We start from the raw sequence: 288,358 nt of genomic DNA on the forward strand, positions 1-288,358 counted from the left end.
ACCTCTCAAGCTGTTTCAGAATCAGTGTTTATAATAATGATGCTGGTGACTGACAGGAGACAGGCATGTGTTGTTTTTAATCCAGTGTTTTATTGCATTTACAATTATTAATGTAAAATGCTTTTCTATAGTCTTGATGACGACTCAACTTATATGGACATCCTGAGTGTGTGTCTTTATAGGTCACATATTCAGGCTTTTAAAGCAGACCTAGACCGGAAGTTCTAACTAACGCTGTTTTATTGGTGTGTATCTATACACCATTACCTCGTTTATGAAGCCCTGAAGGTTCGAAAACAAACAGTTCAGCCACTGCTGAGAACACTGTGTTGTACTGAAAAAACCCGGTCTGGTTACGTAAACAGCATTTCTCCTGAACAGTGGATCCTCCTAGTCCGGGCATACCCGATTGCGTACATTCTACCGCAGAAGAAGAAGAACTTCTGTTGTGGAGGTGTTTCACTTGCGACAGTGTTTTCTGACTCGGGGTCAAAGTCATAAAATGGACTGCGGCGGGGAGTCGTGACGAAGCTATTTTTAAACACTGTTAAAACAATGTTTAGATAATGAGTAGCAGAGCATCCACCGTTCCAGAGGGGGGAGCTGCGCTTCTGAGAGCTGGTGAGCTGATTACGTCACTTCCAGGTATTGGCCAATCACAACACAGTCTGTCTCCTGGGTGTGAGATTTCAGTCTGAAACACGCTGACTGACGAGAGCTTCAGTGAGGAGAGATTTCTATCGGATCATTTACAGCAACTAGGAGGTTTTTGACCATAAAAACAAGTTAATGTATGTAAGTAGACCTCCATAACTCCCATGTGCGATAGTACAAGCTTTAAACTGTGTTCTTGAGTAAAAGTTATGATCCATTTTAAATCACATTTTTAGTAGTGTTAAGTGGCTATATAAGTGCAATGGTCACAAAATAGACAGGTTTTTTTCTTTTATTTTTGTTCATAAAAACAGGCCAGTTGAACTTTGACATATTTCCACATTACAAATTGATTTAAAAAAATGTTGAGCACTTTTTGCTCAGGTGTGTTTATATATTCAAAAACATCAGATTCCCTAGGTTGTGCTGAAGAAAGGATAAATAACAGTATATGAGTGCGTTTACATGCACACTAATAAACAGATTATTATCTGGTTTTTGTAGTTGTCTGGTTATTCAAGTGCTCATGTAAACAGAATAAACTGATTTCATTATCAGTTTATTGCCGTTATCGTTTTTTTAAAAAACCTGTTTAACACACCTAGGATTCTGTCAATAACCTGATTTCTTAGACACACGTATATACACCTTAAATGGTTTATTCCAGTTACCTGATTATTGCCAGTAATCGGTTTATTAGTGTGCATGTAAACACACTCAGTGTTGCACATTCTTATGCTGTATGTTCATATCAGTTGAATAAAGCAGGCACAAAGCTCTGTTTTAAGCGTTAAGTAGGACACATCATGCAGACTGGCGTAGAAGCTGGGAATCAAACCCACAACCTTTCAGTTGAAAGATTATTTGCTATACCACTGAGCTACCATTGCTCCACTGCGCACAGTCTCAGAAGTTTTCCACAGTTGCACGGTAAATAAACAACAAAGCGGCCAATCGTTTTTTTTCTTTTTTTTTCTTTCGAATATTCATCTCTCACGATAATGTTAGGAGCACGGCCTGACCCCTAAGGATTAATTAGATTAATGGTAGAGGCGTAGAAGCACATAATGACCAATCTCTCTGCACCACTGGGTGGCAGAGAGATGGAGAGCCATGGAAAAGTGCATCAACACTCGGTTCCTCCTCCTCACCCTCTTCCCTTCTCCTCTGCTCCCAGACAAGTCAATGATCCTTAAGAACGCTCTGAGATACATTACACCAAGCCACGGCTGAATCCAGCCTGTCTGCATCGCTGCAGCAGCATTTCACCGGTCGGTCCTCTGTGTGAGGAGATGAATGGAACCGCAGAATATGGGCTGAGGGGATGAAGCGACAGTGGTGAAATTGGATTCTTAATGACGAGCGAGTCAAGCGAGTGGCTCAGTGAGATAAGCGATAAACGCAAAACAGGAAAATATGCAATAGATAATGAAAAATTACAATGGAGAGCTATTTATCAGGCGAAATAGCCACAACTGCATTTTCTTCCTTCTCGTATCACGTATGAAATTTGTGTCATTAACGGTGCTCAATTGACAATGATACTGTACTGTGAATCACTGCAAACATTGTGGAAAACAACCAGTAAGACTAAATGAATGAATGAAAAAAAAATATATATAATACCAAGGTACATACATTCATTCAACTTCCTACATAGTGTGTCTTTAAAAAAAACACCTTAGTACGTCAAATAATCATCAAAAAAAGGAAACACCATCAAAATAGTTTTGCTATGATATAATGTATTGCAACAAAAAATGAATTGCCAAAGTCGTTAACATGCAAGAAAATACCATGAATTAACGATGCCATGATATAATACACTGTACAAATGGCCACAAAAAATGCAAAAAATTTAATAAAAAAAAGTTTTGTAAAATAGAAACAAAAGCTAGTGTTAATACTAGTGTTGTACATAAATATGTGCTCCCTTAAATGGCCACTAACGTCTAAAGAAAACTACAACTAAACTTAAGAATGTGACCAATAAGTAAACAAATAAATAAATCTGCTGTAAATTGTATTTTTATAAGATGGTGAGATTGAAGGTTTTTGGTCAATAAATAAAAACTGACACAATAATAATGAGTATGTGCGCACATACACTTTCTTTTCAACTTATCACATGATGTCTATATGTATATACATAGGTATGTATATGTGCATATATATGCATATGCATATATACATATCCAATCTCCAAAAACCTTCAATCTCACCATCTTATTAAAATATGTACACACACACACACACACACACACACACACACAAACGGTATACATACAGTATGTAGTCTATGTACTTCCCATATCCACTCACATGTTGTCAGTGTATGCTGTTCTCCAGGGCCCCTGATTGAGTGGTCACCCATAAGCCTATTGGGATGGTGATGTTCTTAGATGTCACTGATGATGGTGGGGGCTTTTCTGTGTGCGAGAGTATTAGTGGGGCTAAAAGCAGTAATACCATCAGGACTAAAGTGGGTCTTGTTTTCAAAGCGTGGTAGAAGAAGGTGGTAGACGGGCAGAAAGAGGAGGGGATCTTAAAGGTCCTGAGGAATCAGTGCATTCACCTCGTCTTGGGAGCCACTTGCAGATGCTCTTTCAGGTTTCTAGACATGTTTGGTAAAGTAAAGGGCCTCCTCAGTGGGCCACAGGGGCCAGGGGCTCCTGGGTCCACCAAGGTGGCCCCTGATCCAGCTCCTGCTCCTGGTCCAGCTCCTGCTACAGCCAAGGTAAGAACGGTTTAAAAGGAGAGAAAAGTTATTTGTATTTAGAGTAAATAAAAATGATCTTATTTTCATTCATACTGTCTGGGGCATCTACGAGCACCCATTCTCACAATCATCACATCAGCATGTTGTCAGTAGCAGTGTTAGGAATTGAACCCTCTCCCTTGTGTTTGAAAGACACCACTCACCACCACTGAGCCCCTGTGGATGTGTATTGCCGAACAAACACGTGACTTTGTTCTAAATATTGTTTTGTCTTACAGGAGGAGAAAACAGCCAGTAAAGAGAATGAGGCCAAACCACAGGGTAAGTCATCATGTATTTTAAAACATGTTAAGCTTATTTTTAATGCTTTCATCTGTGGTAAATTAATATGGATATATACATACGCACAAAGATAATTTCACAATTATCACATCAAAAACAACCAAAACCGTTTTTTACAATTGTGATTGTCGCGCAAACAAGCAGATGGCCGACAACAGAACAGATAATAATTTGTAACATTAATTGACCTTCAGTGGATTCTTGTGCTATCAGTTCAACACCTGTCCTGTTTGCGCCAAACAGTTTAAACTGAGTCAATCTAACTGTACAATGTGCTTGGTCTCTTCAGGACTCGCGCTGATCATTTCTAACCTGCTTGTCCACAAGATGTATCTTTCTCCTCTATAATTATATGTCCCAGTTGTGTGCTTAAGAAGCACAGCATGAAACTACACTAATAATAAGAAGTTGTTTCCTGAAATGAGCATATGATCATCTGCAGACTTATGTATATGAAAAACAAGATAGACATTTACTGTGTGGGCTACTGTTTATCAAGGAACAATAAAAAAGCAAACATATCATGATTTTGATGAAGAGGTCAATGCTGGCTTTCAAAGTCCTTCACAGCAAAACAGGTAGAAGAAGAAAAAGTCAGTAACATTAAAAACTGTATAACAAATCATGTATCTTCTCCCAGAACATGTGGAAAATCAGGTTGAAGCAGCCTTGTTAAAGTCTGTGATTTGTTGAAAATGACCAAGAAGATTAAAATATGACTAAAATGTTACATTTTTCAGCAGCTGCTCCTGCTCCTGCTCCTGCTCCTGCTCCTGCTCCTGCTCCTGCTCCTGCTCCTGCTCCTGCTCCTGCTCCTGCTCCTGCTCCTGCTCCTGCCTCAGGTCCTCCAGCAGCTCCAGCAACCCTTGGACCTAAGGGGTAAGTCCTGCAAACTTTTTCTAATTTCTTGTTGCTTTAGAAACACATCACCATCAAATCAGAAGTGATTGTTGAGTGGATGCATTAATATATTAGACACAAGTGTAAAATAAATTAAAGGGAGTGTATATACAGAGTACTATCCCTGGAGCACCCTCCAAACCTTCAAATTCCACTTGGCACAAACATGCATCATGAACCAGTATCACATTAAACAGCTCCTCTGTCACGATGGCAAAGAGAGAGACAGAGACAGAAACCCTGAGAGATGAAGCAGCATGCCAGATCTTTATCCCCTGGTGCTACATGCATGTTGACAGAGGGCTGACCTGAAAGTGGATTAAAAGCTTTTCAGCTTTTTTAGCTTGAAGAAGCTCAGCAAAGCCGCTGCCTCTGTCCCAGCAATAAAAACCACGGAGGGTGACGACAGCTTCAACCCTCGCAGCTGTAAACAAACATTTGAACACTTTTCTTGTTGTTATAGTTCCATCAGGGGATAGCGAGCGAGGGTTGTTAAGCGTTGGTGCACTGCACTTAAAGATGTCAGCCATCAGCTTGAGCGAGGAGTGGAATAAATATCATGAGAGTGCCAGGGGTCTGAAGGTGATGTGTTGTACTCCACCGCGGGGCGAGCCTGATGCCAGCTTGTTATTGGCGTGTCGTAAAAGAGGCTTGTTTATCTCCAGCACCGCAGTGTCTGATGATTATGATGTTAAAATATAAATGCTCAGACTTGAAGGCCAAGCTCCTCAGAACCTCTATGAATCAACATTGATGATCCTAATCATGTTTCAATCACCTTAATTGCCATTCTGGGGGAAACGAGGCATATTCTCAATCATAAAGCACTATATTGTATGATATTGTTCATTATTTTTTTTTACCATATTTGAGTTTCTCCAGGACGGTAAAGTAAATGGTGTTTAAAGCCAAGTCATATCTACATCGACTGGATTTCAGGGGAATTATGGGATTTCTTTTTCACCTACAATATATTTATGAATACAGAGTGTTTGGGAGTGAATAGTACTGACAAATATTTTTAGAATTGGTCCGATTGCTGCTTCGTCTTCCTGCAAAAACTCTCAAGTGAACTCTAAGAATTCAGAATGACATTAATGTTTGAGTAAACATGTCAGAGTCTTACAAGAAAAAAACATTATGAGGCATTCATCTGTGACAACGAGCACTTTTGGTGGACATAAAGAAGAATAGTGCAGTTGTCCAATTGTTTTATTATTGTTGCACAAACCACATTTTTAAGTGTAGAACCCAGGCTGAAATATCCTGGAATACACCTTTAATGAAAAATTCAAATCAAGATCAAATATATAGTAAAAGGAATTATCATCTTTTGTTGTGTGTTTTTAATGTATTTTAATTGCATAATCTGTATTTATGTGATGTTTAAAAGAAACTCACACTCTTATTCTTTCTCTGTTGACTTCATTGACGTTAACAAAAGGTTGCAATCATCAAAAGTTAATGTCGTTTTTTTATTTTCATTACCATGTTGTTCATACATTAACAATAATATCAAGCAACTTCAGAAGTTGTGATGATTTACAGTTGCCGTGTATCTCGGCCGGTGTAATACTGAGAGTTGTCCACCAGGAGTCGACACATGAACACATTATATCTGAGCTTGAAGTGTGTGTCAGCTTAGCGTTTCCATTTAAAATGTCATCTCACAGTCTGAATGTCTTTATTTAAATTCACATACATATATTATAACGGAAAAACAGCTGAAATATCTGAGTGACTCGGTTGTGGCTCATTAATAGGAAACATTTCCCAGAGGGATAAAGTAGGATTAGTGAGAATGAGGGTGAGGAGGGTGGAGGGCTCAGTATGACAAAGCAGAAAAATGACAAAGCAGTTCCAGAGAAAAGTGTAGATACAGGTCTGTGTACGAGGGAGTTGTTCAGAGAAATACTAACCCTAGTGAAATATGAGGTAATTCCACTCCCCTTATTCCACCATGAAGAAGCAGAGAGGACAACGTTTTCTTTTACAACTTTATTTTAGTAGTTATTTGGTCACACTTTATTATAGAAATAAATGAATAGTCTTCTCCATTCTGTACCAGAGTGACTCCATCCAAATAAATAGCCCTGTAATCCTCTTCTGTAGTGATTATCCACATGCAGGAAAACAGCTACTAAGTGCTGAACAGTGAATTGTTTTCAAGTTCGAAATTGCAATTTAAACAGCAGTTTGCAAACTGCAAAGGTTGCAATTTAGCCTGAATATTTGACTGAGGGTTTACACCTAACTTTAAAAATGGTGAGTCATGTCTTTAAGTTGTCATTCTTGTATTGATGTGGATGCTTCATCACATTTTGAATCTATTGAATGATGAAATGAAGCAAATGTCTAATCATGTCAATGTCTCTTAGAAAAGTACAACGCCTTCTTTCGGCAGTGGATCATCAAGTAAATTAAATTTCATTTATATTTATATAGCTCAGCGCCAGCTTCATCTTCAGCATCCTTTGTCCAGTATAATCACTCAACCTTGTCTCTCTTACTTTATCTCCAAACCGTTCAACCTGAGCTGTCTCCCTGAATATGCTAATTTCTAATCCCGTTCACTCCCAATGAAAATCTCAGCATCTTAGGCTACTCCTCCTGCCTTTTAGACAGTGCCGCCAAGCCACACATCATAGCGTAGGTCTATGTTTGTCATTTTTTTCTTTGTATAATTGAAATGAGAGATTTCCCATAAACTGTTCAGCACTTGTTCATACACCAAACATCATACATTGGTGCATCTTCAGTACATCAGAAACTGGGTTACCGTCCTTTACTACTATTACACACAATCATTTAAGTGTTAAAGGGGAATCACGTGAACTTCCTGAGCTCATGAACAGATGTCTTATTTTCTGATGGCATTCTCCATCCTCAGAGAGGATGCGGCCCCTCCTCTTCCTCCTCCACCATCACCACCACCCATCATCATCAACAAGTACTCAGATGAGCATCTCAGAGCCATCGGCAAACGCATGAGAGAGAGAAGGGAGCTCTACAGGGAGAAAGTGGTGGACCCATACGCGTCTTCCCCCGAGATCAGCCCTCCTGTCAGTGAGTACAAACGCAGCATTGATCATACGTGATGTGTGTGTTCCTTGCGCTCGACTGAGCTCTTGACACTGTCCTTTCAGCTCCACTGCTGCGCAAAGACAACTACGCAAAAGTCGTAGAGGAGAGGAAGAGGCAGGCGGAGGAGGAGCGGATGAAGAAGGAGGAGGCTGAGACAAGGAAGAAAGAGGAGCAGGAGAAGAAGAAGAAGGAGAATGAGCAGAAGAAGAAGGAGGACGAGGAGAAGAAGAAGGAGGAGGAGGAGAAAAAGAAAGCAGAAGAGAAAGTCAGTCAAGACATGAAGACGAGGATCACTAAAGCTGCCTGGTTTTCTGTGGACTTGGTGCTGAAGCCACTCGAGGACAGTGTGGACTTTATGCTGGGGCAGACCATCGACCCCTTCACTGACCGACGCTACGTCGCCTGGCTGAGCCTGGTCACTCTGGCGTTCAACTACAACACCTGGTTCATGACGGCCCGTCTGTGCTTCCCGTACCACACCGCCAGCGCCATCCCATACTGGTTCATAGTGGACCTGCTCGCTGACCTCATCTACCTCATAGACTCTGTCATCTTCCAGGCCCGCAAACAGTTTGTCAAAGGAGGAGATATCATAGTGAGTCTGACGTGCTGCTGCTGAGTAGTGCAGAGTGGGTAAACATGGTGGAGTAGCGGTTACACCGTTGTTGCCTTGCAAGCAAAATGACCCAGTGGTCTGAACAAGGGCCTTTTTGCATGGAGTTTGCATGCTCTCCCTGTTTGTGCGTTGGTTTTCTCTGTCCCAAAACATACAGAGCTTAATTGGACACTCTAAATATCCCATAGTGTTTGTCTCTCTGTGTTTGTCCTGCGATGGACTGGCAACCTGTCAAGCCTTTTGTCCAATGTCAGCTGGGATTGGCACCAGCAACCCCGTGACAATCATGTGGAGGATAAATCGGTAGAAGATGGGCGGATGATTTGACCACTTTTAATGTAAAAAAATAATGCATGTTAGGACAACGTTGTCCCTTGTCTTTTCTGTCACTAAAAGCCACTTATTTCTAACAGGAGAGTGACAGTGACAGACACCAACACATTCATCCTGTCCTAGACAAACCTTTGGATCAATCATTTCCCTGGCCAGTGCTTCTATAAGCAGTTTTAACACTCCTGTGTCAGGAGACCCACACAAATACATCACAACAGATTTTTTTTTTTTGGACTCGGCAGCTGTCCCAAACAAATAATTCCAATGTAGACATGATTCACCTCTCAGCTCCTCACTTCGAGCAAGGCTTCACAGAAGTTCCCTATATTTTCTTGCTTCTCCATAAATAACTAAATACCTTCAAATGTAATGAATATACAAACCACTAATTCTACTATTCATTCGTTCTAATTCCAACTCACAGCAATGTAGTATGTGACCTGTACGTTACATACTACATCTAGGTAGATACTGTGCAGAGACATTTAATTGCAAAAAAGAGAGAGATAATATTGAAATAAATCAATAAATAAAAAAGGTTGATTCAGCAAATTTTTACAAAATAGCACAAAATAAAAGTGTAAAAAGAGCTAGGATGATTTGAAGGACATTTAAATATATATATATAAAAAAACAATATATAGATTGCAGTCTCATAGTTTCATGGTTCTATTATCCTCTGACATTAATAATGAGCCCGGTGATTGTGTTTTGTTGTTGATAAAGATCAGGTGACATTCATACAAACCTTTGACTCTTTTCAGAAAGACAGAGTGATGACAAAGGCCAACTACAGGGATTCCCAGAGATTTAAGGTATTGTTACATGAATTTGTCGAATGCTGGACTTGAGTTGAGCTTATGTATGTGACATCATCCCCTCTGTCTCTTCATGTCCACAGATTGACATGCTGTCTCTCATTCCTTTTGACCTGCTCTACTTGCAATTTGGATTCAAATCCATTTTCAGATTCAATCGTCTGCTGAAGGTGAATTCAACGTGTTTTGACAGAATGTGAATCCTACCTCATAACCAACCGATGCCACTTTTGTCCTTCGTGTTTCCTTTCCTGATTTTCTCCTTTCAAGGCCGATACATTTTTTGAGTTCAGTGATCGTCTGGAGAGCATCATGGCCAAAGCTTACATCTGGAGGTAAGACATGTTTATTATTATTATAAAGCCAATGTTGGTTGTGATTGGTTACAGTGAAAGGATGGGAATATTTCTGCAGTAGAAAGAAGTTCCAGTAAGAAATGTAGTAAAAAAACAAACTCCCTAATATGCATCAGCATCATCACTGGTGGCAATGATGGAGCCACTAGAAGCAAAGAGGAAGAGAGCAGAACTGCACGGTAACATCTTTCCTCCTCTGTCAGAGTGATTCGGACCATCGGTTATCTCCTCTTCATGCTCCACCTCAACGCCTGCTTCTACTACGTGGCTTCAGAGTATCAGGGCATCGGCACAACCAAGTGGGTGTACTCTGGCCGTGGCAGCGCGTGAGTACAGTGTCTCCATCTTTTCTGCACATTTCACATTTGCAGTTATTTGTTCTAAACATCATTTACCACACTGTCAATGATAAAGCAAAGAATAATTTGTGTGTTTTTCTTTAAACATGTAATGAACTGCAGACTATATCAGTAAACTGCCTATGCGGTTTTAAAGTTTTGAAATTGAAACTGAAATGATTGAGCCTTTTATATTAACATCTTTTTAGTTTTGATGCTAACTGTAGGCTCTCCTATGTAACAGCAATGGTGCTTTTCCATCATACAGTACCTGCACGGCACAGCTCGACTCTACACGGTTTGGTTCGTTTTCCATTACTTCATAGTACCTCCTCAATGTGGGCGGAGTCATTGTAGCACGGCTGCATGGAACTGCTAAATGACATGTAATGTCACTTTATATGCGTCAAACACAAACGAGTGGCTTGTAAAGCACTTCTTTTCGATGTACCGAATCAGTTAATTTATTTTGCTTTTGAATTTTCTCAGTACTTCCTGCATTACCAGACAGGTTTGATTCCTGTATCGGACGTTGCGCTCACGACTCTTCCAGTCACGACACTCTGTCAATCAGTGACCGGCAGTCTGTCAACGTCCCGTTTAGTATTGGCTCAGATTGCTTGGAATCTCTTCAGAGCAGGTACTTTAAAAAAAAGTACCAGGTACTATGAAAAGCAAAAAAAAAAAGAAAAAGTGTGTCGAGTCGTGCTGTGCTGGAACTGGGTAGTGGAAAAGCGCTGTAACACACTTGGAAAGGAAGGGTGAGGTGAGGGCTAAATTTTACACACTCAATCCTCTATTATGTCTCACAGATTATTAATGTAAATTGACATGTTGGTGGGACACAGTGTGTGAATAATAATTTACTCTTGATGCCTATTTTGTTGGTTATTAATGAATGAATCCCAAACTAAAACAGTTTCCTTTGCATTTAGTAAGAGTCATTTTTTATAGTTGTCTGTTTTATTATTTTTCATTTGGTCAACAAATATAAAGTGGTGGCTTATGTTTGTCATTCACATGCAACACAAGATGAGCCAAAGCTGCAATTTTGTTTATTGTATATATATTTATAATATACATATTATGTTCCGTGTTTGCTGCTGCCGCAGTTACCTCAGCTGCTTCTTCTATGCGGAGAAATCCCTGCTGATGATCGCTGAGCTGCCGTTTCCTGAAACCATGTTCGGGCAGATCTTTCAGATGACTAACTACCTTTTTGGGGCATTCTTTATGTCCGTCATTCTCGGCCAGGTAGTTGTCTTTGTGATATATTTAATTCCCGTTCATTTTTAACAATGATTGGATTTTTTTTTGTCGTATCAAGCGTCTTAAGCAACTGACGTGTTTAGTGGGTTTCCAACAGGTTGCTATGCGACATGTTCAGTGACAAGATCGACAAGATGGCTACAGTGTCAGAGAAGCCCGTACTACTTACTATCATTACCAAGGAGAAGATTATTAATTTTAACCTAAACTAAATAAGCATATACATATAAGTAATATTTAAATCACAGGGAACATCAAAAAATACTGTTTATTCATGAATCAACAATACAACTAGTTATAATTTGATTCATATAAGACACTTTTTATTACATGGTTGGTTCATTATTTCACTTCCTTGCAGCGAAGACCTCCAGAGAATTAAACTGAAAACTGGGAGAGTGAAGCAACAAAAAGCTGAGATTTTGAGTACTGCAGTTCTTCAAAACACACACACACACACACTTTCTCTCTCTCTCTTGTTTCTCCATCAGTCCAGAGCTCATCCTCTCAGCCCCTCTAACTTCGCCCCCCGCCCTCTCCACAGGTACCTGCGCTGTTACTACCACGCTGTTCGCAGTCTGATCAACATCGGGGGTCTTAGCGAACCCAACACCGTCTTTGAGATTTCCTTTCAGATGTCTAACTTTTTCACGGGCGTCTTTGTGTTCTCCAGTCTGATCGGACAGGTAACGCAGAGACAGGTTGTGTCCGTAGCATGAGTCCGTCCTAGAAACCAGCAACTCTGAGTCACAGTCATCGTCTCCTCTTCTACTTTTGTCAGTTCTATGGTGATGTAGACGTGATAGATGAAAGAAACCAGTCGTGTTAGAAACCACACTGACAATCATTAGTCGTAGCACTACCACTACCATCATCTGTTGTTGTCATTCATTCATTCTTTCTCTGTTCATGTGTCTGTTCTTTCCACCTTCTGGTCTCAGATGAGAGACGTCATCGGTGCAGCCACAGCAGGGCAGACGTACTTCAGAGCCTCTATGGACAACACGGTGTCCTACATGGTGACCAACCACATCCCCTCTCTGGTGCAGAACAGAATCCGCACCTGGTACACGTACACCTGGGACGCTCAGGGCATGTTGGGTGAGTAGACTTTTTGCTAAAATCCTTGGATCAGTTCTTCTAGAACAGTTAAGTGTCTGAGTAAACTCTTTCTGATTCGCCTCAATGCCTTTAGATGAGTCGGACCTGCTGGACAAGTTGCCTCTGGTGATGAAAACCGCCATCGCTGTGGACATCAATCTGGTGACCTTTCAGAAGATTGATCTCTTCAAGGTGCAGGCCTGTGACAAGAGACACCAGAGACACTATACGACAGGCAAACCCAGATGCATTATGTGTGTTTTTTTCCTCAGGGTTGTGACCAGCAGATGTTGGTGGACATGCTTTTGAGGCTCAAGTCAATCATATATCTACCTGGAGACTTTGTCGTCAAAAAAGTGAGCTTGTTAGTCATGACTGAGTTTAAAAGTGTATGTAAAGGTAACTGTTCAAGAACCTGGTTTGGGATCCACAGGGAAGATCCAGAACCTTTGCGTGTCAAATGTCTATAATTTATAATTATGAGGTGTCCAGTTGCCTTCAGCTAAGTCCAGAAGAAGACTATGACTGAGAACCTTCCCAAACAACATAAACAAATGTTTGTTAGATTCAAACCATTGTCAAGTGAGCTCACAAAAAATGTATCATATCTAGTATTTAGATATGTTAGATAAAACTTCCGTTGCAACATTAACTTCTGCCTGTGCAGGGCGACATCGGTAAAGAGATGTACATCATCAAGGGTGGAGCAGTGCAGGTGGTGGGAGGACCTGACAACAGCATCGTGTTTGTCACGCTGAAGGCTGGATGTGTGTTTGGAGAAATCAGGTAAGATGAGGCTTCGTCACCGTCAAAAAAATCCAAATGATTAAATGTAGTGCTTTAATTTAAACGACACTCTCTGACATGTAAAGCAGAGGTGTCAAACTCAAATGACCTGGGCAGCCAATGAGGGTCTAGTCTGGTCAAGAGAGAGTTGGTCTAAGGGGAAAAAAAGTGTGAAAAGAACAATTTGAGCTTAAAATGATAACACACAATACTCCATCATGATATTGCAATAAAGGTATTCAAGATGATGTTTTCCAGAATTTCAAAGTAAAAGTGCTTGCGTTGATATGAAACGATGTATAATTCACAGTAATAACATATTGAATTATTTATAGCAATATTAAGTGGTGGGTTTGACACATCTGACCCAAAGGAATATTCAGTGATTATATGTCTTTTTGTCTCTCAGCCTGTTGCAGTCGTCCAAAGACGGAGGAAACAGACGCACAGCTAATGTCAAAGCCTACGGATTTGCCAACCTCTTTGTCCTGGAGAAGAAGGATCTGTTTGACATCCTCATCCACTACCCCGAGTCTCAGAAAGTGCTGGCCAGAAAGGGAAAGTGCGTCAGAATCTTTAGGTTTTATTCAATAATCAGCCTTTCCATTTATTGAGTTTTTACTAAACTTGCTGTTCAATGGATGAGGGGGTGGAGTTGAACTTGTGACTATGCGGTCTTTGTACACAAGGTACTGGTCTTTACCACTGAGCTACTCACCCCGCGTGTTGTGTTTCAAAATAATTTATAATAATAATAGTTTGTGGTGGGTCTGTTCGTTGACGTTGCATAGTGTGGCTTTAATAATTCTTACTTCAGGCAGTTGCCTGTTAAGTCCATAATCTCAGGATTTCTTTGTTATTTCTTCACTACATTTCCTTACAGAAGCATAGGGCATTCCCTCTATTCCTTAACAATGTTTTATTATGTGTGTGTTTCTCTGTGTGTGTGTCTGTAGGAAACTTATGAAGGCCAAGGGTCCGGCAGCAGCGAAGGCAGAGGAGGACAAGAAGAAAGGTCTGGCTCTGTTTGGACCCAAACCAGCTACGCCCAAACTGTTACGAGCTTTTGGAGGAACGCTGAACAAAAATGTCATTGAAAGATTAAAGGTAGAGGGGACTTTTTTTTTCAATTCAAAATATCTACGTATATCATTCGTCGAGGGAATTTATCTCACTTTTTTATTTCTCTATGTAACATAACAATTAACGTTTAACCTTGTGTGTGTTTCAGAGTGCTGCTGGTGGCCACTGATTTTTATTTTTATTTTATTTTATTATTTACTCCTTTTTGGGAGTGTACAGCTTAATCTTCATCATAACAGCTCTTTTGTACCAGGTCTTTTTTTCCTGATAGCATATCATATTGTTTGAGAGGATTGCTCCTGTCATTGCTTATTATCCATAATTAATAATTTACATTCCTAAGTGTATATAAATAGCTGATTGTAGCAAATGCCTGACTGAATTGCAGGTAGGGTAGCACAGTGGTTAAGACTGGTACTGTGTGTGCAGGGACATCATGGTCACAAGTTCAAATCCACTCCTGGCAGGTTGTACTCAAGTCCCTTTAGTAAGTTGCTTTGGATGAGAAGCATCTGCTAAATGACATGTACATTAAACATATATTTTGAATTAGTTGTGATACGTCCTCTTGTTAATACTGTTGCTTACTGTATATCCTGAATGAATAAATTATCCTTTTTTTGTTTGTCTGCTTTTATTGGCTTAACATTCAGTTTTCCAATTATACTGAAGCCCCATCATTCTAAAAGCTGTTGTGAATCACACTTGTTTAATGAAACTGTATCTGCTTAAATAAATGATCCTCTGATTTCACAAAAGTGTACTTCCTGTTTCATCGCTTCTCCCTGTGTGTGTTTGTCTGCACCGCTCAGACAGAGTGACACAGAGAGAGAGAGCCATGCTGAGGTGTAATCCTGTTAGCTGGTCAAAGACATGGTGACGACTATTAACTAAGTGTTCTCTGTGTTTGTGAAGTCTGCAGCACAGAAGGCACTAAACTAACCTCAGCTCAGTCTACTTTTACACCTTTGAGCCACATTCAGTGTTTCTAACTTTAAAAAGGGTAGAACCTTAAATGTGGAAGGAGACATGTTTCTTTTTCCTTTTTCAAAAAGTCAGAATTTGTAATCTAGGTAATTTAATCCCCTATAACCACTTTTAATTTGCTAAAAACATGTTGTGAATGTTCCCTCATGGGCTGGACTTGAATCAGCTGTGGTGATTGGCAGCTGATCTGGTGTTGATTGAAGGATTTCCTGCAGGTGCTCAGGGGGAATCAGTCTGGTGTTGGGATGTACAGTAAGATCACTGCACAACAAGGATTTTAGGATTCAAGTCTACAGAAGGATAAGTGGATGCAGCAGTCAGACTTTTTGCTGTAACTCACACAGAAGCCAACCATGTTCAGCAGGTTGAGAAATATTGTGGGAACTCCAGAGCCTCCGGCTGCTGCTGCTCCTCCTCCTCCTGCCTCAGATCCACCAGCGAAGGTAAAGTCCGCTCTCTTTCTAATACAGTATATGACATATACACTGATCGGCTGCAAAGTTATAGATGGTAATTGGTTTGAATGTGATGACAGATCTCAATGCAGAACCATCAGTCAGAAGTTTATTGAAGCAGGTACAAATACATTGAACGTTGTTTCATATAAAATATAAAATAGATGCCATGCATACAGGTTTCTCGTCAAGACAAATTTGCGAACCCTGTCCCAGGCCTTTACTTACATTTACACAAGCAAACAAGGACATCAAGTAATGTGTGTGTATGTGCTCTGTGTTTGAGAGTCGATGTTCACAGGTGTTTTTCAGTTTCAACCATTGTTTTACTTCTTTAAAAACCTTGAGTTCTGTCAATGTCTTGATGTCTGGTGGTAATGTATTCCACAGTTTAGTGCCTATGACTGTCCAAGTTGCTTATTATACAATTTCCACTTGTTGCACGCCTGGTTCTAATTCTACTTTTTTGTTTGTTTACCAAGTATTTCTGGAGCACGGATGTGATTTCTGTTTCTTGAGAATTGGGCAATGGTGCCATCTAACAGGTTTCTGATCCATTATTTTAAGTGCCTGTTTGAATAATGATTGTATTTGTTTCATTGTTGTTTGTTTGGCTTCGCCCCAAATGGTTCTTCAATATGACAAATGGGAGAATATCATGGCATGCATAAATTGTTGTGCTGCCTTGAGGGGTATATATTGTCTTATTAGGTGAAAGCAATTTAAGTTGGTCTTGAGAGTTCTGCACAGCTTCTTAACATGTCTATGAAGTTTAAGCTGAGAATCTAAAATAACACCTCAAAATGTGAACGCAGACACAAATATCACTGCGTCGAACGATTAAGTGATTCAAGTATAATCAGAAACGTTATGAACTCAGACACATTTTAGCCAATAAACTGTTTTAATCAGCTGTGTTTGCAGGTTTTGTTGTTTTCCTTTTGAAATACAGATACTTTGATTTGTGTTTGTTTTATTTATATTTACCCAAACTACACACAGTAAGTTATTTATGAAAGCACAAGGGAACAATATATAGAGTTTAATGTAGAGTTTATAATGATGCATGATTTGGGAAATTGAATTGTCTCAATTTTATATTGTTCATATGTTAATTCTAATGTCATTGATAATCATTAGTCACCCAATAAATTAGATGTCGGGTGTAAGTGTGGTTAATGTAGCACTGTAGTCAATTTATTTAGCCCAACATCACACACACAGTTCACCGCAATTGTGAAAATGTCAGATTGTGGTCTCATCTGAAGAATTCTGGCAACCCAAGCAAAACTAAAACCACCGGCCACTGTGGAGGTCTGGAAGAGGACAGACCACAGAGAAGTGAATCCAATAGAATTTAGAAGATTGTAGAACAATAATGAAATCATCGCAATAGTTGATCAAAGATGGGAGGGGCCTCTGGGTTGTCCCCCACAGCCTGAGGGACACACACAAAGTGTAATGCAATATATGACTGGTGATGTGTAAAAATGCAATCGTGAAGGTTTATTTGGATACAACATATCGTTTTTGTGTTAAAAGCTATTTGAAATAAAATTAAAACGGACACTTTTGCTAGAAATCAATACCTGTAGATATTTCAGCTCTTTCACACACACTTATATGGGCTCACATGGGTTTTATAAGGTAAACTAAGGTGACTGAGATCAGTAAAAGCCTCTGAAGCAGCTTGGCACTGATTTGAAGTTGAAGCTTTAGCGTAGAGGGTGGAGCTGTATGAGTGGATTTAGTGTTGCCTCTATCAGAGGCTGATCTTCACAATGTTACCCAATAATTAATTTGGCTGAAAGAGTCTGAGCCTTTATTATATTTGCGCATCTCTTTGGATTTATATTACACAGCATTCACAAGGTTGGACTTTGTCCAACATGTTGCTTTTCTACTTTTATGACTGTTCTGTTTTCACAGGAAGAAAAGCCTCCAGAAAAGAAAGATGAGAGAGAACAACCAAAGACAGAGGACAAAAAAGATGAAGCAAAGATGGAGGACAAAAAAGAAGAAGCAAAGAAAGAGGAAGAGCAAAAGCCAGGTGATTTCAATACCAACAACTCTGTAATCTGCAGATGCAGCCACATCACTTAGTTCCGTGCACATTTTTAATGCTATTGTGTTTGAATCAACTGTTGGCAGACTGTTAAATGGACCTGTGGAGATACATCATCTGTCATAGATCTTAGTGAATGATGGTGGACACTAATAAACAGTTTGTATTTTCTTTACGGAGCAAAAAGAAAATGTTACCCACAGATTTCATATACACCAGTGATGCTTCATGAATGTAGCCTTGACCTGGAGAAGAAACAGCAGATGGTGTCCAACCTTCACGGAGTCACCACAACACTCCCCACTCCTGCCTCTGGAGTTTCCAGCTCATATCCTCTCTCTTATGCCACAGCCAACAAGAGGCTCTTTCCGCCGCTTCTCCAAGCATTTTGGCAGCTGCTCACTCCTGCTTTTGTCAGCAGATTCCATGTGGATTTGCCTGGGAATCCACGTTGGCCCACTCCCACTGTGACAAGCCACATTGTCCACCCCTTCTCCCGGCCGTCCTGGGCCAGTTGAGTGTGTATGGTCTTCTCTCTCTCTGCTGCTTATTCCAAGCCATCCTCCCATGGGACTGTTAATAAAATGATTGTCTTTCCTCCTGAAGACCAAATCACATTTGGTTTCAGGGTTGTGGACAATTACTGCTTCTGGAAACTGCAGTCTTCTGCAAGGTGATGAAGGTGATGGTTCTGTTTTGGCTCTTGATGGTCAGGAGTTGTACACTGGTCTTGGCAAGAAGGAAATTGGAAAAGGTTTGTGCCTCCACAGAGCAGCCCATGTGATATCTCTCTCTTTGTCCAGGAGCCTTGAGCTCCTTGCTCTATGGGTTTTGCTCTCCTTCCTTTGTCCCATTTCTCCCTAGAGTTGGACTTTGCTCTTGCTTCTCTGTGCAAGGATTTGCAATAATGTTTCTGGTTTTAAGAGAAAACTTCTACCTGTCTGAGTGCAGTGCTGATGGTCTGTCCAGATCTGGTTGTTATTCCTGCTTCTCTAATGAGTGGATCCTGAGAGTCTGCATTTGGTGACTTTGTAATACCAAACCACCTGTGAAAGGAAAAAAAAAGAAAATGAATCACATTGATATAATTATTCAGACAATTTGCTATGACACTCAAAATGAAGCTCAACAGCTCTCCATTTATCTCGACCGTCTTATGAAATATTTCCACACACCTTGACCTAAGTGCACCTTTTGTAAATTCCATTGATTGAAAAGGCAGCTGAAAAATTAACTGTTTTCATTTACTTACAGCTCCAGCTCCTGCTGCCGCTGCACCCTCTCTTCCTGCAGCTCCCATTGATCCAGCGAATCCAGAAGGTGATGATGGGTAAGATTCATTTTGAAATGTTGTATTCTTATTAGAGATAGACCGAAATGTTTTTTTTCAGGGCCGATACTGATTTATTTTAGTAGTCAAGGAGGCCGATAACGGACATTTGGATCAGAAGTGAAAATATTGGCATAATACCAACACTTAACTTTAACATTTAAATGTCTTCAAGCATATGTTTATTAAACAGCTTTTCACATTTGCAACATGTTAAAGGTTTTTGTTTTTTTTTCAAAAAGTGCAGGAAGCTCCCACGCTCAGCGGCATGTCTTATAAAGTTAAAATAAAACTTAAACAAATAAATAGCTCCCTAAAGTTAGAAGCTGTGTAGAAATGTTGAGCCACTTGTTCAAAATGTATTTTGTTTTGAATTTCTTCTTCATTTTTAGTGAAAAAGCTCCTCCTCCTCCTCCTCCTGTCGTCTACTCCCGCTTCGCAGATGACGCACTTAGGAATGTGATCAAAACTTTGAGAGATCGGACAGCGCTGGTCAGAGAGAAAGTCACAGATCCTTACGCCACTTCTCCAGAAATCACCCCACCTGTTAGTGAGTACAGACACTGTCCAAACTGCACAGAGCACGGATGAAGCACACACTGTTATTCAAAATCACTTTCCCCTTCATCTCTAGCACCTATTCTAAAGAAGGATGACTACTTCAGACTGAAGGAGGAGGAGCGCATAGCAAAGGAAGAAGTGGATAAAAAGAAGGCAGAAGAGGCCGCTCGAAAGGCAGAGGAGAAGAAGAAGAAGGACGAGGAGAAAAGGCTGGAGGCTGAGAAGAAAGCAGAGGAGGAGAGGGTGGCGGAGGAGGCCAGGAAGAAGGCAAAGAAATTCAACTGCGCCTGCTTCGACGTCCTCCTCCATCCAGTTGAGACCATGATGGATTCAATTCTGGGAACCACCATAGATCCTTTCACAGGTGTGACGTGCGTTCAAATAAAGCACATGAAAACATAACAATGCTGAATTGTGTAATGCCCTCTGTCTCTGCAGATCGTCGCTACGTCGCCTGGTTGACTGTCGTAGCAGTGGCGTACAACTACAACATTTGGTTTTGCACTGCCCGGTTGGCGTTCCCTTACCATAATGAAACTATGAACCGCTACTGGGTGTTTTTTGATATTCTGAGTGACATGGTGAATGTTATTGACATCATCATTTGGCAGCCTCGCCTTCAGTTTGTGAAAGCCGGGGACATTGTCGTAAGTCGGAGCCTTCTGCTGCAGCATATTTCTGTTATTGACCTCTGTCTAATCTGTGACTGTTGTCGTAGTTGTTGGCTTTTAGTAGCAGCACAGTCTTTGTTTCTTTGTCAGGAATCCCCCACTAATCCCCTAGTTTAGGCACAGCTAGTGTCCACCTAAAAAACATACAGTACATTGGACATTGAGCTCAGGGAAACCATAAACTACCGAAAATGAATAAAAACAGAAGTTGCTATATTTGAAATCATACAGTCAAAATACACCCCCCCCCTCTTCTTCCGGCTTCTCCCTTTGGGTGTCGCTACAGCAAATCATCTGCCTCCATCTTGACCTATCCCTGGTGTCCTCTTCTGTTACACCAACTGTCCACAGCATCCATGATGAACCTTCTCTGTGGTCTTTCCCTCCTGCCCAGCAGCTCCATCTTGAACATCATTTGTCCAATATCATCACTGTAACTCCTCCTCTGCACATGACCAAACCTTCAATATGCTCATTTCTAATCCTGTCCAATCCTGGTCATTCCCAATGAGAATCTCAGCATCTTCAGCTCTGCCACCCCCAGCTCTGCTTCCTGTCTTGTATCACTCCAGCCTTGTAGACCTACACTTTTGCTGCTATCCTTCTGTCACCACCCTGCCTGTACTCCGTTCACTCTCTTCACCTCTCTTGTGCACTGTCCATTGCTTTGGATGGCTGACCTCCTTGCATCTTCACTGTGTCTCATGGTCATTCACACACAGGTATTCTGGCTTGCTCCTACTCACCTTCATTCCTCCTCTCTCCAGTGACCACCTGTCAAAGCTCACCTGAGATGGTCATGACTGTCTCTGATCTGATTGATATTATCCAGTGACCTATTCCAGGCAAAATAACCTGAATTTAACCAATTGTTACCAATAAATTTCAATTTTTTGTCCATGGTAAGCCAGGACAGTCGTTTATGAATATCTACTACATCAGTGGGGGATTGAGCAACGTAGAACTAATCTAGCTGCCCTGTCCTGTAGAATTTGTGTTGCGTGTATTATGTTTTTCAGCAACACTTGACCACATAGCAGCAGTACTTTGGTATAATTGACAAAATGATTCTATTACCTGCAGAAAGACAGAGGAATGACAAAGGTACACTATCGGAAGTCTCAGCGATTTAAGGTGAGAAAGTGATGACATAAAAACGAGTGGTTAAAACCTAACTTTTTGCATAGTGTGCTCACAAGTTGGTACTTCACCAACTTGTGAGTTGAGTATTTCCTTCATATGCTTGCTTATACTTGTACTGCACTACATTTCAGAGGGAAATTTTCAAATTTCAACTCTGACTTGAATGTTTTCAATTAGGAATCATAATGACAACATTAAAAAAATAAAATGTATAATCGTAGATTAGAGGCTCAAATATATTATTACTCTTAATGAAATGAATATTACTATTAATTTTGCCACCCACTCTATGACATTCTTATCATTTGTAGATCGATTTAATCAGCATCATCCCATTTGACCTGCTCTGCCTGCACTTTAAATTCTCTGCCATCTACAGACTCAACCGCTTCATAAGGGTAGGCATCAGGTTTACTTATAATCCAAATCAAAAATATGTTTTTTTTTAAATAAATATCCTTGACAAGTCTTGTCTGTGTTTTAGATTGATTCATTTTTCGAGTTCAGTGACCGGCTTGAGAGTATCATGGCCAAGGCTTACATCTGGAGGTAAGAAAATGAATTATTTGTTGTTATAAGGTTTACATTGTCCATTTTTGGATAACATACTATAGTATGATGTTTTTGACCATTTTTGGAAGACATTCTATAGTATGATGTTTTTGACCATTTTTGGACGACATACTATACTATGATGTTTTTGACCAATTATGACCACTTTTGAACAACATACTATAGTATGGCTTTTTTGACCATTTTACACGACAAACCATAGTATGACGTGTTTGACCATTTTTGGATGACATACTATAGTATAGCTTTTTTGACCATTTTGGACGACATACTATACGATGACATTTTTGACCATTTTTGGAAAACATGCTATAGTATGACTTTTTTGACAATTTTTGACCATTTTTGGACGACATACTATACTATGACATTTTTGACCATTTTTGGATAGCATGCTATAGTATGACTTTTTTGACAATTTTTGACCATTTTGGACGACATACTATACTATGACGTTTTTGACCATTTTAGGACGACATACTATACTATGAAGTTTAAGACAACAAACTATACGATGTAGTTTTTGACCATTTTTGAACGACATACTATACTATGACGTTTTTGACAGTTTTTGACCATTTTTGGACGACATACTATACTATGACGTTTTTGACCATTTTTGGACGACATACTATACTATGACGTTTTTGACCATTTTTGGACGACATACTATACTATGACGTTTTTGACCATTTTTGGACGACATACTATACTATGACGTTTTTGACCATTTTTGGACGACATACTATACTATGACGTTTTTGACCATTTTTGGACGACATACTATACTATGACGTTTTTGACCATTTTTGGACGACATACTATACTATGACGGTTTTGACCATTTTTGGACGACATACTATACTATGACGTTTTTGACCATTTTTTGACCATTTTTGGACGACATACTATATTATGACATTTTTGGCCATATTTGGACAACATACTATACTATGACGTTTTTGACCGTTTTTGGACGCCATACTATATTATGACGTTTTTTACCATTTTTGGACGACATACTATACTATGACGTTTTTGACCATTTTTGGACAACATACTATATTATGACTTTTTTGACCATTTTTGGACGACATACTATACTGTGACGTTTTTGACAGTTTTTGGACGACATACTATACTATGACGTTTTTGATCATTTTTGGACGACATACTATACCATGATGTTTTTGACCATTTTTGGATGACATACTATAGAATGACGTTTTTTACCACTTTTGGATGACATACTTAAGTATGACTTTTTTGAAAATGTTGACCATTTTTGGACGACATACTATACTATGACGTTTTTGACCATTTTTGGACGACATACTATACTATGACATTTTTGACCATTTTAGGACGACATACTATACTATGAAGTTTTAGACCATTTTGGACGACATACTATACAATGTAGTTTTTGACCATTTTTGGATGACATACCATACTATGACGTTTTTGACCATTTTTGGACGACATACTTTACTATGACGTTTTTGACCATTTTTGGACAACAAACTATACTATGACGTTTTTGACCATTTTAGGACCATTTTTGGACAACAAACTATACTATGACGTTTTTGACCATTTTTGGACAACATACTATACTATGACGTTTTTGACGACATACTATACTATGACGTTTTTGACCATTTTAGGACGACATACTATACTATGAAGTTTTAGACCATTTTGGACGACATACTATACAATGTAGTTTTTGACCATTTTTGAACGACATACTATACTATGACGTTTTTGACAGCTTTTGACCATTTTTGGACGACATACTATACTATGACGTTTTTGACCATTTTTGGACAACATACTATATTATGAAGTTTTTGACCATTTTTGGACGACATACTATACTATGACATTTTTGACCATTTTTGGACGACATACTATACTATGACGTTTTTGACCATTTTTGGACAACAAACTATACTATGACGTTTTTGACCATTTTGGGACGACATACTATACCATGATGTTTTTGACCATTTTTGGACAACATACTATACTATGACGTTTTTGACCATTTTTGGACGACATACTATACTATGACGTTTTTGACCATTTTTGGACGACATACTATACTATGACGTTTTTGACCATTTTTGGACAACAAACTATACTATGTTGTTTTTGACCATTTTTGGACGACATACTGTACTATGACGTTTTTGACCATTTTTGGACGACATACTATACCATGACATTTTTGACCATTTTGGATGACATGCTATACTATGAAGTTTTTGACCATTTTAGGACGACATACTATACTATGAAGTTTTTGACCATTTTGGACGACATACTATACTATGACGTTTTTGACCATTTTTGCACAACATACTATACTATGACGTTTTTGACCATTTTTGGACGACATACTATACTATGACGTTTTTGACCATTTTAGGACGACATACTATACTATGAAGTTTTTGACCATTTTGGACGACATACTATACAATGAAGTTTTTGACAATTTTTGAACGACATACTATACTATGACGTTTTTGACAGTTTTTGACCATTTTTGGACGACATACTATACTATGACATTTTTGACCATTTTTGGATGACATACTATACTATGAAGTTTTTGACCATTTTAGGACGACATACTATACTATGACGTTTTTGACCATTTTAGGACCATTTTTGGACGACATACTATACTATGACGTTTTTGACCATTTTTGGACGACATACTATACTATGACGTTTTTGAACATTTTTGGACGACATACTATACTATGATGTTTTTGACCATTTTAGGACGACATACTATACTATGAAGTTTTAGACCATTTTGGACGACATACTATACAATGTAGTTTTTGACCATTTTTGGATGACATACCATACTATGACGTTTTTGACCATTTTTGGACGACATACTTTACTATGACGTTTTTGACCATTTTTGGACGACATACTATACTATGACGTTTTTGACCATTTTAGGACGACATACTATACTATGAAGTTTTTGACCATTTTTGGACGACATACTATACTATGACGTTTTTGACCATTTGAGGACGACATACTATACTATGAAGTTTTAGACCATTTTGGACGACATACTATACAATGTAGTTTTTGACCATTTTTGAACGACATACTATACTATGACATTTTTGACCATTTTTGGACGACATACTATACTATGACGTTTTTGACCATTTGAGGACGACATACTATACTATGATGTTTTTGACCGTTTTTGGATGACATACTATAGAATGACGTTTTTTACCACTTTTGGATGACATACTTAAGTATGACTTTTTTTAAAATTTTGACCATTTTTGGACGACATACTATATCATGACATTTTTGACCATTTTGGACGACATGCTATACTATGAAGTTTTTGACCATTTTAGGACGACATACTATACTATGAAGTTTTTGACCATTTTGGACGACATACTATACTATGACGTTTTTGACCATTTTTGGACAACATACTATACTATGACGTTTTTGACGACATACTATACTATGACCTTTTTGACCTTTTTAGGACCACATACTATACTATGAAGTTTTAGACCATTTTGGACGACATACTATACAATGTAGTTTTTGACCATTTTTGGATGACATACCATACTATGACGTTTTTGACCATTTTTGGACGACATACTTTACTATGACGTTTTTGACCATTTTTGGACAACAAACTATACTATGACGTTTTTGACCATTTTAGGACCATTTTTGGACAACAAACTATACTATGACGTTTTTGACCATTTTTGGACAACATACTATACTATGACGTTTTTGACGACATACTATACTATGACGTTTTTGACCATTTTAGGACGACATACTATACTATGAAGTTTTAGACCATTTTGGACGACATACTATACAATGTAGTTTTTGACCATTTTTGAACGACATACTATACTATGACGTTTTTGACAGCTTTTGACCATTTTTGGACGACATACTATACTATGACGTTTTTGACCATTTTTGGACAACATACTATATTATGAAGTTTTTGACCATTTTTGGACGACATACTATACTATGACATTTTTGACCATTTTTGGACGACATACTATACTATGACGTTTTTGACCATTTTTGGACAACAAACTATACTATGACGTTTTTGACCATTTTGGGACGACATACTATACTATGACGTTTTTGACCATTTTTGGACGACATACTATACTATGACGTTTTTGATCATTTTTGGACGACATACTATACCATGATGTTTTTGACCATTTTTGGACAACATACTATACTATGACGTTTTTGACCATTTTTGGACGACATACTATACTATGACGTTTTTGACCATTTTTGGACGACATACTATACTATGACGTTTTTGACCATTTTTGGACAACAAACTATACTATGTTGTTTTTGACCATTTTTGGACGACATACTGTACTATGACGTTTTTGACCATTTTTGGACGACATACTATACCATGACATGTTTGACCATTTTGGATGACATGCTATACTATGAAGTTTTTGACCATTTTAGGACGACATACTATACTATGAAGTTTTTGACCATTTTGGACGACATACTATACTATGACGTTTTTGACCATTTTTGGACAACATACTATACTATGACGTTTTTGACCATTTTTGGACGACATACTATACTATGACGTTTTTGACCATTTTAGGACGACATACTATACTATGAAGTTTTTGACCATTTTGGACGACATACTATACAATGAAGTTTTTGACAATTTTTGAACGACATACTATACTATGACGTTTTTGACAGTTTTTGACCATTTTTGGACGACATACTATACTATGACATTTTTGACCATTTTTGGACGACATACTATACTATGAAGTTTTTGACCATTTTAGGACGACATACTATACTATGACGTTTTTGACCATTTTAGGACCATTTTTGGACGACATACTATACTATGACGTTTTTGACCATTTTTGGACGACATACTATACTATGACGTTTTTGAACATTTTTGGACGACATACTATACTATGATGTTTTTGACCATTTTAGGACGACATACTATACTATGAAGTTTTAGACCATTTTGGACGACATACTATACAATGTAGTTTTTGACCATTTTTGGATGACATACCATACTATGACGTTTTTGACCATTTTTGGACGACATACTATACTATGACGTTTTTGACCATTTTTGGACGACATACTAGACTATGACGTTTTTGACCATTTTTTGGACAACATACTATACTATGACGTTTTTGACCATTTTTGGACAACATACTATACTATGACGTTTTTGACCATTTTTGGACAACATACTATACCATGATGTTTTTGACCGTTTTTGGATGACATACTATAGAATGACGTTTTTTACCACTTTTGGATGATATACTTAAGTATGACTTTTTTTTAAATTTTGACCATTTTTGGACGACATACTATACCATGACATTTTTGACCATTTTGGACGACATGCTATACTATGACGTTTTTGACCATTTTAGGACGACATACTATACTATGAAGTTTTTGACCATTTTGGACGACATACTATACTATGACGTTTTTGACCATTTTTGGACAACATACTATACTATGACGTTTTTGACGACATACTATACTATGACGTTTTTGACCATTTTAGGACGACATACTATACTATGAAGTTTTAGACCATTTTGGACGACATACTATACAATGTAGTTATTGACCATTTTTGAACGACATACTATACTATGACGTTTTTGACAGTTTTTGACCATTTTTGGACGACATACTATACTATGACTTTTTTGACCATTTTTGGACGACATACTATACTATGACGTTTCTGACCATTTTTGGACGACATACTATACTAAGACGTTTTTGACCATTTTTGAACGACATACTATACTATGACGTTTTTGACCATTTTGGACGACATACTATACAATGAAGTTTTTGACCGTTTTTGGACGACATACTATACTATGAAGTTTTTGACCATTTTGGACGACATACTATACAATGAAGTTTTTGACCATTTTTGAACGACATACTATTCTATGACGTTTTTGACAGTTTTTGACCGTTTTTGGACGACATACTTTACTAAGACGTTTTTGACCATTTTTGAACGACATACTATACTATGACGTTTTTGACCATTTTTTGACCATTTTTGGACGACATACTATACTATGACGTTTTTGACCATTTTTGGACGACATACTATACTATGACGTTTTTGACCATTTTAGGACGACATACTATACTATGAAGTTTTTGACCATTTTTGGACGACATACTATACTATGACGTTTTTGACCATTTGAGGACGACATACTATACTATGAAGTTTTAGACCATTTTGGACGACATACTATACAATGTAGTTTTTGACCATTTTTGAACGACATACTATACTATGACATTTTTGACCATTTTTGGACGACATACTATACTATGACGTTTTTGACCATTTGAGGACGACATACTATACTATGATGTTTTTGACCGTTTTTGGATGACATACTATAGAATGACGTTTTTTACCACTTTTGGATGACATACTTAAGTATGACTTTTTTTAAAATTTTGACCATTTTTGGACGACATACTATATCATGACATTTTTGACCATTTTGGACGACATGCTATACTATGAAGTTTTTGACCATTTTAGGACGACATACTATACTATGAAGTTTTTGACCATTTTGGACGACATACTATACTATGACGTTTTTGACCATTTTTGGACAACATACTATACTATGACGTTTTTGACGACATACTATACTATGACCTTTTTGACCTTTTTAGGACCACATACTATACTATGAAGTTTTAGACCATTTTGGACGACATACTATACAATGTAGTTTTTGACCATTTTTGAACGACATACTATACTATGACGTTTTTGTCAGTTTTTGACCATTTTTGGACGACATACTATACTATGACTTTTTTGACCATTTTTGGACGACATACTATACTATGACGTTTCTGACCATTTTTGGACGACATACTGTACTAAGACGTTTTTGACCATTTTTGAACGACATACTATACTATGACGTTTTTGACCATTTTGGACGACATACTATACAATGAAGTTTTTGACCATTTTTGGACGACATACTATACTATGACGTTTCTGACCGTTTTTGGACGACATACTTTACTATGATGTTTTTGACCATTTTAGGACGACATACTATACTATGAAGTTTTAGACCATTTTTGGACGACATACTATACTATGACGTTTTTGACCATTTTTGGACAACATACTATACTATGACGTTTCTGACCGTTTTTGGACGACATACTTTACTATGATGTTTTTGACCATTTTTGGACGACATACTATACTATGACGTTTTTGACCATTTTTGGACGACATACTATACTATGACGTTTTTGACCATTTTAGGACGACATACTATACTATGAAGTTTTTGACCATTTTTGGACGACATACTATACTATGACGTTTTTGACCATTTGAGGACGACATACTATACTATGAAGTTTTAGACCATTTTGGACGACATACTATACAATGTAGTTTTTGACCATTTTTGAACGACATACTATACTATGAAGTTTTTGACCATTTTTGGACGACATACTATACTATGACGTTTTTGACCATTTTTGGACGACATACTTTACTATGACGTTTTTGACCATTTTTGGACAACATACTATACTATGACGTTTTTGACCATTTTTGGACAACATACTATACTATGACGTTTTTGACCATTTTTGGACGACATACTATACCATGATGTTTTTGACCGTTTTTGGATGACATACTATAGAATGACGTTTTTTACCACTTTTGGATGACATACTTAAGTATGACTTTTTTTTTAATTTTGACCATTTTTGGACGACATACTATATCATGACATTTTTGACCATTTTGGACGACATGCTATACTATGAAGTTTTTGACCATTTTAGGACGACATACTATACTATGAAGTTTTTGACCATTTTGGACGATATACTATGACGTTTTTGACCATTTTTGGACAACATACTATACTATGACGTTTTTGACCATTTTTGGATGACATACTATACTATGACGTTTTTGACCATTTTTGGACGACATACTATACTATGACGTTTGACCATTTTTGGACGACATACTATACTATGATGTTTTTTACCATTTTTGGACAACATACTATACTATGACGTTTTTGACAGTTTTTGACCATTTTTGGACGACATACTATACTATGACGTTTTTGACCATTTTTGGACAACATACTATACTATGACGTTTTTGACCATTTTTGAACGACATACTATACTATGACGTTTTTGACCATTTTTTGACCATTTTTGGACGACATACTATATTATGACGTTTTTGACCATTTTTGGACGACATACTATACTATGACATTTTTGACCATTTTAGGACGACATACTATACTATGAAGTTTTAGACCATTTTGGACGGCATACTATACAATGTAGTTTTTGACCATTTTTGAACGACATACTATACTATGACGTTTTTGACAGTTTTTGACCATTTTTGGACGACATACTATACTATGACGTTTTTGACCATTTTTGGACGACATACTATATAAAGACGTTTTTGACCATTTTTGAACGACATACTATACTATGACGTTTTTGACCATTTTTGGACGACATACTATACTATGACGTTTCTGACCATTTTTTGATGTCATACTATACTAAGACGTTTTTGACCATTTTTGGACGACATACTATACTATGACTTTTTTGACCATTTTTGGACGACATACTATACTATGACGTTTCTGACCATTTTTGGACGACATACTATACTAAGACGTTTTTGACCATTTTTGAACGACATACTATACTATGACGTTTTTGACCATTTTTTGACCATATTTGGATGACATACTATATTATGACGTTTTTGACCATTTTTGGACGACATACTTTACTATGACGTTTTTGACCATTTTTGGACAACATACTATACTATGACGTTTTTGACCATTTTTGGATGACATACTATACTATACTATGAAGTTTTAGACAACAAACTATGCGATGTAGTTTTTGACCATTTTTGAACGACATTCTATACTATGACGTTTTTGACAGTTTTTGACCATTTTTGGACGACATACTATACTATGACGTTTTTGACCATTTTTGAACAACATACTATACTATGACGTTTCTGACCATTTTTGGACGACATACTATATAAAGACGTTTTTGACCATTTTTGAACGACATACTATACTATGACGTTTTTGACCATTTTTGGACGACATACTATACTATGACGTTTTTGACCATTTTTGGACGACATACTATACTATGACGTTTTTGACCATTTTAGGACGACATACTATACTATGAAGTTTTAGACCATTTTGGACGACATACTATACAATGTAGTTTTTGACCATTTTTGAACGACATACTATACTATGACGTTTTTGACCATTTTTGGACGACATACTATACTATGATGTTTTTTACCATTTTTGGACAACATACTATACTATGACGTTTTTGACCATTTTTGGATGACATGCTATACTATGAAGTTTTTGACCATTTTAGGACGACATACTATACTATGAAGTTTTTGACCATTTTGGACGACATACTATACTATGACGTTTTTGACCATTTTTGGACAACATACTATACTATGACGTTTTTGACCATTTTTGGACGACATACTATACTATGACGTTTTTGACCATTTTAGGACGACATACTATACTATGAAGTTTTAGACCATTTTTGAACGACATACTATACTATGACGTTTCTGACCATTTTTGGACGACATACTATACTAAGACGTTTTTGACCATTTTTGAAAGACATACTTTACTATGAAGTTTTAGACCATTTTGGACGACATACTATACAATGTAGTTTTTGACCATTTTTGGACAACATACTATACTATGACGTTTTTGACCATTTTTGGACAACATACTATACTATGACGTTTTTGACGACATACTATACTATGACGTTTTTGACCATTTTAGGACGACATACTATAATATGAAGTTTTAGACCATTTTGGACGACATACTATACAATGTAGTTTTTGACCATTTTTGAACGAGATACTATACTATGACGTTTTTGACAGTTTTTGACCATTTTTGGACGACATACTATACTATGACGTTTTTGACCATTTTTGGATGACATGCTATACTATGAAGTTTTTGACCATTTTAGGACGACATGCTATACTATGAAGTTTTAGACCATTTTTGAACGACATACTATACTATGACGTTTTTGACCATTTTTGGACGACATACTATACTAAGACGTTTTTGACCATTTTTGAACGACATACTATACTATGAAGTTTTAGACCATTTTAGGACGACATACTATACTATGAAGTTTTAGACCATTTTTGAACGATATACTATACTATGACGTTTTTGACCATTTTTGGACGACATACTATACTAAGACGTTTTTGACCATTTTTGAACGACATACTATACTATGAAGTTTTAGACCATTTTGGACGACATACTATACAATGTTGTTTTTGACCATTTTTGGACGACATACTATACTATGACGTTTTTGACCATTTTTGGACAACATACTATACTATGACGTTTTTGACGACATACTATACTATGACGTTTTTGACCATTTTAGGACGACATACTATACTATGAAGTTTTAGACCATTTTGGACGACATACTATACAATGTAGTTTTTGACCATTTTTGAACGACATACTATACTATGACGTTTTTGACAGTTTTTGACCATTTTTGGACGACATACTATACTATGACGTTTTTGACCATTTTTGGACGACATACTATACTATGACGTTTTTGACCATTTTGGACGACATACTATACTATGACGTTTTTGACCATTTTTGGACAACATACTATACTATGACGTTTTTGACCATTTTTGGACGACATACTATACTATGACGTTTTTGACCATTTTTGGACGACATACTATACTATGATGTTTTTTACCATTTACGGACGACATACTATACTATGATGTTTTTTACCATTTTTGACCATTTTTGGACGACATACTATACAATGATGTTTTTGACCATGTTTGACCATTTTTGGACGACCTACTATACTAAGACGTTTTTAACCATTTTTGGACGACATACTATACTATGACGTTTTTGGCCATTTTTGGACGACATACTATACTATGACGTTTTTGACCATTTTTGGACGACATACTATACTATGATGTTTTTGATCATTTTTGGACGACATACTATACCATGATGTTTTTGACCATTTTTGGATGACATACTATAGAATGACGTTTTTTACCACTTTTGGATGACATACTTAAGTATGACTTTTTTGAAAATTTTGACCATTTTTGGACGACATACTATACCATGACATTTTTGACCATTTTGGATGACACGCTATACTATGAAGTTTTTGACCATTTTGGACGACATACTATGACGTTTTTGACCATTTTTGGACAACATACTATACTATGACGTTTTTGACCATTTTTGGACGACATACTATACTATGACGTTTTTGACCATTTTAGGACAACATACTATACTATGACGTTTGACCATTTTTGGACGACATACTATACTATGATGTTTTTTACCATTTTTGGACAACATACTATACTATGACGTTTTTGACAGTTTTTAACCATTTTTGGACGACATACTATACTATGACGTTTTTGACCATTTTTGGACAACATACTATACTATGACGTTTTTGACCATTTTTGAACGACATACTATACTATGACGTTTTTGACCATTTTTTGACCATTTTTGGACGACTTACTATATTATGACGTTTTTGACCATTTTTGGACGACATACTATACTATGACGTTTTTGACCATTTTAGGACGACATACTATACTATGAAGTTTTAGACCATTTTGGACGACATACTATACAATGTAGTTTTTGACCATTTTTGGACATACTATACTATGACGTTTTTGACAGTTTTTGACCATTTTTGGACGACATACTATACTATGACGTTTTTGACCATTTTTGGACGACATACTTTACTACGACGTTTTTGACCATTTTTGGACAACATATTATACTATGACGTTTTTGACCGTTTTTCGACGACATACTATACTATGACGTTTTTGACCATTTTTGGACGACATACTATACTATGACATTTCTGACCATTTTTTGATGTCATACTATACTAAGACGTTTTTGACCATTTTTGGACGACATACTATACTATGACTTTTTTGACCATTTTTGGACAACATACTATACTATGACGTTTCTGACCATTTTTGGACGACATACTATACTAAGACGTTTTTGACCATTTTTGAACGACATACTATACTATGACGTTTTTGACCATTTTTTGACCATATTTGGATGACATACTATATTATGACGTTTTTGACCATTTTTGGACGACATACTTTACTATGACGTTTTTGACCATTTTTGGACAACATACTATACTATGACGTTTTTGACCATTTTTGGACGACATACTATATAAAGACGTTTTTGACAGTTTTTGACCATTTTTGGACGACATACTATACTATGACGTTTTTGACCATTTTTGAACAACATACTATACTATGACGTTTCTGACCATTTTTGGACGACATACTATATAAAGACGTTTTTGACCATTTTTGAACGACATACTATACTATGACGTTTTTGACCATTTTTGGACGACATACTATACTATGACGTTTTTGACCATTTTTGGACGACATACTATACTATGACGTTTTTGACCATTTTAGGACGACATACTATACTATGAAGTTTTAGACCATTTTGGATGACATACTATACAATGTAGTTTTTGACCATTTTTGAACGACATACTATACTATGACGTTTTTGACCATTTTTGGACGACATACTATACTATGATGTTTTTTACCATTTTTGGACAACATACTATACTATGACGTTTTTGACAGTTTTTGACAGTTTTTGACCATTTTTGGACGACATACTATACTATGACGTTTTTGACCATTTTTGGACAACATACTATACTATGACGTTTCTGACCATTTTTGGACGACATACTATACTAAGACGTTTTTGACCATTTTTGAACGACATACTATACTATGAGGTTTTTGACCATTTTTTGACCATTTTTGGACGACATACTATACTATGACGTTTTTGACCATTTTTGGACGACATATTATACTATGACGTTTTTGACCATTTTAGGACGACATACTATACTATGAAGTTTTAGACCATTTTGGACGACATACTATACAATGTAGTTTTTGACCATTTTTGGACGACATACTATACTATGACGTTTCTGACCATTTTTGGACGACATACTATACTAAGACGTTTTTGACCATTTTTGAACGACATACTATACTATGACGTTTTTGACCATTTTTTTAACATATTTGGATGACATACTATATTATGACGTTTTTGACCATTTTTGGACGACATACTTTACTATGACGTTTCTGACCATTTTTGAACGACATTCTATACTATGACGTTTTTGACAGTTTTTGACCATTTTTGGACGACATACTTTACTATGACGTTTCTGACCATTTTTGAACGACATTCTATACTATGACGTTTTTGACAGTTTTTGACCATTTTTGGACGACATACTATACTATGACGTTTTTGACCATTTTTGGACGACATACTATACTATGACGTTTTTGACCATTTTTGGACAACATACTATACTATGACGTTTTTGACCATTTTTGGACGACATACTATACTATGACGTTTTTGACCATTTTTGGATGACATACTATATTATGACGTTTTTGACCATTTTTGGACAACATACTATACTATGACGTTTTTGACCATTTTTGGACGACATACTATACTATGACGTTTTTGACCATTTTTGGATGACATGCTATACTATGAAGTTTTTGACCATTTTAGGACGACATACTATACTATGAAGTTTTTGACCATTTTGGACGACATACTATACTATGACGTTTTTGACCATTTTTGGACAACATACTATACTATGACGTTTTTACCATTTTTGGAAGACATACTATACTATGACGTTTTTGACCATTTTAGGACGACATACTATACTATGAAGTTTTAGACCATTTTTGAACGACATACTATACTATGACGTTTCTGACCATTTTTGGACGACATACTATACTAAGACGTTTTTGACCATTTTTGAAAGACATACTTTACTATGAAGTTTTAGACCATTTTGGATGACATACTATACAATGACGTTTTTGACCATTTTTGGACAACATACTATACTATGACGTTTTTGACCATTTTTGGACAACATACTATACTATGACGTTTTTGACGACATACTATACTATGACGTTTTTGACCATTTTAGGACGACATACTATACTATGAAGTTTTAGACCATTTTGGACGACATACTATACAATGTAGTTTTTGACCATTTTTGAACGAGATACTATACTATGACGTTTTTGACAGTTTTTGACCATTTTTGGACGACATACTATACTATGACGTTTTTGACCATTTTTGGATGACATGCTATACTATGAAGTTTTTGACCATTTTAGGACGACATACTATACTATGAAGTTTTTGACCATTTTGGACGACATACTATACTATGACGTTTTTGACCATTTTTGGACAACATACTATACTATGACGTTTTTGACCATTTTTGGACGACATACTATACTATGACGTTTTTGACCATTTTTGGACAACATACTATACTATGACGTTTTTGACCATTTTTGAACGACATACTATACTATGACGTTTTTGACCATTTTTGGACGACATACTATACTATGATGTTTTTTACCATTTACGGACGACATACTATACTATGATGTTTTTTACCATTTTTGACCATTTTTGGACGACATACTATACAATGATGTTTTTGACCACGTTTGACCATTTTTGGACGACCTACTATACTAAGACGTTTTTAACCATTTTTGGACGACATACTATACTATGACGTTTTTGGCCATTTTTGGACGACATACTATACTATGACGTTTTTGACCATTTTTGGACGACATACTATACTATGATGTTTTTGATCATTTTTGGACGACATACTATACCATGATGTTTTTGACCATTTTTGGATGACATACTATAGAATGACGTTTTTTACCACTTTTGGATGACATACTTAAGTATGACTTTTTTGAAAATTTTGACCATTTTTGGACGACATACTATACCATGACATTTTTGACCATTTTGGATGACACGCTATACTATGAAGTTTTTGACCATTTTGGACGACATACTATGACGTTTTTGACCATTTTTGGACAACATACTATACTATGACGTTTTTGACCATTTTTGGATGACATACTATACTATGACGTTTTTGACCATTTTAGGACAACATACTATACTATGACGTTTGACCATTTTTGGACGACATACTATACTATGATGTTTTTTACCATTTTTGGACAACATACTATACTATGACGTTTTTGACAGTTTTTAACCATTTTTGGACGACATACTATACTATGACGTTTTTGACCATTTTTGGACAACATACTATACTATGACGTTTTTGACCATTTTTGAACGACATACTATACTATGACGTTTTTGACCATTTTTTGACCATTTTTGGACGACTTACTATATTATGACGTTTTTGACCATTTTTGGACGACATACTATACTATGACGTTTTTGACCATTTTAGGACGACATACTATACTATGAAGTTTTAGACCATTTTGGACGACATACTATACAATGTAGTTTTTGACCATTTTTGAACGACATACTATACTATGACGTTTTTGACAGTTTTTGACCATTTTTGGACGACATACTATACTATGACGTTTTTGACCATTTTTGGACGACATACTTTACTATGACGTTTTTGACCATTTTTGGACAACATATTATACTATGACGTTTTTGACCGTTTTTCGACGACATACTATACTATGACGTTTTTGACCATTTTTGGACGACATACTATACTATGACGTTTCTGACCATTTTTTGATGTCATACTATACTAAGACGTTTTTGACCATTTTTGGACGACATACTATACTATGACTTTTTTGACCATTTTTGGACGACATACTATACTATGACGTTTCTGACCATTTTTGGACGACATACTATACTAAGACGTTTTTGACCATTTTTGAACGACATACTATACTATGACGTTTTTGACAATTTTTTGACCATATTTGGATGACATACTATATTATGACGTTTTTGACCATTTTTGGACGACATACTATACTATGATGTTTTTGATCATTTTTGGACGACATACTATTGTATGAGATAATGACATAATATTAATATATTAAGGGGAACAATGGCCTTGTTGTTGATGTTAAAATTGGATTCTATAGTTATTTAATACAGTGAAGCATACATATATAGTATAGCGAGAAATATTTGACGTTGACAAAATTTAAATGTTCTGAAAAATGTTTTTTACTGTCGTGTTTTGTCACTAAAACTAGATATTTGTTTACATCTAATCTTGTGTTTTTTGTCGCTGTTCCCTGATGCAGAGTGGCTCGCACCACAGGCTACTTGCTCTTCGTTCTCCATCTTAACGCCTGTGTCTTCTTCATAGCCTCGGTTCACCAGGGTCTTGCAACGACTACATGGGTGTACAACGGAAAGGGCTCTGCGTAAGTTCTCCGCTGTTTGCTGTCATTAAGTGTAATATTGATGTCATCTGTGCATTTGAATTTGCATTTGCAACTATCAACTAAACAATAAGCTATAGTGTGTGTGTATATGTTTTATGTGCAAGTGTGGTTTTCTTTCTTTATTCACCCCACAGGTATTTGCGTTGTTACTACTTTGCTGTCCGGAGTCTGATCAACATTGGGGGTCTACCAGAGCCCGTAACCACATTCGAGATTACGTTTCAAATGACAAATTTCTTCGTTGGCGTCTTCGTCTTCTCCAGTTTGATTGGACAGGTAGGATCATTTTATTCATAATACTCTCATGTAGCAACTGTCTGAGGATCTAAGTCCTGGAGATAAGTTTGCAGTTAATACGCAGTACGACGAAGACAAAAAACAGCCAACAAAGAACTTAAAATTTATTGAATATAAATAACAGAATGACAAACATTATTGCATCTGCCTTAAACAAGCCTTATGTGGAGGATAAAGCTGTAGAAGATGGATAGATGGTACACAGGACACACACTAACAACTTTGCCTTCGTAATATCTCTAACCTAATAATACCAGCACATCTGACATCAACAGTACCACATTCAAAGTCACTCAAACTTTCCTCTCCATTCTGATGCTCGATTTACCTTCAATAGGTTCATCTTGTTGAGCAGGTGTAGCCAACAAAGTATCTAATATTCAATATTTGAACTTGATTTCTCCAAATCCCTTTCACATATTTCATTCTTTCAGATGAGAGATGTCATTGGTGCAGCAACAGCGGGCGAGACATATTTCCGGGCGTCAATGGACGGCTGTGTCGTCTACATGAACAGGTACACGATCCCTAAATCGGTCCAGAACAGAGTCCGAACCTGGTACAACTACACATGGGCTGCACAGGGCATGCTGGGTAAGTCTACACGTTCTCTTTAACTGTATTTGATATAAAAACTTCAATCACATCCAAAGTGCATGATAAATGAAAACCCTTGAGAAACTCCCAGAAGACACATTCATTTCTGTCCTCTCCAGATGAGTCGGAGTTGTTGGACAAGATGCCTCTGGTGATGAGAACTGCCATCGCTGTGGACATCAACCTGACCACTTTTCAGAAGATCGCACTGTTTCAGGTGACTCAGAATTCATGTGGTCACCTGCGATGGTCTTATGTTATAGAGCACATACAGTAACAAGGCCTGTGTCAAGACAAAAGAAAGACAAAGAAGCAAAAATTGACCTTAAACAATGTAGAAGATAACACATATTGACATTGGCCCTTTAGAGTTCCAAGGACCTGGCTGTGTTGAATGAATAGCTCCAAATTTCCAGAGGATATTAATTTTTGGTAAACTTTAGAACTGTCATCTCAGTTTCTTAAAGTAGCCTAAATGGCTAAGCTATGCAAGAACTATCTAATTTGTTCCTTGCGGCAGAAAACGCCACCTTCTGAGAAACGGCTGTAAAAACATAACATGTATGGAGTCAGTCTTTTAAAGCCACTTCAGCCTGAAATATCCATATCAAATATTGATAATATTTTTGAATTTTTAATTCTTCAAAGGCCAGTTAGTTTTCACAACTCCAATGTTTTTCTATCTAAAAAACATACAATACAATGAATAATACAATCATTTTCTTAAAATAATATTTCAAGGAGTATTTGGTTATTATCATTATCAGGCATAAGATTGGTCAATGATTTTTCTGCAGTGCCAGATTTAAAACAAACTAACCTAATTTGTTCCTAGGGACAAAAAAGTGTCCAATTGAAAATACTATTGTTGATCCCACATTTATCTTAACATAAAATAAAGCATTTCTTTAAGATTTCATGTTGGACTACTTGCATTAAATTTAAAATGTTTATATTTGTCCACCAGGTGGTGCTACTTTTCCCATTCAAAGCATGCAGCAAAGTTGAACTGTTTTCTGCATGCATTTCTACTGAAATGATAAGTGTGTGCTACTGTTGATGTTGGATAATGGTGTATTTGTGTATTTTATGTCCAACTTCATCAGACTTTTTTCTTAGACCACACTCAGCATTATAAACTCTTGTTTAGAGTCCTGCTTAAGTAGTGCATGGTTATAGGTATGAGCAGCAGTGCAGGAGTAGTCATTTTGGAGATGGAAACACTTAACACTACCCAGGAGCCTCTGGAAATGATCATGAACTCTGAGGACTCGGAGGCCAACACGGATGATGCCTCAGAAGTTGACCAGCTGTAGTCCAACTCATCTGAAGATGAGTGAAGTGGAGGTGGTCACACACTGGTGGTCTCTTCCATCCCCTGAGGACGCAAGAATGTGCTACTCCAGAAATAAGCGTTGAAAGGAAGAGAAAACCCATTGTAATCAAATATTACAACAGATGCAAACGAGATGTCGATAACCTTGATCAGGTACGTGCCATTACGCATCAGTTACGCTCACATGTATTTATGGTTACTGTAATGTTCTGGTCTAAAATATATGTTGGGTTTATTTTGTTGCAAATTTGCATTTTTGGTATAAAATAAATAATGTGTAGAATGAAAAAGAATGTGTACACTGTTGTTTTAAATGTTGTTGGGGTGTTTTTGTTAGGTTGTCAGCACCAACCCCTGCAGAAGGAGAATAAATCGGTGGCCACTGGCCCTTTCCACAACCTGGTTTCACTGTACAACACCTTTATCCTGTTGTGGGAGAGATGCTGGTGACCCCCACCCATCGAGAGAAGAGGGCGGCTTCCCTGCTCCTCAGCTGCTGCAGGAATGGTTGCATATCTGCAGGAGGCTGCTGCTGCTGCTGCTGCAAGCCCTTTTGTCATGAGTAAAAGTGGAGTTTACATGCAAAGACCACAGCCTGTCCATTTGGAGTCTCTGCTCCACCTGAGCTGGACTCTCACACACAGACATATGCTGCTCTCACGCATTCACTCACTCACTCTGACCCATCTCTATATTTTACCCTCTCCCAAACAACACATCTAACTGTCCCATGCTTCATATTCAATGTTCAGATTCCAGTGTTCTTCATTCATATGCATCTTTGTAAAATAAATGTTTTTTTTCTGGTTCAAATGATTCTTGTATTTATTATTATTATTATTAATTTTTTTTTAATTATTATTATTATTATTATGTGAAGAAAATAAAATACTTGTAACAGGCCTAGTGAAAATCATCATATATCATAAGATAAGATTATTAAATTGGATCTGCCACTAAATAAAAGCTAACAATGCATCAAAATCAATGTTTCTGCCCAATTCTCCTTGAAATGTATTGTATGGATGTCTTTATTTTTGTTTGTTTATTTTTCTTGTTAAGAAAAGTAAACATAATGGCCTTTAAAGGGTTAAAACATGTAAATTATTCTTACAATTTGATATTTATATTTCAGGCTGAAGTAGCTTTAAAAGAGTGACTAATTTAAAGTGGGAAAAAATATGAATAAATAATATTACAGCAGTTATTGGGAAGTTGATATGTGCTGCTGCTAGGATCAAATTAGGCAGTTTTTGTGTTTGTTGCTGTTTTTATTATCAAATTGTCCTTGAAATATATTTTATGGAAATGGTTGTAGTTTTTTTATTTCCAATATATTATTAATATGTGATATGAATATTTCAGGCTGAAGTAGATATAATATTAAATATTATAATGAAGATATAAGATTTTTCAGCAGTTTCTGGGAAGTTGGTGTTTTCTGCCGATAGGATCAAAGTAGTACATTTTTTAAAGGAACTCTTAAGGGTTAGTGGTGCTGCAGTGTGAAACATTTAGGAGGGTTTAAAACTGAACTCCTGATAAGTATATACAAGCGTAAAAAGAAATCACATTTATTTGTGTAGCCTTAAAATATGCCTTTTGTATGTATGTCAGAGATGGCCTTGCTTTATAAAGTCGGCCATCTTTCAAAACCATGAACTTACAGTGGCCTGAAAGGACAAACCAGCCAAAGCACACAGTTAGGTACGGATATACAGTATTTGGAGAAAGACGCACATTTTGTCATTTTGTCTCGGGACACAAACTCAAATCAAGATGTGATTTGGGTGAAGTCTCAGCTTTAAATTGAGGGATTAAGTAAATATTGCATTAACTGGTGAGGTGGTCAGCAGTTTGATAACTGGGATCAATGCTTCTTGGTCCCACCCACCCCTGCATTGCATGTGTAACTAGCGCCGCCTCAGTCAGGTCTGGTAGTATTGCAATATTGAAATAATGTTACATTGTTTTTGTTTATGAAGATCAAAAGGGGGGAGATGTATTACATAAACAACAAAAATTAGTAAAGTCGATGTGTCTGTGGTCACATCAACCAAGTGCAGTAATGAAAGCTAACGCGTGGACTTCATTCTGCTTCTTTTTAGGGCTGTGACCAGCAGATGCTGGTAGACATGTTGCTCAGGCTCAAGTCAATCGTCTATTTGCCTGGAGACTTTGTGGTGAAGAAAGTGAGTTTATGTTTTTGTGCATCAATAAATGATCAACTCTGATGTTGTGCGAGAACACTGCTGACCTCTGTGTGCACCCTCTGTCCTGTGCTCCCGTGCAGGGCGACATCGGTAAAGAGATGTACATCATCAAGAGTGGAGCAGTGCAGGTGGTGGGAGGACCTGACAACAGCATCGTGTTTGTCACGCTGAAGGCTGGATGTGTGTTTGGAGAAATCAGGTCAGTGACTGTTAGAACAAAACAGTAAAGGGATGAAACTGTGTGGCACGACATAACAAAATGGATAGGAACATTACACATTTATATCAAGAATTCAAAGTCCATATATATACATATATGTATCTACCAGAGGTGGAAAGTAACAAAATACATTTACTGAAGTTACTGTAGTGAAAAGTAGTTTTTGTGTATTTAGTATTTTTTAAGTACAATTTCAAATCAGGTTTTTTTTTTTTTTTTTTGAAATTATTTTATTTCCTATCCGTTAATGAGTAAAAATAAAAATTCTGCGCAGTGAAGATCTACAGGGGGAAAAAATACACCAGAACCAGACCAATGATGATGTGATTAGCACGAGCACTGGCGCCTGAACATAGAGGGCGAGCGCCAAAAGTGACATAGTATCCTGTGAGCTCCAAAATAGTGTAGGATTTCTGACCCCTTGTCATATTTGCACTGCCCTCACACCCTGAAATACCTGAATGTAGCTGTTGAGCTCCTTGTTAGAGAACAGCAAGTTGTGCAAAAAGTACTGAAACATTGAAAAGTTGGACATGGGCATTCAAAAGTTTAGAGACGGTCACATGAATTTCACCTGTAAAGGCTGTCGTATAGGTTTAAGGCATTGGTTCTGAAAGTGCGTCCCGGGGGCCAATGGCGGCCCGCAGAAACATTTCTGGCGGCCCGCAATGAATTACAGTTGATAGTTTTAATCCAGGAGCTACTCAGCTTGTTAAATGTTTATTGGACATTACTGGATACAGACCAATAAGTGTAAACAAAAATACTGGGTATTTACCTGGTTTCTATATGGTGAATTTTAGTGTATTATTGGGTTATAAGCTGGTAATAAGCAGGTAGCCACAGCCCCCAATTACTAGCTATTTACCCAGTAAATATATGGTAACAGAAATGTGTTACTTGGTATTAACCTGTAATTAGAAGGTAAGAACAATGGCCAAAATACTGGGTAATTACCAAATAAATAATAAAGCGTTATTATATTAATGCTTAAATTACATTATATTAACGCTAAACTGTAGAACTGCAATCTGGTCATTAAAAAGATGACAAATGGGATTTTGTTTTCCTTTGGCGGCCCTCAGTCCAATGTTGGGTTCATAAATTGGCCCTCAGGTCTCAAAACTTTGAGAACCCCTGGTTTAAGTTCATCCTGATATTGCACATGACGACTTGTCTCCTTCAAGGGAAAAAATGTCAGGTGTGAACTGAATTGTCCAAGGTTGCTTGTATTCTGTGTAGTCTGTTTGTAGAATGTAATGTCGCAGATGTTTCCCCAAGAAAGGAACCCATTGATATGGTTTAGGTTTTTTTTGTTAGAGCAGTTGGTATCTGTAGTGTTGCATTACTGCAGTCTTCTTGGTGTCTTTGTTGACATGGACATATTGATATTTCTAATGTTCTTCCTCTTCACAGTTTATTACAGTCAGCTAAAGATGGAGGGAACCGGCGCACTGCAAATGTCAAAGCACATGGCTTTGCAAACCTCTTTGTGCTGGAGAAGAAGGACCTGTTTGACATCCTGGTCCACTACCCCGAGTCTCAGAAAGTGCTGGCCAGGAAGGGAAGGTGAGTGGGAACAGTAAAGAGACTCAGAGCCTTATGGTTACATACCCTTACAGAATGATTTTGTATGTGACTGAAGGCAACTAGTCAAAGCCAAAGGACCTGCAGCGGCCAAAACCAACGAGGAAAAGCCTAAAGGTGCCACTCTGTTTGGAGCCAAACCACCGACACCCAAGATGCTCAGAGCCTTTGGAGACTTGCGAAAAGGAGGATTCCTGGAAAAACTCAGGGTAAGCATTTGTGGTTGTTGAACATCTTTATGAGAAACTGTGATGCCTTCAGGATCAGTGTTGTCATCACATACCTGGTGAAAGGGTTGTGATGTAATGTGTGTTTTTCTTTTGTCCTCTGTCCACAGAAAGGTGCAAGGGAGATGCATTGAGTCTGGGATTTGTGACACTTCTGTGAGTTTGATTCTTTTACAATTCAGTGTTTTACATGTTTCACGAACTCAGTAAAAGACAGATTTTCAAGTCAATGTGTGTAGTTGTTGTTTATTTCCAGTTTCAGATGTTTGAAAAAGTGAACTAGGATATTTGTAGTTACAATGTCCTCTGATAGAGAAATATTTGCTAAGCTCTTTCATGCCATGGCTTTTTATTGAGGCTTTTTTTGTGTTGGATTGAAAGAAGTGCAGTAGCAGCTTCCACACGTGAGTCAAACATAGAGCACCATCTACTGGTTGAGTTTGAACTTCCTGAAAACAGCAGTTTTCAGCAGTGAGCAGTAAATGGGTCGTAAAATGGAAAGATAATGTGGAAATGCTCAAAGCCCCTTAGTGAAACATCCATTGTAAAAAAACAACTACAACTGACATCCAGTCTTCTGTACATTTATTTTATTTTGCTTATGACACTTGTTGAATGGTTTCCAGATTTCTTTATGTGACTAACAATTGACTTGGTGAAATAGTTAACACTGCTTTTGTGTATATGTTGGTGTCTGAACATTGAGGAAACAATCAGTGTGTTTAGGAATGTCTGAGGTGTCTGAAACAGGGAAATGAAGAAAAAGCAGGAAGCAGGAAATTTTAGAGGTAAACTTAACTTAACACCCGATTAGCTCGAAGCTCTGACAGTGGGGGGCCACACACAAACACAATAAAATATGATAGAAACACTGTTGCTATAGTTAAAAAAAAAAAAAAAAAAAAAAAAAAGCAAAAAAGGGAAAAAAATGACCCAAAAGTAAATAGGCAGGAAATAAGGCATATACACTTTTACGTGTCATGCAATTGGACTTTTCCTCTCAATATGCAGACAGAAGTGGTGACTAATGTTTGTTTTTGGATGAAGAGAAGTAGAGAGGTTTCCCTTCCACTTTGCATTGTCAGTGTGTTATTCAGCCACACTTTCATGAGTCTGTTCGAAGTCATGTAATCTGCAGGATACTTGGCCCGTATGTTCCGCTTTGTGTCCATGTAGATCAGTGCAGTGTTTCCCAACCCCGGTCCTGAGGTAACGCCGCCCTGCAGGTTTTGGATGTTACCCTACTCCCACCAAGCTGATTCAGATGAACAGCTCATCATCAAGCTCTGCAAAAGCCTGACAATGAGCTGTTCATCTGAATCAGCTTGGTGGGAGTAGGGTAACATCCAAAACCTGCAGGGCGGCGTTACCTCAGGACCGGGGTTGGGAAACACTGGAGTAGTGCAAAGAAACCAAACACACTGGTCTTTAACTATGGATCTTCCAGAAGATGAGCTGTCTGTCCTCTCCCCCTGTGACCACCGTGCTGCACAAATCGTTCATCCACATTGCTGTGACGGCACCTGAACAGAGAAACAAGTTTAGTGAGACAGTGCACACATGTAGTCACAGCTTTTTGTAGTGTGGTTGTATGAGATACTACAGGAACATTGCAGCCAGCAGGGAAGCTAGGAGTAACTGCTTTAAGTAACAGGCGCAGCGAATAAAATCTACGTAAAGTAGTGACTACGTGTGGCCGAAGAGACTTCCAAGAGAGGACAAGGCTATGTACAGGAAGCAAGCCTTGCCTGCGACGGCCATGTTTGTTTGAGAGCATGGCCAACAGGATAAGGTGATTAGCTGTGTGAAAAGAGTATGTGAGGGCTTACCTTTGTGATGTGGCCTCAGTGGAGGTTTGTGAGCAACGGTGTAACCTGAGAGCATTTAAATGCAGCAGGAAACGTACCTGACGGACCAGAGCTCAGCGCGGCATAGCCCCCTGGCCCCAGAGTGGCAGAGGGGCGCGCCGTGCGCGGCCAGTGCTCGGTGGACATGCACAGGTAGACATGCTTGTCTTTACCCAATTCAGTCTTCACACAAGGAAGGATGCACACACCGGCTGCACACTCCGACTGACGCTTCCGCTGACGCTACAGGGTGAATACTGCTCTTGTACTGCACCGGCACTCAGCCACGCCGCTGTTCTCGCAATTAGCAATTGACTGCACCTGGCTGACCCCGCCCACCCAATCATGGGTTTCAGGTGTTTCCAGCAAGGCACGTTCACCTCGCTTCCTGATTGGCTAGCCAATTTCGACAAAACCACACACTACCGCTAAAGAAATGGCTGGCAGGAAACAGCAATACATCCACATTTCCTGGATACATACTGTTACACAATCGCTGGTTTCCTCAATGGAATTTGGCACATAGAATAATTACTTTACTAAACACTCACTCACTTCCTAGCTACGCATCAGCACCTCCTACAACCACACTTCGAAAACAAACAAAACCTTCATTTCATTCCAGGAATACATCTACATACAATGTGTACAACGCTGCACTGCTTTCCATTCACTTACACTGTTATCTACAAAACCATTCATCAACATGGATGAATGGTTTTTAAGACAAGCAGCAACATACTCAATACACTCTGTGAACATTCACATCCCACTGTTCAGCTTTTTCATTAACTGGGTCAACCTGTCACTTTGTGCTAAACTACATTCACTACTTTCTACTTTTGACTGATCACCTGTTGTGACTACAACACATACCTGTATGTGCAGCTGAAATCCTTTTGGTCACTGTGTTGCTAAGCAGGTCCCACAGCACGAGGTCACCTGACCTTCCTCCACACAACACCGAGTTCCCATCCCAGCAAAAACACCTGGAGACAACCACATAAACACACATACACACACACACCGCTGAGTCTTTCCGCAAGGGCACAGAGTTCTTAAAATGGCACAGACTTCTACTGAGTGACACTGAATACCACTGTAATTAGAGTTGATGTTTTCTCACCTTTGCTCCTCCTCAGATTTCACACTGGAGATCACCATTCCTGTCTGGACATCTATAACCTTCATGCAGGAGTCAGCACCAACGCTTAGAACATGTCGACTGTCTGAGGATGCAAAAATGTAAAGACGGTCATAGTTTGGTCTCACGTGCAAGTCCACAGATCAATGTCTACATTACGTACATTCAGAGGTCAAAAACCAGGGAAGACGATCCTCAACAAATGACACACACACACACACACACACAGACACACACACACACAGACACACACACACACAGACACACAGACACACACACACACACACACACACACACACACACACACACACACACACACACACACACACACACACACACACACACACACACACACACACACACACACACACACACACACACACACACACACACACACACACACACACACACACACACACACACACATTTCATTCATTTCAATAAACATCTCTGAACAACACGTACACTCTGTTTCTCTGCTCTACATTTTGGGTTTACACTACAGTGCACTTGGATACATTACTTTTATCCCCATCTTCAACCACTTTGTGAAAAATGCTACACTACATACAATCTCTTATTTTTATTACAACAATGAATGCGACTATAAATCTTTTATATTACACGTGGATTCAGATACTTTTAGATCATATCTCATGACCAACATGTCCATTAAACTATGGCAAATGTCATCTCATACTTCTCTACCTTCACTATAAAATACTAACGATAATGATGTTGTGCATAAAGTGACCTTTTTCAGCTGTTTCCATTTCCCAGCACAGTGTATATGTGAAGAACTGATAACAAAAGGCTGACACAGTACAACTCAACTTGCCACCAACACTATAACACTGTGTTGTACTTCCTTGATGGGACAAAAGAATTTAGAGCTTCAACAACAACGCACATTCCATTACTGTGATGTTGCTCTGTTCACCTCGGACAACAACATTCATTTTCCTCTGGCTGAAACTAATTCTGCCCTCTGATAAAATCAGGGAATGTAGTGAACTTCTAACCTTTACAGTGAACCATTACGAGTGGACAGACACTGCAGATTAAACACTCTATCATGTTGGACACTACAGTACAAAAAATAAGATTAACAATAAACGACATACCAGGGCTGAAAGCAGTGCTGTGGATGGTTCCAGTGTGGCAGTGGATTTGCTGCAGTGCTTCAAAGCTGCTCGTATCCCAGATGGTGACGGTTCCATCTTTACAGCCAGACACCAACAGAGTCCCAGTCAGATTTAGACTAATGGTGTTTACCTGAAGATGGAGGCCAATAAAGACATACGACAGGGATATCAATTTGTTGTGTGGTTCTCATTTCTCTCCAAAGAACACTGGACTACTGACAACGCAACACTTCTGGAGAGCGCAAACCTCCACACAAGGCCATATAGTGTCAATGTTCCCACAAGGTTGCCAAGTGTGTTTTTGTTTGATATTTCTTGAAATCCTGAGTGTGAATCCATACTTGGACTAATACTACTACATCTAATCATTTCTTCATTAGGCCACAACCTACACAGCCCCTCACGGGATGTCAGTTTATCTATCTCACGATATTTAGTTTCTGATGCTCAAAAAGCCTTTGTTCTCGTAATCGGAGGACACCTCTCAGTGCAGCCTGCTACATTTCTGCGTCAACGTGGCATAACAGGAGCTTGGTCCCATTTCACTTCAGCCTTGGACTTCATTACGGACATTACTGTTCTGCTTGCAAGTCCACAAGGGATGAACCACTTTTGACTGGATATATACTTTCACTTTTAACAGGTACACACATCTGGCAGACTTCATGGATCATCACAGAGAATGATTACATGCTAGGAAAGTAAATGTATTTCATCCTAATGAACTACATACAAGAGGTGATGGATAAATGTCATCGGACGCAAAACTTCAACAACTTGTGTATCCATCTCAACAAATCACTTCACATGTTCACCAGGCATTTTCAGCTATCTTGCCTTAATCAGGGTTGTGTCTTTGGTGGTTCATATCATTGTTACCATCAATTATTTTACTTTGCCTTAAATTACTAATGACCACGCGACTAATGACACAGCCACAACAAAGAAAACCAGTTATGGGAGATATGAATGAAGAATGAATTGAATCATATTCTTCTCCAGCTAGTTACTTTTTCCTTCCTTAGGGGCTCTGCATACATCCCCAGAACATGTAGTCAAAGTTTGTCCTTAGAAGTCATTACATAAGCTATATCATTTATACTGCTTCATCTGCCTACATGAAAACACAAACACTTAAATCCTCACTCACCCCAGTATCATGTTCCAGCTCGGCCTGCAGCTGGAACTGGGATCTCCTGTGACCGGAGGAACTGTCACATGTACACTGCCAAACCTGTGACGACCAAAACAATTCACTGACGTTACATAGACGACAATATAAACCTGCAAATAACTGCACATATCACTTAGACACTTTTAGATTACTTTTTTTTTTTCCAGCACCTCAACTCCTCCATACTTCCTTTCTACAAGATCTAACATAACTTCTCTGTTCTCGTTATCCCTGCAACATGCACTTTCTTTTTATAAAACCCCTACTTTCAACTTTATTTACATTTTTCTTTTATGCAGTGACTGTATGTGTCTATAAGTGTGTTGGAGTATTTGCATAAATATTGTCCAAATGTATGTAATCACTGGAGTGCATAAAAAAAAAAAAAAAAAAAACATACAACAGGAAGGAGGAAAGAAAGGAAACAGTCAGCCTTATTCATGTTATGCTGTGTATATGTATGTATAAATGTATTTATGCTATTTCTTTGATCCTCAATCTTTCCAAGTAACAACATTATGAATACATTCATTGCTTTGTTATTAATGTTAACTTGCTTACTTTGACAGTAGAATCCCACGATGCCGTGTACAACAGGTCATCAAACCAACACAGTTGAGTGACTGCATCGTCATGACCCATCAGCGTGTCCTGCCGCCTGCCGTACGGGATGGAGTAGAAATAACTAGGGGACAGGAATGTTGAGTGAGCACAAGAATTTATCTCAGAAAATAAATACAATAGTGTACTATACATACACATTGTTGTCCCACGAAGAACATGCCACCGTTTTACCGTCGGCCAGCATCAAACATGACGACAAGGCCTGAAAAAGGTGTCCAGAGAGTGAGAACAGATCGCAATTGTGATAAGAAAAGACTCAAGCACACTAAGACAGAGCTGTGTACCATGTTAGAAAAGGACATGCTTCTCTGGAACTCCTTCAGCTCTTTGGTGAACATCTTAAGTGTCGAGTCTGGAATGCAGAGGAGAACAGTTCAGTACTGACAACAAAAAAGCGACTCTAGAAATATTTCATTCTTGTCCCTGAAGAGGTTTTAGATGTTTTCAGACCTTGTGAGGTGGAGAAAATAGCTGTTCCATCTCTGGTCACGGCGATGCCTGTCACAGCTCTGCACGTTCACCAGAACATGTGGAGGGAGGAGTCTTTTTAGGTTAATGTAGTCGTTCTATTACAATTAACAAAACTTTACAAAGAAGCAACTTCGCAAACTTGCATATTACAGTTACAGTACTTTTTTTATAGCTTTGCAGATATGTTCCGATGTGGAAACCTTTATTTTACAGAAGCTACATTATGCTCATTTTAGTTGCTACATTACACCTATTTACTCACACATTCATACCCACCCATTTACATGTTGCTGGCATAAATCTCCATTAAGTGACTTGCCCGGGGACACGTTGGGATAACAGACTAGTGGAGGCTGGGATCAAACCTACAACCTTCCATACAAGCTCTACCAAAAAGCCATGGCTGTAAGATATAAAGCTTAAATTATAGTTCTTTGCAACAAGGGTGTGACATTAACATATTAGAATGTGTGCAGTATTACAATATAGACATGAAACAGACTGGACAATGACAACTATAACTACAAAATCAATGTAAAAAATGATTTTTCAGTTTTGTGTCCCGTGTTTCTGTTATTTCTCTGCTTTTCCTGCTGTGCAAAAACACATTTTCACATGTGACTATTTTAGACAACATTGACAAGTCTGAGGCCACTGCAGGTGTGTGCAACCTTCTTTTTGCTTTGCATGCACTTCCTCATATTTGTACCAGAGCTTTCATTTCAGTTTACACCATCCTGTGCAGACAAGAACAGCAACTGCATTTGCACCTTGTGAATACTGCAGCCGAGCGTCTCACTTACTCTTTATGGATCTTGTGGCTGGAGACCCGGGTCAGGTTGCCCATGTTTGCCCAGGCCAACTTCCTGCTCTCCTCAGTCAGGTCCTCGAAGGACGAGTCCTCGCTCTGAAAGGCTGGAAAAACAGCACTGGTGTAACTGCTGCGGTGATATGTGGAGATATGCTTTGGAAATGGCATTCATGAACACATATTTGCCTTCCAGTGAAACCTTTTGGAAGGACCAAGGAACCCACTACTTTGCAGAATTATAGTGGCACTGTTGCCTTTCAGCAAAAACACTCAGGTTTGCAAACTGATCTGACCGAGGGCACTTTCGGAATAAATGCATCTTCTGATACTCCAGTTTCCTCCCACAGTCCAGAAATATGCCACAATGGACACTCTAAACTGACTGTAAGTGTGAAAGCAAGAGTGAAAGATTTCAGCTTATGTCAGCTCAGGTTACACAGGATATGGGGTCTACACAAGTGTATGACCAAGTTGTCACCCATACAAATCTGCACTGCCATTTTGAAGCCTCTACATTTCAAAAATTACTGCTGAGGTTTTGCAACCAAAAATTCACAGATGTCTCCTGTAACCACGCTCCTATTGGATGGTACCAGCTGTCAATCGCACTCAAGTTTACTCATATGTGCCATGATTTAACAGGAGACCTGAAAAGTGTAATTGAGACCATTAACTCCCAATGAAAATGTTTACTTCTCACTTTTCCACATCCTCCTGGTGGCTATTCCACATATTCTTACTTCCTGATTAGCTTCATCCAGCAAACCAGAAGAGAACTCACATTTGCATAGATACAGTGTATGAGTGGAGAACACGCTGCACCCCATTAACACTGACGTAATGTTTTTGGAACTCACTTGGGGACAGCTCACTGATGGGCGAGGTGATGCTGGAGCTGCGAGTGATGTTGTGAAACCGCGGCGTGATCCTCTGAGGGTGAGGGCTGCTGAAGAGCTGCGTGGGCGTCTGGCCAAACTCCAGGATCTGCGTCAACATGGCGATTCTCTCGTCAGGGTCCTCGATGCTTTACAGAGAAACGTCGAGGGTGGGAGTTTGGTAAAACACGTTAAATACAAATATTGGGTAGAGTCATTTGAACGATTTTCAGCTGATACCTGTCACAGTCGATGCCACCTTCATAGGTCAGAGGGTGAAATACTGAAAAGACAATGAGACGCATATGAGTTTTTTGTCCAGTTTTGGCGAGTCACTGATGTTCACACTCAATGTTGGTTATTTTACCGTTATGAGCTGCCACAGCTTCACTGCCTCTCTGTTTGTAACCAAACACCAGATCAATCCACTCATGAAGGTGCTCTGACACAAACTGACTCTCCAGTGCAGTCTTGTGCTTCTGAAGAAAATCACTGGCATCTGAATTGATAACAAAGAGGACACAGTGAATTATCATTTCCTTATTAAACATTGAGCTTAGATTAGTTGAACAGGAAGTTACCTGAAGCCCACGGTGGGAGAACAACATCACTGACTGAGCTTCCGTTTTGTCTTCTGCCCAAATCCAGACTCATATTGTTTTCCAAGAAGCTGCAGTCGGTCCCATAAAACTCTGGAATGAGCTGTGTTGAGGAAAAAGTATTAAACATCATTCTCTTCCGTTCAAAGACAAGACATCTCTCATCCCTGCTTGAATATATACAGTATATATAACATTTCATAAAAGATAAACCGTTAACTTTGTATTTAATGTACCACAGTCATGTGTTGGGGTTGAGTTATTGCATATTTTATTCAAAAGACACAACTCCGAATCCAAAGCAAGATTCCCAAAGGACAGAAGATGGATATCTACTGTCCTGTTACTGAATCCAATGTTACCCCAATTCTTTTTGTTGCTAAAAACGCTTCCTGTCATATGTTTGGTCATGCAAATGTTTCATCAGGAGAGGCATTTTTGCTGAATCTGCCCAAACAAACATGTTACCTCTTTAAAGTCGGTGGCTCCTTCTAAACAGTTTTTCCATGTTTCACCGATGCTTTAAAGACAAGAGACAGTTCAGTCAATACCAACATTAACAGCAATAAAAACACATTGTCAGTATTTCAAAGCTGAATGTGTGACATCTAATAAGCCATTGAAACACTGTTATACTGTAGAATTGCAGATTAAACTTTATTTTCCAAAAAATATCCAAAGATATTTAAATACGTTATGAAATTCTAGTCTAATAAGAGGAGTTTCGGAATTACAGTCAAAGCATGTTTAGGAAGGGGCTCACATCGAGCCTTTTGTACCTGTTAAACATGCGATCTGCGTGGTCGTAGCGTCCGTTCTGGAGACACAACATGTGCTCGGGAGCTGGCAACAGAACATGACATTCTCAGATTAATCAAGGACATTAAAACAAACTTAAAGGGGACATATTATATCCTATTTCTCCAAGCACCTCCAAGCACCACAGCAGTTCAATCACCCTGCCAAAACAGCCCTGTTCAGAACGCTCACTAAGTAGTATCTCTTTAGGGCCACCTTAAAGTTCCACCTTAACAAAAAGCTAAGGGACAGGAAATGAAATCAGCCACAGAGGCTACTGGGAGCTAACAGCAGTTAGCATTTGGATAGATGATCATTTGCAGGCTCTAGCAGGTACACTGTCGTCATATATAACATGTATCCACTGGACAGATAAATATTCTGAGCCTGGAAGTTTGTGTAGGACTCTTCATAGAACTTTTCGCGGACTTCCGGTTTTTCGGATACCACTAGCACTCTCACACTAGTGTTTTACGGACAACGCGGAGCTCCGCGAAACAACAATTCCAGAAATTTAGCGCATTGTGACGTCCCAAAGAGTGTGGATGGAAACATTGCATGTTTGATCTCCTGAACTTAGACTGAGGAGGACCACAAAATCATGAGTGAGTCGTCTTTTTTCACACTTTGGCAACTGATAGGGCCCAAATATAAGGATTTAAATGATTAAAAAAGTTGATATTGCATAATATGTCCCCTTTAAATGTAATAAAATACATGTAATAGCTTTTGTCATGTTAGAAGCTATTACACATTTGAAATGCTCCTTGTATAATTACGTTTTTTTTTTTTACCAACTGCTGTGAAATAATAATCAGCAAGGAACCAACACAAGGCTATTTCATTGATTAATTAACTTACATTTACAATCTATAATCTTTCATTAGCCCAACACCTGCACAACAGTTTTAGAAAGTTTCTCATATACTGTATAATTAGTTGCAAATGAGAACCAGAAGGTACAAATAAAAAAAGAATTTGCAAAGATGGTTTTACATCTTAGACCTGGCTTTGTGCCACATAAACCTCAGTGTCGAGTAGTAAATGCTAACAGCAGTATTACAGTTTCAACACCCAGGCAAAAAAATGAGAAACGTGTACAAACAAAGGGAACACAGGCAGTGTGTGATGTGGATTTGTGAGTAAGTAAGTAAGCTTGTGACGTACCAACTCTGACCAGGTAAAAGAGCACGTAGCCTGGAGACGAGTAGTGACTGCCGTACATGAAGCGAGGCTCCGGCATGCCTCTGTAGCGAGCCTGTGAAAGAGAGAAGGGCATCAGTGCTGTGTGAGGAGCTCCTGACAGGAAACACAGTGACAGTCCAGAAACAAGGTCACGTCACAGGGAAGAGACTCACCAGCAGTCTGTCCAGCCGCTCTTTGTTCAGGGCCCCAACAGGTTTGCCGAGGTCTCTGAACGTGGCAGCGTTTGTCATATCTGTGACACGGAGACGTCGGTGGTTAAAGTTACATATGCTTCATACAAATATACATGACGCACAGCCGAGGCCTGTTGACCAACCTAACTGTGCGCTGCTGTAATCATCGATGACCCAGGGGAAGATGGGATACTGGGAGAGGTCGTTGCAGCTACGGTCCGCCAGGTTGTTGAGGTGGAGGAGATATTCGTAGTTACTCAGATGACCTCGCTGCCACTGGAGCATGTAGCTCTCTGCTGTGTGCTCCGTCATGTGGTTTTCTGAGAAGAACAAAACCAGGGTTTAAGTGTTTCGAGTTGGTAAGTATTTGAGGAAAGTACTGTATGTTACAGCTATTTTACTGACATTTTTCAGTTCAGTATTCGTGTATTAATAGATTTAAATATAATGTGACATTTACACATGACATACACTCAAAATAGGAACTACTCTCTATTCCACTGTAAGGGTGTGAACATAAACATGATTATACATTGCTTAAACCATCAATGGAAAGGTATAAACCTTACATATCCTTAATAGTAGCCATTGCAATTTGGTAACTGCATTGCATGGTTTCCAAAATCAAATGATTACAATCCAGAGTTTAAATTTACATTTATTTGGTGGTCATTTTATAAGTCTAAATTCTGATGTTGATGTGAAAAAAAGTACAAAAAGGCCTTTGAAAAACTATGAACTCTCAACATTTTTCTACATATTCTGATATTTTACGGAACAAACAAGTCCTCGATTAATTGAGAAAATAATCGGCAGATTAATTGATTATGAAACATATATCTTTGCAAAAAAAAAATGCTTCAAAGGATTCAAACTATTTTTTAAGTATATTTTCTTGGCGTTTTATTGCCTTTCATCAATAGTACAGTGGAGAGTGAGACAGGAAATGGGGAATGACATTCCGGAAAGTGCTGCCCAATGCGGGATTCGAACCAGGGACACCTGCAGTAAGGACTGCAGCCTCAACATGAGAGAGCAGCTCTACAAAGAGAGCTAAAGACCTAGCTTCAAACTAGACAACTTACTTAATAAGGGCAGCAGTGTGACACATAACTCACTAAAAGAGCCTTTCACTCCCCATATAAAAAGAGGCACATATTAAACTATTTCAGACATAAATACAAAAGTTCACTTCCTTTTTTGTACCACTAAAAATATACACGTTTATGATAAAAAAATTAAAAAAAGGAAATTCAGCACAAAAGGAAACCTGATACTTCCAACATTTGACATTCATTCAGTGTCAAATACATTTTGTATTTTCTCACCAAGGAAAGTGGCGATGTAGTAGTAGATTTCATCTCTGTCTGCTGTGCAGTAAAACTTCAGGTAGATGTCAGAGCAGAGCTCATTCTCAGAGCAGAACACCTCCAGACCCTGGGCAGTGTATGAACACACACATGATCATACACACTGTACACATGCATTAAATGCAGCGAAAGGCTATATCATTACATGTGCGCACACCTACCCTCATCACTCACCAGTGGTCTGAGACAATGTCGCCTTTTGTAGATTCTCCTGATTCTGTGGAGTTTGATTTGAATCACGTGTTTCTGTCATGAGATTAAATTTCAAAATTAGATCATTCAAGACTTTCTGTTTTAGCCCTTCTCACTGAGAGTCAGCTCACCGGATATCCGTTCAGCGGCTGGAAGTAAAGGTTTTCATCGGTTACACAGACGTGGCCCGGGTTGGACACCAGAGGTGTGACCATCTCCACTTCACACTCCATGTGGGGCTTCTCCGTCACGTTTTCAAAGCTTTACGGCAAAGAAACATCAGCATAGAAAGAAACAGAAAGAAAAGTACTACGGACACATTTAAACGTCTAAAACACATCTCTCCTGCAGCAACATACCAGTTTTTATCAAACGACGACCTCGCCAGTCGAGACTGTAGATTAGCTGCAATCTAGAAATACACACGTACAAAATTGTGTTTTCTTATAGAACAGAAATCATGATTTATGCTTCCAACTGACTCACCATTGCAGTCTGGTCTCCGAGCTTTTCCAGACAGGACGATCTGTGAAGCTGGAAAAAACAACATAAACAGAAGGGGCAGAATTACAACAACCTGTACAGATGGAGGCTGCTAAAAGGAAGACGGACAGATGAAGGGAAATATGACAGCCTGACTCACACACACACACACACACACACACACACACACACACACACACACACACACACATAGTCCACATACCTGATGTAACGTTTGGACGACGTCTTCTGTTTTACTCCAAACTTCCAGCTGAAAGCTTATCTTCTTTGTTCCCTGTCAAAGCAATGTGAATACAATTATGTTTACCCTCAAATCAAAAGCACGTTGACAGCTTTTAACCAAACTTGATAGAAAATATTACTTCCTATCTGCAGATTGTTGAATTTTGGAGATGAGGGGCCACATTTCAAAGTGGATTAATTAACATTTGGTCCAAAAACACAGTTTCCAAGGTATCTGCACAAATAACAGATCTATAAATAAAATCTAAAGCTAAAATTGATAAGAAAATGACTTCATATCATATGATGTTAGTACATTTTAAGAGCATTGAGCAAAGGGCCTATTTTCAGTGATCCAGGTTTAATTCCACCTTGCGTGTCTTCTCTCTCTCTAGTTCACCTTCCACACTTCACTGTCTTGTCCATTAAAGGCAAATAATTCCCCAAAAATTACAATTTATGAGATATACTTCAGACTCTAAACATGATCTAAAGCATGGGTGTCAAACTCTGGCCCGCGGGCCAAATTTGGCCCGCCGTGTAATTTCATTTGGCCCTAGAGGCAATATCAAATTAACATTAGAGCTGGCCCGCCGGTATTATACAGCGGCACCGCTGCTGTAACACCGCATTCACCGCTAATACTACAAATCCCATAATGCTCTGCTGTTGTTTTGTATTCATTGTTATTTTATTTTCAAATTTATTAGCTTGTGGAAAAAGCTAATGTTGATATTTACCTCAGAAGGCTGCAAATAGAAAAGAGGCATTAAATTTTTTATTTAAATTTTATTTAATATGCCATTGATCTTTTTTCGTTAGTTTTTTGAAAGTTGATTTTGCACTAATATCATGCACTTTCTCTTGCTACTTCAAGGCTTGAATGTTTGATTTATTCATTATTGTTATTTTATTTTCAAATGTATTATTAGCCTGTGGAAAAAGTTTATTTTGATATTTACCTCAGAAGGCTGCAAATAGAAAAGAGGCATTCAATTTTTATCCATCGATTATCTACCGCTTATCCTGTATTTAAGGTGCATTCAATTTTTATTTAAATTTTATTTGATATGCCATTGATATTTTTTAATTATTATTATTATTATTTGAAACTCGATTTTGCATGTCACTATAAAGTTATATAAGCCTTGCTTGTTCAATATTCAATGCAAAACTTGTTTGGGTCCCCTAGGTTAATTTGTTCAACCTTGGCCCGCGGCTTTGTTCAGTTTTAAATTTTGGCCCACTCTGTATTTGAGTTTGACACCCCTGATCTAAAGCATATAAATATTGAAAAATGCCTTATGGTCATATAGGAGGAATGCCATTATCTTAACTTCACTGTTAGGTCAGAAAAAAAAAATATATATATATATACACACTTGTAACTCACTGTTTTGATTGACTCACCCTCTCATTTCTGTACGGTGCGATCACGTTGCTTTCTTTGATGTAAATAACCTGAATCCAAAAGGAAAAGTGGGAAATTGTTATAAGACGACTGAACTGCGCGCCCCAATTACACAACAAGAACACTAATGACACTCATTAATCACATGCACTTTCACACCTCCATAGTGACAATAACTCACCTGCCCGCATAAAATGGAGATGGCTGATGGCCGAGGGCTGTGAGGAAAATACAAAAAACTTTAAATGCCCACAAATTACACTTAGTAAAAGAAGAGAAACTGAAATAAGGACTAAAATTTAAGATTTTGCTGAAAAATACAGAACAACCTACAACAAAAGAATATCAACACAGTAAGAATGGATTACATAAGGTGTGTCCTATAATCTGTAGATGAATTTAAGTATTTAAGACGTATTTAAAGTAACACAATGTAGGATTTGTGCTCAGGTTCCCCCCACAGTTGGTAAACAGTATTGTAAACAGTATTGTTTACCAACTTGTTTAAAGTGTCGTAAAAAATAGATGTCGAGGTAAAAAACAATCTTGTCGTTCAGACCAGGTACAGGAGCCGATGTTATAGCATTTAACACAAGTATTATTGCATGACTACATTATTTTCATAAAAAATAATCGTGGAGACATTACTTAGGTTGAAAATCCTACATTGTGTCGCTTAAACTGTTTTATTAGCACACAAATCGCACCATAATTAGCTTGAGGCTTGTTTGTGTCTGTTGTCTGGGACTAAAACAACCAGAGAACAGCCAAAGACACACCAAAGTGCACAATGTCGGTTTCCAGGTATATTTAACATCTGCGTGTTATTTTGTGAGCGATCCAACCAGTTTGACAAAGTCAATGAAAGTCACATCAGCATGCAAAGTGAATGCGTGTGCTCACTCATTGAATGGGTTGTTCTCTTTCTCCACAAACTCTATCTTCTTGCAGTCTCGAAGAGGAATCTGCACAACCACAAAAACCCAGAATGACGACTTGATTAGACACAGTTTGCGACACAACATCCACTCACTGGTTTAATATGACGCTAATGACATGATATTTGTTTTAATTTTGCTCAAACTGCACATATACAGTTACCCAGATTAACACTTACACAATTACATTTCCAACTGATCAAAACTTCAATTGAAAAGCATTTTACAAACAAACCTTTATAATCGGTTCTGAGAGATCCTCTGGATCAAATATGATTGATCTGGAACAGACTTTAAATGACCCTCTGACTTTTCTGCAAGGAAAAAAGGTAACAATACATCAAGACTGAAAAATGATAAGGTCAAATGTGATATTGAAAAGATAACATGCACAACAAGGAAGTGGACATAAGGACATTGTGTTATTTGTGTTATAAGGACATAGCTACATTTACAAGCTTTTCTGTCTCTGGGTTAAACTATTTTTTTTCTGCAAAACGCCCAGAAACAACTCTAAACACTGTAGTGTCTATGCCACCAGAAATGCACCAAAAAGGGGAGAAGAACACATGGAACATGTGCTTCAGGGTCTGTCAACACAAGAACAAGTTTAGCAGAATCCACAAAATTTTATTATTTCAGCTTTTTATTATTTTATTAGGGAGCCCTAAAACACTTCCTTTTGGAAAGACGGGAGTGAAAATATCTTAAATCACCAACCACGATTTTAACTTCTACAACCAATAGGACACTCTTTACAATGCCGTCCCATATCCCAACACGTCCTGCAGACATAAGGAAATAACGGAGGCTATTAGTGTGTTTTGCATGTTGTAAATTTTTGCAGGTTGTGCAGCAGTGCAAGTAGATTGGTTAATATTTATTTTTATTGCTATCATTATTTTAATTTATTATAAAAAAATGTTTTGCTTGTTACTAATATATTTCTGCCTGTCCTTTTACATTATATTTAAAGTTGAGTTTTGGTGGTTCAATAAATACTCAAGTTTTAAAATCAATGAATATCGTGTCTATTAATCATGATTTCAATATCAGTCAAAAATAATTGTGATTCATATTTTTGCCATAATCATCCAGCCCTAGTTTAAACGTGTTACAGTGTGATATAAAAACATGTTTTTTTGTATTGTATTCTGTATTTTTAATGTTTTAATAATTGCTTTCCAAATCGCGCTAATGGTGCTATTTCCCCTGACAGGGAAAATAGCCAATACTGCAGGGTAGCACCTGGGGTGGTGAAACAGTATCGTGCAACATACTGATTATTAATGGGTATTTCGCACACTGAGATATACATATGTATATATATATATATATATATATATATATATAAAATACCAAAAAAGGTTTGTGCACAAGCTATGCACATGCAGGCCTGGAACATGTACTACAGCGTTTACAGTAAAACTATTTTTTTTTTTGGGGGGGGGGGGGGGTGTATATAAAGATATTTCCTGAAACAATGGCGTGCAAACTTTTGAAAAACAAGAAAGAAAAATATTTCATATGGAATGTACTGTTTCAGTGTGGATAAGGCCTATAGCTTGCACACTGGGTTACAAATGTGGGGTTATGACATAATTTTCCAAAAGTTCTGTATTGGTTGTATACATGAAAACTCTTGTTTTTGTCTGCGTTTTATGGACAAAAGCGCTGGTGTGATACAAAGACTTTTGCAGATTCTCCTAAACCCATTCTCATTTGTACAGGCCCTACCTAATTCTGTCTCAGTATTCGGCTAAAAAACACATCATAAACTAGAACGAGCTCAAACAACACACAAAATATTGATTCGCTTAGTGAAATACACCTGCCACAAGTATTGCGTGGGGCTGGCTTCGGCCGTAAAAGTGTCTGAATAATCTCGTCAAAACAGCCTTTGCGGTTTTTCAGTTTGCTTAAGTCTCCATAAAAGGATAAGATGATGTTTAAACAGCTGTTTCATAGATACTGTGATAACTGTCATGAGACGCACTGGCTTTAAACAAACACTATTATCTGGAATATATCAGTAAATCACAGGTTATGAAACATTTTTACTCCCACTGATCCAGGGAGGCTTTGATGGCTGTTTTAGATAATTGTGTAACACTTTTTAGAAAACATAACTCCTCTATTTAAAATCCATTTAATACGGTAATTTATAGTGCACTGATTGATTTCACTCGTAGAAGATGACGTGCTGATGAATTACCTTTCCTTTTTTGAACCGACTGGGACGTGGTAGGCCGTGTGCTGTTCAAAATAATACTCCTCCAAATCCAGCAACAAGAGAGAAAACCTGAAAAAGAACAATCGCACACACAGTGTGTTAAAAAGTGGTCACTGTACTAAATATCAGGATTGCTCCTGAATTTACCGACACAGCAAACTTGACACAGCAACTGCATTAATAACGGGAAAAGCAAGCCGAGTTAAATCCCAGGAGGCACCGAGCTGCCTCTGTGAAGTTTTGAATGATGTCACTAAGAGCTCAACTTGCTTTATGGATAATGTAGAAAGGAGAATAATGCATGTGATAAAGAAAGATGATATCTGTGGTTGCACTGCATTGACTTTGCTGCTTTGAGCCACCCATTATCAGTCTGATGAGGTCAGGGCTCTTTTTTAAATCTGATGCAGTGTCAGATTTTTGCTGGCACAGGCACCTTCTCGACACCACATGTAGAAACTCTTCAATTACACATGCAAATGTCTGACTTTATAAAAACCTGAAAAAGAACAATCGCACACACAGTGTGTTAAAAAGTGGTCACTGTACTAAATATCAGGATTGCTCCTGAATTTACCGACACAGCAAACTTGACACAGCAACTGCATTAATAACGGGAAAAGCAAGCCGAGTTAAATCCCAGGAGGCACCGAGCTGCCTCTGTGAAGTTTTGAATGATGTCACTAAGAGCTCAACTTGCTTTATGGATAATGTAGAAAGGAGAATAATGCATGTGATAAAGAAAGATGATATCTGTGGTTGCACTGCATTGACTTTGCTGCTTTGAGCCACCCATTATCAGTCTGATGAGGTCAGGGCTCTTTTTTAAATCTGATGCAGTGTCAGATTTTTGCTGGCACAGGCACCTTCTCGACACCACATGTAGAAACTCTTCAATTACACATGCAAATGTCTGACTTTATACCTGTGAAGTGACTACGAGTGTCATCTGATCTGCAGGTTTGCTCACCACCTGCGAATGAGCAAATGCCTTATTTTTGAACACAGTGACAATATAATTGCTGTAATCAGGCTCAACCTTTGCAAATCATTGTGACACGAGCTCAGTGTTAGTGGAAATGATCAGTGTCAGTCAAATACAGCGTATGAACAAGAGGCTGTGAAGCAGCCACCGCTTCATTTTGGTGTCAGGCAGTTTCCAAGACCTGCAGACCAAAAGAGGCCAAACACATTTTAGTGTCTCTACTGGAAACTCTGATGACTTGGATTTCAGTCTCATTTTTGGGTTCAGCTATTCTGGGAAGGTGCAAGTGTGCGTGGTGGAATTTTTAATGGGTGAACAACTTTCTGCTCATTTCTCTGCCCTTCTCTCATGACATCAGTGCAGACACGACAATGGGACGATTTTTTGCCATGGTTCTCAAACTGTGGCGCGTGTACCAGTGGTACGTGAGCTTCCTTTGGCTGGACTTACTGGCAATACTGTTCTACTGTATATGCCAGGGTATATGATCACAGTGGAGCTGCATAGAAAATGAAACAAATAACAAAACTAATTTAAATAATCTTAATTAGTCACCTTATCTCTCACTACATTTGAATTGAATTTCGCTATATCTATACTCGACCTATTTACACCACTGTATTCCAATGTTCCAATTCCAATCCAATTTCATTGATAAAGCACATTTAAAAAACCACAGCATTCTTAAATGCAGAGGAGAACAAGTGAGTCTTTAAAAGGGTTTTAAAAAATTGACAATGAATGAGCCTGTCTAATGAGTAATGGCAGCTTGGCAACTGCAAAAGCATGATTGTTAAAAGGTCACACACATTATCACCAAACCTTGGTGATAATGGTGTTACATCAAGAGCTCAATATTTTCTCAGGTGGTACTTAGTGTAAAATAAACGCTTGAGAATCACTGATTTAGAGAGCTGTTACAGGGTCTGTTATACAGAGTTGCAGTGCAGTTTCCTCCACTGTGAAATATTTCAGCTCAGACTGAAGACCAGCTCAGACCTCCTGAGGGTGTCACAATTCACTTCTTTCAAAACCGAAGGTGTCTCACCCTGTGATCAATTAAATTAACCGATTCACAACATACATTATCTCAAGGCACTGCACGTTGACAACATCATCGAGAGCAGAGAAACCCAACAATGAGCAAACAATGATCAGTGCACGCTCTACTCAGAAGAGCATGATCATTCCCTTCCTGCACCTCCACCAGAGCCCTATTGTTAAACTGCTGTTAATTAATGACCCACATCACACTTTTTAGATACTTTATATTTTGCACAGTCTAGTTAATAGTTAGAATAATTGTCAGACAGCATCTTAAACCAAAACAAATGCATCATCGACCACACTTCCTTCCTTCCCTCCTTCCTTTGTTTTGAAGCCAAGTGAAACTGTCTCCTAAACATACAGAACAACCAGAGGCCTATAAATAAAAAGAACAACAATCCAGCTCACTGCCATGCAGTTGATAACTCTGCCATGGGTTGATGCTCCATCAGCGTTCAAGCCTCTGTGTGAGACTTCACACAATGAAATCTGCGCTGGCACATGATTAGCAGCTTCACTGGCATCATGGGCAATGATATGCAGTGCTGTTTAGCTCATAGAATGTCTAAAAAGTGAGTCTCTACTTTAAAAAGGTAAGAATTAATGACATGTAATATTGAGGCCTCCTCTACTAAACCCTCTTTTTTTCAAAGCACATTGGGGAACTACTGAGGTTCATGCACACCAAAAAGGATATAAACCCTCTTACACAACTATCTCCACTCTCACGCTCCCTGCAGTTTCCTCTTTCTTCTTCGTTAGTTCACGCATCAGGTTTATGTGGGCGAAGCTATTCTTCATTTGCATAATGGGTGGCTTCATACCAAATGTTTGTGTCCAAAATGACACCAATATAACTAATTGAATTTGTACCGATACCCAAAGGATGGGTTTCAAGGAGTCCAAGGGTTCAGAGGGCCCTCTGCCTCTGCACTGCTATTCCAATATTCAGGGCCATTTCAAGGAATTGGGGGGCTCCAAGCAAAATGGACATGGAGGCCCACGCCCGTCCCACCCAAAGCCTACAGGAACCACAGCATAGATACAGTGTAAGTTCACCCACACTTTATATCAATAAAAAAAATGTTGACAGTGCAAATGCTGCTGTTGCATATACTGTGCATAACATTTGAACCTTTTGAACATTTGCAAAAAAAACACCACCTTACTATAAAATCCAATATACTTAAAAAAGTGCATAATAACTAAATCCAACATACTTAAACACACACACAACATTTGTGTGTGTGTTTAAGTACACACACACTCACATTAACATGTTTCAGTTCACACAAAGTGCAAATCTGAACATTTGAAATAAAACACTGCCATCTTATGCAGAAAAAGGACGCATTGTTCACAAACAACCTATAAATAGTGCAAGTTGTGTAGTAATAAACATATATACAAGTGTACACACACACACACACACACACACACACACACACACATAAGGTTAACCTTTCAGGCCATCATGTGCAAATAATATCCAAAACTGCTGTTTGCGAGGCTTGCATAACATAATGATGATTGCCGAGGTTTTGTATTTTGCCGGCAGCAGGGATCACGGCTGGCTGGCTGCTGTCAGCAACTACTGAGAGGGGGATCCCGATAACAGTGTCATTGCACCTACTGCATTGACCATTACAGAAATTAAAGGGGCGCTCACACAATTTGTTGCATTTCATTTATAACCAGTCGTTCCCTTCTCGCGACGGGCCTGCCAATGTTTCCGTCATTCATCCCAAAATTTTAATGGGGCCTCGAAGTGATATAACACTGGTTATTATGCGATGTCCCCTAAGGCGGTGTTATCCACCCCTGATGTCTTTTCCTATACGTGCCCAGGGGCCCACTGGCTCATCATCCCTCCCAATATCAGCCCGACTATAATGTTGTTTACCTCTTTTAAAACAACTTAGCCGTTACTAAAACAATTAAGCCGATACATTTAACACCTACTGACAGTATAACCTGCCATTTTATAAACTTAGTGCTCCAACTGCTCATATTCTTGTCACATGTCAGTGGTGGTAGCATCTCTCTAACCAGCCTGTGTTTACTCAAGCTATATTTATATCACGGTATTTTTAAAAACTGTCAACAGTTTCACAGTATGCAGCTGTATTTTTTTTAATGCATGAGCATGAGTGAAATTCCTGGTTGTCTAACACATATTTTCTGCTAAGGTGTTGGAGTTTATTGCTCATTACTACAATTACTATCACAGTTAGTGTTACAGGTAAGCCCTTACCACCTGTTGTAGCTCCATTATTTATGAACCAGTATACCGCGATCCATTTCTGTCTTAAAGAGATTATATACATACAAACCGACTAAGAGGGCATATTCAAATTCAGCCAGTAAACCCTCCTAAATGTTACACCCTGGACCGTAAACAACACTGTGGTGGGCTGGACACGAGTGTGTTTGATGTGTCTGTGTACTCTAAAGGGCGTCACACACACCCACTCCCACTCAGAGCTGGACACATCTCACTTTATAAACATGAACATTGTCTGATTACAAAACACACACAAACACACCGGGTGTGACGCGCTCTACTATGACAACTACTCTTGTTAAAGTAAAATAGTTGTTGTGGGTTGCTTCCTTTATTTATTGTTTTAAGTAAAATGTTATATATTCACAAAATATTTCATTCACTGTTAATTTACGGTTAGCTTGCCTTTTTATTTCCTGCATATTTTGCCATTCCCCTGCTGTGTGTGTATCATACATTATTATGTCTATCCAATTCAGTTTGATTTACTGCATGTATGAAGTATGAATGTAGAGTCACTGTGAAAAGAACTTCCCCAACAGTAATCAATCAAGTTTTTCCTGATTCTGACTCATATCAGTTCACGGAGCATCTACAAAACAGACTGAATAGAATGTTTTTACGCACTCATTTACAGATTAATAAACACATCTGGAGGTAGTCTCAACTTCCTCACAAGCAGCATCATAAGCACACTGATACTTCTGTGTAAACAGATCTCTTCAAATCAGTATTTCAACAAAGAGAGAAAAAGAGAAAAATAAATAGTAATAAATAGAACAGTGGGTCAGTTCACCCAGTGTTTACACTGCAAATACTCAATAGTGTAAAAATGAGACAAGTCATGCAGCGCACACTCGCCCCAGTGTAATGAACATATTAAACAGGCAGCTTTCTCATATAGTGGGTTTGTATAAGAGCTGATTATGGACCAAATGGATTCCATGTGGTTTTAACTTTAAAAAGGAGGATTCTGGTGTTTTTACCAAAATAAGGGTTCCAAAAGGGTCCTTCTACAAGGGCTGAGGTTCTACCTGCAACCATTTGCCTTCCCGAAGAAAGGGTTTTTCAAGGGTTCTTGGTAACTAATGGTTCCATGTAAGAACCAATTTGGTCCAGAGAATCCTTTACAACTGATTTCCTAAATAAAGGACTTTAAAAGGGTTCTTGGTGGAACCCTCCAAAAGGATTCCAGTTGGAACCTTTATAAAAAGGTTCTACCTGAAGCCAAAAAGGGTTCTCCTATGAGGACAAGCCGAAGAACCTTATATGGTTCTATTTAGCACTTTTATTTCTGAGAGTGTAAAACCGGCCGGTGCTTGTTGGCTGCAACAATGGCCCAGAAATAAAACTTTATACAACTCCTAACTAATCCAGGCAGCTAATAAATGTGTCAACACATTTTAAACAGGCATTAGAAACCCTCTTCTTTGAATAGAAACTTCCATCTACTCCTTCACATTGAATTAAATGATCAGTATCAGTGATTTACACTAGTATTTTCAGAAGGCGTTGTGCGTGACACTCTGAGGTTGCTCAATCGCTGTTAGGAGAAAAACAATAATGTGAATGATTCCTCAATGATGTCACAGTGGCTGATTCTTCACCCGTTTAATCAAATTTATTTTTCTGTCTTCACATAATCCTCATTAACCAGAGTGGGCTCTGAGCCAAACTTCCCAGAGTGAGCACTTCCAACAACAACCACATGGACCATCGTTTGAAAGCTTTTAAAATAGGTCACATGGTAAAATTAGATCATATATGAATCATATATATAACTTCTTATACAGTGTGATGCTACTTCTTCTTGTGTTCTTGGCAGCCACTGTATCTGGCCATTGTATCTGTACGTCTGGAGGAAATTAAATTCAGGAAGAAATCATTTGATCCTGATATGAATGCAGATAACCTTACGAGACAGGGCGTGTATTATTGACACTGTGGGGAACTTTTGTGAAGGTTTGCCACCTCTGAGTGCTTTCTCTAGTCCTTCTAGTGCTTCTCTCTAACAACTGGACAGAAAACCTGTATAATTACATTGAACCATCACTGCAGCCCAGAACCATGAGACAGCCACTGATAATTAACACAATGATAGAAAACTGTGACAAAATACGGAATATTTAGTCCACTAGTGCAAGTCAACTGTGTAAGAATTAGTCTTTCTTACATGCGGTAGGGAACTACGGTGACCTTTGCACTCTTTCACACTCTTTCGGCTGTCCCCTCTCTCTTTTCCATTGGCATATACATTAGATGTATGTGGACGACACTTCAAAAGGCACATCTGCTCAAGCTGCTGTGCAAATAATATCCTTACATTAAAGTTAAAATGCCTAACTTATAAATATAAAAAAATGTCTGCCACATCCAATGCTGATTAAGGCCATCAGCTTCACTCTGTGTTCCCTCAGTATAGCAGGGTTTAGATCTTGTGATGTCCAGTGACATTCCCACGCTGCACATAGGAAGTGATTTGTTTTATGTTAAGGCAACGTAAAGCACATGAGTGCGCATTAAAAGCGAAAGACCGGGGAATACACACAAATGCTCCCTCAGGCAAGTCAGATAGTATTGCTTGACAGAATCCGTATTCAGACAAAGGAGCTACAACGATTGGTCAATTATCAATCGATTACTAAATGAGTCGTCAATCATAGTTTGAGTAGGTAAAGCTCACTGGCTTTACTGCTTCTTAAATGTTACTATTGTATGGTATCTTTGCTCCATGTAACAGAGAAATCATTAAAACCAATTACATTTGGTTTGTTGACAAAATAAGACGTTTGAGAACATTTATCATTTAAAGGTTTGGGAAACAATAAACAATATTTTAACACATTTTCTGACTTTTTTTAGGGTCCAATCTACTGTAGCCCTAAGACAGCATACACATAATACTGCATCACATAGAGTGTATGCATACATAAAAGGCTTATGCAAATAACCTCCTTTACATACATATTTTCTCAGTTTCATACAACTTCTGGTTAAAGACCATTCAAATACAATGCTAAAGGGGGGCCCCCACAGCCCACTGTTGCCCTCGGACCCCTCAGGATGTGTCCCTGCCCCTGGTGAGAATGACAGCTGCAGCTCAGGGCAGAAAATACCGCCTCTGTGGGTCACTGTTGTGCCCAGTGTGTGTGTGTGTGTGTGTGTGTATGTGTGTGTGTGTGTGTGTGTGTGTGTGTGTGTGTGTGTGTGTGTGTGTGTGTGTGTGTGTGTGTGTGTGTGTGTGTGTGTGTGCGCTGATCCTGCATCAGCTAGTGGAGCGCATCACAGCTGCGAGTTCTCTTGAGCTAGAGAGAGGCTCAGTCGAACGCTACGTAATTCACAACAAACCAAACAAAGACAACACACACAAACCGTGTCTCACGTGAGGGTAAACACAGGCGAAGCAACACTGACCTCTCTTTAGTCCGCTCTTGAGTCTTTAGAGAAGCCATGACCGCTCGCTCTCCTCCGCAAACACTGAACTGCGAGCAGCAGCTACAGACTCAACTGCGTAAACACGGAAACCCGCAGGAAGCCACGTGATCCCACAAAGATCTCACACGCGGAGGCATCACTCCGACTCGGTTTCTGAGCACCAGCAAGCGTTTTCAGCAAGTCACATCATTCACAGATATTATTCCTTGTAATAAAACAGAATTTTAAGGTTTTCTGACGTCTGAAGTCTCAGAAATCCATGATAACACCATAACAACTTTTTTTGTACATATATATATTATCAAAATTTACTCTGCAGGAATTCATACTGTACTTCAAGAGTGAAGGAGAATGCATGATTCTGACAATGAAAATAAAAAAGAGTGAAGGAATGCGGAAGTTCTGGCCTAGTGGACATTTATGTCACATATAACGATAACAAACTGCATCATTATTTTCACTACTTGAAAAAACAAAACACAGAGGGAAACATGTATTCATGCTTATGCATGCAGTAATAATTCATAGCTATGAAGGAAAATGTTCATTACAGATTTAAAAGAATTTAAGAGTCACAGCAGACCTGCAGTAATCAGCCTTTTCTCGCACTTATTAGCTACAACATTTAATCTGGTTTGAATTTTGTGTAAAATAATATAAGTTGTAGGTCACTTCTATTGTTTATGTTTCTTTATTTTGTGACTACATGTGACTGACATGATCTGTCCCACCATCAGTTCTCAGTAGTCACGCAGTCTTGAGTGGGAGTAAACCCTCTCGCTCTTCCTAAGGCCCCTACCACAAGATGTTGCATAGACGATCTTTGTGTGACGACGTGTTGACGTGTCACCTCGGGCGGTGAGGGAAGTTGTAGTTAGTGCGTGTGTGTGTTGTTTGGAACCAGGCTTCGCGATCATGGACCGTTAACGGCAGCATGTCACCGCTGCTCGGGTCAATATGCAGTGGAGGAGACACACGAGCGGCTGCGCCTTCAGCCTCCTCTTCGTTTTGACTTATTTCACCAACAAGGTAAGTGCTGAGCGTCTTTGCGGGCGAGTTCATCCTCCTCCGGAGTCCTGAAACCGTTGTTTACTTTACAGACACAACTATACTGCGTGTTTTTTGTGGGTTTGCTGCTTAAAGCTTCACTTAAAATGCGTAATATGAGAAAGGAAAGGCGATCGATCGTTACTAATAATCACCATTAAGCACGCGAGCTCGGTTTAAAAGCCTGTTACTGCTCAGATGTGACTCATCAGAGGAGGATCAACAAAAGCAGGAAATGAAAAGTTCTTACAGTGTATTATAGAATAAATGATCAGCTAATTGGATGCCGTTGTTATGATGAGTTTAATTAATAAAAAGTATAATGTAATGTATGTTCTTTTTTTCAGTTTGTCCTCTCTGTGTTAAAGTTTACATATCCAACACTATTTCAAGGGTGAGTAGTGATAACAAAAGTCATAAAAGTCCCATGTTGCACTGTGTGTGTGTGCAGTTTATCAGACCATTGTTAGTGTTTTTCCTCGTTAAAAAATCTCTGTAAAAACTGATTTGCAATAAAAAGAAAAGCTGAAACTGACTATTAACATTCATGTTTCCAGATGGCAGACATTCATCGGGGCTCTTCTTCTTCTCCTCTTCGGAAAGCTGGGATGGGTGGAAATGAGCCACATCAGCAGGTACTTTTTCATAATAACTGTAGGATTCTTAAAGAACCGGACACTGACGTTTTGTTTGATACATAATCAACGTTGTCTTACAGAACAGCGGCTCTGCCTTGGCTCCCAGCCTCGCTCATCTTTGTGGGAAACATATACGCTGGTTCCAGAGCTTTATCACTCATCGTATGTCTAGTCGTTCATTGAATAACGTGACAGGATGAGGAGAAGAAGCAGCTGATTGTGACCGTGTCCTCTCTTCTCTGTGTGCAGGAAATCCCTTTTTTCTTCACATTACAGAATTCCTCTCACGTAGTTAGTCACACCATCCTGACGATTGTCCACAGAGAGGTAAGAGTCTGCACATGTACAGGTTAGCTGTGGAAAGCTCCTCTCATCTCTTTTTCTTCATCCTCAGAAGATGCAGTGGCTGAAATTCGTCAGGTTTGTGCTTTTTTTCACAGTCTGTCTATCTATTCAATTCAAATCTATCAATTTATCTCAAGATTAAGGAATTATCATCTCGTTATTGCGGCATAATGAGTAGTGTTATCCTGAGATAAAGCATTCATTTCGATCAATCGCCTCAAAACTTCATACATGACACACGACCGAACAGGTCTTACGGACACAAACTTGACCGAGCGCAATGTTGGCCATTTTTAATTTAGCCGCCATTTCGCCACGAAACAGGAAGTGCCCCGTAACTTGGCCATACATCAACCAATCTGCTCGACACTTCATATGTGAAGGGCTCGCCATGCTGTGACCTGCACACAGGAAGTAGGTCTTTTTTGAAACAGGAAGTGCCCTGTAGCGCATTTATCGTCCCAACATAAAAAAAAAAACATGCTAATTTGGACGAGACACATCAAAGGCTACAAGTTATCAAAAAGGTTTTGTGGATTCAAAAGCATGTGGCCAAGGACATTTGTTGAATTTAGGTCATGGAAGTTCAAGAATTTCGCCAAATTTCGCCAAACTCGTTGTGCATTTTTATGATGGACCGCTATCCCGTGATTACAAGATAATTATTACGTGATCTCAAGATAACACAGGGTGCTTGCACAGGTCTTTAAAGTCTTAACAAGCTGGTTTCCAGACCTTGAAAAGTCTGGAATTTTGTGTGAAGGTCTTTTTTATAGTAGAATTTAAATGACAAGATATTGAGAAGTTATGTTAAGGGTGAGAAGACAGATGTGAGTGAAAAGATTGCAAATTCCATGTTCTTTCATCAATTTTCCATTCATTCATGCTTTTATAGTTAGACCGTGCTCTTGGCGAAACATATGAAAAAAATACAGTCACATCCATGGCCATTCCCGGCTTCTTTAGAAACAAACAAATGAGAAGTTTTCTCTAAAATTAATGACTTTTTTTTTCCCTCTCACAGTGTTTGCCTCATGCTGTTTTCAGCCATCAACCTTCCCTTGTATGACCCTCAGGTAATTAATATAATTAGATAAAACATTTTTTAATAAAAGTTGGGACAAATCCATGATCAAGTGTTTATCTCGTATGGTAATTGTGTCGTTTGCCTTCTTTGCAGTTTGACCTCAGTGGTTACCTGTGGGCTGTGGTTCATCTGCTCTGTGTCGGTGAGTAAAGTCTGACGTATTTCATCTATTTCAATTAAGAAAACAAACAACAACAAAGGGAAAAAAAATGTAACAGCAAAAAGATAAAGAACAAACAACTGTGTGTTTTTTTGGCCACCATAGCTGTTGATTTTGGAAACACTGTTGAGATTAGACAAGAATTTTAGTTTCATGTACAACACTGAGAACTGACAATGGGAGTTTACTCTTTAAAGATGACACAACTTCACAACCTCCAATTACTGACATTTCTTCAACTAAAGAGATGTACTTTTGATATATTGACTAAACTTCAATTTAAAGGGGACATATTATGCAAAATCAACTTTTTAATCATTTAAGTCCTTATGTATGGTACTTTGGAGGTCCAATCAGTCAGCAAAGTGTGAAAAAAGATGACTCACTCATGATTTTGTGGTCTAAGCACAGGAGATAAAAAATGCGATGTTGACTTCCGCACTCACTGGGACGTCACAATGAACTAAATTTCTGGAATTGTTGTCTCGCGGAGCTCCGCTTTGTCCGTAAAACACGCGAGAGTGCTGTCGAGGGCAACGGTATCCGAAAAACGGAAGTCCGCGACGTCCACGAAAAAGTTCTATTCTTGGCTCCACAGTGCAGCACAGAGTTCTACACAAACTTCCAGCCTCAGAGGATTTATCTGTCCAGTGGATACATGTTATATATGACATCAATGTGCCTGCTAGAGCCTACAAATGATCACTTTTCCAAATGCTAACGGCTGTTAGCTCCCAGTAGCCTGATGTCATTTCCTGTCCCTTAAGTTTCGTTTTAACAGGCTTTTTGACCAAAGCATGTCATTAGGACACCAGGGAAGTAGGTTAACTTGGAGAAATAGGGTATAATATGTCCCCTTTAAAATACATATACATACAGTACATATACAAATCTTGATTGGCTGTCATCATTCTGTGTCTTACTGACCAAAAACCCCTAAAACATAAATCCTTCAAACTTCACCTCCTTGTACAGCAGACAATGTAGAAAACAAAGGTAAAAGCTATCACTATCACAATTGATTAAAGACGGTAACATAGACTCATTGATTTAATCTAATTGCTAACAGCCTATTGTGCCTAAAGCGACGTTGTGACTCTTGCTTCAGGTGCACACAGGGTGTTTAAAGTCCACTACAAGCCCAGTAATTTAAGGTGAGTGAGTGAGATGAAGTGTCGATTGTGTGCGAAGAGCAGTCAAACCTGTCTGTTCACTCGTCGTTTCATACTGCGGTGATGATTTCATTCCAGTGACCTTGAACAACAGTGCATCAACTACGTGTTCAGGTAAGAACGACACATACGATTAGTTCTCTGAAGTCTTTTAAAGGGTTAGTTCAGGGTTTTTGGAAGGGGGGGTGTATGTATATACTGTATAGTTGAAGCCTACAGTGTTCTGGCTGCGACGAGAGACCAGGAACAAACCACATCCTGACTCCACACAGCTCATCCACTGCAGCCTGCAGCAGAACACCGCAGCTTAGAACTTGTCTGGACACTTTTTTTGGTCTTGTTTTGTCTTTTTCTCCCTCAGTTTTGTAGTACATATTTTTGCAACACCAATGTAAACCCTCATCCATCTCATGTCTACGGCTTTAAAATTAGTTTGCTTGCTAATTTTTGTATTTTTTGTAAATGCTTAGTTTTAGTTTTTATTAGTTTTAGTGTACGTTTTGTGTAATATGGAGTATTTGCCAGGTACAAATTCAAAAAGGTGATTAAATATAATGTAATATATATTAAATGTATATAATGTATTGTGTCTCAAATTAATGAAATTAAAAGCAATTTTAGTTTTAGTTTCTTTTTAAACACACAACTCAATTTCAGTTTTTTCAGTATTTTTCATTAAAGGTGCATTATGTAATAAATCTAAAGCAACTGGCTGTAAAATCCTCCTAATATGTCACAGTGACTCAGAAATAATATTGATATAACAAACTGAACTCACCAACAACAACAGTACAGACAAAATATTTGCATAAAAAAATATATTTGCGGACCGCAAAATGTTTATGTTTTGAAATTATGTTTTGGCACGTGGCGACCAATCAGTGTAGTCAGTAGAGTCTCAGCTGCCAAGCAACCACGGGTTGCCAGTTACGTCTGAGCTACAATGGCGGAGAAAACGAAACCTAAAAGACCTCGGTATTTTGAATTTGGGTGTAGTAACCATTTTTGGCCACATTCTTACATATGGCGCCTTTAACTATAATAACCTTGAACCTCACTGTAATAAAAACTCACCACTGGAGAGTGGAGACAGCGCCTCAATCTCACCGCAACAAGCCGTTTAATCATCACAATGATTATAACGTTGTTTAACAGTGTCGTTCTGCTTTCACCTGTGGAGAATATTCAAAATATATACTATACAGTTAGAATGTGGTTTATTTTTCCAGCTGACATCTGTGGCTTCTGTTGAGTGTATCACACCGACTATACCTGAGTAACTGAAACACCCCAAAACAAAAACACAACTGAACTAGCCCTTTAAAGCTTTATAATGTGTATTATATGGCCTCTCTTTTCAACATGGAGGTATCACATATTTCTTATTACAAACAAACTTTAAGAAGCTGGTGCAGCTCTCGTTGTTAATGAGTGACTAATGAAAACTCATCCTCACAGTGTACTGATGCTGGCTGTTGCTGCTCATCCAACAGGTACTTTACTGGTCCTTATTTCTCATTTTCTCTTTGTGTTGTCTAGTTTGTTTACATGGTCTGTTATGTTGTGCTGTGACACTGACTGTTTCTCTGCAGGTGACCTCATGGGGGCCCTGGAGTTCCCTTCCCTTCAGTCTCACACATTTCACTGTGGCTGCTGTGCCAGGTATTTTGTTTATTTTTGAATAAGTTGGACACAGAATTAAACATCTATATATAAATAAATTAGGGATGCATGATATTATCAGCACAGTATCTGTGTTTTGTCGCCAAGATTAATTCCCCGGACTACGGCAGGCTGAATATGCTGCTACCTTCAAACTGTCAAAATGTCTTAGTTATGGAAGTGTTAAGAAAGCGTCGCCCACGGCAACATTCCCTTGCTGCACACAGGAAGTTATTTGTTATATTTCAAGGCAGAAGGAGGCAACAGTAACACTGCTCTAGTAAAGCGAGACAGCTGCAAACAAACCGGTTGGAGTGCGACGAGAGCGCCCGTGAAAATTAATTGTTGCAAGTGTCAGATGAGATAAAGTTATAATATTAATTTATTTCTCAAACACACATATACATATATACATATATATATATACATACACACATATACATATATAAATATATATATATATATATATATATATATATATAATATTTAATTGGGATATTTCACATGGTCACCTCTGAGCTCAACAATCATTACAGATTACTTTGTGATATTAAAGAGATTAGGAACAACTTGGTTAGTTGATAAATGGTTCAAGTCAAAGTTACAAACTTGTTTCCTGATAAAGAAAAGTTATCTGGCAGAAGAACATTATGTGATTTATAGTTTCAATAAAAGACAAAGATCTTTATGTGCACAATTCACAAGAGGAGCGTTGCCTTTAGCCCTGGAGACGGGCTGATTTAAAGCCATTCCTAGAGAATATAGATAGTGTTTAATGTGTGAACTTGATGAGGTCAAGAATGAAATTCACTCTGTTTTTAATGCCCTATTTATGAGGATATCATGATGCTTTTTTTGTCAAATGTCCTTTATTTGTAGGGATTTCTTTTGGTTGTTCTTTAGTGAAGGAAGCTCCAATATAGACTTTATTTGTCGATGGACCACTGCTATCTCACTTATGGTGAGGGTTGTCACTTATGTGCCCTTCCAAACTGTACTTCACATTCACAAGAGCTACTCAGGTTATTTGTCAATTGGAATCAGGCCCTTGGGGGGGAAACGGCTCTGATGAATAATGACCTTGCTTATCAGGAACGGCAGCACAATTATGGAAACATGTTGCGTAAGATAAAAGTAGATGCCGAGGCTTTAGTTGTCACACGAGCTTCGAGAGGTGACATGATGAGTGAAGAAAGCATTGGAAATATTTGTCATTGCCTACAGATAAGACAAAGTTGTCATTTAGTACCAAAATGTTTAATTTCTATAAGAGATATACCTTTATGGATCTGAACATTTAGTGTTTTGAGGTGATTCTAAGTCTCTGATGAAAACTGTCCAACAAACTCCACAGTGCACTGCTGGGGTTTTTGTTGCTGCTGGCCACCGTCAAACTAAAGAGTGGACTATCGCTCGATCACTTTAGGTTCTGGAGCTTTTTGTCAAAGGTATTTAAAAAAAAAAAAAAACTTATTTAGTTATGATATTATATTGTGGTTTGCTGTTAATATAAATTAACAGCAAAAGTAAATCGTAGCTACAATGTTGTGCCCAAGTGACAACATTTTGTCTTCCCTTTCCTCCCAGGTTACGGCCATGTCCCTCTCCCCGTTAGTTTTCTCAATGGACGTAAATGCGCCATCTTTGATTTGGTGAGTGGTTCAGACTGATGTTCACTTTTGTTTCATTTAATCTATGGCTGCATTTACACTGCATGGTGCAAGTGACCCAATTCTGACCTTTTCCTCCCACGTGGCTATGGCAAGCCATTTTAACATTTAATAGCTAGACTGGAAATGTATTACAGATATCTTTAATTCAATTCTTCCTATCCACAATGTCATTCTTCCTAGGACAAATGACGTCAATTTTGCCATTCCTGTGTATTGGGATTTTAATTTCAGACATCCACAATGACATTCTTCCTAGGACAAATGACGTCACATCAGTGCGGTTTCATTACAATTACCGTAAATGGTATTATGACTAGTAACAATTGGATTGAAGATATCTGAAATGGGAGTTTCTCCTAGTAAGCATTCTATTGCAGATATCCAGAATGTTCATTCTAGATATCCAGAATGGAATTGTGAATATCTCAGAGGCCTTGTTTAGAATCACCCCAAATTGGATTTTTTAGCATATCCAGATTGTATCTAGAGATGGATAGAGACGGAAGTTAATTGGAGTCATGTTAAACAACATAAATAGGTTGTCCAAAAAAAATAATAAAGCAGATAAAGGCAGCATATCAGATTGGTGTTCAAGATCTGCAGTGTAAATGCAGCCTACAAGTCAGTCAGTAATTAAAATGAGGAAGCGGTTTTCAACCCTTATTTGTCCCATTAACTAAAGCCTTTATTACAACTGTGGCTTTAATTGCAGTATGTATAAATTACAGACACCGATAAGACGTTTGCCGTTTTGTCTACTTAACTGTTTTTATCATTAGTGTTATTCAATACATGTTCATGTTATATAGTAAGTTGCATTTTATCAGATGAAAAAACACAAATAAAAAAAATCAACATCAATTATCAGCTATAGAAAAACCCATATCAGTTGACTGCAATTTAAAAAAAATGTAAACTGAACTTTCACTATGTTTTCAGTGTGGTGGTCAGTCACATTGGAGAGGCCCTGCTGTTGTATTCTGACAGAGAAACACCGCTGTGACAAACGTCTCTCTCTTTGTTCAAAGAATATTTATTTTTTCACATTATTTTTGTAAAAATCTCATGTAAATTGGTGACCAAATAAATGTATACCCTCGAACATGTTGATGATTATTGATGTCATTTGAAAATATCAGTATCTGAATGTTATTTTCTAAATGTCAGGCCAGCAAATGTTTCATCATATTCAGTCTAAACAAGGGACGAATCATGGATAATTACAAACATCTATAGTAACTTTTATTTATATAATCATATCACAAGTATACGTCAGTCTGCACATTCAGACAACATACTGAAATAACAGACTTAGCTTTACTGTTTTCCTCAGTGTCTCACAGAGGTGTAAATGTTCAGCTCTGCTGTAGGTGACCCTCCTGCTTTGGGGAGAACAAAGCGTTTAACGGTTGTCTTCTCCGTAAACGTGCCTGAGGATTCTTCTCTTCTCTGATATAACCTACAAAAAACAAGTCAAATGATCTCAGTTCATCAGACAGTGCCTTGAGTTGTACGTATTTTATGTCACCGTGTTGTAAAACATTATGCTAATCCGTATTGCTGAATTACCCCGTTCAATGCATGTTTGTGTCGATGGGAATCCAACTTCCCAGAAGTTTTCAGGAGTAGATGGAGGGATGTAAAGAAAGCGGTGCCTCGAGCAGGAAGACAACTTCTTCTGCTTCTCCTCCTCTGGGAGATGAGCGTAATACTGGAAGAAAAATAATGATTATTAAAAAGGATCATTGTTAAGATCAGTTATTCAACTGGCTGCCAAATACTTACAATTTCACATTCCTTACAGGTTGTGCCCTTGAGTTTTCTTCTCTCATCTTTTTTGCGAATGACCGCCACGTGTGCAAATGTTGGGTGTCTGGTTTCCGAGAGAAAAATTTAAACTAAAGACTCTTTTTTCCTCCCACACCTGACTCTTCAAAATATAACAAAGCATAACATGTACAAATACAAGTGTCATCTTAATACGGTTTGGCTTACTGTGCTTTTCTTTGACCTGGACTGTTTCCAGGAGATTCTTGTTCTAATTCAGGACACAGAAACAAGCTGTGTTCAACAGCTGACCACCAATGACAAATAATATTACTACTAACACTGTGCCTCCAAATATAAAACCTACCACTGTCTTCTTCCTCCTCTTCCTCTTCATCCTCATCCTCATCAGCAGCAGCGGTGGCGGCACGGGTTTGGCTTTGGCCCGAGTGTGAACAGTTGTAAGACTTGTACTCCCCATAACCCGTGGTGTCAAACATCATATCCAAACTGTCATTGGTCTTCTCGCCAAGTCCTTGAAACACAAGTCACGTTAAACGCATTTCAAGATTTACAGTATCGTCAGCTTGTGGTTGCAATCTTGCTACCACAAGTTGAGAGAGTTGTGATTTCTATTTACCACAAACACTGTCCTCTCTGTCCTGGTCTTGCTCTCCCCGGGCCTGGAGCATGCTGTGACTGACCCAAGTGCAGTCGGTGTCCACCATTTCAGCATGATGCTGTGTTTCTGTTTGCTACAATACACACAAAAAAACTGTGTACTTCAAGACGCCAAATGTTACAAGTTTGATTATGCTGATCACAGAAAAACAGAGGACCAGGCTTCGTCGTCAACATCACAAACAGTGTGCTTCTTTCTGTTCATATTTAATGACTCCGTGACTGTAGCTGTGATGAAGGTCATGTGACTGTACCTCGTCTCCTCTCCACTCACTCTCGTACATGGACATGGCGAGTGCTGGGTCAATGCTCCATGTGGGCTCCACTTTGTGCCTCCTCTCAACTGTGGGACACACAATTAGCATTACGGATGGCACCATACCACATTTTCATGACAGATATCGCAAAGCCGAGTATCAGCCGATACCGATATCAGTCCGATACGCTCATTTTGTACCTACACAACTGTGCTATTTCAAAGACAACATATTCTCCCATAAAGAAGAAGTACAGTCCACAACATGACTCGGCTAAAATGCTGTTGCTGATTTTTATTTAAAATTTTATACCCGAGTTAGCAGGGGCACATTAAATGCACAGTAAGTAATTTTTGCTGTTAGGAGTCGGTTAATCAAAACAATAACCAAAGACCTGAAGCCAGGAAGAAGTATGACATCATGGGAATTGTCCTCTCATTTTGATCCTCTGAATGTTTGGCAGCAAAATGCAACACAAACGTGACAGTTGGAGTCCAAATCGTTCCTTCCACCCTCATAAGGGTGTTTACCCCAGAAGTTATAGCAGAGATAGTTAAGTGAATAGTGTCAGTATGTAATCTTGAATAGAAATATGTTTTTCCTTGGATCTAAGAAGCATTGACAACTGTTTAACTAATGTATGTATACTAGAGCACAGATATCCAACCAAAGGGCCCAGATGTATAAATAGATGCATAATGAGCAAAAACAAGTGATGCTAATTAGAAATTGATAAGAGGTTGACCCTGGGTTTATTTACTACAGCCACACTGAACGCAAAAATGCTGCCGAGCCACTCAATGAAATACTGTGAAATAGTAAGAAAGTCTACACTGCAATGGAAAGCAACAGAACAGAAAACTCACCATTCTCTGCTTCATGCTGGTCATGTGACATGTTGACGCCCTGCAGGGGGTTTCTTTTCCTCCCAATGCTGTCACGTTCTCCTTTACTCTTATGGTCTGGCTTCTTGAAAATAGGACTTGCACAGGAATCATAGCCATTTTGTGATGACCTTACCTGTTAAATGGTGAAGATATTTTAAAACCATGATGTATTATTCTGTCCAGCTTTTCCAGGATATAGAAGACAGTACACTCGATCTGTTTCATGTCCAAACACACTATCATATGAGGCTTGAGGACAAGTGATCTGACCTTGCTGTTTAGTGCCTGCTTCACACAGCTTTGATTGCTTAAAGGTGTAGAGGCGATTGATTCAGGTCGTATGTGTCTGCCTTCCCTCTGCGTGTTCACAATGTCCTTAGTCCCCCGTCTGTGGTCCTCTTGCTCACTTTCCTCCTTCTTCCTTTTTGCTTTGTGAATGGAGCCATCTTGTGAAAACCTCTTGGCTGTGGGGAGCAGTGACGGGGACCTCACTGTGGTCGAGTCTGGACTTTGGATCATTGTGGACGAACAGGAGGAGTAGCAAGGCCTAAAGAACGAGAGTCAACATGGTTTTTAGATACATTTTTAAAATGACTACATAAAATAATCTGACATTTATAGTTTTCATAAGCAGATTATGTTTCCTTATAACTTTCTCACATAGATTCATTCCGATAAATGGTCAAATGAGCAAAACCTATAGATTGGAGAAAAGATAATCAGAACTTTTTTCTTCCATCCTCTTCATACATTTCTCGACAAACCCCAAATTTTTTGATATCCCAGTGAAACCTTTAATAAACTGTGAATACAATAGAGCTGCAGAATATATGTATTTAGGATTTTTCAAAAAAACAAACCGAATCCTGCTACATCATAGCAGACTCCATGGAAGACTATGGAAATGAATTCATGACATTTTTGTTAAATCCTACATGGTGGAATTTTAACAACCCTCAAGTGTATTCTAATGTAAATGTGAGAAATGAATACAGATATAAATCATTTATAATATGCATGAATACTTGATTTACATAAATAAAACATAGAACAATAAAATCAAACATTTGTAAATGTAAGTTGTAAGTTAAATGCTTCGTTTTACATTGGAATTGGAAAACATTTTACTGTTCAGCCCTAACATAAAACTGTGTAAACCTGTATGTTAAACTTACAAGAAATCACAACATAAACTCTTCATATGTAATTGTTTATACATTATTCCGGGCTTTTTTCTTGAAATTAAGAATAATCACATTGTTATATAAAGATAATTATATTACTGTTAAGGAGCTGAAAGTCATCCTTACTTTGAATGAACGTCATTCTTCCATGAAGTGTTTAAACGGCTCTGTTGCTCTGAAGTCATTCCAGGTTTCTAAAAAGAGAAAAAAATCAAAGAGATTAGAAAATGTGTTTTGGTGTCTGGGCAAAGATTTAATTAACAATGAATGCAAGTGCAAAGGTTAATCTGTGACTGTGTAAGGCTACCTACCTTGAGATGCTTGTCAAAAAGTTCAAGGGCACACGTTTCTGCGATCACCTCCTCTCTTTCGTTATTCTCATCTGAAACAATGTAAAGTACTAAAAATCTGACCATACAAACTCTCAGTTCACGTCAATAACAGCAGATTATATTTCAGTTTTGAGTTAATTCCGTAGTCTTTAAACTCTGAAAATAATGATGGCACTAACTAACCGTAACCGGAGCCGACATGGTGGTCGTCTCTGTGTGAATGAAGCCGATTATGTATGTTGATTAACTCAAGAGATTAAGTCTTGCCTGTTTTTTTTTCTTAGAAACTACAAGCCCAGCCCTTCCTGTTAATCCATTAACAAATATGATATGAAGGAGTAGAGATGAAGTCATACTTGACATTTGGGAAAAGTCCAGGTCACATGTGTTGGGCACAAGCACTTCTGCTCTTCTAGGATGACGTGAGGCATCAACAGGCTCCTTGTTTGTCTCTAAAACAAAAATAGTTTTGAAGACTTGGCTCATCCAGGCAAGGGATTCAGAAAATGGGGGTCATTTTCTAGCAGACTGACCTCTAAAAAGTGAGTTGTTACAGTGTGGTAAAGGCTGTTCCGTGTACCGAACGCGTCTGCTTTTGTCCACATTTTTACATTTCTTCAGCCTGTTTACGACGGGCAGCGAACTCGGCAGGACTGGAGAGTCTGGGATGATGCCTTCTTCTTGTTCTGAGGACTGCTGTGGCTCGGAGCTGATAAAACAACACATACACAGTAAAGTTTAACTGGGATCTGGGAAATGTAGTTGCTTTACAGACTTATTTATTTAAGAATGAAGATGTTGACAAAACATGACCATACCAGACTCAAAAGCTTACCAAGACATCTTTAATTTCTGCACTTCAGCTTGGATTTTTCCATTTTCCTCCTCAAGGCTGTTTCTTTCATTCTCTGAAGACAGTTTAACACGGGCGTCATCACAGTTAACAACATCATGCTGTTCAACAAACTGGGAACTACTGTTCTGTGCAGTCATTACCCTTTACCCTTAATACAGTTGTTATGAAACAGGCTCATATTTAAAAAAAGAAATTCAAAAAACACTGAAATTTTACAGGCACAAAAGTGCCTTAAGTTATAACATGATAATAATGACAACACATTACACAGAGATTTTTGCAACATCAACATGCTGATGTTTGCTAAGCAGAACCTAATGCAAGGTACAGCATTAAAGATCAAGAGTATTCAGTCATCAATGCAGTAAACAAACTGAAAATAGAGGGAAAGGCCCAGTGTGTAAAATGTAGATGCAATTATTTTCATTTGGCAAAAAACTGAACATAAAATAGTTATAGTTGTTGTTTTTTATTACCCCATTATGAAACCTTTATAATTATAGAAGTAGCTTGGTCACCTCTACCGAGGCTGCCATTTTGGACCATCGTGTTTTATAGTAGCCCACAATAGACAAAAAAAACGATTGAGTTTTGATGCCAAGTGAAGGCAGCATAGGTTCTCCATCATATTCAGCTGCAACATGCAACTTCACGAATAAATGTTGCTAAATTTGACACACCTTTAAGCTACATGTAGCTCTCGACGAGAGCACTGCTTCCCTATTTGTGGACCACTGGTGGGTTACCAACTGATTTTCTTCAATGCTCTCATGTGACAGTAGAAGTCAAAGGATGAGTTGACTCACTCAGTTTAGCGATGAGGCGCAGATTCTGCTCCTGGTTGGTTTTCAGCTCCTCCTCTAAAATAACACATCGATCACACTTTCCTGCTCGGAGTCTGAAAACAGCAAATACAGCTGTTTGTCTTTCATTTTCATACAGTTTGAGCTTAACCTGTTAATTTACCTTTCCTCCAAGAGGCCGACAGCATCCTGCAGGTTCTTGTTCTGCTCCTTCAGCTGTCGGTTGCGACTGTAAAACACCTCAAGCCTCTGAGCATCTCTGTAAAATGGAGACGGACACATAAACACAACAGCAGCATTCGACCTGCAGCAATTAGTCGTTTCTCAAAAAAACTATTTGAAAGAAAAGTGAATATTTAACCCTTGTCTTCATTATCCAAACAGATTAGCATTTAAACTAAGGAATATGTGTTAAGTACACTGAAAAAAGTTAGGGAATGCAGGTATTTAGCACCGTCTTAATAATAATCTTAATATTCAGTGTGTGACTTCCATCAACTTCTACTACCAAAACACTGTGGCTTCTTCTTGTGAAGTCCTACTGAATGCCCAGATTTCTTTTTTTTTTCAGAATCCACTTCTAAAACCTTATATGGACACTTCATGGTTGTCTTCCTCTTATCAACCATAGTCCAACTGTGTAGTGCAGCTGTCACACTTCTTCTGCCTCGCTTCCTCAGTCGTGACATAAAAAGTGCAGAGGTGTGAAGTCTTGTGAACTGCAAGACCAGTTTTGTTGATTATGTAAACAACAAAAGTGTGACACTTTACTCACAAACAGCGCTCCTTTTTCAACTTGGTCACTCTTTCTTCCAGCTCTAAAAACAAAACAAAAAACACACCAAAAGTAAAATGTTATTTTAGTAACTGACAAGCAAAAGCAAAAAAAAATTAACTTGTAGTTTGTGTTGTAGAGTACATCTCAGGGTCAGTTACCTTCAAGTGCATCCTGGTGACACTGTCCAAGCTGTGTCCACAATTCTTTAAAGAGCGCCGCTGGTTTGTTCGACCCACCGCTCAGTCCTGGGCTGCTCATCTTTCATTCACCACTGAAACACAAAGCTGGCCTCAGAGACTGAGATAGAGGGACTTAACCTAAATATGAAAGAATTGGAACAGTAATTATTCAAATCAGGAAATCATAGCCACAGATGAGAGACTTTGTTTTGCTATTTATACAGTGGAATTTTTTTTCCAATTATCCACACTCTTTAGAAAATACACTGAAAAAGCATCATGGTGTTTTGGAGTTTTCTTTTTTATATTGATTCTCGTTTTTCACTTTAATATATTTGTTCCTTATCATCAACATAAGACACATTGATTGCAAAGCATTTTAAGAGCTTGGTGCACATTTTCACAGAAACCTTATTTATACCTTTTATTAAATTACCATGACATGAACAGTCAAAGTAGGATTTTGAATACATTTTAAGGGGAAAGAAAGTATTCGATTCAGATTTCAAGACTGGGAAGTGGTAATATGTCTCAAATAATGCACTGTTTTTTTCTATTATAAAGCACGATATTGGTCTCTTCATACACGAAGATACATGTATTTTATGACAATTTGTTTACTCATTGAGTATAACATAAATGTGCATTATTTTTTAACAATGAGTACATTGTTAAACATTTAAAATGGTGATACATGACGGTATAAAAACTCCTCCCAGCTCCATGATATTCTTGCCATTTTCACTATCATAAATCAATCAAAATGTTCAAGCCATAATTATGTGACAAGATGTGATGTGCAATATCTAAAGAACCACTAATGTACTACACACTATCTTAACAAGTCATGCATTGTGTGATACTGTTTTACTGTTTACAAAAACTAGTGGTGTAAAACCTAAAATATACACACTCCCTACTCCCTGAAACATGAATTAAAGACGTACCATTAACTTGTTAATGTCATAAACACAACTATGACATTCTAAATTGAACAAATTGACAGTGAAGGCACAAAATGTAAGGTTGTAAACGACACTGTCTGTATGTAAACAGTAACTCTGGAGCGACACACGACGACATGAATTTGATTAAATGACACTTACAGCTGCCCGAGTCACGACCTTCAAATGCCTTTACACCGAGAGACACGTTGTAGAACCAGCCATGAAACAGACACACTGACGAGTTGTAACGTAGAGTTAACTTTGCTGCTTTTAAAACGCATCTACATATATAATCTGTGGAACTATGGTCAACACTGCGTACTACATTATGCTCAAAACTGGCGCCCCCCGCTGCATTATGGGAAACCAGAAGCTTCGCCAGGGAGAGAGCACCGCCTTTTAAAGGTACAGTACACATTTAATGCCGCTGTAAATAGCAGTTACTTTTATTTGGATCAAATCTTATTTCATTGAACACACTCCTATCATTATTAGATTTGAACCAATCCAGTCCTTCTTACCGGTTGAAACATGTAGAAAAGGAGAATAAAACGAGTTGATCATAGTTCTTACAGTGAAATTTTGAGCTGCGGTCACTTTTGTCACATTTCACTGCATACAAGGTCAAATATGTCCCTCCTGAAATAAAATAACAATAATAATACTATTTTAAAGCAGAAACAACCTTCAAGAAACAACCAAGGTCAGGGCCACAAGAATTCCAAGAATTTGAATATTCCTTTACAGATATTTAAACTTGTTTAAACGAATGTGTGGGCTACAATCTGTCGAATATAACCCAATAAATCTACATCTAAGCCAAAATGAACGAGTTGACTAAAATTTAGAATTTAAAGTAAAATGCAGTTACTGATGGGGTAAAGAATACATGAGAAAATGGAAAAAACACTGCTTGTTCTCTATTTGTTTTTATTTTTGGTCTTTAGAATACAAAACATGAACCAAAATCACAAAAATAACATTTACAAAACAGATTATTTAACAGAAGTGACTGAGGCAACATAGAAAAGCATGTCTGAAACAGTGATGTTGGTGGGTTATCCTGCAACCTTGAGGTAAGCAATGTCAAAGGGTCAAATTATCAATTAGTGCCTTTACTCAGTAGTGCTATTTACAAATGCAATTTAATCATATATTCCTATCTTGTCCACAGTTTGTGATCCGATGACTTAGTGCTTCAGAGCAAAGGACTATCTGACTAATTTGACATGTAGTCAAATGTTGCCACGTTGTGCTGTATGGCACCATTTTAAATGGGCTTCATTTTTAGTCCTCTTTCATACAAACACACACAACACTGTTCCTGCTAAATCATGCTCTTCCAACAGGTGTTAATTAATTCAAATAACATATTCTGCTTATTCCCCACCCAAAATACATGTGGCTAAAATAAATCTATACTTAAAACACTGAATTCACCCGAAACTGTTTCAAGCGGAAAACAAAAGCTGCTTCAGACTTTTGGAAACCTCGACTCCTATTTTCCTAAAATATTTGGCAGAGCAGGAAAAAACAAAACACTATAATAAAAAGTGATGAATTGGCCGTCAGTCGAAGGCACAAACTCAAAGTCCCATCATTATCATAAAATACAAAAATGGTAAGACATAATGCAGACACTGCATCACTGAAAGAAACAATAAAAAAAAAAAAAACATCACTTAACAAAAAACAAAGCCATGAAAATAGCACAGTTTAGTCTGCACTGAGTTGTGCAGGTTTGTTTTTGCATGAACTAACATTTCTTGTCTTTTTTTTTTCCTTTAACATAGAAGACATGGTCACTGGTGATTCAGCATTGAAGATTATTACTTTTTTTTAGTTCCTTTGGATGTGTGCCTTTTCTTGATTTTGCATCTGTCACAGCAGGTAGATTGAGCTAGCATTACTTCATATGACTATACTTACACATGCATTCGACATCGTACGTGTCCCCCAAATAATAAAACAAAAACGGTCCCAAACTCCCTTTTCACCACTTACAGATTAAGCTATAAAAACCTGCATGACAGTCTACAAAAAGTTTGCATGGAGGCTTTGCTGTTTGATGTGAGATATGCAGCAGGTTGCAGAGGTGCTGGCGCTGGGGTGAGGCGTGGGATGCAGCCATATTCTGTTAAGGAGGGAGGGGGGTCATGATGGGAACAGGGCCTAGTCGCCACCACCTCCCTGTATAGATGGGCCTCTATCTATGTAGTTGGGTATAAGATTCACATTATGCTGGAAGAGGAGTAATTGGTTGCAGACTCTGGCAGAACAGGTCTTCACCAAGAGCGAAAACACTGGAGTAGAGTGTGAATGCATATCTACCATCTTCTGACCTGCAGTGAGAACAACACATAACTCACGTGAGGTTGCAATCTTCACGTGTCTTGTGGTGAAGTGATTCAGAGCCACGTGTCATACTCACAGTTGCCTGCCTTCACCACTGTGAGGGCACATAGCTGTAGCTGGGTGTGCCAGGAGGCCGATATGTTGGCATCGTGACTTGGTGGGGGGCAACAGGTGCTGGTGATTGAGTTGTCAACAGAGTTCCTGTGTGAAGCAGACAGAGGAAATCAGACCAAGATATTACATTTTTATTCAAGACATGAATGACTCCGACCATTTGCTTTATCAGCATCTAAAAAGCATAGAGGGCTGTTTATACTGTATGTAGTGTCCAAAAATGTATGAAAAAAATTGCATACATTTTTAAAACAAATCACTCGAGTTGTGTTGCTATATGATGCATGTGTGAATGCATGGGAGGTCAAATTCACTATCACTAATTGGTGTGTGTGCAATACTCATACTAATATTAAAAAATTAGTGGACAAAGACCAGTTTGGACTACTACTTTGTTCCAAGTATCCAGTACATCTAACACATACTTATAAAATACATATTTACCTATGCAAGACTACATTGTCAAATCTGATATCTAATCAATACTCTGTAATTCATAGAGTATAGCTTGAGAAACAATCCAATAATGTACTAATATAATGTATTAATTAAATCTCAGACCATTACCTTTTTAAACAGTATTTGTGGGGACAACACCACGTCATTAGTTCACAATATTTTATCTTCCACAACTCTGTATCTTTCCATTTTGTCACATTTTAAAATTATATAAAATTATAAGATATCAACCTGACAAAAACTCCAACCACTGTTGCTCACCAGCAGACATGGCCATGGTGGTGCCGGCTACCATCCCCATGGCGACGCCGTTGGGGCGGGGAGGAGGGATAGTCGGGGCATACATGGCTGCAGGCATCCCGTTAGGCTGCACCACCGTTGTGTGATGAATAACATGAGGCGGCGCGGCATACAGTGGCTGTGTGTAGTAAGTGCCCTGCTGTTGTGACGGTATTAATGCCTGGGACGCGGGGGGGGGAACAGAGCAGCATGTTTCAATACATTTACCACACAAAAATAAAACAACAACAACACAAAACTGCATGGCTGAGGGAAAGCCCTCCAGAGACAGCCTGTGGGCATAAAATGTACTGACCTGTGCATATGGGTTCTGTTGGGGGTAAGTGCTCCTGACAGGGTAAACAGCAGTGTGGTAGGGGTTGGGTGAGGAGGAGTACGGTGGGACAGTTCCCGTGTTGGGGGAGCAGGACATCTTGAAAGGAGTGCCTGGAGCATAGCCTGAAGTGGGAGGAAGATGAATCACATTAGAACTGCAACTGTGCAGTGGCTTACAGAAACTGCATGCGTATGAAAAGTCATGATACAGTTTGACTGAATATATTTGTTCTGAATTACCATCTTTATTTTGTTTTTATTAGCATTTGGATTGTTTATGTTAGCCAGTGTGTCCCTGTGTTTTTTATATCCTGGCGAGTACAACCCAAGACCACATGACTGACTGTTCAGGAATTTGTAACTGTGCAGCTGTGACATTGAAATCCATAAACCTGAGATTATAAGTAGACAGCCCCACCACTTCACTGAACCTTAAATACTTTTTGGTATACGATTCAAAAAAGGTACTTTTCCTTTTCAGTAAGGAACAAGGTTTTCTCCGGATTGTCCGGTTTCCTAACACAGTCCAAAAACATGCAGATTTGGGTATTAGGCAAATTGGACACTCTAAATTGACCAAAGGTGTGGTGACCGATGGTTGTTTGTCTCTATATGTGGCCCTGTGATGGGCTGGCGACCTGTCCATGTGTAAATAAATCCAGGTTGTAGCTACAAAGGTCTGCAGAAAAAACACAGACAGAAACCCATGTGCACTGCTAGAGAATAGGAGCAGGAAAAAATATGGATATAGCAGTAAATATCCAGTATATCATCCTGACTTATCAATATGCAGGTAACAGACATCAATAATCTTATCTAAAAAGAAAATATGCTGCTCTAAACAGTTTTACTTTGTGACTGCTCCCTGTGGTGGTTACATGAACTGCAGTGAACTGGCCTATGAAGAAGTTGACAGCAGGAAAATGGTGTACAGTGGTGGAAGGTGGAAAGAATGCAGCTCCTCTAAATCTGGTATTCTTCAGTTAGAATCGTAATATGATGACAAATTTCCACCTTGGTGGTCAATAAAGTTCCATTCCACTCCATTTGATAGAACGGAATAGAATTTGCCTTCAGCACATCAACATAAAATCATAAAAGGAGACATACAGGAAGTCATACAAACAATGCAATGTTATCCTGCTTCTCAGTTTGACCTGTTGAATTTAAAATATTATCTATTGTATTCCTATATTTCATTAACATTAGTGTGCAAAAGATTTTTTGGTTTTTCAATGCTCTAATGACCATACAGTATAATTATTTATCAAATCGCTTTACTTGGAATACATCCAGAAAATGCAGCAAACATGTATGAAGGAACCATAATTAATGTTGTTGGTAAAACCTGTGTTTGTCCTACTGTTTAAAGTCTATTACACCAGCTTTATTCAAGGCATACTTGAACATACATACACATGTTGTATGAGTTAAAGTCATTGGCAGTTTCCTAATGTATAAGACCAACTTTCAGTCACATCATTCCAATCCATTCAAATGCTAATGATCACAGAATCTGACAGACATAACAACCACAAAGCTGGTTGGAGCCCTACTTTTGCTTAGTTAAATACAGTATCGTTCTAATGACGCACATTTCTATGCGTGAGCAACCTTTTCATCTCCTGTATCTTAATAGAAACCCTGTGTTACCACTGGCGAAGGCTGGGTTTGCTCCTGCGTAGACGTTGGGAGTATAAGCTGGAGCAGCTGCCGCTGCGTAGCCGACAGGGAATCCAGCTGCTGTGACCAAAGAGAGCAGATGAAGTCAGCACATGTTGCGTTTATTAAGACTGGGTTCATTTTCCTGGATATAAGTCCCATTATATTACCTGAGTAGCTTATCCCCTTAGTATTGGTGAAGGGGACCCCTGTTGGTGCCGGGCTGTACACCGGATTCATTATGGTCACGTTGTCACGGATACTGCAACAGGAGGAGCAAAGGTCAGGTGAATTCCATCACACAATTTCCCGAGCATGTTGATTTTAATGCGAGGTAGAGATGCATGAAAACCACATGACCATCAGAAATAAAAGTAAATCTTCACCTGATCCCAACTGACAAAGTATCACAGTCCACAGATACTAAAATGATGACACCAGTCATTGGTATTTAAATGTAATGTCAACAAAATTATGTCATATCCTGACGTAAGCATTCGTTATATATAGAACTATTGCAGCATTTACAGACTTGAACTTCTCATCAGAACACAAATATAAGAAAAACAACACGTACAAAAAACACAGAACTCTGAACAGCTCTCCATATTTTTCTGACCTTCCTCCAAAGAATTGAACAAAAATGTTATGAACTCACTGCACCAGTTTGATAAAAGATGAGGCTCCAGCCGTTAATACTCAATAAATCAAAAACACTGCGTCAATTATTTACAGCTTTTTGTCTGTCTATATATGTGGCTCCAACATCTAGGGCTGAAACAAGTAATCAACTACTGAATTAATCGCCAACTATTTTTGATAATGGATTAATCAGCTTGAGTGTTTGTTTGTTTTTTTATAATTAAAACAAGCTCCTGGATTTTCCTTTGTTTCATATAACAAAAGTAATACTTTCAACTGAATATTCTGACATTTAAGAACATCATCATTTTGAGGTTTGGGTAACACCAATAAATATATATATATTTTTTTTTTTTTTTTTTTTTCCCTGACATGGAAAGCCGATTCATCACAGTTAGTTGAACAAGAATGAATCATTACACATAAAGCATAATGTACTGTTTAATATTTATAGTGCAACTTAGTTTGACATCAGCATAGTGTTCTCCAGTGGTCAGGATCAAGTACCTGACAGCATCACCTTCATCACAGCAAAACGCATCAGATGAAAATAAGTGTCCCCCAATTTGTCATTGTTAACTTAGACACAGACATGCAAATCAGAAAAGTACACATTAAAATGAATGTAATAATGTTGTGAACAATAATGAAATGTCAATACAATTATTACACATTATAATATTCTAACATTATACAAAGTAGTGTTAATTTGGTGCAAATAACAAGTTAATCCCACAGTCTATAAACAAAAGACTCCTAAAACGTCAAAAGGAATCAATTTACTTCCCGTGCAATTTAGTAAAAACATGGACATTTTGAGTTCTACTTAATCTAAATGATCTAACGATTACGGCCCCAAAACGTACCATGCGCATGCAGCCCAGATTTTAGAACCGCGCATTGGGTGCACATGGAGACCCTCGAATCAGCAGACACCCCGACTCCCCGGCCCAACAGGCCTTTCATCTGTAAGCCAGACGTGTCCGAGGGAGCTGTAGCCTTGTTCTCTTCTTCTTTAGTCGGAATACTTCCTATTCTCTGCGTCCAGACTTGTACCGCCGCCCGATGGTGAAGTGGTGAAGTGATTATGCACGGGCCCACGGTTGGTGTAGTGGTTAGCACTCTCGCCTTTGCAGCAAGAAGACCCGGGTTCCCAGGTACGAGCCCAGGTTGGAACAAGGGCCTTTCTGCAAGGAGTTTGCATGTTCACCCGTGTGTGCGTGGGTTTTCTCCGGGTTCTCCGGCTTCCTCCCACAGTCCAAAAAATGCCATATGGGGATTAGGTAAATCGGTCACTCTAAATAGGCGTGACCGTGTGAGTCAAGGGTTGTTTGTCTCTATATGTGGTGGCCCTGCCACTGGCGAACTGTCCAAGGTGTACCCTGCCTATCTCCCGATGTCAGCTGAGATAGGCACAGCAGCCCCTGTGACCCTCCAGTGGAGGATAAAGTGGTAGAGGATGGATGGTGTACTTATGCATGTTTGCGGAAGTATACCAGTTACCCAACGGTATTGGTTGACCAACATGGGGATTTCATTGTGGTTTTGATCACTAGCTCTGCTGCCACACTCATAATGCTAAAACCAAACCATGCAGCACAAGGGGCATCAGAGGTCTGCTATGGAGAAAAAAGATCAAATGGCAGCACCGTTTTCAGTTTATCAGTCAATGCTGACTATCTCAAACTGCCAGGTATCCGTCCATCACTACAGTCCAGAGGCTAGAGGGTGCACAGCTCTCAGGCAGATAGATTCGTCTTTTCATTTCAGTGATGAAGCGACAGGAGCATTTTACTGAGAACATGATCTCATCCTGTGGTGAGGAGAACGGCGAGGTGCCAGGGGGCTTCAGTGCAATGACCTTGCCAGGTCACAGTCACTTTACTCCCTTTGCATAAAACGCAAATTACAGAAAAAGGCCATTATATTTGTTCAATAAATGTTTATGTACGTTAAACAGGTTTGTGTATGATTACACAGGGAAAGAAACCCGCAAAAAAAAGAAAATGGAAAAAAAAAATTGGCAATTAGCCACCCTGATTTCTAAAGAGCAGCACCAACGGCCATTGAAAAACGCACATTAGTTGACCTCTCGATGCACTTTCCAAAGCAGTAAATCAGCACATTTGAATGGGAGGAAACTAGGGATGAGCAGGTATAATATTCAGCACAGCCAGCCCAAGGCATGAGCAAATTAAGCAGCTGCTTGGGGCTTCCAGTAACGTGTGGGGAAAAAGAAAAACATTTCAAAGAAAATTACATATCTAAATAGAGTTTATCTTAAGTTATTTGGTTTAATAATGTAGCTGAAAATTGCATATGTAGTGCACATTTTCAAGTTTTAAAAGCCCAAACCATTAAACTGGTTTACTTGTTTAGAGCAAATACAATGTCAAAGCTCATTATCACCACACCTAGTGTTTTGACTTTGTAATATGAAAGTGAAAATTAATATTAGGCCACTTTTGCGATTTTACTGGCTTCTAAAATGTTTTTGTTTGTTTGTTTTTTAATACAAGAGTGACACTGTTTTGGTGTAAATATTACAACACAGCTATAATTAATGCGATTGATAATGTTATGTTTGTATCACTAACAGTTAGGCACAGGCTCATCTGAGGCCTCAGGAGTCCCCATGTAACAAAAAATTATTTTGTTTTGTGGACAAAAACAGACATTTGAAAACATCATCTTTAACTTTTTTCACCATTTTCTGTCATTTTATGGACCAAATGAGTATGTGAATGATTGGGAAAATAATTGTTAGTTGCAGGCCTAATGTAGACATTTAATTTAGTTAAAAGAAGAAAAAAGAAGAAAAAATGTAATAATAAAGAAAAAGACTGCATTGGATTGGTATATCGGTATTAGTATCAAACATGAAAATGTGGCATCCGTAGAAACTGTAAAAGTCTAAATTATCAAAAGCTGTTTATCAATCGATCGATTCCTGCTTGCTTTGTGAAAACACACGCACACCAGTGAGCAGCAGTAACTCAGCACATTTGTGACAAAGGTGTTCTACTGTCTGACGAGTTGTGCTTTGGTCCCAACACAAAACTGACATCAACAAAGAAAACACAACTACCAGGGGGGGGGGGGGGAATACACCCACGACCTCACACAGGCTCCTGTTTACAGGTGACGTTATGTTCCTGTGCGAATAAAGATGGCAACCTGTCAGTGAGAGAACCGAGAGCTCCGACCGGGGCTTTGTTGTGATGAGCGGGCTCTGCTCTCAGCTCTGCGGCCACCTGAGCTCGACCACCGCCGCAAGCGGCTGCTTCCTGTCCCCGCACGCATCCGCCGTAGCTCACCCGTCTGACCGCGGAAAACCACCGGAGCGTCCCCGGGGCAGCAGCGGACAGACAGGGGCAACTGGTCCGCAGGCCGCAGAGCACACACGGACAGCCAGACAGCTGTGTCCCGCAGCCCCCGTCGGTCTCCGCATTACAGGTAACACAAACGCGCGCACACAATCTCTCGTACACACACACCGCGTTGTGTGGATAGTAACCGACGGTCAGTTGGAGTACCTGTATGCACTGGATGTCTGTCCCTCCTCTTGTCCTCTGCCGTCAGGTAAGACGTAGCTGCTGCTGCTGCTTTGATCCAGATGCTGTGCTCAACTCTTTTGAGCACCGCGCGTCACTTCCGACTGCCGTCACGTGGTCTTTTTTTTTTTTTTTTTTTTTTATCGTGTTGTTTTCTTCTAGTTTTTGTTTCCCTCTGAATACATTTTGTTTTCAAATGTGCCATGAGAGCAAAGTATGTGAGAGGATTATGAATGGTTTTAAGAGAAGACTGTTGGTTGATTTACACAATACATTGTTTTTTTGTTGTTGTTTTTTTATTATTATTATTTTTAAGTAAAATAATTTATAAACTACTTACCTCAAGACAAATGTTCTTAGTTTTCATGTTGAATAATTTAATGGAAATTATTTGTCAGGTGACACATTTTAAAACAGAACTCATTGTCTTGTTGAGAAACTTCTCCTTTTATTGGTTTATCCTTCTGCTTTAATGAAGCACGATTTTCGTTGTTTACAGTATCATGCAATTTTATTTATAGTGTGCTAAAATGTCCAGTGATAGTATGTAGATATGTTTATTTAATGTAATTTACCATCGCTTAAAAAAAAGCACATATGAACCCTGTACTACTGCACTGTAACACTATATACATAACATGTAAAACTACTGTTAGTAGTAGTTCTGTAACTACTGAAGCACTATACTGTAACACTATACTGCCACATTGTAAATCTGCTACTGTTTAAATACTGTTATACTACTACAATGTAACAGTTAAAAAACTATTGTGTTGTCTAATAACATACACTCAAAGTGTAGTAATACTGCTAAAACATAACTGCTTCACTGTAAATACAAACTACGACACCTTAAAGCAGTACTGCTAACATGTAACTGTCACAATGCTACGTGTCCGACGTTGTACCACTGCCACAATACTACACTTTAAAACTGTAAAACAATAAACACAACTACACGTTAAAACTGTAACAAAACTGCTTCCGTGTAACATTACTTCATATTAAAGCTGTAATATACAGCTACATGACTGTTGTGTCTGTCACATAGCTACATGTCTAATAATGTAGCACTGTCACTCACTCAGAGGCAGTACTTCCGCAGCGCAGCCTGTGGTCCTGGAAGGGAATCAAAATGTTGTAGACTCAGGCGGGGGCTTCGCTGCATAAAATAACTCTCACTCACTGGATTTAATAGCCACTGTGGACAATGTCTGCTTAGGCACTGCTTTTAATTTTTAAATATATGTTCCTTTTTTTAAAGACCTCAGCTAGGTGCTTTGCTCTTCCAGGACCTTCACACATCGCCTCCATTCAGCCATTGTAGTGGAGTTGAGCAGGGTTCGTGCTGTTGTGGTTTCACAGCGTCCAGTATGAGATTTTACAGGTTTCAAATGTTGCTATGTGACTCCTCTTAGGAGACGTACTACGGTGTAAGGTCGAACACTTCTGTCGTCGATGAGCAGCGCGGCTGTAATGTCTGGAGCTGTCGGTGGAGGAGGCGGAGGCTCCTCTTGTCTGGGCGCAGCGGCGGCAGCCAGTTGCAGCTCCGCCGGCTCTCCCTACGCTGCTGCTGCCGGAGGAGGTGCTGGGGTGGCCGGGAGGCTGCCAGCCCGTGTCCTGGAGCATGTTTTCTCCTATCTGGAGCTGTCTGATTTGATGCGGTGCGCGTTTGTCTGCTGGCACTGGTACAATATTCTGGCGGATGAAAACAGCGAGGTGTGGCGCAGCCTCTGCAGCCGGACTCTGAGCGATGAAGCTATGCGGTCAGACATCCTGTGCAACCTGCCCACCTACAGAGGAAAAGTAGGTTTACCTGTTTACCACTGCCGTGTCTCGCTGTCAGAACAGTGACACATCACGATCTCCACCAGCCATTTTAATGCTACCTTTGTTTTTCGGCACATCTGCACGGAACATGGCTGATGATGGCCTAACTGCACACTGCCTGCACGACAAATCAATAGGATACAGCAGTGTATGCCAGACGTGACTCATACACTGTATTTTTGTTAAAAATCAGAATTAAATAACAGATTGTGAAATTAGGTTTTGGTTCACGGTTGATTAAAGTTATATGAGACTTAGTTTGGGACTAGCTGGACAAAAATGTCATTTGTTTACTTTGCAGTTTACTTTAAAGGTTTCCAGAGGTCACTGGTCCTGATCCCAGATTAATAGTGGATATTGATGATCTATATCTATGTAATATGCAATTCATCTGCATGAGTGTAGATGAGGGCAACTGGACTTGAGTTTGCTGAGTTTTGTTTACCTTTTTATCCAAGAAGCTTCTTCTGTTCTGATTGTCAGATATCTTAAATCATTCACTTCAATTACATGCCTTCCCACTACATGGTGGAAATGCCGTGACCATGTCTTCTTTACAATTAAAACCACAATCACTGTACTAATCCTTAATCTGTCAACTATAACACAACCAATAACAAACTGACCACTGTCCTGTCCCTCACAGCTCAAGGCTTTTCAACACGCTCTCAGCTCCCACGACTGCTCTCGCAACGTCTATGTGAAGAAGAACGGCTTCACCCTGCACCGCAACCCCATCGCCCAGAGCACGGACGGTGCACGGGGAAAGATTGGTTTCTCAGAAGGGCGGCACGCCTGGGAGATCTGGTGGGAAGGCCCCCTTGGTACTGTGGCAGTAATAGGCATCGCCACGAAGCGGGCGGCGATGCAGTGTCAGGGCTATGTGGCGCTCCTGGGCAGCGACGACCAGAGCTGGGGCTGGAACCTGGTCGACAACAACCTGCTTCACAACGGCGAAGTTAATGGGAACTTCCCACAGTGTAACAATGCACCCAAATATCAGGTGGGAGCTTGAGCCACGTCTGCATGTGGTTTGTGATGTTAAAAAAGTCAGCCTCCTTTTCACCAAGTGTAGTTCAGCTCGCCACAGTGCGGTTTAGAGAGGTAGACCCTGATCTTGCTTGCCTTTCCACCACGTGGTGCGTGGACCTGACAGTGATCATTGCATCAGCTGCATTACTCAGTAACTTAATGGTTATAATGGAGGATGCCCAGTGGTTTATGTTTTTTCTTGTTGGCATGTGACTGTTTTCACAAGAAGAACATAAGCCTTATTCGAGTGACAACTTTATGGACTGCACTGTGTCTAGTTCCACCCTGCTAGAGCTGGATCACTACCCAGTGAAAGAGTTCCAAATACTGGGAAGGTACTGCACGGTTATTTAGGTACCCTCTAAATATTTGACAATGGAAACGCAAGTAATTTCATAATGCACTGTAGTGGACCAAACTTTACCGCTTGGTTGAAACAGGGCTGTAATCATGAAATGAATAAGCTGTACATTTGTTTGATCCAACATTAACATGTCATCATGTTTGTCCACAGATTGGAGAGAGAATCCGGGTCATTCTAGACATGGATGACAAGACGTTAGCCTTCGAGAGAGGTTTTGAATTTCTTGGAATAGCATTTCGTGGACTGCCCAAAGTCTGCCTGTTTCCTGCTGTCTCTGCAGTTTACGGCAACACTGAAGTCACCATGGTGTACCTGGGAAAACCTCTGGACGGCTAAGAGCAGAGCAACACGTGCCACTGTTTAAACTAACATGCCACCCGATAGTGCAGGACTTTTCCTGTCAGCCATGTTTGTTGCACCTTGTCAAAGGGTTTGGGAAACTAACTGGTCATGTTTTTTTTCTAAGCAAAACAACTCAGCTCACACACACAAAGAGAACTGTTGGCATTTCTCCTACAGCTGCACACACAAGCCGAGAGTCAGGTTTTGAACTAGACAGACTACAGGGAAACTTGAGGTGCGGAAACACTCCTAAATGTGTTTCTGGATCAACGTGGAAGTGCCCCACCTTTACAGTTTAGCTGCTGGACTTTTGTTTTGTTTTCTTTACGGGACAGGAGAACATTGATGTTATGTCTGTTTTGAATGAGGCCAAAAACTATTCTTAACTGTGGCAAATACTTTAAGACCTAATTTTAATAACTGACAGAGTAGTCGATGTGAATAGCTGTCGTTTGTTAATGGAAATACTGCGGATTAATAGAGGTGAATTTAAATCAGTAAATGGATTATTATGGTTTCATGCCAAATAAGTGAGACCAATTGATGTATTTTGACAAAGGCAAACAGACCGTGGGGACCATCTGTCATGCATGTGCATGGACACTGGGTGTGTGGACTGAAACATTTGCCCTTTTTAAAATACTCATCCAGTCATGGTGGAAACTATACGCATATGATGTTAATGTGTGTCCTTTTTAATGTGCTACTGTAGTATTACCCACTATTTATTGGTTTTATCTAAGGTACTATTGATACTGTATGTGTAAGGCCTGAAAATAAAGTCTACCTGGTGCCACTCTTAGAATAAAAGATGTTCGATGCTCGATGTTTTTTGTTTTTGTGCGCCGCACACGAAACGTTTCATGAAGACGATTGTCAAACCAAGATTTTGAACCAAAATTTAGAGAACACGTTTGAGTAAAGATAATCCACACATGCATTATTTAAGTGAGTTAAGTGAGTCTTGTGTCCAAGAATATGCATTAAAATCACATCAAAAAAAGGAAAACAATCAGCCTCCATTATTTGGTGAAAATATGCTATTAGGATGTTCCCTTGAGGTTCTAATTAGGGTCCTCCACTAAACCGCTGTTACATAAAATCAACCTAGGCCTAACACATATTTACAGCCGACTACTTGAGAAGATTGACTTGCATTTACTGATTTTATCACAGCATTTAGTTTGTCAATGTCTGCTGTCCTTGCAGCGTCCACTGCAGCTTGACTTCAAAGTGCTCCACTTACAGATGCTCAGCTTCCATCAGCAGGAAACAACAGACACTGCAGTGTAATGGACGCAGAGCAGAGAGTTATGATTTATTGAGCATGTTTTAAAAGCTTAGCTGCCACACGTACAGTAAAAGTAAAACGGCTTGTCCCCTCCTGTTTGTCCAAAACCGGAGCAGCTTCTGCAGCTTCCTCTCGTTCTGTCCTGTCTCACCAGTTCGTTGGACAGTAGGGCCACAACTAATGACTAACAAAATACCGATTAATCCCTCGATTAAATGATAAGTAATTGTTGATTGGTGTTTCCCAAACCTCAAAATGAAATGCCTTATTTTGTCCACAAACACATTTTTTTTTCACATTTATAAAGCTGATAAATCAGAGAGCATGTTTTCAATTATTACTGAAATAAACACTCATGCACATGCATAAATGTGCACTAAATGTGTCCTCCAGAGCATCATCGACCCTATTAAAGCTGTCAGACAGTGACTTTTTAACTACACATGAATCCACAACATCTGTGCGAAAAAGCATGAACATGAACATGAAGCAACCAGGGCAAATTATTTCCTGATCCAATCCATGACCACTGTTCTTGTCTAATATTATTATATAGTAATGCCTGTGCTTCACTATTATTAAAACAAATGTAACACTATGTAATTACATTAAGTATAGTTGTGTTATTTACACCACACCTATTGTTAATTCAAAACAGAAGCACTAAGTGTGCTAATGCTGAACTTGAATTAAACAACTAAACCAGTTAAATACCTGGTTTTAAAAGAACACAAATGTGCAAATGTGCACCAAATGAGCAGCATTCAACCCAAAAATAAAATGTTGAGCTTAAAACAACTTAAGCTCAGCACTACATATTAATCTATATTTACTGTATATTCAAAGATATATAGATTTCCCTTCTTCACACACTAAGCGGCTGCTTCATTTGCCTACTGTGTGATACTTCCTGTAATAATGTGCATAGTAATGCTTACTGACTACTCCTGTGATGATATAGTAAAAACTGCTGTTTACTCTTGTGATAATGTAGTTATAGGGACTGCGTACTATTTTAATCACATATTAATTACAGCAAATTAAAGTGATAATATAGCCACACTGTCATTTGAATGTGTTTTTACTGTCTGTTTTTGTCTGTAATGCTTTTATTTTGAAATGTCACCTATGGGTTGTTGTAAGGGCTATAAAAAATAAAGTGCATAAAGGCATAGTGTAGTAATAAGGACTAAATACTAAATATTATGTAGAAATAATGATTTAATCCTGTGATCTAATGAGCTAATGAGCACAATTTACCTACAACATACTCCTGTTACAATATAACCCATTCAACTGTATCTAAACTGACTGTATATATGTAATAAGTCTTCCTCCCACAAGAGGACAGCAGTCGTCTTGTGCAACACATGATCTCTCTCGCACACACACACGCACACACACGCACACACACACACACACACACACACACACACACACACACACACACACACACACACACACACACACACACACACACACACACACACACACACACACACACACACACACACACACACACACACACACACAGTCAGTACTCAGAGTGAAATCTCAAGAGGTTGTTCTTCACTTTAATTTTCCATCAATTCTAAATGAATAAAGTGAGGTTTTTTATTTTGTCAAATCGATAATATGCTTATTTGAAAGGTATTGATGGAAAATGTAAGTGTATCATTTTCGTAATGAGGTCCCCAAACAGACGAAATAATAGTTCCCATAATTCGCACATGGTCACACTAATGCACGTACACACACACTTGACGCGTGCACACACACGAGTGAACCTGGTGAGACATACAACTGCACGTTAAGTCATTCCTGAAGCCAGTAAACAGGAGCTGAGTGGTGTGAGAGTGGAGAAGCTGTGAAGTGATGTCTCTTCTGTGAAAGTAACCAGTCAGAAACGGGCCTAAAGCTGCAGAGCTGGAGATATGAACATGAGCTTTTCTCTCACTGTGTAAGGATCACCATCGTATTTATTCTCATCCTGATAAAAATCTGCAAAGCTGAGTTACTCTTTAACGATAAAGGGAAACATCCACAAACACTTGCAACAGCCTTGTTCTTCTTCTTCCTGTACGCAACAAAGGCTGCATTTCCACTGCATGCGGCACAAATCAGATGTGACCCATGACCCACGAAGGTTTAAGCAGGGGGGGAAAAAAGCACATGGATTCAAATACTGTATAATCAGAAGCCTCACTGGTATGTGGAACTAAATCAGATATGAGTCGAGTATGACTCTCTCTGACTCTCTTTGGACCAGTGAAGGATGAGGTTTCATGCCGTTTGAGCCTTGAGGTTTTCTAAAAATAAAATAGAATAAATAACGCCACTTTTACTTCCGTTTCGACCACCTAGTCGTGTCAGTGTAGAGATCAGATATGGGTAATTGTTGAAAGATAATGAAAGCAGGTTGTCAAAAAAAACAAAACCTATCAGGGTAACACTTTATAATAAGTACACACTATTAGCATTAGAAAAGCATTAACAAATATCAAATTCATCATTTATACTGCATGAATACTCATTAGTATGTAGTTTATAGACACAGCTATAAATGTTTTCTCAAGCAGCCAATCAGAATCCACCTCTAATAAACAAGCTCTTTGATTGACTGACAAGGGACTGCTTTTTTTTGCCTTTTTTTTTGCCATTTAGAAATGAGTATTCATGGGTCCAGCATCTATTAATGCTTAACTAATGCTAATAGTGTGCACTTATTATAAAGCGTTACCCATATCAGATATAAACGCAGATGAAATGCCTTGTCTTAAAACTCAAAAAGCCTCACAAAATAGGAATCCCTGTTTTTTAGTGAAGCGTTTATATCTATAGTTTTGTTTTATGTGATATATGTCTTGGGCCATGTCCTCATCTGATTCGGATTTGTTCCTGGTTTCCATCCATCCATTTTCTACCACTTTATCCTCCACATGAGAGTCGCGGGGGTTTGCTGTGACCAATCTCAGCTGACACAGGACGATAGGTGAGGTACACCCTGGACAGTTCGCCAGTCCATCGCAGCGACCAATTTACCTAATCCCCCATGTTTCATGCTTTTGGACTGTGGGAGGAAGCCGGAGAACCAAGAGAAAACCCACACACACACGGGGACAACATGCAAACTCCATGCAGAAAGGCCCTTGTTCCAACTGGGTCTCCTTGCTGCAAAGGCAAGAGCGCTAACCACCACATCAACCATTTGGCCCTGTTCCTGGTTTCATAAAGGTCAAATAAAAAATAAAACGCAGACATACAGTATATACACGCACTAGTTTGCACAAGCTGAATTCTATCCATTTGGACAGCCTGAGACAATGCAACATCTCTGACCTTAGCCATAAACAGTTAATAATTCAAATTACCACCCTAAACTGAACCAGTTCCTCAGAAACGATTGAGGTTCTGACTTATTAGGACCAGGTTTTGGTCTCTGTGAAGTGTGCTGGTCCTGACAACGTCCGCTTTTAATGCGTGAAAAAGGTCAAATTTCCCATCAACCTCAACACGGAGTCCATCTTGTCCCCGCTCACATTTCTACGGCAGAGTCAGAAGTGAGATCTGCAGATGTCCTGTGAGAAAACAGGAAGGAATCACCGACAAAATCATCCCTCCAAGGACGGGACCATCACTTCCTGTTTCCTAATTCCCTATTCTTGTACACATGGGCAAAAGTAGAATCAAGTTCAAGAATGGTCTTTACGAAAAGCGGGGGGGGGGGGGGGTCTCGCTTTTAGCTACTGGACCACTGGGAAGAGAGAGAGAAAGGAAGTAAGGCATGCAGTGTTTACTTAAGGTTTAAAAAGCAGATCTATTCTAATGTTGAAAATCAAATGAATGAATCACGTGGTTCAATTTGGTTGTGATGATGCACGTGTCCATCATCGTCCTGAGTCCCTCACTTTATGTCCTGCAGTCGTCATGACCTTTCATTATAACGTAAACACACGGGAGAAGTTCTTTGTGTGAATATTTGTGTTAAGCAACAGCTGTTGCAGCAAGAGGCCGAAAGTCAGGCAGGAAGGGTGTGTGCATTGAGTGGTTTCCTCTCACGTTGGTTGAGTGATCAGAGAGAGCCGAGGGTGTGAAGGGTGTGTTTTCACTAGGTTTTTGTGGTACAAGCTGTGCTACCGACCTTAGTTGTATACAGCATCATTTTCTATTGCGGCGTTAGAAAAAAAACAAAAAAAAAAAAAGAAAAGAAAAAAAAATAACACCAGCAGTGTTGGTTGAGCCTGCTCTCGCCTTCCTGTGGCCCCGAGGCTTGAGAACCTCTTTCTGATTGCAGCTTGTCCATGTGACTTGGTTTCCGTTTGCCTGCCTGCTTCCGTGAATGGTGAAAAAAAAAGAAGAAAAAAAAGAAGAGGCATCAGTGGTTGGGTGAGAGCAGAGGAAGGCAGCCAAGCTTCACACATGAGAGAAGAACTCTGCAGCAGCAGCAGCAGATACAGCAGCAGCGAGACAGCCAGCGATATGGTCAGAGAATCAACCATCAGTGGCTTGGGAACTCTACACCTAACCACCAGTGTGAGTAAATGCACTGCATGCACTAATCTACCACTGCCTCATGCAAATGTGCTGTCACCGCTGACACAAGCAAACTTTGTGTCACTTAAGATTCGACTAAATACTTTGTCTTCTTCACTGACCGGGCAGCGTTTTGTTAACTCTGTCACAAATGTACAATGTGTTATGTCTCAGTGTCACAAGGACATAACATTATCATATTTTAATGCTGATGAGTGGGATCCTGATAATAAATTGGATTTGTGTAATCCTGTGTGTCATTATTATAAATAATGAGGTTAAAACAGCAGCAAAGTGAATTAAAGCGGTTTACATTTAACAACTTTTGTTTGATCTCTCTAGATCACTGAATTATAAGAAGGAACTAGTTCTTGTATCAATTCAGCTTGTGTTTCTAGTGATTTGACTTGAATTTGACTTGTTTTTTTTCTTTAAAATGCCCAGCTTCTCTTCTCAGTATGAAACACCATAGATTACGATACAGGGGACATTCCATTTCAACAGACTAAGACATGGATCTATCTATTGATCTAAACTGCGTGATAGCATTCACATTTAACAGAAATTGCATCTACATTCTGTGTACGTGACGCACACAATAACTCGCGCACTCTTCACACGTGTGTTTATGTGAGATATGACGAGAAAAATAAAAAGTGTCACAAAGTCACAAAAGTGTATTAAGTGTAACAGTTTTTTTTTAAGAATAATAACCCTGTGAACATTTAAAAGGCTTATAAATAAAACCTGTGCATCTACGCCTACACATTTCTGTGTCCACCTACTTCTGCTAATGCACTCATGGTGGAGATGTTTCCTCAGGTTTCCATGCATGCGCAGATTATATTTTAATCATATTTGTTTTTTAAATTAAAAAATTCCCCCAAAATTTAATAAACTGTGTAATCCAGTGGTGTCAAACATACAGCCCATGGGCCAGAATCAGCCCACCCAAGGGTCCAATCCAATGAATTTGTGAAAATTTCACATTATGATAACAGTCTGCGTAATAATGTGAAAAAACTATATTTGTCAGTTTCAGACACATAAATGTTTGGTGCCATTGTAAATCCACCGTGATCTGGAAGTTGTAATGCACACGTCTAACTGGTAAACCTTTGCATAATATTGTTGAAATTGCACATCTTGCGCGTTTTGTAAAAAGGAATTTCATTAAATGTAAAACAAAAGGGGACAAATTTGAGAGTTATTGTTGTCTATAGTTTATTATGCTATTATTTTTCTGGTCTGGCCCACTTGAAGCTCATGCCTCTCTGTCCCTGTGTCATGTGTTCAACAGTAAAAATGTTAAAATGCCAGTCCACGGGCTCACCCCCATTCTGCTGCGCCTGTTACCTCTGTGGATTATCCTGACACCAATCTCAAGTCGGCTGGTGAGACGTCTTCCATTTTTTTTCTATTCATGCGTGTGTGTAAATGTGCAATATAACAATTTAAAAAAAAACAATTTTAGGATGAAAAGTGCCCTTCATCTCCTTTACGAAACACATATTCTATCATATATATATTTTTTTGTAAACTAAACCTTCTCATGTGAACATCATGCAGGAAATTAAAACATGTGCTTGCTGATAATTTCCTGTTTTAGGCTCGTTTTGGAAGTTAATTATTGAAACATTACATTAATGCTGGTATTTTATCAGGAAAGCCCATATCCATTTAAGTTTGAATACTTTAACTATTATATTATAACTTATAACTGATATATAAGTAAAGTTAATCTTAAACTCTGAAGGCTTGGGGTCTATGGAGCCCAAAATATCTTTTGAAGCCAGCTTTTAGTCATATTTGTTTTGTGTGTTTTCCTATTTAAAATGTACAGTGTGTACATTTTTATAACATTTATTAGTGAAGTTTCATTTTGCAAGTATAAACCGGCCTCTGTACATTCTTAGAAATAAAAGTGCTAAGTAGAACCATGTAAGGTTCTTCGTCTTGTCCTCATAGGAGAACCCTTTTAAAACCCTTTATTCAGTAAAGGGGTTTTAAAGGGTTCTCTGGTTTTAAATGGTTCTTACCGGAACCATTAGAGTTACCAAGAACCCTTCAAAAACCCTTTCTTCAGAAGCAAATAGTACCAGGTAGAACCTCAGCCCTTGTAAAAGAAAATTTTTGGAACCCTTATTTCTAAGTGTAGAGCTGACCCAGCTCCATATATAAATATAAAAATTCCAGGGTCATGAACAATAACAATTCATACAATCAGGTGATGATGTAGAAATGTAAGTATAACAACATTATCTTAAAGTTTGGCCAAATTAGTGTAATCTCAACAAGATTGTACACACTGTACCTTTAAAGGTCTGCCTTTATTTAGATTCTGCTAATCTGGCAAACCTGCTTGCCTTAAATTTCCCCTTATCATTCGTCATTTACAAAATACTGATGAAAAAAATGGCTACAATGTGTTTTTTTTAACGTCTGGCGAATGAGTGAGAGTAACAGTCACTCCCAACTCTGACAGCCAGGAAAAATAAATGAATCATAGTTTAAAGAATATTTGCATCAATCTCTCTGATGAGGCTGTACTCTACCACACAGCCAGAGTAAATGAGAAATAATGCAATGACAAGAATAAGTTGTGGAACACAATGCTGGAGAGAAATGAATTCTCTCAACTCTTCTTTCTTCTACAGATAAAAAGAACAGCTGTCTGCAATGATGCCCAGCTCACGTCGGTGCCTTCAGAATTACCACACAACTTAGAGGAGCTTCAGCTCAACAGCAATCACATCCAAACACTACACGACAACTCTCTGCTCGCTTACCCGTCACTAAAGAGCCTGAGCTTAGCTTCTAACGCTTTGGAGAAAATTGAATCAAACACTTTCCAAAACTCAAAGTTGTTAAAAAGCCTTAATTTGGCAAATAACAGTCTTTATATTGGCGCTCAAGAGACCAGTGATGCCCTGAAGCAGTTACCTAGACTTAGAGCTTTAGATCTTTCTGAGAATAAGCTTCAGGATGAAATGGTCATCACTCTTCTCCAAAATTTGACGTCCTTAGAATACCTCAATCTCTCGGGAAACCTCCTGCAGAGACTGGACGAAAGCTACTTCGGGGATCTTCATCAGCTCAAAGAACTCGACTTGCAGAGGAACGTCATATTTGAGATTGATAACGCCTTTCACGGCAACACCAAGCTCCGGCGGCTCAACTTGGCCTACAACTATCTGCCTTGTTTAACTGGCTTCCAAATGACCCAGATGGTGGTCCTGAATGCCAGCCACAACTCCATCGAGTGGTTCATCTCTCGACAAGATCTCAACGACACTTTCCAGCTCGAGACACTCGACCTATCAGACAACAAACTGCTCTTCTTTCCTTTCTTGCCCAACCACAGTCGCCTACGCAACCTTTACCTGGCCCACAACAGCCTCAGGTTCTACGAGCACCTGGCAGACCCGGTCGAGTTTCCAAACTCGACTACGTCTGTTGAGTTCTACAATCTGTACAAGAACGTTAGCAACATCACCGTTCAGCTGTGGGACGACAGTCTTCACGGCGACATCTCGTCTCTGGAGATTCTGGATCTAAGAGGAAACCAGGTGCCGTATTTCCCGAGAGGATTCATCCAGAAAATGTCCGCCCTCTTCAGACTCCAAATGTGCACAAACTGTCTGGAATCCTTAAATCTGACGTCCGAACAGTTCTCTGGCAGCTTGTATGAGCTGGACGTCAGTAACAACAGGCTGAATGAGATTGTAGCAGACGAAAGAACACTGGCCACCCTTGGTAATCTGACATATTTTAATCTGAGCCTGAATGATCTCAAGGGGTTGCCTCCGAGATTGTTTTCCTCACTGCCGAGTTTGAGGTCAGTGGATCTCAGCTATAACAACGTTGACATTTGTTTTTCCGAAGAAGCTGAGATCAGTACGGACACTTTCGCGTCTTGTGTGGACTGGAAAAACGTTGTGTCCCTCGAGCAGCTTTACCTCAAAGGCTGCAACCTTCAGTTAATTCCAACCACTGCATTTGCAGGGTTGTCACTAACACACTTGGAACTGTCCAACAACCCTGGACTTGTTGTCCAACAACCAATGCAAAGTCTGAGCAGAACTTTACAACATCTAGGCTTAGGAAACACTCACATACAAGACTTTGATTTCTCGTCGTTCAAAAACCTGAAGTTTCTAAACATTTCAAGGAACTCTCTTGCACATCTTCCACAGTCGCTCCGAAACCTTGACCTGAAAGTGCTCGACCTGAGGGACAACAGACTGTCCACCATCCCTCCAGGTCTGGCCAACGCATTAGCTCCAAAACTTCGCTTTGTTTTCCTGACAGGAAATCCCTTCGAATGCTGCCAAACAGAGTGGTTCAGGACATTTGAAAACACAAAGACGATCAATATGGTCGAACAATCAGACATCGAATGTGAGGATGATGTCGCGACAACACACAGAGTTCGGCGCATACCGTCGTTTGTGTGCTTGGACGACACTAGAGAATCAATATTTTGGTACATTGTGCTATTTTTACCAATCTGCCTTTCGCTTGCGGGCATCTCGATAATTGTCTTTTTCACCTTTAAGCCCAAAATTCTTAAAAAATCCATTAAAAAGAAGTGTCTGAAGCGTACGTCCTACTGATGCTAAACACATACTTTGTGTGTGTATGTGTGTGGGGGGGGGGGTCTACTGTGGAAATAAACTAACTTCCATTGTAAAAGTGTCTGCATTAATGAAGGACTGCTGTTTTGTTTATTTAAGTGTGGTCCAGGCCAAGCTTCTAATGTCAAAATGTGGCTTTGTTCTTGTGAGTGTGTGTGTGTCAACATATGCAGAAGTAATGTGATACAATCAGTTGCTATAAGCAGCAGAGGAAACATGAAATTTCCTGTTTTGCTAAGATGTGAAGCAACTGCCCAGTTCTGTATCTCAGAGAGGAGGGGTTTGAGGTTTTGACACACGCGGATACTTCGGCATGAAATTCCAAATTGTCTGCAGTCATGAGGAATGAGTTTACTTCCATTTATTGACGCTGCTGTGCAAATGTGAGGGGGGAAAGAAAGACACAGGCCGTCCAAGTTTTGAGGAACGTGTGCAGAGACAATCATGTTGTGTGTTTTTAACAAAGGGGGGACACCTGAGACGACACATCTCTCTCTTTGAGTGTGTATGAGTACACGCTCAGAAAGCAGCAAGAAGTTTGAAGGATCGGTCGTGCAGAGAGCTCATGCCTTAACCAGGATGTAACCAAAATACCGCTGTGGTGATGCTCAGGGTCATGGTGGTTGAACAGAAAAAAAGAGAAACTGAAGCACAGCCTTGCTTTGTTTTTGAAAATATATCATCATGAAACGAGGGGATTAGGGCAAATCATTTTGAAACGGGTGAAAAAGAGAAACTCACCACTGACTATCATTCAACATATGCACATGACTGTGTGAATCCTGGAAAAAAAAAAAAGTGTGTCTACTTTACGACTTGTATTTATCATGTTTAAAGTAGCACAAATGAGCAGCATTGTAATGAAAGTGATAGTTGACGTGGGATTGTGTGATGTACCAACACAGGAAAACTCCCTACACCGGGAAATGTAACATTTTAGCTACTTAAGAAAACACTCCCTTAATAAAAACCTATACAAGCAACATGTTTTCCCCCCCATCTCGCTGTAAGGCAGCCATTTTTTTTACAACTGGAAACTGTTTGCTGCGACACAGGAGCTCCTCATCGGTTACAGCCCCGTTTGGATTGAGTTTGCGACGCTAGGTTAATCCGAAGAAAGGATTTCAACATCTGAATTCCAAAAATAACACACTTGAACTTACTGACAGAGGCTCTCGTGGATCAACAACTCCTGTGTGTCATGACGTAAAATCACTGACACTCTCTATGGGCTTTGGTGCAGCGGGTAAAAGGTTTACAACGTGATACAAACTTCAGTTTCCAGTAGAAAAAGTCAACAGCGTTTAATTTACGGAGCCATACTTTCATTGAATCACTCTCTGTCGATGTCACACACTGACTCTTTAAAACACCAGAATTATCCCTTTAAGAGGTGGATCTGGAATGATGAATTACTGCTTCTGGTCTTAAACAAAAGCACACTGTAGTGACAAATATTAGCCACTCCGCTGGGTGCGGGCGAATCCCTGTTTTCACTTCCGTCAATGAATGGATGTACAGGAGTTTCTTGCTAATTTGTCGCCATAACAAACAATCAAAGTGGAAACTAGAAAAGCACTCGGAGAGCGCAGAACTCCACCAAGGCAGCTCAGTGCCTACAAAATACACCCTGCCGACGTGCCTGCCAGCGAGTGTTGTAACCAGCGATACTGTTATGGTCAGACAGCGCCCAAAATTTAATCACTTGTTCCTGGTCCCATTGCGGATATTTCCTGAAAAATTTAATCCAAATCCGTCAATGACTTTTCGAGTTATGAAAACATATACCTCCTTGACAGAGGTCAACAAATACTTAAAATACAAAAGCACTTTGCATCACCGTAGTTATGTGACAGTTTGTGCTATAGGGAAAAAAAAAATCCAATCTGGTTTCTGAAAGCTGAGAAGCTGCACGTTAAAGCCAACACGTGGTTATTACGGTAATTTCACTGGCGCTGTTTCAGGAAGCCGGAGAATTAGCATCTTTGTTACCAGAGAGGGGAGAAATGGGGGAGAACACATGCTTTACCATTTTTGTTTACACATTGAGAGACTCAAAGAAATGTTATTGTAAATATGTTTTATACTGTTCCAATTTCATATTTAACATGCAAAATCTGTTGTTCGTGTACAACTGCAGTGTTTATACCAAATAAACCTTTTATTCATTTTAAATTGTTAAAATGGTATTTTAACACGCAGTAAATTGTAAATAACTGCCAGATGCCAGAGGACGTTATTCTGGAAAAATGGGCACACTTTTACACCTATAGTTCGATTGCTTTGGTCCGCACCAGTCAGAAAAATTTTACATTGTAGCAAACAGATGTGGATCGATTTGCTTTCACATACGTACCAAAGTAGAGCGATAAAGCACTCTGAGACCACCCCTTCAGACAGGTCTTGGACCGGTTGATTTGGTCCACACCAAAGTACCAAGATTACATTCACACCTACGCAAATGAACCGAACCACAGCGTTTGGTGCACACCAATATGTTTTGTGCGCACCAAATGCTGTAGGTGTAAAAGCACCCTGAGTTACAGGACAGGTAAAAAAATAAACAAAATTCCAGGTGGACATTTTGAGGGTGAGGTGTCAAAGGGTTAAAAATCCTGATCACAGCAAGGAAGCATACCGAGATCATCATTTGCGGAAGATACGCTACATTTTTTGTCGACTAAGAGGAATTTCATTAGATTACTCAACATTTTTAGGTCAGGAGTCAAAAAGAGCTGCATAAAAAAAAAAAAAAAAAAAAGCAGCAGTGTGTGTGTTCACCTTCGTATCTAGTGAAGTCATTCATCACTATACGATTGTAAGGTGAACACACACACACACACACAGTATGTGACAGTTGTGCACAAACCTGCCAAACACACAGCTGTGGTTAAGGGGTCCACACATGACGTGAAGTAAACAAATATGCACGATGAATTCCTGTTCATTGAACTAGTGACCACAGGTGAACAGAGAAGTGAAATTTGACCGTAGGCGCTTAAACGAGATTCATTTTCGAGTATGTGTGGTATAAAAATAGAGTACTGTGTGTGGCTACATTCCAACAATCTACTTCGATTACTAAATAACGGCGAGGGAGTCCGTTTGTGCGTTTGTCTGCAGAAATGAGACGTGACACGACTAAGATGATTCATTATATATAGAGATTTTAAAAAGACATGGAAAGATATAAACAACTAAATTAAATCTAGTTGAAACATATTCTGAAAAAAAACATCCTGGTTGTTAATTAATGACAAATACATTTTAGAGCAAAGCAACAGCAAACGAGGTTCAAATATATACAGTATATTAAAAAGCCTATCACCCAAAGCCCAATGCACAGAAACAAACACTTCACACTTCATGAAAACACTTCAACCATTCACACTCACATTCACACCTACTGTTCATTTAGAGAAAAAACTAACTCCAATCTGCATGTCTGTCATGGACAGTAACAGGAAGCTGGATTACCCACAGTAATCCCACTCAATCTTCACAGGACAGAAAAGCCCCTAAAGTGATTCCAGGACTCAAGAGACTGAAAATAAAACAAGAGGCACCTGCAGTGAAGAGTCTGAAAACATTTGTCAGTAACAGGTTCGTCTTAAGACTTTTTTGGGCCATTATTGTTTGATAATTCCTTTCAGCGTAATGTACACTCAACACAAATATAAACGCACGAAGAAAAACTTGTAGTTATTGTTATGTGACAAAAGAGAGTAACTATCCAAAAATAACAGTACAACTCCATCTATAAAGTGACGTTAATTTGCGAGCATTAGGATCAATTTCAAAACAAAAGTCCTGGAGTAATGGCAGGAAGAACACAATGGGGGGTCGATGATCCAAGTTCACAAACTTCAATAACCAAAGGTGTTCGATAGGTGACATGTCTGGTGAATACGGCGTCATTCAGTTGTGTTGCCACAGCTGTAAACGCTCAACCCGGCACGATCCCTCATGATTTGTTACATCTGTGACAAAAGTCCACATTTTGGTGTGCCCTTTTACTGACCAGACCATAAGGAGTGTCTGTGTACTGGTCACACTTATTGACCACCACTCTGCCATGCTCCATGACTCTCATGGGTTTAAATACTCAGTCTGAGATTGTAGTCATGTGGCCAAGTGACACTGGACTACTGGGTTTGAGCAAAACAAATCATTCCATAAACAAATGCATCAAGAATCTGAGCAAATGTCATGACATTCTATTTTTTGTTCACCATTTGTGCGTTTATATTTTTGTTGAGTATAAATCAAGTTCTACATAACTTAGATCACCTCGTGTCCTCTCTCTCTTATATGATATACACATGTTTGTTTATAATCACGTGATGAGAGAAGAATTTGAATAACCTGCAGACGAAACTCAGGAGTCAAGTGTTTTCGTAGTAGTAGTGATCTTGCTTAGTGCAGCTTTAACGAATGTAGACCAATGGACACGTGAGACAGTTTTATAGCCAAAAATATCAATTGATGGTGATACCATCTTATGTCTATAGCCGTGGTTCTCAAACAGTGGTAAGTGTGAACTTCCTCTGGTGGTTACTTGGAGGAGAATTAGAAATACTGTTATAATTCCACTATACCAGTGTGTGAGAGGAGGATGATGATGATGAGATCTGCCTCATGTGAAAGGTCCGTAGCTGACGTTGCTCGGCTTATTCACATTTTCTCACATGCTGCTTGGTATAAAAAATTAGTCTGATTCCCGATAATATTTTAATATAAAGGTATTAACTGATAGTAGATGAGAGATAATCTCATTACCTTTTAAGCTTTTCAAATAAAAGTGGTGTTTTTTGTTTGTTTGTTTTTTTTATTAATTGATGCTATCACTCATCTGGTATATGAAATGGTTCATCCTTACTTGAAGAGTTAACACTTTGTTGTAGCTCAAAGTGTGAGGAGACTGTGAGGTTAAACTCTGTAAGTAAAGTCTTTTTCTTTCTATTTCTTGGTTTTATACTTTAACACTTTAGAAAAAACATATTTGATAAAATGTGCCACAAGCTACTTTGGTCACCGGGTGGGATTTTACACTGTTTGATGCTTCACTAATGTGCTCATTCTGGAAAAATTAAAAGTCTGACAAGCAGCTTCTCGGTCGTCACTGAGAAAAACTCCACTTCCTCTTAACCCTTCCTGCTTTTATGACAGCGAGGCCGAGGCCCTCACTCCTGGACTTCCTGATTAGTCAGGAAACTCTTCATATAGCACTTCATTTTCTGGATTAAAAAAAAATGACTGGTGAATTCTGACTGAAGGTTTTACAGGAGCCAATATTGTGTGTTGTACACAGAGCAGCATCAGACGTGGGTCACAAAATTTAAAATTATTTCCAGGTTAAACAGTTATTATGTTATTTCCCAGGATGCTCTCAAGTTTTCAGCTTCTTAAATGTGAATATTTTATAGCTGTGTTCCCTCATATAACAAAGAAATCTCTAAAAGTGATTGGTTTTGGTTTGCGGACAAAATAACACATCGTCAGTGCCTGATTAATCGTGAAAATAACGGAGAAATTAAAATAATCATTTAGTTTCAGCCTTAGTTTGTTACTTCGTTATTTTTTTTTAAATGCACCTTCCTTGTGCAGACTTCCTTTGTTTCTGTCGTCAATGAACCAAGACTTTAAGAACTTTAAGACAAGTTAGATTTGTCCTCGTTGTAAATTCTTATATATAATAAAAATAATAAATAAATAAATAAATCTAAATAAAAATAAAACAGCAACACAAGCTTCGGTGGTTCATTCAAATATTCACAAAAATAAAGCAGTCGTAATCTCTGCAATTTCTCTGCAGGATTATTTGAGGATATACTTGCTTTTTTCCCAATTTTATCCCATTTGACTTATTTATATGTTATAAATTCTGCTTCTTATTTTCTATTAATTTGGGATTTAATTAGTAATTCATTAATAAAAAAATGTTTATAACTCTACCTTGTATGAGTGATTCAATTCAGTCCCTATTGTTGAATATACTACGGAAGAGTACGAGGGCCACATGTAAATTCTTTCTCAGAATTCATGCCTTTTTTTTATGTTGCCCTAATACTCTTCCGTAAATAAGTTTCCTGTTAGGACACCTTTTTCTGAACAGAACTTGTGAATTTCACAGCCACTTTTCTGTGGTAGTTTATTTTTACTTACATATAACACATAACACCTTTTTTTGAGCCATGATGATAAGTGTATCCTGTGCACCAGCAAAAGAAACAATGAGCATGAGATTCCCGACTGTGCCTGTTCTGCCCCCTGGTGGTTCAAAACATAAACAAGAGAACAACAAACATTTAACATTGAAGCTCAGGTTTTTTATTTTAATGCAACATATTTGCATTTATTTTACAATGGCATGTTAAGTTTTCAAGTTACACACAAAACAAGAAGCAGTTGTGTAGTAATAAGCTGAAATCTCCCAGAAAGTAACAGCAATTATTTTATATATAATTCAGGGAGTTGAAATGCAGGTTTGAGGGAGAACTTTTCCCCCATTTAGAGTAAACACTAATTTGATCGAAACCTGAGGCACTTTACACAAAACTATGTGTATTTCCACACATAGCTGATAGCTGATAAACTTCAAGCAAAGAAGAGACAGGGGCCGAGTCTCAATACTGCTGGTGTAGCTGCAAGAAAAATTGATTTAAAGGCCAATTCAATAAGATAAGTGGCACTTTGGTAAGCATGTTGGACATGTGACTTTCATAACTGTGTGGTGGCTATGATTTTAATCAAAGGCACTAAGACAGTATTTGAATAAAGCTGATAACGCATACAATACTTTTTTTTTTTTTTTTTTTTAAGGACTATTCCTATTCAGATTATTTATAAAATAAGACTTTAAAATCATCAGCATCACTCATTTTCCAATAAAAACAAATCTGTTTCGCTATTTGAAAAATCTATTTGTTGTAAAAAAAAAAAAAAAAAAAAAAAAGTTACAGATTGGGAGATATTGCAGATTTCATGGCACTGAACACAAAAGGCGTGAAAGCAGGTTTTAGAGATGTACTGCGGGTGCATACAAACATTTTAATAAAGAGGGAATGGGCCCTTTTCCTGTCCCAATCCTCCCTTCGACATTTATTCATTCCAAGGTCAAGTCGTTCTCAAAGCGAGACTGCATCTTCTTTTTCTATACAAACCGAACATATTGTGAAATGACTGAAATGTAAGAGAAAAAAAGAGGGTTTTTTCCCCCCTGCATCACTATATAAATATGGGATCACAGCGTGGACCTCAGTTCAGCAGCTCCAGGTACGTGATTGGCACTTTGCCCTTCTGGCTGCCTCGCTCACCCATCAGCCAGTCTGTGTCCATGCCAGGAACGCTGCTGACTGCGATCACCTGAAAGGACGGACGCAGGGTTTAATTCAAATGCTTTTTTTAAACCATGTGTTTCAATGTTCTACTCGTGGTTAAGACAAATTACTGAGTGAGTCTGTAATAGTTAACCACATTTCTTCTCAAGTATATGGTTGTCATTAAATTAAAGTCATCTCATTGGTTCTGGTTATATAAGGACAGAGTGGAAGGTTTTCTGAATGAGTGTAGTTGAGGGATGATGGACTGAGGTAAAGCTGGTTTATCGTTGGTTAACCACATGTCACGGACAGTCGGAGCTTTTCCAGTAAAGGAAGGAGCAAACTGATGCAGTGCTGCTACAGGGAGACTCGGGGGAAATTAATGGACATATGAACTTCTGTTTGGGATTTACTATGTTATTGTACTGTATGTGTACATACAAAAGAATTGAGACTTCTTGTCCAACAATAAATCCACATACCTACAATACCATCACTTACAGACCAGTATAACAGAGCTCTCTACAGTACTGAACCTACCCTTCTGTGAAATCTACCCACCCAACAATAATTCCACTGCCCAAAAAAGCAGAGACCTACAGACCCCAAGGATTCCCCCCCCCCCCCCATTGCTCTCACTTCTATAAACGAGAAATGCCTGGAATACCTGTTGCTATGCAGTATCCTACCATTTGTCAATCAACAGCTAAACACTGCTTCAGTTTGCCTGTAGGATCAAGAGGAGTAAAGAGGATTCTGTGACCTGTCTGCTACACCTCCGTCTCCATAACCTGGATAACCAAGGCACCAGCACGACAATAACATTCCCAATCATCAGTAACACTGGAGCCCCTCAAGTTTGTGTGCCGAGCCCCTTTCCTCTTCACTTTATACACAGATGCCTGTACCAGCCCTTCACCTACCACATACATTTAATACACAAATGGCACAGCCGTTTCCACAAGGTTAACAACTCTCTACAGAAATATCACAGCTCAGTCCATTGAACCTGCAACCTACAATCAAAAATAATGGAATTGTCAAGCAAGCTGACAATTCTAAATACTTTGGATAGACATCCAACAGACATTCCAAGATGAAGCAACGAGAGATCATCGGCAAAGTAAAAGGACTCAATGTCGCACCTCATCTCCGCTTATTGCTGTACAAATGCATTATTCAGCCTATGCTGCTTCTTCAATATGCTCAGTGTCAAAAACCAGATTGAACTCACTCGCACAAACAAAATAGCCACCAGAATAATAGGACTCCTCACTCCCAGCCTCCCAGAGCAAAACCCCAGAGTAGATCTTTAATCGGGCTTTAAAAGTTAGGCATTCCTGTCCGAGTGTGACAACGTTCTCACCTGGTTAAATTCTGGCCAGAGGAATTTGGCGATCTTGTGGAGGTCCCGTATTATCACTTTACATGAGCCAGTCTTCATGCCGTTTACGCATGACAGCTTGCTGAGGGGAGTCCAGGGCATTGGGCTGACAGTGGCGTTTCAGTGTGTCCGGTGCCTCGTCAGCATCCACTTTTGCATCTTTCTCGCGCTAATCAAAAACGCATCACCTGACTGTTCATTACCGCGCAAGCCGGTGCCAGATGCCAGAGCCTATGTGGGGTTCGGGCAAAGATATTCAGCTCTACCTCAGAGCCATCACAGGTGCAGAACGCTAAGATGCAACAAGGCAGGTTTTAAAAACAGCCTAAAAGACCCTTTATCACCGCAAAAATGAGACTTAAGTAAATAAAAACAAAACTGACATGACAAAAACTATGACAACATCTACTGATACTTTTGTCAACGACGAAAATCTAGATGAAAATGTTAGGGAGGGACAGAGTGGGAAGAGAACCAATCAGAAGAGGAGAAGAAGAAGAGATCCGAAAAATCCCTTTGCAAGGTAAAGAGGTTAGGTTGATCTTTCCCGATGTCGACATAAATTATGGCGTTAGGGAGAAGGAAGAAGAGACCACATATGGTGGAATTTCACGTACAATAACTATTATCAAACTGGAAAAAGTGTAAGAAATAGGAGTTATTACCCATTACAAACTTACCATGTTGTTACTGTGCTGTTATGTAAGGAGTAACTTAATTTTAAAAACAACTCTGTTGTTGATAGTTTCCCTCCACACTAAAAATGCTACAGGAGAGGAGTTACTTCTTGCTCACCTCATCAGCCAGCAGTGAAAGCTCGCTGCTGCTGGCGGCGTCGTAGTCGTAAAGCACGCGGGCCTTGCGGCTGCCATTGGAGCTGCGCAATTCATTGAATCCTCCCGATGCTGCAGAGCTGCCATGGCCTGCAGACACACTGGGCAGGGAGGCCGACACTGGGATGGTAGGCACTGAGATGCTGGCGCCGCCTGACACCGATGACTGGTTGTTGTTGGAGAATGATGAGGGGAAACTAGAGAGAGGGAGAGGAAGATGATGAGGCACAAGCTGAGCAGTAAAAAGTATCAACATCACTGCTGTGGATAAATATCCAATCACAACAGAGTTCTCTGTGGATCGACTTATTTTTCTGTTTCAACTGAAAACACCATCTTCTGAAACTGACACAGGAAAGAAATGACTTGCATGCGAGACCTGACAGCATGATATAACTGTCCCTTCTGAAATGAGTCGTGAATTTCAGTTTCTGTAAAAAAAAACAACTAAAAAACTTAACTGCCAGCTCATCTTAACATCAGTCAGCAGAACATGTAAGGTGGAGTTTGTTGTGTCTTCTTTTACCTGCCCAGCTGCTTTTGGAGATCCACCATGTACTGGTAACACTGAGCGTAGTACGTGGTCTGGGCCTCCACGAAGTCGTTCAAACAGCGCAGGTGGTGCGCCTGGAAATGTACCAGCAGAGACATGACACTGTTACTTTTCCTGTTAGCTTTCCTACATGTTAACCAAGGAACCACTACAGTGGGATTTAAATGACATACCGTGAGTCTAGCTGTTTTTATTCTGAAGTTACATATGTAGTATGGTCTAATTTCTCTGTCACACACTGGTGATGTAATATATTTATTAAAGAGTAATGTTAGAAAGAATAGAACTAGGTTTGTGAAGATGAAGAGATATATTAAAGGAATAGTCAAACATTTAGACTTGGCTAAAGATAAATAGCAATTAGTAGAAAAAGGAGGGGGGGCTAGGCAGATTAAATACTCAGTGACAGCTGTCAATATAGGTCACTTTAACAAACAACTTGTGAATTAGCGCACTTGCTTGGCTAATTTAAGTCTGAGCAATGCAATATAACCTGGGTAATGTCTGTAAATTTAATATCATAAAAGGTGCAGTTACATCTATACACAACAGATAAGTCACTTTTGCTGCCAAAACGCTGCAGCACTGTAAACAATTCTACTGAGAGTCAATTGTTTGTTTGTTAAATGACAATTAAGGAATGGAAGCCTGATTCAACACAATATGTAAACATGGAAACTTGCAATGTACGTACGTGGGTGCTGCTGACGCCCTCCAGGAGAAGCCTGGTGATCTCTGCCTGCCGGTCAAACTCACTCTGGGTCATTCTCAACTCCTGCTCTGCCTGGAAGAGAGGAGCGAAGGAACAAACTTCAGGCAAACAAACTGGTTTACTGATCCTTTTCTCTGTTTGAAAATTAGCCAAGTACAGGTGTCTCCACCTCTGTATCTTAGTGGGAAAAGAAAATCATAAATTCACACTGAACAACGACAACAAACAAACATAAAAGATGAGCTGTTCTGTGTAAGAAAAAACATATGAATAATAAATGAAGACTGAATTTGTGAAATGGGACAAATACAAAAGGGGTGAAAATCACAACTGATAATGAAGGTTCTTTTTCCTCCTATAGAGTAAAAGGATTTAATGTGAGACCTGGTGGAACAATGGCTTCTTGTGACTTATTAGCTGAGTGACAGGAACAATGTGCTCACTGTCCTGAACTCTTGACAGTTTACATTAGAGGCACAGGGAGGTGTGGTGGTGGAGGAGGAGGGAGTGTTCACAGCTGGTACTTTGGTAAGTTACTTTTTACATTACAGTAACAGGTAATAGCACGGTCATAATTCTACGGTAATACAATCATGTTTCTATAAAAATCACCACGCAATAGTTTTGCAATAACAGTGGAAAAAGGTCAACCGGTCATAAGAGAGGATGAATTTTAAACACGGTAATTATCAAATTTGATTCACAAACATTTTCATGTGAAGGCTTTACACTGATGGTGCAGTCCATAGTAATTACCAAGCCATTTATTTTCATGGTATTACTGAAATATTATCCCCTAATTAACACATTATTACAAAGATAGAAAGTGCATTAGAAAAAAGCTGGGTTACTAGATTGATGCTGTACTTTATATTGTTACCCATTATCTACAAGCTCTGAACGAGACAGCTGCTCACCCTAGCATCTGTGTGTGTGTGTGTTTCAAAGATGGCTCCAACATTCCACTCACCTCTGTCACTTCCTCTGCTCACATCTGCTGCTTTGCGTTTTGAAAACAGTGACACAGTAGTTAGAACTACAGCTGATGCACAGCCAACACAACACATCTCTACACTGATTAACAGTGTAAGTGTGTGTGTGTTATGTGCAGCATACTCCAAAGCCACACTATGTAAACATTAGCAAGACTGTTTCACCAAAATTGATGATTCTGGTGAAACACGCCACATGACTATAAATGCTTTTCCCTCACACATTCCTCATGGAACTGGATGCTTCCTGTTGCTAAATTAAGCAAAGAGTGAAGGCTTCTTATAAACATCTGATCCAAATGATTTGTCAGAAGAACAAAGACACATACACAGAAAATGGGGACATCACAGGAACTGTCCAGAAAAAGGGAAGTGGCTCATGTGACTATGTTTAAGCTCCAAGAGATAAAATGTTTTTATGTTGAGTAACTCAAGGGTGTCACACAGTGAGAAAGAACATGCCTGGCAGCCTTTCCTCTCATTAGCTCATGATTTGAGACAAAGTCACCATTAATACCCCTCCAAAAATAAAACAGGTGCAAATATTGACTGTGTTCCACTGATGATGATATGCGCATGCGTGTACGTACCACAGCTCTTGCATCAGCCATCCTGGCTTTCTTTAGTCTGGTTTTGGCTGCATCCAGGTCCAGGCGTTTGACCTGCAGTAGCTTTCTTTCTTTCTGGACACATATCATAGAGCAGAGAGATACAATTCTTGACTTCAGGCATCAAACACAATCATACTTTTCATGCACAGGACAGTAATGCTTTTGTCACTCGTTTTACACGACAGTGAAACGTGCGATTAACAACCACATGTCACAGTCGGTGCGTTTACATGCACAGTTTAATCGATCCAAGGCGTAGTCCAACCAAGACAGGCAACCAGACAACTTGCAGAGCCTGGGTATACATGTTTGTGTGTGTCTGACTCGGCCTCCGTAGGTGGTGCTGTACCTCTCTAAAAGCTAGTGTGCATTGTTGGCTTTTACTTCACAGAAAAACAAACAGGAACAGCGAGATGGACAGTGAGATGGATCATGCTGTGATGTGTTTTGCACCGGCTGTACATGCTAATCGTGATAATATCAAGCATATATTATAGATCTAAGTCGTATATTATAAAGTCCAACTCACCAGGATGGTTTTGAAGTCACCCTCCAGAAAGTTCCTGAAAGGTGTCAGGAAGTTGATGGCAGAACTTTGGATGAGCTCTCGCTCTGCCCCACCAATCTGCTTCTCTGTCTCACCACATTTTATCAGTGCATTTCCTGCAATGGTCAACGACACAAACAAAATGTCATGCCCAGGACAACAGTAGACAGGATACTGTTGATTAGCAACTCTGTCTCATCTTAAACCCAGAATTGTTTTATGTGGAGAAGACAAAAAAATATCCATGGATCAGACCAATAATGCTGTGGTTGAAACAAACTGTGAAAGAATAAGGTACAGAACTCTTGGCAGCCTACGTCACGCGCGAGTCACCTTCTCTCTATTGCGGATGTTGGTTGCAGAAAGTGCTATTGTGAGCAACAGATAAACCAACAACATGTCTTGTTATGCTGTCGGTTGCACTGATTGTTTTAACAAACAAGACAAAAGCCTGAAGTTTTACCGGATACCGTCAAGTTGCACCCCTTTCAAGGCAAACCGGAGACGTCTTTGGTTGCAAGACATCAGGAGGAGCGCCTGGAACAAGCAAATGATAAAAGAAGCAAGAAGTCGCCGTGCTCACGCCATATCAGTTAACGCTACGTTAATTTTTTGGCCTCAGCTAACAAGCTAACATGAATGAAGTAATTATTACTACGCATAACAATGGGGTAAAAAACACAGTTAATATAGTACACAAAATGTTTGTGTACTCCGGTTGTTTTGCTAGTTGTGTATAACTTCCTGTTTTTCATCTGTAACCGATCATCAGAACCTGTATGCTGTCAGTTTACAACCTATTAAGTAGTTTATTAAGTTGTGTTTAGAATAAAACCTCCGTTGTCTGCCGTACTTGTTCTGGTCGCCCTTCCCAGAGGGTGATTTGTGGAGGTGTAGGAAGCAGCCGGTAAAAATCTGGACATGTTGTGTTGTTAATATGTTAACATCCAGTCGCATAGGACTTTAAGTTCTCCTTGGAATGAAGACTCGAAGTGTCGATCAGGAACGAGTGTATATCGGGCATGGATGTATAATATGAACTGGATAGAGCACCGTCCCCTATGCCTTGAAGACAATTTTTGCATGGTGGCCACTGTGGGTACTGCAACAGAAAACCCCATGGAGCCCAAAAGCAATTTTCCCATTGACCGCAATAGTAAAAGAGACGCCTGTAAAAGTGTCCACAGGACACCTCGAGACATGGACACAGGCTTTTATAGATCTTTATATGGTAGCGACACTACGGCGCATGCTCAATGGGCCCCATAACCCGGAAATAAACGCGGAAGTCAAAAACTTTTTGGCATATGCGCTGGGTGAGCAGCTTCATAGGAATGAATGGAAGCAAGGGGCGGTGCTCTATCTAGTTCATATAATACATCCATGATATCGGACCACTGCAGACAGGGCCACTTCGTCTCATCATTAATTCACTCACTGGCGCCAAAAGCATATGTGTCATCAAGCTGTATCCCATTCACCAAGGTGAATTTCCTAGCATAACCTGCTTTATCACTAGGCGACAAGCTGGTGTAGTACGAGGAAAACATCTCCTTTTTTTTAGCCGTCTGAATTCGTACATGAGATGAGAGCCGGCTAACTTCACGACAACACTGCTAGTTAAATGCCGAGTAGCGCCCTTCTGCAGCCGATCAGCGCGCGCATCTGCACTGTTTGTAAACAACCAAGAACCCTATACATGACAGAGAAGTATTCAGGCATTCCCCAAACACTATCAAATTGTCTATTTTTTAAGCCTGTAATGGAATACCATTTTTACGCAAGCTAATCCAAAAACAAAACAAAAAGATTATTTTAAACCATTAAATTAGTATGTCCCGAAAAGGTGCAATGACTCCTTGAGTTTGACACCAAACATCGTCTTAGCTCCTTTTGCAGAAAAGAGATTTGACACAAGACTAAGCAAAATAACCTTCACAAAAAAAAGATGAAATGACCCACAGTTTCCCACAATGCAGCAGGGATTTAAAGTTCATTCAAGTCCAAAAGCATCAGGTGGCTCACAGGTGCGTCACTCACCATAAGCAGTTCCAGGGCCAAAGTCACTTCCGGAGTCGATCAACGTCTGGCCCAGCAACTCATGATTGTTCATTCGTGTCGGGGCTTTTTTCTCCAGCTTCTCATACACAAATTCTTCAAGTCGGACATCTGTGGTTGGCAACAAGAAAATTAAATTACAAATCACAGGACTACAGTGAGGGAGCCAATCACAGTAATGACAGTAACTCCATACAGAAGCTTTCATAATGACTAATCCTCTCTTCTGCCACACCTGATGAGATTCTTCTTGAGTCACATGAATGTCATGGACAATTGCAAGCAGTACACTTTATACATGTAGTGTATTAACACAGAAAAGTAGAGCAAAAATCCAGTATACCATATTTATGATTGTTGTGCAATAATGTACCCAGCCGCTGGCCTGTCAGTGCTTGTTGCTATAGTGTAGCAGCATGATGTGAACTAAGAAGGATGCAGCACAACTGAGCTCACACTGAACAACATAACAGACTTCAAAAGGTGGGTTTCCATGTGCATTTTGCATGCGTCACATTAACGTTTTTAAGTTTGAGGGAGGTGGAAAAGTTAGCAAATTGATCAAAGGTAAATGCAATTTGGGAGTGTGAAAGAGATTTGCCAGAATAAAGAATGATGTTCCGAAACTACAAGACTGAAACATCACTCCGGTTCCTGCATTTCACTGCACTGGAAAAACTGTGATTAATAAAACCACATCGCTCATCGACGTGCAAGAAACACATTTAACTACAATAACAGATTGGGTTAGGGTTAGCAGCAACAAAAAGCAATGCCAACAGCTATTGATGCACCTCCTCATCCTTCTTTAGTGGCAAGAAAGACTTGAAATCTGTGGCAGTTCTCTTGACAGACAAACTCCAAATATTAATTTACCAGCAGTGGGTGGCAATGCAGAAAATGTAAAAGGGCACTTTCTCATACAGAATTTATATATATATATATAAAAATTGGTTACATTTTGAATGGAAATGCAAATGAATGGAAACCAGGTTACAGTGTCTGGATTTCTAGGCATAATGTACATCTCATGTTCCTTCTTAAGATACTAGACACTTCATCTACTGTGTGCAAAAGGCAGTGATCTGAACTAATTTGACAGGTAACACAAACTATGATTCACATTAAGGCAATGGATCGGTCTGTAAACGACTCTAGCAGAGAATGTGAAACTTCTGTTGACATTAATCAGGAAACCTGAAGACATTCTAATTGAGTGTTATCTGCCTCGATGTGTCCAGTCACGTATAATAGTCAGACGTATTCTTACTTGGGTTGGGCTGCAGTAAGACTTCCGTCTGCTTCATGATCCTTTCAGTCCATTGCTTGGTGTTCTCAGCTCGGCCCAAGAGATTCTCCAAATGTGCGTCCAACTCTGTCTTCTCAGCCTGGCCGAGCTTCTCCTCTGTGAACTGACACAGAATGAACCGAGTTATACACAGTGTGGGCGCAGGGCTGTGGTTGGCAGTCTGAACGGGCTAGCTGATGAACTAACGTTATCCGCCCGACTGCTGCTGCTTCCTGAGGCCCTCAATGGGCGATGAAATACACAACAAAGTGTGACATGAGGCGGTCAACAGTTTTAAAACAACACTCCACGGTGCGACGGGGTTCAAATCAGTGGGGGTTGATAGCAACTCTGCAGAGTGCAGCGACAACACAGCAGCTTCAGTAACTTTAGCTGCGCAGCTAGCGGATGAGCTAACGCTACACAAGCTAGTAACTAATAATGCTTAGTGTCAGCCTCCGTTAACTACGCAGTTTAAACGTACCTGTACCGCGCGGCTCAGGAAAGTACCGGCGTCCGCGGCCAGCCGTTTAACGTTGAAGTCCATGGCACAGAGGTAATATCAAAAACTTTACACAGTAACTAGCCCGTCTCACAGTCCGACGGCCATCCCCACAGAAAATGCCATAGAAGCAGCAACAGTGTTCATCAGTGAAGGTCCACCCAGCTGTTCCTACAAAGATAGTACGTAGACAAGATAATTCACGCGCCTGGCTCATTCTTACGCCCTTTTAAAAACACACCACGAATGGGAAGCCAACAATAAAACATGAATTACATTTTAGTTTTTACATTATAGTAACGCGTTGCTGTTCGTTTCAGTGAAGTGTCCAGAAGACGAATAGTATGTTTGTATGTCAAAGCGAAGACGGTATTTGGCTGGAGATTTCTCTCTTGCTCCCCCTTATTTCCATTATTTTTTTGCTGCGTTCAAATTTAACGGAAATATTAGAATCTTCTCAGCACCTATGAAAATACTGTAAGTGATGAGATAGAGTTGTTCTCAAGCAACGGCATGAATAGATGGTGTGTAAGTGGGTTCAAACTGGGTTGTACACAATACGGCCGATCATTCTTGAAAACGAGTGAAAATGAAACTAATATTGCAGTCTCAATGTAAAATGTCAAGTTGGTCACTAAATGTATGTTGGTGATTTACCACTGAGACTTGAATGCATCATGCTGTGGGGCTGATTGACTCACTATATTGACAGTCAAACAGCCCCCAGTGTTAACTCTGTGTTTAACAGTTTCCACACACATTAAATGGAAATACAAAACGTTTTTCCTCTTTTATTAAAAGTAATTTAATAGTAATTTAATAATATATATATATATATATACATATATATTATTATATATATTATTAAATAGTATACAGTGAAACTTTACACTTTACATTTTATTTTATTATAATCAGTTGGCATGGGTGGATATGGATGGTGTAAGTGAGTCTATCATAGGAGATATGAAGAGATTACTGCCTTCTTTCAGAGCACACTCCTCATAAACTTGCACAACATACTGTTTGACCGGTAATTTAATTCAACATGTGTGCCGATGAGCAACACAATGGAGATAATATTTCCACAACATAATCTCTTTTGCAACCATCTCCTCTTCCTCAGCAAAAGTCTCAAGGAAGTGGACTTTGGCAGATTTTGGAAAAACAAAAACACTCTTCAGGTCAGGATGTCGTTATGCCAGAGAGTGGCTCATACCTGCTGTGTGGGAGGAAGTCAGACACACAGAGGGTGAAATCAAATGGCTTTTCCTCTGTACATTTGCAACATCTCTGCTCTGCTCAGCTGAGCTTCGTCACATACATGGATTCTTACTGCTCTGCCAAGATGACATGGAAAAGCAGTTAAGACTATGATCTACTGTGTTTGAACAAGCACGGACTCCTGCCCGTTTATTATTGTTTTTCAACAAGTCAGTATATGCTGTAAAAGCAGCCATGGGTAACCAATAGTAGCTTGCACACTGCATTTTTTTTACAACCACACTGTCAAAGATATTAAAGCTTTGGCTGCTTTACACTTGGCTGACTGTCAGAGCTGTTGAGGCGGGTGCTTAAAACACATGAATATGGAAGTCAGCACTTTTCAGAAGTCAGAACAGCCCCTTTGAGGAAGCAATATGTAGCAGAAGTAAGGCTGTATCTGCTCTTTCACTTCACAATAACATTAAGTATTTAAGGGAAGGAGAAGATCCAAACCTGGCTGCAGAAAACATACTTTCTCCTGGGATAAATCCTTTAAGTCCACTTTGCAGCGAAGCACTTGTAAAAAAAATGGCTCAGTGCAGACATGTTAAGCACATAAACATTCTTTATTATTGTCGCTTACAATGCAGCTGCTCTAGATGAATATGTCTTATTCCTCACACAACACTCACTTTCTCCCACGAAGCAACTTTTCCAGAGCAAAGAGATTCAGGTTTCACTCAGTACGTGACTTTAAAATGAGACCATCATGGATTGCTCTGTCAAAGTACTGCAACCTGGGAAAGTCTTATCAATAGCTTCAGTCATATTCAAGCCTGAACCACAACTGCTGATTTCTTTTGCACCACATTCTCGGCCAGCTCCAGCAGCAGAGGATATCTGAACGTCCTCTTCTTCCAAGACTCTGGGATTCCCTGCGGGCCGGTCTGAAAACACACCAAGATGACAGCTGAAAGCATCACGAGACATTAAACAACATCAGCCGGTGACTTCATCCAACACAGATCAGCGACAACAGGCAGCAAGTCTCCGTGTACTGCTGTCACTCTGAGCTCGACCCTGAATGTACAGTAAGTGAGCATCAGGCCACGTGTTGTGCCACATGTGAATATGATTATGATGTATTTCACCACCTGGTAAACAAATTGTATTGAGCACAAAAAACAACAACTTTATTGTACTGTAAAAATCAAAGAAGCTGTTGGTCAGTTAGGATCAGTAATTCAACCACATTTATCCATATTTTTAAGTTGAAGTAGACTGGTTAATTTGTTAAGTCGATAGTGTTATAGTTAATCAGCCTTTTATTATTTATTTATGTAAGTTTACACAGTTTTGTTCTCAAAACTTGATGAATGCTGCTTCAACTTCAACTATGTTTTCCCATCCATTCTTTCTGACAAAGTTTAGTTTTCTGATAATCCGTTTTGCTTCTTTAATATTTAGCAGATTGGAATAGGCAGAGTTAAAGGTGCATTATGTAATAAATCTAAAGCAACTGGCCATAAAATCCTCCTAATATGTCAAAGAGACTCAGGAATAATGTTCATATAACAAACTGAACTCATCAACAACAACAGTACACCCAAAATATTTGCATTAAAAAAATCTATTTTGCAGACTGCAAATCATGTTTATGTTTTGAAATCTTGTTTTGGCATGTGGCGCCACCTACCGCCTTCAACTAATCATTGCAGTCAGTAGAGTCTCAGCTGCAGCGAAACCACGGGTTGCCAGTTGTAACAGTTTTTGGCCACTTTCTTACATATGGCACCTTTAAGCAACTTTGTCTGTCATTTGTTATTATTGAAATATGTGTAATCTTATTTTATCATATGGGGGAAAAAAAATCCCTACAAGTGGCCAAACATATAGACTGAGATAAACTCATATTTTAAAGATGTGATTTAATGCTTGAATAGAGAATGTTGTCAGTGAACATGTTTAAATGCACTCCTATATTGAATAAATCATCTTCTACAGCTTTATCCTCCACATGAGGGTTGCTGGTACCAATCCCAGCTGACATATGGGCAAAAGGCATGAGAAACAATCATCCACTTTCACGGTCAATTTAGAGTGTTCATTTTTCCTAATCCTCAAATCTGCATGTTCTTAGAAACTGGAGAAAACCCATGCACACACAGGAAAGGCCCTTATTCTGACCGGGTCATGAACCCAGGGTGTCAACCACCAACTGTGTGGCCCCACTCCTATCTTCAGGGTGGGAAAATAACTTAAAAAAAAAATATTTTAAATTGCCATCAGTGACTCGTGAGTGTCTGTCAGCTTCATTATTATGTCTTACCTGAGCTCCAAAACAGGCTCCTATGAAGGAGGCTCGGCTGGCGGTGCATCCCCCGCAGCGCATGGTGTTCCTGACTGCTTCCTCCAGCTGGTTCAGCGTCAGGACTCCATGAAGCGCTCCCTGGAATGCACCGGGCAAAGCTGGACACAGACAGAGCCAGAGTCAGTGGCAGACCGAGGCGTCGCAAATGTTACAGAAATGGATCAGAGGATGTGGTCGGGTAATGTTTTAGTTAGTAGGCTAATGTAATGTAAGGCACCGTGCTGTGCTTTACATTTTCCTTTTTATATGAGGCTTGTGAACAGATCTGGTGAGCTGATCTCCCCGTGAGCACATTAAGTGTCTCAGGCTTACAGCCTTGTAAAAATCTGAGGCAACTACCTCAGTAGGAGACGGAGAGGAGGGAGAACTTTATAGTGAGCAGATCAAACAAAACTAACTGAGACCCACTGACAGGAAGGCCACGCAGGCCGTGCCACGTCAATAGACCTGCTACTGACAGCCTTACCTCATGTGTTTGTGAACACAGCAGGTATGAGCTGCTGGGATGTCTCGGCCAGATTCGCCTTCACCTGGTGGATGTGTGCTGAAGCAGAGACAGTGGGAGGACATTATAAGTTACTGCCTGTTGTCAACACATGTATTAGAACATCTTTAAAAACAATAGTTTGATTTCAAAAAGAGCACATGGGATTTCTGACCACATTCCAAATAAGAGATGCTGGTCTGTATTTACCACGTGTTTCCTATTTTTCTTTCTCAAATAAAAGGGAGATAGGAAATAGCTTCATGCAAATCGCCCCATTAATTAAGCAACTTCAGTCGTCCTCATGGAAAACAGTGAAAAAAAAAACAGGCTCCTAGCAGCTCTGAAAAAACACTTCAAACTAAAATATAAGCTTGACATTTAACTATTAGAGTTAAATGAGGAGGTAAACACCATCATTACAGAGCTGCAGAATCAAATAGCTGAAGTTCACTGTCTATTGTGCACATCTTAATTAATGTGACAACGATGAAACAAAGAAAACATCTCTATCAATTAAGGAATGTCTGCATTGTCCGTCTTTTAATTATTTAATTCACTTGATAGTCTTCACACTTGGCGGTTGACTTACAGTACCAACATTGGCAGTGTTAGGACAAAACGTACAAGAGATGTGGATAGAAATGAGCCAGACACGTCGCTAAACGAGACACTTCTGCCCCGTCATACGTGACGAAATGACACCTTCTTTTGAGCTGTGTGCGGGTTACCGCGGCAACCATGGTTGTGAAATTGTAACTTGAATAATCTGTGTTAAACGGCCACACCAGTGTGTCCAGTGCTGACTTTGACATCATGCAACATGTACAGGTGCTGTTTTACTGTAGTTTCAATCACGTTGTTTTTCTCTTGGCAGAAATGCAAAAAGAAAAAAAACAAACTTTCAGGTTTGGAGGTGATGGTACATTTAGCTTTTATTGTTCCTCTTCTTCTTCCAGCAGGCTGTAGTGCTGCACAGTTCGATATCCAGGGAGTTAAACGATGAGCTAAAAATACAGCAGCACATTTACTCTTACCAATGACAGCTCGGTCCAGCTCCTGTGGGCTCTGTCTCTTTGGGTCATTCAGCTGAGCCAGAACTGCATCCAGGGCTTTGGGATCTGGGCCATTCAGAATGAAATGCTCCAAAAACCTTATAAAGTCAGACAGAAAAAAGAAAACAGGGTTGTCTCTTACGTCCAAACTGTTTCATGCCTTCGAGAGTCCACACACATTCAGACACAACAGCAACCTGACCTTCAGTGCAACTAACCGAAATTGTATTGCAGCTTTAATTGTGATGTGTGCATTGTCTTTCTTATACCTCGCAGCAGCCAGTGTCACAGCCACACACATGTCGTTGTTCTGAGTGACCCGAATGGCTTCTTCCACTTTCTGCAGCATCTCGGCTCGTCCAGCAAACATGGCCACGACTGGAGCCAGTTTGGTGACACCGTCCATCTGACAGTCCACTTCACAGCCTCATGAAACACACAGAGAGATCACAACAATATAAAACAGCAGCCTTGTGGAGGTATTTTTAATGTATATTATTTATTGTCATCATTTTATTTTTTTTTGTCACCGATGAACCCCCTCTGTTGCATAATGTCCACCCGTGGCTTCTCCTACATATAATCTATGCAGTTTCTTCAAGTAACCAGGTGGAGGAGCAAGAGGAAACCATAGAGACTGATGAAAGCTTTGACATGACACTGCAGATGTGTTTATGGCTCTCATGGGTTAATCTGTTGTGTTTGTTCTTTACCAGTTTCTTCTTTGCCGGCATCCACGTTTCTGATGAAAGCCTTCAGGCTGCCGTTCCTCCACGGTCCATCGATGGGGAGAATGGCTTTAGGACCTGACAAATTGAAGTAACAGCAAAGTATATATATATAAAGTTATATTGACAGTTGAATGCATATTGACAGACAATATGGTGAATATGACTGCAGGACCCAACAAGTTAGAGGAAAATAAACTTTTCCTCAGAAGTTTCTGTAGGTGGAGATTCTTCTCTCCATCTCTTCATGAAGACTTTGACTTTTTATGATGATGATACAGCCCAGACATAAAGGTGCCTGCAGTTTACTGCCCCCTAAACTGCCCCGTGCTGTTATGGTGATTTACATCAGTGCTACATTTATATGGAATCCTGAGAGTAAAAAAAAAGTACTTGTCAGCTCGGGCAAGTCTGACTGTACAGAATATTTTCAGGGAAAGGGATTTTCCCACCCACAGACAGGAAAACCATTACATTTCAGACACTAACATGGGCTCTCGAATCATTTTTAAGCTTGTTGGGTCAAGTATGTGAACACAATTGTGATAAAATGATACCTCCTTTCTTCCTGTATGGATCATTGAGAGGCAGGTCGTACACAGTCCCCCGGCCAAAGAATGTGTAGATGCGCTTAGTCAGGTCTTTCACATCCACATCTGCCAACACGTGAAGAAAACAGTTATACAGCTGCACCAGCAGGATCTATCTATCTATCTATCTATCTATCTATCTATCTATCTATCTATCTATCTATCTATCTATCTATCTATCTATCTATCTATCTATCTATCTATCTATCTCAGCAATTCACAATTTTAAAGTGGTTCACAGGACAAAGACCAAAACAAGGAACAAAAATCCCCAACAATACATAAAATTAAAATATTATAAAGGAAAAAATAAAAGAGGAAGTGAGGAATTGCTATCATACATCTCAACAACCAGCCATGGGGGGAAACACTGAAGACTAAAATACTAATGAATGACCGAAACACAGCAGGATTAAAAGAATAATAATAATAATTTAATGTCCGATACTGATATCTTTTTTACCTCTTTTACATGAACTCAGCTGTTAACAAAACATTTATTCTGATGCATTTAGCACATGATGCTCCATCAGTGCTTAGTGAAGCATTTACATTATGGATCGTCTGGCGTTTAACTTATTCCCTACATTCGATATCTGATCCAGTAATTGTGGCCAGTATCTGCCCAGTTCGTGGTATTACAACTGCATACAACTGATGATGATCTATCTATGCCTTTGTCTCCAACACTTCTTGGCCCTCAGAGGAAGCTATGTTACAGCACGTAATACATGACACATGGTCTGTGGCAGCAGTACCTCCGCAGTGACTCAGTGACTCCAGCAGGACGTAGGCCTGGTCGCCATAGCACGTCTGCTCACCCGTCGCTCTGCGGTAGAAAGGATTCGCTGACTGAGGCCTAAACTCTGGACTCGGCTCCACATCGCTCAGAAGTTCTCTGAGCCTGTCTGGGCTGTAGATCCAGTGCATAGGCTGGGCTGCATGGACGGTGACGCACGCACACACACACACAAACACAAATGATCGGAACATTCAATAGTTTTATTTTCCTGATGTATTTGACATGACCTTCTCTACATGCAGTCTATCGATATCAGATGGCATAGAGCGAGGGGCAGATATTGAGTGATGAAAGAACTGTGTGAATGTGTGAGGCTGTAATGTATGCATCGTTATATATGGTTTGCGGGTTGGTGAGAGTGACGTGTGGCGGTTAAATAACTCTTCCTCTTGGTTCATTCGTGTGTTTATCAGATCAGCGACTGCGTTTCGTAACTCTTGTACAAGTCGAGGCCCCGCCCCCGTCTTTTATCAGTTACATACACAGCAGCTTCAGTGCTACTGATAACGGAACATGGAGGAAAAACATGGACGAAGCTGCGCAAACGTTCATACTGTGGATCTGCATTTCAACTCAGATCAAACAAGCGTGACATTTGACCTGCTTTGCTTCACATTGGACATATGAGAAATGCACACCGTGTATTTAAATGTGTTCTTTTGCTCAAATGGAGTGACTATCAGCAGCAACATCAGCAGCCGCATTTCTCTTACCTGCTGCATCTGCAACTGCTGCCCCAATAATGGCCCCCATGGCTCTGTCCGCCACACTTAAGGACATCTGTTTTCATGAGACACAGATACACCGACGTTAAAACAAAAAGCCCAGGGTGAACACCTTGTTCATCTGCATATAAAACAACATCTGTAAAAACACTGTTTTTCAGAGCACATGTTACTATCGTTGAGGAAAAGAAGAGAAAAAAACAACAGCTCAATATTGTTGTTGGAAATTCTTAGAGAGTGAGCCTTCAAATCTCTTTCACGGAGGGAACGTTAGTGTTGTGTTGTCATACCTTGAAAACCTTGAGTGCGGTTGGATAAACGCAGACTTTATTTATCCTCAGCTGAACACCACGTCTTCACCTTGTACCATCCACTTGTTGTGTGTTGAATGAAGTCGCTTCGGTTTGTTGACAGGGAAGGTGGGAGGTGGATACCACCAGCTTGGTGATAAGCACACACACACGCACGCACGCACATGCACGCACGCACACAGACACACACACACACTCAGTGTATGAGTGATGGAGCACAGGCACAAAAGTGAAATGTCATTCATTTCATATTTCACATTTCAACAGTAAAAAAGTACAAGCGTTGATATTACACTTAAAAAGTAAAACTATCTTTTTTGTGACTTCTGCGCAATAATTGCTACTTTATATCACTACCAAAAATGGGCCACTCCTAAAAATGGCACAGATCCGTGCCGCATACTCAGAATGCATTAAAGACAGCCATGTCAACTCATGTCCCCTGTCCTGCTGCAGTGTCATAGTGAATGTGAACTATTTTTTACCCTTCCAGCACACATACATTTATTTATTTGAGTTTGCAGTCTAGGCTCTGATCTAATCATTCCCCACAGAGCCGGTCTGAGGCATAAGCGAATTAGAAACTGCATTAGGGGGCCCAAATAGTATGTGGGAAGAAAAACATTTCAACATATTAAAGAAATTGAGATATCTTTACATTCTTACATCTAAATAATGTCTATTGTGAGTTGATGAAGATTGCACGTTTAGTGCAAATCTGTGCAAAACGAAACTTGTTTGCATCAAATGCAATGTATCACCACATCTAGCGCTTCACTTTAATCCCATATATCGTAAATAGCATAATTGCCTATGTCATTTTTTTTTTGAAATTGTGTTAACTGCCTGACTTAACCAATGTGCTTTCTAAAAAAATTGTTTTTTCTTGTTTTCCGAAAACGTAAATATGACTTAGGCAACTATGCTATTAGGCTAACAAAGTGCCTGAATAACACAGCTATGGTATAATTAATATAATTAATGCAATTTATAGGGTTACATTTATATCAATAATAGTCAAGCACAGGCGACTGGTGGAGGGAAGGGGGGCCTCAAATCAAATTTTTGCTCAAGGCCCCATAAAGGTTTGGATCAGCCCTGCATGAGAGGAGTGATGAGCAAATATCTTATCGGAGTGAGGAGGCAAATGAGACAGGCATAGAGAGATGGACGGGGCGTGCCGAAGTATAAATAGACCGTCATATTGGAAGGGTGTGTTTGATAAGCACTATGGAGATTGAGGTGTCACATGTAAACTCTTGCAGCTCAAGTCGACTGCCGAAACAAGCTCTCAGGCATTGTTATTACATTAGTGTTGATTAAGCTACGATATCTTTTTACAAGTGTTTCATGCTACAGCTGCGTGAGTAGAGCTTTGATCTATTCAGCCCCTCACGACTCTTTTCTGTCTCCCTCGCGCTGATTCAGACCAACACACACACACACACACACACGACATCTGTGTGTTTCCGTACAGCATGGGGGAGAGATATCTGATTACATGTGCTCACGGGAGAAGAATCCAGGATGCGTGTTAATGCCACGTGTGAAGGGTCGTGCTTCGTGCCGTGTGATTGGATGTCTCAGGGCGGATCAATCAGGAGGGATCAATTCATCAATAATAACTTTGAATGGGGGGCCTCGCTGGAAATGCGCCCAGTTAGGAGAGCTCCAGCCGTGGCGTCATTGCAGTTTTCTGCAGTAAATCATAACATTTAAGGGTGTTCTCACAAAACTGTCATCACTGTTGCCTGATGTAATAAGCTGTTCTGAGAGCAGGGGTACCACAGACAATATGCTTTGCTTAAACTGCTCCAACGCCCCCCTATTTGTTGGGGGTTGTGTGATGACTGTTTCTTGCCTAAACCACAGACAGGCCTCTCAATCTCTATTCTTTTGGTGAACTTGCATTTTACAGGCTCGACCACATTGCCACAGTCAAAATACTGTGAGATGAAAAACCCCTTTGGTCATTGTGATTGTGATTCCATGTTCTCTCCACTTCACTGGGTCCCCCAGCTGATCCCCTCCAGCGCTGATGAAAACCCTGCAAAGGCCTGGCCAGCCCTCCACTTATCCGTGGACTCTCGTGAGGATCCCAGGCCATTGATTTCTCCTCTGGCCTCCTAATCCAGCAAAATAGCGTGTTAGGGGCAGGGTCAGGCGATCAATAGCAGTTAGAAAACAATGAACAGCAGCTGCTATGGTCATCTTCAATATTACATCTTGGGTTGATTTGATTCTGGGCAAAGAATGGAGGTATGTACGGTGGCTGCACCAAAGTCCAGCACAATGAAACACATTTTCCGAGCTGTAACATTAAAAAAAACAAAACATTATGTAACATTAAAAAAGAGGGAAAAAAGCCAATGTTGCTTGCATTTCTTACCCAAACACTGCCAAATTTGGAACTGAACACACGGGTGCCCTTAGTGAGTCGCCTGACGAGTTTGAAGCCTGTCAAGTGGTTAACTGACACACACACACACACACACACTGATGTTCTTTGCATTTAGATGGAACATATTATTTGCTGCAATCGGGGTCCTGCTGATGAGGCGACTTCATGAAGGTGCAGCTGCGAGATTATAATTCCACATTCACATTGTTACGTGAGGGAGGAAACAGAGAGCAGAGGGAAGACGTGTCCTTCACAGAGAGGACACACGAGCTGCAACAACAGGCCCGGGCCACTGTCGCCAGATCGAGTGACACAAGGAGCAGAAAGAAGCTCGGTAAATCAGAGCTGCAGGGAGGTATTGACGGAGCGCAGACAATGCGGCAGTGCCCATGTGTTTTCATTTCTTTTTCGTTTGGAGGGTAGGGTGACAGCCTAAGTTGTGGGGGCTTTTGATCATGTGGTAGGACAGTGACAGAAGTATAGAGAGGGGTTGCAGTTTTACATTTTTTATTTTTTTTGAAGTGGTTTAATAAACAGGAACAATGCACATTGATAAACATTTCTATTAATGTGCCACAGTTAGCCAAGAGCCTATTTTTATCTGTTGTCCCTGCACAGATATATCAGTGTCACCCTAAGAACAGAATATGAAATTGAAATTCCAAAACTATACAACATTATTCAGACTCAGACTTAACAAATGTCAATAGAGACATAATTCAAGACACGCTATTACTACTATTAAAACTTGCAACACAGTGACTCACAATAGAAGACATAACAAATTGTGCTACACAGTTAAAACACTGATTAGAACAATACAAAACAGTAACAGAAGGGGGGAAAAAATGACGTAAAACTGCACACAACAGTCCACTAAAAGACATGCATGAAGGTAAATGAGTGGTGAGATGTCAGTGTGTCTGCTCGCTTCCACTTGAAGTAACCCCTACATGGTGTTGGACAAGTTACAGCAAATGATGGGAAGCAAATGAAACGGCTCGTTATCACCCGACCTGTCGACAGCACAGTTTGTTTTTTATGGTTCAGGCTTTGAACGATTCTCAGCACCAGATAGATTGTTGTAATCACTCTTGTCAGTCGACGTATCAACACTTTATTTGGCTGCAATTTCTCTTACATGCTCTTATGGGGATCCAATTGATATTTGCACCATTAAACATGTGCAGTCTGTAACTCCTAGGAAATCATCTTTAGAATGACATTCATATGTTAGGTCATGTTTGTTGACACATGAGTACAGAAACAAGCAACATAATCTTACAAACCTTTGAATATCATCTGATTTACTCACAATAACATCTTTTTCTGGTTGTTTTTGTTTATCCCGAGTGTCCCACTTTTATTTGCTTGTTTTTGTGCTTGCTGTGGCACTAACATACTTAAATTAAAAAGATATATTGGCAGCAATATCGCTTCTGCCATATGTGCCCAGCCATTATCATGCTGTTTCCTGGATGCTGACATTGTTAGAGTGTTTACCTTCAAGCGCAGCTCAAATTCAAAGTGAAATAACCCTGAATTCATAGTCTGTGTTGAAGGAGAGCAATTAAGGCACCTTTCAATGCGCTTTACCAATGGTTCTCAAACTGGGGTACGTGTACCACGAGTGGTACGCAAGCTTCCTCTGGTGGTTCTTAGAGGAAAATCAGAAATACAGTATATATTGGGAGCTGAGGAATGCTGATTTTAAATAATAAATACATTAAATAATAACAATAAGTCACCTCATCTCTGAACATCTTAATCTATTTCTGCTATAGCAGTGTCTGAAGTATGTGTGAGGAAGAGGAGGATCATGAGAGAGCAAATGATCTTATTGGGAACAAATCTGCATCCTGTGAAAAGACCGTAGCTGACTTTTTGCTCGGCCTATTTACACCATTTTGCATTTTAACGTCTGCAATAATGGTGTTACTTCGAGAGCTCAGTATTTTCCCAGATGGTACTTGGTATAAAAAAGTGTTGAGAACCGCTGCTCTACACTATAGGCCTATTTTGTGTGATGTTATTTTTAAACAAAGATCTCATGGTAACGCTGTAATGCTTCCGTTCGCCTCGTGTATGTACGGCTGCGGCACGGAAAAAAGCTACGATAAAACATCCTCAGTCCTTGAAATGATATGGTATCTATATATTCTTTAAGTGTACGATGTGTGTGTGTGTGCCTCCCCTGTACAGTATTAATCAGGGGAATGCTGATAATTGCCATGACTGTCCCTCCAGTCCAGGACAGGAAGCTGAAACAGGAGAAGGGTGCATGTCATGCAGCATCCGGCCACGAGCCATCTCTCCTGTCATCTGCGCTATGAAGCCACGGCATCCAGTTTGTGCCAGCACTGGGGACGCGAAGCTTAAATGCCCACACAAACTCAGACCCCTCCAACAAAATCACACTCCTCTCTGACGTCCGTCCAAATCATCTGCACACACACACACACACACACACACACGACGGCTCAGATGCAACGAGAGCGAAGGAATCCGGGACAACGCGAGTGTTTACAGCTGCAAACGCTGGAGACTAATCTTTGGACTATTGTTTGCACAGGGCCTGTGTTGAGTCTCTGTATGTAAATGCACTCAGAGAGTGATTCATCGACATACTTTCTTTGTACAGATGCCTTTTTTTTTTCTCCCCACCGTCAGTTTCCTCTGCAAAATCTAAGAGTCGGTGGATCTTATTTCCATGTATAAAAAGAAACGAGACTGGAAGTATCAGTTCTTCGTCTTCTTCCAATCGTTTCTGGATTCTGTGTCCATGCATCTTCACGTTACACTATTAATGTGATTAGCAGCACTTGGACTGCACAGTATATGTAGCCTACTTATTAATTTTGACACACCGTAGCTCTCACACATGTGCTTTCCTGGCTTGTGATGTTTCCAAAAAAACATTCAAGGCCTCGCTTTTATCGTTCCTGTCTGCGATTGTGCAAGTTTTTCCACTGATATAGTCTGCTTCATCCATTTATTTTAAATATGTATTGTTTTACGATGCTGAAGAACGTATTATATGTACAGCTTTTTTCTGTGCTCGTTAAGAATCGGTCCAAAAATGGAAATTAAAAATGGGTCCTCGCACATCAAACCCTTTGTGTTCATTTGAAGCCCAAGTGTAAGCAGAGGAAGTGGCTGTGCATCTGAATCTGAAGACATTTTTCACCCACACAGACGGGAGCAGTACGAGGAAAAACCAGACAAAACATCTACTGGCTCAGTCATTATAAGCAGACACTGTGAATTTGTTTGAAATGTTAAGTAAGTTACAACATTTGCCTTAGAGCTGCACACAAGTAAATTTGTGTAAAAAAACACACACAAACATTTTAAACCGTACGAGTTAAAACAGGAACAATCACAGCGTGCAATGCTTCTTCATGTGGGCGGACACTGTTAACAACAGAAGTCAAACAGAAACATCTCTACACTTTTGAATACAGATTAAAACATGCAAATATTCTCACCCAGGATTATATATTTATAAGGGTTGAAAACACCCAACATCCTTTTTTTCTTTCAAAATGAGGAAGCACAAAGCTGTTATAAAACCAGCAAACCTGACAAACAATAAATGAAATAAAGAGGCAAAACCAGGAGACCGAGCTCTGTAAATGTACCCAAAACACCTCTCGCGTGCAGATCACACACACGCGCCATTTCCTCCCGTAATGATTCACTCCTGCAAATGAAAGGTCAGGAATATCCAAGATGCATCACAGAAGCAGAGCATGCAGCCACACATGGCACGAATGTAAATTATATGCAGTAAAAGCTATATTATTACAGTCATTTAATATAGCTGATCACACATTAGTGAAAATATATTGATTACACATTATATGGCATGTTATACAACTGATAATAATTAAACCTGCAACAATATGACTGAAATTCTGACTCTAAAAATTGTTGCCTAGTCATTTTGTTTCATTTGAAACGACAGCGGCTGCACATGAAGACGAAGAACCAGTGTCAGACGTTGACATACAACATGTAAGAGTATTATGGTCACACACAGAAAATTGAAAGAAAGGGGAAAAAAAGTCAGAATTCTACATAATTCTGAGAAAAAGGTCAGAATTCTGAGACTAAAGCCTTTTTTTTCTTTCATTAAACATGTGACCCGAATACTCTTCCATATACACTTAGAAATAAGGGTTCCAAAATGTTAATTCTACAAGGGCTGAGGTTCTACCTGGAAAAACCTTTTTTCCCCGAAGAAAGGGTTTTTCCAATGGTTCTTGGTAACACTAATGGTTCAAGTAAGAACCATTTTGATCCAGAGAACCCTTTAAAACCCCTTTCCCGAATAAAGTGTTTTAAAAGGGTTCTTGGTAACACTAAGGAAGGTTCCACCTGGAACCAAAAAGGGTTCTCCTGTGAGGACAAGCCGAAGCATGCTATATGGTTCTACTAAACACTTTTATTTCTAAGAGTGTATAAGTGTTTTCATAAGTGGTGATGAAAATAAAACATGACAGAGACTGTCATCATGACTGTGATCCCCTGATTATGGAAAAGCTCTTGTATGAATATTGTTTTTTTCCCCCCCCCCCTTTAAACTACAGTCCCTGTTGTGTTGTGCAGTGTTGAGTCTTTAGTGACAACAGCACATAGACAGGCGGTCTGTGGGTGGCAGGCGGAAGAGGTGAGGAAAGAGGCGAGGGGGAGGGAAGAGAGAAAGAGAGAGAGAGAGTGTGTGTGTGTGCAGGGTGCGCTCCATCCACAGCCTCAGTGCACCGGAGTGTCATCTTTGGAGCGGTCGCCTGCCTGCTCGTCCACCGCTCCCCCCTCCCCTCCATCCCCTGCTCCTCCTGTCCTGGTTTTTTAGAGTGAACATGGACACTGAGGTCTGAGAACAGCACTGTCGAGCGTGTCAGCTGTTCCTCCCGCTTCAACACCGAAAGAACACGAACACATTCTGCCCTCGATCGGTCCTCGCCGAAGTCTCCATAATGATGGAGTACTGGAGGCAATGCTCGCTGTGGCTGATCAACTGCAAGGTGCTGCCGGCCAACCACCGGGTGACATGGGAGTCCGCGCAGGTATTCGATTTGGCGCAGACGCTGCGGGATGGAGTCCTGCTCTGCCATCTGCTCAACAACCTGAGAGGCCAGTCCATCAACCTGAAGGAGATCAACCTCAGACCTCAAATGTCACAGGTACCGCTGCTCGCTTCCTATGCAGGGAAGAACCAGATCTCGTCTGGATTCTTTCAGTTTAAAGTTTTCTCTTGCTTCTCAGTGAAATGACGTTACTGCTAGAACCTCACCGAACCGGATTAGTAAACAAGTATAGACAGAGATCACATTCGGGTTCATGTGAGCCACAACATAGTGCGTGGTTTTTGCTACATTTCAACTTTTTAAAGCCCCCGAATACAGCGCTCGCTGCAGCTCCCACTGTGTATTCATTCCGACGGCGGAGAATCCGCTCAAATGCGAAGCCTTCAACTCATAATAGATTAAATTGTACTCAATTCAAGTCTCTACTTGTGCGTGAAAAACATGCCGATGAAACTATGTGCTCCTTATCACTACTGTGAGCTCTTTATAATCTGGTGTGTCACTAAATTACACACGAAAGTGAGCAAGTAAACACTAAATTGCTGAAGAATTATACGGGATTTGGTACAGGACACCGAACTCGACATAGCGAGCGTTGTTTGAACCTAGATTATGAGCCAAAATGTCATATTTTTCACTTTGTTAAAATCAGCCACCTGCAGTAACTGTTTCTCAGAAACACAGTAGGGCATCACTGAACCGTTATGTGCGTCTGTCTCTGAAGTCTGCCCCCTACAGGTGATGCAGACACACAGCGAGTGAGGGTTTGGTGTCAATTCTGAGATTACTGAGCCGAAAAGTGGGTTCATATCACAACATTAACAAATGATTTATACAAATTATTAATGTATGCTTTTGTGTATGACTCATTTAAAAATAAAATAAATAAATAAATAAGAATCCAAATCACTGTGGATGGAGGGATGGATGTGACCACATGGCTCCCCTGTTTGTGAGCTACCATCTGCTTCAGTAACAGGACAGCCGGAGCCACAGCCAGATTAATATTCACCTTCATAACAGTGGATCTGGCTCAGTGACAACACAGACATGCTGTAGACTCACACACACTGGTTTGCACAGCTATCCTTTCGAGGACTCTCATTGACTTCCATTCATTTGGACGGCCTAACCATAGCATTATCCCTTACCTTAACCATAACCACAATTCAAATATTAAAGTCTTATGCCAGAAAAGAGCCTACAACTGTAGCAAATATAACACACAAACAAACACACAGATCTCATCTGATCCAAAACAGGTGATTCAGGCTCAGTTATTCATTTTATGTTGCTCTACACAACTGATGGAGGAGAAGAGGATGAGGTGGGGGGGGGTCACTTGTTTCCTGGAAAAACAATAACCAAACTCAAAGTCACAGTGGTCCGGTCAATATGATGTGCCCGCACGGCCCTTTCACAGCTGAGGTGGACAATCGAAAAAGAAAAAAAAAAAAAAAAATCACATTGGAGGATTGTAATATCATCAGCAGCAGTGGAAATCCACCATCGGAGGATCTGTTTACTCGGAGGCCTCGGACAAAACTGGATTGGGGCTGTAAGAGGAGCCGGACGGTCCATTTAGTGTTCGAAGTTATGCTTGAACAATATGATTACTAATAGACAGACAGCAGTAGTCCAGAGGTTTTACTGTCAGCCGGTGACATAATGACACGTTATGTATTAGGGTGTTCAGTGCCTGGCCTGGGTTATTTATAGGCAGAGTTTGCTTTATGCATGGCTGAGTGACTTACTCACTGTGAGCCAGTGATAAAACTCCACTCAGATGCAAATTAGCTGCAGGCTTCCGCACTAAATTGTATATTTACAAAGTGCATTTTAGGATATGCCACACACAAGTACTGTTAGTTCTGTTAGTGTCAGTCATCATCATGGATCGAGGAGATTGTTTTCTTTGTGAATTTATTTTTGCCTATTGAACAATTGCGGTTAAACTGTGTAAAGCAGCTTCAGGGATTTGTACTTCTTTATTGTGAAAAAGCCAGAGTTGTAAAGTTCATCACATCCTGTACAGAGGATTTTTTAGACAGTATAACCGCAAAACAGCAACAACACTCGACACTCACCTGTGTCTCCGTGTGGAGACTAGATGTAGTAGTTGTAGCTACTTTAATGTACATGCAGCAAAGCTATTTTTTTATTGAGTAAACATATATTAAGTCTTTGTTGGAGTGACAACACAAGAGTGGGAAAGTGTTCAGCATATACATGTGCACGCTGTACTTCCTGAAAAGACAGCGTGCCCATCACAAACACATAGCATCTGTCCATGGAGTAAGTGCAAATATATTGCATAGAGGTCCTCAGTGCAATGTGGAAATAATTAACTCATAAACACTTAAATTCACTGTTCTTGCCACTGGAGAGACACAGAGAGACGTCAATACTTGGTGATGGAGGTCAGCAGAGCAGTGTCTGTCATGGCTAACTACGTATCATGCATTTGCTCATGTTACCAAAGTGATGGTAGTGATTCAATGACAGTGATGTCCGCCATTGGTTGGGGGAACTTTTTCTGACTAAAGACAACATCAGACAAGTCTGATGATCAGGTGAGATGACCGAGAATGGAGTTTTCCGGAATTATGTGAAATATTTTATTGCAGACAGCTCAGATCTGAGGAGAACTGTCAGTGCCTGACATCTGAACATATAGATAGTGTATCCAGTCCAGATGCCTGGTGCCTTGGTATCTACTGTAGCGAGGGAACCTTGAAAGGTGCCTAGTTTGTGTCTTATCCTAAGTTATGGCTGTTAATATTGAACACCAGGTCTGGTTATAAGAATATGTGAGTAATTAAACTTAAAGTTGGGCTGAAGATTGGAATTTTCTCGTGGAGAACGTGGAGAACAACCTTGTCCGATAGCTCTGTTTGGGCTGTGTAGTGTTTGGATTAAATGGACCCACACATGCTTGACACTGTCGTTTAAAAGTGAATGAGAAGTGCAACAGTTCCCCGTGGATGTTAAGAGTTCAGCTTTATTGATCGGGTATTTATTTAAGGACCTAATCAATCATTTTTGTCCCAATTTGGACCTAAAAAGAGTTGCGTCCTAGCAGTCCTCTACATGTGCGTCAGTTCCTCCCCTCTGTGTCCCCCAAAGTTACATTAACATAACCGAGGGTGGAGTTGCTTCCCCGTCCTGCATAATTCATGAGGTCCGTGGCAGCTACTTTATCATTGGCCAGTGTGAACACATGGGACGCCACAGTGGCCTCACCCATGGGACTCATGAGACAGAAAGACAAAGACAGTGAAGGAACAGGGCTACAAAGAGCCTGTCTGGCCTCTACAGACGCATCTCTGTGGACATAAAGGGTCATGGCGGGGGGGGGTTTGTTCCGTGTGCCGCAGTTTGCCACGTAATTAAAACACATTGCATTAGAAGCTCTGGAGGGTCCACATGTGTCATGCCTGGCTTCAGGGGCGGGCTGTTTCTCATTCTGCGACAATAATTGTGTGTAAGCTGTTTTTTGCATGAGGAATGGACTCAGTCGGGGGGGAAACAAAGAGCCGGCAAAGTGCTCGTGTGCATGATGAAAAAGCAGCACAATTATCAGGAGCAGTCGCAGCAATCCCTCTATTTGCTGATGAAATTAGATGATGGGTGCCGCAGCTTTGACAGTTGAGGAATGATGCAAGTGCCACAAGCACATGCAGGCCAGCGAATCTTTATTCTGCGCATGTACACGTGGAATTTGTGGAAGTTTACAACTTGTAAAAGGGTTCTCAGATGGGTTCCCGTTAGGATCAGTGTGAAGCAACATTTTCACCCGCTTTGATCATTATTTTACAGGCCTCTTATGTACCAATTACATAGTCTAGACATAGCTCAACCACAGCTACTGCTGCTCTTCTTTAGGAGAAAGTGCCACATAATCAGTGGCTGCATGGTTTAGTGGACGCTTCTCTTCCTCAAAACATGTGGGCTGGCATTGTGCTGAATCTCCTTTTGTACTGAGACGACTGCACACGTCTTTCAGACTCTGCTTGTGTTGGATCATGCATTTACTTTAAGGGGTAAAATACACTTTTTTTTTGTCCCTAGCAGATCCAGTGACTCTATAAAGAGACACAGCAGAAAAGGCTGGTGAGGATATAGATATGATTTATACTGTGACCTGGTACCAAGGCTGGGAGATTATGTCCGAAAACACAATTAATCACAATGAAAGATTTTCAAATCAGTTCATATTGATAAATGCTTCTGAGAGAAACCACTAAATTGTGGACAGCAAACACTTACTCACGTATCAGAGTTAAATCCTTATATTTGGGACTCTGGAGGTCCTATCAGTCGGCAGAGTGTCAACAAAAAGATGACTCACTCATGTTTTTGTGGTCCTCCTCAGTCTAAGTACAGGAGATAAAACACAATGTTGACTTCCGCACTCATTGGGACGTCACAATGTGCTAAATTCCTGGAATTGTTGTCTCGTGGAGCTCCACGTTGGCCCTAAAACACGCGAGAGTGCTGTCGAGGGCAACGGTATCCGAGAACCGGAAGTCCGCGAAAAGTTCTATTCTTGGCTCCGCAGTGCAGCACAGAGTCCTACACAAACTTCCAGCCTCAGAGGATTTATCTGTCCAGTGGATACATGTTATATATGACGGCAATGTGCCTGCTAGAGCCTGCAAATGATCACTTTTCCAAATGCTAACTGCTGTTAGCTCCCAGTAGTTTTTTTTAAGGTGGACCTAAAGAGATACTACTAATCCGAGTGTTCTGAACAGGGCTGTTTTGGCAGGGTGATTGAACTGCTGTGGTGCTTCATCCTTATTTTGAGCAAAGCATGTCACAGACATGTTCATTAGGACACCAGGGAACTAGGTTAACTTGGAGAAATAGGGTATAATATGGGACATTTAAACACTTTTTTTAACCCTTTAACACAGAGTGTATCGCAGACGTAATATATATTAATTACATGGCAGTTTGTGCTATTGGAAAAATAGCACAAACCGTTTCTGAAAGCTGAGAAGTTGCACATGTGGGTAATTCCACTCGCGCTGTTGCAGGAAGCCGGCGAATCAGCGTCACCAGAGAGGAGAGAGTTGGAAAAATGTCTGGACATATTTTCCGTTATTTGGCCTGTTTTTGGACATTGAGTCAAAGACTCAAACAAATGTTATGTTAAATATGTTTTAAATACTGTTCACATTTCAAATTGAACATGCAAAATCTGGTGTTTTTGTACAACTACAATGTTTTTATTCATTTTAAATTGTTAATACACTACTTTAAAATGCGGTAAATTGTGAATAACTGCCATATATTGAAAGTTATCTGGAAAAATGATAAGCAAAAAAAGTAATAACAAAAAAAAGCCCAGGCAGACATTTTGAGGCTTAGGTGTTGAAGGGTTAAGCAATTATGTGTGTTATGTCTCACAGTGATTGTGTAATGTACAACAATTCTATTGATATTATGTGGAACCTTTATTATACTGTGATTGAAGTCAGTTATAGCACGATATACACTATATATTGTTTTTGAATCATTGCCCAGCCCTCTCATTAGTGACAATGAGTGGGCATAACAAATGTAAATGTAGAGGGTGTTGTTTTTACGTTTTAACATTATAATGAGAAGTTTCAGCCAAAATTAGAGTTACACTTTAAAAACACATCCATTTAGTAGTTTTATTTCTTATTGCACATGAACGGAAATACAGTACCTCGAAAAGGCGAGAAGTGAGAAACTTCGTTCCCCGCCGAGCTGCCGACTCATAATGAGAACGAGCAGCTGAAACGCTCTCTGACAGAGCGGCCGTCGGCCCTGACGTGCACAGGAAATCAGGAAATGGAATAGAGGAAGGAAGTGAAACTGAACATGCGCTTGATCAAGTTCAGACCAAAGCACCGAGATGTCAAACTCAATGAAGAGTAAAGCTCTCCTCTCTCTTCACTTTAGTGCCTCATAGAGTCGGCTTCAAAGACTTTGTCTTCGTTTTTGGGAAGCAAGAGCAAGAGGCAGAGCATGAGTAACGAGCGGCAGCACAGAACGCCTGCACAATAAAAAAAAGCAAAAGATGCCACTGTATTGTTTATTTTGATTTGTGGACTACAGGCTACATATAGTGCACACAAAGAACTGAGGCTTTTTAGTGTATTAGAGCATATTTTAAAGTCATGTCATGTAGATTCTGCACAGGTGATGTCCTTATGTGGCAGCTCTATCATCTCTACACCGACCTTAACTTGACTCTTGGAGACCTCAGCAAGCGTGATGGAACATTTCTTCTTTCACTACTATTGTACATTATACATGGCATTTATGTTTATTTCATAAAGCTGAGGCTTTTTTTTTTTGTTCTGTGGTGTCAAGCAGTGAGGAGAAAAAGCTGGGGCTCACACAGTCAAGTCTTCAAAGGCTTTCGCTTCACTCGCGAGGACAAAATTCAAGACAGCGTGGGAGAAGGAGAGAGAGAGAGAGAAAGTTACAAAATCAAATCCAGACTCTTTCTCTCACTCACTTAGTCATACAGACTCAGGCAGCGGGCTTTAAAAAACCTGCAGCTACAGATAGTGCTATAAAATAAGGCGTATCGAATGCACACTGATGACTATGAGGGCTGATTTTACAGGTAGACCGAGTTCAGATTAGTATCAAATTGTAATTATGAATGAATAAAACCAAATGTGGGATTGCTATCGAAAGTGAAATTTGCTGTACGCGATGAAAAACCAAACCTCGTGCATCTATTTTTTAACACTGGCTACAGAATCATTGTTTCACTATTCACTTGCAGTTGTTGTTACCCAAAGCTTGTATCTACCACTAGTTTAGTTTAACACTCAGTGAAGCAGCGGCCTCTCTCCAGAAAACCCAAGGGCAAAGAAATAAAGTCCAGAATCATGTGACTATGTGACATTTTATTTACATTTTATGTCATTTTAAGGGCCGCTCTGTAAGTATGAGGTACTTTTCTTTTCTCATATATCAAGCAGATTTGACCTTGTTAATGCCCAAGGACGAAGCCCTCATAGGAACCATTATTGGTGCAGGATTTCCTTCTTTGTCCATATGTAGTGTAGAGCATGTACTATACCTTCCTGTGTTGTTTCTATGGGAACAATAAGGCTCCAAGAAATATGGGTCAGATTTGGTCAGTTACCGCCACATACAACATGTTATATGCATACTGATCCTTAACACACCGCGCTCGCATACTAATACGGCACATACCACCAGTTACACGTGCTGGGACGCAGTTTTTTACGAGGCCTGTGATGACTTCCTCTGTATTCCTGCTGCTGCTGCTGCTGCTGCTTGGCTGCCCTCGTAAATTCATCGCGTAGAAAGGATTGCACCTGTCAGTGTGAAAACACCACATTGCAAAGGATATGCAGGCCACGTCGGGCGCAACCAGCCACCGCGCCACCAGCCTTCCCCGCTTTTTTTTACAGCTCCAGAGAGAGGAGTCGCACAGGGTTCTTTCTCCGCCGCGTCATTGCGATGACACGTACGCGCGTGCACTGCTTAGCGTCCGCCGACATGGACGCAGATACAGATGCAAAGACAAGATTATGTTGCGTCTCACTCATGCATGTCGACATGACCTTTCTTTCCGTTCTGTCGCCAAGGTAACGCGCCTGCACCAGTAAAGGCTCTGCTCCAGTGCACAGTAAAGCATGGATAATGTATATGCTGATTTTATTAGGTGATATTCAGAGGTAGAGAATGTTCCTGCAGTCGATGTTTATTATGTTACTCTGTTTTAGTGTGTGTGTGTGTGTGTGTGTGTGACAGAGAAGGGGGTGGTCAGTTAATCACTGCTGAGTGCTGTGAAAGCTCCGAGAAAGTCAATACTTTCTATTGTCTTTACTGGCAAACTATTATCATCTCAAGTGGCATTTTCTTACGCCCACATCAGAGGAGACATCTCAAAACAAGGTGAATCGAATGATAATATCACCCAGTTGAAGTGCATGCCAATATGCTCTGCTTTGTCTGGAGTTGTGCATGTTTATTCAGAGGATAACGACTTACAGCCACGGACGTAGCCCGCGGCAGAGTGTACGTGTGTTAGTGTGCAATCTTTTCTGACAGGTTCAGCGTAGGGGAAACCTGGAGCCGAGCGAGGTGGTTGAGCTCTACAGAAAACTGATTGTAAAGCCTGGTGTACTTTGTATGATTTTAGGCTGAAAGATGCCCTATGTGAAACAATTGCAGCGATTTCTTACATCTTACAGTGAGAGAGGTTGAAAAAAAATGCCAAAACGAGTGACCACAATCAATGAATTGGTTCCATAAAGTGTTGAAAAAAAAAGTTTGAATGATTTGTTTGTTATATGGAGCAAAGACACTCGGAAATATTCACGTTTAAGAAGCTGAAAAAACGGAGAAAATTGTCGTGAAAATATTTGGTGATTCATTTACTAATTGATTAATAATCTCAGCCCTAGACCAAATATAGTGAGTGTGACTTTTGTGTCAGAAATTTAGGATAATATTAATAATACATAGGCGAAGTATGAAAACAGTACAACATGCACGTGTCAATAAAATACAAGAAACATGCATCAAAAAGAACAAAAAGTGGGAAAAAGAATCACACTTATACTTCATAATACTATTTATGATGCAAAATGAATGAATTAATATCAAAAACAGACATTTTAAATGACATAAATAATAGTGTGGACAACTGTCATTAAAATTCGTACCAGGAGCCGTTTCGGCCACTTCCAGTCGTGGCTCGGGCCCTAACAAGTGTATTTATATATATAATTGAATGTTGTATATGATGCATTTAATAATGGGATAATTATGACCAAATGTCATATTATTACTGTTATAATAAACATTGCTAGCAAACATATATTATATTCTATATCTATATGTTTAAAAGACGCTGAGGTCGTGGTCCATGTTTTCATTATAACATGATTTTAAGTGGGGGGCCGCATGTAATTGATTGGGGGGCCGCATGTGGCCCCCGGGCCGCCAGTTTGAGACCCCTGGTATAAAGTATAAGAAATTTAAACCAAGTCTTTGAGAACTTGAATAAGCCTGTCTGAAGAGGTGAGTTCAGTGCCAGTTTGAAGATGGAGAGAGAATCAGAGTTCCTGATGTCATGTTGTAGGTTGTTCTAGAGTGGGCGTTCTATGGTTCATGGACGGGGTTCTCGTGTTTGTGGAGTCGTCTTCTTCTGCTGCTGTTTACATCCGGCACATGCCAATGACCTGGCTGCTTCATATCTCATCATGTAGCTGTTGCCGTAGTCTCTAGGATCCTATCGGTGTCAAAATCTGCGTGTATCACACTTGCTGTCTGAGCCATGTTTTGATTTATAACGATCCTACACGATAGATGAAATCTCGTAGTCTGCAGCAAACAGCCTGAATAAACCTATATGTCTGCATAACATTCATTTCTTTGTATTTGGGTAACGAGACACCACAGAGAAATGGATGACGCCTGCTGCAGATTATTGACCCTGTGTCCTATCCTGCAGGGACAGTTATGTATAAGGTGTCTTGCACTGAACGACCCAGAGTGGTAGTGATGGATGACTGTTGTCTCGTGGAAATGGGAATATCCTTATATGTGTTATGGAAGCAGAGAGAGAAAGAAACCAGTAAGGACCATATCGTGACTTCCTATACATCATTCTGCAGACTGAAGTGTGTCCTTTTAAAAAATGAAAATATGTGGGAACTCTAGAGGCACAAATCCTCAATTTATCAACTCAAGTGCTGTGTCGTTCCTCGGGAAAATGTATAAGTCCGACTCATGTCTGAAGAGGCACACACACACACACACACACACACACACACATGCACAAACATGAGTCAGACACCAGTCCACCGTCCTCTTTCATGCAGCGGAGCATTATTCACACTTTTTCAACAAACACGGTCTTGCAGGAGGCAAAAAACGAAGGGTAGCATCAGGAGGAAAGAGGAACTCACCATTCACGCTTCAGCGTTTGCGCGTTCACACGTTCATGTTTATGCATGCATCGCTCAGTTTATGTGATATTCAACTCCACCCTTAGCCCCTTTTACCCTTACAAAGTGCTCCCATAGTCAAGGAGATTCATATCTCACACACTAACACTAATTCAATTCTCTTGTCTATTGGTGGGGGGTGGTGGAATAAGCTTAGTGAATATCTGGGAGGGGGGTCACTGGGGTTAAAACAAGGATTTAATCGAAAATGCCTGTAGAGACACTTATTGGTGTTGTGGGGGAGGTACAGAGGTGGGCTGATGTTTTCTCCTATTGCCTCATTGATAGAACTTTATGCATTAGACTACATCCCCGTGCTCCCCGTGTGTTTTCCAATTTCAAAAACAGACGATTGAAAGTGCTGCTGGCTCCATTCTAGTGTAAAAAAAAAAAAGAAAAGAGAATGATGATGCAGTTACACACATTTCCTTTCCTGATTGGTTCTTTCCGGGGTATGACTCGACAATCAGCTGTGAACGGAAGGCTGTTACCATTTACTTTCGCTTTCAGTTTCGCCTCATCATCGATCTCATAACAGAAATCCTTGCTCTTAATCTTCACCATTGTTGTTTCTTGTTAGTAGTGCTTGTTTTAACCCTTAGAACACAGAGCATTTCGGCTTTTTGCCATTACACATAGAGCATATACAGAGGGTATACGAATGTGCAATATAGACTGACTTATATCCCCTTTTTCAGCACAACATAAGCAATTTGGTAAAAAAAAAAAACACATTTTCACCAACTATATGAACACACCTGAGCAAAAAGTACTAAAAATTGTTAAAATCGGATTGAATTTGTGAATTTAGAAATACATCACAGTTCAAAGTTCACTTGGCTCTAGAAAAAGAAAATGCTCTATTTTGTGACTTCTGTACAATTATTTCTACTTCATATCACTACTAAAAAATACAAAATGAATCATAATAACTTTGACTAGATAACACATAAGACAGAAAAAAAGTTTTTTTAAAAGCCTGAATACCGTATGTGACTAATAACACACACCCCCAGGATGTCCATATAAGGCGTTGTGTATTATTCCCACAGCAATTTACCATAGGTGCACTTGCAGCACAGATCCGTGCACTAGGGGTTAGATGTAGCTGAAGCCAATAAGTCAGTTTAGTCTCATTAACCTTTAATATTTAAATTTTATATACGTTCATGTTGTCAGACGACCTTGAGAAGGTGGCAGGCTGTTTTGTGTCGTCTCACCAGATGGCTGCGATGCACTTTTGTTGTTTTCGGCGTGGTCAGGGATCTTTTCAGTGCTGAGGCTGAGTATTGTTGTTGTTGTTGATGATGGCCACTTGTTCTTTATAAGAGAATAGAGACAGTTTGGACCTTTTTTTCACAGCAGACATTTTGTTTTGTTTCAGCAGAAAAAGCACAGTTTGCATTAATATAAGGACAATGTGGCAGTGAACCAGCATGCACCATGAAACGGAGGAAGCTTAATGGAACCCAGCCATTGTCAATGTCATTGTTTGCACCTGTGCTTTTCTTATTGTGACCGGTTAACATTTTTTGCCATACAAAGAGCCGACACAAGTTTGCTATGTGACAATAGTGAAACACTGTCTCAGTCTTTTCTATAGCACTGATAAATATAGTATGAGGCTACACTGCCTGCAGCTTGTTATCTTAGCTTCACACAAAGACTGGGGTGAAAAAAAGAAAGAAAAAGAAGATCCACCCACTAGCTCTGCTATAGCGCACTAATTAGCACTTTGTACAAATTCATGAACTAAAATACAGTGTGTCAACAACTTGACTTTTCAGTGCGCGTTTTAGGCAGGGAAGCAGTAAGTGAGTCTCTTCTTTCGAATTTGCCTTAGTGACATGATCCATGTTATAAAAACCTGCTCCACACTAGAGGATAATTGGCCAGACTTCGGTCCAGATCTGGCTCTTCCGACAATCGTGGGTTCTTTCCAATTTTAGACTGATTTGAACAGATTATCTGGCCAAATTCTCCTGCAGTGTGAGGGATTAACGGACGCGATTGTAACATGATATCAGAGTCTCCCTGATTTCAAATCGTTGATATTTATGAGTGAACAGTGATTGGGGGTGTGAGCAGAACCCCGAATGCCCAATGAGAGTGAGTTGAGCGGGAAATGGGTGTTCCGTACTTTTAGAGCTACAGTATTTTGGTGTTCACAGACACAACTTTGTAGGATTTGTGTCTGGATTGCCTGGATCGTCTAGTCCAGTGTTTCCCAACAGAAATGGTCGGCTCGTCGTCAAGCTCTGCAGAAGCCTGATAACGAGCTGTTCATCTGAATCTGTTGCGTTGGAGCAGGGCAACATCTAAAACACGTAGGCCAGTGTTCTGTGAGAACCAGGGTCAGGAAACACTGGTCTAGTCTGTCCTTTCTCAGGATTTAAACACTGGTCAGCTGAGTCGGTGGTCAGATTTGGGGCAGTTTTAACTAGATGTCATGAATTAGAAACAAGTGCTCTTCATCCTGAACTGCCTCTTTTTTCCTCTCTCTTGTTTCACTGGAGATGGAAAATTTCATCTTTCAGGGAACGGGAAGTGACAGAACCTGTTGTAATAGATTTTCACGGCCACTCGTACACAAACACAGCACTGGCATTGTCAAGACGCAGCAGACATGTAGCAACTTTTTTGTAATTTGTAAGGAATTACCTTTATGGTCACCTGTCCTGTTTAGTTTTCTCTCTGTGTTTGGTCTCCACCATCTATATAAGGTAATATTTGACTCATTAGCTGCTAAATACTCTTCTATGCTCACTGCTGCTGTTTACATTCGAGCGCTGCTGAGCAGGATGCATCTATCATTGTGTTACTTCTACAAAATGTAACTTGAGTTTTCAATATGTGGAGGTTTTATCATTCTAGAAGAGAATTATTAGCATGATGATGCTGCAACTAATGATTATTTCCATAATCGATTACTTGTTTGGTCTGTAAAGGGTTGAAAATAATAACAATGTTCTTTTTTGTTTTGACCTCAAACCAAAATGATTCAGTTTAATGAAATCTTTGTTATAAGAAGCAAAGAAACCATTAGATAACTTATTTGATGATTAAAAAAACCCTCAAAACAACAATTAATTGACTATCAAGACAAACCATAATAAACTATGACAAACTATCAAGAGATACTATTATTTTAGTAATCAATTAATAACTGATGCACAACAATAGCAGTTCCACTTATGCACAATGCATAAGTAACTTCCTGTTACTCTGACATCACAGATCACATGTGCTGGAACTACCCAGCCAGCAGCTTGAAAATTTTAAATCTTTCAGAAATAAACTTAGAAAGAACCAAGAAAGAACCAAAACCCAAAACTAAAACTCTGAATAGAGCTGAGAGGAACTGGACAATGGAGTGATAATTATATGTAGTTCTATAAAGAGTGATTTAAAAAAGTAAAAATCACCTGTTTATGTGGACTATTATCTGTAATAAGGCACAATTATTGAGCTCACTGTGTGGAAGGAAAGAGCAGGAGGAAAAGCTGCACTTGGAAAATTGTGGCGAGGACAGTGACAGAGAGGCGATCGCCGTGTGCAGCTAACGTATGCAGAGTCATGAAAGTGACAGGAAAATGTGAGTGGAAAACACAATCTGAACCATGTAGCCTTTGAGTCTTGTGTAGATGTTATCGCAACGTGAAGCGAAGAGAAGGAATTCTTATGAAAACTGTTACCACAAAATAGAAAGCTGCTGACCGCTGCATTATCTCGACAGCATTTCATTAATATCCAGTAAAGCACTCTGGCTGGGACTGTGGTGTCAGGCTGAAAGAGAGCATCGGTTTGGTCAGTGTCAGCAGACCCTTGTGTACTTTTCCACCTCCCATTTCCTGTTTCTGCAGCTGACAAAAGCTTCAGCGTGACACGTACGTCACCTGATCCCCTGGACGGTGACATGTCGCTGGTTGCGACCTGGCTGGAGCACATTGATTAAAACAGATTTCTCTCTTTCACTCCCTGCACGCGGTCCTCTCTATATCTTCCTTCCTCGCTCTCCCTCGCTGCTCTGACTAAGCACAAGAGAAAAAAAGCTTTTAAACACCAAATTAGATTCTTTGCACTGGCCTTAATTTCCTCTTTAAGAGACTCATCCATTTGATTGCCATTAATGGATGCTCAGCAAGGTTTAAGCAGTGAGATAGGCAAACCCTGGCTGTGCTTCATTGTGTCGATCTATAGGAGAACAGGATTTTATTAAGCTCCACAATACACACCGGGCCCATAAAAGGCTTCAGCTTGTTGCTATGGAGCAGTGACTTGGATATTTGACACTTACTGTGGATACAGAGCGCGACAGGGCTCATATCAAAAGCGCAGGAGTGAGATGGCCTGTCTTAAAGGGATATTTCTTTTGCTTTATATTCCAGATGGTTTGTTTCTGGAGATGAAGTGCACCGGTGGGAGTTCAAATCCTCCGCACAATGTTCTTTCTGCGGGTTTTATGTGTTTGCGTGTGCGTTTCCTGTTTGATGGTGTAACATAATCGCTCCTTAATTCCTTATTGTACACAATGAGGTTTCACTCTAATGCGGAAATTAGCGCAACAAGGATGATTATTGCTTTGACTATTGATATCAGTTGTTATAGAATAGCAGGAAATAGTAAAAATACAATCCCAAGTCCAGGTCTGCAAGGTCTTGGCTGATCAATATCATCTTCTTTTTTTTTTTAAATCATGTCTGATAAAGAAAAGTGTAACATTTTCTAATCTTAGACCCAGCATTTTTAAATATGATGCATTTACATTTTTACTGATGTGAGAGAATAAATGTTTTGCCTTGGCTGATATAATAACACCTCCTCGTGTCTGTGAGCGTGAAAGGCGAGTGCTTCTCGTGATCGTTTTGGAGCTCTCCTTTTCCCGTAGCTGTCAGTCACATTTAATGGTCTTCCTCTGAATGAAACCGCTTCCTTATGTTGTCAGCATTCAGAGAGGAAGTTACAGTAGTCAGGGGTCAGTCTCCCCACTGCATACTAAGCATGAGGCTATACTGCCGCCAGTAGCTGCTTATCAGAGAGACTGGAAAGGGGATAAAACAGCTGATTGATGGCTAATGTGTCTAATGTCGCCCTCTTTTAAATGAAACCGTTGTGTTTTGCCAAAGATTGGAGACAAAGATAACATTTTACCTCAACACAGTTTAAAGGTAGGCAGGATATTTGACATTAGTAAAGTCCATTTTGTGGTTCAGCAAAATGGAAATCAAGTAATCTGTGAGAGAATGACTTTACTGCCCCTCATCTGTTCTCTATTTACAGCCTCACAACTCAATCTTCAGCATGATGATGGCTGGTTTTGACCAATAAGATTTCAAGAAAGTTCAGAGATGTTGGGGAGTTCAGAGATACTGACTCTTCCACTATACCCAATCTGCATACAGGTCCTTTCTAGCAGTGGATGCACAAAAACAGAAGCTTCCGATACAGTTCCCCGATTACATTGTTATTCAACAAAGCTTTTTTGTGAAATACGTGCAGGTGTGATGTAGAGTCTTGGCATCTAGGTCAGTACACAGAGGCATGCATTTAAAAGTATGTGTTAGGATTTCCCATGTCAAACACAGCAAAAGGTGAGCGGCAGATCCTCAGCAAAACACGCGTCCTGTTTGAAACGCAGCAGATCAGATCAGCACCGGAGCCGTCACGCACGGCACACACGTCTCTCCGGTGTGAGCCGTGGCGTAAAAGAGAGTCAGATATCATCTGATGCGTCAGACAATTTTTCATCTGTCCACGCTAATCTGACGAGAGGCGCTCACAGGAGAGAGTCTCAACGGGCAATCAATCACCGTTTATTTATATAACCCTTTACAACACCCACGAGTTAGACACAAGTGCTTCAAACAACATCAGGAAATAATAAAACAGGAATAAAACTTACAATGAAATCCATAAAATGAGAAAATATAAGAGTAAAAGGCAAATGTCACACTGCTACTAGGTTTAAAAAGTGTTAGGTCAGTCACTTGTTCCTCGATGATCAGAAAACCCCCCCCAAAAAAACGCCCTGCTATGTCGACCGTTTTTTCCAGGCATACTTCCTGATTCATTGCATCAGCTTTAAAAGTGCACTCCATAGTAACGGTGAGCACCATTTTCTATAATCTAGTACATACATAGATTACACACGTGCACACACAAGGCCGTTCACCTCAGTCATGGAATGAGGTGACAGCGTTGCAGTAAGTGCAAGCTGCCTCATTCTGCTCCTCTCTGCTGGATTACGGCGCTCTGTGTCTTAAGCTCAATGCACCAGGGACGCTGTCTCTGTGAAGCTGCTTCCCTCAGATAATATACTGAGGTCCTGTGGGACTCTCAAGAGACTCCAGGCAGACAGGATGTACTTGCGCGATAAAAGAAAGTGATGTGAACAAGTGTAAACACTGAATATTATTCGCTCGCTGCTCGCTCGTTACGTTGCGCTGCCTCTTATCTGCAGAGCTCTGCTTGGGGGCTTCTCTCATTCTTGTTAAGGCCACTGTGAATCCTAATTCAGCTGGAGTTTTTTTGATGTACGCACAAATCATATCTCACTGGGGGACCACAGGGGTGAAGGTGTGTTAGGGAAAAAAAAAAAAAACCCAGCATGAGTTCTGCTGCCTGCCCCTGCTCTTCGTTTTTTTGAAAGGCGACACTGACAGATTGTCTATAACGATGATGTCCGGCTTCCACACGTTAATGGCGCAGACTGGGTGAAACAGGAAACAGCTAATGAAACTCACTTCCTCTAAATCTGTTAGCCAATAAGAAAAAGAAGAAGAAGAAGAAGGAGAGGGTGATGACATAAGGGTTGTTAGGAAACACGTTTGAAAGGCAGTCACATTGCATGTGTTTTTGATGCCGTTACTGTGTAGTGGATGGATAGGTGGAGAATGCACATTAAAACATGTTTTTCAAACATCCAATTAATGCAGCTTTGTTGATTCAAATCTCTTCTCCAGGTTTTTTTTTTTTTATTGTCCTCTGTTTGCACTGTTGTCCTCGCTCCATGGTCTGACTCAGCCACAACGCTTCACTGCTCAAACACACAAGCCACAACCATACGGCGCCGAGTTTGTTGTGCCAGTGCCGGCACTGATGTCGCCTCCTATACCAGTTCCATCATGCGTGCCACGTTACGACCAGAGGTGGAAAAAGTACTAAAATATTGTACTCAAGTAAAAGTACCGATACTTTGATGAAATATTATTCAAGTAGAAGTAAAAGTAGTCATCTGAAAATGTACTCAAGTAGAAGTAAAAAGAAGTTCATTTGAAATGTACTTTAAGTAAAAGTTACTTAGGTACTTTGCGTGGGGTGTGAGGGTAGTATTCAATGCAGTAACTTGAGTAAATGTATTTCGTTACTTTCCACCTCTGGTTACGACCTACAGTACTTTTGACAGGGTATAAAGTTAGTGAGTAACTTCTAACCCTCCGTGGTAAATGTTGTCTGTCGTGGAAAGGAATTATTATTTTTTTCAGTGGCATGCATAGACTGATTTTTGAGAGAATTTTGTGGACTGACATGCCTTGCCATACAGATTTTATATTTTCTTTATGGTGTTATATATATATTAAGTTTACACTGAAGCAGTGTAGGTTTTTCTCCTGGTTCTTAAGTTTCCTCCCACAGTTCAAAAACATGCAATATAAAAGGGATTAGGGACACTCCAAATTGACCGTAGGTGTGATTGGGAGAGTGAATGGTTGTTTGTCTCTATATGTGGCTCTGTGATGGACTGGCGATCTGTCCTATGTCGGCTGAGATTGGCCCCACGCGACCCTCATGTAGAGGATAAAGCAGTAGAAGATGTCAAAATGCATCTTTTTATAATTTCAAGCTTTGAAAACGGGTTCATCTCTGTTTTTGTGTGTGTGGTCGTTAGCTAAATTAAACACATTCAACACAAGCTGATTTGAATAATTCTGAGATAATTTTTGTTCAGGTGTGTTTATATAGTCATCATTTCATTAGATTACCTAGGTAGCGCAGAAAAAAAAGGATACAAGACAATCTATATCATATTCTTATAGCTTCTGTATATACATTTCATCACTGTAATGGAAAAAATCAGCCTAAGTGTTAAATATAAATAGGTTCACAAAGACCAAACAGATGCAGAAATGATAATCAGCTTTAAGTAAATGCTGCAATTCTACTCAACCTCATCCATGTGGTGCACAGTAAACGTGGCAACATCACTTCCTGTATAACTCTTTCATCAGCTCTCTGTGTTGTTCTATCCTGTATCAGCTACAGGAAAGCTAATGGGCGGTATAAGTCACAGCATGTTACCATCCCTCTTTCCTGCCTGCAGACAGCCGGCCACCTCACAAGACCTGTAAGGCCATCATTTCTAAGTTGTCTCCATTTTGTTAGTGGCATTCGGCAGATAATTCAGATGAATAGTGTCTGGGCGAGGCCCCATTAAGATCATTAGCTCAGGGTTTAGGCTGTAGATGAGACGCTCCCAGTAAACAACCCTGTTTATTAGTGGAGTTGCTTTATTGATTGCTTGATTTCATGCCCAGGATGCACCCCACTGCTGCTGTAATTAGGCGCACAGTATTCCCTTATTGGCCTGTTGTTCTCCCCTTTCCTGACAATACCTGCATTATGATTCTTTATTTGCTGGCAACAAAGTTGTTAGCCCACAAACTGGATGTCATGTCATTAGCTTGTAGATAATAAATGCTGTAGTTATCATCACTGATAAGGCTGATCAATATGGAGGTGAGAAAACAGCACGGTCAATGTCAGGACAGAGGAGATGTTGAAAAAGTGGGTTCAACCTGAACCATGTTCTTGTTTTGGCAGTTGTTCCCATGTATCTTCTTCAGCGTCTTATAATTTAGGTTATCCTGTAAAGCCTGGATGTTAAAATGAAGGAATTACATTTGCATGATACTATTTCTTTTATGATAAATGCCTATTTATCATTAAAAATTAATTTATCTCCAAAATTAATTTTTGACTTCAGCAAAATCAGGTTCCAATTTTTCAAATATACTGTCACTGTTCCTCCACTGCAGCTCAACAGGGAAATAAAAAGTAATGAAAACTCTGTCTGGAGGTTATTGAGGGTGAGCAAACTAAAGTGCGTCACAATGTTTTTTTTTTTTTTCTTCTAGTGACAGTATTATATTACACTATTCCAGAATTAAAAGAAAGACTACTCAAAACATAACTCTACTGCCTTTCACCCTGTTGCACGAAAAAAACAATCTGAAGAGAGCAAGCAAATAAGTCAAAAGAGACTGATGTGTTTATGAGGCTCATAAATAAGAGTCAAAGTGAGGTCTGGCCTTCATGTGTTTTGGGAGTAGCCTTTCTCTATATTGTAGATTAATCTGGATTCAATCTCTGAGTAACAGCGTGGTGTTTTATTGAGTTGTGGGTGTGTTTGCTTTTAGAAACAGTTTGCTCAGTTGAAGGAAAACAGGGTGGAACTGCAGCTATCACGATATGTGTGCAGTCTGTATCATAAAGTATAATGTTTACTAAATGTTCACATATGATGGATAATGTACACAATGTGTTGTATATATACAGGCTCAGAACAAAATCTGTTCTCATTATATCCTGTACGTAGGCCCCTGTGTTGCCTCGACGTTACTAGATTTCTCCGTTTATGTCACTGATACACTTTGGAATCACCAAAAGTGATTTCCAGAAAATGCTTCCAAAACTAAGGAGACCATGATGATGTTGTTTTAACCCTTTAACGCAGAGCAGATGACACGTTTGCACAAGCAAACTTTACATTAGAGAGAGCGATGTTTGTGCTATCGGAATGCAGGTGCGGACTCAGGGGTGTCTCAAAGTTATCCCAGAGGGATAACCACAAAATTGCAATAGCGATAGATTGGAAAGAGGAAAAAAAACAACAAAACTATAGAGCCACTACACTCTTCCTTAAAGCGAACCTAGACCGGAAGTTCCTATTAACGCTGTTTTTTTGGTGTGTATCTGCGTCAGCAACTGGCCATAAAATCCTCCTAATATGTCACAGAGACTCAGGAATAATGTTCATATATAAATCACCAACAACAACAGTCCAGCCAAAATATTTGCATTAAAAAAAAAGTTTTGCAGACTGCAAATCATGTTTATGTTTTGAAATCATGTTTTGGCATGTGGCGCCACCTACCGCTGTCTACCAATCATTGCAGTCAGTAGTGTCTCAGCTGCTGAGCAACCATGGGTTGCCAGTTACGTCAGAAAACGAAAACATAAAAGACCTCTGTATTTTGAATTTGAATGTAGTAACCGTTTTTGGCCACATTCTTACATATGGCACTTTTAACAAGCACTATTTTGTGTTTTTTCATTATAAATTGTTAGACACTACTTGCAGTGAATTGTTAATAACTGCCAGATATTGAACGTTGCTCTGGAAAAATGGGCAAAGGCCCTTTACAGGACATTTCTGGCCCTTTTATGGGTAAAATATCAAATGCTGACATTTTGAGGCTTGGGTGGTAAAAGGTTAAAGCCTCAAGGCCAAAGGCTTCCATCTGAAGGTATTGCTGCATTCCAGTTGTAGTTGGAAGTCAGAATTTCCGAGTTTAGGGGATGTTCCTTCAACTGGAATGGAATGGAAAACCAAATGCATGAAAGGCCCATAACAACGAACTTGTGCGTGAAAAGAATCAGAGGTAGAAGCAGTACGAGCAACAGCATTCGTTTCTCTGAAATAGGATAAATAATTGTCACATATGACACATCCCTACTACTGTAGGAACCTGTGAAGGGATCTTTGAGGGACAGTGAAAAGAGTTTGTCTCGTTTTTCTCAGTGTTTCTGGTGGGACCACTGGTTAGGTGGTTAGAGTGTTGTTATTGTCTGGTAACAGTGGCTCGCCGGAGATGTTTGTATCCATGTATCTTTCTTTTTGATTTGAATTATTGATGCATTATTTTTTTGTGCGCACACTGGGGCCAAATAAATGGTTATTTACATAGTTCATTAAGTGTTGTTCTTCACACTGATACACATGTTCGCACAATATATACAGATGAACAGTGGTCATAGATCGCTCTTTATTTACATATGTTAAATAAAGACAAAGTGTATTGCGGGAGTAAATAAAATCTCTTTCACCACATCTCATCTCTCCCTGCTCGGTTGAATTGTCTGCTCCTAATTGGCCACTGCTCTGCTGGCCTGTGTTTACCAGGAAAAGCATTGTATTAATAAACCAAGATGCTCTTGTGGTGCCAATAAACACTGATTTGTCTGTTTTTTCGAAGCTGCACCACTGATAACACGGACAATGTCGATGAAAGACAACAACTCGTGCCGTTGTTACGTTTCCATGTGATTCACCGACTAACAAGACTCTGTCTTCGCTCTCTCTCCTAAAACAGTTCCTGTGCCTGAAGAATATCAGGACCTTTCTGGCAGCGTGTATCGAGATATTTGGCATGAAGAAGAGCGAGCTGTTCGAGGCCTTTGACCTTTTCGACGTCCGGGACTTTGGAAAGGTAAGACAGGAGTGCTCAGTCAGGCTTGGCTCTTGCCTGCGTCCATGCTCACTGTGTGTGCCAGCTGTCCAACCCCAAGGCTGAACCAAATTAGTCAAATGGGTGTTTTTGTGTCAAAGTTATAGAACTTAGTCAAAATGATTCATAGTGAAAGAGCTCATTTTTCTGAGTTCTTTTTCATGGTATATTCCAAATGAAATCCAGTCTTTTTATTAGTTGTTGTTCCCTATGGGCTGTCTGTCATGTCTACACCGTCATTAGTAGATGTTCTTCCTGGCATTACAGGTGCTAAACGCTGTCTGATGACACGCTGCAGCTTTACCCACAGTCCAAAAGCCCAACTCAGCGAAACGACCCGGCAGCTTAATGGCTTCCTCTCATTAGAGTGAAAATGCCTCAGCGTGCAGACTTCACGTGGGGTTAAAAGTCTCGCCTGAGGTTCGTTACTTTGATAGGACTCTGCTTGTTCGCCGTGAAACTGCATGTGGCTCCTTGACAGCACCGCCGTCCTCCTCAATTCCCCACGAGGTTTAATTAGAGGCTGTAGCCTTGAGTGGGAGAGAGGTGGTTTTATATGTGATGACAGGTCGTGTGTGGGTGTGTGAGGGAGAAGAAACATGAAGACAGAGAGACTTTACAATTGATTAGCTGACATTACCTAACATCATGGGGAAGTTGGACTTTCAAAAACAGTATGTTAATGTCATAAACAGATGAGATCAAAGGTGTATAAACACAGTGTGCTGTTAATCGGCCCTATGATAGTAACCTAAAATGTGTGTGTGTGTCCAGTGCTGAATATTTAGCTCTTTATGTTAGTTCCTGAAAGTCTCTTTCACTTTAAAACTGAACAATTATACACAGGATTATTAAACCGAAGTAAGTCAAAGGCTACTAAAATGACTCTCATTGCCAGTGGTTGTTCTTTCTTGTTTTTCCACCCACGTGTGCATGAATTGAGACACCATGGAAACAAAAAGAGTCAAAGGTGGAAGAAAAAACACCTTTTTTACAATGAAAACTATTTGGTATCTTGGACTTTAGTCATTGAATTGACCTTTAACTTCCTACTGATAACAGTATTAGTCACACAACGATGTCATTTGACCTTGGAGTTGATCACACGCTCACTCGTGAGAAACACATTTAACCCGGTTTAACAGGCCATAGTGTACCCCCAGTCCAGAATAAACACGGGGTTGAAGCGACCTTTGCTAAATTATACCCTGGTATATTATGGCCTAGGCCGCTTTAACCCCGGAGTATAAATTAGCCTAGGCCACACTATACCCCTCATATACCAAGTCAAAAAAGAACAAGCTTCATTGCACAATACAAGGCGACAATCGACCACATCAATATTACTCTAATAAAATGTGAAATATCAAAAGTTTGTTAGTAATTAGAGACTTGTTTTGGATAAATGTATGAAACTTACTCAAGTAGTTGATGTCATTTCAAGTTCATGTTTTATTTTTGGCTAAAATATAGATTATTCCAGGGTATATACATGTTCATTTTCCTGTTTATCAATATTAGTGAGTAATATACTATGAAAGTACAATCAAAATCTCTTCACAGGAGGGGTATACGAGGGTATACTCTAGAACAGTTTATTCCCTGGGTATAGTCTGGACCAAACTATACCCGGGTTTATTATGGGCAGTGGTTAATTTGGTCTGTTACACTGGGATTACACTGTTTTTTGACCAGTGAGAATGAGATATGTGTTGACTAATTGAAGGCTTTCACATACAAAAGAAGTGATAGTACTGTCCTTCAGATGAATACACTTCAGCGGCACTGCACATTATGAAAAAATAAATATAATCCAAAGTATTGAGAAGGGAAATGAAAGGGGCTTTAGATATGGTCATATTTATCACAACTTGAAAGCTCCACTTTCTTTCTTTTCTTTTTTTTTGCTGGGATCCTGAAGTGAATTAAGAAGCAGAGAGTATTAAATCATCTATTCATTTAGACATCTATAATTAAAAACACTTTTGGCATGTTTCTGCCTTTGCCTCATAGGGGAGCGTTTTCAGTGTGGAGTCTTGATGATCAGGATGTGCACATGGACAGCTTTGTCCTCACAAGATGTTACAGATAGATTTGCATACTCTTATGATTTTTCATTTTATTTTAGCCCATATGTATTTGCACTTAAAAAGTAGTGCTGTTGTTTGAAGTTCTTTCTAGAAGAACCCAAATGTGTATATATATTTGATCACTTCAATCAAGACATTTTCTTTTCCTTTTCTTCTATCGGCTTCTCCCTTTAGGGGTCGCCACAGCGGAACATCTGCCTCCATTTTTAATTTTTTTTTTTACCAAAGACACTTTGATTTATGTAAATCCGTCCTTGGTGTTTTCCCCATTCCTGTTATGCTAAACTACGCTGTTAGCTGCTTCTTGTAGCATCACATATTGCAGACGGTCTCTCCTGCTGTTGAAGCTCCGTGTTTGAAATGCTTTGAAAATATTTCAAGCAAAACATCTGAGTTATACCAAAGCCTTATTTATGATAAAAAAAAAAAAAAAAAATCTATGCCCCAGTCAGCGAAGAGTTTTGCAGCTCGCATACAAAAGTAGCCGACTGGCCCAGAATCGTCATATTGTGTGAACGCAAACATGCGGCACAAGTTCTGCCAACTCGTCGCCGACAAAATTCCCAGATTGCATAAATCTGATCGGATTGACTCCGATCAGATTGGATGGTCTAAAGATGGGATGCAGAAAATGAAAAACAGATGTAGAACACCAGAAAAAGAAGAGAAAGACAGATCGATTCACTACACATCATTTCCTGTATCACTTCTTGCATGTGTGTGTCCTGGGAGAATCAGGCAGTCATTTTACGAGTTGTGATGTGTGAACTCGATTTGAATGGCTTCGAGTCAGTACGAGGTGAAGTTGATTCCCTTCCAACAGTTTCACTTGCTGTGATTTCACTTTGATGACTCTTGAGCGAGTCCAGCAAAGTTCAAAGAGTGGATTTTACATCCCTGAATCAGCTCCGTAATCCTTGTCTGGCTCTACAGAGGCTAATGAGGTGAGGAGTGGAGGAAATGGGTGAAGCTGCCACTACTCCTCTCTCTCTCTCTCTGTCTGTTCTCTCGCTCTGGTAAAGTTCCTGGTCTGTGTACTCTGGCTCATAAAGATAACCTGATGGATATTCTTTACACGGTTCATCATCAGTTTCTTAGTCGGACGTGCTTGTTTGTTTAATTTCCCTGACTCTCTCTGACTAAAACAGACTGTAACTTAAAGATCCCACATTATAACCCGTTTCTCCAAGTTAACCTCGTTCCCTGGTGTCCTAATGCACATGTCTGTGACATGCTTTGGTCAAAATACCTTAAGGATGAAGCACCACAGCGGTTCAATCACCCTGCCAAAACAGCCCTGTTCAGAACGCTCGGATTAGTAGTATCTCTTTAGGAGCACCTTAAAAAAAAAGTAAAACAAAACTTAATGGACAGGAAATGACATCAGCAACAGAGGCTACTGGGAGCTAACAGCAGTTAGCATTCCGAAAAGTGATAATTTGCAGGCTCTAGCAGGCACATTGCTGTCATAACATGTATCCACTGGACATATAAATCCTCTGAGGCTGGGAGTTTGTGTAGAGCTCTGTGCTGCACTGTGGAGCCAAGAATAGAACTATTGGCGGACTTCGCGGACTTCCGGTTCTCGGATACTGTTGCCCTCGCCAACACTCTTGCGTGTTTTACGGACAAAGCGGAGCTCCGTGAGACAACAATTCCAGGAATTTAGCGCATTGTGACGTCCCAATGAGCGTGGAAGTCAACATTGCGTGTTTTATCCTCCTGTACTTAGACTGAGGAGGACCACAAAAACATGAGTGAGTCATCTTTTTTCACACTTTGGCGATTGATAGGGCCTCCAGAGTCCCAAATATAAGGATTAAAATGATTACAAAGTTGATTTTGCTTAATATGGGACCTTTAACATATGCATGCATGTGGTTTAAAACCCGTTAGCTTTGTGTCCCAAACTCTCTCTCAGAACTGCTTTTCTCAGCTCTGAACCGGAGACTTGTTAAATGATTTAACAACATTGCTCTACTCCTGGGGTCTGTGTCAAACAACTTAATGTTAAAAAAATATCCGAACTATCCCTTTAACCTCACTCATAAAAACAAAACTTTTTGGAGTTATTTGATTGAAAACGTGGCTGCATATTGCCTGTGCTATAGGAACACATACAGTTCTGTGTGTGCAGAAACATCTGTTCTGCACATCTGTCTGTAGACACACGGAGGATTGGAAGTCTCTGCAGGGACAGAAAGAAACTTGGCTGCACGGGCCGTGATGCGCGCACTCTGATACACGTTTAACAGAGAAGGATTTAGAGTCGATTGCTGTGAGGAGTTTGGGGACGATATCGAGAGAGCTATGATGTCATATTACTGTTTCAATTGTATTTGCAGAAGACTTTCGAGAGGATTTTCCAAGTGATTTGATGTATCTGGATTAGTCAATGTACTGTAGGGATGTTTTTTAAATTTTAAGATGGTCATTAAATTAGAAAGAAAATCACTTTATCATATTGTCTTTGAAAGACATTAAATTTTCCTTGATTTTAGAAACAAGAAAATAAGTCTTTAAATGACAAAAGATGCTGTTTTCCTACTAAATGTTTGCCCTTTTGTGAGAATGCATTTCTGTAATCACTGAATGCCTTTCTATGAATAGCATTGCTGGCAATAGTGTTATTCAGATTATCCCTTAGGGCGCTGCTAATAGTAGCCTACTATCCATTATTAATAAGTTGTTATGTGTATGCATGTGCACAAAGTGACTCTGAGTCTATATACGTCAATACATAATCAAATGATAAAATCATTGTATGTCACTAAACGAGTGCATGCAGTTGTCAGGAGATGATGAACAGAAAATGTGATAAATAAATGACACATAATAAGTAAGATAATACAAATATAGCCACCCACAGGCATTTCTACTGAAGGCAGAAGTGTTGGTGGATTCACAGGAAATAGCTGCTGTTTCTGTGACAATGATTAATATAATATGGCGTCAATTTGACTGTAGATGGAATAAAATGTGTGATGATGAGCAGTGTCTTCTGAGAAACTCTTCCACATGTCACATGTCCCCCCCCCCCCCCCCCCCCCCGATCTCATTGAGAAACATCGTTTTTGAAATGTGCCTCTCTCATCATGGTTGACTAACGGGCCTCACTTCTGTTTTACTGCAAAGTCTCTCGTTGTGGCCGATCGCAGAAATAGTGTCAAAGTTGCTGACAGGAACCTTCCATAACTCCATCACATGAGAATCTTCATTCCTGGAAAATAAGTGTCACAGATTGACCTGTCACGGAACGCATATCCCGTTTCAGCCCTGAAACAATAAATTGTGTGAAAATCATCCACAAAGGATGAAGCAAATTCAGATGATTATATGAATTTATTATCATCTGAATTTGGTTAAAAAGCAAAGTGGCCCCTTATTGGTTTCATAGTCTCTTTCTTCTGTCTCTACCTCACCTCCCTCTTTTGCTTTCTGTCCCCCATTTCGCTCCCCACCGTTCATCTGTCCCCCATTGTTCCTTTCACCCCAACCGGTCGAGGCAGATGAGGCTGAACATCTTTGAATTCCTGTTAAAAGGGAGTTTTCTCTCCACTGACGCCTATAGTGCTTACTCATTGTGTGAATTGAGTTGATGTTTCTCTGCTTTCGATGATGCTGTCTGTGCACTATACAAATTAAACTGAATTGAATTATTGGCACAGTGTTTTTATTTCACCACTAAACCAACTAATAATGCAATTTAAGAATTGCTATTCAGCCAATTTGTATGGATTTACTATATCTGTCGTGCATTAAATTAAGATATGGACATTTTGGCAAATAAGACCTGCACATCTGTGCATCAGCATTGCAAACATCCAAAAATAATCATTTTACAATCACATTTAAATAACATTTTTTTTAAATGTTACACCAGAATATGAAGTGCAACTATAAAACATTTATGAATGTTATTAAGTGATAAACTCTGTTGCTGCACTGCGACCTCCTTTAACAATACTTCATGTGTTTCACTCTGTAATATGTCAGCTAAATAGCCTGATAGCTCTGCCACATGCTCATGTTTTTACAGCTGCATCATATTCTTCTCATCTATCCGCTATGAAATCACCCTTTACTACTCTCTGTGACAGATTTATGTGTTTTAGTTTTTCTATTTATTTATTTATTTATTTTTATCCACTCAGATCCACACTTGTCTTGGAAGCGGCCCACTCCTCTATTAACACTAGAGTTTGAAAGCCTTTGTTTTTCCTGCACTGTCAGGTTGATAAAGTTGCTGTTTTTTTTAAGTCGGTGGGGGTGAAATGACCACAGAAAGCAAAATGAGAGAAGGAAGCCTTATTGATTGGTGTCTTCCTCTTCAGTTGACTGTGATAAATGTATGTGTGGAAACCCGCTAAAGGCTAACGCACCCACCACCACCACTACCTCATCATCTTCCCCCATCTTCCTCTTTCCTTTGTCCTTCAGCTGTGCTCTCTCTCTCTCTCTCTTGCAGATCTGTGTGTCCAGATATCAAATTTCTGTTTTGTGCTAATGGCCATGCGGGGTGTAATTCTGCACTGCAGTGACAGTGGTTCTAAGAGCTACCATTAGGGTAAGATCAGCGTGTCGGTTCGTCAATATACTGCGCTAATACCGGGCACTAAATTAAACGTCACATATTGCACTTTGTCTCTTAAAGAATCCAACCCCCCCTCGTCTTATATAGTCTCCATGTTTCGACGCATAATATTTGTGCCGTCAGCAGAGTCTGAGGTGAAAAGGAGCCTGACATGAGTTCTTAAATCACCAGAGTTCAATTAGTGCAGTATACTGTAGAGAAATCCTGAGAAGTCTGTAGGAATGAAAGCACTTTTGTGCTTCACTGGCGCTGTTGCTGTAATTCCTGCTGCACTGGAGGTTCAGTGGATAATTCATGGAATCCCAGTGACAGACTGACTGCATTTACAAGAACCGCACATCTCATACGAGCTGTCTTTCCTTCGATGCACACACTGTATACATGTGTGATAACACCGGAGAGCTCACTGTCTCTCTCTGCGGTTAAAGATGGGGGGGATTTCTCCTTCAGTGATGGCCGTGTGAGCACAACGCTCGTGTCGGTCTGCTATGTTAGCCATTACCAAAGGTCAAGCCTATTTCATCTCCACCCTTTAACCTCACCGGTCTGCCGGTTTACTTCCGTCCCTGTGGTCCGCGTTTCATTTAAAAATGGAAAATAATTCTTCCAATTTGTGCAGTAACCATAGTGGATTTTCTTTAGGCACATCATAGATTTTTTTCGTTTTTTTTCCAGACATCACTCCCCTCTCTGTTTATCTGAGCTTGGGACTGGAATAATCACTCTTGCCTTTGCAGCAAGAAGACCACCTGGTCAGAACATGGGCCTGTGTGTGTATGTGGGTTTTCTCTGGGTTCTCCGATTTCCTCCCACAGCCCAAAGACATGCAGATTTGGGAATTAGGCAAAAATTGGACACTCTAAATTGACCGTGGGTGTGAGAGTGGATGGTTCTTTGTCTCGATGTGAATCTATTAATCAGGATTCAGCCACTCTCACACACAAGGTGATCTATTTAACTAAGAGCTTTCCTCATTTCTTGCTGCACTAATGCTGCCTCACTCTGCAAATCAACGCTTCCACCACCACAGCTCATACATTTACAATATTATTCCATCAGCTCTGAGTATAACTATATACTTAAATACAATACAATATATGTGTTAATTATGATGAGAGGCAAATTTGGGGTTAAGCATCCAGAGACACACCGGCACTATCTTCTGTTTGAGAAACGACCATTCTGCCACTGATTGACATATGATCCATGTAGATTAGATTTTACTTTATTGATCACACAGTGGGGAAATGCTCTTATTACAACAGCAGGATTTGGAGCAGACAGTATTACACTATGTTTTAAATAAGCACAATAAAATAGACAAAAAGCACACTCCTACAAACATAGATCTCATGACCAGCAGACACTGTACATTGGGTGCATGCGTGCAAGTGTAAATGTGATGCAGATCGTCTGCGCTGCAGCTGCTTTGCAGAAAGTGCTACACAATGGGAAACAGCAGTGATGAAAAGTAAAAAGCAGGAATTTCTTTTTGTTGGGGGATTGTTGAACATGTGGTGAAAGGGTCACTGGCAGAAAAGGGTGAGCTGGTTGTCGATTGCAGGACCCAAGCAGGAGGCGGGTGTCTGCAATACTGGGTGACTTTGTGCCTGTCAAGACGAAAATGCAACACAAGAGTTGGACTACAATGTCCACGTATGTACACCTAAAAGCAAGTAGTTGAGAAACATGTGAGGTGTTTTATCTCACGCTTACTTTATAAAATATTAGGAAAAGATATTATAACATAACCCTCAATAAATATTAGACAATGAAAGCCATATTGGTTCTGCAGAATCACTGACAACTTTCAACTTACAACTGTTTTTCAGGCTGCTTATTAACCTAAATACACTTTTTTCTGTGTATTCTGTGTGTCCTGTCTGGTTTATGTTTATGTTTCATTGCTGTAGTTTATTGTTGCTTTCTGGACTGTTATTTGTTTTTCTGAGCCAGAGACAGACTTTTACCCCCACCTCGTGTTTCTAGTTGAAATACAAACAGAAACAGATCTTCCGACTGCACTTCTCCCTTTAAATACAAATGAGGCAAATGGGTGTGTGTGTGTGCATCTGAGAATGTGTGTGTGTTGGCAGTGAATCCCCTGACGACTGACTCATCTCAAGTGTCAGTCAACAGCAGGAAACAGGAAGAGGAAATGGTCACAACAGAGCCCCACATCGGCGCCCCTTGTCAATGAGTGGATACTCAGCTCTGGGTGAAATGAGCATTTATAACTGCCTTCATTGGTGGTTATTTCCACCAACACTATATAAACAAACAAAGCATTTAAGACCAGTATTGTGTGCGTGTGCATGTGTGTGTGGCACATATTATTAGACCAAAACAATTGAACCTGACCTTAATTTCTGGAAGTTAGCCTCTGTGTTGCCCTGTCTGTGACTCAATCAAGTGTTACCTTTCCTGTGACTGGGTCTCGGTCCCTGGAAGTGTGTGTGTGTGTGTGTTATTCATTGTTACCCCATACCGGTTCAAAGGCAGCTTCACATTGAATGTGTGACACATAACCACAGCAGGTAGCCCTGCTGAAAATATGATGACTCATTTTAAGAAGCCAGCTGGTTCTTTTCTTCTGAAAGGAAGGATAGAATAAATCATAAGAATGAAGAAGTGCAAGTTAAATGAAGAGATTCTCCTCTGAATACATTATGATAGAAAACAGTAGCTGGGAACATTACAATGGGTAGTCAGGAATTATGGAGACTAAAATAGTTCATTTCCAGTTTAATTTTGTGCACGAAATAGGTTAAATATCTTCCTTGTTTGTTACTACATCACCTACTGTTTCATGCCCTGCATTGCTTGATGTACAAAGACTGGGAAGAACATACATCGAGTGAATACTGGCTTGCTCAACATCCCAAGGACAATCATTTGGCCAGATGCAGAGCGTGATGCAAGTCAATAAAAGTGGACGCCATCGGCGAATCGTCTCTTGCAAATTGCCTTCCCGTCTTAATCTGTGTCAGCACATTGGGTTCTTCAATTTGAGGGAATTGGTCGTTAAAAAGTTAGACGGAAAAGAACCAAGAACCGTTAAACACATCTCTGCCGCTTTATTTTAAAAAACCCTGAAGATGAGAAAATGAAGTTCATATGAAGAAGCAAAGAAATAAGTTGTAGCTACATGGTAAACAAGTGGTTACCGGAGCTTTGATGTTTTATATTCTGTACAAACACTAATGAACAACAACATTCACCTGCTTCGGTCCTCATTAAAGCATATTATGTGAATCAGAAAAAGAGTTTGTATGTCTATGTTTGGCTCTATCAGTGGGCACAATCCCAGTGTTTTCAGTAAAGAACTGCCTGCATCAAATTCAAATCACTGATGCTAGTGCTTCATGGGTCTGCTCCCATCTACTTAAATGCTCTCATAAAGACTTGTTACCTCTCGACCACTTCGTTCATGAAAGGGTTGTCGTTTGGCCGTGCCAACTCCCCGCACAAGATAATCCATATTATTTTCGTGTGCCGTTCCACGCTGGTGGAATGACCTACCGAGCTCTTGGAGCGCTCTCCCTGTCTATCTTCAAGAAGCTCTTGAAGACCCAGCGCTTCCAAGAGCATCTTCTGTCCTATAGCACTTCTTCTACACCACTTTTGCCCTATCGCCATCTGTCAGTTCACTGTTCCTATTTGGAAAAAAAGCATCTGCTAAATGCTTAAATGTAAATGTACAGAGCATTTTAAATGTATTTTTTTAAACTCTTAAAGACTGTATCATTTAAATTTGGCAAGGAGTAACACATATGCCCTTCAAGGTAAATTATGTTTGTGATGCGGGCCAAAGTCAAAAGAGATATTTTTTATATAGCTTTGCAAGCACTTTCCCACAGATTATTCTACTTGCAGCTTCTGAGTATCACACTGCAGATCTCAGTGGGTTGCTGGGTATTGAGGTTACCTGTCCATGTTGACATGCCAGGTATTTGTAGGCCACTACTGTGTCTAAACCAGCAGGAGTGTATGTGAAGCTAAGACGCTGTTGGTCAGGATCAAAGACTACCAGGGCAGATGAGAAGGTCTACAAAAACAAGCCTCCTCCTCTCACTGTCCTACTTTCTGACAGATTTTTCCCCTCAGCTTCACTACACGGGTGCTTTACCACGTAGAACTACAGGGGATAGACTGAACATGATCTAACTGTGACTGAAGGACACAACAGGGTTAGACTGATGAATTGGTTTGAAAGCCAGCTATGCTTTTGTTACTTTGTGAGGATTGTGAGGAGTTTGTTTTATTCAATAATTAATAAAAAAGCATTTCATAACAAACACAACAGGATACCTTTCAACTGAACTATTTATATGACAAACAGATACATATTGTTTTGCACTGCTGCACTGCTCATTTATAGACTAAATGTTATTTTAGAGGTTTTTCAACCCTGACAAGAACAGAACACCAGGGTGTCAGTGGAAATGTCTATTGCTCTCTTCCAGTTCAGTGGCCACCTTCTTTGTAGGTTAAAAATGTAACTTGGATTTTTATGGAAATAATTGTGACATAACTTATTGTTAGCGATCCGCGCTGTGTCCAGCTGCAGCTCTGTTGCTAGGGAACAGTGGTCAGGGTGGGACGATGGAAGATGTGGAGAGAAATGCTCCCTCCGTGCTGTAAAGCAGTTTGATCTAAATGCTAACAAGGAGAGTAACCTGTATGTTTCCACGAAAGAGCAACTAAAATACCGCAATACATGCATTTGATCAAGTGTGTGATATTTATACATGTAATATAAAACCGCACTATATCAGCGAACTTGACACACTCTGTGTAAATGGTATACAGTTTATTTTTTACGGATTGGAAACCTACTTTCTCAAACCTGCAGAAAATCCACATGAGGCCTGTTGTGGATTTGATGAATAGTGGATTTGAACAGCACCTACAGACGTGATCAGCGAATCTGTATGTGTGGTGAAGCTGGATTCAGCCGTATTGTTTGTGTTCTTCACCGTCTTATTTTAGCCTCTAAAGCCACTAAATGAAAAGTGGTTCAAGGGGAAAAATCGTAAGTTATTGAAATGTGTCACGTGGGGACTTTCAATATCTGTGAAGAATTTTACAGAAACGCATCAAATTGATTACATTCTGCTGGAACTAGATGAATTGAGGGGGGATCACTTACCCCAGTGGGAGTCATCCTGTGAGAACAGTGCATGGGCATACAAGTGTTTTTCAGTGAGCTATCTCAAGCTATTTCACTGACGTCAAAGACCAAAGTCATCTTACGTTTTAACCACAAGGGGCCTGCAATATTTGTAACACATTTTTCGTAACTATCCATCCAGCAGTGAGCCATCCAAAGGACCAAAGTGTTGGATCTGACAGAGCTGTGCTGCTAACATGGCTGAACATGTTCTGCCCAGGGTTCCCAGGGCTCCTTGAAATCCTTGGAAGTTTGTAAATTCAAGGACTTTTGATAGAAGTGGGTCATTGAATGTGCTTGAATTTTGCACAACAAATAAGTTCATTTGATATTTGTTGTTCTATATCAACGTCGAGTCAGAATTACTAAATTCCAGGATCTCTGGCTCACAAAAGAACATTACAAAGACCACCTTGCCCCAAAGGACAATCACTTTGTCGGATAGGGTGTGTGTGCTGCAAATCAATAAAATTGGGCACCATGTGCCATCCCTGTCATGTCGGCACATTATGGTCCTTGATTTTTAGGGAATTTCTCCAGGAAAAGCCTTGAAAAGTCCTTGAATCTGATGTCCACTGAGGTGTTGGGAACTTTAGAAACAGTCAAACTCTACTGTACAGTTCAAAGCTGTACCCGTGATCCTGCACATATCACACAAGGTACATTTAGGTTCAGAGCATGAAGAGCGCACTGTCAGTGTCTCATCCAGAGATTATCAGCAATGCCATGAGATGATTTTAAATGTGTAGACCTTGCATGTTTATTTCACTCTCCTTCATCCGCTACTCCGTCCAAGCTCTGTTTCGTTTGAACGGCTCCTGGCTTCCTCTGAAAAGACCAGGAGTGAGTGAGAGTTTATTTTCAACAAGTGAACACCCAGCTACTGTCACATCATTAAAATCTTTGATGAGAAGCCGGCGGCAGCATCCGTCTGCTCAACAGTGTGTGTGTGTGTGTGTGAGAGTGAACAGCAGCCAATGGGATTTCACAGGGACATTTATGTTCTTCTGATCTCTGTGAGATGTTTTTCTGTTAATGAAAAGCTCCTGCAGAAGCGTCGCAGATGACTGTATGTATGTCAACGATGCTTTTTCCAGATGCTGAAGGCTCCAACTCCGAGGGGGGGGAAGGGTCGGGGTCTTTTCCTTTCAGTATTGCTTCCCAGAGGTGGAGGTGGAGTGGGTGGCAATTCTAAAGGCTAATCTCACTCCTCCACAGTGCTGAGGAAAAATCTGATCCCACTTCACAATGTACTGACTCCTCTGTGCCATAAGAGGCAGTTTAGCTGAAACTACAAAGGCAGTTGAGGGAACAAGTTTTGAGATAAAATAATACAGGCCTTACACTAAGAGACTCTCTAAGTGTAAGGCACAAAAAAACACACAGCACTGCAGTTAATGAGAAATAATACACACCACGTGTCTCACTGGAGTGTTGACATGGAAACAAGAATGTGAGAATTAGAGCAAATCAGAAGAGTTTTGATTTTTCACTCAATGTTTGAACGCGTTATAATTTTGGATAGAAAGTGACAGCTCTAATAGACTTCATACAACAATAACAACCTCTGCGTATACAAGATGATTATCTGCACGGCACAATGAACGCGACAGCTCCAACACTGCGCTAGTAAATGACGAGAGTGGACAATTTGCAATTAGTTTCATAATCAGACTCGGGGATGAAAGGACTCTCCTAAGATACAATCTACAATAAAAGATAACGTGTGTGTGCTCAGGGAAGGTGTTCATCAATACTTATCTCTTCATCTGGTCTGTTGTATGAATGGTGATCCACTGTTCTGTGGGAAGACATTTAGTTTTAAGGGAACATTGTAGTAACAATGAATAGAAAGACCAGAGTCAGAGGACTTTCCACAAGCATAATGGAGATATGGAGTAACCAGCTGGGGAGGCATCAACTCCATGGAGAGCAGAGTTGCACGTACAATTTGGTGGTCCACTGATTTTAATTATTGCATTTTTTTAGATCAGTTTTCACGTGTTTGGGAACCGTTTCTGCAGCCAACCTCTTTAAAACAAACATTTCACACCTATAGAATACATGCATTGTTAAACAAGTAGCAAGAGAAAGTGGTTAATATACCTTGTACATTTTGTTATAAACAATTTGGTACTAAATGTTCTGTTATAACATTTAATGACAGCCATGGGCAGACAATTTATGTCTCTAGGTTGTCATGTGTACCTGTCTTAGAATGGAATTGAGGGAATTACTTCATGTTTGTGAGATATATTTTTATTCAAAACATTTTCAAAATATGTTTTGTAGTGTATGACATAAATCCTTTCCCCTCCATGTTGGCAGATGTAAAAAAGAAAGTACACTTACACTCTTAGAATAAAAGTGCTAAGTAGAACCATATAAGGCTCTTTGGCTTGGCCTCAGACATAGGAGAACCCTTTTACCAAGTTCCACCTGGAACCCTTAGTGTTACCAAGAACCCTTTTAAAACCCTTTAATCAGGAAAGGGGTTTTAAAGGGTTCTCTGGATCAAAATGGTTCTTACTGGAACCATTAGTGTTAACAGGAACCCTTGAAAAATCTTTTTTTCTGGAACAGGTTTTTCAGAAGCAAATGGTTCCAGGTAGAACCTCAGCCCTTGTAGAAGAACTTTTGGAACCATTATTTCTAATAGTTTAGAGTACACAGTAGAGTTTTGTCAGTAGAGCATTTAGGTAGTTCTTGAAACAATGTGTTCATGGTACAGTTTTCATTTGATGTCATAAAAAATGGGCTAAGAATGTCATGATTGGGAATGACGATGGCAGCATATCTGTGAAGTCTTTGCTTTAGTTTTGTGTAGTGGAACAGGGCTGGAGGCAATGTCTGTTGAATTTCTGGATTCAAGATAAACTTTGTTGCTCCAAAAGGCTTTCAATTTAGATACAAACATACTTAATAGAGTACTGTCATTCATTCATTCATTCATTCATAGTTATCATACAGAATCAACAACATTCCTATTACTACAGTAAAGCCAGCAGCATTGGAGGTGTTGTCACAGTGCATTTGATTTCCTGAGTGTAATGCATTTAGAATTCAACACAACTTCAGATCTCGAAAACATAAAACCAGGAACCAACTAATAAATAGACAACACAGAAAGGACTACTATTAAAACCTAGGAATATCCAGGAGCTAACAGTCATTTGACATAAAGTAGGTTCTTGGTTGTGATGGAAGATGGGAGAAAGGAGAAATTGTACCGCTTAGACCCCCAAGTCCCTTGAGATTAAATCTCATTTTCATTTAAGTCCAGTTTAAGAATAGCAGTTACACTCTTCTGTTCAACAGTTTTATCAGTCGAGTTTCCTCAGGGAAACAATAAACGCTGAACGTGCAGAGTAGGAAAAAGCCATTTTACCAAGTTCTTAGAGGAAGAGGAGCCGATGTGATGAGCAGGATTTGTACCCACTCCTGGCTGCGGACATGAGGCGACACAGATATGACGTAGTTTGCCCAATATGACCTTGTTGAAAAAATGTAAGCCAGTGCTGTTGCCTCCTTAACCTCAGTGAAGGCCAGGAGAGCAGAGCATAAAGCATACATGATTGATTGATCTGTAGCGTCTCCTAGAAGGTAAAATTGCAATTTCCAAATATAGAATATGAGGTTTGTCATTCAGAACTCTATGAGCCTGAGTAAGTACAGCTTTCTCATGTATGTAGTTAAAGCGGACCTAGACTGGAAGCTCCAATTAACGCTGCGGATCCTCCTGCTCCGGGCTCCAGTCCGGGCACATCAGGTTTCGTATATTGAACCGCAGAAGAAGAATAACGACCGTTGTGGAGGTGTTTCACGAGCGACAGTGTCTTCTGACTCTGGGTCTGACTTCGGGTCAAAGTCATAAAAGGGACTGCGGCGGGGAGTCGTGAAGAAGCTATTTTTAAACATTGTTAAAACAATGTTTTGATAATGAGGAGCAGTGCATCCACCGCTCCAGAGGGGGGAGCTGCGCTTCTGAGAGCAGGTGTGCTGAATATGTCACTTCCGGGTATTGGCCAATCACAAGACAGTTGGGAAGGCTCTTCGCTGGCTGGCCAATCACAACACACTCTGTCTTCTGGGGGTGAGATTTCAGTCTGAAATATCGCGGCTGAGGACAGCGTCAGAAAAGAGAGATTTCTATCAACTCGTTTACAGCAACTAGGAGGTTTTTGACCATAAAAACAAGTTAATGTATGTAAGTAGACCTCCATAACTAACATATATGTGCATTATGTGAGCTTTAAGTGATTTCAGCTTTCTTGTTTCCAGTCAGTCTTCAAACTGAAGTGAGTGGACCAAACCCGGCTGCGATCACAGTATAAGTGCACAAAACATTCAAAACAATCAATTTTCTCATTTACTTACTTATAAAGATGTGATGTCTGCCTTGCTTCATATAGAAGAGACACATTGTAAGAGGTTTGCCAAAGTGGATGCAATGCCTATAATAATGTGCAGCAACATAATAAAGACTGAAGAAAACTATCCTAAGTTACTCTCCTCTACTGCTGCTGAAGCTCGGAGTTTTACTCTGACAATTATTGAGCAGAAAAGTAACTAAAAAGAAGAACTTTAATGAGACAGCACACAGCCGCATGACTAATGTGGGGGATCTGCGCAGTGAGACGTGTTGAATTGTCTGTGATTATAATGGCGGCTCCTCAGGGGTTGTGAAGAGAAGCTAACCCACTTATGCCATATAGATATGACACAGTGACTATTTGTGGCCAAAGCTCCTGCCGCGCGGCTCCAGATTTGTTGCATTACAGTGAGGCGGCGGTTAAACCCGCAGCTCTGCTAACATTTGCTGCTCTTTCACGCTCTGAATTCACCGCTTGGTTTGCATGTGTCAGGAAGATTTCCAACACTTACATCAGGATTTAATATAGTCAGCAGACTCCTTACATTATTGATATGAATCATACCCAGTGTAGCTAAAACCTGATAATACAATACTCCTCCACCACCTTTTAATCATATCTATAGGAATGATATTAGTGCTTGGGTGACTTTGAGTTACCTTAGACTTAACCAGGATGAATTGGAGCTATCCTAATTTCCTCCCCAATCTGTATTTTGCAAATACTCTCATTTGAAATATTCATGCTGAGCTCAAGGTGAGTCTATTTAAGTTATTTAAGACTCCACCAATGATTTTTCTCAATCATTGCAAATACTCAGCTTTTTTTTATTATTTGACTTTAATACTCTTCTGAGATGAAACAGGTTTAGACAGTATAGTTTTGAATATTTGGGACCCTGTAAAAAACATTATTTTTGCTGTTATTCCGCAGCTTTTCTTAATTTTTCTCATGCATATTGTATTATTTTGTTTTACTATCATGATATATTGTCTTGTGTATTTGCAAAGGATCAGTGGGCATCTTAAAAAGGTGCTTTATAAATAGCATGTATTATTTAACTTACTATTAAACTAGAAAGCCTAATAAAAAGCCGATGAAATATGCCCCAATTTAAAAGACTATATCAAACCAACAGGCGGGCGTAAAAGGATAACGGGACGCGGTAACTCAGTTACTCAGATCAGATTTTGAACATCAACGTGAACCAGATGTTTTCTTTGTTTGTCGTCGTCTCCATAGAGATCTGGATTTATGACGAAGTCTCACACGAGTATTTGCCTGTTATGGCTTTGGTCAACACCATCATCTCGAAGGTGATAAAAATGGCTGACACGTAAACTACTGTGATGAATCGTGGAGCGCGGGGTGCAACAAGACAGATAACCCTGCATCAGCCATTGTTTACCCACAGCCAGTTATGGCTGTAAATCTAGCACAGCTAAATATGCTCCATGGGACTCCTGTTGGCCAGAAAACTATACTGTGGCTGCCGGGTCCCATAAATCACGAGGCACTTTGCTACCAGTAAAGGTTTTATCTAAATACACTGGAGAACTTTGTTTCCCCAGCATTTAAACACAACAACTCTAACTGAAGGAAAACTTAATGCATTTCTTTTCTTTTGTGTGAAGCCAAGTTCATCCTTAATCCTCTGGACTTTCCCCCCTGAGAGCTTCTCAGGTTTGGCTCTGGAGCAAGCGCCGCACAGCTGCTGCCTTTTCTATCCTCCCAACGAGTTAATTACACTCACCTGGTGTCCCAGGTGCAACACACATCCTAATTAGATGCCTGCATGAAGAAAGACTACAAATGTGACTTCTAAAGAACTAATTTGAACCCTTAAATCAGACCAACTTGTTTGCGTTACACTGCTTTGTCTAACTTTTTCGTTTAGGTGCAGCCATATTTCCTATGTACTGTCTTAACCCTTTAACACCGAGCGTATCGCTGAGGACACCTTTGCCCAAGCGCACTTTGCATTACTCTAGTAATGTGACATTTTGTACTATATGGAAAATTCCAACGGTTTCTTAGGCCCACTTTACATTACGCTTTTCGCGACAGCGGGACTGGCGAAAGGTCATAGTTGTAGTCCCGCTGTCTTCAAATTTTCTGCGAAGTGGTCGCCCGACAACTCAGCAGGAGTCCCCGACAACTTTAAAGTGCGTATAAAGAGAACGCGTCGGGCTCGGACAGCAGGAGGTCAGGGTTAAGGTGATTAGCATATAGCTCGCGCTAATTAGCATATACTTTTGTTCCAAAAAAATGGCGGGGGTGAAGGAGGGCGCTGGACGCTGGACGTGGAGCACCTCCGAAACCAACTGCCTGATCAGTATCTGGTCGGAGGACGAGATCCAGAAGCAGCTGGAGTCATCCAGGAACAAGATGGCCTACGTAAAAATGCAACAGCGGATGCGGGAGGCCGGCTACGATCGTACAGTCGAGCAAGTAAAGAGGAAAGTTGTAAGCGACGCGAGTGTCCTGCCAGATTTCCAGGCGGTGTGTCTAAAGATGTCGCGACATCGGAAAATTTTGGCGCTGTCGCGAAAAGTGTAATGTAAAGTGGGCCTAAGAGCTAAGAAGTTGTCGATTATTGCGGTAAATTCCCTCGCACTGTTCAGGAAGCTGGAGAATCAGTGTCTTTGTCGCCAGAGAGGACATAGACCTGTACATAGTTTCCACTGTTTTTGCACAGTGAGAGACAGAAACTTTGAGAGACTCAAGAAATGCTATTGTAAATTGTAAAGTTTTATACTGTTTGTACTGTTTGTACTGCAAAATCTGCTTTTCTAAATAAACTGTAAGTTGTTAAAACAGTATTTTAACTTGCAGTAAATTGGAAATTACTGCCAGATATTCTATATCCAGTTATTCTGGAAAAATGGCACTAACTAAATCATTTAGTTACAGGACATTCTCTGGTCCTTTTATGGTTAAAATAAGACATGCAAACAGTCCGCCTTCTCGATGTCTGTTTATATTCTGAAGTCATGTTAAATCACGCAAGTTTCTGTGAGTTCCCAAATCCCTGGAATCTTCTCCCTGAAATTGTTCGATGAAACACCAAGTGTGTGGTCTTGACTGGATCGTCTAGTCTGTGCTTTCTCAAGATTAAGACATTGACATCAGTTACAAAGTCCGTTTTGTCACTTTTTTAAGTGGGTATACAGTGTTTACCTGCATATCATGTAGACTAAACCACTTGATTGATTATTTCTCTTCATCTTGGATTAACATATTGGTTGTTGCTGCACACACAGAGAGCAGCCTTCTCTGTCTTTGAGGGTGAGTTCGGGAAAGTGTGGATAAAGAACAGGCTTCACAGAGAGACATTAGGGAAGATGAAAGTCCAAGGCATACCACGAAATATTAGGAAAACATTTTTGTTGCAGTTTGGTCGCATGTGCAACCATTCTAGAGCCTTGATTTATTAAAACCTTAGTGCAGAATATTTCTTGATTGCTGTTGTTCGGGTTCTGTCATGTAGTACTATTAGACCTGACTGAGGGAGCGTTTGTGTGTATACACCAGCAGTGCAGGGGCAGGTGGTGGCAACAAGTATTTATCCTGTGAAGCTGCTGAATGACTATGTCTTGGTGGCGTCTTTTGGATTTTTAGTTTAGTTTGTAGCCGTCTTGCCTTAGAATTACACTGTTGCTGTTGACTTAACTTCCTGTGTGCAGCGTGGGAATGAAGTGGATCAAACACTGCTTTACTAATAAACACAGAGATAATGTGGAGCTGATAGTCTTGATCACCACTCGCTGAATTCATTTAACAATGATTTTACGTGACCTTTTTTAAAAAATATATATTTTAAAAGCACACACTTGCTGCGGCGTCTCCTGAATCTTCAAATTCCACTCAGAGGGAGGGGGCAACGTTGGATAAAAGTGAAGCGTGGGGGTCCACGGCGGGATCAAAGGCTCTCGGAGGGAAAAGAAATCCAGAGGAATGTCCATATGTATTTTCACTGACTGCCTCGGGAAATCATTTACAACGTACACAACAATCTCAAAGTTGTTCTAACACTTGGTTATGGTTTTGGCCAGTCCTTCAAATCTTGGCTCCCCCGCATAAAAAAGCTGAAATCTGTAGCTTTTAAACAGCATCCTTGGTAACCTCGCTCATACAGCAGTCGGCTGTTAAAAAGCAGAGTTTATATTTTGGGCTGAAAGACCCCTCGGGGAGATGAGTTTTTCCCATTTGCTTCATTTCATCCTTAGTTAACTGCGGTATAGTGTTTCGGCAGAGAGGGAATGAGATTGTCATGTCGACGTGATGAAACAATGGAGATTGTGTTCAGTATAGATTGGTTGAAGGAGTGGGAGGACAGAGGAGGTTATGTCTTTAGCATGGCTGCCACAGAGGATTCAATGATAATAACAGCAGTGAACACTGTGGGAGCTCTGGGAGGCTTCGTCACGTGTCCGTGTGGAGGATTCTCATCATTTATTAGTAGGCTCCCACCTTTAAACCACCTTTAAACGACTTTCACATCAGTCTGACGACTGTGAAATGCTGACACGACATGTGACACACGCAGAGCTTCTTTTCTATAGGTTTACTGAATGTTATTAAAACAATCATGGGAAATTAAATCACTATAATCACCATTCTTACTGTAGATTGGCATTATTACAGCAACTAACATGCAACATGCTCAGCTGTTCTTTTGCATTTCCCTGGTTTCCCCCCTCAGTTTCGCTCTGTTTCTGTTTGAGGTTCAAACTTACACATTTTGGACTTTGAGTTCAAAAGATATCGGCATTAAAGCCTATGAATGAGAGATATTAATACCATTTAAACCATTTAACTATCCACAGAAGAGGATTAGGGCCAAATGTCAACTAACATTTGGAAAACAGCCTGAACATTTCTGACTTTAATCTCAGAATTCTGAGTAAAAAGTCAGAGGGTGCTTTCACACCTACAGCATTTGGTGCGCACCAATACGTTTGGTGCGCACCAAATGCTTTGGTTCGGTTCATTTGCGTAGGTGTGAATGAAATCTCGGTCCTTTGGTGCGCACCAAATCAACCGGTCCGAGACCTGCCAGAAGGGGTGGTCGGATTGCTTTTTCCGCCCTACTTTGGTACGGTTCCTCTGGTGTCAAACCAAATTGGACGAATCGGTCTAGTTTAAAGCATTATGGGTATGAGATACAGGAAATCCCTGATTTCCACCAGGCACGCCAGCGCATCGGAACCTCACCGGCGCGGTTTTGCACCGTTCTCTGCCCAGTTTCAATCCCCACCGGGTGCGTTAGAGCTGCCATCAGCGCAGCGAGCCAGCCATGTTCACACAAGAAGCCTCGGCGTGCCCGGTGGAAATGCTCACATTGATTAGATTAGAGTGGCAGAGATCAGCTTCGGTGACCGCGGCGCTTACGTTCCGTGGCGGTGAGCAGATAGGATGAGATTAAAGTCAAAATTCGGACTTTTTTAAAATTCGGACTTTTCATTAAAGTCAGATTTATTTATTTTTTATTTGTTTCCTAAAAAAATAGGGCCCTAATCCTCTTCCGTTACTAGCTGATCGTGATTTATAAAAACATTTTTACTGTGTGGTCTATGAAATACAATGAAGTTCCAAACACTATCCTAAATCCCAAGATAATAATCAGATTACCTGGTGATGTTTGTTTTATTCTCACATGAAAACCTCACACACACAAAAACAAATACAGAAATATTGCATGGAAGTGTAATAGCGCTAGTGGTTAACTCTAATTTTACCATGCACACATTAGATATATTCAAGAAGCTTTTTTGTGTGTGTGTGTGTGTGTGTTTGTTTGTGACCGGTCAGTTGTGAGCAGCCTGTGAAATTCAGCTGGACTTACCTCATTTGTCAGCAAAGTGAGAACTCTCGGCAGATCAGATGTGTTTGTGCGTCAAGGCCTCGAGCTGCCTGGGAACATCAGTATGCTGGTGTGTGTATGTGTGTGTGTGTGTGTGTGTGTGTGTGTGTGTGTGTGTGTGTGTGTGTGTGTGCATCCTGAGGGGCTGTCGTCTCATTGGGTTGATTCACCTGGACAGTGAGGACGACTTCGACCTCACACTGTTGATGTGAAGCTATTGGAAGTGACTTGAATGACTGTATTCTCAGCCCCCGTTTTTCCCATGTTAAACTAATTTAAAAAAACATGGCTGCAGTCTTTACCATATGCACGGCTGCAGAGTTAATGCATGTAAAGCAGTGTTTGGCTGCGGTGGAGTAAATGATGCAGGCAATAAAGATGGAGGAGGAAAAAAACAAACAAACGTGTGCCTCATTCCAAGCTGCTCTGCTCCTGTGTATCCAAACATACTAATTATGTATTATGGACGTAAATGAGCCATGACAATGATTGGTAAACATTAGCCTGCTTTTCTCTGAGCCAATCAGGGTTTTACTGGCTCCTTTTTACGTGGACTGAATTTAATTCCGCTCCTGCATCTTTTAAACTGACATGCTTGAAGACAAATAAACACACACACGTACATTCACTCAGTCACAGAAATCAATGTCACATGCAATGACCAACACAACGCACAGGAAGCTAAAAATCAGTTAGTACATTTATTGGCACATGTTGTATCTACTTTTTTTTATGTTGTATTATGTAATATTCTTTAATATGATTTCCAAAATTTGTCAGCAGTAGTTTTGATTGGAAAATGTGTAATTTAAAATGCCTTTTCTTTAAAATTCACGAGCACTACAATGACTAATCGGTTATTTATTTGATTAGTAAATTAATCATCAGCAATTTTGATCATGGATTTCACGACTGCAACTAATGAGTGTTTTCAAAATTGATTAAAGGGTCATTTATTTTCCAATCTATTAGTTCTTATATGCATAAAATATCAGAACGTGTTAGTCAGTGTTTCCGAAACCTTGAAATTAGAATGTTGTTTTGTCCACAAACCATTTTTTTTTTTTTCAGTTTTAATGATTTCTTTGTTATATGGAGCAAAGAAACTAAAATGGTGCAATGGAAATAAAGGAAAAGTAGTTTGTTGATAAAAGACATTAGGAGACAAACAGTTACCAGAGTATGACTGAAAAACTGTGTATTTAGCAGTGAGGATCGTCATCACAGTGAAGGCTGCTGGTGATGATCACACTGTTTGAAAATGTTCTCACACCTTCTTGTTTCCTGCGTTGGAGGTCGTGACTTCCTGTGTTTCCTTTGCATCACACGTGGAAGTGAGAAAACCCCCGAGGTCAGTGTTCGCCACACAGCTGATCCCCTGTCACGTTTTCATGCGTGGACATGGTTGTTTTCAGAGTATGATGCAATGATCAAACACTATGTGGGGTGTATGATTTTTACACACAAATCTACTTAGTCAATCAGTTAATGTGAGTATGAAGAGGGAACACTGATTGATTGCATTGAAAAAAATTCTATTTACTATCTTATTTTGTGGTACATCTTTCACGTCAAGGTGGCAGCAGCAAGTTGCTAGTTACCACCGTCCTTGAATGCATCTTGTAGCTGAAGTGAAGAATTTGTCTCTGCCAACATTATGTCTGATGTAGAAACGTAATTTAATGTTTCAGTTTGGATGGAACACTTATTCAAGAACTAACAGATCTTCATTAAAATGTTGTTGAATATGAACAAAACCTGCATTGCTGCTTTACAAAATGCACAATTAACCCTAGAACACCATTGCCGGGTGGTGATTTTCATGAAAACCAAGTTTTCATCTTCATTATTTATTTTTTTGGATTTTTTTTGTTCCCAAATTGCTAATTTTCCAGTCATTTTGGAGCATTTTTATATGGTCCCCTCATGATGCTTTTCTTTCATTTTGTTAGACATGACACCGTTTAAAATAAAAGAACACTACTCAAATGTGTCATGTATTGTCATGTTTTGATATATATTAATGACAAGTACTTTTTATTGGGTGTATTTATTATCTCGGGTAAAAATCACCCTAGTGTTCTAGGGTTAAACGGATTGGATTTCAGACTCACTGTCCCTTTCAAACACAGCACTCGTCAAATTCACTGTTTTTGTCTTTATGTTTGTTGTTTGGCTTTATTTAAACAGATGGAACAAAATATTGTATGCCTTCCACCGCTTTGGTTCAAATCACTCATCTCTATTTTTAGCTGATAATCAGCATTTTAGAGGAATAATGAAAGAGATAATATGAGCTGCAGAGCTGGGAGTAACAAAGCTGTGTGCAGAAAACTGGGACAGATAGGCTGAGTTGTGTGGTGTGTGAAAGCATTAAATCTGTTGGCACGTTACACATCTAAAATGCATCAGCTATTTTTTGGAGGTGAAGGGCACCTCAGAATAAATAAGTCAAGAATAACTAATCAGTGGTTTTTGCATGTTGACAGCAAGAATGCTTTGTCCTCTCTGTGTCCCCTGTACCTGTTGTCTTTTTAGTATCTGTGACTTCAGTTAATGCAGTCACACACATAATTAAGCAGTTTAATTTACATGTGGAGGCTTGGGTTTCTTTTGTGAATGTAAAGTGAAGACGAAACAAGATGGTGTTTTCTGGCACACTAAACAGCCACTTTATTAGGTACAGCTTCACAACTGCTTTTTAATCCAAATATCTAATCAGCCGATATGGCAAAGCTATATGGATTTGACCAGAGGTTGACCGATACATGATTGTCTTTTTTTTAAGATATCAGGTCAGCCAAAGACATCTTATTGATGCCCATGTGGGTCCAACACACCTGATTCAAATGATCAGGTCATCTATAAGCTCTGCAGAAGCCTGATAATGACCTATTCATTTGAATCAGGCGTGTTGGAGCAGTGGATCCCATAGGACCAAGATTGAGAAACAGACCAGATTTTTTACTTTGACCACAATCAGGACAGCAACCATAGTTTTTTTTTTATTATTATTATTTTTTAATTGTAAGTGTTTTAATAAAATCTCACTTCTGTGCAGTTTTTTTGGCTGAATGTTTCAGCTTCTAGTAATTGTGGCTGATGTGACAGTTGCTCAATCTTGTTATTTGGAGAACAGATACTGTAGCATGCAGCTCTTGTACTCGAGTCCTTGTGACAACTGAATCATGATGTGGTTTTTTTTTTTGTTTGTTTTAGTCTTTTATAAAACTGCTCTGACATTACAGTAGTAATCATCTATATTTTTGTTCTGCTGACTAATAAAGTTTCATGGCTATAATTATGTACATCTCAACCTCTCATTTGCTTTGTGCACATTTTCTATTATTAGTTGCTGTGACCACTATTGGATTTGAGTCCTTAGAAAGTTTTGTTGGCCGTGTGTAGATGGTCAGTTGTGTTGTATGTGACTGGTGATATTTGCTGAAACCAAAAAACCTCAACACAAAATAACTGGTCTGCAAAAAAGTCCTTGATGGCTACAAATAGAAAACAAACCTCTAAAGCTCTTTTCAAGCCGGAGTGGATTTTATTCTGACCAAGTGTGGCACCAACACTATGTTAACAACAGTGTGAAGTGAATAATTCTCTTTGAAATATCTGGGGATTCACTTAGAGAAATAAGTTGTATCATTTTAGTGTGTCTGTGTGACTTTTTAATATTTTAACACTTGGCAAAAAAAATAAGCACTTACTGCATGTTGAGTTAATGGAAGGTTGACAATTTATAACATCTAGTCTTTGATTAATGTGTCGCAAAAACACGATCTGCACAGTGGATGAATAGTCCCAGCAATTATGCAAAAAAAAAGTCTGTTTCCGCTTTACTTGCCAAAGGGCATGTTGGCAGCAGCAATACTTGGCAGTGTTAATTTAGGCCAAGGATATTCTGAATAAGTCGTTTTTTTTTGTGATCTGAAAACTGAAAGAGAAGTCAAACATCAATTGAAAATAATAAAAGCAACTCGGCGTGATTGACATTCTCATTTAGTTTTGGTTTTGTAATTGTTGAATCTTTGCATGTCACTGTGACCATTCGCTATAATCCAACTAAATGAGATCTGGGCTCATCAAAAGTCATTTTCAAAGGAACCAAGACAGTGGTTTCTCAACCTTGGTCCTGGTGATCCACTGTTCTGCATGTTTTAGATGTTTCCAACACACCTTACTCAAATAAATGTGAAATTGTGAATTTCTCTGTGAGATGAATAAAGTATCTATCTATCTAAATGAGTCGTTATCAGGCTTCTGCAGAGCTTACTGAACAGCCGATCATTTGAATCAGGTGTGTTGGACCAACATGGGCCTCAATAAGGTCTTTGTCAGTGTTGGAGCAGGGAAACATCTAAAACATGCCCAAGAATGAGAAACCCTGTCTTGGACCTTTGTTTACCCTGGGTTATATCAGACCAGGCTGTCATAATCAATCCCTGCATGTCCCAACTGTGTTAAGAAATGTGCTTCTTTATCGTCTAATCCATCCATCCATCCATCCATTATCTATGTGACATAAAAAAATAACAAAACATAAAACACTTGCGCTTTTCCACTACCCAGTCACGGCTCGAAACTCCATGGACAATAATACCTGGTATTTTCTTTTTTTTTTACAAAAATGACATGCTTTTTACGATTTAAATGTGTATGAATGCAGTTCACCTCATGCGGCCTTCCCCTTAATATCAAGTTATAATGAGAACTGGCCCACAACCTCCTCCACCTGTAGCTACTGTAGATTATAGACATAATATAATAGTAAATGAGGTTGTTAGCCATTTTCATGAACAGTGAGCAATATTTGTATCATAATAACACATAAGGCACATGTGTCAAACTCATGGCCCTGTGGGCCAGATGTGGTTTTGGTCTTAAAAATCTGTGTTAAAATAGGTCTATGCTGCTCTAAAGGGGAAATAAGTAGTTTATAGTGCCATCTAGAGGAGAGGCTGAAATTTACAACAAAGACCTGCTGCTCTGCTCACCCCTTCCCTTCCCTGAGCGCTACGGTATCCGCAGCTGGTCAAATGTCGTCCTCGTCGTCTTTCTCCGTGTCAGCAGATGAGGTTCGTGAGGTGAGGGAGAGGGCGAGCTACCGCGGCCGTAGCAGACGAAGCAGAGAGAGAGGAGGCGGGACTTCCGCTACAAGTAAAGAGACGCTTGTTTTGTTCTCTCGCGTTTGTCCTTACAGGCTCCGGTAGAAACATGGCGTCTCGCTGCTAACAGTGGCTATGCAACCGCGGTCCGCGGTCATGTTATTTAACATGACTTTTTGAAACACTACGAAAATTAAACAAAAACTATTATACAGCGACTAGACAATGCAGGAGCACATAATATGTATAAAAAAGTGGACATAAATACTACATATTGTACCTTTAAGGTTTGCGTTGACCATAAACTACATTTCCCACAATGCAAGGCGATTGGGTTACCCCCAAAGTGACGGCACCACTAGATCGCAGTGTATCATTGTATATGCATCATGCGACGAGTGAAATTGAATAAGTAATAAATTCAGCGATATTTTACGGAGTAATTACCTTCATTTTACATTATATTTGGTGACATTTAGTTACATTTATTCTGTATGACAGTTACATCTGGCCCTTTGAGAGTAACCATTATGCTGATGTGGCCCTCAGGGAAAATGAGTTTGACACCCCTGACCTAAGGTTATTTGAACCACACTTTTAAATGTATTTAACGCAAATTATATATTTGTGACCCGCCACGGCAAAAGTAGCAGCAACTCGGACCAGCTAACCAAGTAAAGAAAAAAAAAATCTAAATTAGGGATTTTCGTTTTTTTTGTTTTTTTTTCAAATCACAGTATTATGGGTCTTAAAACCATAAACTTTGTATTTGAATTAGGGTTGTTAGGGTGTGTCACATGATATCACATTCCAGAGCTTTTTTATGGCCAATCAGCTGGTCACAGAGGAAACACATGGCTACTGAATATGCAGCAGCAGCTGCTGAGGCTGCCCCTCACTGCTGCTTGAGAAGCTGCTGTGTGTGTGTTCACTGTTGAATGGAGATGGACCAGGAAAAACACAGAAGAGCTGAATCGTGGCTGTACTTCTTAATGAAGACAGGGGCTTCTGGTTATGCCAACTCTGATCTCATGTCTGCTATAGGAGCGTTAGCATTTAAGCTAGCGGATTTTATGCTAACATGTTATCATTTAAGCTAGCGGACTTTATGCTAACAAGTTAGCATTTAAGCTAGCGGACTTTATGCTAACACATTAGCATTTAAGCTAACGGACTTTATGCTAGCACGTTAGCATAACAGTTAGCAGACTTCATGTGGCAAACTTTCTCCAGAGCTTATGTACAACAACAGAACATGACAATGACTGGACACCTCGAGGAACAGACAGAGTAGTTCCTTCTGAGATGACACCTTCCTATGGGGTGAGTTTTCATTAATGTCGGTCATCTATGTTACGTTAGTGTCCTTTTGAAGTCACATACAGGGATTACAAAATGTTTTTTTCATGCTAGACACTGTCTTTTAATAATCCACTGGGTGTTTCAGAACGTTATGTGGCTACATTTTTATTTACTATGGGCCCTCCCACCATCTACCTCAATATATTGCATTAACTATAGCTGTGTTATTTACTTCAAACCAGTGTCACTCTTGTTTTTGTTTTGGGGTTTTTTTGCATTAGGGGGAGTAAAATCACATTGCCTACTTTTAATTTGCACTTTCATATTCAACGTGAAACACTGTGTGTGGTGATACTGGACTTGAAATTAAATATAAATATATATATATATATATATATATATATATATATATGTATATATATATATATGATTAAGACTAGATATATAAAGGTATCTACATTTCGACATTTCCTTCAAATGATAAAATATTTGTCCTCCCACACCCGATCACCAGGGAGGCCCAAAGTTGCCTTTTAAAAAAACATGCTCAACATTTATATGAGCGTGTTGCAGTTGTCCATATGTTATTTCATATTTTATTTCATTTTGCATCATACATATGTTTTTTATAGTGAGCTGTGTATCATTCCATATAACAAACAAAGACTTTTACTTTGCATTATCGTGATGGAATCGTGATGGAATATCTTGATATGATTTTTGAACTTTTATTTCAAACGACCGGTGCCCTCATGACCAGACTGGACACTCATTGCTCGCCAGGTTGTTTATTCTACTCTGCCACCCCTTTCCCCCCCACATTTGTTGATATGGTTGGATGCTTTTGTTTATGTTCCCCGGTGTCAGAGATGCACCGACAAGAAATCTGCAGTGATGAAAGTGTCTTTTTTGATGGATGGATGTAATACTAGTTGATTGACTACATATCGCTCAGCTCTCTGTAAAGAACTTGGATTTTCAAACACACTGTGAATAGTCAAGCCCATCAATCTTCAGCATCAATCCCATAGTAGCATGAATTAGCTGTCAGTGACACACTGCGTCCCAGTGTTGAGTTTACGAGATGTCAGCAGAAACGGTGTGTTCATGCTCTTTCTGTCCTTTGTGTGCGAAGATGCATTGTGTTAAGTGTTTGTGGGGGAGATAAAGAGAGGCCGGGCCAGTTATATAATCAATTATTGATTTCTGATCGAGCTCCAGGGCAGATGTAGCTACAGTGAATCAGTGATGGGTTATTTTGGTTTGTGTGTCTGGCTTCAGAACATGAATGAGTAAGAGCTGAGTGTTCACACGGATAATAAAGCTGCATTCAGCAGGTGAGTTCAGCTGTGATCAGTCAAGCAGGTCGTACGCCCTCTCGGAAGGTCAAGGGCAGCGGCGGGACAGAGCGTGACACCGTGAAATGATATGACGCACTAACGGCGACTGTGTCAGCCCGCCTGACCCCCGGGGGGAACACGGTTAACTTCACAGCACGATCAATCAGTTCATGCTCATGTCCTGCTGTTAAAGCACGGCTAACACTGTTCCTCTCATCATTTTCTAAGCACAGGTGAATGTGTCATGATTCTTCGAACCCCAGAAACATGTGCATAAGACGTTATTAAGACTAATACAAAATTGACTCAGTCACAACTATGTTTTTTCTTTAAATAATGATCATTAATGCTTTTCTCATTGCTTATCAGTCTGTAGTACTGCATCTCTCATATGTCCATCAAAAATTGATGTCTTCTTTGACGCTGTGAAGAGGTTAAATTATTAGGTTCTTTCAAGACGTAATTCAGCATTTCACACATTATACTCATGTTGTGTTATAGTAAGTCATCCGAGGCTTGCTATTTTATGATCAACTTTAACTCACGTTTTAAATTTTAGAGATCACAGAATTTGATAAAATCATAATTTTGGTCTGTTGGGGAATGCTGCCCTCATGTGTTATTTCTGAGAAATGCATTCTAACTCCACTGCTTCTCAGAACAAGATCACATTGTCAATACTAACACATCCTTGTTTCTGTTGCAGGTTATGGACACACTATCCAAACTGTCCCACACAGTAATTGCACAACAAACCGGAGTCAGGTGTGTTTCATGAATTGAAATGTCACAATGCAAATATGAAGTCAAATTCATATGATCTCATATGAACATAATTCTTTTTTTGTTTCTCCTGTTAAGGCATTTTCCAACAGAAGATAGTGTTGAAGATGAAGACATTTACAACCACCTGGTGGATCTCATTGAGTACGTACACCCACCTTTTCCACAATTTATAACATAGTCATGTGATTATTTTGGGGTCTTACATTTATGCACTTGTGAAAAATGTAATAAAGTAAAGGCGGTTGTGGGAGCAGGTAACATTTGCTCGTCTGGCGTTGATTAGAAATCAGCCGACTCATTCACCACGTGTTCACTCTCTGCTCTTTTGTCACTTCACCACAAGCGGTGTAGGCTTTGCGGCTACATCACAGTCTTTTCCCCGCACACTTCTGCAAGTGCCTCAGTTTTTAAATGGCTTGTTTTCTTGTACACAATTACGCCGTTTGAACGTGAGTCAGCTGAACCTGATTTGACCTCATGTTTGAACATGCAGCTTGTTGTCTGATGCTGGTGAACTCAAGCACTTGATTATTTTGATCAAAACAATGAATAATGAATACATATTAGGAAAAATAACAGCATTCTTAATCCACCCACATTGCAAACAGAACTCCTGACACAGTGCCATGCAAAGCCAAAATATTAAAACTGAATCTGATTTCAAAGACTCAACTATGGCTTTGTTATTAAAGCTCTTTTTTTTATTATAATTTTTACGAATGCTACAGGTTTTCGTTTTTTCTTTTAATTGCATTTTCTTATCAAAACACAGAACATAGCTCGAGGCCTTTTCAGATGTACCTCATCTTCTTCTCATTAGCATCTCAGCCAGTAGCCTGGTCTGTGTGTGGCCAATAATTGTGAGGCTGTTGTCAAAACAAGCAGATTGCAGTTTTTCTGACAGATATTACGATTCGAATTCGGTGCCACTGATCATTTTTTCAATTTCATCTGTTATTTACAAGAAAAGAAAACATATTTTGGAGTCTGTTTGCCCAAAAAACCCCACATATTTTATCATCAATCTACAAGAATTTTGAGATTTTTTTGAGCACTGTAGAATTTATCATAATTATATCACAAATTTAATCAAATAATTGTCTTTTGATTTGGATATTGCATTGCTATTAATATTCAGCCCTATAGCACACACTCACATCATGTGCCTTTGTGTGTCATAGTAAATGCTCTAACAAACCATTATTTTGTTTTCGTAGATTCATCTAGTACTTATTTGGGCTGTAAAATATCATCAAATGTTTAAACCTTAGAACACAGAGCATTCCAGCTGCTTTTTTTCCAATACTATTTTAAAATGTAAACATAGGCTATGAGAAGGTGCTAGAGTGTCTTATATGCTGATATTTGGAAATACGTCAGTTGCCTCCAGAAAAATTGTCTATTTTGTGACTTCTGCACAATTATTCCTACTTTACATCACTACTAAAATACTTAAAAGTCTGAATATGTGACCTATAACACACATACACACCCCGAGGATGTCCATTTAAGGAGTTACTGTGTTACTAGCAATTGACTATGGGTGCACCTGCGGCACAGAAGTGTTAAAAACAATCTACAGTGTGATCGGAGCAAAGAAACCAGACAATATTCACATTGAAGAAGCAGAAAAATCATTTTTATTATTGGAAAAAAAAAAAAGCATTCAAACCGATCAATTTATTAACATAAGCACTAAATATAATACTGTTGTGTCATGTGTGCTGCAGTGAGAACGGGGTGGAGGATGAGGAGGATCTGTATGACTGCGTGTACGATGATGAAGATGGAGGAGAGATCTATGAGGACCTGATGAAGACAGAAGCCCTCCCTCCCCCGGTCAGTAGTTCTCTCCCTCAAGCTCTCATTCATTCACTGAATCATTGTGTATTTTTAATCACATTATAAATTCTTCATTTGACCTCAAGCGCTGAGTCATAGTTGTGATTCTCAAACGACATCTGGCTGAACACTTGATGTGTGTGTGTGTGTGTAGGCGTTCCACAAGGCGGAGACTGACATCAGGAGCTGCTGTTTAACAGAGATCAGACAGACAGAGGAGAAATACACTGAGACCCTGGAGTCAATAGAAAAGGTACAGTTTGACCTTTGATTTCAATAGCCCTTTAACACCTTATCCTTTTGCTTATTTTAACCATAAAAGGGCCAGAAAATAGTGGTTAAGTGGTTTTACCCCATTTTTCCCAGAATAACTCTCAAAATCTGGCAGTTATTTTACTGCATGTTAAAACAGTGTATCAACAATTTTAAAATGAGGAAAAACAAGAAGTTTTATTTAGAAAAACACTGTAGTTTTTGCGTGTTAAATTTGAAATTGGAGCTGTATATACAACATACAACTCAAACAACAACAACAAAAACAGGCCAAAAAATTTAAACTACTGTATGTACAGGCATTTTTCCAACTCTCTCTTCTCCAGTGATAAAGACGCTGATTTGCTGGCTCCTGCAACGGTTAGAGTGAAATTACCGTAATAACCACATGTTGGCTTTGACTTTCAACTTTCAGAAACCTGTCATTTTCTGATAGCACAAACCATTGTGTAATTACAATGATGCAATGTGCTCAAATGTGTCGTCTTGTATATGCTCGGCGAATTACTGCATGGAGTGATGATCCCCATTTGTTATGTAAATAAAATGATAATCAGTCATGTACTTTTCAATTTAACAATGATGAATAGCCGTATATCATTAGCTAATCATAAATACAGTTAAAATCATAATGGATATTATCCATGCTCCATTTACAGTGGGTTAAAGGCTACATTCAATCACATGTGTTATCATAATAGTGATCAAAGTGTCAAATAGTCCTTGTATTCAATAAGTTTGTGTGTGCAGTGGAACAAATTCCCGCTCTGGGAGGGACATCAGGAAAATCACTTCTTTTTTTCTTTTTAACTGTCAACATTAGTGCTGCGTAATGCATGATCTCTCTGCAAACTGCACCAAAAAGACCAAAATGAGGAAGTGAGGAAATCCCCCTCTCCACTTATCCCCCTGCCCCCCAGCTGCCGCTACTTTCCTTCTCCCCCTTGTGCACGGTCACGTCTGGAAAAAGAGCTCGCCTGATTTCCCAGCGGAGCGTCTCACTAGATGACTTTTTATATGAAGTGGATGGCGGAGTGTAGTTTGTGCTCGCCCACTCCTCTGAGATGTGGAGGTGACTATGCAGCGGCAGTTTTCAGAGAGGAAATCATTAAATTGCAAACTCTGAAAATGAGATTATTGTCGTGACCCAGACGGTCCTCCTTGTTTTTGCTGACTGCAGCTCTTTGCAACTACAATATAATAACTTCTCGCAAAATGACTTTGCCACTCTCACTCCAGAGGGACGGGACTCACTCTCTTCCATTCTCTCTCTCTCTCTCTCTTCCTTGTGCAGCACTTTATGTCGCCCCTCACCATGTTTCTATCCACGGTGGAGATGGAGAGGGTGTTTGTGAATATCCCGGTAAGTTACAGTGTCATCATCCGAGTGTGAACTGAATGTGAATATATCTTTAAAACCTTAAATAGGAAGTCACTGATATAAACATGTTATTTGCTATCCAGGTTTGGAATAATCTGTCACTTAACCATTTAATAACTGTCCATCAGTTATACCAGTATAAAACACTTCTAGATTATATTAGGTTAGATTCCACATAATTGATCCCACATCAGGCAAATTCACTACCTGTACATGTTATTTTAAATATTAATCAGTTTTAAAGAATAGGTTTGAACACAATATTTATTAGTTGACACTTTTTTGTGTCAGATACCAATACCGATACCAATATTATTCAGAAACAGTCATTTATGAACGTATGAAGATGTGTGTATATATATATATATATATATATATATATACAGACACACACACATATATATACATATACATATATACATAAATTTTTATCTGATCCAGTGATTTTGACCAGTAAAATGAGTATATATTTTTATTATATAACTAATGAAACATGTTTAATTTGCACATACATACTCTGTATATAGAGATTCATTACTGGTCCCAACTATGTTTTTTTTTGTTTTTTTTTAAATCTCTAAGAAAATTATGATTTGGTTATTTTTCTAATTATATAACCAATGAAACATGTTTAGTTTGCTCTGATCCGTTCTCCGAAACTAGATTTCTATTATTCATGCAATAACGCAGTAAAAAATACTTTAAGTGTCCTCTGTTCATTTGAATGGGATTCAGAGTAACAGACGGGTGCAGCTCAACATTAAACACTTGTTTTGCGCTTGTGTTTCAGGATCTGGTGAAAGTTCACAAGTGTTTGCTGCTGGAGCTCCAAGACTCCGTTCACCACAGAAGTGCCCAGAACCTTTACCAGATCTTCATCACTTTTAAAGAGAGGTACAGCACATTGACGTTTTTCACTGCCACTAAACACACAAACCCTTGAAACAGTCAGATACTTATCGCATCCAAAAGACCTGCTCAAGAGTGAGTCAGCTGCCTATTTTAACCAGAAAATGTCCTGCGACTAAGTGCTTCTGCCCATTTTTCCAGATTAACTGTCAATATCTGGCAGTTATTTACAATTTAGTGCATGTTAAAATTGTGTGTCAATTTAAATTAGAACAAAAGATTTGTGTGTTAAACAGTGTAAAATACATTAAAAATAACATTTTATTCCAAAAACAGTCCAAAAAATAGAAACTATGTACAGAAGTTTTTCCAAGTCTCTCCTCTCTGGTGACAAAGACGCAAACGTGACATTTTAATTGTTAAAATGTAAGCTACAAACCCGATTTGTTTCTTTATCCCAGTTCCATTAACAAGTTTTTAGTGCATACGAGTCAGAGCGTAGTCTGGGAGCCTGTGGTCCAGAAACCTGACTGAGAACTGACTTGGAAAACTTCTTAATCCCTCAATCAAACATACTTTCATCAGCGAGCCTGTTCTCACTTTGTTTGACTTTATACTTTATTTGTCTTTATATTCAGTTTAAATCCCTGTTTTATGATGTATTGTAGCTACCATCACTAAGCTGCTGTTATCTTTTATGATTAAGTTTCGTCTTGATGCTCTGATGCAGCACGCTGTGGCCAATAACACAGATAATTATGAATATAACAAAGACCTTTGTGCTGCTTTTTCACTTCGTCGATTTATTTAAATTACATTTTGACTTGCTGTGTGGTCAGAGTTTTGGTTATTGTGTCTTCCATGTCAGTATCTTCACTTTAATATCTGCTCCAGGTTGTTGATCTACGGGAAATACTGCAGCCATGTGGAGACGGCTATCGCCTCTCTGGATAACATAAGTAAAGACAGAGAGGACGTGCGCATGAAGCTCGAGGTAAACGCTCATCACAGTTTGGGTGAAACACATAATCAATTGTAATGTGGAGTCACAGGTATGTAGTGTCAATTCTTAATGTGTCCGAGTGGTTAGAGGACAGGGTCACGCTGTGGTTAAGTGCCTTGTATTGTTGCCTCACAGTCAGAGGGGTCACTGGTTTGGATCCTGTATCGACCGAGGACCTTTCTATGTGGAGCGTGCATGTTCGCTTACTTCCTCCCACAGTCTAATGGTGCATTCCAGTGCCCATCCAAACAAATGGGATGTGGGACATCCTAACTGAATTGTACTAGCTCCGATTTCAAAGCGTTCCAGGCAATTGAAGTCGAATGTTAGAAAACATGGACGATCACTTCGCTTTATGTTTGAAGAGGCATTTTGACTGTCAGCAATTCAGTCTACTTACATACACAAGCGAGCCGTATATGTAAACGCGATACATATCGATATGTAATGTCATGAGTATACTTTTACCGTAGCCCTACATATCTTCATGCTAACAGAAACATGAAAAACAAGTTGTGATAAAATTGCTGTGTGTCTAAAACAAGTCTACACGCAAAAAGGTAAAGTTTATAGACTATTCATTTGACTCCATGGGCGCCGCCATTATTCTCTGACTTCATTTTGGTGGAGTGGTGGTAGGCCCATCAGTCCAACAGGCATTCCAGTGCACTTTTTGTAGTTGGAGGTAGGATAAGTCCCACGTCTAACTGGTTTGGATGGGCTCTGGAACACAGTATAAAACATGCAAAATTGGGAATCAGGTTTTCCTTGCGTCAGCTGGGATTGGCACCAGCGTCACACCTGATTCTATTGGTCAGCTCGTCAGTAAGCTCTGCTGAAGCCTGATGACAAGCCATTTGAATCAGGTGTGCTGGAGCAGGGAAACGCCTGAAAAAATGCAGGACAGTGGCTCCCCAGGACCAAGAGTGTGAAACCCTGCCCTAGAAGATGAATGAATGAATGCATGAATGAATGGTTAGAGGACACCCTCATGTGGTGGCCTTAGGCACTGCAGGTGTTGACAGCCTGCTCAAACTCATTATGTGCTGTGTCTATCCAGGAGTGTTCAAAGAGGGCCAACTACGGCAAGTTCACGCTCAGAGATCTGCTGGTGGTTCCTATGCAGCGAGTTTTGAAGTACCACCTCCTCCTGCAGGTACCGTATACTGCTCTTCTTTCTCTAATATTTTTACATCTACATTACAGGGCGGGGAGCAACAATGTGAGAAACATCTCATAAAAGTAGAGAATTCTCACAAAACAACAAGATGAGCACTATTCAAGAGGAATATTTTGAGTTGTTATCACTCAACAGCTCTACAGGTTCCATGAGAATGCCGAATACAAAAAAAAGCTTAGTCTAAAATAAGATTTAAATTGTGCTAAACAAGGAAAACACGAGTCACACAAAGTCGCTCAAGGAAAGTCGACACTTAGGAGACTCATAAAACACTAAAAATTATTTTCTTGAAACACTATTTATGTGTTTACCATGTTGATGTACTTTAAATTAGAATTTCCATCTTATGATATATCAGAAATAAACATTTTACTTGTTATTTGTGTCACAGCTGTAGTTTTACATATAAAACATTAATTAAATCAACAAACAGAACTGTTAACATGTTAATACATGAATAATACTAGGTACATTCTGCTACTAATACTTACTCTACTACTTCAGAGGAGTATTTTTTTTTACTCTGTAGTATAACTTCTGTCACCTAAGGGTCTCAGTATTTTTTCTACTATTATGCAGTTGTGTAATGGGCTGTTTTTATTAATCTGTCACCACAAGCCTCATCACAAAGACAGAGGCTCCATCACGGACAATCACTCTCTGCTGTCGCTACCCCCAAACCTCCACTAGGGGGGCTGTTGTCCATGTTTCATTTAGTGCTCTGCCTTTGGTCCTTCAGGCTCTGAGACTCTGCGCCTCTTGTATGACTGTGGCTCTGAACCTGGCCCTGGTCATAAGTGATATCTGATCAAGACAAAAAAGGAAGATAGAGGCGGAAGAAAAAGAGATTAAGAAAAAGACAAAGAGCTGCTCTGAAATGACTCCTGTGTTATGTTTTTGTTTATTTTAATTCTGACGGTCTGTGACTTTAGTAGCAACATTTGAGAGAAAAAAAGTATGCCTGATTTAAATAAAGCAAAAACACCAATTATTTAATGAAATAACGATGCATTTGGCAAAAAGGCAGAAAAAACAAAATGCTTTCTTTGTAGAATGTGTATGCTGCTTAGCATTTAAATTCCATCCATTCAGATATATTTTACTTTGTGAACCAAGTACAGGGTTTAAAGACACCAAAATAAAAAACAACCTTTATTTTCAAGTTTCTTTTGAAGCTAAGATGAAATACACAAACTTAGATAAAAATACAAAAATGAGGACAACCTGAATTCAAAATTCCACAACTTGAGATTGGCTGTGAAAAATAAACATCTTTGACTTGCAGCTGAGTCCTATGTTGCATATTTTTTTTTTTGAAAAATAAAGATCTGCTATGTTCTCAGCAGGTTTAATAGAACAATTTTCCTTTACATAGAATGCATGCATGTTGTTATTCTTACACTCAGTTTCTCATTTCTATTTTCATTGTGATTTCTAATCATTTTCTGCGCCAAAGGGAAAAAAAAACACAAAACGACTCTGTTGTGTCAACATGGGCCGAGATCCCCGCGGAGCAGCTGGGTAATAGTGAGCTGCACTGAATAAAGCATCTGCTGGGTTACTTTCCCACATGGTGACAGAGAGAATGTGTACAACTAATGTCTTGTCACATCCTCTCGCTGCCTGACTTTCTCTCTCGTGCCGTTTCTTTCTTTTTGTCTTTCTTTTGTCATCAATCTTCTTCTGTCTTTCTTCCTTATTTTTTTTTTTTTTTTAAGACACGTTTTCCCTCCATAAGTCCATCATGTATGGTCCAAGCTATCGGCGTGACCACTCCCCTCCTCCGTATCTGTATGGATGTGTGTGGCAGTTGGGGAGAAAAATAGGAGTCTGTCGTCTTGCTAGTGATAATAATGCCCAGGTTGAGCTTGACTGACACCAGGGATTTGAACAGAGCCAAGCAGACACATATATCTCCCTCAGCAGCTGAGTGTGTGTGTGTGTCGATCTTTATAAAGGACATGCATGGCATCCTTCCTCATCCTCCACGGCTGAGGTGTAGATGTCTTGTTTACACTGCAGCCAGGCATCAGCGAGCAATTTCCAATTTCAGATACACACACACACACACACACGTTTGTGCAGCTATACTTTTAAGGACTCCAAAGCAATATCCCTAACGTTAACCATAACCAATCAATGCCTAACTTTAACCTTAACCCTTAGAATACAGAGCATTTCAGCTGCTTTTTTCTGTTACTATGTTAAAACGTACAGTAAATACAGAGGCTATAAAAATGTGCAATATAGGGTGTCTTTTTATAGGTCACAGCTCAAAGTTCACTCGGCTCGTTTTTATGAACAAAAATAAAAGAAAAAACGTCTATTATTTTTATTTCTGCACAATTATTAACATGCATTATGTCGTCGTCTGATGTCATAAGAAGATGATGAATAATGCCAATATGTGACCTATAAACATAAGCATTATTCCCACAGCAATTTACCCTAGATCCGTGCCGTGTGGGTTAACCACAATTCAAATCTTAGCCCTAAAACATCTCCAGTTCTTCAGAAATTAGATGCTGCCGTTTTTATGCCAGAAAAGACACACGCACACATGCACACACAGAATTCTTTTCGCAGTCACCTTTGTTTTCATCCCGTATCTCGAGCCAAAGCTTTCCGCTCCCACGTGTGTGGAATGTGCAACAGAGTTTATGCATTTATACGTGTTGTTGTTGTTGTTGTTGGTTTGTGACTCATCCTTACATACTGTGACCACCGCCTCCCTTTTGAAAACCACATTTACTTTGACTTTCAAGTAAAAAAAAAAAAACTAAAGGTTTTGTGTTTCTTACATCCGTGTCTTCTTGAAATAGCATTTATATTTGACTCATTTTGCAACAGCAGATGCTTTTTAATCCTTAGAACACAGACCATATACATGTAGGCTGCTTTTTTCCATCACCATGTTAAAACGTATATATACTGTACAGAGCCTATAAATAAAGAGTGTCTTGTATCCCTTTTTCCAGCACAACCTATAAACGATCAGATGATTTTTATTTTTTATTTACACCAACTGAAAACACACCTGTGCAAAAGATTGGATTGAATTTGTGAAATATTTGTAAATAGCCACAGTTCAAAGCGTGCTTGTCTCATTTTTATGAACAAAAATATAATAAAATCAGTGTATTAAGTGACTTCTGCATAGTTATCGCTACAAAAATATGCAATACAAAATGAATCATGACTTTGACTCAACAACAAAAGAGACAAGACAACATGCTTCATGTTTCTAGTCTGATTCAAAGCTGTTTGGCTCCTTGTCTTGTTTACTGTAATAAAAATAAAAGCTCCCATCTTTACTTACATTGAACCAAAACAACCATCACTCACTGATCACGATGTGCTGTTAATCTAAACGGTGGTGACCCAAACATAAAATATATTTAATTTTTAAATGTCATTGTCAGTCCTATCTTTTTCACCCAACTGGTGATGGAGTATAGTTTTACTTTTCAGACTAAAACGCATGTAACATGTAACTAACTAACCGTTTATGTTTGACTATGTTTCTGTCCGACAGGAGCTGGTGAAACACACTCATGACTCCACAGACAAGAGCAACCTGCGAAAAGCACTGGACGCCATGAAGGTACATATCGCATTACCCAGCATCATGATTTGCATGTACAGTAAGACGTTTTCTGTCAATGTAAAAAGGTGATTGGGGTGTGTGCTCATGTCAAAGAACAAACTTTTTTTTCCTGTTCTCATGGTGTCATGTTAAAGAACATTCCTCTCACTGAATCCATTTTAATTATCCATCGTATGTAAAACAACATTTAACCCCATATGCACAACCCTTAGAACACACTTAGGGTTTACTGAGCACAAAGGGTTAGTGGCAGTTCAGTTTTTCTCGTCCTCTCGTATTCCTGTGGTAAACCACTAGTTAGTTAGAGTGGTTGTTGTGGGTTTTTTGAGACGTGTGGGTGGGGAAATTAGAGTCATTGTGGATGTAAATATGTCTCATGACTGTGTCACTCACTGTATGATTTGTTAATGTGCTGTACGGTTATTTTTGGAACCTTTCGAAAACGAGACAATTCATCTCTACGGGCTTTTAATTTTTAAATGACTTCTGGTCAACTGATGAAAAAATTTGATTTCCATATGTGGCAAAAATCTGTAAGAAAATATTATGACCTTTGTCTTAGTTTTAACACAACAACATGTTTTTTTATTTTGAAATGTATGTGCAGTTAATTATTTACCACAATAAACACGAGCCATTACTGTAACATTTTGTGTTTCTCTGGACAAGGTTACGACCGTATAGATGACTTATTAATATTTCACTGAATACAGCACTTATAAGTCACCTGAAGAACACTTCTGTTTTATTTGCATGGCTCCATCATGTCATAAGAAAGCTGGGTTTGCAAGCCTGATTCAGCAGAAAGTTTATTTTAGAAAGAGAGAGAGAGAGAGTCAGAGAGAAAAAAAAAAAAGCACAACTCAAATGGAAACTTAGAGGACTCTTTCCTCTGTCACGGCTGAGGGAAGAAATCTGCATGTGGACAGCACTTCAAAAGAATATAAGTAATAAATAATATATAATTATATTATTTAGCAAGTTGGAGTTTGTGTGGGTAAATGTGTGTTCATGCAAAATGTAAATAAACCAACAGAAAAAAAAACAACCTCTGTTTGTGATTTGTTTTTGCAGGATTTGGCTCAGTATGTCAACGAAGTGAAGCGAGACAATGAGACGCTGCGGGAGATAGATCAGTATCAGAAATCCATTGAAAACTTGGTAAGACACGCTGATTCTTCAGCTGATATTAACCTGAGAATTTATTTGTTTGACTTTTATTCATTCTCTTTTCTTCCTTTTTTTTTTCTCCTTCTTCTCTGCAGAATCAGCCTCTCCGTAACTACGGGAGACCCAAAGGAGACGGGGAGGTACGGGTTGCCTCGGTGGACAAACGAGCCAAACAGGACAGGTGAGTTGTCACGTTGACATGTGCTAGTCGACGGACTGACTCGAGGTGTTGTTGTTGTTTTAACTTCAAGCTAAACTGAGGCTGAATTACACCGTAATCAATCACATGCATGTGACACGTAACATTTTTTGTTTTTAACCAGTTGTTTTTTTTTTGTTTGTACCCTTACCAATAAATTAAACATGGTTGTGTTTGAAGTTGTGGACTTTACCATTAGTCAGAATATGCTCTCCACTGTGTCTTACAGTGATGTTAACCTCAAGACTCAGGAACATTTCTGTAAATCAAACACAGAATCCAGAGAAGCAGACTCAGAATATTTGGATACATCCATAGAACCTTCCAGGGATTGTTTAATTATGACCACAGTGTTTCAACAAACACTGGCCGCTCATGTATAATAAATGAGATTTATACTATCAAGAATAATGCATGTTGTAGGTTTAAGGTTAAGAGGATTCACCTCTTGCAATGTGCATTCAGTCGAGAAAATATCAATTCTCTCGCTCTCTCGTTTGCTCCCATCGACGTTGTGTTGTTTGAACCACAGGCACATCTTCCTCTTCGACGCTGCGGTGATCGTTTGTAAGCGGCGCGGAGACAACTACGAGATGAAAGAGGTGATCGACCTGCATCTCTTCAAGGTCACCAACAACCCCACGTCGGACAAGGAGAACCGAAAGGTCTGCACACACACACACACACACACAGATGCATATACCGTTTTTTCGTTGAATAGCTTCACACAAAATTCCAGGAAGGAAAAAGCTGTGGGTATTGACGCACATGCATGGGAAAGTCAGGTAATGTAAAACAAAAACAAAACAACAACAACACAACTTGATGAGATGAGAGTTCACATACTGTAGAGCAGCTATTTATAAAGTTAAGAAGGTTGCGGCCGATTTACAACTCATCCTCTGTGGCCCAACAAAAACTTAAATTAGATATTACTTAATTGCCATATAAATTAACATATGCATTTTGAAATGCCTATTTTTTAAATAGGAAACCTTAACAAAGGTGATTAGACTTTATGTTTATTCAGCACCTGCTTGTTGAGTTTACTCAATATTTCTCTTACTTTAGGGCACAAACACTTTTTAAAATCCTTTGCATCCTTTATTTTGCTGACCTGCAGTACCTTCTCAGCCCACCAGGGAGCTGCAGCCCATACTTTGGGAATAACTAGAGTATTATTGGACATTTATGTTTGGATCCATTTTGCTCATTAGTCCAGTTTCAGATGTGGCATTCACCTCAACAAAAGACACTGGCGCGTCCTTCAGTCGTGTCGCTCTCCGTCTTTGGCAGCAGCACATCTCTGTGATCTTGTTCTTTTTCATTTTCAAAAGCGGAGATAAAGACATTAAAGAAGTTCCTCAGGCGTTCAGAAAAATATGTGTCAATTAATCCAAGCTGGAGTCAAAAAGAAACAAAGATGGCAGCTTTTTTTTTTCTCAATTCCCTTCCTTAGAATGTTTCCTTGTCATCTTTGCACAAAATAGTAAAACACATTTCTTATAACACACTGTTCTGATAATTCTGAATCTGAATATTTTTTTGTGCCGTTAAATTATTTATTTGTCGATTTCTTGCTACCGCTGAGTGGAAAGTGTAATTCAAATCTCAAATGTTATTCTTTTAGGCTTTGATTTCTTTGTTGGAGCCACTTATAATCTTGAGTCTGTGCCTCCAGTATTTTAAGTTTTAATTTTATGACGTACCATCACCTTTATCAAAAGCAGTGCCCCCCCCCTCCCCCTGTGTTTGGCAGTGATTTCACAACAGGTGAAGCAGCTTTTGATGACTCTCAACATGTATTCTCATTTCACTCTTGCCATGTCACTGCTGTCCCCATGTGCTGGGCCTGGGATGAAACACTATTATAAATAATATATCTGTTTGTATGATAAAATAATAATGGCGTGTTAACGTACTGCAAAATGAAAGAACACAAAACAAGCATCTGAGATGATCTAATTGGCTACAATGGAGGGAAGTGTTACGTTAATTACTCTCGTCTCGTAATGACTGAGTCAGCAAAGATAGTTGGACTCCAGACAATCCAATTACCGTGATTATTTCAGCATAATGAGCAGCTATAACAATTTATCAGAGATGCAGGTTCATAAAATTGAGTTATCTCCCACCGCCCATCTCCAACATGTTGCAAGAGTGTAAAATGAATTACATGGGGGGGGGGACTCCCAACACAAGCATCAACAGGAAAGAGTCTTCAGTCATTTTGTTTGTGCTTTTTCCACCACATTTAACAGTGTTTTTTTTATTTTTAACTATTTTGCAGCATCATATTAAAGATGAAAGCTGTTACTTGCACACACATAAACGGCACGAAATGTGCACGATCATTTCCTTCTGAAAAACAGAGAAGAAGACGTTGTGTTGTATACATTAGATATAATAATGGAAACTGAGACAGAAATCAAATCAAATCAAATCAAATGTTATTTATATATATATTATAAGAAGATAAGAAAGATAAGAAAGAGGTAGAAACCTTTGGGAGAACCACAGGTGAGGGATCCACACTCTGGATGGACAGACATGCAGTAGATGTTACCCAAAACACACAATACATAATTACAAAAAAATAAAGAGTAAAAATTCTTTAAATGCCAGGATCCAACTGGATCACTGGGTTTGTCGCAGTCTGTATTGAAGGCTGTTGTGGTCAGAGACTTGGTGATGACAGAGTCCTCGTTTCCGCCCTGGCCTCATCCCGTTCGCTGGCGGCAGCAGAAAGTAGTAGTAGCTTCTGGAGTAGAATGAATCGAGCCAGGGGAAAAGAAAGGGAAATAATGTCTGTTACTTTTACGTTTTTCCCTGTGCATATTTAGCGACTTTACAGACCCCGGTGACTTTTTATTTAATTTTTTATTTTTTTTTAAACGGCTAGCAACAACTCTACCGACTTTCTGTCATAAACCTAAATACTTAAATAGAATGCACAATTCTGCCGTATTAGTAAGATCCATCTAGCTGTCTGGAATATGACGTTGTCGCGAGATTTTTCCACTCTGGGAAGCGTTTTCAAAAATACAATGTCAGGTCCCCTAAAATGCTGCCTCCTTGTGGACAACAAATAAAGTATGCGTATTCACCGTGTGGACGCCCCCTAAGAATCAAGTTGTAGAAAATATTGCCAATCAAAGTGAGTAATGCTATTACAGGTGTCCCAGGAAACAATCATTTTGTAAATAACAGGCAGATGTAGATTTACACCTATATGAAGAAACTCAGATAGTAGTATAGAATAATCACACAGCTAATCTACATTATTCCTTAAGTGCATCACGTACAGCATATTAGTTTTAACACAGGCTGTGAATAAATGGGGCCAGAGAGCCTGTATACAACCTGCACTGCACCACACTGCAGACAAAGTAACCAACAAAACATGTAGAGGATTTTTCAGCTGAAGAGCCAAATATTTCCCCCGGGAGATGACGAAGACTTGCCACCAACTTGTCGATAGCAACAGAGTTAAAGGAGGGAATATTGCACTCAGATCTGCCAGAGGCATGACTCCAAATGAATGGTAATGTGGAGGAGAAAAGAAATACCTCCAATCTAACAAGCTCGCCATCATTCACCCTAAACGTGATAATATTTAATGAGGAATGCATTTAACTCTTATTGACCGTGAAAAACAAGAGCAAAGTTCGGGTAAACCGCATTTTCGGAAGATCGGGAGAGGAATACGTTACGTTTCTCATCTGGATGTGTATATTGTAGAGGCAACCTTGGTAGAAATAAAGGTAAACTGACAGAAACACAGACAAACACCTCATCCTTCTCTACAAATTGGTAGCTAGACAATATATTTGCGAAGCGGAGGCCTCTGTGTCCGCTGGGAATGGCTCTGCAGAGCGTTGCCTTCCCTTTCTCTTACCGTTCAACAGAGAAGAAGAGCTGCTTCGCGTTCCCTGACAGCACTGTGAGAGCGTGGCACGTATTAAGCCTCGCAAGCGGAGTGCGAGAAGTTCAAACCCGCAACTAGAAGCTGTAAAAAGAGCATCTCACACGCATCTGTTTAAGTGATGTTTTTTTATTTTTTTTTAAAAACAAGAACAAAAAAAAACCAGAGGCATTTGTTGACACAGAGGCTAAGAGACTAATATTTAGCCTTTGACATGGCTGACAGAAGCTGATTACAGGCTCACTCACTGCTCCGCTCTGTGCATGCTGTCTGATGTCCAGCAGTTAAATGGCACAGCTACCCCGCGCTCATTCCCTCCTCTTCTTCATACTCTTCCTCTCTGCTCTGTCAGCTCTGCTGCTCTCCAACCCATCAGCCTTCGTGTTTACTCCCCCGAGTCATCCCTCTTTCATTCTGCATCTCTTTGTCTCCATCTGTCTCTCTCTGCATCCTCTCTCGCTCAGCTCCTGCCACCTCCTGCTCCCTCTGCCTTACACTCAGTTGTGGTATTGTTTTTTTCAATCTCAAATATGTTTCTGTTTTTCTTTTTTTTCTTTCCTGTTGCAGTGGTCCTATGGATTCTACCTCACTCACAACCAGGGCCAGAGCGGCTTTGAATTCTTCTTCAAGACCAAAGAGTTGAAAAAGAAGTGGCTGGAGCAGTTTGGCATGGCCATGTGAGTTGTGTGTGTGTGTGTGTGTGTGTTCTCTGTCAGTGTGTGACGGTGTGATTACAGTGTGCGTCTCTTTTTCTGCCAAAACCATCACAACATAACACACAGTCCGTCTTGTTCTTCAGGTCTGGCAAGTTGATGAGTTACACTAACTTTGGCATAAGAACACCTTAAAAACTGATAAACAAGTGTTGCCATGGTTACATTACAGCACTGCAGGGGAGTCAAACATACGGCCCGCGGGCCAGAACCGGCTCCCTGGAAGAGTCCAATTTGGCCTCCAGTATGAATTTGTGAAACTTTCGAATAATGATGTGAAATACTATATTTTTGAGTTCCAGATACCTGTGACTGAATGTTTAAGGAGTTGTAATGCACATGTGTAAATGGTAAACTTACTGTAGGCATAATATTGTCAAATTTGCACTTATTTTACTTAGTAAACCCTTAGTTTACTCATTTAGAGTTCCCACTTGGAGAGAAAAGTCACAAATGTAATGCAATGCATTTAAAAGACACAAGAAAAACCTGCTATTATATGCAAATGCACAATCACTCAACATGAAAACCAAGTCAGGGCAACAATCAGGTCATAAAATTGGCTGGATATAATAATACACGACAATTTCAAAGAGCAAATCCTTAAAAAAAGATTGACATATGCCACAGGCATGAGAATAAAATAATTAAAAGCCTCTTTAAAACTGCAAGGTGCAAATATTAAATGTGCAAATTAACGTAACTGCTTCACCTGAAGTGATAAATGAAACATCTTATCTCACAGACGGAAGAAATTAACTGATCAACCCTTCAGATTCTTCACTGACAGGGACTGTATTTTCTGAATTGAGAAAAAAAAAGGGTTGGGTGACAGTTGGGCGAACAGTGGGGAGCCGTGGGTCAGACATGACTTTGTTCCTTTATCTCCAAACATGAAAAAAACTGGAATCGCTTTAATCAGGACTACTTTACAGAAACTTGTCTCGTGAATCTGGCTCCAGAGAGACATTGGCAGTCAATGTTCCCTCTCTGTGCACTGTAGTTAGAGTTAGCTGTAGACAAGCACGATGACTACTGCATCGTGGTTACTGATAACCACTGCATCACTCAGCTGATTAGGGGCTGGTTATGAAGTGAAAGAAACGCCACCTCATACTAAGACAGTTGTGCTGCAGCAGCTGGACAGTTAACTCAGAAAACACGTGTCCCAGAAACATTAAGAGTCCTGCCAAACTTTTGTGTGTGATTACCAGTTATTCCTGTTAGGCTACAACCTTTTCTACCAACACACACCGAGCTGCAATACCTGCATGATTTTGTATTAATTAATCATTGTGTGTCACATGAGAAACTTTTTGTGTCAAGTTACCTCATGATAAGGTGAAGACAAGTGCATTAACAAAACGCATCAGGCTGCAGACGCAGAGGAATCCTGCCTGGTTTTGAAACCTTCAGCAAGTGCAATTGTAATTACTGTGGTAACCATTTAATGACAATCCTCAGGAGCACCACAGTGCTGAGCTCAATGCAGTTAGAAATGTAGAAGAGAGTCTCAGAGGTGAAACACAGGTAGGCAAGGCAGATGTTTCATGTAGCTGGGTCAGGACAGACTCTGGAGAGAAGATGGCTCTACAGTACAGCAGCAGAAACAGGTGCAGCAGGAAATGAGCACGGTGGAGCAAATCAGGGAAGCAGCCAGTGATGAATCTGTAGAAGCACTAAACAGACAATTAACCAGGATCAATAAACAAGATGAGGGTAAAAACCCTCTGTATTATCTGCACTACAGTGATGCGTAGAGCTACGACACAAAGAGCAGGATTTAAGTACAGCAGAGAAGGTGTGTTGATGAGTGGACCAGTTGCAGGTGAACTGGTGGGGAAACTGAGCAGGAAGGACACATTAGTCATAGCAGTCGCAGTATTAGTTTGGCTCTAAATGTGGAAATTTGATGATTGATGATAGCTGTTTCTGTCACTAAACCACCTAATTTACTTCAACTTAATACTCTACAGCATCCTTTAGTCTGTGATGGGATCAGCTAATTGTGAATACACAGGACTATCGGCAAAACTTCCGAATGTAAACAGACGTCAGTTGGAGTCAAGCCACTGTCAAATGAGTTTTCACAACGGTGATTAAAGCTCCACACGACTCCTTTTAGGTCGCAGTGCTGCACTACACAGAGGAAGTCATTTGATTTATCTCAAGACAGATGGAAGCAAGAGCATCATTGTGTTAGTAATGTGAGATGTCTGCGAACTGGTTGGACTGAAAATACAAAAGTGCCCATGAACAGATTGACGAGTGAAATCTACCGCTCAAAAAAACCTGGTGGTTCAGCAGTTTGACACTAATAATGCTTCTTGCCCCCACTCGCCCTTTTGCTGCTGTTATATACAACACAAACGCAGCCTCACTCAGGTCTGATAGTATTGCTTGACAGAGCAAGCTTTCTACAGTGCACGCACTGCAGCTTTAAGCAGATGCAATTCCAGAAATTAAACAGACAAGGAAAAAAACAATTAAGTGGAAAACAAAGCAGCAGAATTTAACAGGAAGTGAAGAGGAAGATCAGGAAGTCCAAGTTGGGTGTGATGAGAGACGTTGGAAACACCTGGTTTGGTTGATTAACATCAGACTGATTCAAACCGCCTGTGAGAACAGAGATGTTGTGCCGGATAATGACATGCTCCTAACAGTGCTGCTTATGGTAACTGATCTGGGAAGAGTTGTGTTTTTCTTGTGCCACCTTTACTTCCAAACCACCCACCGTTTGCTTCTCGACTAAAATTCAGCAGGATAAATGAACTCCAGTGAAGGAGATCAGAGCAAAGTCAGACAAAGACTTTAAAGGAGGTCGCATTTAACATCCTCCAAATACAAGCTGTGTTTTTGGGACCAAACAAAGTCTCATCAGTGGAGGAAAAAGACAAACGGAGAGAAAACAGAGAGGATCAGAGTTGTTTATGTCTCCAAAACAACACAGCAACAAATCCACTGTCTTTCACGGGTAATTAATTTTATTTGATGGTAAAAGCCGGTGTTTATAACTTTTCATGTGATAGCACAATATTGTGAGTGATAGAAAACATCTCATGAAATGAAGAGATCATGGTATTCACCATCACTGTAGAGGTAGGAGCAGGTAGTTGTTGTTTTTTTAGTTAGGTTATGTGTAGCCGGTGTCTTCTTGACCTCTCATGATGCTTTTTGAGATTTAGTTTTTCTTTCTGGATTTCATGCAATTAATGTGTACAATAAATATCCTAAACTAAACTAGGTAGATTTAATTTGAAGATCCCGCAGCTGGAACTTATCTGGAAAATATCACTGGTGTGGCCAAATAAAATCCACATAGGGAGCCTTCATTGTGCAGACAGTCCTTCGTCTTCATTTAAGGATTATTTGGTCCTGCATGTGGTTGATCCTCCTTGTGTGGGATTTAAAAGTTCACCTGAGAGGAGCAGATTTCCTATCACATCATCTGGGACCCTCTTTCCTCTCCGAAAAGCAGATACTGTATATTATCGAGTGACCCCTGTGTGCAGTAGAGGACACTTGGGGCCATTCCTTCTGTCCATCGCAGCCACGTTTGTCTTCATTCATTTTCCTGAGAAGACCCTGTAGTGTAATTATGTGAATTTTTTCAGCAGCACCTGTGCATATTAAGCAAAAAAAAAAGCTTACGTAACACTGTTCTCACCTCTCGCTATTGAAGTAGTATGAAACAAAGGAACAAATTCAGAATAAATGAGTCGCTGTGCTGCAGGCAAATGGGAAGATTATTTTCCCCTTACTTTCTTACATGCACCCACACACACACACACACTTCTATGTCCCAAGGGACCGTAAAGACCTCTTGTGTTCACTTCCAGCAGACTCTGCCCGTCTACTTGAAATTCTCTCCCTCGCACTTCAAAGAAGTGTGACTTACTGTGGTGCTGTAGTATTGTTTAGTTATACTGTAAATGTGTTATGCTTTTGTTCAGATTTTTTGCCTATAGTAAGCAGTATCTGCAAGATTTTAGTACTAATTTGGTTCTATTTATAGATTGATAGACCTTTGGATCAGCCTATCATATAGACGTATAACAAATGACACATTTTCACACTTCTGTCTTAAAATCTGTGTGTCTTTGGACCTTGGGAGGAAACCAAAGTAAGCGCAGAACATCACCCGCCCACATACAGAGAGAACATGCAAACTCTACACAGTTAAACCTGTATTAAATCGAGGAATATTCTTGCTGTGATACATCCAACGACTGCACTCCGTGCTACATTATATCAGAGCAGCTTTAATTCAACACAAAAAATATAATTTTCTGGAAATACTGTACTGTACTGCATTCCCACAGCATTTGGTGACAGTGGTTTTCTGTGATGGATTACCAAGTTAAGTCTCTCAGGTCCCTCATTGTTGATACTTAGGTTCCCTTTGTTCCTAATACACCTACATTTGTTCCTAATACGACTAAATATGCAAAACAAAGAGGTTGTTTTTCTGCCGTTATTGTTCAGCAGCAATATTACAGAGATACAATAGATTTTCGCAGCGATACAGTGGAATTTGACTAAGCGTTTGTTCGGATCTTCTCTACTGACCTGTAACATTTTAGCAACGGAAACAAATGTACGTGTGTGCTGTGTCTTGTGCAGATCCAACATTCGACCTGAGAATGGCAACAACAACTTGCATGAGTTTCATATGCATACCTTTGACAAAATCACATCCTGCAACTCCTGCCACATGCTGCTAAGGTAAGAGGCCAGTCATACACACACACAAAGACACCCTTTCTCTTCCACATACTGTCAGGACTCCTTTTGAAAGACCACCTTCTTCTCCACTGGAGCCAAATAATCTAATTGTCACTTCTGCTTCACCCCTTTCTCCCTTCGCACATGTGCCTTAGTTACATACGTTCCTTTTGAATTTTCTGAATGATACTGGCACAGAGAGGACTGCCCTCATGGTTCGTCTCACAGCAGGAGCGAGTGAGTGGTTTCACCTCCAGATGTCTGTCTGTCACACTTCGGCTCTACCTCAAGGTGTTGTGCTGTGAATATACAGGCGCAGGCATCGAGTTCACAAGCACCATCTCAGGATATAGCTTGAGAAAAATGAGAATAAAGCAGTGGTGATTTAAAAAAAAAAAAAAAAAAATCCTTTTGAAGTGCTGCTTTTCATTATCTTACTGAGGATGTTGCTATTTTCTTGATTATTTTGGGAAGAGCCATTGTTCGGTCTTGAATATTTCATTATAACAATTTCTTTGTTTTCAGTATTTGCGCTTTAGAGGACTGAAACGCATTATCTTACTAGCAAATAGCAACGACTCCATGAGTCAGGAGTCTGGTGATTAACTCTTATTCTGTGATTTTAAAATGAAAATCTCATTGCTTGTATGATTTCTTTAGTGCTCTCAGATTTTAAGACTCTTTATATCTAAGGAACATTTACCAGTTCCACCTCAAGCAAATGTACAAGCTGTAATAAGATTGTAATCCGTGTGATATGAGTTTCTGACTAATGCAACACATACTAAACGTCTGAACCGGGCAACAAGATGACTAAAGCTGCACAGTTTTCTCTGAGGTTAAACGGACAATTAGCTGGGGAGAAGAACAAAGTAGCTTCTTTTTCATTTTATTTTAATAAGGGCCCATGAGATGGTGATGTAAATGAGACAGGAAACGGAGCTACAAACTGCTGTGCATGCGCACCAAGAATTTTGACTTTTTTTTTCTGAGCGATATTAGCTGATTATTGTTCCAGTAGTAGTAGTAGCCAGAGGTTACATTTCATCTTTGGTAAAAGGGGGGAATTATGTTGCTACATAGAAACATCCTAGATTTAAATCCAGTCTTGGAGGATGTACCTGCACTGAAGCTAACAAAGTTGAGAGTCTGCAACTGCAGATTAAATGGTGAAGGATCACAAAAGTTACTCCAGATCATGTAGTAATGCAGTATTGGCCAAAATCACCGACTCAGATATATGAAAAAGATAACATCTGATATGAGTTATAAACCCTTATAATGATGTAAATGCTTCACTAAAGTCAGACCATGTGCTTTAAAGACATGTCCACCACCACCATTGTATGTCAAGGACCATGTGATGGTCTAGTAAATGCGTCAAGACTAAAGTCTTATAAACATTATTCAAAAGAAGTAATAGATTGCATCAGACTGATATCAGTATTGGTGGACATTTACATTTGTTATATTGGTATTGGACACAAAAAAGACACTGTAAAGACATTTCACTCTAAAACACTGTGGCTCTGTCGGTTTCCAGAAGCTGTCCATGCCTGATACTAAACTTTTAAACTGCCTGCCAGCGTGCAGTGTTTCTGTAACATGATTTTGATGCATTTCACTCCTGTTCTCTCTGCAGAGGAGTCTTCAACCAAGGCTACATGTGCTCCAAGTGTGGTCTAGGTGCCCATAAAGAATGCCTGGGCCGCTTTGGCTGCTGTGGAAAAACAGGTAACACACCCCACACACACACACATATATAAACCCAGTTTAGTCTCCAAAGTTATGACAGCCTTTGACTTTATTGCTCATATCAGTCACATCCAGTCTGCAACTAACAACCTGCATGCGAGATTTTGTCACGGAGACATTAAATCTAATTGTGTGAACAGCAACTTTTATAGCAGCATGAACATAATGACAGATGACACATAATTGCACATAAAACCTGATGTACGAGTGTCTCATGTGACTAATTAGGGCTATGAGGGAGATTTTCTGCAATGTGATTGATATTAGTGACATTTTGAAAAGGAAGTGGGAGAAAAGGGAAAGAGAACATGAGGGAATCAGTGAGTTTGTTCTAAATAGATAAGACGGGTAGACGTGCTCTTATTCTTTCAGACCAAGGTCACACACGCGAGTATTCGATCAGTACTACAGATTTTCATTCAAAAAGCTCCTGTGCTTCCCTGGATGATTTCCACACTTCAGATCACCTAAAAGGCATAGTCACTCTGCACCATTGCACGGCTCCCCAAAGTTTAATAGTAGCTTTTCTGAGGAGTTTTAAGAAACTCCACTTTTTTTCTTCTTTTTTTTTATCATGCCCCTATTGTGCAACTGTCATTCAGCACCTGATGCAGGAGCTCTGACAGCTCTGAGAGAAATGGAGGGAAAACTTCTGACTTGAGGAATGAAACCAGCTTAGCATGTCCTCCGTGCGTGTGTGTGTGCGTGCGTGCGTGCGTGCGTGCGTGCGTGCGTGCGTGCGTGCGTGCGTGCGTGCGTGCGTGCGTGCGTGCGTGCGTGTGTGTGTGTGTGTGTGAGCAAGAAGAATTAGGAGTTGAGAAACTAAATTCACACTTTCTGTTTGTGGAGCTTTTTCTACAGTAGGTTTTGAAAGTGCATGCTTGTGTTTTCGTAGCACTGTGCAGGTTTTATTGTCACAGCCTTGCACACACTGTACCTATAAAACTATGCGGCACTGTTTGTGTGTGTGTGCATGTGTGTGTGTCTGTGTGTGTTTGTATTCCCCATGGCAACCTGCCAGCTCCTGTTGGACCTGGCATCTGTCATGGTGCTGTCAGGTCACAGAGGCAATAACGCCACTGCCAGGCCCACCTGTGCACAGTGTGTACCTGAGTAGATTTTGGTGACACCGGCAGCAGGAGAGCACGGCTTTGTGAGGACCTGGGATGTCGGTTTGAATTCCCCCTCTCATTACTCCGCACAGTATTCATCCTCAGCAGGGGTGAGGGCCAAACAATTCAGTAGCAGACTCAAGTGTAGAACTATTTTCAAAAGTAGCATCTGAAACTTCACCGTGTATCACCTATTACCAAAACACTGCAGCTTTGATCTCCTCTCAGCTTTTACTCACTCTAAAACATTAATACAAACAAACAGATGCATATACTGTATTGGTCTTTATATGGTAATTTGTTTATCTGTATTGGAGCTGCACAGGGCAGTAAACAGCAGCAGCAGTAATTTGTTTTGCTGATGCTGGCACTTGATTTGCTTTATATTCTGTTGGCAGAACGCACATTTTTTAGCAGTGCAATCCAAACTTTTCATACGTAGGTGCTTCTTGGTGTTGGGAAGCTGTGATCATTCGCTGGCGCTCTGTGTAGAGCGTGGGAAACAAAACACTGCCATACTGACAAACAGAGTCGTGTTGATGCTGAAAAAGCATTGTGCAAACTCATGTGACAGTGGTTTGTACCTAACATGTGTTCATGTTTAAAAGCTATTCACCCCAGCGTCGACTTGTTAATGTTTAAAGAGACGCTCTGCAGCTTGAACTCGTAAAACTTGCAAGTGGACAAGCGCAGAAAAAATGTGCATCGCTGCACAGGCCTGTGTGTGTGAGTGTGTGTCAGAGATAAGCCATTGTTGGTCCGTATTTGTCTCTGTTATCAGCTGTCTCGCTGTGTGTTTGTGTAACGGGTTAAAGTTCACTGGAAGAACAACATGCCTGCTGAGGCGTGTGTTAATGTGCGCGCGCACACACACACAAGCACTATATGTACAGTGACTCTCTGCCAGCTTGCGTGTGTGCAAGTATGTGTGTGTTTATGTAATTATGCTGCTTGCACAGGTACAGCAGTATGTGTGTGTGTGTTTGTATGTGCGTAGGGGGTGTAACCCATCCCTCAGGGAGCCAATGAAAGAAATTGTTGGAGCAAAACCTCAGGTCTGCCCCCCCCTACAACTCCCTCTCCACCTCTCTGCCTCGTTACCTCCTCTACGCCTGCTGTCAGGTAGTGGCAGCACAGCAAAACAAAGCGAGCCACGGTCAAACACGAGCGTCCGACTTCAGCACTAATGAGGGAGTGCTGCTTTGTACCGCCGAGTTTGTGCGAGTGTTTGCGTGCACCTGCTAACCCGCAATTCACTATGCCTGTTCTCAAACTTCTTTCAGATCCTGTCTCCATCAGAACTCAGGTGAGCTGCTCTCTCTCTCTCTCTCTCTCTCTCTCTCTCTCTCTCTCTCTCTCTCTCTCCGTGTGTGTGCGTGTGTTGATGTGTTGATGTGTACACTGTCTGTCTTCTGTTCACTCCTTCTCCAAAGCTTAGCTGCACTTTGAAGACTGTTCTCTCCTGCAGCCACTCACAAAGGAGACTCCAATTGTTATTACCTGCTGCAGCCCACCCGGTTTTGCAAAAAAAACAAAAAAAACAGCATGAGTTGGTTCTATTGCTTCTGAAATTGATTGGATTTGCTGCTGCACAATTCCCCCAAATTAGACAGAGCTTATGCCTGCAAACTAAGTGTCATGCCCATAACTGTGGCTGGAATTGCAGTATATGTAAGTTTTTTTTAAGCGAATATCCAGTCTTATCAACAAAACAGGGTTCAAATAGAGTGTATCACTACTTCACTGTTACCCTTTGTTCATTTCTGCTGACAGGTGCTGTGAAAATTGTCTCTGCTCAGCACTTTTTTTGCACGAAAACTGTTACATAGTTTGTTTTTTTTAAGTAGCAGAAACTTGTTGATCAGCTGTTCGTCTCACACAATACATTGTGTTGAGTTGTTGTTATTTTTGAAAGGCGCAGTAGAAATTCTGATAACTGGAGCATCCTCTTCACCTGCCATGAGCTGTAAATTGTTTTTTTGCATTATTTACTAACAAAATGTTATTATCTGCTTTCTGCATCAGTGCATGTGATGGGTGTTTTGACTGTGTTGTGGTGTCAGGCTTTGCTGCATGCAAATGGATTTTACAGCGGCCTGCGAACACATGTTTACACAGTATGGATTCTGAGCATGCACTGGCTTTGTGTGTTAGTATGTTTGAGTCATGTTTGTGCACATTACAGTATATTTGGCTGTGCATGCTCACGCCTGTATCAGAGTGTGACTTTCTCTTGTTTGTTTATTTTTTCAGGGCAAAGACCGAGATCCAGGTGAGAAACTCTGAGCACAGCACCACACCAGATATTCTTGTTTCACATGCAGCTTCTCTTCTTCCTTTGTATTGCTGATCTAAAACAGATTAACACACACTATCATGTTTAGTGCAGGTCAGATTTTTTTTTTGTAAATTTAACAAAGTCTAAAATAATGAGTCACAAAATCAGGTCAAAGATGCATCTCATTGAGTCTGAATGACTTCAAAAACATAAAATGATCTGTTTTGTGATTTAAAAACAAACTATTAATTACTTTTGACTCAAATTTCTTATTAGTCCAGTACCTATGTTGTAGGACTTTTAATGCAGCATTGTCTGTTTATTTCATTTTACCAATTTAAAAAAAATAACTTTCCCACATCACATCACATTTTTTTTCCAGCTGCCACTGTCTGTTTTTTCTTCCTGGTATCTTTATGGGTACAGTAACTGTGCTCACTAAGACAGGAAAGTTATATTATTACCTGTATTTTAGCATTGTAGCCAAGACTGAGAGATAATCTATGAGGATGAATTCTCATGTAAACAGAATGGTTTGCATCAAATCCCTAAGCAAAGTTAGTGGAAATGTACAGTAAATACAGTAAATGTCTGCTTCTTTACGTTGCTATTTGTTTCATCTTGTTGCTGTGTGGTGTGTATGTGTGTGTGTGTGTACCTGGTATTCCTTATGTTTTGGGGACCTACATCTGTTTACACAGTCATATTGTGTGGACTTATGGGGTCTTTCTTATGGGACACGTCCCTTTTATGTAAATGACTACATTTTAAGGTGAAGTCATGTTTTAAAGTTGGGGCTGAGGTTAGGGTTAGGATTACGCCAGTAGTAATTATAGTTAAGATTATGAATGTAAGTCAATGCATTGTCCTCTGAAGTCATGGAAACCAGTGTATCTGTGTGTGTAAGGGCATTTAATCTCTCATAAACCTGGTTTCAGAACTCATTTTTTCCACCCCTCCATCCATTATGCTGCAGAAAATCATTTTTGACTGAAGATGCATTGAAATCAATAGGCGTTTGATTGCCCCAGCTCAGGGCGTTTCATAATATTTTGACGCTGCTCTATTTGTCTGTTTTCAAAGGTGCATTAACACATAGCTTGTCCTTGTGTGGATAGGAATGCAATCCTTGCTCCCAGGCTTCGATTCTCCACGGCCCTTGTGTCTTTTAGAAGTCCTATTCAGGCAAGCTAGCACATGTCAGACTGTCTCGCTGCTGCAGTGCTGGAACAGACCCTGAAAGAGAAGCCAGGCAGCTGTAGATGTGTTTGCTTTCACTACAATGTTGTTGACTTGTCTATTATTTGCCTTTAGCTCCAGCCTTTTCTTCTTGCACTCACTTGAATTTCTCTTTTTTCTTGCATTGTATCCCTGCACCTTGCAATGCAAAGCAACATACGCACCGTGTTTGCTCGGCATGGGCGGGCGCTTGATAACACATATATTAGAATTAAATTTCTGCAATTTCTCTGCAAATAATGGGGGGTGTTGAAAATCAAATAGTGCAGGTGGAGGTCATTCCAGCAAACTGGTTCGGCTTGATTTAAATGCACTTCCTTTAGCGCCTGTGCAAACTCTTACGACAATGCAATATTTCACCCGTGGAGCAGTAGATTTCCATTAGTCTGTGTGTGCATTCCAAATGTAGCTTAGAGAAAGGTGGAGGATATATAGGACACATAGTAGGATATATCTACTGCAAATAGGATATAGATATAGAACATTTCATTTCAAAACCTTGACTGAATATTGTGGCCTATCCTGAAACACAACAACATTACTTAGTTTCTGTTTTTCTTTAGTGCAGATGTTTTCATCAAATCTCAGAAAATAGAGCTGATTGTGCACGTTGTGCAGCACTGAACTACGTCACTACTACTTATCTTTTATCTGTGAGCCTGATAAGCAGCACTGCACCACAGTGCTATCTGTAACATGATAATGAATAATGAGTCCAAATGATTACCAAGGGCAGCCCACAGGTGACAAAGGTGTTTGTGTGTGTGCATACACATGCACGTGTGTATATACATGCAAACGCCCTCTCATTACCACTTATAGTGTAATCCTAAGTGCTTTAGTAAAGCTAAGACACACCTTTAAATTGACAGACGTGCACATTTATATCCTTCTATATAGGTCTCACAGAAAGAGATTTGCAAGACTAGAATGTTCCTCCTGTGCAACTCTTCTTCTTTTCAAGACACTTCAGCCGTCGTTCTGATTACGATCTGTATTATAAAGCTTTTACTTTAACTAAAATTCACTGTAAGAGAAAAAAAAAACAACCTTAAATGCACTGTTGAGAGAAAGCACTCAGGTTTTCATATCTGGATCAACACTAAAATCTGTTTCATAATTTCTTGGGCTATAACCTACATCCTCAAATATGTCTGCTCACAGTCAGACAGACAAAATCAGCCAAAGACCTACTCCTCCTTGTTGGAGGTCCACCAATTGTTCCTTGAAGAACATTCTTAATTATGGGCTATAAACTAATAATAGCACAGGATTGAGAAAAGTACAGTTCTGGTTTAAAGTTAAAGTTTTGGTTTAAATTATGTTTTACAGTAAATACTGAATATTGATCCGCACAATGAGCTCAGACTGATTTTTGACATGTAAAGCCACCTTAGTTGTGTTGTTGTGACTTAAGCAGGAGCTAACCCAGTCCCTCTTTCAGGTCTACCCAAGATGCTGGTGATCAGGAACTACTTTGGTGTGCCGAGCCCCGCTTCTGGTCCAGCACTCAGCATCCAGACCGGTGACATCATTGAACTGATCTGCGCCGACCTTCACAGCCCCTGGTGGCAGGTCAGATGTCACATTATCTCTTCATCACACGTTATACATGACCAACAAATAGATTTACTATATTTAAAACCCTCACTTCCTTCACTGAATATGCAGAATCTGTATACGAGGGACAGGAATTCGGGGCCTGAAGCCTTCTTGTTTTCCAATTTTAGTTTGACCTTTAACATTTGAAGAGCATTATTGGCTGTTTTCCCCAGAGGCGTGTTGTCATCAGATGATAGCCAGTGGGCTCTGAGATTGCCTGGTCAGGGTCAGACCTTCCTTATCTGTTTAAGATATCTTTAAGTACAGTAGATGTCATAGAGCAGGTGTGTTGTTTGATTTAGTGAGCATTAACTGATATGTGACAGGATAATAATTAATTATTAATCAGAATGAAATTAGCTTAGAAAAATGGCATTGTATTTACATTAACTTGTGCTGTGTTGTATACATAATGTATATGTGGCGAGTAAACCAACAAATCTCACAATACTTAATACAAAACAGAGACAAGTGTGAAAAAGAAATTCAATTAACCCTGTGTAAAAGCTTCACTGGAGGCAGCTACAGCCCCGCAGTCAGCAAACATTCAATATCCATCTCTTTTGTCGCCAGCAGAGCGTAATCATTTCTGTTCTGGGCTTGCGTGACAAATAGAATCGATCACTGTAATTTCATTTCATTCAACAGCAGCCATCTGTTCACTCTGTCACCGTTAGCATCCATAATCATTATCACACTCTTAGCAAGGATGCGGCAGAAAGCACAACTTTTCACTGATAACAAGACCCGGAGCGGCGGGGAAAGCGAGAGTGGTGACCACGCATCCAGCAAAAAAGGAGGGATTCAAACGGACTTGTGACACTGTGTGAAAACACATCAACTCTGGTTCACCATTACTGTGATACCCAGTATTCCTCAGATCCTGCCCATAAAAACACACACAGATTACACATGAGCTTATTTATCCAACATAAAAAAATAACATTATTATTTTTTATTTATTTGTATTATTTTGATTGAAAGACCCCGTGCCACAGCAATTACATACTGTGTTTAATAAAACAAAATAATAGTGTAATTGTGGGACAGACACAAGGACAGAAATTGATAAAGTCGGAGGATTCGTGTGATCCTCGAGCCAAGAGTTTGCCTGAGCTGAAAGAAAGTGTAAAAGCTGCTAATCTCAGCGCTGTTTTATTTATGTGAATTTATTTATTTTTTCTACTTTATTTTATTTTTAATTTATTCATACTCCATCAGTGTGTGTGTGCGCCAGTCAACGTGGGGGGCACAACACACTAGCCCCAGGTCATTTAATTATAAATATATATATGTGTGTGTGTGTGTGTATTTCACACAATGCTTCTTCTTCTTCTGATAATGATGATGATGATGATGATGAATGTATTGATGTGTTAAGGCCCGTCATTGACGTGTAATGTGCTTGTATGCGTCAATCAGGTCAGTAGTGCTCAGAGAAAATGTTGATGGACAAATAAGTCACCTGTTCGTGTAACATAGCAACAATGCACTGAGCAAACCCTCTTTATAATTAAAGATGCGTTTTATATTTGTGTCCTAAAATAAATTGCACACTGAACCTACACACTGAGAGCGAGAAAGAGAGGACATTTAATAGCATTTTGTGGGACTGGCAACACTTCCAAAGGAGCTTGCAAATTTCAATTTTAGTGCAATGTTATTTTTACTAACACCCTCAAGATATTTATTACATTTCAAAAGTATGAAATTTTCATGGACCACACAAAGCTTTTTTTATGACCATGTCTTCTCTGAGTAGGAGACACCTGCTGTTGCGTCCATGACTGAATTATTATCCCATATAAATTAAACATGTTAGTTCACAGAACAAAAGCAGCAGCTCACAGTGTCAGGAGGAGGTAACTTCTTTTTTAAGGCTCCAGAAAACACCTGTTTATTTTGGACTGAGTTTCCCCCAGTGCTGATAATACCAGGTGCTTTATCACAGGAGTAATAAGGAACTTAGCCCTTTTCTCTATTCCTGCCAGTATTTATGTCTACAACAGTGAACTAGGACTATGCATTTGTCAGCCAAATATACATAACACAATTATCTTTCTGGTTACAGGGCAAAATCCTGTCGACGAAAGAGGTTGGCTTCTTCCCAAGCGATGCTGTGAAGCCTTGCCCATGTGTAAGCAGCACTTCCTTGTACTTCTTCCCTCTTGGCCTGCAGATACAGCGAGTGCTGATCCATACGCACTTAGTACCGATGTAGTAATGGTTGCCTGGAATGAGATGAAAAACAGCCTACGGGTTTTTTATGTTCTGAACACAAGGAACTTGGCTGCTTTTATGAGATAAAGGTGGTTGATTTTTTTAAATTCACTTTATCAATGAGAAGCAAAGAGCTGAAGCATATGGGAACGAGCAGTACTTGGCTTGGAAAGATGGTGTGTATTTATATTATAATATAATATAAATATAGTATGTATGTATATAGCAAGTCTTCCCCTCACCACTGCCTTATCGTGTTCCATTTAGCGAAAAATAAAATGCAGACTCTGTCCAGCTGCTTCATAAATATGAGGCCACCAATAAAAAGCGATGGCTGTAATCACCTTGTCTACAGTGTCGTAAAGATAAGAGCAGCATTTAGCTTTCTTTATTGAGGTCGTACACTGGAAAGGAACCTGTTCTGTATGAGAGCCAGACAGTGTTGTTCAGAACCACTGCCAAGCACACAATGTTTCTGCACTGATGGGAAGTCATACCGATGACTAGACGCGTCCTCCTGAAAACAACACAGACATCATGTGGTTTTTTTTTTTTTCCGCTTTTACTTAATCCACTTTTATTTTCTTCTACAGGTTCCGAAGCCTGTTGATTACTCATCTCAACCCTGGTATGTTCTCCTTAGCTGTTTCCTTACTCTTAAACCTTTTGGCACCAAAAGTACCTTTTTCCTCATGGTTGTCATATACACAGTATGGACCTGTGCACATTAAAAATTAATTAACCCTTCGAAAAATGAGTACTCAAAATGTTTAACCCTAACCCCCAATCCGATTAAATTTGCAAAATTTGATTGCAAAATGTTGTTTTTATGAACAAAAAAGAAAGAAAAAAACTGTAAATTTTGTGACGTCCACACAATTATTGCTACTTTATATCACTCCTAAGAATTTGATATAAAATTAATCATAAATTTGACTCAACAACACATAACACAAATAAAAAAACCTGAATATGAGACCTATAAACACACTCGCCCCCCAGGATGTCCATATAAGGAGTTCTATTTTTTATTGATTATTCCCACAGCAAATTAACCAAGGGTACACCTGCAGCACAGCTCTGTGGATTCCTCCTTAATGCTCCTTTTGTCTGCTGGGTTTTAGGTTTGCAGGGCCCATGGAGAGGCTCCAGGCAGAGGCAGAACTCATCAACAGGGTCAACAGCACATACTTGGTCCGCCATCGCAGCAGAGAGTACACCGAGTACGCCATCAGCATAAAGTGAGTCACTTCTTTCTAGCACATCCACATATTCAAATGACATGAAACTGGGAATTAACTTGTGCAAATGAACTTTGAAAATGGCGATGTTTTGAGTATATATTGAATTTATTTCCCCTAAAGAGAGACGAAAACGATTAACACTTGCCTGAACAACTTGTGAATTTATTTAATTTGACGTAAATAAATGTGGAGAAAGATCAACTGTGACCACATTTATTGTTCTTCCTTTTTTACTCCTGTCGGATATAATCATCGTGAGCCTTCAGCAGCTTAACCACAGTATTGACCAGATGTAACTCCCAGATATACAGCAGTACTTGACTAAGCCAGTTACAGTTAATTTGCAGAATGATGTGCTTTTCCTCTGAGGCTGAGTCTGTGGTCAACCACAGTGACACGTGTTTGTGTGTGTGTGTGTGTGTGTGTGTGCGTGTGTGTGCGTGTGTGCGCGTGTGTGTGTGCGTGTGTGTGTGCGCGCGTGTGTGTGCGTGCGTGTGTGCGTGTGTGTTTTGTGTGTGTGTTCATGTGAAACTGACAGAACCAAATGCTTTCATGAGTCTGACCTCAGAGCAGCCATCTTGATCTTGGTAATGAGGAGCGAACAAAGTGGTCTTGACCTTACCAATGTAACTCGGCTCTTTAGTCAATATAATTGGTGTCATTGTAAATGCAGACAGGAAGAGGAAAATAGTATCAAAGCTGAAACACTGTTCTTCCATAAGCAGTGTGTGCGTGCGTGCGTGCGTGCGTGCGTGCGTGCGTGCGTGCGTGCGTGCGTGCGTGCATGCGTGCGTGCGTGACCATAGGAAACAGAATGCCTTTGTAAAAACAAAACCAAAAAACTCTATAAGAGTGAGAGTATAAAGAGAGGCCTTTGTAGTTTTAGGAACAACATTCACAAAAGTATTACTCATGAAAAAGGAAAAGTCCTCTGGCACAACTCTTATTTATCTCAGTGGAGCAGGTGGATAATTTTTGCTCAAATAGCCAAGAGACCACAGTTCTGTATAAATTGGAGGCAACTTCCTGGGCAGCTCTGACCACACACAGTCTAACACGCTTTGAACAAGATTGTCGCATCATTACTGCGACAAAGAACTGTCTCTTACACTAAAAACGGTTGCTGTTTCATAGATTAAAATAAAAGCTCAGTGATTTTAAGAAATAGTTGCTAAATTTGTGGCTTTTTATCACAGCAAGAAGCCCGATGGTTCGAATCCCGGATTGAGCCAGGGCCTTTTACTGCGGTGTTTGCACGTTTTCCCCCGTGTGCAACATGTTCATCTCTGTATGTTGGCCCTGTGATGAACTGGCGACATGTCCAGGGTGCACCCTGCCTTTCACCCTATATCAGCTGGGATTGTGTCCATGTAGAGCAGGGGTCTCAAACTGGCGGCCCAGGGGCCACATGCGGCCCCAAAATCAATTGCATGTGGCCCACCAATTAATATCAACTTATAATGAGTTTAGAGCTGAAACAATTGACCAATTGATTATTAATCGATAACTAAATTAATCGTCAACTATTTTGATAATCAATTCATCAGTTTGAAACTTTTTTCATGATTAAAACAAGATTTCACAGCTCCTTAAATGTGAATATTTTGTGTTTCTTTGCTCCACATAACAAAGACATCATTAAAACGGAATCATTTTGGTTTGTGGACAAAATAAAACATAAGAGAACATCATCATTTTCAGGTTTGACAAACACTGATCAACGTTTTTTAACATTTTATGACATTTTATGGACCAGACAATTCATTGATTAATTGAGAAAATAATCCACAGATTAATCGATTACGAAAATAATCATTAGTCCTAGCTCTAAATGAGTTATTTCTGTATGTTTTTTTATTACTATGTTATATATGTTTACATGGCTTGTTCTCAAAAATTTGGTGTAGAGGATATAGTTGTAGATAATGAATGAATTAATGAATGAATCTGCAGTTCCTGTCTTGCCAAAAGTGAGATTAGTAGCCAACATTGTTGGGGATAAATATGAAGCCACAGCCAAGAGAATATAATAGCATAAAGTCTAAAGCATGGGAGAAAAAAAATTGCTAAAAAATGTATGAATCCTTCCAAACTCTGTACTAAACATGTCACACTTTGTGTATTTAATAGGTTTGTGTGTGTTTTTATGGTTATCACTGATCCTGAGTGAGAAACAGTTGAAGAAACCACAAGTCTTTAGTGGTCATTTGAGTGTTTATAGGGGTCTTATAGACATATTCACACTAACTTGATAACCGTATTTATAATTTTAGGTCAGGTGACATAATAACTATACACACATGTTATGCACAATCACTGATGAAGCAGCACTGAATGTGAAACCATGACCACAGGTTTTTTACTCCTCCACAAACAAACAAACACAAAAACACAGACATTTTCTGCTGACGACTCATCATTCATGTGACACAAACCTTTGGGCCCTATGCATTACGCCAACCGCCGCGCTCTCCACGGGAGCCAGGAGCCAGTGAGGGCCTGCCACCGATCGATGGCGGTGATCAGGGAGGGAAATTACACTCATAACTTATTCACTGGTTCACAGGTACAACAACGACGTGAAGCACATAAAGATCCTGACCAAGGACGGCTGCTTCTACATCGCAGAGAACAAGAAGTTCAGGAGCATAACTGTGAGGTTTTTTTCCCTTCTTTTTTCATATTCCACCCCTGCAGTTCATAAATAAATCATCATGTTTGTTTAATGAAGTGTCAAAAGCCTGAATTTTATTTCAGCTGTGTGCACAAAAATAGCTGTGATTAGAGATGTGTTTATACTGGCCCGAGGGCTTGAACATTACAGTTAAGTCCAGCTCGTATTGGAAAGGTTTACCACTCTTATTTATGTCAGAACTGTATTTTCTGTATCTCAGATGTGTAGGAGTGTATTTGAATATCAAATGTGTATCATAGCTGTATTTTTACATGAAGTGATAGCTATAGTCAGCCTTTAAAACATCTTCAATGCACCCCATGATTGTTTTTACAACGTATTACGCACAGCAACAACAAGTGCTGTGGTGGTTATAGAATCCACTTTTGAAGCTGGTGCCTCTTTGATTTGACAGTGTTTTAATGAAATATCTGTTAAACATGGCCCCAGGTCAGCTAAAAAACAACATCTCTTAATTTTCAAACATAACTTTAAATAACTATGTATGTGTCTGTTTCCATCCAGGAGCTAATTGAATACTACAAACACCACTCCCTGAGAGAAGGGTTCAGGAGTCTGGACACCACGCTACAGTTTCCGTACTTGGAAACTGAGAACGCTGCTGTGCACCGACTCAACCGCTCAGGAGGCAACAGTGAGTAAAAAACCCCTCAGGAGTTTATAATAGAAATAATCGCCTATTTGCTAGTAATGTAATGATATAGGAGAGATTAAAACTGTTAGTTTCCTAATGAGCACCAATCCTTCAGATTTAAAGGTCCAGATTGTAACATTTGGGAGGGATTAATGTAATATTTTGCCCATATATATGTGTGTATAAGTGTATGATTTAAAAAAAAAAAAAAAAAAAAAGTAGCCTGATTTTGCATACACTACATGTGGTTCTTTCTATCAGAAAACGTGTCCCTTGTTCACAACGAGGGCTGCACAACATTTTGTTTTCCTCATCCAATAATCTATAATTTATAATACAGATCAACAGCTTTTGTCTAAAATGCCAAATAAACGTGTGAAAAATTGCCCTAAAGAAACTGATTCATTTGCGCCCCCATAAAACCCAAAGGTCAGTGAAAAGCATCTCATTCAAAAAGCTGGAAACATTCTTTTTTTGCTCGTAATGATTAACTATTGATTTCTTTCCTGATTAATTGTTCTGGCTCTTGCCAAGACGTACACACCTCACCTAAATGATTCCTAATCAGCATCAGCTGATCGTTCGTGCTCCTCGCAACCTTTAACCTGTACCCAGCTCCGCCCACTCCTCCAGACTCTCAGCTTTTTTCATCACTCTGCTGTTAATCACTGGGGGAATCTCCTCACAGCCTGAAAAGAGCTGCCTCCATATTTGTTGAAATCGGTTGCGTCTCCTCTGATACTAATTGTCTTTGACTCGGCTGTCAAACGGAGGTTGTTGAAGGCACTAAGCGTGTTATTAGATGTGATAAGTCTCTCTCCGCGTTCACCCACGATCAAATCGATCCAGGTTCCACAGGAGTGACGCAATCGGGTCGAACCTTGAACGAATTTGGATCATTTCTAAACTGATTTGTAGACACTTCGTTTCAGCCAAGCGGGAGTTACAGCAAAGGCTATGCAATACAATCATTATTAGTCACTGCTTAGAGAGTTACTGTTTTATTTATATATAGATATATATATATATATAGATATAGAGAGAGAGCTATAGATATAGATATATATGCCAATTTTGTTTGTTTGGTTGTTTTTTTGGTCACATTTGCCAAATTAATTCTGACCTTTTTTTGTGATTTGGATCATACATTTTTAAGTATTATTACCATTAGAATATTTAGGATTAGGATATAAGGCACAGCACGCCCCGCAACACCTCACGTGGAGGATAAAGCATTAGAAGATGGATGGATGGGATATTTATTAAAATTCCAGTGGGATCAGTGGCATAGCTTTTATTGTTAACCTCATTGAGACTTCGAACATAACGTTTGTGTAACATAATATGAAAAATAATAATGCCTTCAATTTATGGGTGCCTTTCAAAACACCCAAGGTCACCTTACAGAACATGGTTAAAAGAGCAGCAAAATACAATAGAAATTGCATTTTTTTTTATTTGGTTTGTTTGTCATTGCATGAGAATGTATCATTATGATTTTGTTTTTTAAATGCAGCACTACTGCACAAAGACATTTATTACGTACATGTATTCAGTGACAATGAAAGCAAAATATTGTCCTTTTGCCACAAACATCATTTGACATTGAAGAAAGTTTTAACCACAGCACAAACTTGTTGGAGGACGCTGTCTGTGTCGATGCTGAGGCGATGTTTTCTATAAACCTGTGTCAGACTGAACTTCCTGACAACAGACTGACACAGCTGTTGTTGTTTGTTGTTGCAGCCCACTGATGATTGTTTACACGTGCAGCTGTTTGTGCCTTTTTAACTCTGTGGATTTGTCAGCCATTAGCTTAGCGAACTTGGTTCCTCCCAACATTTCGGTGTTAGACACGTTGTCGGTCGAGGCTGAATGAGAGGGAACACTGCGTCCAGTCCCTTTAATTTTTACAGGTGTGAGACGTGTAGGGATCTAACATAATTAATCAGCGGGAGGGAACACGACACAAATAATTGTCAAACTTCTGAAACTGAACTGTAGTTCACTTAGGTGTGAATTCATTATTAAATCATTTTGGCTCGTCTCGTATTGTCAAATGGGAACAACATTGGAAAAAAAAGACAAATATTTGATTGTCTGCTTCCTGCAAGAGTGGAGCAGACAGTGTTGTTTTGCCAAAGTTTGTCAATGTTTGAAGAAATGCCAAAAAAAATGTGGTATGAAACCCACTGTGACAGCCAAGCAAGGCCCATCAGTTGATTTCTGGAAAGTATGAGTAATAACAATCAGAGGCAAAATGTGGTTTCATTTCAACCTTGTATGCCACTGTGTGCATTGGAGAAAAAAAAAACGAAAAAAAAAAAACATGACAAAAAAGTCCAGGCTTGTTCATGATCATGTTCCAAGCAGTGAACAGATTGTTAAGAGATGTGTGGTTGTTCTAGTGGAGGCATGTTGTTCAAACTCTTGCTTCACAACACAAGTCTAGATGGCGCCGGTCCAAATCGGCTTTGTCCTCGTGCGGTGCTGAGTCCTGTGGGCAAACTCCTCCCAGTGTGCGGCCTTCATTTTTCTCTCTTTCACTTTGATATGACTCTTTTGTTCTGATTTCAATCCTCCTCCACCTCTGTTGGACGACTGCTAATTAATGTTTAGGCTTTTTTGTGTGAACAGTTTGATCACGTTTAACTGATGCAAGAACTACAATAGCAACAGTGTTTGTCCGAAATATGGACAATTATATCCATATCGACTGAGCTGCCACACTAATGTGTCAGCATGTGCAGCCTTTGTGTGATCGCTGTCTCCTTTATTAGAAAACCAGCTCACATTGAGGATTCTGCTGTTGTCCACAAATCAGATTTAGCAAAAAATGAAGCATGTAAAATGCAGCTGGTGTTTTGGTGGCTGTTTGAAGTGGAGGGCGATCTCTCTTCATATTGCTCATACCTTGACACCATTAGGGGTTGCTGAGCTGTCTCTCACTGCACTGATTAGTATTCATTTTACAAACCACCAGAGCTCTGCTCCTCTCACAGCATATCAATAACCCAGAGCTGTTAACTTGCCAGCAATATTGTTGGGAGCGGCACATTTCTCCCGAAAAAAAGTTTGGGCATTTATTTGCCTTTGTGGCGATTAGATTTTCCATCCCCAGTGGCTGAAATGCAGGTTCCTGAGCAGGCCTGGGTTTATTTACTTTACAATGGGATGGTTCACTGAGACTTAGCTTTAAAGTCGGGTGTGGATATGTGCTCAAGCGCTACGTAGACAACGCGTTTGCACAAGTGCACTTTGCATTACCGAATTTACGCAGTGGTTTGTGCTATTGGAAAAATTCCAGTGGTTTCTGCACGTCAAACGTGGTTATTTTACAGTAATACAGTAATTTCAGCCGGCAAATCAGCATCTCTGTCGCCAGAAAGGAAAAAGTGGGAAAACGCCTGTACATTAGTTTTGATTGTTTTAAATGTTTTTGGACATTGAGACAAAAATTCACCATTCTTGACCTCCGTCAGGAGGTATATGTTTTCGCCGTAGTTTGTTTGTTTGTCTGTTAGTGGCACTGAGCTGCCTTGGCGGAGGTCTGCGCCCTCCGAGTGCTTTTCTAGTTTATTTTAAATGGGTTTTATGCTGTTCAAATTGCATATTTAACACTCACAATCTAGTGTTCATGTACAACTACAGTTTTCTTTTTTTTTTTTTTTTAATTCTCCATTTTGAATTGTTAACACACTATTTTAACATGGCAGTAAATTGTAAATAACTGCCAGCTATTGAAAGTTATTCCTGAAAAAAATGGGCAAAAGAACTTAGTCACAGCACATTTTCTGGACCTTTTATGGTTAAAATAAGCAAAACAAAAGAAGGTTCAGGCGGACATTTTGAGGCTTAGGTGTTTGGTATTAATATTAACTCTTTTTTGGTATTATTTATTTATATAAACAAAAACAAATTGCTGCACATTGTTGTCCATCATGTGTAGTCTCTGTGGCACACTAAACCATATATTCTCATTGAATTTATCCTGTACAGTCTGTTTCTGCTCGAGTAACGCTGCGACTGAGCAGAACCGTTTTCAGCATCCGCATGCTCACATGACTGCACCATATTGGCTGTGTTGACATCCCAAAATAATCTGAAAGAGATGGCAAAGTGAATGCCTCACTCTCAGTATTCATACCTGAAGCCTTTTGTCGATGTGCGTGACTCCAAGACATCGCATTAACTTCTGTCAGTAGAAATCCTGGAAAACTGTTTATATCTCACAAGTTGTTTGTGGGGGGGAGGAGAAAAAAATAAAGGCAGAGCTTCACTTGAAGGTAGAGAAATGTGCAGAGTCGACACTGTGAGCTGAAATACTGCAGGATGATTGTCTTTATGAATACGCAAACGGACAGATCTATTCCCTCTGCTGTTATTGTGAACACACTGCATGTTCTTCCCAATTAAATACACAAGTGAAGATGTGCCCCCCCCCCCCACCATTAATGATGCTGACATCCTTCTGGCAAATTAGAGCGAATGTGTGTCATTACTGCATGTTTCAGCTAAATCTCGACAGTGGTGGGGATTTGTTCAGCATCAGCTCACTTTTCAGTTTAGTTTATGGTTATAAATAGTATAATAGATCACAATAAAATTTTAAAATATTACTACTGTGCCACCGTTAATGCAAGTCGGTTCATTTACAATTCAGTTTGTTTGCAAAAAGAAATCCCAACACTTTATGTGGTACAGGTCAATTATCTACTAAAGAGTATTTGGTAGAAAGAAAGTAAAAAAACCAAAAAAAAAACCCACATCATTTATGTATTGCAGAGTCAAAACACAATAATAATTTAATTACTGACACTGATTTTGACCAGTAGTGGACCGATACGAACGCTGACCGATACTGATTCCCATCCCTAGGCAGAAGTGTTCACTCATGGAACATTTTTTGACAATTCTACAGCCATAAAATCAAAATAAATCCAGATGGCCTGGTTATAAATATGTTCATAATAGGGTTAGTCATAAGTCAGAATTCTGAGAAAATTCTCAGATTAAAGATTAAAATCTCTGACAGCATTCACAAGTGTTCATTCACAATGGACAGATGTTAATACCAGGTCTGGAAAACCCCTTACAACACAGTATTTATACTTTATCAAACTGCAACAGGGTAAAATGCTGATATTTTTGATTTTCAATATGTTTTTTTCTCCTTTGCTTCTCTCTTCTCCCTCCATCTCATCCCTTACCTCCCTCCCCCCTCAACACACACACACACACACACACCTCTTCGCTCCCTGCCTGGCCCCGCCCTGCCATAGTCCCATTGCTGTGCGGCATCTCTTTTGTAACTCCTGCCGGCTACAGCTTTGTACCTCCTTCCTCTGCTCCCTTCTGGTCAGGTACAGGTATCGCTTCTCACTCTTTCTCTCTCTCTGCCTGCTCTCTGTCACTGCATTTCTTCTTTCTTCCCTTTGCTTTCATGTCGAAGGCTGTTTAGCATGCTGGCCGTGGCTCAGAGCTTTCACATCGTCACCTGAATCTCAGAGAGTCACATTCTCAAGTTTTCCCATCACACAATTTTCGCTTCTTCCATAGTTATTGTCACTCTGTGTCGAGAGCAGGAACTGTTTATTGTAATAACGCATGGATGTGAGTTTGTGTGTGTGTGTGTACAGTTTTTGCATGTCATGTTTTATGTTTGTTGAGTGTCTGTCATTAAAGTAAAGATGTCCAGTTACACAGAGCTTCTCGACAGGAGATATTCTATGGTCAGACTGCAAAGGTCTGACATTTCATTATCTTTGAACTTAGCCGAGTCTGACTCACCAGTCAGTGTCTGTAGCAAGAAGAAAGACAGCAGGGCAGCATGGAGCAGTGGTAACGAACTAACCCACGCCACATCTGTCTCTTAAACCACTGACTCCTCGACATGATGTCCAGTCAAACACACACACACACACACGGAAACATTCTATAGTGGCTATAATCCCCTGTAGCAACTGGACCTATATACTTGTCTTTTTCATCTGAGGCAAGAGAATGAAGTTGGGCAAAAAAAAATACAGTTATCTCATATTTTAGAACAAATAAACTCGTTAAAACAAGCTGCAGTATTTACAGTGTTACTAAGTTCAATGGATCTAAACCACTAAACAGTGTAAATGTATTACTAGGAAACTGTAGCATTATTTCCCAAAATGACATTTTCATACAGTGCAGTAAATGTAACTGTCCATGTAGTTATGACTTTGTTTTATTCATGTGTATACATGGAGAAATGGGTGTTTTAGGTGTTTTACTTTTATCGTTGTTCATTGTTTCTCAGCAGTTCTTCACCTTCTTATCTCTCTTTCTTTTTTTTTGTTCGCCCACTCTTCTCCTCCTCCAGTGTTTACTCCCAAAGTGATCGGCGTGGCGATAGCGCGGTACGACTTCAGCTCACGTGACACCCGGGAACTCTCGCTGCAGGAGGGCGACGTGGTTAAGATCTACACAAAGTCAGGAGCCAACGGCTGGTGGAGGGGCGAGGTTAATGGCAGGGTGAGTGAAAAATCTGTCTTACCTCTCATTAAAAAGATTATAAACTTTTATTAGTTGTGTTTTCATCCTGACTGCTCTGGAAAAGGATTTGAATACAGATCCCTGGATGTCAGATTATTATTTTTTTCTTTATTCTATTAACCTTTGTCTTATATACTCAATTCAAAACCAATATCAAGTGCGTTTTTTGGAAATTCAGTGCTGAGAGTGAGGGGCTACTGGTATGGAAGTAGGTGTATGCATGTTCGTGTGTTCTGTATTGCATCTGTGCTGTGAGAGCGTTTTGAGAATAGCTGCGTTAAATTAAGAAGATTTTCTGATGCAGCAGCTGAAGAAAAAACAAAACAAAACTAAACACCGTGTGTAGAAACTGTTGACTGCTTTTTGTGTCTCTTTAGTGCCTTTAACCAGGAAAAAACAACTGGCACAAATAGCTGGAAACCAGTCAACTCAAAGTCTGTCTTTTTCTAGACGCCACCATCTCAGTTCAGTTAAATACCCGGGTATCACAAATAAATGCTCAAAACAAAAGATAAGCGGACTCTGTTGGTCTGGACTTTTTCTAAATGTGTGATTTTCTACATTATTGCTTTTTTTCTGCATTTCTTTGAGAGCAGATATGTTTTTCATTTATTTGTTTAGATGTGGGAATCTGTTAACATATATACATATCAGATTTGTTACTTATTATTGAAGGTTTCAAATCCAGTAAACAGCTGCAGAATGGTGTTCTGCTACATTTAGCAAAACACTAATTAGAAAATACAAAAGGCATCTGAGGAAAAATGTAAAAACGGGTAAAATTATAATGGATGCTCAGTCAACCTCTGTATGATGTTGTATTCCCATTTCCCCCCCTCCCTTCAGGTGGGCTGGTTTCCATCCACATATGTAGAGGAGGGTGAGGAGTGAGAGTCTCACCGCGGGAGTTACAGTGAGATAGAAGAAGAAGAAGGACGGCAGCAGTGGAGTGAACACACTGAGCACAGGACCAGTGACAGACAGAGTGAGCATCTGCACTGCCGCTCGCTCCAGTGTTACTGCTTCACTCTCCGGCTCTGCTGCGCACGACCATCCCAGTGGCCTTTGAGAGAGGGAAAAAAAAAAGGGCTGCAACTCATTGCAGATGCAAAGACGCCCGATCACTTCTGGCCAACTCGCGAGGCTAAGTGACTCCATCGTCTAGCAGCTTGACTGTCAGCAGGACACGAGCCCTCGCCAAACACCTCCCCGACTTCGTCCGTCCATCCATAATTCACCTCTTGCTCCATCCACAGCTCCCCCCCCCCCCAACTCCCACCTGTTTCTTCTTGCCAAGTCGGCCATCGCCAATCTGTCAAAAGTGGATACTCAAATGCCTCTTTCCCATTCATGCGCTCATCCATCCATCCCTCCATCCATCGTTTCCACCAATCCCTGTGGGAACAGAGTCATCAGAGCTGAAAAGACCCACAGTGAACAGTTTTTTTTTTTTTTGCTCCCTCCTTACTCTGATGAATCTCAGACAGTTCTGACCTTGCCTGTGTGTTTGTTCCACTAATGCAGGTGGTTATTGATGACTTGATGACCCAGAATCACACATCCACACCACCCACCTCTCCTCCGCTGCACATCATGATCACCACACACACACGCACGCAGGAGAAGTAAGAGAGGGATGGCGTCGGATAGCATCGCTGCACAGTGCCAGCAATTGATCGCTGTTGTTCCTGTTTTCCTCCTCCCACCTCCACCATTCTTTATCTGCAGCTCAGCCTCTCATGTTTTCAGTTGTCTTGGCTGTTAGCGATCCTCTGCTCTTATCTGTGGCAGCTCTGTCAACAGGAGCCCATTCACTGAGGGTTTATCTTAGTTCCGGCATTAGTGTCGTGGAACAAACACACAGGCTCCTGTAACAGAAAACAGGAGAAAAAAACTTTGTTCCTCTGTCAAAGCAACCGTCTTTTACTTTTTCAATTTTTAGTTTTAGACTTCTTCTTTTTTTCATTATCTGCAGATATGATGGGTGTGATGCACTTTGATTGCATTCTTGCAGAAGTGATCGATACTCTAATATTCTGTGTCTGTGAGAGGTGATAAAGCCAGATTTCTACTTTGTCAACATCTTCTCCCGATTATGCATCAGAATATTTTAGCATCTTGTTTTAAATTTGGCAAAAACTCAGAACAGAAGAATCAGTTTTCCGAACCACTTTTTACTTATTATATCTTCCAGCTATCTGTCCTCCAATCCATCCCCTCCTTTCTCCATGTGCCGCCCTAACCCCCACATACACAATCCACAGTGAAAGAGGGTTTTCCTACACAACAGGAGAACATGGATAACAAGTTTGTCTGGAGAAGAGAATGAAGACTCTGTAGCAGCTGGAACTGTTCAGGTTAAAACAAGCCTGTGTTTAAAATATGTAGATATAATTTGTTTTTATTTAAGATGTGTTTGGTTGTAGGACAGTCTACCAATCAGAAGGCTTTCCACATGTCCCCCCCCATACAGTCCCTTTTTTGTGAAGACAGTGAAACATCACTGTAGGTTCATGTTTTCCTCCTCCTCCTCTCCCCTCATCAATCACATACTTAATGTTTTATAGGAGACTGACGAATGAGGGGAGTTAGCTTCTGGAAACAGACGTCATCCTCCACCTCTCACATCTTCATCTTCACACGTCTTTAGTGGAAACAGTTTATTGTAAGGATATGCTGTCGCGTGAACTCAAAGGAGCCATTATATTTGATGAAAGTGATGAATTACCCCCTGCCAGACGCCATCCCTTTATCATGTATGACGTAACATGTTTCTTGTCATTAATGTTATTTAAGACTGAAGGAATCTGTCAAAAAGGATCATGTTAATGTATTCTGCGTGGTGATGTCTCCCTTTTTCCTATTTTTCTTCCATTAGTGGAGTCATTAAGTGACCACTAGATGGAGGCATCTTAAACACATCTCCTTGTCTCCTGGCAGTCATTTTTAAATTGCTTAAGTTTTGAGATGACATCATCTGATAAGGAGGTGAACAGTTAAACGTACAGGTTTATTAACTCTAATGTGATGTCAAACATGAACGGACCATTATGATGATTCTCGTGTCATACGTTCAAAATCTTAGAGGGGCGAAGTGAACAAATATAATCCTGCACGTGAATCTCACACATCCTGGGAGAGCTGGAGAGGAACAGTACTCGGGTAATCCACTCCCTCGCTCCCTCCTTCGCCCAGATGAACCCTGACAGAAGGGCCATTTACAACTGCAGGCCTTCATCCCCCTCAGAGCCAGCTTCCAGATTTTTCTGTGTGCAGGAGGGACGGGAGGAAGGCTCAAGGGTATCTGCGATCTAATCATTACACCATCTCCTCACCTCGACGACCCGGCTGCATCCATCTCTCTGTCAGCTCCCCTCTCTCTCGCCCTCTCTCACTGTGTCACTTCGCTCCTCTCTCTCTCTTTATACCGCTCTCCTTCCCCTGCGTCTATCTTTCATCCAATCTCTGTCTTCTCGTTTTCTCTCTGTATTCTGTCCCTCATGCCGATGCTATGTAGTTCTGTAATGTCCGCTGCCATATGTTGGCGGGAGGAGAAGAGATGATTCAGTATTATCAGGAGAGGAGGGAAAGAGGTGGGCTGGCTCTCCATAAACAACTAATGAGGACTAGTTTGATTTCGCCACAAATGAATAGACTGAGAGAAATGATGCCAATTAGAGAATGAAATAGGATTCAGTTATCTCCTCATATGCAGTGTGAGCACAGATTATTTCTTTATGCTGAGACACACGCACACCACGGACGTGAGAAAAAGGGTCTTGACAGGATTCAGGGCTGAGCAAGTCTTAGCCCAGCAGGGGTTTTAGGATACAATCTCCTGAGCCAACCATCACCATCCGACAAACTTGCACTGAATCACAGCAGTCACACAAGCAGCACATGTGGAGAAAAAGTGATATAATTCTTACTCTATAATACTGTGCTCTGAAAATCCATTATAGCCTATATCACCCACCATGTGTCAGTTTGTTATCAGTCTCCCCCCACATGAACTTTGCATTCATGCCTATGTGTTGTTCTCCCAATGACGCCAAAGATTAATGTTGTACTCGCTTTACATTCAGTGTTATATCTCATTACCATGGTACCCGACCGCTGTGGCCTAACTCTAAAACCGTGCAATCCTGACTGTGTAGCATTACCGTGTATTGTTGCTGTATCATACTGTAAAATATGTACAAAGCATTAAATAAAGATACATATTGCTTCTTTTAAAGTGTTGTCCTTTCACCTTAAAAACACTGTCCTATTTACACCTTGGTCGATTAATATTATAACAGTTCATTTTCTACCTAGTAAGAGAGGAAACATCTGTCTGCAGGGGAAACAGTTTCACAATGCACAAACACAGGCTGAGTGTTCGCTCATTTGTTTACTCACATTTGTAAGTGTGTGTTACTACATTAATAATGAACCTTAAAAGAACAGCGATGTCTTCTCGCTTGCCTCGCAGTAAACGCCATACAGCAGCGTATCTGAGCACACTTTGCATTTGAAGACGAACATACCCATGAACGATCAAACACTCCTTTCAGACAATCACATGGCAGCAATCGAGTGCTTTTAGGCTGAGACAGAGCATCAGATGTAACTTAAAATAAATAAATAAACCATAGGGCCGCTTGTAGTACTCACATAAAGGGCCTTCATATTTCTCACTCACTCAACAGTCATTTGCATTTCACATTTATTGAGGAACATTTGTGCCAACTTTCATGAATACTGGATCCACTTCTTTGTGATGGGAGCCCATAATGTATGAGGGGGCGCTATAGAGCCAATGTGCCAAGTGTAAGTGAGGTATTAAACAAAAGGGCTTATTATTTCCTAAAGGCATTAAACCTTGAACCAACATTACAGTGTTGTAATGTAACGAAGTACAAATACTTTGTTACTGTACTATCTGTAATTAACTCCGTTATTTATATTTACTAATAAAAGTTGAGTTGGTGACGTAACACCTGTTGTTGCTAGTTGTTTTTAGCGGCACCAGCTAGCTGTTTGTAGCCGCTCAGCTGTTAGCCGCTCAGCTGTTAGCCGCAAATAAAAGTTGAGTTGCTGACGTAACGCCTGTTTGTTGTCGCTTGTTGTTTTAGCGGCACCAGCTGTTAGCCACAGATTTGGGCTCCAAGTGGACTTAAAACACACCAGCGGCTCGTTGTTTACTCGTTACCGCCGCCGCCCGGACCAACAGTGCAGAGACCCTGGAGTCCACCGGCAGCCTCGCCCGGCTCATGCGGGGCTCGACGGTTTGGGTTAGCGGTTGGGGTCTGTGTGTGAACCCGGGACCACAAGGTGAGTTCGAAGTGTCAATTATGAATGTGTCCTGCAATTCACATTAGTTCTCTCTGAAGGACTAAAACTTAAGGGTTAAGTTGAAGTTGTTTAAACATTGTGTTTTCTGTTCTGTGTGCAATTGTATAATAATAACATTATCTTCAGTGTGTTTTTCACATTTTGTGCAAGAAGTATTTGCGTTTTTAAGAATCTATATTCTCTATTGTAGCTATTTGTATTATATTGTTTTTGATGCTTTATGCTCTTATTATTGTGTGTATATATAACGTATATAACCCTGTCAGCTGAGTGTTAGTTATACAACTACTTTTACCACGTTGTTATTGTTCCTAATGATATGATCATGTTAGAGTCTGCAGGTTTTCTGGCGATCGATTAGCTTTATTTGTAAACCAACTATCCAAAAACATGGTTAATATTCAATGGAATTGTTTTTAAATCATCATAAAACTACTTAATGTTGTCATTATTTTCTTGGACAATACTATATAATAAAAATGTCTGAGTTCTGTGACAGCAACATTTTGTATTTTACCACATTTTTGATTATCAACAAAATGTTGAAAATCAAAATCAACATTTGATTTTATTTATATAAGGGAAATCAGGCAAAAAGAAAAAACATGAGTCCTGTAACAGCACATATACACTAATAGCTATGGTCAATTAAATAAACCATTGAATTAATCTTTTTAACCTTTAATGATGTCATTATGCTTTTCAGGTTACTGTATTGTGTGTTTTGCCATTTTATTTACAAATCCATGGTGTAAAGCCCAAAGCAAACTTGCCATCGGCATTCATGGAATGTCAGTAGAATACTCCCTTAATGCATTTCTCTGTTCATCGATGCACCGAGCAAGCCAAGAATGCGGGCGGCTCGTTCACATAGCCGAGAGGCATTATGGGAGAAACACTACTGTGCATGCGCTAGGGTGCCCACGAGAAAACTTGAGTGAGAACAATAAAGTCACGAAGTTTCGTCCTGATCTGAGGACATATAAATATATATATATTTTGCGGGGCACTGTAGGGTATGCAACAGTCGTAGGTTACAACTGACCTTTTTATGCATGTTAACCCCCTCGAAAATCGGCACAACATCGGACAAAAAATAAAACAATAAAATGATGAAGAAAGGTGATTGAAGTGACATAAGTCACATTTACTTGGATTTTCATGCACAAACCATCTATAGGGTTTTAACCAAGGTATTGCGGAAAACCTTCTCTGAACGCACAACATGTGAAACCTTGAAGCAAAGGGACGAGGATGGTGAGCATAAATGAAAATGTTCAGTGAAGATGAAACATCCTTGTGGAGTTTTACCAAAGCAAAGTCACAGGCACTTAAAAATCTCTATGTCGAGTAAATAACAAGGACAACACATAGAATCTGCATAAATGTATGCACACTTTCTGAATAAGTAAGAAAGACTATCATTTAGAATATAAAATAAACAATTACAACTGCAGACGCACAATTAATCAAAATCATTCATTGACATTTAAACATAAAACCCTCTAATTACATGTTACTTTTCAAAACTGTCAATAGCACAGATCTTTTTTTTTTTTTTTCAATGTATTAGTTAATCAACAGAAAAATTAAAGCACTGTAAATGTATGTCTTTAAAGGTTCCACACAGAGGAGAGAGTCTAACACAGACACTGATCCTCATCATGGTCAGCCTCTTCTGTGTTCATTCAGCTGGCTCAGAAGCCGCTCCGGCTAAAATTAGGATCCGGTCCTTAAAGTATAGTCGTGCTCATTAAATGTCTGCCATGGTGTTGCTGCTGTGTTATGTTGCTATTCCCTCCACAGGACTCGAATAACCCGCAGCCCGCGGGGTGCTGTTTCTCACGAGCTTATTGTCTAATAGGTGTGAACAAATGTGGGGATAAAAGGTGGGTCTTGTTGCTTTAATCAGGCTGACAATAATGAACCACGTTAACTAACGCTCTAAATATGGCCAGTTAAAACGGACAAATACAAAGGGCGAAATGGTAATAGTGCGTTGGGCGTAAGAAAATCTGCAGTGAATAGTTCTACAACTGTGTAGAAGATGCAGAACACATGGCAATGTTTACTGTAGCTTATCTGTAAAAATGAGTGGTCTTGTGTGTGTGTGTGTGTGTGTGGTGATCTCCTCGGCCATCTGGTGCCTTGTTACCTGCCGTCACTGAATTCAAACTGGAAAAAAAACAAAAAAAACAAGACACCAAAAAATATCAGTGGTGGCAGGTCGAGGTAGCCAGTGATGCTGGCATGGCAGGAGCGCAGAGAGACCCACCAGACGGGCTTTGCCTCAGTGAGGCCTGACTGGATCGCACCAGTCAGCTTCCAGCCGAGGCTGGACCACCAGTGTGACAGATGGCTGGGGAGAGTTTGACATCAGCCTTTTTTCCTGGTGCTGAGTTTGTTTAGGCCCAACTTTCTTCTCTTCTGTCTGATCTGAGTTGGAAAGAAACAATTCCAGTGTTCTTTGGACAAATGAAACCAGAAGTTTTTGTCACTAAGGACAAAGATGACAGGTTTGTGATACCGGAGTTAAGTCATGTAAAATAATTTCCCATGTCTTATTTTGGACATTAAACAGAAGTTATTCAGTCATCAAGTTAAACTGACAGTTATGTGTCTTGTGAATTTTACCCAAGTCATTTTTGAGATTGAAAACAGCAGCAGTAAAAAGAGTAATGACAAATCTACTCAAGTAAAAGTAGCACTACAAGTAAAAGAACTGGTCTAAAAATGTACTTAAGTTAATGTAAATATTTCTTGTGTTGTGCCACATCAATTGGTTTTAATGAAAGGCAAATCTTCACAAATGAATGTGCTGTCAAAATAAAATATGGAAACGCATAATGTGTCCGTCAAAAAGGGACAAATGTCACAAATGCTTTAATTTCTTCACTCACTCACTCAGGGACCTTAATCAATTCCAATCCACCTGTCCTTATCATTCACCTGTCCTTATCATTCACCTGTCCTCCTCATTCACTACCAAAGTTTCTGTTGTGTGAATTATTTTTTTATTATTATTATTTTTAGTAGTACTTCCAAAAACAAGTACAAGTAACAGTAACGTTCCAAGTTTTAAAAATGACTTTAAAAAGTAAAAGTACTCAAAAAACATATAGTGAGTGCTGAGGAATGTTTTTTAATAGTACAGAGAAAGAAAAAAAATAGTCCGCTTGACTTAAAATCACTTAACTTTCGTGGTAAATCAATCTGGATGGGTGTGGGGTTTTTTCTTTTACTTTTTTTATTTGTATCTTCAGGTGCAGCAGGTGAAAGTTTGATTCTAAGATCAACCACCTTGAAATAGTTTACAGCACACTGCAGGAAGAGGACATGCCTTGCTAAACTTTACCCATCCCATTATCACACCCTGGACATGACTGTCCAAGACAACAGTGCTGACTAGACTGAGCTATTAATGAGCCTGACCCATGGCTTTAATTTCAAATATCAAATCAGTTGAGAAATATACCTGTACAGAAGGTAATGAAACTGCTCATATTAATTATGAATACGTAATAAAAAATCTTTATAATAAAACATGTTAAATCAAAAGTCATGCAGGTAAATCAGGCCCTTGAAGGTACAAATATTCATGTCCTTGAATGAAAGAGCAGCTCTGAATGAAAGCTGGTTGTTCATATTGTAATACGTCTGAAAATAAACTGGCAAAATGGCAGCAGATACATGAGAACTCTCCACCTGAAAACACCTTTTGTCATAATGTCTTAAAGGGACTTTAAGATAAGATAAGATCAACTATGGTCAAGGTTAGTGATAACACTTTTATGCTGTGCAAATGATTGAAAGTCAATGCAGTCTCCTGTGTGCGTGCGTGCGTGTGCGTGTGTGTGTGTGTGTGTTTCATAACTACTGCAGGAAAACACTGGTTCATTGCTAATCTGGCTGAAACACTTTAACTTCAGTGCATTCAGCTGTGGATTTAACAGTGTAGCTAGTCCATGAAGTAGATATGTAGATGAAAAAACAAACAAACATTTGAGCTATGTTAATCATGGTACTTAAATTTACATATATATATATACACTGTATATTTTTAAATTGGTTCAAGTTTTTTGTGCCATTTGTCTGTGTGACTCTCAGGAGGATTTCACAAGATCTACAAAGCCAGTTTTTTTTTTTCCAAAGTATTAATTCATGCAGTTTGCAAGTCCTTTAACATTGTAATATATGTAACATTTTCCTCATTTTTTTTTCTTAAATAATCCAGATATAATTAATGTCTAAATTATTCAAGTAAGGACCAGTGAAACAAAAATGGAACACTGAGCTGATGGAACTCAGATTTCAGTGTTTGTGCTGCAGTCATTTATCTACTTCCTCCCCTCCATCTTCCCTCCAAATGTCCGTATCTCATCACATCTGCTATGTTTTGACTCCATATATCTGAGTCTATTTCCCCCCCTCCATCTCGCTCCTGCTTTTTCTGGAGGTTTATTTTTGTCTTACGGAGCCATGAGGGAGTCATCATCGTTGCCAGACGCTATGGCTGCTGTGTGTAAATATCAAGCGCTCCCCGCCTCCTTTTCCTGGAGACTACCTGCGCTGCATAAACACTGAGGTGTTGTCTACAGAACACAATCTGACAAGCTCATCACCATAAAACAATCACACACACACACACACTCACATTTTGGCTGTTACATGCATCTTCCTGTGCCACACGCATACGTCATTCTATACCCTTTAGTTTAGATATGTAGATGTGCAGTGATGATAGTACAGTCCCGTGTGTGCGTGTGTGTGTGTGTTTGTGTGTTGACACAGGGGCTGGCATTGTTTAGAAGCAAAGTGTGTGCACAGCGATTGCATTTATTCCAGCTGGTGTGGATATGATATGAAGGCACACACACTTGTGTGTTTACCCTGGTGCACTTTTCAGAGCTGCAGCTTCCTGTTGTACTGAATTCCTCTTTTTATTCGCACATACAAACACAAATAATGCGAGCCGTGTGCAAAAACACGCAATAAGTAACAGATGGAAGCACAAATATCGCCTTTAATAATCAGCATTCTCAAACAGCTGAAATGTATTCTTTATTTGATCAAAAAGCTGGTTTTCTTAGATTTAGTTTGACTCCCAATATTTAACACACTGTTGATATCTTCAGAGATTCAACGTTCTGCGTCCGTGTCCTTCTGAAGACGCCTTCAGATTTGTCAGGTAAAAAAAAAAAAAAAAAAGGCAGCGTTTTGCACAGCAGAGGCTTTTATTAAAATGTAAATGCACAGAATCAAACATGAGAAAAGACTCCATATAGGAGTCCCATGTTATTTTCAGTCTATGCTGTGAATAAGTATGTGTGATGACATATCATTTCACTGTGCATTAATTGAGATTATAAGTGTATATGTGTGTGTGTGTGTGTCACACCTGTGATTTACATTTATCCTAACACTTTCAAACGATTCCATTACACTGACACATTACTATCCGTGGCTACATGAGAGTAAAATATGTCCAAACTGTTTAAATTCTCATTTATACAATGTCAACACACATGCATAATAAACCGTGGCGCAAGATGATGCATTTGTGGAGCAATACGCCGAGTTTTAAAACCTGATATGATGTCATATTTCATTCTGTGACTCCTTACACTTAACACGCAGGAGACACAACTGAACACAGCCCGGTTATTTATCATCCATTGTTCAGTTGTTGTTGTTTTTTTAAAGTTAATCATATGAGGGATTGTGATACATAATGGCTGACATTATTCTGTGTTTGTCACTAAACCTTCCCTCTCTTTAGACACTAAAAGAGTTGTACAAATTCATAGTGATCAGTGCAAGTACACTGTTAGGCAACATAAAGACGTTGTGTCTGCAGAAGTATGAGAATACATTTGTTTAGTTTTATTATTATTTCCTCCAAGTTTTTGTGATTCTTTCTTCCAAAGAGATTCAGTTTACTTCACATTATTCCTCATCTTGACGCAGGTTGCAGCCGATCATGTGAGATTTAGCTTTAATAATAACTAGCCTACGCTGTCGGGGGCCGACAGCAAGGGGTATATCCGCGAACTTGTCCAATCCTCAACTTTCCAATATACCCAAAGTATACGCACTCGCACCTGCCACTAACTGTTTTAATTCATTATTAATAAATTCAACAAAATAACTGTTAAATATTATGATATAATGCTGACTACACTTTATACATGTTCAAAGTATCCATATAAACGCGATATTGAACACAGAATACCTGAACTCATAAATTTCTCTCTAGTTTTTAATAAAACTAATTATAATTCTATTACTATACTAATACTAATTAACCTATTATACCTTGTTAAATATTATGAATATTAAAATGCTAACCACACCTGCCATATCTTCAAAGTGTCCAAATGTCATGAAAAAGCATACACTATGTTTATTAAATTTCATGAAAAAGCATACAGTATGTTCAAACTTTCCATTCAATGCATTAATAAAGAAATGGAGGCTTAACTATTTTTTATATGATAATTAATAAATGTATATTATAATGTAATAAATATTATGAATAAGTGCTAAATAAACCCATGATATCCTCAATGTGTCCAAATGAGCTCAATAATAAAGAAAAAATGCCTTAACTATTTTTTCTGTGTTAACCAGTTAACTTATTATGTAACTATTACCAATCATAGCCAAAGTAATAATGATTGTACTTGTAGATAGTTGTTACATGAATCATTGTACAAAATTTGAAGGTAATATCTCCATCAGTCTGGAAGATAAAGCCGAAAATGTGTTTTTAGCATAATAAATTAATTAATTTGCTAATTAATAATAAAGCTACAAAGATAGGGATAATTCTCAGGTGGTATGTGATGCAAAATTTAAAGCAAATACCTGCAATACTTTGGAAGATACAGGCGAAAATATGTTTTTTATATCATTAATTAATTAATTAACAAATGAATAGTAATGGTAGACGGCTCAAAATCAATAGGGATCATCTACAGGGGGTATGTGACCCATAAAAAAATAAGAAAATTTAATCTCAAACGCCTTTCCAGTTATCGCGTTATCGGCTAAAATCTATCCACGTCCGCGCGAGAGCGATTCCATAATATCCGCGCGCGTTTCTCGCAGATATAATTACAACTTTATTCTCAAAAGATTACGACTATACTCCGTCGTAGTATATAAAAGTACAAAATACAATTATTATATTTGTAAGCACTGTAATTTCAGTCCAAGGTCTTTTCTTCAGCTTTGTTGCTTTAACTGTGATTTACACTCGTAAATGTGAGGCTGCAAACTAAAACACACATGCCGTGGCTTATTTTTCAGTATAAACAATATATTGTTTGAAGGCATTTCCAGGAAACGGAATCAACCGAAAGAGATATTACATTAAATTGGATAAATAAACTTAAAATTCCCTCTTTTTTTAAATTTCTCTAGTAAAGCTTGAAACCCACACAGCATTCTAACGTGTATCATTGCGACATTGTACCACAGCAGAGGTTTTTCCTGCACATCCAGCAGAGCCTGGAATTCTTCCCTCCCCTGTGGTTTGTATGTGCGGCTGAAGCTCACACTGATCCACTCCAATTTGGCAGAGCAGATGAGCGAGCCCATCAGTGTGTATGAAAAGCTACCGTCTCAGTTACATTTCATTTGCTTCTCTCCTCCGTCTGCATTAGCTCATCGTGCCTTGTGTTACTGGAGTGAGACTGGAAAATCTCCGGCAGCCTAAACCTTGTGTTACTGGATCCTCGCCGCTGAAAACAACTACAGCGCCATGGGTATCCGTCCATGCAACGCTCACATTTCTAATTGCTCTGTTCTGAGGTCTTATTGAGGTTTTATTTGTACTGCTAAAATATTTATGCATACATTTTACTCTGTGATCAACCTATTCCCTGGTGCTGTTACTGTTAAGCGAAAGATACGGCGCGGCATCACATCCATTTTGTGTTTCGGCTGTTTGTGCATAACATTTACAGTTTACAGTATGTGTCGTGTGTATGTGTTGCATGCTAAAGACCGACTACCGCGAGGCAAATTACACATTTGTTGATGTGTGAAGTCAAAAGTGAATCCAGCCCCTGCGGCGACACACATTACACATGTCTTCGAATGTAAATGGACTCGTATTTTTAGCGCATCAGCATGGAAGTCATAATAACAAGCTGTCACACTTCAAATCACATGAGCAGAGGCTATATCACCATATCACCTTATCTCTTAACACTGCAGTTTATAACACCTGTTGATTTTATTGTTGCTGATGTTATTATTCTGCCTCTGTTTGTTCCTCATGAACAGAAACAACATAAACATGTTTGTATGCTGCATCCTTTTTTTGTCAAGCAAAACTATCAGACATGACAGAGGGAGCGTTTGTGTGCATTATCCCGTCAAACTGCTTAACATGATGCATGAAGTGGTTAAAATTAATAAGTCAGTACTCTGCTTATCCATATGAGGTATGTCAGTATTATTAATAATTAAACATTAAATTCTGAAAATGTCAATCTTAAAAGGTACTTGTGATGTTCACAACATCTCTTTATTTAAATGTTTAGTCTTTATTAAAGTAACTAAAAACTGGACTTATGTTTAACATTTTTCCCAATTTTACAAAAACAACATACTATACTATGTCGTCCAAATCTGACAATTTTTTCAAAAACATTTTTTTGGTCCAAAACTTAACAAAAATGTCATACTATACTATGTCGTCCAAAATTTGACCATTTTTTTGAAAAACATATTTTTGTCCAAAACTTGACAAAAACGTCATACTATACTATGTAGTACGTCATACTTTACTATGTAGTACGTCATACAATACTATGTTGTCCAAAATGTGTAAATTTTTGGAAAAAAAAATTAGGTCCAAAATTTGACAAAAACGACATACTATATACTATGTCATCCAAAATTTGACAGTTTTTTTGAAAAACATATTTTTGTCCAAAATTTGACAAAAACGTCATACTATACTATGTAGTACGTCATACAATACTATGTTGTCCAAAATGTGTAAATTTTTTGGGAAAAAAATTGGTCCAAAATTTTACATAAACGACATACTATTCTATGTAGTACGTCATACTACACTATTTCGTCCAAAATGTGACAATTTTTTGAAAAAAAAATTTGGTCCAAAATTTGACAAGAACGACATACTATACTATGTCGTCCAAAATCTGACAATTTTTTTAAAAAACATTTTTTTGGTCGAAAACTTGACAAAAACATCATACTATACTATGTAGTACGTCATACTATACTATGTCGTCCAAAATGTGACCATTTTTTGAAAAGAAAATTTGGTCCAAAATTTGACAAAAACGACATACTATATAATATGTCGTCCAAAATCTGTCAATTTTTTGAAAAACATTTTTTTGGTCCAAAACTTGACAAACACATCATACTATACTATGTAGTACGTCCAACTATACTATGTCATCCATAATGTGACAATTTTTTGAAAAAAAAAATTGGTCCAAAATTTGACAAAAACGACATACTATACTATGTCGTCCAAAATCTGACCATTTTTTTGAAAAACGTTTCTTTGGTCCAAAACTTGACAAAAACGTCATACTATACTATGTAGTACGTCCTACTATACTATGTCGTCCATAATGTGACCATTTTTTGAAAAAAAAAATTGGTCCAAAATTTGACAAAAACGACATACTATACTATGTCGTCCAAAATCTGACCATTTTTTTGAAACACGTTTTTTTGGTCCAAAACTTGACAAAGACGTCATACTATACTATGTAGTACGTCCTACTATACTATGTCGTCCATAATGTGACCATTTAAAAAAAAAAATAATTGGTCCAAAATTTGACAAAAACGACATACTATACAATGTCGTTCAAAATCTGACCATTTTTTTGAAAAACGTGTTTTTGGTCCAAAACTTGACAAAAACGTCATACTATACTATGTAGTACGTCCTACTATACTATGTCGTCCATAATGTGACCATTTAAAAAAAAAAAAATTGGTCCAAAATTTGACAAAAACAACATACTATACTATGTCGTCCCAAATCTGACCATTTTTTGGAAAAACATTTTTTTTGGTCCAAAACTTGACAAAAACGTCATACTATACTATGTAGTACGTCCTACTATACTATGTCCTCCATAATGTGACCATTTTTTGAAAAAAAAAATTGGTCCAAAATTTGACAAAAACGACATACTATACTATGTCGTCCAAAATCTGACCATTTTTTTGAAAAACGTGTTTTTGGTCCAAAACTTGACAAAAACGTCATACTATACTATGTAGTACTTCCTACTATACTATGTCGTCCATAATGTGACCATTTTTTTCGAAAAAGAAAATTGGCCAAAAATTTGACTAAAACGACATACTATACTATGTCGTCCAAAATCTGACCATTTTTTGGAAAAACGTGTTTTTGGTCCAAAACTTGACAAAAACGTCATACTATACTATGTAGTACTTCCTACTATACTATGTCGTCCATAATGTGACCATTTTTTTCGAAAAAAAAAATTGGTCCAAAATTTGACAAAAACGACATACTATACTATGTCGTCCAAAATCTGACCATTTTTTTGAAACACGTCTTTTTGGTCCAAAACTTGACAAAAACGTCATACTTTACTATGTAGTACGTCCTACTATACTATGTTGTCTATAATGTGACCATTTTTTGAAAAAAAAAATTGGTCCAAAATTTGACAAAAACGACATACTATACTATGTCGTCCAAAATCTGACCATTTTTTGGAAAAACATTTTTTTGGTCCAAAACTTGACAAAAACGTCATACAATACTATGTAGTACGTCCTACTATACTATGTCGTCCATAATGTGACCATTTAAAAAAAAAAAAAATTGGTCCAAAATTTGACAAAAACGACATACTATACTATGTCGTCCAAAATCTGACCATTTTTTTGAAACACGTTTTTTTGGTCCAAAACTTGACAAAAACGTCATACTATACTATGTAGTACGTCCTACTATACTATGTCGTCCATAATGTGACCATTTAAAAAAAAAATAAATTGGTCCAAAATTTGACAAAAACGACATTACTGTGTTGTCCAAAATCTGACCATTTTTTGGAAAAACATTTTTTTGGTCCAAAACTTGACAAAAACGTCATACTATACTATGTAGTACGTCCTACTATACTATGTCGTCCATAATGTGACCATTTAAAAAAAAAAAATTGGTCCAAAATTTGACAAAAACGACATACTATACTATGTCGTCCAAAATCTGACCATTTTTTTGAAAAACGTGTTTTTGGTCCAAAACTTGACAAAAACGTCATACTATACTATTTAGTACGTCCTACTATACTATGTCCTCCATAATGTGACCATTTTTTGAAAAAAAATAATTGGTCCAAAATTTGACAAAAACGACATACTATACTATGTCGTCCAAAATCTGACCATTTTTTTGAAAAACCTTTTTTTGGTCCAAAACTTGACAAAAACGTCATACTATACTATGTAGTACGTCCTACTATACTATGTCGTCCATAATGTGACCATTTAAAAAAAAAAAAATTGGTCCAAAATTTGACAAAAACGACATACTATACTATGTCGTCCAAAATCTGACCATTTTTTTGAAACACGTTTTTTTGGTCCAAAACTTGACAAAAACGTCATACTATACTATGTAGTACGTCCTACTATACTATGTCGTCCATAATGTGACCATTTTTTGAAAAAAAATAATTGGTCCAAAATTTGACAAAAACGACATACTATACTATGTCGTCCAAAATCTGACCATTTTTTTGAAAAACCTTTTTTTTGGTCCAAAACTTGACAAAAACGTCATACTATACTATGTAGTACGTCCTACTATACTATGTCGTCCATAATGTGACCATTTTGAAAAAAAAAATAATTGGTCCAAAATTTGACAAAAACGACATACTATACTATGTCGTCCAAAATCTGACAATTTTTTTGAAACACGTTTTTTTGGTCCAAAACTTGACAAAAACGTCATACTATACTATGTAGTACGTCCTACTATACTATGTCATCCATAATGTGACCATTTTTTGGAAAAACCTTTTTTTTGGTCCAAAACTTGACAAAAACGTCATACTATACTATGTAGTACGTCCTACTATACTATGTCCTCCATAATGTGACCATTTTTTGAAAAAAAAAATTGGTCCAAAATTTGACAAAAACGACATACTATACTATGTCGTCCAAAATCTGACAATTTTTTTGAAAAACGTGTTTTTGGTCCAAAACTTGACAAAAACGTCATACTATACTATGTAGTACTTCCTACTATACTATGTCGTCCATAATGTGACCATTTTTTTCGAAAAAAAAAAATTGGTCCAAAATTTGACAAAAACGACATACTATACTATGTCGTCCAAAATCTGACCATTTTTTGGAAAAACATTTTTTTGGTCCAAAACTTGACAAAAACGTCATACTATACTATGTAGTACGTCCTACTATACTATGTCGTCCATAATGTGACCATTTTGAAAAAAAAAAAATTGGTCCAAAATTTGAAAAAAACGACATACTATACTATGTCGTCCAAAATCTGACAATTTTTTTGAAAAACGTTTTTTTGGTCCAAAACTTGACAAAAACGTCATACCATACTATGTAGTACGTCCTACTATACTATGTCCTCCATAAAGTGACCATTTAAAAAAAAAAAAATTGGTCCAAAATTTGACAAAAACGACATACTATACTATGTCGTCCAAAATCTGACCATTTTTTTGAAAAACGTGTTTTTGGTCCAAAACTTGACAAAAACGTCATACTATACTATGTAGTACGTCCTACTGTACTATGTTGTCCATAATGTGACCATTTTTTGAAAAAAAAATTGGTCCAAAATTTGACAAAAACGACATACTATACTATGTCGTCCAAAATCTGACCATTTTTTTGAAAAACCTTTTTTTTGGTCCAAAACTTGACAAAAACGTCATACTATACTATGTAGTACGTCCTACTATACTATGTCGTCCATAATGTGACCATTTTTGAAAAAAAAAGATTGGTCCAAAATTTGACAAAAACGACATACTATATACTATGTCGTCCAAAATCTGACCATTTTTTTGAAACACGTTTTTTTGGTCCAAAATTTGACAAAAACGACATACTATACTATGTCGTCCAAAATCTGACCATTTTTTGGAAAAACATTTTTTTGGTCCAAAACTTGACAAAAACGTCATACTATACTATGTAGTACGTCCTACTATACTATGTCCTTCATAATGTGACCATTTTTTGAAAAAAAAAATTGGTCCAAAATTTGACAAAAACGACATACGATACTATGTCGTCCAAAATCTGACCATTTTTTTGAAAAACGTTTTATTGGTCCAAAACTTGACAAAAACGTCATACTATACTATGTAGTACGTTCTACTATACTATGTCGTCCATAATGTGACCATTTTTTGAAAAAAAAAATTCGTTCAAAATTTGACAAAAACGACATACTATACTATGTTGTCCAAAATCTGACCATTTTTTGGAAAAACATTTTTTTGGTCCAAAACTTGACAAAAACGTCACACTATACTATGTAGTACGTCCTACTATACTATGTCGTCCATAATGTGACAATTTTTTGAAACAAAAGAATTGGTCCAAAATTTGACAAAAAACGACATACTATACTATGTCGTCCAAAATCTGACCATTTTTTTGAAACACTTTTTTTGGTCCAAAACTTGACAAAAACGTCATACTATACTATGTAGTACGAAACTTCTATACTATGTCGTCCATAATGTGACCATTTTGAAAAAAAAAAGAATTTGTCCAAAATTTGACAAAAACGACATACTATACTATGTCGTCCAAAATCTGACAATTTTTTTGAAAAACGTTTTTTTGGTCCAAAACTTGAAAAAAACGTCATACCATACTATGTAGTACGTCCTACTATACTATGTCGTCCATAATGTGACCATTTTTAAAAAAAAAAAATTGGTCCAAAATTTGACAAAAACGACATACTATACAATGTCGTTCAAAATCTGACCATTTTTTTGAAAAACGTTTCTTTGGTCCAAAACTTGACAAAAACGTCATACTATACTATGTAGTACGTCCTACTATACTATGTTGTCCATAATGTGACCATTTAAAAAAAAAAAACATTGGTCCAAAATTTGACAAAAACAACATACTATACTATGTCGTCCAAAATCTGACCATTTTTTGGAAAAACGTGTTTTTGGTCCAAAACTTGACAAAAAACGTCATACTATACTATGTAGTACGTCCTACTATACTATGTCGTCCATAATGTGACCATTTTTTGAAAAAAAAAGATTGGTCCAAAATTTGACAAAAACGACATACTATAATATGTCGTCCAAAATCTGACCATTTTTTTGAAAAACGTTTTTTTGGTCCAAAACTTGACAAAAACGTCATACTATACTATGTAGTACTTCCTACTATACTATGTCGTCCATAATGTGACCATTTTTTTCGAAAAAAAAAATTGGTCCAAAATTTGACAAAAACGACATACTATACTATGTCGTCCAAAATCTGACCATTTTTTGGAAAAACATTTTTTTGGTCCAAAACTTGACAAAAACGTCATACTATACTATGTAGTACGTCCTACTATATTATGTCCTCCATAATGTGACCATTTTTTGAAAAAAAAAATTGGTCCAACATTTGACAAAAATGACATACTATATACTATGTCGTCCAAAATCTGACCATTTTTTTGAAACACGTTTTTTTGGTCCAAAACTTGACAAAAACGTCATACTATACTATGTAGTACGTCCTACTATACTATGTCGTCCATAATGTGACCATTTTTTGAAAAAAAAAATTCGTTCAAAATTTGAAAAAAACGACATACTATACTATGTTGTCCAAAATCTGACCATTTTTTGGAAAAACATTTTTTTGGTCCAAAACTTGACAAAAACGTCACACTATACTATGTAGTACTTCCTACTATACTATGTCGTCCATAATGTGACCATTTTTAAAAAAAAAAAATTGGTCCAAAATTTGACAGAAACGACATACTATACAATGTCGTTCAAAATCTGACCATTTTTTTGAAAAACGTTTCTTTGGTCCAAAACTTGACAAAAACGTCATACTATACTATGTAGTACGTCCTACTATACTATGTTGTCCATAATGTGACCATTTAAAAAAAAAAATTGGTCCAAAATTTGACAAAAACAACATACTATACTATACTATGTCGTCCAAAATCTGACCATTTTTTTGAAAAACGTGTTTTTGGTCCAAAACTTGACAAAAACGTCATACTATACTATGTAGTACGTCCTACTATACTATGTCCTCCATAATGTGACCATTTTTTGAAAAAAAAAGATTGGTCCAACATTTGACAAAAACGACATACTATACTATGTCGTCCAAAATCTGACCATTTTTTGGAAAAACATTTCTTTGGTCCAAAACTTGACAAAAACGTCATACTATACTATGTAGTACGTCCTACTATACTATGTCATCCATAATGTGACCATTTTTGGAAAAAAAAAAATGGTCCAAAATTTGACAAAAACGACATACGATACTATGTCGTCCAAAATCTGACCATTTTTTTGAAAAACCTTTTTTTTGGTCCAAAACTTGACAAAAACGTCATGCTATACTATGTAGTACGTCCTACTATACTATGTCGTCCATAATGTGACCATTTTTTGAAAAACAAAATTGGTCCAAAATTTGACAAAAACGACATACTATACTATGTCGTCCAAAATCTGACAATTTTTTGGAAAAACATTTTTTTGGTCCAAAACTTGACAAAAACGTCATACTATACTATGTAGTACGTCTTACTATACTATGTCGTCCATTATGTGACCATTTTGAAAAAAAAAAAATTGGTCCAAAATTTGAAAAAAACGACATACTATACTATACTATGTCGTCCAAAATCTGACCATTTTTTGGAAAAACATTTTTTTTGGTCCAAAACTTGACAAAAACGTCATACTATACTATGTAGTACGTCCTACTATACTATGTCCTCCATAATGTGACCATTTTTTGAAAAAAAAAATTGGTCCAATATTTGACAAAAACGACATACTATACTATGTCGTCCAAAATCTGACCATTTTTTTGAAAAACGTGTTTTTGGTCCAAAACTTGACAAAAACGTCATACTATACTATGTAGTACGTCCTACTATACTATGTCGTCCATAATGTGACCATTTTTTGAAAAAAAAAGATTGGTCCACAATTTGACAAAAACGACATACTATACTATGTCGTCCAAAATCTGACCATTTTTTTGAAAAACGTTTTTTTGGTCCAAAACTTGACAAAAACGTCATACTATACTATGTAGTACTTCCTACTATACTATGTCGTCCATAATGTGACCATTTTTTTCGAAAAAAAAAATTGGTCCAAAATTTGACAAAAACGACATACTATACTATGTCGTCCAAAATCTGACCATTTTTTGGAAAAACATTTTTTTGGTCCAAAACTTGACAAAAACGTCATACTATACAATGTAGTACGTCCTACTATACTATGTCCTCCATAATGTGACCATTTTTTGAAAAAAAAAATTGGTCCAACATTTGACAAAAACGACATATTATACTATGTCGTCCAAAATCTGACCATTTTTTGGAAAAACATTTCTTTGGTCCAAAACTTGACAAAAACGTCATACTATACTATGTAGTACGTCCTACTATACTATGTCATCCATAATGTGACCATTTTTGGAAAAAAAAAGAATTGGTCCAAAATTTGACAAAAACGACATACTATACTATGTCGTCCAAAATCTGACAATTTTTTTGAAAAACGTGTTTTTGGTCCAAAACTTGACAAAAACGTCATACTATACTATGTAGTACTTCCTACTATACTATGTCGTCCATAATGTGACCATTTTTTTCGAAAAAAAAAAATTGGTCCAAAATTTGACAAAAACGACATACTATACTATGTCGTCCAAAATCTGACAATTTTTTTGAAAAACGTGTTTTTGGTCCAAAACTTGACAAAAACGTCATACTATACTATGTAGTACTTCCTACTATACTATGTCGTCCATAATGTGACCATTTTTTTCGAAAAAAAAAAATTGGTCCAAAATTTGACAAAAACGACATACTATACTATGTCGTCCAAAATCTGACCATTTTTTGGAAAAACATTTTTTTGGTCCAAAACTTGACAAAAACGTCATACTATACTATGTAGTACGTCCTACTATACTATGTCGTCCATAATGTGACCATTTTGAAAAAAAAAAAATTGGTCCAAAATTTGAAAAAAACGACATACTATACTATGTCGTCCAAAATCTGACAATTTTTTTGAAAAACGTTTTTTTGGTCCAAAACTTGACAAAAACGTCATACCATACTATGTAGTACGTCCTACTATACTATGTCCTCCATAAAGTGACCATTTAAAAAAAAAAAAATTGGTCCAAAATTTGACAAAAACGACATACTATACTATGTCGTCCAAAATCTGACCATTTTTTTGAAAAACGTGTTTTTGGTCCAAAACTTGACAAAAACGTCATACTATACTATGTAGTACGTCCTACTGTACTATGTTGTCCATAATGTGACCATTTTTTGAAAAAAAAATTGGTCCAAAATTTGACAAAAACGACATACTATACTATGTCGTCCAAAATCTGACCATTTTTTTGAAAAACCTTTTTTTTGGTCCAAAACTTGACAAAAACGTCATACTATACTATGTAGTACGTCCTACTATACTACGTCGTCCATAATGTGACCATTTTTGAAAAAAAAAGATTGGTCCAAAATTTGACAAAAACGACATACTATATACTATGTCGTCCAAAATCTGACCATTTTTTTGAAACACGTTTTTTTGGTCCAAAATTTGACAAAAACGACATACTATACTATGTCGTCCAAAATCTGACCATTTTTTGGAAAAACATTTTTTTGGTCCAAAACTTGACAAAAACGTCATACTATACTATGTAGTACGTCCTACTATACTATGTCCTTCATAATGTGACCATTTTTTGAAAAAAAAAATTGGTCCAAAATTTGACAAAAACGACATACGATACTATGTCGTCCAAAATCTGACCATTTTTTTGAAAAACGTTTTATTGGTCCAAAACTTGACAAAAACGTCATACTATACTATGTAGTACGTTCTACTATACTATGTCGTCCATAATGTGACCATTTTTTGAAAAAAAAAATTCGTTCAAAATTTGACAAAAACGACATACTATACTATGTTGTCCAAAATCTGACCATTTTTTGGAAAAACATTTTTTTGGTCCAAAACTTGACAAAAACGTCACACTATACTATGTAGTACGTCCTACTATACTATGTCGTCCATAATGTGACAATTTTTTGAAACAAAAGAATTGGTCCAAAATTTGACAAAAAACGACATACTATACTATGTCGTCCAAAATCTGACCATTTTTTTGAAACACTTTTTTTGGTCCAAAACTTGACAAAAACGTCATACTATACTATGTAGTACGAAACTTCTATACTATGTCGTCCATAATGTGACCATTTTGAAAAAAAAAAGAATTTGTCCAAAATTTGACAAAAACGACATACTATACTATGTCGTCCAAAATCTGACAATTTTTTTGAAAAACGTTTTTTTGGTCCAAAACTTGAAAAAAACGTCATACCATACTATGTAGTACGTCCTACTATACTATGTCGTCCATAATGTGACCATTTTTAAAAAAAAAAAATTGGTCCAAAATTTGACAAAAACGACATACTATACAATGTCGTTCAAAATCTGACCATTTTTTTGAAAAACGTTTCTTTGGTCCAAAACTTGACAAAAACGTCATACTATACTATGTAGTACGTCCTACTATACTATGTTGTCCATAATGTGACCATTTAAAAAAAAAAAACATTGGTCCAAAATTTGACAAAAACAACATACTATACTATGTCGTCCAAAATCTGACCATTTTTTGGAAAAACGTGTTTTTGGTCCAAAACTTGACAAAAAACGTCATACTATACTATGTAGTACGTCCTACTATACTATGTCGTCCATAATGTGACCATTTTTTGAAAAAAAAAGATTGGTCCAAAATTTGACAAAAACGACATACTATAATATGTCGTCCAAAATCTGACCATTTTTTTGAAAAACGTTTTTTTGGTCCAAAACTTGACAAAAACGTCATACTATACTATGTAGTACTTCCTACTATACTATGTCGTCCATAATGTGACCATTTTTTTCGAAAAAAAAAATTGGTCCAAAATTTGACAAAAACGACATACTATACTATGTCGTCCAAAATCTGACCATTTTTTGGAAAAACATTTTTTTGGTCCAAAACTTGACAAAAACGTCATACTATACTATGTAGTACGTCCTACTATATTATGTCCTCCATAATGTGACCATTTTTTGAAAAAAAAAATTGGTCCAACATTTGACAAAAATGACATACTATATACTATGTCGTCCAAAATCTGACCATTTTTTTGAAACACGTTTTTTTGGTCCAAAACTTGACAAAAACGTCATACTATACTATGTAGTACGTCCTACTATACTATGTCGTCCATAATGTGACCATTTTTTGAAAAAAAAAATTCGTTCAAAATTTGAAAAAAACGACATACTATACTATGTTGTCCAAAATCTGACCATTTTTTGGAAAAACATTTTTTTGGTCCAAAACTTGACAAAAACGTCACACTATACTATGTAGTACTTCCTACTATACTATGTCGTCCATAATGTGACCATTTTTAAAAAAAAAAAATTGGTCCAAAATTTGACAGAAACGACATACTATACAATGTCGTTCAAAATCTGACCATTTTTTTGAAAAACGTTTCTTTGGTCCAAAACTTGACAAAAACGTCATACTATACTATGTAGTACGTCCTACTATACTATGTTGTCCATAATGTGACCATTTAAAAAAAAAAAATTGGTCCAAAATTTGACAAAAACAACATACTATACTATACTATGTCGTCCAAAATCTGACCATTTTTTTGAAAAACGTGTTTTTGGTCCAAAACTTGACAAAAACGTCATACTATACTATGTAGTACGTCCTACTATACTATGTCCTCCATAATGTGACCATTTTTTGAAAAAAAAAGATTGGTCCAACATTTGACAAAAACGACATACTATACTATGTCGTCCAAAATCTGACCATTTTTTGGAAAAACATTTCTTTGGTCCAAAACTTGACAAAAACGTCATACTATACTATGTAGTACGTCCTACTATACTATGTCATCCATAATGTGACCATTTTTGGAAAAAAAAAATTGGTCCAAAATTTGACAAAAACGACATACGATACTATGTCGTCCAAAATCTGACCATTTTTTTGAAAAACCTTTTTTTTGGTCCAAAACTTGACAAAAACGTCATGCTATACTATGTAGTACGTCCTACTATACTATGTCGTCCATAATGTGACCATTTTTTGAAAAACAAAATTGGTCCAAAATTTGACAAAAACGACATACTATACTATGTCGTCCAAAATCTGACAATTTTTTGGAAAAACATTTTTTTGGTCCAAAACTTGACAAAAACGTCATACTATACTATGTAGTACGTCTTACTATACTATGTCGTCCATTATGTGACCATTTTGAAAAAAAAAAAATTGGTCCAAAATTTGAAAAAAACGACATACTATACTATACTATGTCGTCCAAAATCTGACCATTTTTTGGAAAAACATTTTTTTTGGTCCAAAACTTGACAAAAACGTCATACTATACTATGTAGTACGTCCTACTATACTATGTCCTCCATAATGTGACCATTTTTTGAAAAAAAAAATTGGTCCAATATTTGACAAAAACGACATACTATACTATGTCGTCCAAAATCTGACCATTTTTTTGAAAAACGTGTTTTTGGTCCAAAACTTGACAAAAACGTCATACTATACTATGTAGTACGTCCTACTATACTATGTCGTCCATAATGTGACCATTTTTTGAAAAAAAAAGATTGGTCCACAATTTGACAAAAACGACATACTATACTATGTCGTCCAAAATCTGACCATTTTTTTGAAAAACGTTTTTTTGGTCCAAAACTTGACAAAAACGTCATACTATACTATGTAGTACTTCCTACTATACTATGTCGTCCATAATGTGACCATTTTTTTCGAAAAAAAAAATTGGTCCAAAATTTGACAAAAACGACATACTATACTATGTCGTCCAAAATCTGACCATTTTTTGGAAAAACATTTTTTTGGTCCAAAACTTGACAAAAACGTCATACTATACAATGTAGTACGTCCTACTATACTATGTCCTCCATAATGTGACCATTTTTTGAAAAAAAAAATTGGTCCAACATTTGACAAAAACGACATATTATACTATGTCGTCCAAAATCTGACCATTTTTTGGAAAAACATTTCTTTGGTCCAAAACTTGACAAAAACGTCATACTATACTATGTAGTACGTCCTACTATACTATGTCATCCATAATGTGACCATTTTTGGAAAAAAAAAGAATTGGTCCAAAATTTGACAAAAACGACATACTATACTATGTCGTCCAAAATCTGACCATTTTTTTGAAAAACCTTTTTTTTGGTCCAAAACTTGACAAAAACGTCATACTATACTAAGTAGTACGTCCTACTATACTATGTCGTCCATAATGTGACCATTTTTTGAAAAAAAGAAATTGGTCCAAAATTTGACAAAAACGACATACTATACTATGTAGTACGTCTTACTATACTATGTCGTCCATTATGTGACCATTTTGAAAAAAAAAAAATTGGTCCAAAATTTGACAAAAACGACATACTATATACTATGTCGTCCAAAATCTGACCATTTTTTTGAAAAACGTTTCTTTGGTCCAAAACTTGACAAAAACGTCATACTATACTATGTAGTACGTCCTACTATACTATGTCGTCCATAATGTGACCATTTTTTGAAAAAAAAAATTGGTCCAAAATTTGACAAAAACGACATACTATATACTATGTCGTCCAAAATCTGACAATTTTTTTGAAACACGTTTTTTTGGTCCAAAACTTGACAAAAACGTCATACTATACTATGTAGTGCGTCCTACTATACTATGTCGTCCATAATGTGACCATTTTTTGAAAAAAAACAATTGGTCCAAAATTTGACAAAAACGACATACTATACTATGTCAAAAACATCATACTATACTATGTAGTACGTCCTACTATACTATGTCGTCCATAATGTGACCATTTTTTGAAAAAAAAAATTGGTCCAAAATTTGACAAAAACGACATACTATATACTATGTCGTCCAAAATCTGACCATTTTTTGAAAAACGTTTCTTTGGTCCAAAACTTGACAAAAGTCATACTATACTATGTAGTACGTCCTACTATACTATGTCGTCCATAATGTGACAATTTTTTGAAAAAAAAAATTGGTCCAAAATTTGACAAAAATGACATACTATATACTATGTTGTCCAAAATCTGACCATTTTTTTGAAACACGTTTTTTTGGTCCAAAACTTGACAAAAACGTCATACTATACTATGTAGTACGTCCTACTATACTATGTCGTCCATAATGTGACCATTTTTTGAAAAAAGAAAATTCGTTCAAAATTTGAAAAAAACGACATACTATACTATGTTGTCCAAAATCTGACCATTTTTTGGAAAAACATTTTTTTGGTCCAAAACTTGACAAAAACGTCACACTATACTATGTAGTACTTCCTACTATACTATGTCGTCCATAATGTGACCATTTTTAAAAAAAAAAAATTGGTCCAAAATTTGACAGAAACGACATACTATACAATGTCGTTCAAAATCTGACCATTTTTTTGAAAAACGTTTCTTTGGTCCAAAACTTGACAAAAACGTCATACTATACTATGTAGTACGTCCTACTATACTATGTTGTCCATAATGTGACCATTTAAAAAAAAAAAATTGGTCCAAAATTTGACAAAAACAACATACTATACTATACTATGTCGTCCAAAATCTGACCATTTTTTGGAAAAACATTTTTTTTGGTCCAAAACTTGACAAAAACGTCATACTATACTATGTAGTACGTCCTACTATACTATGTCCTCCATAATGTGACCATTTTTTGAAAAAAAAAATTGGTCCAAAATTTGACAAAAACGACATACTATACTATGTCGTCCAAAATCTGACCATTTTTTTGAAAAACGTGTTTTTGGTCCAAAACTTGACAAAAACGTCATACTATACTATGTAGTACGTCCTACTATACTATGTCGTCCATATTGTGACCATTTTTTGAAGAAAAAAAATTGGTCCAAAATTTGACAAAAACGACATACTATACTATGTTGTCCAAAATCTGACCATTTTTTGGAAAAACATTTTTTTGGTCCAAAACTTGACAAAAACGTCACACTATACTATGTAGTACGTCCTACTATACTATGTCGTCCATAATGTGACAATTTTTTGAAACAAAAGAATTGGTCCAAAATTTGACAAAAAACGACATACTATACTATGTCGTCCAAAATCTGACCATTTTTTTGAAACACTTTTTTTGGTCCAAAACTTGACAAAAACGTCATACTATACTATGTAGTACGTCCTACTATACTATGTCGTCCATAATGTGACCATTTTTTGAAAAACAAAATTGGTCCAAAATTTGACAAAAACGACATACTATACTATGTCGTCCAAAATCTGACAATTTTTTTGAAAAACGTTTTTTTGGTCCAAAACTTGACAAAAACGTCATACCATACTATGTAGTACGTCCTACTATACTATGTCGTCCATAATGTGACCATTTTTAAAAAAAAAAAATTGGTCCAAAATTTGACAAAAACGACATACTATACAATGTCGTTCAAAATCTGACCATTTTTTTGAAAAACGTTTCTTTGGTCCAAAACTTGACAAAAACGTCATACTATACTATGTAGTATGTCCTACTATACTATGTTGTCCATAATGTGACCATTTAAAAGAAAAAAAATTGGTCCAAAATTTGACAAAAACGACATACTATACTATGTCGTCCAAAATCTGACCATTTTTTTGAAAAAAGTGTTTTTGGTCCAAAACTTGACAAAAACGTCATACTATACTATGTAGTACGTCCTACTATACTATGTCGTCCATAATGTGACCATTTTTTGAAAAAAGAAGATTGGTCCAAAATTTGACAAAAACGACATACTATACTATGTCGTCCAAAATCTGACCATTTTTTTGAAAAACGTGTTTTTGGTCCAAAACTTGACAAAAACGTCATACTATACTATGTAGTACTTCCTACTATACTATGTCGTCCATAATGTGACCATTTTTTTCGAAAAAAAAAAATTGGTCCAAAATTTGACAAAAACGACATACTATACTATGTCGTCCAAAATCTGACCATTTTTTGGAAAAATATTTTTTTGGTCCAAAACTTGACAAAAACGTCATACTATACTATGTAGTACGTCCTACTATACTATGTCGTCCATAATGTGACCATTTTTTGAAAAAAAAAAGAATTGGTCCAAAATTTGAAAAAAACGACATATATACTATGTCGTCCAAAATCTGACAATTTTTTTGAAAAACGTTTCTTTGGTCCAAAACTTGACAAAAACATCATACTATACTATGTTGTACGTCATACTATACTATGTCATCCATAATGTGACCATTTTTGGAAAAAAAAAATTGGTCCAAAATTTGACAAAAACGACATACTATACTATGTCGTCCAAAATCTTACAATTTTTTTGAAAAACCTTTTTTTTGGTCCAAAACTTGACAAAAACGTCATACTATACTATGTAGTACGTCCTACTATACTATGTTGTCCATAATGCTACCATTTAAAAAAAAAAAAATTCGTTCAAAATTTGAAAAAAACGACATACTATACTATGTTGTCCAAAATCTGACCATTTTTTGGAAAAACATTTTTTTGGTCCAAAACTTGACAAAAACGTCACACTATACTATGTAGTACGTCCTACTATACTATGTCGTCCATAATGTGACAATTTTTTGAAACAAAAGAATTGGTCCAAAATTTGACAAAAAACGACATACTATACTATGTCGTCCAAAATCTGACAATTTTTTTGAAAAACGTTTTTTTGGTCCAAAACTTGACAAAAACGTCATACCATACTATGTAGTACGTCCTACTATACTATGTCGTCCATAATGTGACCATTTTTAAAAAAAAAACATTGGTCCAAAATTTGACAAAAACGACATACTATACAATGTCGTTCAAAATCTTACCATTTTTTTGAAAAACCTTTTTTTTGGTCCAAAACTTGACAAAAACGTCATACTATACTATGTAGTATGTCCTACTATACTATGTTGTCCATAATGTGACCATTTAAAAGAAAAAAAATTGGTCCAAAATTTGACAAAAACAACATACTATACTATGTCGTCCAAAATCTGACCATTTTTTGGAAAAACATTTTTTTTGGTCCAAAACTTGACAAAAACGTCATACTATACTATGTAGTACGTCCTACTATACTATGTCCTCCATAATGTGACCATTTTTTGAAAAAAAAAGATTGGTCCAAAATTTGACAAAAACGACATACTATACTATGTCGTCCAAAATCTGACCATTTTTTTGAAAAACGTGTTTTTGGTCCAAAACTTGACAAAAACGTCATACTATACTATGTAGTACTTCCTACTATACTATGTCGTCCATAATGTGACCATTTTTTTCGGAAAAAAAGAAATTGGTCCAAAATTTGACAAAAACGACATACTATACTATGTCGTCCAAAATCTGACCATTTTTTTGAAAAACGTTTCTTTGGTCCAAAACTTGACAAAAACGTCATACTATACTATGTAGTACGTCCTACTATACTATGTCGTCCATAATGTGACCATTTTTTGAAAAAAAGAAATTGGTCCAAAATTTGACAAAAACGACATACTATACTTTGTCGTCCAAAATCTGACCATTTTTTGGAAAAACATTTTTTTGGTCCAAAACTTGACAAAAACGTCATACTATACTATGTAGTACGTCATATTATACTATGTCGTCCATAATGTGACCATTTTGAAAAAAAAAACAATTGGTCCAAAATTTGAAAAAAACGACATACTATACTATGTCGTCCAAAATCTGACAATTTTTTTGAAAAACGTTTTTTTGGTCCAAAACTTGACAAAAACGTCATACCATACTATGTAGTACGTCCTACTATACTATGTCGTCCATAATGTGACCATTTTTTTGAAAAACGTTTCTTTGGTCCAAAACTTGACAAAAACATCATACTATACTATGTAGTACGTCATACTATACTATGTCATCCATAATGTGACCATTTTTGGAAAAAAAAAATTGGTCCAAAATTTGACAAAAACGACATACTATACTATGTCGTCCAAAATCTGACAATTTTTTTGAAAAACGTTTTTTTGGTCCAAAACTTGACAAAAACGTCATACCATACTATGTAGTACGTCCTACTATACTATGTCGTCCATAATGTGACCATTTTTTTGAAAAACATTTTTTTGGTCCAAAACTTGACAAAAACGTCATACTATACTATGTAGTACGTCATATTATACTATGTCGTCCATAATGTGACCATTTTGAAAAAAAAAACAATTGGTCCAAAATTTGAAAAAAACGACATACTATACTATGTCGTCCAAAATCTGACAATTTTTTTGAAAAACGTTTTTTTGGTCCAAAACTTGACAAAAACGTCATACCATACTATGTAAAACGACATACTATACTATGTCGTTCAAAATCTGACCATTTTTTTGAAAAACGTTTCTTTGGTCCAAAACTTGACAAAAACATCATACTATACTATGTAGTACGTCATACTATACTATGTCATCCATAATGTGACCATTTTTGGAAAAAAAAAATTGGTCCAAAATTTGACAAAAACGACATACTATACTATGTCGTCCAAAATCTTACCATTTTTTTGAAAAACCTTTTTTTTGGTCCAAAACTTGACAAAAACGTCATACTATATTATGTAGTACGTCCTACTATACTATGTCGTCCATAATGTGACCATTTTTTGAAAAAAAAATATTGGTCCAAAATTTAACAAAAACAACATACTATACTATGTCGTCCAAAATCTGACCATTTTTTTGAAAGACGTTTCTTTGGTCCAAAACTTGACAAAAACGTCATACTATACTATGTAGTACGTCCTACTATACTATGTCGTCCATAATGTGACCATTTTTTGAAAAAAAAAATTGGTCCAAAATTTGACAAAAACGACATACTATATACTATGTCGTCCAAAATCTGACCATTTTTTTGAAAAACGTTCTTTTGGTCCAAAACTTGACAAAAACGTCATACTATACTATGTAGTACGTCAAACTACACTATTTCATCCAAAATGTGACCATTTTTTTAAAAACAAATGTGGTCCAAAATTTGACAAAAACCACATACTATAATGTGTCGTCCAAAATCTGACCATTTTTTTGAAAAACATTTTTTTGGTCCAAAACTTGACAAAAACGTCATACTATACTATGTAGTACGTCCTACTATACTATGTCGTCCATAATGTGACCATTTTGAAAAAAAAAACAATTGGTCCAAAATTTGAAAAAAACGACATACTATACTATGTCGTCCAAAATCTGACAATTTTTTTGAAAAACGTTTTTTTGGTCCAAAACTTGACAAAAACGTCATACCATACTATGTAGTACGTCCTACTATACTATGTCGTCCATAATGTGACCATTTAAAAAAAAAAAAAATTGGTCCAAAATTTGACAAAAACGACATACTATACTATGTCGTTCAAAATCTGACCATTTTTTTGAAAAACGTTTCTTTGGTCCAAAACTTGACAAAAACATCATACTATACTATGTAGTACGTCATACTATACTATGTCATCCATAATGTGACCATTTTTGGAAAAAAAAAATTGGTCCAAAATTTGACAAAAACGACATACTATACTATGTCGTCCAAAATCTTACCATTTTTTTGAAAAACCTTTTTTTTGGTCCAAAACTTGACAAAAATGTCATACTATACTATGTAGTACGTCCTACTATACTATGTCGTCCATAATGTGACCATTTTTTGAAAAAAAAATATTGGTCCAAAATTTAACAAAAACGACATACTATACTATGTCGTCCAAAATCTGACCATTTTTTTGAAAGACGTTTCTTTGGTCCAAAACTTGACAAAAACGTCATACTATACTATGTAGTACGTCCTACTATACTATGTCGTCCATAATGTGACCATTTTTTGAAAAAAAAAATTGGTCCAAAATTTGACAAAAACGACATACTATACTATGTCGTCCAAAATCTGACCATTTTTTTGAAAAACGTTTTTTTGGTCCAAAACTTGACAAAAACGTCATACTATACTATGTAGTACGTCCTACTATACTATGTGCTCCATAATGTGACCATTTTTTGAAGAAAAAAATTGGTCCAAAATTTGACAAAAACGACATACTATACTATGTTGTCCAAAATCTGACAATTTTTTTGAAAAACATTTTTTTGTTCCAAAACTTGACAAAAACGTCATACTATACTATGTAGTACTTCATACTATACTATGTTGTCCAAAATGTGACCATTTTTTGAAAAGAAAATTTGGTCCAAAATTTGACAAAAACGACATACTATACTTTTGTCATCCAAAATCTGTCCATTTTTTGAAAAACATTTTTTTGGTCCAAAACTTGACAAAGACGTCATACTATACTATGTAGTACTTCATACTATACTAGGTTGTCCAAAATGTGACAATTTTTTGAAAAGAAAATTTGGTGCAAAATTTGACAAAAGTGATACTATACTATGTCGTCCAAAATCTGTCCATTTTTTGAAAAACATTTCTTTGGTCCAAAACTTGACAAAAACGTCATACTATACTATGTAGTACGTCCTACTATACTATGTCGTCCATAATGTGACCATTTTTTGAAAAAAAAAATTGGTCCAAAATTTGACAAAAACGACATACTATACTATGTCGTCCAAAATCTGACCATTTTTTTGAAAAACGTTTCTTTGGTCCAAAACTTGACAAAAACGTCATACTATACTATGTAGTACGTCAAACTACACTATTTCATCCAAAATGTGACCATTTTTTTAAAAACAAATGTGGTCCAAAATTTGACAAAAACCACATACTATACTATGTCGTCCAAAATCTGACCATTTTTTTGAAAAACATTTTTTTGGTCCAAAACTTGACAAAAACGTCATACTATACAATGCAGTACGTCATACTATACTATGTCTAAATGTCTACATCTCTGTTAATGGGAGGCAGAGAGGGGGAAAATGACATACCGGATCGGCCACTCGACGCGGGATTCGAACCAGGGCCACCTGCAGAGGGGACAAAAGCTTCAACATATGGGACTGGTCGGGTGCTCTACCATCTGAGCTAAATGGGCTGTTGAGGATTTTTTAGTAACTTTTTTTCAGTCAAATATTTGACAAAAACGACATACTATACTATGTCATCCAAAATTTGACAATTTAAAAAAAAAAAAAATTTTGGTCCAAAACTTGACAAAAACGTCATACTATACTATGTAGTACGTCATACTATACTATGTCGTCCAAAATATGACAATTTTTTGAAAAGAAAATTTGGTCAAAAATTTGACAAAAACCTCATACTACACTATGTCGTCCAAAATCGTACAAAAAAAACCTCATACTATAGTATGTCGCTCGAAATTTGACAAAAAATAAGTTATGGGTTAGTATGTTGTCCAAAATTTGACAAAAAAAGTGAATAAAAAATATTTGACAACGTCATACTATAGTATGACCAAAAAGTCATACTATACATTTTTTCATTCTATTGTATGTTTTTTGATAATTTGATGTTAAGTAAAAACACTATGGATACATTGTCGGTTTTGTAAAGGGCTATATAAGTCTACTTTGAGTGATTGAGTGATTGAGTGATTGATTGAAATCAATCAATGCGATATTTCACATTTCATTTGCTGTGACCTCCAACTGTCTCAATATGAAACAAATCATTTCCCACGTTCAGCTCTGGAATGTCGATGGGTGAACTAAGATCTAAACATCACTACACTGACAAACAGAGACAGTGAATGGAGCTGACGGTCTCAATTTAACACACATTTTACTTATAAAGTTACAATTTTCACTCACCTTTGAACAAATGTATTCATGTATTAAGAAAATGTCTCTGATTTGACAAATGTGTTCAAACTTGGTCAAGGTTTGCACTGTGGCTTGATGTAGCCGCTCTCTGTGTCTGGTGTTAGTCATGCAGACTCCTCCTGTGTGGGACAGACGGATGACGAAGATGATGGAGCTTCTATTCTGGGGTCTTGAGTTGAGTTTCCCCCTTGCCTCTATTACAACCTCAACTGGAAACCGTGCCATTCGCTATGTTCCCATTCCCCAGCGTCCCCTGAAGCACCAACAGATGTATTCAGATTCCATTTGTCATTCCTGGAAATGTGGTGGCATCAGCAGTTATGTCTCAACCTCCACCCATGGCAACACAAACACACCAGCGCTACATGAGGTTGCAGCCCTGCCTGAGGTCACTCCCACTCCCTTATTACATTTCTATATGCTCAAAATGATGGATAATGATGTTGTTGCCCTATTTAGTCTGCTGTGGCAACCATGCCCACAGACCGATTGCTCATTCCGTCATAGATTTGTTATCTACACTGGTGCATTTAATAACAAATGAATCCACTAAACACAATTCCCATTCTAACCCAATAACCTGTTTTCTGGTTATAGTCAAAGTTGCATGCAAACACAACTGAGTTAGAGACTAATGTACAGTCTGACTGGAAGTGTCACAAAAGTGCAGGAGGCCTTTTTCTGTCAGACATTTTGACATGTCGTAGTAGGAAAATGGCTAAAAACAAGTGCTGTTAACACTGGCTACCTTTCACTTGTCCCTGGAAGTTGTGACAGTGAGCCAGCAGGCACTTTGCCCTGAGGTATAATTCAGCCATCACAACATAAAATACTGCAGGACAAAAATACACTACCAAATATCTACGACTGGTATTTTTCTGAGTTTGAGACAAATCGAGTTCACACTGGTACACATTGCCTCGAGCCACAGGCTGTAACACTCTCCTGCTCAGAGACATATCAGTGAAACATTACAATGTCAAAACACATCTAAGTTTTGACTTAAACTCCAGCTCTCCTGTAGACTCACTCTCCTACTGCTTAGACTTCAGAGCTCAGATTACTGAATCTAATCACAACAGAACCTGTTTAACTGTTTTAATTGCTTTATTGAAAATATGGTACAAACATTGAATAAATACATGTATAATGAGTAAAAAAAAAAAAGTGATAATAAGTAGTGTTTCTGTAAATTGCTTCATTATTTACATGAACACATTCCTCCACAACATCTCAAAATAAACCACAATGGTTGGATTATTTAAATAGTTATCAGTAGTTACAGTTCAACAAGAGTTCATATTTTATTATTATTATTATTATTATTATATTAATAAATACTGGTGATACCTCTAAGTGTGTGTGTGTGTGTGTTTTTTTCTTCAGTTTGGCCCTCATACTCCGTAGCACCTCTACACAACTTATATTTAGCTTTAAATATGTACTGTAGCTATGTGGCATCAACACAATTATATTCATTAAAAATTCATAGGTGGGCTCAAGGGCGATCGGCTCTGTATTTTGAGAGGATATTGAACCTCGTTTTTACTTTAACTCGATTCAAAATATCATGTATCTTTTATTCTGGTACATTGGTAAAAATAAAGCGTGTGGGAAGTTGAAGATTCTTTTGTTGCAAAAACATGGGAGCTAACAAATAGCTGGCACCTTTCAAATTCAAGCACAAATATAATCAGTTTTTGTATACATATATATTTTATATTGCAAATATTGCGACAATGTCCAAAAACAACGTTACGTTGAGCTGATCGAGTTTTGGTGACAAAATACGTATACGCGGCGATTAGTACATAATGCAGAATGGCAGCAGCTGGTGAGAGGACGAGGAAGCCTCCGGAAACTTGTTGAGCAGCTTACACGGCCTCATTTGAAACCGAGCTGACAGCTCTGCTCTCTTGCCTCGCTTGTAACTACAACACTCGTGGACAGAAACACAAAGACCCAGCGGCAGCTTACACCGGCAATGATCTAATACATTTAACTCAATTAATTACCATGTGCGGCATGGTTCTGGAGCTAAACAAAGGACTTTGTGGTCGATGTATGCATTACAACAATTATTCATTTTGATGAGCAGGAATTATAAATGAGGCAATTAACATCCTGTCACACTGGAGGGTAAAGATCCTGGCTGCTCATCCCTCCAATCCTATTTTTTGCCCCGTAAACTTTAGACTTCAGTGCAGTGGTGGCGCTGGCTGATTTCAGGCTGTCAGACCAGAGGGGGGCTGAGGGTCAGCTGGGTTCTGGAGTGACCGGGACAGCAGTGTCTCCCACAGTGGACAGTTGACCCCATCAAAAAAAAACACAGCGGCTGAGTTAAAGAGGAGTCACTGCGTCCTTCCATCTCCTCAGGTTAACCTGATTTAACTCAGACAGACGGATACACACACACACACACACACACACACACACACACACACACACACACACACACACACACACACACACACACACACACACGCTGCCAGCGAGTGAGAGTACGTCCCCAGGCGAGAGCTCGGGCTGCAGAGAGGGGGAACACATTAGCCTAATAAGGGCCATCTGGTGGCCATTCATTAACTTGACCATCCTTGAAGTCCCCGACCCAAAATGTCATTTTTCACTTCGCAGAGGAATTCGTTAGGTGGCGAGATGAACTTGGGCCAAATTACCAAAGATGGAAAATGTGAGTGAAGCAGGAAGTGAGAGAGTGAGAGAGAGGCGTAGTGAGATTATGAGTCAGAGCAGGAAGAGAATTCAATTAGCTGACGTTGTATGTAATGTAGGCTAATCAAAGTGATGTAGTGAAATGGACTGACTATTATTATCACCATACACACCTGTTAAATAACATACACCGCTCATGGTTAAATGTATTAAAAGGTCAAAGGTTTTTCACCTGTGAAACAGACATTTCAGTTTCACAATTGTTCAAAAATATGGATGAACTGAAAAGCAGAAGCAGCAGCGTGATGATGATTCAGTTTGTGAGGCCATGGAAAGTACGACAAGCTATAATTACCTGCACACTATAATAATATTGGAGCCTGTCCTCCAACTCCAATGACCCTACTGGTTGTTTGCAGCGTTGGCAGCGGATTATGTTAGTTTTTTTTATTATAGGTTTCCCCTAGTGGTTGCATAAAGCACAGCAATGTGGTACCTTGGCTGTGTCGACATCGAATAGCTGCATCAAGGCGTCGATATCACGCGACTCGCTCTTTCAATTGAACACTGTAACCAAAATAAGTCGTTGTTTTGTTTGTGTCAATGAATGCAACTTATTGTCGAGTCTTATGGGTCATATTTAGGGGTTAATTCAAACAAGTAATAGAGTTGGAAAATTGGGTAACCACTGGCAAATACAATATAAATGTATATAATATAATATAATATATATATATATATATATATATAATATAAATATATAAAAATAAATACTATGAATAAGTATGAAAATACAGTAATTAAAGTTGCAACTGATCTTATGATTCAAGAGTAAAACTGTTTATTAGTGAAATACTAAGGATTATTAATATAGGATGAATGCTTCAATAAATAAAGATAAAGTGGTTAGTTGTATAATAATGTGTAAGGTTTGCTGTAAATCTATAGATAAGTTAAAAGTCCTGTTTCCACTTCCTGCTCCAACACTAAAGGTAAATAAAACACTGTCCAAATCAAGCATATTTCCTACAATTTGACTGCAGTTCCAGCATCGGAACAATGTTTGATGAGATGTGAATTTACTCCCAAGCACAAACTTAAATATGTATAACAACACATAATAATAACGATTTATCATTTTCTGATCGAAATAGTGATTTCAGAAAGATTGGGTGCCTTGCTCATTAACCCAATCCTTCGACCCATCCCTGGATTTGAATTGACAACCTTCCAGTTACAAGCCTATTTCCTTTCCTCTTCGCCGTGGGCTGCCTATACACGGAGAAGCACTTTTCTGTCTCACACTGAAAAACACTCCTGAAGGTCGTATGCAAATGCTCCAGATGATTCTCACTGCACAGATTTCTTTCAAATGGTAATGTGAGTGATTCCCCCCCCCCCCTCTAAACCACGATGTTAAACGTTCATTGTTTTGTTTTCGCAGGTCGCAGGGATCAGCAGTAAGTGGGTGAATGTGTTTCTAATTTAAACATTCAGTGCTATTTATGTTGTTAGGCTGTTTTGACGGAATGGAATACAGTAGTATTACAGTCAGAAGCTGCATGTTGGTAAGATGTCTCCAGCATTTAGACCAACACCTTATGAGATGGATCTGCCATCGTGCTGCTTAATGAAAGCTTCTTTCTTTATTTGCACTCAGTGCTTCTTCCACCTCACCTGCTGAATGGAAATATCACAATTTTGTGTGACAATGTTTTGACTGTAACAGACATTCAGTTCCATTAAAGGTTATAAACAGCGACAGCTTTAACAGGATTCACATAAGCTACAAGATCAACTTGAGATGGGGTTAAATTAAGATTCTGATGGAAGACGAATGTGTGACTTTGACTCGAGAACAATGACCGTGTGCTTTTGCCCACAAGTACAAACACAGTGGAAGTCAATCGTGGTTTTTCAAGGTCAAAGTTTACAGTGTCTCTACATCCACATTCAGGTTTTAGAGAGCTGACAACACAGAATGCTGCTGCTTTGGTTTTTGTTTGAAAGCGATGACGCAGTTAAACGGTGCGACACAGCGGCACAGTGGTTAGTAGTGGTTAGCACTGCTGCCTCAAAGCAAGAAGGTGCTGAGGAGTTTGCACATTTCCTCTCATCATCTAAACATGTTAGAATATTTGACACATTCGGTCAGGTTGGTCCCTTGTGGCGTGAGTCCCAGCGGCTCTGATAAACCCTCCATCTGACCTCGAAATTTCATTGTGACCAAATGTACGTTTTTCACCAAATGGTGAATATAGTAACGTTTTTTTTCTTTTCATCCTCCTACAGTTCTGTCCGTCTCATTCCAGTCAGTAACACTTGGCGCACATTTGGTATTCCAACAGCTTCAAACTGTATTCATGAGTGGGACCGATCCATGTAATAATGAGGACCTTGTGAGACGTGGTCTGGTCAAAATGGCAAGTTAAGTTTCGTCAGGTCCGACCAGAATTTATATCATCCTTAACCTTCACTCTGCTTTATAACTGTCATCCGAGCAAAGGCTCAGGTATATTTATATCATAAGCACTTAAGTCACACCCAAGCAAAGCTGTGCAAACATGCCATGCATAATTATTTTTCGCTCACACACCTGTTTGTATCCTTGGGGATACATGAAAGCAAAAATGGTATTTTCCTTTGCTCCCTAATGAAGCTCTTCCTAGGCAACAAACTAGGTTACCAACTGCATTTGCTCATCAGTGCCAACCGAACAAAGCAGGCAGGATAAGAAGAGTTTTAGGAAACAAAAAGGTCATATGTATCCTCTCATTACTAGTATTTTTAACTATTGGTTTGAGTAAGTTCAAATATGACGTCACTCTGGTGGAAATAGTTCCTGCACAGTGTCTCTGAGACAAGTTTCTCCTTTTACTTTGGAACCATGCCTGGCAGTGAGTATCCTGCTTGTTTTCAGCATCACCCCACATTCACTGTGTAAATCAACATTAACACAGATGTACTGAAGCAGATTGAATGTGGTTTGCTAGAGGGCACTTTTAATTCCTGTAGGTGAGAAGAAAACTTCATTTACTCTCCCTGGTTGAATCTGCAGATGGAGCTGCCAACCAGCGCAACGTGTTGTTCAAACCCCCGCGAGATTACCCAGAGGCCCGGTTGCCAGTCCAAGGAACTTTTAGCCACATTTGTCTCTTCACCTTCCAATTAAGGTTTTTCTGTTTGATTTGTTGCCAAAGCGCTTGCAGAAATATTCCTATTAGCAGAGCTGGACCATAATACGGCTGATTTTCTCCATCTTTATCAATGCTCCAGGGATGCCAGGAGTGAAAAGAAAAAGTTTTCATAACAGCAAACAATCTGTTTTGTTTCCCAAATTAAAAGAAAATATAGCGGAATGTTAGCTAATGATGGCACAGATGACCATCTTGGCCCTTATTTGTAGTTAGCAGGCAGCATGACACTCGTTCTCTGCCTCAGGCCACCGTCCTCTCACTCTCATTCACCATTACGTGGTGTGTACCTGCTGACAACATCAAAAGATTGCAGGAATTAGCCTGTCTCTTTGATGGTGAACAATCCTGCAGTGATGCTAATTCTCTAACCATCACCGTGTGCTTTTTACAGTCAAAGAAACTTCAAATAAAAACATCAGGATCTGCCAAGTTTGGCCTCATTTCCCTATAATATAATAAAAAAAACAATAATAAAATTGGGGATTATTTTTTTGCAAACTGTGCCCTACATATGAAATTATTACGATGACTGACTGACAAGTTTGCCTCGGTGACTGACTTTTAATTTGTAATTCAACAGCCTGAGCTGTTTTCTTACCTCTTTGTGGTTCACAAAAGCTAACGTTGTGAGCCTCATGTGTCTGAAACTGCTTTGGCACAGCAGGTGTTTTGCCATGGGCATGGTACTGAATTTATTCATAATGAGACAGCTGTCTCTGGTCCTGTTAGTGCAACACAGACAACAACACTCGTGCGATTGCCTTTGTGCGAATGAATAAACCTGTTGCACCAACAGAAAGCCACCCCGAGTGACAGTGATGTGACAGATGACTCGTTGGCTCGTGTTAGTTTCAGTCAATTAGCAGGTTACTGATCAGTGATTTCAGGCGTAAATGTTTACTTTGGACACAGGTATGTGATCAAAGCAGGAAAAAAGCCCGACTCAAAATAGAAAACAAACTGCCTTTCACACATTATTTCCCCCTCTGGCTTTGTGATTTTATGTGACCCTGTTTGTGACCCGTGTGGTTGCTCATGCTGTTCGACACACGCATTTTATTCAATTAACCCTCTGATGCATACATTTTTTTCTGAAGTGTTTTTGTTCTTCTCAGGACATGAAAACATTTTTTTAACTTTTCAATTTTTCAAAAATGTGATTTTTTCATTCATTACAGACATGTCCAATCCAGTGGACTACATATGCCTAAGCATTCAACATAAAACATTGTGAACTTACTGTAAAATGAATTAACTTGTGTTCTATTGTAAATATACAAACCCTTGTTTCGTTCTATGCTTTGAAAAACAATTTTTGGGAAATTTCAACACTGTATAGGCGCAATGTTTAGGCCTGAATAAGAAAAACAATGACAATCACATCTTGGATTCAGGTGAAATTTACTTGCAATTACACCGACTGACCACTGCATTGACTTCAATGGACTATGGCAGCAGAGAGCACTCTAGAGCTGATATGCATTTCCACCACAGAAACCAATGTATGAAAGAGAAAGTTACTTTTTAGTAGCTGTCCACTGTAGTGACCGCTATGCACCATAGGGTTAATCTTTATTTTACTAGGAAATCACATTGATATTAGAATCTCTTTTGCAAGTGAGAGCTACACTTGCAAAAGAAAACAAAGACTGTTACATCAAATGCCACCACTTCTGCATGCAGTAATATTACTTATTTTATTTTCAACCTTCACACGAGGCCTGGGTGAAGTGTCAAGTGAGATTGACTTGCCTTTTCCACTCCACAAAACTTTAAACTTCCCGCTGATATCAGAACACACTCTCACTGTGACACTGTAAAATGTGCCTATTTAAAGACTCCTCCCACTCAGGTGTTTCCACCTTTGCCTGATTAGTGCGGCAGGTTTCACGTGTGCCTGACTAATGTCGTCCTCATTCTCTTGTTGCACATTTTCAGGTGTGACAATGAGCACCTTTACTGATCATGTTTGCCGATCGTCGTGACCTCACGTTCCACCGGAAAATATCCAATCAACCTGCAGATACTGGCTCTAATTAACAGGAATTCTGATGAAAATATATAGAGTTCTCAGTCTTGTTTTGTCTCTTAATCCACTTGTAAAAAAGTTTTAATGATCAAATTGGACATTTATTTTCTCAGATATACATACATATACATATATATGTACTTATTTATTTGATCATTTTAAATATTGTATTTCTTCCCCCCTCCACTATGCTTAAAACTGTAGTGGCTGCTTTTAGTTTTACTTTGTTATTACATCAATTTAATTAAAATTCCATGTAATTTTTGTGTCCATTTTCCTTCATCAATACACCCTTTTGTTGGTTCATATATTTATTTTCCAACGTCTGATCTTCTATGGTTTTGGTTCCTCATTTCCAACTTCATCTCCTCTTTATTTTCTTCTACTTTTACATTTGTTGTACATTTAAATTCACATTCAGGGGTGTGTGTGTATTCTGTTTTACCCTGTGAATCATTTGGAGTACTATAAATATAAATAAAAGTCTGACTGGTTGATTGATTGAAATACAGAGCTGTTGAAGACATTCGTGTCCTGGTTTTACGTTTCAGATTCACATCCTGAATATGTTTTAAATCATATCCCGATATCAGAAACAAGTTTATAGTTGAATCGCGGAGTATCATTTAAAAACAACTGTGCAGGAAATGGGAACAGTCAAGACGTATCATATCTCTCTGTATGATCGCACAAATTGTGGTGTCTGTTATTGTATAACAAATTCAACAGGGAAGATTGATCGACCCGTATGAGGATCAGTCCATGAAGACAGCCTATATTTATTTGTCACGTCTCCAGAGACGACACAGCGAGGATTTATCATAATATCAAATGCTCCAGTCTTCATTAATATTTATTTGATTTAACCAAAGTCATGGTTTGTTGTCCTTTCCACTTTGTATGTGTGTAGCTATAACATTACCGAGGCTTTTCAGACAGCTCAGGCAGCGTCGGTCTCATGAATGTGATTATTCCTCGGTCGTACGGTAACTCCATTCACGGGATTACCAGTTACACGTGGCTGTGGTTTCCAGTTTCAGGTGCACGAGTCAGTGGATCAGGAGAAGGTTGTCATCGTCGACTTCTGTCCATGTGATGGCGGCTGACGATGTTCCCTCGTCTCTCCTCACTCTCCTCCCATCAGAGCTGCATTTGACATCTTTCAACCACGCCGGGATTTCACTTGAACATTTTCTCAGCACACAAACTGGAAAATCATCACAAATGTCAAGTGTTTTTAAAGGAGGTGAGAAAAAGTAAGATTGGGTAAAGTTCCATTCCCGGTGGCTTAATGCTGAACCACAGCACAGTATCTTCACTTCGACAAGATGTCACCCCCTCAAGTCTCACTTCTCCTTCCCTTTGTCTCCCATGTGCTGTATGATGTGTCCCAGCACAGAGTAAACAGACTGTACCAACATTATGTGAATCACAAGATAAATATTTGAGTTGTTTTGTGTGTTTGTTTTGTCTACATATGGTCCTGCATACAGATTATTTGTCATAACCTTGTTTTCCAGCAAGAGAAACAACACATGGGAGACAACATCCGAACATCTAAACATCCAAACCTTAAAGATGTAATATCTAAAAGCAGTGTTTCACAATCCGAGCAGCTGTGTGCCGCTCGAACCAGACTCTTATTCTTAGGAAGGAATGCGTCCTATTCCCTGTGTTCAGACTTGTACCGCGACCTGATGGTCAAGTGGGATACTACAAGACCTTGAGGCACAAGTGCAACTTGCAGCTTATGCGTACAGAAGTATCCCAGGGCCTTCAGATGTCGTCCTGCTCCAGCACACCTGATTCAAACGGTCAGGTTGTCATCGAGCTCCACAGTCTGATAACAACAAAATTTGAATCAGGTGTGTTGGTGTGTTGGGACATTATATTTCTACCACATGCAGGGCAGTGGGTCCCCAGGACCAGGGTTGTGAAACAATGGTCTAAAGCCCTATTTTGATGGAATTAGTTTTACATGGAGAGATGGGGTAAAGTGATTATTACCAGAGCCGCTCATTGACTTTAGTCTCATCCAGAGTGCAAAGAGACCAGCAGTAAATACTGTATGTGCGTAAATATTCGGTCATATCCAGTTTCCAATTAGTTTCCAAGAATGGAGGCGCTTGAAGAAGCCTTCAGCTTCACACTAGGTGGTCAGTCAAGTCTGTGGTAAATCTGAGCTGTTTTCCGCATGCGATGAACACCATTTCAAACCACAAGAGGGTTGAAAGCACTTGTCAGAGGCATGGGACTTCTGATTGCTTATAATAATAACAAATACGCTCTTCCCAAATGGTGTGGTTATGCACCATGGTCTCATACTACCATTCTGCCAAAAGCAACACCAAATACAACATTTCCATGTTCCATTTTCACGACATTAGGAATAGGCCATTAATATTACAGATGACATTATTCCACCATGTAACCTAATCCTGTCTGAATAGTCCTTAAATTCACACAATACTGATTAGGGACATCTCCCAATCCCAATCTCCTCTGATATCTATCATATCAGAAGCAATCTTGGCATTTTTTCCACTGATCAGAGGTCAGTGAGTACCCCAATCACCTCTAACCAAGATTCTTATGCTGATTAAATATCAGCTCCACATTATATTACATACACAGTACAGTAGTGTGCTGTGCATGCTGCACACAGCAACATTGTAGTAGTTAAGCCAAATGCCTGGCACGAGGTTGGAGGATGACTGTAAACACAACACAGAAATTGTTCTTTTATGGGAGACCAAGACCCAACACCCCTTTCCTTACATAAGATACCAGGTCCTTTTGTGTATTCAAATTAGGATGTCTAGTCTCAACTTGCGCCTAACTACAACATCAGCAGGATACCTCTGTGGGGTGTCGGCCCCGATACCTGCCATAGACAAAGGGGTGTGAAAGCACAGCCTGGAGGGGCAGACCCCTTCCCAGAACAAGAGATCTGAAAGGGATGTTCCCCAGGTATAAATGTTTAGGTCTGACTATGCTCTGGGTCTCTCTTCATCTTAAACCACTGGTGTGTGGATTGACCTCTTCTTTGCAAAGAAAATAAAATCCGGCAGAAGTTTCTATTTCATTGTTCATCAGCAGCAGAGAATTTCCACACAACAATACTAACAAATGCTCCCTCACTCAGGTCTGATAGTATTGCTTGACAAAGGCCATTTTCTAATGAAACACTAATAATGTTTACATCGTTTCTGTTCACAAAGACCAAACAATGGCAGACTAATAACAGCAACAACAACAAAAAACACCAAAAGTCATGCAATGTAACTTTTAACAAGAATATTCGTGTGAAGGTTTCGCCAGCAATCATGCCATCACAAATATATCAAATATCACCCAGTTCCTTGTGTGTTTGAAAGTGCAGGAGCTGACTGACATTTCCCCCTTAAAAAAGGATACAACAGCAATATGTTCGGGGGATTTGAAAATCTGCGATGTGTAACACTTAATCACCAGCAAGAAGGCATATTACCTTGGTAACATTCCCATGGAAACTCTCAGGTGTCCTGGTCTCCAAAGGAATCTGAACCTTTGAAAAATGGAACCTTAAAAGTATTCATTGGTTACCCAAGCACTGAGATTACCCGTAAAGCCGGTGTGATTTAAAATGAAAGATGTGGTGGCCAGTTTTTTTTTTTTTTCCTTCTCAACAGAACTATTTGTAAAGGGGGAGAAAACAGCATGTGGAAATCAAACTGTTACAGTCAAACTCTGTGGGTTTCTGGCTGTGCAGCAGCTTCAGTATCCTCAATAATGGACAAACACCGTACGTCTGGTTTCTGTGCAGGAAGAACTGAGCGCTGGGGAGGGAGGGGGTGGGAAGCACCGACCACTCAGCACCCACTGTAGGAAAAAGAAACAGTGATCAATAAATGCTGTGTGTGGTTCAATAAGTGCATTGATCATCACACAAACAAACACATCACAACCATAGCGGGAATAAGGGTGCTGGTGCAAGGTCAATACCTCTCTACCCGATCTAATGTAAGCCTGATCAGGCTTGTTTCCACTTTTCCCCTCCACGTATTTCATCCTATATAATCAGATTATTTAATTTTCAATCGCACAAAATGCAGCGTGAACCTCATTCATCACCAGCCCCTTGAGAAGCCAAATAACAAGAGAAAACAACAACATTCAAATGTAATTTCATGAATCATTTTCATACAATTATGACAATTATGTATTTAAGTCACATTCAATGATATTAAGGTACAATTATTTTTGAAAAGTGGCAAAAGAGATTAAGAAATATCAGATATCAATATCAGTTAAAGAGTTGAAGCATAAGTGTGACTCCAAAATTCCAATATAATATAATATAATATAAAACAATATAATATAATATACTATAATATAATATAATACAATAAAATATAATATAATATGATATAAGATAATATAATATAATATAATATGATAATAAAAAGCTAAAGTGGATCAATGAATTAATAAATAAAGAATTACCCAGGATTCACTGCAGCTCAGAACTCAGAGAGATTAAAAAAACATCAAACATAGTATATATATTTTTGGAATGTCTGACCTTTAAATTTGACAGACAAAGAAAAAGCTGTGCCCTAAAGCTACGGTGGCCAGTGAGTGACACTGTCCGTTGTTATATTAGTAAGATTTCTTGCTACGGCATTGGAGACACATTAATCGTCCTCGCAAAATCAAGTCTATTTTTTTTAATACAAGGCGGCAATAAAAAAAACAAACAATTAAACATGCACGCACATGCACACACACACACACACAAAGCACAAATTACAGGGAGGAGATAATCCAGTAGCTGTGTTGCTTCATAGGTCAACCGACAGCCGCTGGAGGTGAGGTATCTAGGATGAAGTCCTCTCCCCGAACGACATCAACACTATTTTAATTCTCCACGCAGCATGGTGTGTTGACACCTGGGCAGAGCACATGGTTAAAATTAGTGCCACTGTCGGAGACCTTGACAAACAAGTGACTTTGACTGAATTTATCAGGTTGCACACGAGTGTTCGAGGGGGAGAAAAACAGAGTTCGGTTTTACTTTGTGTTCTCCGTACGTTGCCACACGCATCCTGCTTTAACCCTTTAACACCCAAGGCTTAACATGTGTTTTTCCAGAATATCTGCAGTTATTTCCATATTTAATACTAATTTAAATTAGTGAAGTAATACTAATGTTAACATAGTGTATTGACCATTTAAAATGAAGAAAAACAAAAGGTCTTACTATAGTTGTACAGCCCTGCATAGTTTAGATGTGTCCCTGCTCCAATACACCTGATTCAAATGAATGGATCGTTACCAGGCTTCTGCAGAGCTAGACGACGACGAGTGTGTGTAAGAGCAGGGCAACATCTAAAACATGCAGGACAGTGGTCCCTGATGGACAGGATCGAGAAACACTGTAGTTGTACATGAACCCCCGATTTTGAGTGTTAAATTTGCAATTTGAACAGTGTACAACATATTTAGAGTATCATTTGTGTGACTTTTTGTATGATTTGCCAGCTTCCTGCAACAGCGCGAGTGAAATGACCGTAATAACCACATGTTGGCTTTGACGTGCAACTGCTCAGCTTTCAGAAACTGTCGGACTTTTTCCGATAGCACGAACTGTCGCGTAATTACGGTGTTATATTAGCGCTAGTGCAATGGAATTAAATATTGTGTCTCCATACGAACAACTAAATCAAACATATCATAGAAACACATGTATATATATATATATACAGTATATATATATAGTCTTTTATTATTTGTCCCAGCAAACTGAAGTCTTAGTTTCACTGACAGTGAAATTTGGATGCGATGTGGTGGCTGTGCATCAGACACAAGCAAGAGCATGAATCTCTGAATCATTTCTTTGGCATGGAAGAAACAGCTGGCGAGGAAGCAGAAATCTGTTTTCATTCTTGTCCTTTTGGATTTGTTCCCTTCCCCCCCCGAAAAAATGACAGAGGAAAAGAAAAAAAATGAACGTATACAAAACTTGGGACTGACGGAGCCAATTTGAGGAAAACGACAGCTCTTAAAAGGTCTATTCCACTGTTTATCGTCGGCCTCCTAATGAGGAGATAACACAGTAGGAGAAAAAGAGTAGTTTAGGCATAGTCTAAATTCATTCTGCCAGCTGAATCTGTTGATGCTATAACTTCTTTTTCCCCCCTCGTCTGAGACAAACTTTGAAAAACAGAAGGATGGAGTCTGTTGAGCCGAAGTTGGGCCTGAATATTTCAGGTTATGGATGAACTGTCAAGTGTCTGACAAGAACCACTATATAAACTTTGAACACGGGCTCTCTGGGAGACATCGATAGTTGTAAATATTTAATTCAGTGCCTCCGACAATGCACGACACTGAAACAAATCTTCACCAGATTGAATTCAAGATAAATAGCACGGAAATACCACCACAAGACTTTTATGCCATCAATTTTTGTCAGCGAGGCCTTGTCAGAAGGAGGAGGAGGGCTTTGGTTCCACTGATCACATATTAGTTTAGCTCGTGTGTCAGCGTTTTAGCATCACGACGACGCAGCGCATTAAAACCCCGATATGATAATGCTGTTTGTCATCGCTAACATTTCTAATCAGTTTCCTTTCATCTCCACAGTTTAGGAAAAGCAAAAGGGAAACAGGAGCGTCTCAGTCTGCGAATGGAGTTTTAACGCAGTGATCGATATCTCTGCGGAGAGCTTTATTTATCAGGACAATATGAATCACCACAGTCACTCCTCAGCTTTACAGTCACAAACAAGATTGCTTTAATTCTCTTTGTGAATCTTTAACGCCTGAAACTGCGTACAGGAAAAAAAACAGCAAACACTTTTATAAACATTTTCACTTTGGTGCAGCTCTGCTATAATATGATGATCCAAGTTCACCAATTCATCTGAAAATCATTTTCTAAAAGAAAGATGATGATGAGACTTTGTGTACGTGGTCACTGCGTTTCCTCTGAGAAAATAGAAAATGATAAATGTTGTATTTTTTTATTTAAATAAAAATATATAAATGAAATTATTAACACAAACAACTGTGGGTATGAGACATCAGTGATGTACACAATACCTACCTGTGATCCACACATGATTCACACGGTTTCATTTTTAAACTTTTATTCACTTAAATTCTGTCGTGTTAGAGCAAGAACAAAACATTTATAATGTCCTTTGGTGGGATTTTATTACACTTTATTTATACTGTAT

The 288,358-nt window shown here is 38.9% G+C and overlaps 10 protein-coding genes across 11 annotated transcripts; 5 read left to right on the forward strand and 5 right to left on the reverse strand.

The window, feature by feature from the left end:
• Positions 1-3,274: 3,274 nt before the first annotated feature.
• cngb3.1 (cyclic nucleotide gated channel subunit beta 3, tandem duplicate 1) lies at positions 3,275-45,557 on the forward strand (the record flags this gene model as incomplete). Its single annotated transcript, XM_083901787.1, has 37 exons — positions 3,275-3,391; positions 3,652-3,694; positions 4,456-4,594; positions 7,506-7,681; positions 7,762-8,294; positions 9,413-9,463; positions 9,550-9,636; positions 9,737-9,801; positions 10,026-10,148; positions 11,273-11,414; positions 12,371-12,530; positions 12,625-12,722; positions 12,803-12,886; positions 13,198-13,316; positions 13,726-13,878; positions 14,273-14,423; positions 15,731-15,829; positions 17,771-17,891; positions 18,126-18,419; positions 18,513-18,579; positions 18,771-18,918; positions 19,161-19,236; positions 19,556-19,786; positions 19,871-20,161; positions 20,236-20,444; positions 21,552-21,602; positions 21,923-22,009; positions 22,096-22,160; positions 38,803-38,925; positions 39,081-39,222; positions 39,678-39,837; positions 39,960-40,057; positions 43,285-43,368; positions 43,470-43,588; positions 45,026-45,178; positions 45,255-45,405; positions 45,534-45,557. The coding sequence occupies 37 exons, from the start codon at positions 3,275-3,277 to the stop codon at positions 45,555-45,557; spliced, it is 5,034 nt and encodes a 1,677-aa protein (XP_083757913.1).
• Positions 45,558-46,027: 470 nt separating this feature from the next.
• Positions 46,028-70,978, reverse strand: nsmaf (neutral sphingomyelinase (N-SMase) activation associated factor). Its single transcript, XM_083901636.1, has 31 exons — positions 70,891-70,978; positions 63,143-63,229; positions 61,163-61,241; positions 60,893-60,954; positions 60,171-60,207; positions 59,989-60,039; positions 58,559-58,630; positions 58,339-58,386; positions 58,212-58,264; positions 57,984-58,113; positions 57,835-57,906; positions 57,619-57,727; positions 56,434-56,610; positions 56,270-56,349; positions 56,079-56,169; positions 54,893-54,956; positions 54,582-54,633; positions 54,096-54,216; positions 53,882-54,013; positions 53,755-53,797; positions 53,497-53,663; positions 52,632-52,743; positions 51,808-51,866; positions 51,642-51,709; positions 51,492-51,559; positions 51,295-51,418; positions 50,710-50,793; positions 49,539-49,689; positions 48,397-48,499; positions 48,147-48,259; positions 46,028-46,946 (listed from the first exon to the last, which is right to left on the reverse strand). The coding sequence occupies exons 1-31, from the start codon at positions 70,926-70,928 to the stop codon at positions 46,852-46,854; spliced, it is 2,742 nt and encodes a 913-aa protein (XP_083757762.1). The 5' UTR covers positions 70,929-70,978; the 3' UTR covers positions 46,028-46,851.
• Positions 70,979-71,787: 809 nt separating this feature from the next.
• tmem241 (transmembrane protein 241) lies at positions 71,788-79,788 on the forward strand. The gene is made up of 15 exons (XM_083901645.1): positions 71,788-71,940; positions 72,306-72,352; positions 72,516-72,593; positions 72,677-72,758; positions 72,846-72,923; positions 72,991-73,016; positions 73,966-74,017; positions 74,122-74,170; positions 75,297-75,342; positions 75,439-75,474; positions 76,819-76,853; positions 76,953-77,022; positions 78,377-78,470; positions 78,610-78,674; positions 79,635-79,788. Exons 1-15 carry the CDS (start codon positions 71,869-71,871, stop codon positions 79,696-79,698), a joined length of 894 nt encoding a protein of 297 aa, XP_083757771.1. The 5' UTR covers positions 71,788-71,868; the 3' UTR covers positions 79,699-79,788.
• A 262-nt stretch (positions 79,789-80,050) lies between these two features.
• Positions 80,051-86,498, reverse strand: rbbp8 (retinoblastoma binding protein 8; the record flags this gene model as incomplete). Its single annotated transcript, XM_083901788.1, has 16 exons — positions 80,051-80,154; positions 80,265-80,406; positions 80,481-80,587; positions 80,830-80,997; positions 81,112-81,217; positions 81,398-81,486; positions 82,267-82,420; positions 82,558-82,834; positions 83,598-83,665; positions 83,783-83,853; positions 84,337-84,512; positions 84,639-84,711; positions 85,466-85,557; positions 85,626-85,721; positions 86,238-86,280; positions 86,399-86,498. 16 exons carry the CDS (start codon positions 86,496-86,498, stop codon positions 80,051-80,053), a joined length of 1,866 nt encoding a protein of 621 aa, XP_083757914.1.
• Positions 86,499-88,313: 1,815 nt separating this feature from the next.
• fam168b (family with sequence similarity 168 member B) lies at positions 88,314-96,828 on the reverse strand. Of its 2 annotated transcripts, none has more exons than XM_083901648.1 (7): positions 96,750-96,828; positions 92,742-92,833; positions 92,563-92,649; positions 90,890-91,032; positions 90,556-90,754; positions 89,798-89,922; positions 88,314-89,708 (listed from the first exon to the last, which is right to left on the reverse strand). In XM_083901648.1, the coding sequence occupies exons 2-6, from the start codon at positions 92,809-92,811 to the stop codon at positions 89,810-89,812; spliced, it is 612 nt and encodes a 203-aa protein (XP_083757774.1). In that variant the 5' UTR covers positions 92,812-92,833; positions 96,750-96,828; the 3' UTR covers positions 88,314-89,708; positions 89,798-89,809. The 2 variants fall into 2 exon arrangements, with proteins under 2 accessions (XP_083757774.1, XP_083757773.1); XM_083901647.1 differs by having other exon boundaries at positions 92,563-92,652.
• A 1,415-nt stretch (positions 96,829-98,243) lies between these two features.
• fbxo45 (F-box protein 45) lies at positions 98,244-100,329 on the forward strand (the record flags this gene model as incomplete). The annotated part of the gene is made up of 3 exons (XM_083901646.1): positions 98,244-98,573; positions 99,244-99,600; positions 100,144-100,329. 3 exons carry the CDS (start codon positions 98,244-98,246, stop codon positions 100,327-100,329), a joined length of 873 nt encoding a protein of 290 aa, XP_083757772.1.
• A 7,125-nt stretch (positions 100,330-107,454) lies between these two features.
• nrros (negative regulator of reactive oxygen species) lies at positions 107,455-110,775 on the forward strand (the record flags this gene model as incomplete). The annotated part of the gene is made up of 2 exons (XM_083901638.1): positions 107,455-107,553; positions 108,817-110,775. Exons 1-2 carry the CDS (start codon positions 107,473-107,475, stop codon positions 110,773-110,775), a joined length of 2,040 nt encoding a protein of 679 aa, XP_083757764.1. The 5' UTR covers positions 107,455-107,472.
• Positions 110,776-117,110: 6,335 nt separating this feature from the next.
• On the reverse strand, positions 117,111-127,716 carry sh3glb1a (SH3-domain GRB2-like endophilin B1a). Its single transcript, XM_083901642.1, has 9 exons — positions 127,581-127,716; positions 127,079-127,220; positions 125,791-125,919; positions 123,733-123,866; positions 123,183-123,275; positions 121,583-121,672; positions 120,862-120,962; positions 120,298-120,532; positions 117,111-118,161 (listed from the first exon to the last, which is right to left on the reverse strand). Exons 1-9 carry the CDS (start codon positions 127,641-127,643, stop codon positions 118,054-118,056), a joined length of 1,095 nt encoding a protein of 364 aa, XP_083757768.1. The 5' UTR covers positions 127,644-127,716; the 3' UTR covers positions 117,111-118,053.
• Positions 127,717-129,485: 1,769 nt separating this feature from the next.
• Positions 129,486-135,914, reverse strand: LOC310937391 (crystallin J1B-like). The gene is made up of 10 exons (XM_083901643.1): positions 135,850-135,914; positions 135,548-135,614; positions 134,791-134,970; positions 134,000-134,098; positions 133,428-133,520; positions 132,984-133,140; positions 132,697-132,812; positions 131,642-131,719; positions 131,134-131,273; positions 129,486-129,751 (listed from the first exon to the last, which is right to left on the reverse strand). Exons 2-10 carry the CDS (start codon positions 135,612-135,614, stop codon positions 129,635-129,637), a joined length of 1,047 nt encoding a protein of 348 aa, XP_083757769.1. The 5' UTR covers positions 135,850-135,914; the 3' UTR covers positions 129,486-129,634.
• A 7,336-nt stretch (positions 135,915-143,250) lies between these two features.
• On the forward strand, positions 143,251-238,548 carry vav3 (vav guanine nucleotide exchange factor 3; the record flags this gene model as incomplete). The annotated part of the gene is made up of 28 exons (XM_083901637.1): positions 143,251-143,457; positions 164,714-164,830; positions 195,407-195,465; positions 195,562-195,627; positions 197,217-197,325; positions 197,483-197,581; positions 198,896-198,964; positions 199,773-199,876; positions 200,726-200,825; positions 201,895-201,990; positions 205,550-205,618; positions 206,696-206,782; positions 206,887-206,972; positions 207,523-207,655; positions 211,483-211,592; positions 216,252-216,353; positions 217,996-218,087; positions 220,504-220,526; positions 221,474-221,492; positions 224,182-224,312; positions 226,411-226,476; positions 227,153-227,187; positions 227,684-227,800; positions 230,370-230,457; positions 231,003-231,132; positions 236,415-236,495; positions 237,485-237,636; positions 238,504-238,548. 28 exons carry the CDS (start codon positions 143,251-143,253, stop codon positions 238,546-238,548), a joined length of 2,592 nt encoding a protein of 863 aa, XP_083757763.1.
• Between the last annotated feature and the right edge of the window lie 49,810 nt (positions 238,549-288,358).

Source organism: Microchirus variegatus, assembly GCF_963457635.1.
Source record: "Microchirus variegatus genome assembly, chromosome: 15".
NCBI classification, from domain to species: domain Eukaryota; kingdom Metazoa; phylum Chordata; class Actinopteri; order Pleuronectiformes; family Soleidae; genus Microchirus; species Microchirus variegatus.

Coding starts and splice junctions, on each gene's coding strand:
- tmem241 (XM_083901645.1), top strand. CDS start 71,869: ATGCAGTGGAGGAGACACACGAGCGGCTGCGCCTTCAGCCTCCTCTTC. Junction 72,924..72,990: donor TGACGATTGTCCACAGAGAG/GTAAGAGTCTGC, acceptor CTTCATCCTCAG/AAGATGCAGTGGCTGAAATT. Junction 75,343..75,438: donor TACAAGCCCAGTAATTTAAG/GTGAGTGAGTGA, acceptor ATTTCATTCCAG/TGACCTTGAACAACAGTGCA.
- nsmaf (XM_083901636.1), bottom strand. CDS start 70,928: ATGGCTTCTCTAAAGACTCAAGAGCGGACTAAAGAGAG. Junction 57,728..57,834: donor GACATTGTCTCAGACCACTG/GTGAGTGATGAG, acceptor TACACTGCCCAG/GGTCTGGAGGTGTTCTGCTC. Junction 46,947..48,146: donor GATTTCAGCTGCACATACAG/GTATGTGTTGTA, acceptor TTCTCTGTTCAG/GTGCCGTCACAGCAATGTGG.
- sh3glb1a (XM_083901642.1), bottom strand. CDS start 127,643: ATGGACTTCAACGTTAAACGGCTGGCCGCGGACGCCGGTACTTTCCTG. Junction 125,920..127,078: donor CTTACTGCAGCCCAACCCAA/GTAAGAATACGT, acceptor TGCCAACCACAG/ATGTCCGACTTGAAGAATTT. Junction 121,673..123,182: donor TGGCTGATGCAAGAGCTGTG/GTACGTACACGC, acceptor CCTCTCTTCCAG/GCAGAGCAGGAGTTGAGAAT.
- fam168b (XM_083901647.1), bottom strand. CDS start 92,811: ATGAATCCGGTGTACAGCCCGGCACCAACAGGGGTCCCCTTCACCAAT. Junction 92,653..92,741: donor TAAGGGGATAAGCTACTCAG/GTAATATAATGG, acceptor CTTTGGTCACAG/CAGCTGGATTCCCTGTCGGC. Junction 90,755..90,889: donor AACAGAACCCATATGCACAG/GTCAGTACATTT, acceptor CCCGCGTCCCAG/GCATTAATACCGTCACAACA.